This window comes from Haliotis asinina, chromosome 2 (genome assembly GCF_037392515.1).
Source record: "Haliotis asinina isolate JCU_RB_2024 chromosome 2, JCU_Hal_asi_v2, whole genome shotgun sequence".
Lineage (NCBI taxonomy): Eukaryota > Metazoa > Mollusca > Gastropoda > Lepetellida > Haliotidae > Haliotis > Haliotis asinina.
This window is the reverse complement of record NC_090281.1, coordinates 48916649-49150112: the sequence shown is the minus strand read 5'-3', so window position 1 is coordinate 49150112 and position 233464 is coordinate 48916649. Positions and strand designations below refer to the sequence as shown.

At 40.6% G+C, this 233464-nt stretch overlaps 5 protein-coding genes and 1 long non-coding RNA gene across 12 annotated transcripts; 4 read left to right on the top strand and 2 right to left on the bottom strand.

The window, feature by feature from the left end:
• Positions 1 to 5186: 5186 nt before the first annotated feature.
• On the top strand, positions 5187 to 112880 carry LOC137273852 (neuronal membrane glycoprotein M6-b-like). Of its 4 annotated transcripts, none has more exons than XM_067806729.1 (8): positions 5187 to 5390; positions 56523 to 56685; positions 58591 to 58665; positions 74355 to 74514; positions 89452 to 89590; positions 103229 to 103281; positions 104590 to 104655; positions 106962 to 112880. In XM_067806729.1, the coding sequence occupies exons 1-8, from the start codon at positions 5273 to 5275 to the stop codon at positions 107082 to 107084; spliced, it is 897 nt and encodes a 298-aa protein (XP_067662830.1). In that variant the 5' UTR covers positions 5187 to 5272; the 3' UTR covers positions 107085 to 112880. The 4 variants fall into 4 exon arrangements, with proteins under 4 accessions (XP_067662830.1, XP_067662831.1, XP_067662829.1 ...); XM_067806730.1 differs by lacking the exon at positions 5187 to 5390 and adding an exon at positions 15001 to 15158; XM_067806728.1 differs by lacking the exon at positions 5187 to 5390 and adding an exon at positions 38189 to 38643.
• A 1363-nt stretch (positions 112881 to 114243) lies between these two features.
• LOC137273851 (translation initiation factor eIF2B subunit epsilon-like) lies at positions 114244 to 135237 on the bottom strand. 4 transcript variants are annotated; one of them, XR_010956159.1, is made up of 17 exons: positions 134876 to 135059; positions 133693 to 133817; positions 132690 to 132875; positions 131420 to 131594; positions 130912 to 131067; positions 129971 to 130056; positions 127582 to 127707; positions 125779 to 125879; positions 125170 to 125315; positions 124042 to 124144; positions 121937 to 122149; positions 119394 to 119726; positions 119175 to 119265; positions 118720 to 118840; positions 117069 to 117149; positions 115417 to 115578; positions 114244 to 114463 (listed from the first exon to the last, which is right to left on the bottom strand). XR_010956159.1 is itself a non-coding variant. In XM_067806726.1 (17 exons), exons 2-17 carry the CDS (start codon positions 134996 to 134998, stop codon positions 114404 to 114406), a joined length of 2055 nt encoding a protein of 684 aa, XP_067662827.1. In that variant the 5' UTR covers positions 134999 to 135084; positions 135181 to 135237; the 3' UTR covers positions 114244 to 114403. The 4 variants fall into 4 exon arrangements, 3 of the variants coding, with proteins under 3 accessions (XP_067662827.1, XP_067662825.1, XP_067662826.1); XM_067806726.1 differs by lacking the exon at positions 119394 to 119726 and adding an exon at positions 135181 to 135237 and having other exon boundaries at positions 134876 to 135084; XM_067806724.1 differs by lacking the exon at positions 119394 to 119726 and adding an exon at positions 114566 to 114870 and having other exon boundaries at positions 114244 to 114497; positions 134876 to 135060.
• A 31-nt stretch (positions 135238 to 135268) lies between these two features.
• On the top strand, positions 135269 to 176654 carry LOC137273847 (UDP-glucose 6-dehydrogenase-like). The gene is made up of 12 exons (XM_067806721.1): positions 135269 to 135319; positions 166606 to 166777; positions 167729 to 167866; positions 168131 to 168295; positions 168559 to 168756; positions 169612 to 169759; positions 170943 to 171037; positions 171753 to 171883; positions 172227 to 172322; positions 173319 to 173359; positions 174118 to 174209; positions 175191 to 176654. Exons 2-12 carry the CDS (start codon positions 166619 to 166621, stop codon positions 175362 to 175364), a joined length of 1437 nt encoding a protein of 478 aa, XP_067662822.1. The 5' UTR covers positions 135269 to 135319; positions 166606 to 166618; the 3' UTR covers positions 175365 to 176654.
• Positions 176655 to 186241: 9587 nt separating this feature from the next.
• LOC137271863 (probable inactive protein kinase DDB_G0270444) lies at positions 186242 to 186961 on the bottom strand. The gene has a single exon (XM_067804254.1). The coding sequence runs from the start codon at positions 186959 to 186961 to the stop codon at positions 186242 to 186244; it is 720 nt and encodes a 239-aa protein (XP_067660355.1).
• A 3337-nt stretch (positions 186962 to 190298) lies between these two features.
• LOC137272611 (protein THEM6-like) lies at positions 190299 to 196344 on the top strand. The gene is made up of 3 exons (XM_067805004.1): positions 190299 to 190493; positions 192616 to 192827; positions 193394 to 196344. Exons 1-3 carry the CDS (start codon positions 190349 to 190351, stop codon positions 193628 to 193630), a joined length of 594 nt encoding a protein of 197 aa, XP_067661105.1. The 5' UTR covers positions 190299 to 190348; the 3' UTR covers positions 193631 to 196344.
• Positions 196345 to 209411: 13067 nt separating this feature from the next.
• On the top strand, positions 209412 to 214076 carry LOC137272610 (uncharacterized). The gene is made up of 3 exons (XR_010956106.1): positions 209412 to 209588; positions 210428 to 210539; positions 211228 to 214076. It is a non-coding gene; the product is annotated as an uncharacterized lncRNA (long non-coding RNA).
• Positions 214077 to 233464: the final 19388 nt, after the last annotated feature.

The following is a 233464-nucleotide window of genomic DNA, read 5'->3' as shown; positions in this document are numbered from 1 at the left end:
ACTCGCTCTCTTCCTCTTCCTGTCACAGAAGGATGTGTTGTGAACTAACGAGGACAGTTTCGCCAGAACTCGCGTCATTCTGTAACAGATACTCCTCATTCGGCTTTCCACAGTATAAAGATGCTCATGAGTAACACGGAGGCGTTGCTGTGAGAGAATTGTCGCTGACGTGGAAGGTATTGCTGTGAGGGTGTTATCGCCGACGTGGGAGATGTTGCTGAGAGTTGGTTATCGCTGACGTGCGAGGTATTTGCAGTGAGAGGGTTATTGCTGACATCTGAGGTAATGCTGTGAGTCGGTTTTCGCTGACGTTGGAGGTGTTGCTGTGAGTCGGTTATCGCTGACGTGAGCGATATTGCTGTGAGGGGGTTATCGCTGACGTGGGCGATATTGCTGTGAGGGGGTTATCGCTGACGTGTGAGGTATTGCTGTGAGGGGGTTATCGCTGACGTTGGAGGTGTTGCTGTGAGTCGGTTATCGCTGACGTGAGCGATATTGCTGTGAGGGGGTTATCGCTGACGTGTGAGGTATTGCTGTGAGGGGGTTATCGCTGACGTTGGAGGTGTTGCTGTGAGAGGGTTATCGCTGACGTTGGAGGTGTTGCTGTGAGGGGATTATCGCTGACGTGTGATGTATTGCTGTGAGGGGGTTATCGCTGACGTGTGGGGTATTGCTGTGAGGGAGTTATCGCTGACGTGGGAGGTGTTGATATGAGGGGGTTATCACTGACATGGGAGGTATTGTTGTGAGAGGGTTATCGCTGATGAGGGAGGTGTTGCTGTGGGTGGGTTATTGCTAATGTGGGAGATGTTACAGTGAAGGGGGTCATCGGTGACGGGGAAATTGTTGTGGTGAGGGGATTATCGCTGGTACTGACGCGGAAGCACTCAGGGTACCGGTTCACCGCATACACAATGACGTCGCAATGCCAATTGTGTTTTGGTGGCCTTAGGACTTCTCCCGAATATCTGTAACATAACACCTTGTGTCTGGTTCATTGGGTTCATTTAGGGACTGGGCCAGGTTATAACGGTTCATGAAATACTCAAGCAGCCCTGAGATAAGATAATTTTCGGTCACTTCTTTCAAAACAACCGATATTTTCTCTGAAAAGGGGACTTCATAAAGTTTGTTTTTGCTCACAACACTTTCTCCAGGCTCGTCAGCATGGTGAACTATTTGTTCTCGACCAACTGATTACTTGCGAAGAAATCCCAAATGTATGGTCGGCTGGGCATGCAGTTCAAGAAATGTACCATGCTGTGAGGCTAAAGAAAGTGTATGTATCGAGCTTGAAGATTGAAAGAACTGATATTAAATCTGATGTCTATCATTCCAGCAAAGGTATGTAAACATCAGTCTGGTTGTGCTATTTAATGCAAAAACATGTTTTATGAAGACTGGGATAAGAATAAAATTGAAAGCAAATTACCCCTATCACATTCGCAAACTTACATGTAAGCCTCAAAAATCCCAAATCTAATGATTTCTAAGATGAGATGTCAGGGTACCATCAGAGCTTGTGTACTATATAACATCTTTCATTTTATAAAGATTTTTAATTAAAATCGGTCTTAAACCATAGGGACTGTTGTGAATAATTCTTTAAGTGCTGACTCAGCACAAGTACGGGAATTGGTTTAATAATATCGTTAACCTAAGTATTTACAACATACATCAAACGTATCATCACATCAGTTGAGAGGTACTTGTCTGAATCATTCTGGTTGCTTCTATTTCACTCTGTCCAGTGTCATCTGTGGGTTATAGTGAAATAATGTTTTAATAAAAAAAATTGACATTAATTATGGACCGATAATTTATTTTTGGGTGGTGGAGGGAAGTAATATGTGGATGATGTAGGGGATTGAACGATGAGGGCTGTAGATAGGGGTGGGGCCGAAACCTAAATTTCACACCCTAGCCTATATTAAATGATGTTCTAAACGTAGGACAATACAAGACCTATATTAAATGATGTTCTAAACGTAGGACAATACAAGACCTTTATTAAATGATGTTCTAAACGTAGGACAATACAAGACCTATATTAAATGATGTTCTAAACGTAGGACAATACAAGACCTATATTAAATGATGTTCTAAACGTAGGACAATACAAGACCTATATTAAATGATGTTCTAAACGTAGGACAATACAAGACCTATATTAAATGATGTTCTAAACGTAGGACAATACAAGACCTATATTAAATGATGTTCTAAACGTAGGACAATACAAGACCTATATTAAATGATGTTCTGAACGTAGGACAATACAAGACCTATATTAAATGATGTTCTAAACGTAGGACAATACAAGAAATAAACGCATCAAATGCAGCCTGGCAAATGATTCAAAATGGCTACCACGTGAAAGAGAAACACTACCGACAAGTGAAATGTTACACCAAATGTAATTCGAGAACATTTAAAATAGCCCTTGGGACAACCAAGGTGCTCATCATCATCAAATACTATTATTGATTTTAAAGTCTCTATGTCTATCACCTAAAGACATATTTCCCTTCCTCTTATCAGAGTACAAATATTTATATTATATATAGATAGCAAGATAGCAGCTTAGGTCAGCCGAATGACGTCAGTCGGTTATGGTATGCCAAATGGTTATCCAAGTTTAACTTAGTTTGGACGTGTTCACCATGGCTGTCTATAGTTTTCAAATCGTACACATGCAGAGACTCGCTTCCAGACAAGGGAGGTAACTCTTGACTTAATCTGCAAGCCACCGTTGCCAGGGTAACTAGAAACCCTTCACGAGCCCTGTGTTGATACAGGAGAACTTGCTGTAGTGATAAAGTAATACTTGTCAAAAGCCAAGGGAATATATAAAAAATAATAATAAAAAAAACCCACTAAATTTTGTCTTCGAGGTTTACGTAATGTCTTTGAGGCTCGAGATCTGGAGTGAATTTAGACCCGTCAATCTGGTTTCCATTAATGATGTTGGGCTAGACATGATTAGTGCTTTGGTGAAATGGGGACATTGTCTCTGTCTAATAAGGGTAATCATTGATGTTGCAGTTATTATTGCTAGCTTAATCCTGGTAGTAAAACCCGAGGTAGCAGACGAGTGCAATGGCTTTACAAGCTTGGGGTAATTCAATGATTTTCATGACATAATGATGTCTTTCCGTAAGACGATATACATCATAATTCCAGGAAGTGCTATCTGGACTGATTTTATTGACGTGTTTGGCAAATGTGTATTGCCAAATGATTGGCAACTCCTCGAACTCACCGCATTACGAGCGTGTCGACGGGCAACTGCCTGCTCGACAGGTTTAGGAGTCAGGGTAGCAGATAATATAATGATAAATTTCCAAACAAGTTCAAAACGCAAGACGTAGGATTGTAAATTGCCTCACCTTCAGAACAAAAAACCCCGATACCACGGCGACTTTAAGCGACTTCAGCTGCCACAAACGGTTAAAAACCGAAGCCTCTCACGTTTACTTCTAAAGAACGGATTGGTGTTTAGTCGGGTGGTTGAAACAGTGGCTGGACAAACCTGGGTCAATTCCCAGTGTCAAATTAACTCCATTTTAGGCCTTGACTATTGCTTATTAAGGGGAAAGATCAAAAGTGACTCACTGGACTGAAATGTTGACGTGAAAACAAGTACCGTTTGATCACGTCTTTGGGTGAGACGCGACCCGAAATCGAACCGTGCCAACTTTCCACGTTCTGGTCTATTTATAGTGCAGGAGGCCCATATCTACTATATCTAGGCTGCATACGCATGTTGAAGGGGGAGTTGCTATTTGATTGTGACCGTGGAAGAAATGTCCCTATCCTACTGAACGGTAATACCGACACCTTATTCAGCAGCGTTTAGTGTTTGTATAAACCTTTCAATAGCGATGTTTATCTCTGAGAACCCTCTCTCTACATACACGCACTTTGACACAGAAATACTGAACAAAATCTCGATATCTTATAGTATGTTAGTGAGTATGGTTTTCATCGTTGAATTTCTGTCATTATTCCTGCGATAACACGGTGCGGTACACTAAAAATGGGTTTGTCACCTTGTAACCATGTACGGAATCGAACCCGGCCTCTGCCGCGACACTTTAACATCAGGGCCACCTTCTTAGTTATGACGGAGGAAGATGTTTCACAGATGTCTGCACATGGCACCCCCGCTGGTTACTTAAAGAAGTTGAGTTGCGTTTGGAGCAAACAAACCAGTATGAGAATGAACCCGCTTTGTGGTTCGACAGCCTGTAACTCCTCATACTCACTACCTTAAAATATTCATACAATCTGGTGAACTGGATTTACGATGGTGATGGCTCAAAATAAGAAAATAGCACATCTTATAAATAATATTACAAGAGCTAGGTGAGATGAGTAAACTGCTTCTTGTAAGGCGGTTCCTTAAGCATCAGATGTGTATAGTTTCGTAGGAGGAATCCAGTTATACACTCAAATGTAATGTAACAAAAAGTATAACCCGTGACTCGAACCTTGCCTACTAACCGTCGAGCTAACACTGTATCCACGGTGCTACCCGAGTTTCCCGTACACATGTTTAATGTTAATTCCCAAGACGAGCGGCCAGCTAACACCCAGTGACAGTGTCTCCGGTCTGTTGGTAGGAGGAAATCGAAGCACTGTCTCCCGCCATGTTGACAGGCTAAGACAGTCGGCCATCCACCCAAAGATCAGAATCAGTCGATTCCAACAACAAGCGACTACAGAAATAAATGAACTTCAGTTCAAAGAACTGCAATACGTTCGCATTTACACACAGTCCGTTCGTAATTCCTTTGTTCCAATGTATCCCCGCTTCTCTGTTTATATGTAATTGTATATTGATTACCAAGTTAACAAGGCGGTGTTGTGTCTCTCGTGTCGTACACGCTATCGATTTTCGGCACCGCAGATGCAACCATTAAACATTGAAAACCCGCCTTCCACGCAACAGTGTTCAAATACGTACAAACTTATAAAGTTCGAACCGATTATCGCACCCGGCTCTTCGAGCGTGTCCCTATGAGCCGCGATTGGTTCAATAATGTCAGATCATCCTCGACCCCTGGCAAACCAGCCTCCCGTCAACTAATCGCCACTTCACCGGGGACCGCCGAGTCTCTGAACTGTTTGGAACGGTCACGCTCCACGAAGCATTCCAGTCTCGTCTACCTGTGTGCATTTGCCGTTCACGGCCGGCCCCTTCCGGCTATACTGAGTGACGTATGAGGCAGGGAGCCTTGTAACCTGGATATCACTGCGAGTTATTATAATGGCCCAAGTTCAGCGACTGGCATCGGCAACTATGGATAATCAGGCCCCCGAAAATGGTGAACTCCTGTCCCTCAACGACTACGACCACGACGATGTCAAGATCTCCAAACGCACAGGTAGGTTCGAGAGTGTACCTTTGCAGTCAATATCGTCACAGCGGTATGTGAGGCCTGCAAGGTGTGTTTTTGTTGACGTTCTTATTTCCCTGTCACTGCTGCACAGCTGATCTCATGGATGAAAAAATACTTAGATACTTTTACAACGGGACTTTTATTCAATTGGACTGCAATGTTAGGATTACAAACAAGTTTTGTGTGTTCTAGACTCGACCTCGCGCAGCGTTTGCTATCCGAGTTGTTGATTTCGCGGGGTGTGCTAGTTGACATGTTATGTACAAACGGGACAAGGTGACAATTGCTGCGTCGTCAGTGAGGATATTTTCAGGTCGGGAAAATCATTGATTTTTCTTTCCGACAGCCTCGTTTCCGAGGACCGATAAATATAGCTCGATCGAAGATTTAGCTGGGGACGGAGGGGGTCGCTCGTAGTAAACGTTTAATAATACAGTAGCGTGGATGTGGGTCGCGGCTATTGGACACAGTCACAACTACAACACGGATCATGGTTATCTATGGTCTGATGAAATATACAACACCATACCTGTAATTAACAGGTAGTTGGCTGCAACTAACAATAACCGGAAGAAGAAGGGGTTATGAATGCGTTGCAGGTGTAGCCGTGTAGCTTGAAATTCACGGATTAATTGAACGGGTTGTTTGTACTGGATACACCTGGCTGCCTGAGTCACGCCTTTCGCGCATTCCGATACTCAAGTAATGTAAATGAAATGTACAAGTTGTGCTAATGCTATTCGTAGCCGTATTGCAGCTAGGCACACGGCAATGGGTGAAATATACATGGGTTTCACTAGTTTTAACACTATGGGTCGCTGTTGGTTGGGGATCAATAATATGCAGGAAATACAAAGGTAGTTTCTCCATTCTTCCAGGTACAGGCTGTCAAAGCCCCGTGGCAATATCTTCTTTTGATTAATCACAAAACTTAGCTGTATCCATGATTATGGATTATCGACAGACGTAATTTTGATGAACACTGTTTAATCGCTTTCTTTGCATAAGAACTTAAGTTTAGACAGAATTGTGGATTTACATTAATTAAAATACCCCGTTCCCAGTTACGAGCTGGCTATTTTATATATTTCCTAGTTTTGTCCATGGGACAACATTGAAAATTTTAATATTGTTCTCCCACACACCCCACACCCATAATAAAACAAAAACACCCCCTACTCCCCCTACAAAAAAAAAAAAAAAAAAAAAAAGACAATCCCAAAACAAACGAACATTCTGAGTACATCTCATAAAATATTCTGTAACGTCTAAACAACGCCTGGCTTTAATCTAAATTCATTCTGTAAAGGGACTAATATGACGAAGCAATGGTGTAAGCAAAACATGGAACAGAAGCGTGTACCCGATATATTATATTTTGGCGATAAACTTGAGCACTGAAATGTATATTTATGGTATCTCCTCTGACTCAAGTTATTCTTTAATAGTGTTCAGACCTCTTGTACACATATATTAGTATAAACATAATTGCATTACCACAATTACATATGACGTCATTTGTGACGTAATAATCAATATCATTTGAATATGTTAAAATGACAGACATGTTCGGTTACATAGATCTGTAAATAAAACATTTCGTGACAAAATGTTATTGATAATTTGACATTGATTGTTTTCTTCAGTGTCACCTGACAAAACGATGTTGCTGTAGTTGTTTGTTTAGAGGTAGTATCGATAGACAATCAGGGGAGATCCAACCAAAATAGACAAGCATTTTGTTGATAAAACATATACTTGTATAAGCTACATTTCCGATAGCTGACACAGATCCATGTGTTTTAGTTGCATATGTGTAAGTGCTTAAAAACTGTACTGAACAGAGTTCAACTAATCCGCACAGGGCTGTGAGTCTGTTCGGTATCTGCACGTAAAACTGTTCTGTACAGGGTCGAGAAAAGGGTTTGTATATCTGGTAGTAAAACTGTTCTGTGCAGTGTCGTAAAACTGTTCTGTTCAAGGTCGTGAAACTGTTCTGTTCAGGGTTGTGAAACTGTTCTGTCCAGGGTCGTGAAACTGTTCTGTCTAGGGTCGTGAAACTGTTCTGTTCAGGGTCTTGAAACTGTTCTGTACAGAGTCATGAAATTGTTTTTTACAGGGTTGTGAAACTGTTCTGTACAGGGTTGTGACACTCTTCTGTTCAGGGTCGTGAAACTGGTCCGTTGCAGGGCTGTGAAACTGTAATGTGCAGGGTTGTGAAATTGTTCTGTGCAGGCTTGTGCCAGCGTCGTGACATCATGATGTGATACGACTACTGTAAACAATACCAGTGACTATTTCTTCTCCTACCAATGACTTTTATTGACCTGTCTCCTGTAGTTAGAATCCCAAATGTCATACTCATATTGTTCCATGCCAAAAGACGTTCATATGGGCGAATTATTACTTCGTAAAATACAGTTGGAAGTCTCTTGTCAATGATTTATCCATTAAGCCACAGCTTGTAATGTATTCCCTTTGTCCCTTATAGGACATACTGTTTAAACGATATGAAATACGAACAGTTACCATTCATCTTCAGCGACCATTAAAACATCCAGGGATGGATAATAATATGCATTTTTGTCATGCTATCTGCAGGCTCTGCTTACTCTTTCGAAGCCTCTTTTTTAATGCATGCAACAGTCTTACGTTGAATGTTAAGCCTCGCGTCATTTAAAGTACCATATATGTAAAAGGGATCATTAAATGATTCATTTACAAACTTTATGCTTTGCCAGTTCCGCGGGATATGGGCTTAACACAGAATTTGTCTGTTGTATATATTCTCTATGTTAAATGAATTGAAATATATATCTAAATATTCACCGTGTCGTCACTAGGTGCCATTTGGCTATCATTGTATTACTCACGTGCAAACACTTTTAGGGGACAATACTGAATTCAGTTTTAAAAGTATATATAGAAATCAGTTTAGATCTACAATATATACTTTTCATAACCCGTATGTGTAATATCGAGAATAAATTGACAGTGCGCTCCCATCTCTTTGATGTTGGTACCAGGTGATGAATTACAAAACACGTCATCAAGAGCGAATACAATATGTGCAGGACAGTAGCGTATACTTGGCATTGCTGGTGATTGAACGTCCAGATCCTTATTTCTGGATAATTGCAGCATTTTATGTAGAATGTATTGCGTTTCTAGTAAATATCGTTCGGGAATCAGAATGCGAAATTTCCTGATATGCGGGGTCCGGATAAGCGGGGTTTCAGTGTCGTTATGTCATAGATAAAGAATGAAGTGTTTGGTGGGCTATTGTGTTTGGAGATACTTGTATTCCAAATGTTACAACCCAAGATATTTTTCTGAAACATAACATTTAAATCCTAAATGTGTTGTATTGTGTATGTATTGAGGGCCGGAGGGGTAGCCAAGAGGTTAAAGTGTTCGTTCGTCACGCCGGAAACCCGGGTTCGATTCCCCACATTGGTACAATGTGTGAAGCCCATTTCTGGTGTCCCGTGAGGTGATATTGACGGAATGTTGCTGAAAGCGGCGTAAAACTCATTCACTCATTCTACATGGGCAAGGCGTTATCCGTATATTAGCCCACGTCTCACACCACAAGGACAGCCGAGCTCCATTATCCTGTACCACTGTGCATACACCGCTTTTTCTTCGTGCCCTCTACAGATGTTGACACTGTACCCATTCTGTACACAAACTGTACCTAGCCTTAATGCGTACTCGCACGTTCTGATTTAATACCTTTTTGGAAGCGTCTTAGAAATCGATTTCCTTCGCAAATCCTTTCTCGTAAGTTCACTTGATTAAATACATGTGTTGAACCTCGCTGTGATTTACAGTAGACAGGGCAGATCAAGGTTGTGTAGCGTGCAGTGGGATAGCTTAGTACAGCGATCGCAGTGTGTGCTTTTGTAGATTTCATCTTCTCCCATCCGTCTTGTTTTCACCAGTCTAATCTTTAACCATGAGCATCCTATTATTAACCCAGTAGTTCAGAAATGCATCAATCGTTCAATGAGCCCATCCCCCGACTTGAAGTCCTTAAGGAACGGTTGGAGTAGACTAGTTGTTAAAGTGTTCGCTCTTTACGCTGACGGCCATGGTTCGATTTCCTACACTGGTACAATGTTTGAAACGAATTTCTGATGTCCCCAGTATTGACATTGCTAGATTATTCCAAGAACGGCGTAAAATTATGCTCTCTCATTCGGCCCTCGTTCTGGTTGTTAATCCAAGAATCATGTCATGGACAACATCATTTATGTCTCTTGCTATGTTTAAGCAGCACTTGGACTCGGCGTTTGATGGCTACCTTTAAGCATGCTGGGTGCGGTGGGGGTAGCTAAGAGATTAAAGCGTTCGCTTGTCACACTGTAGACTCAGGTGCGATTTTCTGCATGTGTACAATGTGTGAAGCGCATTTCTGGTGTCCCCTGCCGTGATATTGGTGGAATATTGCTAAAAGCGGCTTAAAACTGAACGCATTCACTCGCATTAAAAATGCCTTCGGTCGAATTTGGCGCATGTATTGAAAAAAACCCAATATAGGTAGGCACAGTGAAATCCTGTCAAGTTGAGCTAACCGATCGGACAATACCTCCACTTGAACCACGGGGAAGCTTTACAACCTTTCATGTTCTGATTCTGTATGTCTTGACACTGCGAGCTGTCCGTTTTGTTGTTGACACCCACCGGACAATACGCCACCCTGACTTCAGGGCAGCGTCTAACATAGACTCACGCTTAGTCTCTGAAGAGATATTATATTGATAAAGCAAATAATCCAATGAGCTCGCGGATTCAGCACCCGAGGAAATCTAGTGTTGCTTCATCTTTTGCAATAATACTTTATTTTGACAGAAACAGATCACTTAAATCACACACATTTGAAATTGCTGCTGTTTAGATTTGCTGCCCATGAGACCTTCTCTTTCTTGCAGGCGAGGTTAATAAATGCGGTTCAGTTACTGTGAGATAGACTACCCATGCATGTTACGATGTCATATGTCAAAAGCCAGGTCCGGTCATTACGAGCTGGCTGTCGGAAAATGCATCACCTGACTTGACCTGCGGGTCAGCGTGAGAGGCGGGGTCCCTGCATGTTATGCTGCCATAGGTCACAGCTAGATCCGAGCACTGGCCAGGGAATAGGGTGTTAGATTTACTCTGGTGAGATTAGTCAGTGTTTCTGACACTTGGAGGGGTAGTGGGGTAGCCTAGGGGAACTGTCATAATGCCGAAAGTCCGGGTTCGATTCCCCATATAATTACAATGTGTGAAGCCCATTTCTGGTACCCCCTGTTGTCATGTTGCTGGAATATAGCTAAAGTGTCGTAAAACCCATATCTCGTATTCACTGGGCCCTTGTGAAAGTGTTCATACACTGTACCCATTGTTGGAATCTAACGTGGGTCTTCGGCACTGGCACACGTAGAACCATAAACATCTCCAACCGGGGTGCAAGTCTCATTATTCTAAACACTCAAGCGACACAACTCTGCTCAGTGAATGTCGACAACTTAGACGAACCAGGCCCCTGGTTACTAAATAATGTAATTTTAATTGCACTGAACCATTCCTTGCACAACTGTTCGAAAAGCCGGAACTACCAAATATCATGAAATCTTGATAACCCGTGCTTCATTAAGATCACCATAGGGAAGAATCACAAACGGCGAGTCGAGCACCGAAGTCCGTGAACCACTGGCTAAGAGGGAAAGGTCAAGCGTTGAGAAGACGTGTGCTTTGACTGGTGGTAGCGGTGACGGCATGACGTTGGGAAATGTCGACCACAACAGCAAATACACCATACCACAGTTCGTTAATTATTTCGTTTCTGCTCGTCAGCCCCCCATGGGGTCTATGATCGAGGGATACCGCTGGACTTCCGCCATCGTCAGTAACCAGTGTTGTAGAAAAGGCGATGAACGACGTGTGTATAACGGAACATCCTGAATTGCCATGACCTTTACAATAACATGAACGGCTATTTGCCAGCTTCATCAACCGTCCCACCCTGAACTGGATGTGAAATACATGTATATATAATCTTTTACTGCCAGTGTGTAAAATATTTGAATTTTTTAGTTCGTTCACAAAACACCATGACATTAAAATGTTTTTGAAAACAAAATTAAGACTTCAGTCCATTTTCTATTACGACAACTAATTTCAAACATTTTGAAGTTGTTCATCACGGAGTGACTGGAAAAGATGGAATTAAAGGAAAATTAGTATGCATGTTTTACTATATTCTTCCAATCCTAGGATAAATAATCTATCGATGTTTCAAAGCCCTTTTGAACTTTTGGAATAATATTTTTGCCCGTGTGTTTAACAAATGGAAAGAAAAATTCAGTCAATTCGTAAGTTCATAGCAATATTGTGGTATTTCATGAATTACCTGGGTAAATCACAATTCAATGGTTGATCATACGTGGCATATGTAGGTGGGGTGGTGTCGGTACTCCCCATATTGTTGTGCTACATTTTGGCGACCCCTTCTCCTTCCCTGGATACGTTTTCTTTCTTGACACCCCTCCCCTAAACGACCAGTTCCTTACATGAACAGCGAGATGGGCGTATAGCTTGAATCACGAAGACTCGACGGGTATGGGGTACAGGTGTTAGGGTTCCTACGTTTTCATAACAGCGAGGAGATTTATGTGGTTTTCGTAATAGTGAGGTTTCGAATTTATGATTTGCCTAGTTACGAGGTCTTGAGGTCATCTTGTCTTGAGTGGCGTTTTATCTACTTTGAGGAAAAAAAGAACTGTGAAGCCTTTGTTGTTTGTAGTTGACTGTTTTCCTTTTGTTGATGTTGATTCAGCGTATGGGGAAAGGAGGACACAATAGCGTTAAAGATATCAAATTGTAATATGTGTAAACATCTACAAAGAACAACACTTCCAATATATTAATACAAATTCATAATAGCGCTATATTTAGTTCTAAAGGTAGACAAATATAAAGCAACACACTATTACTGTTCTGGTTAATAGTTCAGTGCACACTTTGTTCTCCGCTCCCTGAGAAGTATTCAACCCAGTCTGCCAATGAGGCATAAGAAGACGGTTCATTGTAATATTTGTATATCACTCTACCTGTACTTATTTAATGCTGGTATTAAAACCTCAGTCCAGAGAGGGGTGAGTGAGTGAGGTTAATTTTACACCGCAGTCATTGCCACTAGGCCTTCATTCAACACTCAGACTCGGCAGCGGGAAGTTTAGTCTTAAGTTACTCGTCCGTAGACTGGTATCAGTCTGAGTTCCAATATAAGGACCCCCTTGTGCAATGCGTGGACGCATCAGCTGCGAAGTGCTATTTAATGATAATCCTCTAATAACCGAAACTAGGCTATAATTATACCAGTCCCCCGGGATACAAAGCAGGGTCGTTGCTGTCGGTGTCTTCATCAGGCGGTGGTAGTTTCCGGGGGAATTATAGAACATGATGCGTTTCCATAGAAACATATTTTATTATTCGCAAAGGACAGAGCTGCTTTCCGGAGTGTTATAAATATTCCTGGCACCTATATAAAAAGATCCTAACTCATGGTTTTGGGAACCTTTGTAAATATTCTTGTTCTTTTACTTCACTATGTTTTTCTTTGAAATTAAGTTTGTTTATTTTTTCATCTTGCCGGTTCAAAGTATCCTGTCGAAAGCATGATTTATGAGCAGTCGTATATACGTAGTGTTTAGTGACCCCGTTTTTAAAAACACTCAGGATATGTTTCAAATGTTGTTATCCAGCTTGTGTTACAGTGGTGACTTCTGTCATGTCGTGCTTTCAGCCTTTCATGTCTTCAAACCAACTCAGGGGCGGTCGGGTGGCCATGTGGTAAAAGCGTTCTCTTGTCACGCAGAAAACCTGGGTTGGACTCTCCACATGGGCTCAATGTGAAGCCCATTTCTGGCGTGGTAGTGCTGGAATATTGCCATTAGCGGCATAAAACGTCACGCACTCAAACCAGTTCAAACTTCAGAATTTTCTTTCCGAACATGACCGAACGTGCAATCACGATTACAACCAAGCTATGTAAATTTCAGTAAGTTTGTTCATGATATCGAACACTGGTTTCGCTGACCAACATTTGAATTCTTAAATAACGTAGTGTTACAGATGTCCTATCTATTGCGTGGCGTTATTGTATGATCAACATCTGCGTTCACTTGCCACCGTCCGGTGTCTCTGTGTTCGACTCCTAGATTCCTCCTAATATTTTGTCTTTAGTGTTCCCGCTGCGGAAAGTCACTCACCTCCCTACACACAGTGTCGCTGCATTCATTGGGAACATGGTAAAAATTTACCAATCTGTAAAATATCCAAACTGTGACGTCAGGGTCACGTGACACCAGACTAAACCAGAACAATGTATCGGTAATGGGAGCTATTTCCAGTCCATTAACTCTAAAATTTGAAATACCAGATGAAACCCCGAAGTTTGAGATTCATAATTCATACTTTTCACATGCCATGCTGGTATTATGAACGTGCAGAACGCCTTCAGTTTCAGGAATTCAATGTTTTAATGTCTTTCCGCTTCAAAACAACATTTTAATGTCTTTTGTTTCGTATTTCAAAATGACATAACAAACATGATACTCTACTATACATGAAAAATTTATTTTAACGGTCTTTGTAGATGTGATCTCAGTTCAAGTTAATCGTTTATTTGATATAAGGAATTCTTTATTTTCTGTAATTCTATGTGAAAATAAGCAAACAAAGCTGTCGGGACTAAAACGATTTACCTTCCCCCAAAAGTAAATATGTGAAATTCTAAAATAAAACATAAACGTTCATTAAACTCGATTTTAAAATAATCGCCGAAATACTTAAAACGTTTGAGTGAGTGAGTTTAGTTTTATGTTGCTACTTGCACTATTCCGGCAATTTATTCCGAAAAGAAAAAGAACTTCACACATTGAACCCATGTGTGGAATCGAAACCGGATTTTGGCGTGACGTGTGAACGCTTTAATCACAAGTTTGCCCCTTATGTGCTTTGATGTGATACAAGACATGGGTGATTAACCGGTGATAAGTCGAGGTGTATTATCCATCCCAACAACCCGCCATGTATATGCCAGGGATCTGTATAATCGAGTTTGGACCAAACGATCCAGTGACTGACATGGTCATCGATGTTCCGCATCAGGGGCACGATGACATCGAACCCATAGTTACCCCTAGCAACAAGCATCAGTTGTTGAAGACCGATTGTAACCCGGATGTTCACAGGTTCATGTGTTTAAAGTTCAGTTTTCATCACATTCAAAGTGCAGCCTTCGCAGCAGACGTCCGCATTTACGTCGAACCAGTAAAATGTCACCGCGTTCCTCTCCCCGCCATTCATTGTGGCCCTTGACATTAATATTCCCTATTCATATGCAGCCTTTCTCTCATTGTCCCGGCAAGCACCTGTCAACTCTCTTGTTTTATTAACGCATCTTACCTGCAAGCATAACCCGACACTGTCTCCCTCCGCAGCTGTCATATGTGATATATGTCCTCGAGGAAGTGGAGGCAGCAAGGTGACCCTATATGACCCACATTATTCAATGTAGTAATTCGTTGTCTGGTCTAATTGCGAAGCGACATTGCCAAGTGACAAGATCGTTGGAGTTAGTCGGAGTTTTCTTCATATCCGGTCTGTTACGTCATTGATGTCCAACAACGTCCCCGGCTTACCAGATGCCGACCACGATTCTGCAGATTCATCAGTTTCGGCCTCAACAACAGCCTGAAGTCGGTCAGTGTTCGTCATATTCTTAGTGTAGTATAGACATACCTGCTTAAGCGTGGTCAATGTTGTGGTTTTTATATCGTAGGATTGAAAGTACTTTCTAACTGGACATCGAGATAAGTATTATGTTAGGCAGAAACATATTGTTGTTCTGAGTTTCACAATAGAGAGAACTATTACAACAGGGTCGAAATTCAAACCATCTGTTATACCGAAGTATTGTATGGTCGAACTTCGAGATTGGGATAGATAAGAGGTATGCATTTTGATTTCGTAAAGTCTGTGCTTCTCTTTACAGTTAACTGTTAGATTAAGCAGAAAGGTGTAAGTATTGTTCTGAATTACATAAGAGACAGAACACTTAAGCAGAATTTCAGACCATCTGTTGTACCGAAGGGTTAGGATTAGATTTGGTGTATATATTTTGAGAATTTCGAGAATTTTGTGCTCTTCCTATAAAGTGAAGTCGGGCATAATCCATTAAAACAGCTGTCGTGAATGAATATGTATGATATAATATGAAAGATTATTGCACGTCTATTGCGATTTTCAGAGGCCTCCGGGACAGAGAAAATGTACGTTTTTTATTCCTTTAAAGTTATAACGGTAAATGATTTGTCTGTTGTTTTGTCTCACAGCTCTCATTGTTTACCTCACTCTCTGATGATATACATGTACCCGTGAAGATCCGGGTTAGAACTGCGTAGATAAATATTCATGCTGCTGATACCTGGATTGCCTGGTCCAGACTTGATTATTTATAGACCGCCGTCATATTAGCTGGAATATTGCTGAGTGCGGCGTAAAACTAAACTCACTCACTCGCTCACTCACTCGCTCACTCACTGAACATAACATATGGTCCTCCTGTTTGTTGACGTGTGTCTACCACTTCTTACGCTCCGAGTCTTAGCTGTTGAAATGCATGAGTTTAATCACTCATGACAACATCGATGAATACCCACTTGTGGTCTTGCATATATCTTTTCATCGCAGTCACACCGAAGACAGGCTTTCGATTCCAAAAGGGGTTGACTGTGTGAAGCCAATTCTGATATCACTAGTTTCGACATTGCTGGAATATTGATAAAGGCAGTGTAGAGCATTACTCACTCACTCAAACACTGGAGATGGTTGAAGCATTCTTCACAAAGGCCTTGGTGTGATTCGCCATTTTGGTACAGTGCGTAAACCCATTTCCGGTGTTTCCTGTCGGGATGTGTAAAATCATGATCACCCATTCACCCGTTCTCCAACACATTTGGCAGAGACTGATACGGTCCAGTTTATGCTGTTAAGGGCAGTGTACTTCCTTTCTCTCATTCCCATTCTCTTCTCCCCCTCCATTAAAATCAGCATGTACCATCTTGCAAATTTGGCGCCTTCTCTCATCCTTTTCTCTCACCAAGAAAGTTGGAATTGTTCACAAAGTCAAAATCAATATGTCCACTCACTCACTCATCCTCTCAGCTCATCTTTTCTTTTCCCAGCTAACAGTCACCTTCTCCCTCGAACAAGCAGTGACGACTGTAAATCTCACGTTATTCCTTCACAAACAGGTCCCCAAAACCAGCCAAAGTGAAACTCGCAATAAAGGTTTCATAACGGGTTAATGGACGTTGATGGATAGGTCTTCGCGTTCTGTGCTTGTTTCCTGTACAAGCCGACCTTAATGGTGAAATAAACAGTATTATTCTGCCTGGTCCGCCTACTTGGCCGGCAGCGTTGCATGTTTGCGCAGCGGAGACAACCCCGACAGCATGTGCGTGTTAAACCTCCAACATTTGTCTATGAATTACATTTATCACATGTTCCCAGAACGACCGAAAATTTTAACGCTAAGTTAAATATTTCAGACACTTCCGGTTCTGTAGTTGCTCAAACCTATGTGCATGACTCTGTTGCGTGACCGGCTTTCATAGACATGATCCTCTTACACTGTTAAAGGGGCTGGTATACAATCGAACATACAATGAGGCCATTCGAGATCTGGAATAAACTTTTCAACAGCATGCCCTTTAAGATAAGTAATTTCCTAGTTTTCTGTCAATGTACGTTGATATTCAAGCCGGCAGTTTGACAAAGTCGATAAGGTCCGCTCCATGCCTTGTTTCACAATGAAATCGGTGGTTACATAACATGTGACCGAGCTCCGTCTGTTCCATTTCTCGTGTCCTTTGCATTGGTTTATATACGACAGATTCCGTGATGGCAAAACGTGATTTATGTTCAAGTTTCTTCTGCTTAGAAATGTGAAACAGGAATACCCACTGACATTAACAAAGTGACACTGTCAGAAAACAACAAAATAGATAATTTGATAAAATACAACAATCAAAGCTTGTAGTAACTAAGGTGATCGGATGGTCAGGTTTACCTACTTGGTTGATACGCATCATTGTATTCCGAAGATCGATGCTCATGGTGTCAATCACTGGATTGTATGGTCTAGACTCAATTATTTACAGTCATTATATAGTGAAATACGTCTGAGTGAGACCATTAAAAATCTAACAAAAAATTGCAAACTTCGCCTCTCATCCACACATTTTAACAAGAAGAAGACAACAATGAACCTGTGCTCTGTGTAATTGTAGTTCACCAGACTTCACTAGAGCCTGTCACCAAGGGCAATGAAACCGGTACACCCTGGCATTTCGCTCCATTGCTTACTTATTAGTACATGACGCTTTAACTCAGCTTACCAGTAAACGTGTATTCATATTATTTACGGTGCGGTTGGGTAGCCAAGTGGCTAAAGCGTTGGCTCGTCACACCTAAGGCCCGGGGTTGATTCACCACATGTACAATGTCTCCCGCCGTGATATAGCTGGAATACTGCTAAAAGCGGCGTAAAACCAGTCAGACTCAGTCAGTCAGTGTGTAAGGGTGGTGGGGTGGCCCAGTGGTTAAAGCGTTCGCTCGTCACGCCGAAGACCTAGGTTCGATTCTCCACATGGGTACAATATGGGGATCCCAGTTCTGGAGTCCTCTGATGTGATATTGCTGGAATATTGCTAAAAGTTGAACCAAACTCATGCACTCATAGTATTTACATGTGTTCCTTTATTTTTGCCGTTCAGTATATATAGTCTCGGAAATCTCGCGATGTCTCACCTACCCCGTGAACTTGTATTTCCACAAAGCAAATAAAACATGATACGTCCTCTGCAAGGTCGTAAACTTGGTTTCAACTGACAAACGACGTCAAATCAGGACGGTGCTCCTGCAAACTGTACGTTTGATCGAAGTCTTTCAAACACCAGTCCGTTTTATCTTCCAAGTCGCTTTGTTTGATGAATAAGCAGTTTATCGTTCCCCTTGTATAGATATAGTGTCTGAGTGTACAAATGGCACTGATTACAACGTTTTGATCTTGACTAGAAATCAACACCGCTTTGTAGATCATAGACATGTTGTTTGCTTGAGAGCGGGTCCAATGTAGGAGCGTCGATTATGAAATAGGCGATATATGTATCTCATCACGTGACCTGGCTAAGTAAAGATATTCGGGAGTAATACGAAGTGTGAAAATACCACTTTCTTTTATGTTTCCAGATGGAAACATATTCAACGGTAAAAATCAATATGTTATTAAGTATTTAATGTCGTAGTCTTTATATGAACAGTGGCACTAGGTTTACTTTCCGACAAAAAAAACAGCATGCGTTGTACATTTGATGGATCAGCGTAAAGTCTGTGAAGTCTAATATTCCCTGATATATTCTTTTCCCAGAGCTTAGTTTTCTTAAATGCATTCACCAAGCAGCCGTAGTGTAGGACCCAGTTACACAAAGCTAAAGTAGTTGTATGACTGTCGTACCTCGTGTACTGTAACATGGACTTACGACAGACGTGGTGCAGGACCCAGTTACATAAAGCTAAAGTAGTTGTATGACTGTCGTACCTCGTGTACTGTAACATGGACGTACGACAGACGTAGTGCAGGACCCAGTTACACAAAGCTAAAGTAGTTGTATGACTGTCGTACCTCGTGTACTGTAACATGGACTTACGACAGACGTGGTGCAGGACCCAGTTACATAAAGCTAAAGTAGTTGTATGACTGTCGTACCTCGTGTACTGTAACATGGACTTACGACAGACGTAGTGCAGGACTCAGTTACACAAAGCTAAAGTAGTTGTATGACTGTCGTACCTCGTGTACTGTAACATGGACTTACGACAGACGTAGTGTAGGACCCAGTTACACAAAGCTAATGTAGTTGTATGACTGTCGTACCTCGTGTACTGTAACATGGACTTACGACAGACGTAGTGCAGGACCCAGTTACACAAAGCTAAAGTAGTTGTATGGCTGTCGTACCTCGTGTACTGTAACATGGACTTACGACAGACGTAGTCCAGGACCCAGTTACACAAAGCTAAAGTAGTTGTATGACTGTCGTACCTCGTGTACTGTAACATGGACTTACGACAGACGTAGTGCAGGACCCAGTTACACAAAGCTAATGTAGTTGTATGACTGTCGTACCTCGTGTACTGTAACATGGACTTACGACAGACGTAGTGCAGGGCTCAGTTACACAAAGCTAAAGTAGTTGTATGACTGTCGTACCTCGTGTACTGTAACATGGACGTACGGCAGACGTAGTCCAGGACCCAGTTACACAAAGCTAAAGTAGTTGTATGACTGTCGTACCTCGTGTACTGTAACATGGACTTACGACAGACGTAGTGTAGGACCCAGTTACATAAAGCTAATGTAGTTGTCTGACTGTCGTACCTCGTGTACTGTACCATGGACTTACGACAGACGTAGTGCAGGACCCAGTTACACAAAGCTAAAGTAGTTGTATGGCTGTCGTACCTCGTTTACTGTAACATGGACTTACGACAGACGTAGTGCAGGACTCAGTTACACAAAACTAAAGTAGTTGTATGACTGTCGTACCTCGTGTACTGTAACATAGACGTACGACAGACGTAGTGCAGGACCCAGTTACACAAAGCTAAAGTAGTTGTATGACTGTCGTACCTCGTGTACTGTAACATGGACTTACGACAGACGTAGTGCAGGACCCAGTTACACAAAGCTAATGTAGTTGTATGACTGTCGTACCTCGTGTACTGTAACATGGACTTACGACAGACGTAGTGCAGGACTCAGTTACACAAAGCTAATGTAGTTGTATGACTGTCGTACCTCGTGTACTGTAACATTGACTTACGACAAACGTAGTGCAGGGCTCAGTTACACAAAGCTAAAGTAGTTGTATGACTGTCGTACCTCGTGTACTGTAACATGGACTTACGACAGACGTAGTGCAGGACCCAGTTACACAAAGCTAATGTAGTTGTATGACTGTTGTACCTCGTGTACTGTAACATGGACGTACGACAGACGTAGTGCAGGACCCAGTTACATAAAGCTAAAGTAGTTGTATGACTGTCGTACCTCGTGTACTGTAACATGGACGTACGGCAGACGTAGTCCAGGACCCAGTTACACAAAGCTAAAGTAGTTGTATGACTGTCGTACCTCGTGTACTGTAACATGGACGTACGACAGACGTAGTCCAGGACCCAGTTACACAAAGCTAATGTAGTTGTATGACTGTCGTACCTCGTGTACTGTAACATGGACTTACGACAGACGTAGTGTAGGACCCAGTTACACAAAGCTAATGTAGTTGTATGACTGTCGTACCTCGTGTACTGTAACATGGACTTACGACAGACGTAGTGCAGGACCCAGTTACACAAAGCTAAAGTAGTTGTATGACTGTCGTACCTCGTGTACTGTAACATGGACGTACGACAGACGTAGTGCAGGACTCAGTTACACAAAGCTAATGTAGTTGTCTGACTGTCGTACCTCGTGTACTGTAACATGGACTTACGACAGACGTAGTGCTAATACAGCTGTTTGAGGCCTTGGACGACATATGTTACAGCTCCTTTTGACATAATCTTTGGCTGATGAAATGATATTTTACACTGATTAAATAATAGCACGTAAATATTAAGACAACATTCAAACAATGTTAATATTTCCCGGATACGATTACTACTTAATAACCACGGCCTTGACTTTCGAACCTCTCTTAGCGCTAAGATAGTCGTAGCTTAATGTTAATGTGCGGCGCTTACGGCTATCTCACCTCTAAGAGAGCTTCGAAAATCGAGGTCCAGTTCGTTTCTTGTACCAAGAAAAAGAAAGAAAGAACGGGGCTGTTTTTATTTTTCATTTAGGTTACACAGGTGGCTATGCTTAAACTTTGTGATGCCTGTTGTTTTACGTCGCAGTAGTAAAAGGATGAACTTACATATCACGGCAGACTCGCCAAATCGAATGACCCGTTTACGGGATATAATATTTATATATTCTGACTTCCGGTTAAAGACCCTAGTCAAATTGACTTGGTTACTCTCTGCTAACAGCGCCAGGTTAAGTAGTTCAGCACATATTGCGCGCTCCAAGAATAAAACCTGTCACCTGTTCGCAACTGTTTAGAGTAGTTAGCTGCCCCGGTTGCAGACACTGTTAGCAAGTGAATTGAAACTGTAACCACTTCAACGTGAAATTATTAGCCCAGATATTCCTGGATGTGCTACAGTTTTGAATTAACGTTTTTGTGCGTTCTTCTTTGAACAGAGCCTGAAGCGCTATGTCGCCAAAACTCGATAAATATGATGAGCGTTGAAGACGCTCTGTTTATTACGAGCTTCCGCCCCACTATGGGTTATTTTGCTTCATTAGGCTAGACACAATCTATTATTAACCGGTTTCGTCGAAAAATCAGTAAATTAGGATAATCTGTTCCATGCACGAAATACAATATACTGGGTAATGTCTCCGCCCTTCATATAGCGGTTTACGTTATACAAATATTACTAACATCAACAATAATAATCATAATAATGCATTTTATTATTTTATTTGTTAGTTTAACACCGCACTGCGTAGTATGATGATATATGGCGGCTGTCGGTAAATAATTGAGTCTGACAATCCAGTGTTCAACATCATGAGCATCGATCTACGCAACTGGGATACGATGACATGTGTCAACCAGGTCAGCGAGTCCGACCACCCGATACGCGTCATTCGCAACATGGGTTGCTGATCATCAGTTCTAACCAGTTCTAACCCGGATCTTTTCGGTACAATTTAATTTATACTCTGTTACACATACCAATAATACTGTCTTAGCTGTGTGATGTATTGCACAGAGAATATAGATAAAGCGCAAACAGTATAATCCACTCTATGTGCCGGCAGTCAGTTTTAATTCTCGACTCCATGGGGAGGATACAACCCAAGCTGCCTTCTCAGGCGCTCAAGTTAACAGCCATATTATCACATACCCGATAAACAACCCGCGTCTTTGGTTCTCATCTGTAGTGCTGAAACCATTCTTCAATTGAGAGGATCTGGGGCACAAATGAATGGTTTCATTGTACATGGTAATTTGTATGTAAGTGCTTCCGTTATAAAATGACTTCGCCCCAAACATGTTACCACATCAGAAAGAAATATTAATCATGTCTCACGGAGAAAAAACAAAGGTAACTTCGGGATTATTTCTGCTTTCTTACCAAACATACGGAACGATACACTGAGGTAAGTGTGAATAATTAAGATCAAACTAAACAATGGTTATTGCCGTCTCGCCATGAGTTGCTGACCTTGCTGTGGTAGGATCCGGTTACAGTGGTTTCCTAGTTACCAGACTGGTTCAGACTGATTCTAGGTTTGTCACAGTGTCGTATAATCGACCTATACCCATCCTCGATATCTCCAAGGTATACGTTCCGATAAGTTTCCACTATACCTTGGGTGCATCTACGGGCATCTACGATGATTTTATTACCTCCCTTTGCTGGCTCCGCACTCTCACAGTAGCCAATCAGCTAAGCCGCCGTTACAACCAAGCTTGCCAGTGTCAACAAAGATAGCGGTCACAGCTGCGAAGGTTTGTTCGCACTGCGACACAGATTTTGGGGAAATCATACAGACAAATTGACAGGTCCGAAACTTTAAAAACATATATGCCAAGAACAACTTTTAACTCTTTCAGAGGACCTCTGCATGGCTTGTGTTACCAAGTTTAATCGGTTAGATAATTTAAAAAGCGACAGTGAGTTGTGATTGGTTCACTCAACTTCCCAGCGTAGACACCTGATTGGCTAAACAGACAACCAAGGAAGGTGATAATTCATTGAGCCGTACATGCGTCCAGAGTATAGTCGAGATTTAACGGAACGCATGCCCTGGAGATATCGAGGGGACCTCTGCCCTGTGTCACCTCAAGATCAGCTGTTTGAAGATACGTAACTGAAATACTTTGGCGTTTACATCTCTTTTTTTTCTGGATCGGTTTGGTAGCCTACTGGATAAATCGTTCTCCAGTGACGACTCCGGTTCGATTTCCCAAATAGATACAATGTGTAATGTCTATTTCAGATGTCCCTCGCCGCGATATTGGTGGTATATTGTCAAAAGCGTCGCAAAACCATACTCATTTGCAGTGTTTAACATAGTTAAACATAGAATGATCCGATTCTTAAACGTGACAATAATGCACCTGTAATGCAAGGTTATGGTAATGTGAAACATCGGAAACAATACTTTACTTTTTGATGTAACGGAATACTTCGCCAGTCTCTCAGTCCCAGGAGCAATTCATCATTTTCAGTTCAATATCTTATTTCGGTATAAAGGCCAACGACCCTTGTACAACATAATACAAAAAATATCATCATAATGACACATTGGAGTTCCTGAGTAATAGAGCTTCCTTAACATATCTTGCAATGTACAACATAATGTTATCATATTACATCCTAAAGGAGTTTAAAACTTGAACATTGTGGGTGGATTACAATAACATCTTGGTATATATTTTAATCTGAGATGGTCATACCATGGACATTTTAGAAGGAGGTGGTATTCATCGTCTATGCAACCTAGCGCACAAGATGTACATAATCTATTACCGCGGAGAATGTCTCACCGTCTACCAATAATGACCAATATAGGGAGCTCGCATATACGTAATAGACATAAAATCCTTCTGTATTTTCTTTCTGGGGTTTACAATAGCGATTTATATTCCTTATAATTACATAATTTATTTGAATCTCAGATTCAAGTGTACCCATTTTGTCATATCTGCAAAGGTAAGTCCCCAATGAAGCAAGTCTAGGTTTCCCCCGGTTCTGAATCTCTCTTCTATCTGGAGCTTCTTTTCAGTTTGAAAGGAATTTTTTGTCCTATAAAGATTTGAGGAATTCCTTGTATCTGTCAATACTGTATGTATACCCAGAGTAAAAACTTAAGCGCCAGTCTATTTCAAAACTAAGATGTGAAACTGTGGAAATGTTTGGCAAAAATAATTGGGAAGACCAATCCATATTTAGAGATGGGTCATCTAGTAACTGATTTAGGGATGTCATAATCATTTGCATTTACAATTAAATAAAATATTGTTACAGATATGATTACACTGCAAAATATCCATTCTTTTCCTGCTTATACAACATCATTACATTTAGGTTTCAACTCTCCAAAACGATAATCATGTGATTTCTGATTTTCACTTTTCAAAAGAAGGTAAATTGTTTGAGGAAAGCAAAATGGTTCTTTTCCAAAAGTGCATACGTCCTGTTTAAAGTAAAAGATAATTCATATAATGGTTTTATTTTTAAACTGAAAAATGGTAAACCAAATTATGGTAACTGTTTTTTCTGAAAGATTTCCTATCAGACAACCTATATTGGCAAAACATACTGGGTGTAATTTAACTTTTAAATATAGATATGCGTCAGTCTACATTACAACGAAATTCAACGTTACTCTCGTGGGCGTATATTACATGCTCTCATAGATGTTAAAAATAATATTTAATAAATTTAACTGAGAATTTCACACGTTTATGTGATGCAGACACGCAAAATGGAACCTATCCTCGCCAAGGCCGGCGTTGCGAGGCCCAGCGATCATGTTTGAGAGATCAACGGTAAATCTTCGGCAAGCAATAGCTCTGGAGGGCTTTAGGTATGCAAGGATGGGATTACTGTCTTCATGATTTGGCTAGCTGGCAATGAGAGGGAATGCAAATCTCGCACTTGTTCCCCGCCGCTGTTATAAATATCTAACGCTTTGCCTGAGCCACAGAGATAGTTCGTGACCACTCGGGATGTTTCGTGACGAGATTTGGCGAGATTACGACTCGTGTCACTTCGGGACATGCCAGATGACGCCTTGTCATCGAGTGTAATCGCGACCATGCATGTTTGTATATCTTTGGGTGCAGGGAAGTGATGAATGGTGACAAATATAGACTTACCCTTCAGTTATTTGTGACCAAATAAGAGAACTGTACTTTTAGAAGGCTGTATCATCATTATAAGACCGGAAATGAAATTCTGCTTACTGTTCGCCACGCGCACAACCAGGGTCGGTTCCTGGAATTTTTAAAGTGTGTGTGTGTGCGTGCGTGCGTGCGTGCGTGCGTGCGCGTGTGCGTGCGCGTGGATCCTCCAACGCGCACAACTCAAAACGAAGATAACCAAAATCATACAATCAGAATGTGTGAACTATTATTTTATTCCAAAACTTGAACGCTGTATCATTGGTAATTCACTTTGCTGGTTTTCTCGAAACCCGATAACTCTACCCTTTTCCCAGTACCCCAAGAGTTCCTCACTAAAAGGTTCGTCTGCATAAGGTAAATGCTGAAAATCTTTCCTAATTGATTCTTTAACGTTTTTCAACTACAAGAGATAGCGTTTCAGATCATTGTCGTATATTTAAACCCATGTGTCTGAATTGTTGTAGTATGTCATTTAAACTGACATATAATATGCCTTTATTCTGAAAACACTTAAAATGGAATGAAATAAAATGCAAATTAGCTTCCCATTAATGTCTCATTTGAATGTGTAGATGAACAATGGAGGTGTAAAGAAATATTGTACTTTGAATCAAAGAGTTTGTTCCATTTATCATTTATAACTTAGATCAATTGTTGATATTTCATAATCCCCAGAGATATGATTTGATGTCTTATTGTATCATTAGCTTTCAACAACACCAAATCAAGAATACCTAAATTATTATATCGTTTCATAAACATTTGAAAAATATTACGAGTTATTCAGTGACATATCAATGTATCATCTGCCTCCGTCAGATTATGCAAGGGACTTGTGTAACGAGATCGCACTGGAATACAAAGAATTTTGATTTATGTTTCCTATAAAGAATCATACCATAGCTTCGCATTGATTTTTGATTTCAGAGACTAAATCAAATGATCTTCTTTTGACAGTAATGCATTCATTCCATAGAGGATTACAATCAATATGCCTCCCCTGCATATGTGCAAGCCTGGTCTATATTGCTTGTAGGGTCAGCATTTCTCACACGACATAATGACTATGCTGCCTTGAAAGATTTATGACCTCATTTGGTTATCTATAGATTTCATTTTGAGGGCTATCGGTTCCAGGGATGAGGGGCGATTTCTAATTATACTACGATCAGCTAATTCATTTTTAACTCTTAAAGGGAAATAAACTGGCTTGATTTAACAAAGACTTGGTAATGATTTTTGGACGTAAGTGAGACGCATTGTCAGTTTCACTTTGAAATTATCATCAGCGTTAGATTGTTAACAGTGAATATCCAGCATTACTGGTAGGAAATAAAAAGAATCAATAATGCGATTTAGTATCTTTTTATAGCAACAATGATTTTAAAAACACGTGCTAGAGTGCGAACCTTAATTAACAATCCTTTATTAATCACCAGCATCGATTATTCTAGTGCTTTTCATGGGAACCAATCCTTTATTAACCTTAGAATGGATTGTTTAAACGTGTTTATAATGCACCAATCCTTTATTATCCGTACATATCCATTATTTTATTGACTTGCGTTCCTTGCAAGAAGCCTTTATTCACGGGGACTATAAATTGTTGAAACCTGCTTCAAAGGCACCATTCCTGCATTAACGGGGAATGTCTTTTGTTAGAGCGCGGGCCATATGCATGAATCCTATATTAAGAGAGAGTAGAGCATGTATCATATGCATGAATCCTTTATTAACCGGGATTAGAGCACGTGTTACATGCATCACGCCAAGCTAACAGTGAGCAGTACACGTGTCATATGCATATATCCTTTATTAGCACGGATTAGTGCACGTGTCATCTCAATAAGTCTTTATTAGGGATTAGGGCATGTGTCATATTTATCAATCCTTTATTAACCGGGGCAAGAGCATGTGCCATGTGCATCAATCATTTCATTCTTAAATGGATCCTTGGAGGGCGGTTTACATACTTGCACTACTTTATTCACAGCGACCTACAATCATTCTCTATCAAGCCAGCGTCTCATTTCCAATCAATGCATATCCGTTGTGACAGCGCTATTCGTATACAAGAATCCTTTTCAATAAATGCAATGAAAACAATGCATATGATTCTCGAGACTGGAATTAGATGCAAAATACCTTCTTAATATTTAGTATACAACAGCGTTTTGTCAATGTAAATATTCCTAGTGTACAGTATAGGAGCTAGGCTTTGTCTGTAAGGTTGGATTTGGTGCGGAGGTGTGGTGGTGAACATACCATTAAATCCAGCCGGACCCTTGCAGTTCCAGGGCCTAGATTTTCGAAGCTCTCTTAGCGCTAAGGTAGTCGTAAGTGCCATACACTAACTTACGACTGTCTTAACGCTAAGAGAGCTTCGAAAATCTAGGCCCTGGATCTGCATGGGTCCGGCTGGCCCTGGTTAGAATCTTCAGCAACCCATGCCTGTCGATAGAGGCGACAAATGGGATCGGGTGGTCAGTCATACCGATTTGGTTGACACGTCATCGTATCCCAGTAACGTAGATTGATGCTCATTATGTTGATCACTGGATTGTCTAGTCCAGACTCGATTATATAACGTTGCTATATAGCTTGAGTATTGCCGAATATGGCCTAACCAACAAAGAAAATGTTGTCCGTATGGCCTTGGCGCTTTAAGTTGCTGTTGTAGCCAGGTACTTTCACATGAGATGACCGACATGTTATGCACGTATGGAGGTGATGACTGTCAGTTGTCGGGGAGGCTGTCATCAGTGTCAGGTGACTCAGAGGACGCTGTGATTGTGTCCCATATAGGTATACGAGTCTCAATATCACTGACTCACACATTGTACACCCACTGACCCGTGACCTACACATAACATCATACCCACACTCTTAGTAATGGTCTCCCTGTTTCATAGGGCTAGCTCGCCGAGATACCGTCCCGTCAATATAACTACCCGTTCAGACACATTATACTGACTTTGAGTCGGCAAGTCGTTGTTTCGTCTCTTCATGTCGAGCAGGCAGTGAGTGAGTTTAGTTTTACGCCGCACTCAGCAATATTCCAGCTCTGTGGCGGCGGTGTGTAAATAATCGAGTCTGGACCAGACAATCCAGTCTGCGTAACTGGGAACCGATGACATATGTCAACCAGGTCAGCGAGCCTGGCCACCCGATCCCGTTAGTCGCCTCTTACGACAAGCAGATTCGCCTTTTATGGCAAGCTTGGGTTTGCTGAAGACCTATTCTATCCGGGTCAGCAGGAAGGGTAACAATAACTACCTTCTTTTGATACGGTCGGGGATCGAACCACCGATCTTCCGTTCTGTACCCGCTAGACTATAGATGCGGTCATTAATACACACAGATTATCACGGAAACGAGTGCTAAATAGTACCCATGTCCGTGTACATTTGACGATGTGTAGTTTAGACACCGATATATCAGAGGAGCGGTCGGGTAGGGCGGCGGTTGGATCGTTCGCTTGTTTGCCGACGGCTGTCGTTTTATTTGCCACCCGTGAAGGTCCCGGGGTAGAATAGGCCTTCAGCAACCCATGCTTGCCATAAAAGGGCGACTCAGCTTGTCGTAAGAGGCGACTAACGGGATCGAGTGGTCAGGCTCGCTGACTTGGTTGACATATGTCATCGGTTCCCAATTGCGCAGATCGATGCTCATGTTGTTGATCACTGGATTGTCTGGTCCAGACTCGATTATTTACACACCGCCGCCATATAGCTGGAATATTGCTGAGTGCGGCGTAAAACTAAACTCACTCACTCACGTTTTATTTGCCACATATGTATAGAAGTGCGTCACGCACTTAGATATACACAATCGTGCTAAATATGAGAACATACGCCATACGTGTAGAAGGATAAAGTTGTATATGTAAATGTCAGCGTCCCGGTCTATTCTTATTTCTATCTCACGTATCAACCTACATCACTCTCCCGTTTTTCCCGTCTATCCTCTCCTCTAATCCTCTCAACTCTTGCTCTAGCATGGACTGGGATCTATGGTGTTTATACTAAAAGCAACTAATCGGGGAAATATCTAAAACCAATTTCCTTGAGATTTGCCCCGAAAAGTCATGCATGCGCACATCGGCATACAAAACTGGGCGAGAGGGCGGAGAGTGTCCCGTATATACTCAAATATCTGTGTTTACCTAACGGTTAGCTAAGTCAAGGTTTAGAAATATGTCTTGTAAGCAATGCTAGTGTAATAAGTATCAGATACATTAATATCATATCTCTCATAAGAACCTTCGTGTGAAAACCACGTGTTTCACACAGGGTATCTTCAAAGTTATTTGGACAGAATTTGGCCCAGCTTGCGGATGCTCATGTCATCACCTACATGTTTGTGACTTTAATCCGGTAATATGGGTTCATCCACTATCAGCGGAGTTGTGTCATTATATCGGATTGTTAATACCTACTACAAACGGTATACTTATATCACATCTACAATCTGCCTTTACCTCGTTTCTATTACGTCCCTGATATAACGAGTGGGACGGTCATGCTCACTGACTTGGTTGAGATCCTTGTCGAGTAGATCGATGCTCATGATTTCAATCACTATATTGTCAAGTCCAGACTAGAATATTTACAAACCTATGCCACACAGCTGGAATGTCGTTGAGTATGAGTTCGGTGTTAACCAACAACATAAGAAAAAATGAACCATATTTTAGCCTCGTGTCCTGCGTTGATCTGTGAACTAATTTTAATATGTGTTGATCTTTAAGTGCCTTATGTTTGAAAGGAGTAATGCTATGTTTATTGCCTGTGATTTACTAGTTGTTAAAATGATGATGATGATGATGATGATGATGAAAGCTGAAACATTGCTGATGTCACTTTAAATTGTTTCTCACTCACTCACTCACTCACACATCTCAATAATCCAGCAGTGATGTGCTTTACAATATGGCTCCGATGAAAACATTACTCATTCACAGCTTTTATAAGCACAAAGTTCTTAAGAAGAAAATTGTAATAAGTGAATGTCAACAATCAATCACGAAGTCTCAATCCGATTTGTACACAAACAGAAATACCTACTAACCCGATGAGTTTTAGTTTAATTATCTATGGATTCAGCGATTGTTTGGTCCCGCGAGGCCGAGAGATAGTTCCTGTTCTGCTGTTTGAGTTGACGCCGTTTTTAAATTGACATCAATATTTGATGTCAAGCGAACTAACCAGATCGACGGAAATGGGATGTTTGACAGCCAATCAGACTCAAACAAGACTGTGTTGTTTGTGTGTTTTTGGTGTCAGTTGGTAGATTCGGTAATTTGGAAGATACAAGGGGCAATCTCCGATTTCAAATCCGAAATATTTTCTGTAATAACCGTTCAATGATACATGCACCTAAAGCGGCCGCCTTGATCTAGCCGTAGTGAATTCTCAGTTTCGCTCGGATCGAATTACTTTCTTTGTCAGATGTATTTTTCAGGAAGTTAACGTCTGTGAGGTAGGTTAGTGGTGGTTAAAGCCTTATGGCGGGTTTTGTGGTATAATTTCAGTTTGTGTATACAGTTCGTATTTGACGTTTCTGATGATTCTGGCAATACGAGCATGACATTTTCATCATGATGTAGACCAACCAGTTTAAATTGTTTAACGGTGGCAAAATTATTAAAGACTAAAACCCAAGTAGCGCCCCGCAGACGCACCAGGATCCGCTAATAAGTTTCGATTTCAGAGTCTCCAGCAAAGTATGGAACCATGCACCAACCGCATATTATGCCGACATGTAATATTTGTAAAAAATAGATAAAAATAATACCGCTGAGGACGTCACATGAATCACAAACGCATTTGTCTGGTCAGCAACCGACATCATAACGACCGAAGTGAGTGAAACCTTTCTATACCCGGCTGTTGTCAGTAGGTCTCAATACATCTAATATTTCACCCCTGAATATTTCATAGTTACAGAGACCAGCGTGGTGAAGTTCCATGAGGCTATCTGTGCTACTCACAATATTCCATCCATGTCTTGTACTGGTCGAGAATTACCGCCCTCAGGGACAGTCTGGGTCTATTCCACACCATCGGATCTGTTTGCCAGTAGCATAATTTGGTTGGTTGGTTTGTTGTTTAACGCCGCATTCAGCAATATTCCGCTGTATGGTGGTGGTGTGTAAATAATCGAGCCTGGGCGAGATAATCCAGTGATCAACAACATGAGCATCGATCTTTGCAATGGGGATACGATGACATGTGTCAACCAAATCAGCGAGCCTGACCACGCGATCCAGTTAGTCTCCTTTCACGACATGCATGGGTTCCTGAAGGCCAATTCTAACCCGGATCTTCACGGGTCCCCAGTATCACAAGAAGTGTTCAAATGTTGGCATCCCCTCTAGATTCACTTCAGCGTCAGCATCTGTTATCGTGAAAGACTCAAGTGTGTAGAGATATTTGAAGAACAACGGTGAACTATATGTTATCAGCTGCTTTATACTTTGGTAATATTGCCACTGCTTATCTTGTGCCTTGCGATTGTGAACATTGGTTTGAAAGCACAATGCAAGCACGTACTGCTTGACAAGTATTAGATGAGCCACGACCTGACAAATGACCCCTATTTGCATACATGAGAACGCCCTCCAGAACATTCCATTTGAAACAAGAGGGTAAAAGGTTGTGGTCTAAATGTTGAAAAGTTCAATTTCCTCGTGGAAATCGTGTCACGTTGGTGTTTTGCTTAACTAAATCGCTCTATGAGAAACGTGTTAAACAGTAGCGGTATTGATTTCAGCATGTATTGCACGTGCTTAAACGCCAGTCTACCGGTAGCTACCAAGTGTATTCGTCCAGTTTACTTTCCCCGCCTGCTTGTCACAAACGCGTTCACTGTCACCAACATTTGCGGCTTATACATACTGTGCGATTTTGAGGTTGTGCCAGCAGAGACACGCGTCGAAATATGCTAAAATAACGATGTAAGCGAACACTTCTTCGGTCACCAACCAATCCCCAAGATAAAGTCCTCCCTTACAACCCTCTGGAATTTGCGATACCACGTGGTATTTTACCTTCCTTTGGCGAAGTATATAGTGCTATATATTGCACATCAATGCTTATCCAGTCGAACACCATTGTGAAATACTTCGAGTTTTATGACGTTTCAAGCAGCCGTAAATATGATTAAATTTGGACAAACACCCCTCTCCCCCCACCCCCCACCCCCCATGGTACGAAGCCTTTACTTCCTTTACTTCAAGACAAGCCAAAGTTCCACACAACAAGAAAATGAATAAAATTGGATCCCACCGTATACCAGACCTTTACTTCGAGATAAGCAAAATTTCGACACACATTTTAGGTGATGGAGACTCTTTTATATATATTCATTGTAAATCTCGGCTTCAGACAACACTTTGAGCCCTAGTTGTATTCATGAAAGCACCCTGTACTTGGATCAATACGTGACTCTCTTAAACAGCAAGCTTGTTTGTCTCCCATGTGAAAGGATGTTCCCAGTCTGCTGCTACAGTATGCACGATAGCCGTCTCTTATCTTTAAGGCTCGAATGACGGGATTTCTCTGATCCCCCATAACAGTCGAATGACCCGATTGTAACTCACTCGTTTGTTTGGTTGGAAGTTAATCTACTCTTAGATGTCTGACAATAGACTTGGGAAGTCTCTGTATTGAAATAAAATGCTCTACACAACGAAACAAACATGGGTCCAAAACCTGAACGAAACAAACTTGGACAGTAGCCAATGCACTACTCAACGAAACAAACTTGGACAGTAGCCAATGTACTACTCAACGAAACAAACTTGGACAGTAGCCAATGTACTACTCAACGAAACGAACTCGGACAGTAGCCAATGTACTACTCAACGAAACCCTTGCACAGGAATGAAAGATATGCGTCAAATTTGAAACTGCTCTTTGAAGACTTAAGACTGTTCCCATCCTTGTCTCGTAAGACCACAAACTTTCAGCAAGCAAGGGCGTATGATGATGCATGGCTCTATTTCATACAAGTCCAATCCCACTGATAATCTATGTTAAGTGTCTCACTATAGACTACTGGACGGCCCGTGTGTTGATATTAATTACTGTACTCAACGAAACACAGAACGGGAGCAGGACATTTTTCATGTTAATCCGTGTCTGGAGTCAGTAAAGAATCGCCATGCAGAAGTGTACTCTATCAAAACATTGTGCACTATTTCTGTTTGATGGATGGTTGAGGGTCTCCTCGCTCTAATAAGTCCTCGTAATGTTAAAAGTGAAACTTATTATTGACTTCTAATGATGCTGTAATGGCTCCCTTTAAGTTATATTGGGCCATTACACCGTGTTAGCAAAGAGGGTGTTCGACGAAGCATGGGTGTAGTTTGTGAGAGTATTGTGACCCGTGCACAGGTTAAATCGATGGGAACACATTGCTACATGAAGTGTATTGAAAGATTTAGAGATATAGAACTCCTTACCAACAACGCTAAACGGTTATGCAGAGGGCAGGCGACTTGTCACTCAGAATTATCCTTGGCTGGTTACCATGATGTGAATTCGGATCTGCGGTTTATGTCTGTAATATCAGGGCGTTAAATGAGATCATTTATGATTGGCGTCCTCTTTACTGCAGAATTGAACAGCTACTAAGCAACCAGAACTGTTCCTGCTGTTGGGATTCAGGGTTCGAATAGATCCCCAGCAACCTGTGCTGGTCCAACTGGGGGTGGGGGGTGGGGTGGGGGATGGGGGGGGATTCGGGGTTAGAATAGCTCACCATCAACCTGTGTTGGTCCTACTGTGTGAATTCGGGGTTAGAATAGGTCCCTAGCAGCATGTGCTGATCCTACTGTAGGAATTCGGGGTTGAATAGGTCCCCATCAACCTGTGTTGGTCGTACTGTTGGGATTCAGGGTTACTATAGGTTACCAGTAACCTGTGTTGGTCCTACGTTTGGGATTCAGAGTTAGAATAGCTCTCCAGCAATCTGTGCTGGTCCTTCTGTGGGGATTCAGGGTTGGAATAGGTCCCCATCAACCTGTGTTGGTCCTACTGTTGGGATTCAGGGTTAGAATATGTCCCCATCAACATGTGCTGGTCCTACTGTTGGGATTCAGGGTTAGAATAGATCCCCATCAACCTGTGTTGGTCCTACTGTGGGGATTCAGGGTTGGAATAGGTCCCCATCAACCTGTGATGGTCCTACTGTGGGGATTCGGGGTTAGAATGGGTTACCAGTAACCTGTGATGGCCCTGCTGTGGGGATTCACGGTTAGAATAGATCCCCATCAACCTGTGTTGGTCCTACTGTGGGGATTCAGGGTTGGAATAGGTCCCCATCAACCTGTGATGGTCCTACTGTGGGGATTCGGGGTTAGAACAGGTTACCAGTAACCTGTGATGGTCCTTCTGTTGGGATTCAGGGTTACAATAGGTCACCAGAAACCTGTGATGGTCCTACTGTTGGGATTCAGGGTTACAATAGGTCACCAGAAACCTGTGATGGTCATGTGGAGATTCAGGGTTAGAATAGGTCCCCATCAACCTGTGCTGGTCCTACTGTGGGGATTCAGGGTTAGAATAGGTCCCTAGCAGCATGTGTTGGTCCTACTGAGGGGATTCAGGGTTAGAATGGGTTACCAGTAACCTGTGATGGCCCTGCTGTGGGGATTCACGGTTAGAATAGATCCCCATCAACCTGTGTTGGTCCTACTGTTGGGATTCAGGGTTACAATAGGTCACCAGAAACCTGTGATGGTCATGTGGAGATTCAGGGTTAGAATAGGTCCCCATCAACCTGTGATGGTCCTACTGTGGGGATTCAGGGTTAGAATAGGTCCCTAGCAATATGTGTTGGTCCTGCTGTGGGGATTCAGGGTTAGAGTAGGTCACCAGAAACCTGTGCTAGTCCTACTGTGGGGATTCAGAGTTAGAACAGGTTACCAGTAACCTGTGGTGTGCCTACTCTGGGGATTCAGGGTTAGAATAGGTCCCGATCAACCTGTGGTGTGCCTACTGTGGGGATTCACGGTTAGAATAGGTCCCTAACAGGATGTGTTGGTCCTGCTGTGGGGATTCAGGGTTAGAATAGGTTACCAGAAACCTGTGATGGTCCTACTGTGGGGATTCGGGGTTAGAATAGGTCACCAGCAACCTGTGCTGATCCTACTGTAGGAATTCGGGGTTGAATAGGTCCCAATCAACCTGTGTTGGTCGTACTGTTGGGATTCAGGGTTACTATAGGTTACCAGTAACCTGTGTTGGTCCTACGTTTGGGATTCAGAGTTAGAATAGCTCTCCAGCAATCTGTGCTGGTCCTTCTGTGGGGATTCAGGGTTGGAATAGGTCCCCATCAACCTGTGTTGGTCCTACTTTGGGGATTCAGAGTTGCATAGGTTCCCACCAACCTGTGTTGGTCCTGCTGTTGGGATTCAGGGTTAGAATATGTCCCCAGCAACCTGTGCTGGTTCTACTGTGGGGATTCAGGGTTAGAATAGGTCCCCATCAACCTGTGTTGGTCCTACTGTGGGTATTCGGGGTTAGGATAGGTCCCTAGCAACATGTGTTGGTCCTGCTGTGGGGACTCAGGGTTGGAATAGGTCACCAGTAACCTGTGTTGGTCCTACTGTGGGGATTCAGGGTTAGAATAGATCCCCAGCAACCTGTGTTGGTCCTACTGTGGGGATTCAGGGTTAGAATAGATCCCCAGCAACCTGTGTTGGTCCTACTGTGGGGATTCAGGGTTAGAATAGGTCACCAGTAACCTGTGATGGTCCTGCTGTGGGGATTCACGGTTAGAATAGGTTATCAGTAACCTGTGATGGTCCTACTGTGGGGATTTAGGGTTGGAATAGGTCCCCATCAACCTGTGATGGTCCTACTGTGGGGATTCGGGGTTAGAACAGGTTACCAGAAACCTGTGATGGTCATGTGGGGATTCAGGGTTAGAATAGGTCCCCATCAACCTGTGCTAGTCCTACTGTGGGGATTCAGAGTTAGAACAGGTTACCAGTAACCTGTGATGTGCCTACTTTGGGGATTCAGGGTTAGAATAGGTCCCCATCAACCTGTGCTGGTCCTACTGTGGGGATTCAGGGTTAGAATAGGTCCCTAGCAATATGTGTTGGTCCTACTGTGGGGATTCAGGGTTAGAATAGGTCACCAGAAACCTGTGCTAGTCCTACTCTGGGGATTCAGGGTTAGAATAGGTCCCCATCAACCTGTGCTGGTCCTACTGTGGGGATTCAGGGTTAGAATAGGTCACCAGTAACCTGTGATGGTCCTACTGTGGGGTTTCAGGGTTAGAATAGGTTACCAGAGACCTGTGATGGTCCTACTGTGGGGATTCAGGGTTAGAATAGGTCGCCACTAACCTGTGCTGTTCTTACTGTGGGGATTCAGGGTTAGAATAGGCCCTCACCAACCTGTGCTGCTTCTGCTGGGTGGAGTGATGGTTAGAATAGGTGTGTTGATTCGACAGTTGGTCGTTTTAAGTCACGAGCAGCGTGTGTTGGTTCTTCTGTGTGAATTTATCAAGCTGCTTGTATGTGATGATGTTGAGGACTGGTTGTCAGACTCGTCCGCTTGGATGATTGCTTATCAGTACGTCATTTACATCTCGCCGCCATATTGCTGAGTCCTGTGTCAAACAGCAAACACTCATTCTTTAAGAGTAACCATCGTTGTGCAGTATGCTGGGTCCTCACATACATGAGTCCAAAGTGCTTCCAGCAATCTCTTACCACTGTAGGGGCGGTGGGGTAGCCTAGTGGTTAAAGCGTTCGCTCGTCACGCCGAAGACCCGGGTTCGATTCCCCACATGGGTACAATGTGTGAGGCCCATTTTTCTGGTGTCCCCCGCCGTGATATTGCTGGAATATTGCTAAAAGCGGCGTAAAACCAAACTCACTCACTCACTCACTCTTACCACTGTAAAAAGAAGAGTTCTAAAATCCAGGTTTAATCTGCTTCATTGTTGTTCTTGTCCCAGTATGTTGACAAAAGATAATTGCCTGGCGAGCAGAACAGCTGAGACTGCTTGCCATTTCCTTCCTTATTTATGGTCAGCACGTGTATATCAACAACGCTGACCATAGTCCGGAGACAGTCGTGTCGTCAGGCACCGTTGTGATACCTCTTAACAACGTTTGTGGAAACTTTCACATGACAACCCAGGTGTAGTGAGTGGGTGCGTGTAGTTTCATGCCGTCTTTGACAATATTCCAGAAATATCACGACTGGAGGACACCAGAAATGGGCTTCACATGTAGGGAATCAAACCCGGGTGTTCGGCATGACGAGCGAACACCTAAGCCACTATGCTGCCCCACTGCCCCGCATCAAACTGTATCAAGTGCAGTATTTACATTCAAACAAGCGATTCAGAGACATATTCACATTTCCGACGTAATTACATGGCCCGTGAATTAATTTTCACATTGGGCAATTCTTTCTTCACTGAAATCCTTCCTCGGTAGAGCGACGACACAGCGAGCAATAAACTTCTTACACCCTCAGCCGAACTCCTGTGCATGGCTGTAAACCTATGAATAATGCTCTAAATTAACTGGGTTTGATTCAATATGATGAAGCTTGTAGCTGTTGAGGATAAGTTTCGATCAATGGTGAGCGGCTTCTGTCGCTGCAACAGCTGTCTTCCTTACCCGACTCTACCAAGCATACGGCTGTATTATGATAACGTCTCGCGCTAAGCAGAATCCCCCTCATTTTGTCTTGACCGTGCATCCTGGTCGGTGGAGTTTTTTCTTGGAAGCTACGTGTTTAGTTTTCTGACATTTGTCCCTCTGATTGTCCATTGTGGGATATAGCGATTCTATTCAGGTCTTGACTTATTGATCGTCACGTGACGCGGATGTTTACAACAGGGCACGTGGAGCGTCTCTGCTGTGTTTGGTTTACTTGTTGAGTTTGCCCCTGTCGGCCGCGCTGGCTCGCTGGCCCTATACTCCGTATTAAAGCTTGGCTGAGGATCAGTACCCCGGATTACCACCATGGATGACGAGGTGAACGATATGCACACGACGCAGGCTCCGATAGTCGTCGATGAGACGGAGACAGTCAGTTTTGAGCATAAGGTGGAACCAGCTACCAAACCTGATTCGACCGAAGACGACACACAACCAGACGCAGTAGCTGAAGGTGGGTTTAAATGAACTGGTGGAGCAGATGACACGTTGTCGTCTGCTACTTTGCACGCTGATCGTCTGCAGTAATGTTGTTTCTAGAAGATGCTCCTGTTACTTGTCAAATTGCAAAATTGCTTCAGCAGATGAAGCGACTCTGAGCAATTGGTTGGATAATTAGCCTTGTTCATCGCTTCAAGAATTATCATAAAATATTTACCGCTATGAGGTTCAAAATCATTTTGTCGCCTAGTCTATTCGTCCGGACAACACACAGATTGTTTGAGAGCCAGAATCACTGAAAGCTTTCACTCAGCGAATTATAATAATGATAACAGTAGCTCGTACAGAGGTTAACATAACAGCTGCAATTATCAGAGGTGAATCAGCCCGCGATCGGCGTTGCGTTGGCGAGGAAGGGGGAGGGGGGCCGTTTCATATTTTAGTAGCATCAGTTTCAGAGGAGCTGTTCTGAATCGGCAAGAGGTGCACCCTTGAGCAAAGAGTCAAGAGAACGTACGCCGTTGGGTCTCGGTACACCGCCCATGTTTCCTTATAACGCTACTTCTTCGACCCTCCTCACTATTACGCCACAGTCGCTTCCTCACCCTGAGTATAATGTTTCAGTGTTCAAGGCTTCTGTGAAGATATCCAATTACATATGCCTGCGTCGTTGCCGGGTGATACTCATACATCATATTCATTCATAGGATCTGCATCCCATTCCTGATAATCATCTTCCCTCCCCGAGGAGTCGGACCCCCCTGCCAAATCTGTCTGCGCTGTCTGCGATGACTAATGATAATAACTAATAGCTTTCTTCAGAGACATCTATTTTCATTGAAATCACATTCTGGACGTTTGCGATGGATTTTATGTTGCTGTTTTCCCACTCTTTATAGATGTTAATATTGTCTGATTTAAAGGGACTCTCCGAACTGGTCCCAGGCATCTGATATCATTACTTTATCAATGTATACAGGCAATCTTCTCAATGATGGCACCATTATGTATATTTTATGCATCAGTGGGACTAAAGAGTCGTCACCCCCAAAACACAACTGCTTTTCTCACCGAGGAATATTTTATTTTGACCTCAATGGGAATTTTCTTAGTGTCGCAGTTACGTCATTGTTCCTGAGTTTCATTGTCGTGAGGGTCCCTGGACCCGAGTAGGAAACCCCCCTTCTTGTTGAAGCACGATGGTTTTGAACAATAAGCAAAGAGAAACGCCGATATGCAGTCGGACACAAGTGGCCATTATTACGTTTTTCCTGTTTCATTAATTCGACCCACTTGCTGGCAATAGTGATTGTACTTACGATGAATTCTGGTCAAGGGTTTAGACATTCGTTTTGTTTGAGAGACTGGCCTTGCAACCAACTGGGTTCCGGACCCGTCTACGTATGTGGCGACTGCGGTTCAGATTACGTACGTTTAAGAGTTTTGAAGTTGTGGCGTTCTGTTTGACGGACTGTAAACTGGACCCCCGTCTACATACAATAGTGATTGTAGTCGTGATTACTTCTCATGAAGAATTTCGAAGTTGTAACTGTCTTACAGACTTAAAACTGCCCGCCGTCTACACACAAAAGCGTTTGCAGTTATGATAAGCGTTGTGACGTTCTGTTTGATAGATGGATTTTTGCCAAACATAAAACTTGGTTCCGTCTATATGACCTCGCATTTCGAAAGAGCCGATATTTCAATACACCTAATGTAGACTATTCTTTTGCAAACGTTCACGGCTTCATCTTCACTTTCCCCTATATTATCCAAATCGTGAAGTTTTCTATCTCCGAAGCAATGAATAAATTAGTTGAGTGTCTGTTTCGATTGTCCACTGTTTCTCTTCTTTTGCGTCGGGGAATTCAGCCATAGTATATCAAGATCGCCTGGAGAGCAGTGTATAGCGGCAGTCTCCGTTGTTGATGACTTTCATGTCGGAGTAGCAGGAGACGTCGGCAAACAGTAAATCGTCAGAATTAAACGGCTTTCTATACGCTAAAGTCACTCAGAGCCAGTGTCTACATCTTTTGTTCGAACAGCAGCGGCCCGCTTATCAAAATGGATGCATTTCTGCCGGTGTTCAAGACTGGCCAGGAAGATCGTCGCGGTTGCTGGTGTTCTTGATTAAGCTAACCGACTCCACTGTTGTGACGTAAAGGCCATTTTAGTTAATCGTGGCTGAGAAGGGGCACTGTTTGTATTTATATTTAGAATAGATTGTTTATTTTTGGTCCTAACAAACGAGACTGCCATTTCAAAGCCAATGCTAATCCATAGTAGTGGTGAGTGTATTCTAAAGATTCAAACTAGAATTAAGAAAAGACTTGGTGTGAACGGGTATCCGTAGACTAAGGCTTAGTCCCTGATTATATAATTTTGCTAGTAACAAATACACCCATTAAAACTGAAAAGGAGCCCCAATGAGATGGGAGATTCAGGCGTGGGGAAATGTAGACTCGCTTCATTTAGACTTAAGTATTGCAGGGAGGGCTAGGCAGTGCAGTAAATAATCTGGTACAGGGACTATGAAACAGACCAGGTACACCTATGATACGGCAGTTCCAGTAGTTCAGAGGTAGTTATAAAATACAAATGACGTTGACAAAGACGCCCCTAACTCATGTTAGGACAAAAACAGTATTCACAAAATCTCACTTTGAATTTGAAAAGAACCCGTATTACGTATCGTTTGATTTGCACAACAAAACTCGAGCAAAAGTAACCCAGCATGAGCGTCTTTGTGTTAAACCTGAAACTAAAACGATAAAACATCAGCCAAGTTAATTAAGTCGTGTTCGTTTCTTCTGACAAAACTCATCCCAAACAACGTCGTCTGCCAGATGTGGAACAAACTAGGAACGCTAGCGCCCAACACCTCTGTTATTAGAGTCGTTACTTTCTCCTCTCATAACTCACATTTAAAAAAAAAAACCACGTAGGTCAAACACAACACTTCATGTAACCCTTCACAGACGTTTACAACTGAAGAAGACCAAATAGGTACAGAAGAGAGTTAAATGGTACTTTGCCCCAGCTTGTGAAAGAAAGAAAATTCAAATATCACTCGCTCTTCAGCGACGCCTGTGCACGAAGTTTGACCCTAGGTCTTGGTAATCTTTGAGCGAGGGAGGGGGTGTGGTGTATGAGGGTCGTGAATGGGGAGGGGGAGGTGAGACGGGAAAGGGCGGACCCTCGACCTAGCAAGAGCTCTCCGAATGGCATTGCACTCCCCAAGACTTGAGCATAAGGATCGTGTCCGGGTAAGGCTCAAGCTTGGATATCGGGTTTCAATGAAACCTTGTTTCACGCCCTATGTTTTTCTCGTTTTGAAATATGTCTTATCGCTTTGAAACTGTCAAACGGTCTGTACAGCAAGGCGCGACCAAGTGCCTCCAGCTTCTCCAGACTTGAGTAACAGTGTCCGATAGGTTCCTTGAATAGTTACTGTTTCTTCAAGACAGGTGTGCGTCTGACAAGGGTGCTTTTGTATCGTAAAGATTGCTACTTTAACACATCAACCCATCGTCAGATTTCGTCCGTGAGCGATCTCGTAAGGCGCAAGTTAAATCATACCTTGGCAGGTGAATTCACGTTAAATCCTCTTCAACTGGGAAATGTCTAAATATTTAAAGAATCATGGGTAAATTAGGCTTGTCGGGGGATGCTAAAACAACAGCACGTGCGCGATGGGCATTATTCGAGATTTGTATCACGCGCAACAGCGATAAAAGCCATGTACACTAACACAAACACCCTGGACACGTGCTTGAAACAACATAGCCAGTAATCGTGGACATATTAACCAGAATGTGCCAGCACTCTGTAAACAAGTGGAACGAGGACGTACACATTCAACACACACGTCGCCATCTATGTCGGTGTAGCCCCGTTCTGATTTCGTGGTTCGGTACTGTTTAACGCAACATTTAACAATATCTCAGCTATTTGGCAGCATTTTGTAAGTTATACTGTCTGGACCAGATACTCCAGTGATCAATAGCATGAGCATCGACCAACGCAAATGGGAAACGATGGAACGGTTGCCAACCAAATTAGCGATCCTGACCAATAGAGTCCGTTAGTCGTCTCTTACGACAAGCACGATTGCTTACAGACTGCCGTCATATAGAATATTGCTGAGTGCGGCGTTTAACTACAAACAAACGATATTCTAATTTATCTGTTTACGACCGTAGATTCGCCAACTATACAAATGGTATGTGGACGAACGTGTCATATTACGTGTAATGTGTTGTTAAGCGCCAATGACTTGTGGTTACTGTATTAATATATGGCAATAGATAATCTAGCCAGGTTGTAGCCGTTCGCACCAGTTGGTATTTTATATGAACCTGTTGCATGCACTGATTGCATGATGATAATCACCAGACATTAAGTTGTTATTTCTAGCTACAAACTTGACTAATTAGGATACCAATCGGAACAACAAGAAATAGACATGCCTGGGATGCACATATTTGTTGTAATGGCAAAGCGCCGAGTACTTTGGTTAATGGACTCGTGAAGATCCGAGTTAGAGTTGGTCTTCAGCAACCTATGCTTGTCTCCCTGTGAAGATCCGGGTTAGAACTAGTCTTCAGCAACCATGGTTGTCACAAGAGGCGACTAATGGGTTCGGGTGATCAGATTCGCTGAATTGGATGACGCATGTCATGGTATCCCATTTGCGCGGATGGATGCTCATGCTGTTGATCACTTGATTGTCTGGCGTAGACTTGGTTTTATACAGCCCGCCGCCATATAGCTGAAATATTGCTGAGTGTTAAACAACATAGAAATGATTAGTTTTTGAGTGGGTTTAACAACGTTTAGAGTGAGTGAGTAATGGTTTACGTCGCTTCTGTTCTTCAGTATCACGGTTTGGCACTTCAGAAATGGTCTTCACACGTTGCAGACTTTAGGGTAAGTGAACCCGGTTCTTCAATGTGACAAGTCAGCGCCTTACCACTGGGCTACCCAATTACCCAGACACCGTTTGGAGATGTTTCCAATTGGATGTGGTAGCCAAATGGTTAAAGCGTTCGCTCGTCACGCCGAAGATCTAGGTTCGATTCCCCACATGGGTACAATGTGTGAAGCCGTTTTCCGGCGTCTCCCGCCTTGAAATTGCTGGACTTTTGCTAAAAGCGGCGTAAAACTAAAGTCACTCACTCATTCTCAGCAGGTGAAACACACTATGGTGTGAATAATTCTGCCCATTCCCTGGGACTGCAAAGTGAATCAGGAATTGCCCTCTTCTTCAGAATGGGGCAAGAGCGCTTGCTTAAACCCCGGGAAGGGGCAATTCGAAGAACTGGGAACGACAAATATATCAGTTTTAGAAACTGGCAAGGTCTCATATTCCCTGTCAAACTCAATTCGTTATTAATGGCCTAGTATATGGCAGCATTATGTTTTATGCAATGTAAATACCAGAACATTAATTATAGAACAGCAAACCCATCCACAAGCATGTCTATTTCATGGTGTTCGAATTCCAATACCGCTGCAAGCACGCTTCCCAGGCTGCGCTGTTCCCTGGTGTGGTTCGCTGCATACCACGGAGACTAATACATGCTTGTATTACATGTATGTAATGCGTTCCCTATGATCACCCATAAAGAATGGCAATGTATCTGGGATGTGTCACTCTGTCTGTTGATATGTATCTCATGCTCTGATTATGCTGGCTATTGACCAGGTATTGATTGACAACAGCTGTATGAATGCCAGTGGTGGCTGTGAAATATACAAGCTGCTCGCAATGCACAACTCTGTTTTGAAATGCGTCACATTCCATCGAAGTGACACGTACTCTCTCTCTCTCTCTCTCTCTCTCCACCCTGCCCCTCTTTCTCTCCCCCTCCCTCTCCGTCCAATTTCTTCCCCCTTATCTCCCTTACCCCCTCCCACCCCGTCCCTCTGTCCCCTTTTTCTCTCTTCTTTCTCCCCCCTTTCTCAATCCCCTTCCTCTCTATCCCCTTTTCTCACCTTTTCTCTTCCCCTTTCTCCCCCCCGCCCCCTTTTCTCACCTTCCTCTCTACCCTCTCTCTCTCCCCCTCGCTCTCTGTCCCCTTTTCTCCCCTCTCTCTCCCCTCCCTCTCTGTCCCCTTTTCTCACCTTTCTCTCTACCCCCTTTCTCTCTCCCCTCCCTCTCTGTCCCCTTTTCTCACCTTTTTCTCTACCCCCTTTCTCTCCCCCTCCCTCTCTGTCCCTTTTCTCCGCCTCTGTCTCTAACCCCCCCCTCAAATTCTCTGTTTTCAGATAATACTCATGGTTTGCTCCATGCAGACTGATAAAGTGTAGAATATGTTCAGTTATCAAGCAAGATCTATTTGAAGTTGTGTCCCCTTGTAATGCCAGAATTGCTTACCTCGAGTTCGAATCTTCATCGACTCTCTAAATGATTTTGTGGCCACCTGTCGTGGGTTTCACCACAGCTGTAAACAGAGATAAAATTTAGATAACACGCAGTCATAATGCAATGTAATGAAGAAATATGTATTTTAAGAAACACCTTTCGACTTTAGGCGAAAATGTGTGTGCACCGGCTTCGTCTCATGTGAAGTCTGAAATACTGCCGATAAGAGGTAAATCTTGAACTCACTCACTCACATGTTCAAAACTGCGTGAAACAACTCGGTCTTTGCAAATTTACATTTAAGTTTTTATTTAATATAACACGAAGTCTCAACAACTTCCTTAAAACAAATGCAGAGAGGTCCATAACACGAGAATTTAGGCATTGATCTTCGTCTGACTCATGCTATTTAAAGTATTATCGAAAATGGCTTTTCACAAGAAATAGCTTAGACTTGAGTTTTCAAACATCGATCGTAATTCAGATAATTTTGTTTAAAATGTGAGAAATTAGCTGAAAATGGACACACTTGAGATGTGAGATGTTCTTTTTATGTGACAGATCAGCTTTCAGTCTGCACAGATTAGTATTTGAGCGAAAACAACTGCACGCGACCGGTCCTGGCAAACGGTGCCTCTGTTTGTTCCTTTCTCCTCCAAATACGTGCAAACAAACACCACAAACACCGCAAACATATTGCCTGTGACAGTGTAGGGCGTTATATATGGCATGTCGTTAATCAATTTGGCGGATGTTTTATGTATGGAGACAATGTTTTGTTTGGTGACATTGTTAAGGTTAAGCTGGTGTCTGTGTTAAGATGGAAAAATATGGAAAACATGTTCTGGATTGATATTAAGATGCAGATATTTTACTGGGAGACGATGGAGTGTTCTTAAAAGGAATGTGATTTACATGTAGAAGACCGTGTTATGGATAGGAATATGATTTACACGGAGACGTCAGAGAAAGTGTTATAGATAATATATGTCTTACATGGAGAATAGTGTTATATGTAGGAATATGATTTACACGGAGACGTCAGAGAAAGTGTCATAGATAGTATATGTCTTACATGGAGAATAGTGTTATATGTAGGAATATGATTTACACGGAGACGTCAGAGAAAGTGTTATAGATAGTATATGTCTTACACGGAGAATAGTGTTATATGTAGGAATATGTTTTACACGGAGACGTCAGAGAAAGTGTTATAGATAATATATGTCTTACACGGAGAATAGTGTTATATGTAGGAATATGTTTTACACGGAGACGTCAGAGAAAGTGTTATAGATAATATATGTCTTACATGGAGAATAGTGTTATATGTAGGAATATGTTTTACACGGAGACGTCAGAGAAAGTGTTATAGATAATATATGTCTTACATGGAGAATAGTGTTATATGTAGGAATATGATTTACACGGAGACGTCAGAGAAAGTGTTATAGATAATATATGTCTTACAAGGAGAATAGTGTTATATGTAGGAATATGATTTACACGGAGACGTCAGAGAAAGTGTTATAGATAATATATGTCTTACAAGGAGAATAGTGTTATATGTAGGAATATGATTTACGTTGATACGGTAGAGACAGTGTTATAAATGGGAATATGATTAACCTGGAGAAGACACTGTTATATTTTGATATATGTTTTACGCTGCAAGACGGTGTTATCGATTGGAATATGCTTTACACAATTATGTTTTACACAGAGACGATAGAAACAGTGTCACAGATAGATAAAGTGCTCCAAAAACAAAACCAGAAAATACGCTGATTTGCGTGTCGAATTCTCTTTGAAATGTCTTCGAGGAGAATCGCAGCTATTTGGAGGAAATGCAGATGCCGATTGTTTTACTCGCGCTGTCGATGTTTGAGTAAACGGAAGTAGAGTACATCAATATGCTGAGAGCCCCCATTTATTATAATCCTCCAGTGTGTTTGTGCACCAACAGGCACGTCGACAGATGTGAAACGATTCAAGCGCTGAAACCAAGCAACTCATCTGACGACATCTTGCTACACTGGAGCAGCTCCAGGCTCACGGTGCTAGATTCGAGGAGAGTTCAAACGTTCCTTAATGAGGATTCCGTATAGAGTATCAGGAGATGTGTCTTTGTGAGCTCTTCTAGCAGAGTGTAGCAAGCTGACATCATGTATTCAGTATATGGCTTTGTTTGTCGAGGTTGATGGAGGAGATGTGCCACCGTTATAAAGTCCACCCTTCTTAATTAACATGATTTCGTATTGTAGAACTTTTCCAATACTGTTGTTTTTACGTAGACCCCTTTCCAATTCTGGTGGTTTCGTTAACTCGACCCTCCTCAATCTGGACGATATCGTCAAGTAGACCGTCCTGATGTAGGATAATATCATTAAGTTGACCCTTCTCAATCTGGACGATATCGTCAAAGTTCAAGAAGGTTAATATCTGGTGACCCACGCCGTCACTGCTCGAGGAGCATAAACCCTCACTCACTGTGCCTTTGTATCTGCTAAAATAAACTCACCACAAGAAGTAGCCAGTATGTCGATTTGAATACCTTTAGCAATAGGGGTCGGTTGGGTAGCCGAGTGGTTAAAGCCTTCACTCGTCACGTTGTAGAACCTGGTTCGATCCCCATCATGGGTGCAATGTGTGAAGCCCGTATCTGGTGTTCCCCGCCGTGATATTGCTGGTATATTGCTAAAAGCCTCGTACAACTAAACTCACCCTGCAGCAAAAATAAAATAAATAAAATAAAATAAATAAAAAATAAATTTAAAAAAGCCAATGTATTGCTCTTCTTAGATAAGAAATATTCAATGTGTCTATTTGAATACAATACTCTTGGCGCAAGAAATAGTTGTTGTATCTACATGAACAAACATTAGAAGTAATGTTGAAAATGAAATTTGTAGCAACAATAGCTGTGTGATGTTCGTGTTGACATTCTCCTTCAGTAAACGTTCTACATAGATATCGATGATCATAAACGGATATCCGTGATATCTTACGATTGATATTATTCTTGTCACACTTCATACTTTTTTATAAATAATACAGGGAGTTTCGTGATGCGCATGCATGCGTACGTGCGTGATCACGTGTGTGTGCAAGTGTCTGCTTGTCTTGGTCCGCACTAAAAGCTGTTTTTTTAGCGGCTGGCATATTCGTTTCAGTGCAGATGATGAGTAATTGATACCTTGATTCTGTTTGGCCTATCTCAGACATCACTTGAAGTGAAAAATGTTCTGACATCTCATTTGACCCCTGAAGGTCCGGGTAAGAATAGGCCTTCAGCAACCCATGTTTGTCACTAAAAGGCGACTATGCTTGTCGTAAGAGGCGACTAACGGGATCGGGTGGTCAGGCACGCGGACTTGGTTGACACATGTCATCGGTTTCCAATTGCGCAGATAGATGTTCATGCTGTTCATCACTGGATTGTCTGGTTCAGACCCGATTATTTACAAACCGTCGCCATATGGTTGGAATATTGCTCAATACGGTATAAAACTAAACTAGCATCCCTTTTAGCACTTATTCACATTTTCTATATAATATGGCTGCGCAATACTTTTGAAGGAGTTACACCAATGTATGAATAATCTCTGGTTGTCAGGCAGGACACACACAAGACGAGATTAACAACACCCCAGTTGAAGGTTATGTCAATGTACTTCGAAAAACCAAACTCGACTTAAGACATACGTGTCGTGTTCATCTTGCTGCTTATGTATCGAAATTCACACAGACTCATCCGATCCCAGTTTGGGTTCAGAGTGTGAGGTCGTGTCTCCCAATTCAAAAGCGTTTTCTCGGTCGGTACATACCGTTGTCAGCATCGACATGCGTCTGTTTCAGAATCATACAAATAAACAAAACGGACCGTGTTGCGCCTTTGGGCAAATAACTACATCTCCTCGGATTGTTGTGAACAGCGCTTTAAGTTTATTTCACAAATGCAAAAACTATTGAAATACGCGTTAAACTATTTTACGAAGGTCACCACGAGTCAATTACCTTTAGTCAGTGTAGGGCTTGTTTGTTTCGGGTTTCAGTCAAGGTGTGAGGTTTTTCCCCTTCGTCACAAGGATGCAATGGTAATTCTTTACTTATCGGAAACATGGACGTCAGAGGGAAATAATATATGTGCTCTACTTGACACCGTCATTGACGTCTGTTTTATCTTTTGCGTCTTATTAAAAAGAAAGTCATATTTGCATATCCTTCGTGTAATTCGCCTCAGAATTCGGTTTTATTGTTACATGATAAATTTACACAATCAGTAAACCTCAACATGTATGCTGAATTCAAGAAACACGTGTATGCATTTATAGACATTCCGCTAACTCTGAAGAAATCAACGTCAGCCCATTTTTGAAGGTGAAGGTCTTTTTGCACTTTGGTTAGAAGTTTTTCAAATTCATCAGTGTTTGTCAATGCTTTAAAAACTTAATTTAATGAACCGAAACACACACTCTGTGTACACCGTTCCAGAACACAGAAACAGTTTGTGCAGGTAAAGAAAAATATACAGGCGGTTAATCAGCATCGGAAACAAACAGTTTGATTGTTACCATGGCTGTTTACTACACAAATCGCTGTTTAAGCTCCGTACAAGGTGACCGACGTTGTTAGTTGCTGAGTCGGAGATTGTGTGACCTTTCTCAGGTCAAACGAAGGTCCACAAAGCCTTCAAGTGCGTGTCAACAGTTGTGCATCCCTTAAACGTGCATTGGTTCACGGATTTGAATAAGAGATTTTAATCAGCAATCTTGAATGGTCGTTTTGTATGTATATTCTAAGTAATAAAATGATAAATAATAGTAATGGACATTTATCCTTCGCCTTTATCCATCTATTATTAGTATGTGTTAATATATATTAATACGAGATTCATTGTCGGGAACAAAGCCGTCTCTTGTCACATTTTCTGTATCACAGTCCCCGAACCGCAGTATTTTCCGTTCTGTCAAGCCCTCCCTGCATTATTGAAGACCAAAATAAGCAAATCCAGATTTTCTTTCCTCAGTTCCTCAATATCCCATGCTACTGGGGCTCTGTTTCAATATAAATGTGCAAAATTATATGTTTTCTGAGCCCATGCGACAGTCTACTCGTCATTACTTCCGCAGACAGCAAGAGGTCATTCGGCGTGTTCCGGAAAGACACCAGTGTGCTGCAGATAACAGTGTCTCGCTGTAGGCCATCTTGTCGTAAATCTGGAACATATACCAACGTATTATTACACGAGTTGCGGAGTAGATGAATTATTCACGCCGACATTTTGTAATTAGTCAAACCTGGAGTTGTCAGCTTTATGACAAAGCCTTAGCAATAAATGAATGCTTTAGATCACAATAACTACAGCATCAGTCGTTGGAAAACATGATGAAGTTGGAAGGAAAGCAGCAGTACCATAAATTGGTTCCCCTCTCTCTGTGCGTTACTCCAGATATGACGAGACGGAGCCAAGTTGATACCGTGCATCGCTACTTCAGAATCGCGATAGGTACTAGCGGCAATGAATAATTCAGGAACACGGGATCTTTTCAGATAAAGAACATTTATGGAATAATTTCAAATATGGGCAGCTCTTGAAGTTGCAAGTCGCTTAATGTACTTGTGTTGTCTGTCCCCCGGGCACTTTGCATAAACAGACAGCATTGTCAGTGAAGTACTTGGTTTTACCACTCGCCTGAATGCTGCACGAGTACATCACAGCCAAGGGGATAAACTTTATTAGTGAGAGTGCAAACACCACCAACTCCATAGCCCTCCCAAGTATTACCCCAGGTTTTCTTTTACCAGGGTCTCATTTGCTTGACACCCCCATATCCCGAATACAACAGTGCAACTCAATATCTCATCACGTCTGAAGGTTGATGTATGTGTGACACTAATACTTTCATATATGAGATATTCTAATACAACATGTCAGTTATTGAAATATACCCCAGATGTGAAGATATGTATGGGGATTATTGAAGGGATCTTGTATATGCATATTTCTCAGTATAGGTGATGTGTATGACATACCTTTTAAAATATTCCCTTGTTTGACCTTAGCGACGTTGCCAAGCCCGAATGTTCACTTGGGCTTATAATGTTACCGTCGTATGTGTTACCATGACAACAAAACCCATCCATATCTTTCATGGCTGTACTTTTGATACTTATCATTATTTCATAGGAGATAAACGTACTCTGTATGAAAATTAGATGAATTCTAGATCATAATGATAGTATTTTAGATTCATTTGAAACAGAACACGTAGTACAACCGAACAGTGCAAGGTTAGTACGAAGCCCAGGGACCATTAAATTCAGTTCGCTTTAACCGTAATTCGTTGTACTTATTTCGGCTAAAACATATGGCATATGGTCGGAACAGAGACGATTCGTTATATCCGTCCGTTCGTTATAAGTGTAGTTTACTGTGTGTTCATACATACAAAGATTTATCACATCAAACTCAACATTGTTTCGCTATTTATTCTTCTGCACGTATCCACTGACAACGATGGTGAATATGGGTAAATGTAGAGTTGTATCGTTAAACGATAATTTGTCACGCAGCTGCGCCCTTAAGCGGAAGAAGCGTATTTTAAGTATGATGTAAACAGATGAAAGCAACTGTTTGATGAAAGAGCATCCTTGTGTCACAGACACTGAACCGCATCACCTGTCATGTGATAGTGCACATGATGCACAAACACAGATCTACATACGGCAGCGGGACTAGGTTTGTCATAAGGACAGTGTAGACAGGTCTGCGAGGCTCTGGTCGGCTACTTGTAAAGCGAAGAACGGAAATATCTGTGATCTCATGCAGATACAGGTGTTTGACAGGGCGGTCGTTTTGAGCATGTTTTCTTTTGACATGTTTTATTAAAGTGCGTGAAGAGTTTTTTTCAGTCGGCTGGTTTGAATGTTTGCGAGCACGAGATGAAGTAGAAGAGTAGAGTTGATATTGTGGTGATAACTATGGCAGGTGTGTATTTTTGTGTCATTTTCAAGCATGTAAAAGGGTGTTTGTGGACATACGTAGCTCAAAGGTGTAATCGTCATTGTGTGTTCGATTCCCAGAATTATGAATTCAAGTTGCCAATGCAGAAATAACTTGGTTCCTTCCCCCAACATATACATGACAGAACACGGTGTAAATATATGTTTGTGTGTGACGTTGGTTGCGTTATAGTACGTATAGTTAGTGAGTGAGTCAAGTTTTACACCGCCTTCAGCAATATTCCAACCATATGGCGACGGTCTGTAAATAATGGAGTCTGGACCAGACAGTCCTGTGATCAACAGCATGAGCATCAATCTGCGCAAATGGGAACCGATGACATGTGTCAACCAAGTCCGCGAGCCTGACCACCCGATCCCGTTATTCGCCTCTTACGACAAGCATAGTCGTCTGTTGTGGCAATACATTAGCACAGACCTCATGTTATGATTCATACGGCTACAGCTAATTGCACTGTAAATGTTGTCACTAGCGACCGGTGCTCATGATATCGACCACTGACTATATACAGGCAACAGTGATATTGTGGGAATTTTTCAGACTGCAGCGTAAAAGCATCGACGAAATAGGTGACAAGAAGGGCGTTTACGTAACGAATACTCATATGATTAAGTAGATGAATACTATCCCATGGAACAAGAAGAATGGAATAGTTTTACTACGGCTTGAATAGTTTTAAAGACCGGTATTTACACAGTTACCGCTCATATGGCTTGATGCCCATCGGACAGGGTCCTCAGCGTGATTTGTTATGGCCATGTAATTCCTTATGCATTAGCGGGAGTCTGTGCTTCGGACGATAGCGGGTAGTGAGTAGGTGTATCGAAAGATAGTCGATGGATAGGGAAATAACTTGTTGTTAAATGACACATTCAGCTATATTCCAAGGATGTGACTGTATATATTTGAGTCAGGGCAAGGCAATCCAGTGAGTGATATCATGAACACCGGGACACCATAGCATGGGCCAAGTCTGTGACCATCTAGTCCCAGTGGGTCCCTCTTATAACCGATAATCATTAGACCAGTTCTATCCCGGATCTTCCTGAGTCAGTGGGTATAGTGAATATCCAGTGTGTGTATCGAGGGGGTAACGATTCTGTCAGTGAGTGAGTTTAGTTTTAGGCCGCTTTAAGTATTTTTGGGGCAGTATCACAGCAGGGGACAGCACAAGGATTCTATGTACCAAGGAATATGTACTGCCCTTTCTGGGTGATGGTAGCCACGTGATTGAAACGTTTGTTCGTCACGCGAAGAATCGGAATTAGAATCGCCACGTGCGAACACTATCTGAAGCCCATTTCAGGTGTCCCCCGCCGCGATATGCTGGAATATTGCTAGAGGCGGCGTAAAACTATACTCACCCCCTCCTCTTTTAACACATATCCCTTGTGAGATTGGAATCCGTTAATTCCATCCTCCCAGCATAATTAGGATGAGAGTCAGGCGGAGGAGCATCTTCAGCTCCCTCGAGCATCCCAAACTGGAAACAGACGGAAAACCACTGTTGGTTTGTAACCTTTCCAGTTCTCCGCAACCACGTGCTAAATATTACCTCAGTTCTCCTGAATGTATGCACAGCATCTATCTATATGTGTTTAGTAAGCCTTTGTCGTCCTGACTGCCGCAGATGGTGCAGAGAACAGCGAAAAGAGAGGGCTCAGTTGTGTTGACGAGAGGTTCGTTCACTGGCTCATTGACATACACAACGCGTGGACTCTGAGCGCTAATGCGGATTAATAACCCATGGTAGTTATGTCCAAATTCCAATGAGGTCCGGAATCTGGTTGGCAAGGGTGTTGAGTGGTTTCCTTCATGAGGATGTGCTGTGTTGTTGTTTCTCTGAGTGACAAGAGCTAATACCCCTCGGACGCTAGGGTCGCTTGGACCGTCACCACTGACACATTCACGACATGGCTACGGAATACCAAGGTTTGTAACAGCACATGACATGAGTAAGATATGTTTAGCATCTGGAACACAGCCAGTGGTTCCGCCTTTGCGCATGTACTATCATACCGTGTTGTTAAATCATTGTGTAACATTTGGAGTGATTTGTAGTTTCATATTCCTGTTTTATATCGTATTTCTAATATTACTGTACGGTAACACTGATGCGATCTGTACATAGTTTAACTCATTATGTCGTAAGTGATACTAGGGTCTGAAGCAAGGTGTGTTTTTACCTCCTGGTGATTTCCACTCAAGCTTTCAGCTACGTGCTAAGTTTACCTCAAGGTGAAACTGTGGCTGTTTGATGTTCGCATACCTCTGTTTTTGCTCATATTCTCGCTATGAGTTTGGAGTTGCATTGCTCTATTAATTATGTTTCTGGAACTCCGTGGCAATGTTTATTCAGCAGTAATTACTCACGAAAGGGTGTGGTTTTGGAATATTTATATAGCATGCATTACAAGTATTCACGTAGTGTGGCTGGAAATATTTCAAATCAGCGAAAACTGATATTAATTATTACTGGAATGGATTGTTAGCTTTTCCTGAAATATTAATAGTGTATAATGGGGATAGCCGTTCCACGGGAGCGATGATCCAGAAATGAGAAATGTTTTTGTGGGTTCGGAATGTTGCATCAGGTCTGGTTATTTCATCTCGGCCGTGTTTGTTCTGTTGTCACGTTTGATAGCCTCCCTTTAGAATATCGAGCGTGTGTTCAAATATGGGCGGATGTTTTGCTAGTTTCATTTGGGTGGATCCTGAAAATGGAATATCAACCGGTGCCATATGTAAATATGTCGAAGACCTCCTCCTTGGTTCAGTCTTATTACGGAAGACGATATCGGGAACTGTACTTTCTCAAGCAGCCTTCACCATCCTTGTCAACAAGAAGGGTGATAGGTAGCCTGATGGGTAAAACGACGTCACGCTGAAAATTCCTCGGTTCGATTCCTCGCACGTGCGCAATGTGTGAAGACAATTTCTGGTGTCGCCAGCAGTGATATTGCTGGAATATTGCTAAAAGCGGCGTAAAAGTATACTCTCGCACTCACCTGATCGCAAGATTATCTGGTGTTTCAATTTCCTTGAACATTTCATCAGTATTATTAATGCTAATGTCAATATCGTGAGTATCCTTGAGGCTTCATCATAATCGTCAACATCGTCGTCGTTGTGACTTCATCATGATCGTTTATGTCGTCCTCGTTGTGACTTGATCATAATCGTCAACATCGTCGTCGTTGTAGTTGCCGTCGTACATCGGTTTCGTTATTCTGGCGAAACTCCGCCATCAGCGTCATGTGTCAATACCAGCGGTAATGGGCGTGGTCTTGTGGTTCAAGCGTTCGTCTCGAACGTTCAGGTTCGAATCCCCACATGTCTACATTGGTTCGCCGTGATATTGCTTGGATGTTGGAAATAATACACTCACAACCCCCCCCCCACACACACACACACACACCGCCCTCCTTCACTCAGGCTACTGGTGAACAATCACTGTATTGTCTAGTCCAGACGTAGTTACTAGTCCAGATTACTGTAACATAGCTTGAGTATATTGCATAGAGCGGCGTTAAACAACATGCAGCCGCTCACACATGTTTGGTGCAGGGACATATAGCCAGAATGAAAGTGAAACGTTACCGTTAACGAGAACTCAGCAGCAATTTATACAACTGGAGAAAAACATATCACCAACCATGTCATCATTCTAGCACAGTTGAGTTGATGAAAGGTGTGTGGCTGTTACAGTCTCTATTGTACGTATGTTTAATTGGTTTGATTAATCGAGATCCAAATGGCTTGCACTGAATGTGGACATTGCATAATGTTTTGTATTTGTTTGCAAGGGTTTGTTCCATACTACAGTACATTGCATGAGGGCTACGAGTGTCGTGCAGAGTTGCATCCCTTGCCTGTGTTCGTAGGTTCGAATCCCGGTTCGACCTAATCATGTTGTGTATGTTAGCAGTCATACCGAAATCAATCATCATTACTTCAGATCAAATATCTTCATTTTGAGAAAAGAGCATTAGCTGATTCCATAAACTCAAATGCCAAGGTGATAGGGATATGCAGTGGTCGTCATCAACCCTGCTTGTCTTCGTCAACATAACTGTCGGTATAGCACGGTCAGGGTCGGGGTTTGGCCAGAGCTTAGTCTCTGACTATATAATTTTGATTTTAACAAGTAAAATAAGTCAAATTGAAAAGGAATCCATAGGGAGATCAGAGATTCATAACCCGGGAAAATCTAAATTTTGTTCACTTTGAGCTTTAGCTCTGCAGGGATGGTCAGGCCGTCGGGAAAAATAATATGGTTCAGGGACTGCGAGACAGACTACGTTGTTTGATGCATGTCGCCCTGTCTCAGTTCGTATAGGCTTATTCTCATGCAGATTCAGTTCTTCACAGCTCGTTGTCGAATATTTGAAATAAATTTATGTCAGTGCTTGTTTTTTTCTGTCAAGAAACAAACAAACAGAGCATTGCTACTTTAATGGATGACCGGGGACATCATGTTTCATTCTGTGTATTTCAGTTCGAGGAGACACTTGCTGTGACAAATTCCTGAGATGTTTATCGCACGTGCCATGCGCATCTCTCATCGCCTGGATTATCCTGTTCATGGGGCTAGGCGGGGTGACCGGAAGCCTCCTCATTGGGACTTACAAGACAAGAGCTCTTTTGGAGAATCCTGACGTGTAAGTATACAGTAACCTTAGCAACACACATACATGCTGTCATTTTCAGTAACCATCCTTTAAGTATGTACCCTTCCTTCTGAATTTTCAGCAGCGGAAAATGAGGGCTAGTGACCCCGTCGAGCCTCATGACGCCATTATTATGATGACTTGGAAAGGTTGAGGAAACGGAAATTGTATGGTTAATTTGAATGTGAATGGGTGTAGATATCTATATGTTAAACCACCACCAGGAGGAGGATACAGAGTGTGTTCACATCCTACAACCACCGGGCATGTTAATGACAAATGTCACAACAAAAAATTTGTACAAAAGAGGAACACACGCAGACACGACATTATTGATGACAAAACAAGACTTGTGTTGAAGACAGGTTAGAATAAGTTCAATACAACCGGCCCTTGTTACGACAGTACTGGACTTATGTTAAAGACGGTGATATTGGGTTAGAGCAGGTCCCATGTACCTTACGCTTGCCAGAAGATGCTAAATTGTGGATCGCATGACCGGGATCGCTGGCGTGTTGTTGTTTATCTGTCGTGTTGAGGCAGTTTTCGTCCCTGGTTTTGTCTGGCCCAGATTCTGCAGTGGACAGGCTGGCGATTTATATATGGCTGGCTGGCCATATGGTGGAAGACGGGGGGTTGTAGTATAACCACAAATGATCACAGTCCAGCTCAGTCACAGAGACCTGTTTCGAGAACCACGAGCCACGCCGTTGAGACATACAATCAAATAGGACCTGGGGGAGACTTTGACAGTTAACAACTTAAATCTCCTCTGACTTGGACACCTGCACCTACCACGATTTTGATACATTGAGACACAACCTTAGACAACTTCGAGCTAAGAAATTCTCAATAACCGTTCTTCGACAGAGAAACATGCCATTGCTTCATGATATCACCATGGACTGGAAAGTTTTGGTGTATTTTTAAGAAACTGGACATTGTTAATTTGACGCACAACTAAAATGGCACCTTTAATGACAGACACAGGTCGTTTACACTGACCATCAGACAAATTTTAGTCGCACAATACATCAGACAGGTCACACAATACACAGAACAGAAAAGAAATATATCAGACATGTCACACAATACATCAGACAGGTCCCACAGGTCACGCAATACATCAGACAGGTCAGGTCACACAATACATCAGAAAGGTCAGTGACACAATACACCAGACATGTCACACAATACACCAGGCAGGTCACACAATACCTCAGACAGGTCACACAATACGCCAGACAGGTCACACAATACATCAGGTCAAACAATACATCAGACAGGTCAAACAATACATCAGAAAAGTCAGTGACACAATACACCAGACATGTCACACAATACACCAGACAGGTCACACAATACATCAGACAGGTCAGTCACACAATACATCAGGTCAAACAATACATCAGACAAGTCAAAAAATACATCAGAAAAGTCAGTGACACAATACACCAGACATGTCACACAATACACCAGACAGGTCACAATACATCAGACAGGTCAGTCACACAATACATCAGGTCAAACAATACATCAGACAAGTCAAACAATACATCAGAAAAGTCAGTGACACAATACACCAGACATGTCACACAATATACCAGACAGGTCACACAATACACCAGACAGGTCAGTCACACAATACATCAGACAGGTCAGTCACACAATACATCAGACAGGTCACACAATACATCAGACAGGTCAGTCACACAATACATCAGACAAGTCAAACAATACATCAGAAAAGTCAGTGACACAATACACCAGACATGTCACACAATATACCAGACAGGTCACAATACATCAGACAGGTCAGTCGCACATGTGCGTCAAAGCTTGGGCCAAGCATCACCAAGGGATGTCGCTGTTTGTCAGCCTGCCTTGTTGTTGCAGGCGAAGTTTCCATCAGTATGACGTCGACAACAGCAATGACAGCAGGAAAATAGATGAACCCACGGAGGGCCAGATGTGAGTGGGCACATACTTCTAAAACTACCGTTTGCCTCATGCTTCCTCGCCTGCATGTTTCATTCGCCATCGCTAACCCTTATGAAGCAACGCTCTTTACAAGCTTATAACATCCATCCACACGTTTAATGACCATTTACTGTTGAAGAGTAACATCTGACACTCTGTTGTAGTAATGATTGGCTGGGAAACATGTAAACACGTTTATGTGACACGTTTCATATTCAGTACAAAATCGATGGATGTGTCAAATATCAGCGTATATTTGATATTGCTGTGAATGTTGATGCGAGGAGAGTGGCCGAGGATAATGTAAGCAAACTTTAGTGTAAGCGTGTAAGACATGATGCGCTCCAATGCAGAGGCGAAATAGATGCTAAATTGCACGTGTGTGTGTGCGGTACTGCGCGTATATGAATGAATGCTTCAAGCAAACAAGAAAATCGTTTGGCAAGTTAGTGCTGAGAAGACCTGTGAAGATCCTGCTCGAGGTCAGATGGTCATTCTCGCTGACTTGGTTGAAGCATATCATCGTATCCAAACAGAGGAGATCGATGCTCATGATACCAATCACCGGATTTTCTGGTCAAGACTCGACTATTTGCAGACTTACGTCAGTAGGTATATTTCTCAGCGACAATCAAACACTCAAACAAGAGAACGCTGGGGACCGTACCCTTCTTGGAAGAGAGAGGTCACATGAAAGAAAACTCTTTGTGGTTGGAACGGCCATGAAGTTGAACCTGAGGAACCTGAAATGAAAATTTATGAAAGCAAACGTTCATGAAAGTGAATTTTGAAACTGGTAAAATTTTAATTAAAAAATAACTTAAAAAGGTGAAAAAGAATGGTGTGAAAATGAGAGCTTTGTCTTATAAAGATCGTGAGAAATTTTGGTCTGAAAAGAGAGATAGCTTGCCATAGAAGTCGTCCAGGATATCAGACCGATGTTTCTTCTTGTCGACAATATTTTATTGCTCTTGTGCTTACAAAGTATATAATGTAAACGGGAAGGAAAACAATTCGACATATACGCAGTTCATTTGGAATTGGAAGGGATTGGATGTTTCCGACATTTTTCGATATGGGTACCTGCGCGCGATAAATGTTAACATGAAAGTGAATTTGAAATCTCGTTATTGTTATTATCCACACTGTTGTGTAATAGCTCACCTCCTCTCAAGTGCAGTGTCCGTGTGTATTGGTCACGCAATCTATAGTGATTGTTTTTTTATCACGTACTCTCTGAGTAATAATATTTGGATCGAACAATATTTATCACTGTTTTCTCCTGAGTGCCAGACACGCCCAGGACAGATTTGTTTTACTTCCATATTATTCAGCATTTATCACACGCTCTTCTTGTCTGTTCTTAAGACATTAAGGTACCGACAACTGAGTTGTGTCCCTTGGGTGTGCCATACGCCCATGATCGTGGGTTCGATTCGTAGTTCGTGTTAATTATGTTGCTATGTTTGCCGGTTCCACACTTGATGAAGGATGTGGTCGTATCTTAGGTAGATCGATGGTCACGATGTCAATCACTGGATCGGCTGGTCGATACCACAAGCACACAGCTAAAATATCGCTGACAGCTGCATTGAAAAAGGCAGAAATATTACCGATGTTTTAGGTCACCTTTTGTCGTTGAAAATCGTTATAAATAAGGGATCGTGTTCTCTGTGAAAACTGCCGTCTAATAAAAACAATATCACGGACACACGTGCAATAACAGCATGTGATACCAGATATCTGACTCCAGGGCAAAATAAGCCGTCCGCTTCTCTCTCTCTCTCTCTCTCTCTCTCTCTCTCTCTCTCTCTCTGTGTGTGTGTGTGTGTTAGTTATCGAACGTAAGTAATGTGAAATATACACGCCTGTTTGTACGTGATGACATGGTTTTAAATGCACATCATGAACGTCAGGGCGGTGGAGTAGCACAGTGATTAAGACGTTCGCTTGTCTCGCCGAGGACCGGGTTATGTTCCCCACATGGGTACAACATGTGAAGCCTTTTTGCTGGAATATTGCTCAAAGCGGCGTGAAACTACACTCACTCATACATGACTACCGTTGTTGGCTGATTTCACTTGTAACACACGCTTTGCGCGTAAGCACGAATGAAGGTGAATAAACTTTAAATATTTTCAGTGTAGTGAATCTGATGATGTAATAATCAAATGCATAGCGCTATAGATAGGTATGTATCAATCTGAAGTGTTTACGCTGGTGACCACCATTAATTAGTCTAGGATATGTCAAAGAAGAATGCCAAAATTGATGATTGTAATTGACACTCATTGCGTGTACGTCACTGTTGCTGAGAACCTACTTTGGCTTTAAATGTCATACATAATGGCCATTGTGTTGTGTCTTTGATAGAGTACGAGCGTTGAGTGGCTAATTGTGACTAGCACAAGTATCGCTTGGCTTCAGCGTTGTGGCACAGTTATATCTCAACTGTATATAGTATGGCTAGAATAGATATTTCACCTATAAACATATCTCACGCTGTCTTCATCACGTCTTCGTAGAGAGTTGTCTCCCTTTGAGTGCCAGTATCAGATTATCTTATGACCGAGTTCACAGGAAGTTGTGATGTTATTGGAAGTCTCTACAAAGCTTTGCTGAACCGAACTTGCCTAATTACTCACTCACTGTTCATTCACTCCACCTATGTGCTACTTATATGTAAAGAAGTACAGCATGCTTAATTATATCATATAAATTCCACTAACACTAAGCACTCACACATATATTTACAGTGATAATGAAGCTGACTGTTGTGCTCAGTAATACTGATTTGTGTGTATATCGGTAAGTATCAGAAAGTCTATCCCAGCTGGAGTATCCGGTCAAGTGGTAATCTGGTACAGTGTGTTGACTTGGGATATTGACAAGTACAGAATGGTATTATCATCGTCACACAACTAAAGATATCCTGTGGCAATGAACCATAAATAGCGTATAAGCAGCCAATTCCATTTCTGAACTGCACCAGACCGGGGAAGATGTCACCTAATGACCCTTGTTTACAGTGCTGACTGGTGACGTTGGCAACGCTGTCATAGTAAGATCTTTGTCTTGAAGGTCGACTGACGTAGCGTTGTACTTGGTACACCTTGGTACATGGTGCCTTGCCGTTGTAATTACCAATATCGACTGTCTCCCAGCCCCTGAACATCATACCCCTGTCAGCTCTCTAAAGGCTAACATGAAACAACTCCAGATTTCAGGAATATCATGCCATGCTGGGTCTCCTTTACTATATAAAAGGAATCATTTGTTTCTGTTAAAATGATCTGTATTCAGAGACTAACCGTTAGTCTATTACGCCACAGCGTGTTGTATTAGATCGATACATATCCTGCTTAATTTGAAATACTGATCGAACACTGGAACCATGGCCTTCTGCTGACTAACGGTTTGGGGACCAAAGAAAATTACTGGAATTAAGTATCTGTACAAAAGGTGAAAGACGGGATGAGATCAAAACCAGCATGATGTATTCTTAGGTCTGCGTGATCACGAGTAAAAATGGTTGGAGTTATGTCAGAGTCAGATTTAATTGGTAGCGGTGTACCCCTTCCGAATGGTTTTGTTTCAATTAAAGAGGGAGCGAATTTTAATGAAGATCTATCTGATTATATTTGGTTTTCAAAGGTGACCCTGTGACCTTTATTAGGATTCATATCTTAAGCGTTGATCTGATTTTCATTGATCCAGTATGTAATATTCAACACTAGTTTGCCTTTCGCACCAAATGCAATATGTTTCTGCAGATAACTGAAAGAGTTTTGTTTGTTGCATTGATGATTTATGTGTTCAGTATGCCTAGTCGTATTGTGTATGCCTCCAGTAATGTTAGGTTAGAGTCAGTTTCTTCTTTCACTCACCCTATTTCCCCCGGGGTGACTTGAAATTATCCATACCATGGAGATTAAGATCTGAGTCATGTTCAGGTTTGCAATTTCGCTATCTTTAGGATATACTCATTTATTAACCTCAAAATAGAATTTAAATTGACCTGATACCTTGAATTCAATGTAACTTCCACGGTTTTTAACGTTTACATTCTCCATCAGACTGAAAATTAACATGTCCAGAAGAATTTAAATTGCTTAATTTCTGTTTCTTCCAAGTTTCGGTTTTCATTTTCCTTTTTATCGTCAAAATCAGTGATGGATCTTTTTGTTGCTATAGAAATTTCACTCATCTTGATTAGTTTTCTCCCACTAAACAGGAATACTGCTTTAAGTGGCTGTAATCTAGACACAGACCAAAATAGATACTTTCCCCCACCCTCATCACTGCCATTCAATTATTGAATGATATTCTAAAAGTAATGACGAACTTTAAAACGTTGCATACGTGATTTGCAAATCAAAGTCATGTTTTCTTTGATGACTGTACCCAAAATAACATCACTATATTTATTATAACATCGTCGGCGAGGCCTCCTGCAGGCCACGCCGGTGTTCACGTCACTCATGGCGCCTCTTTGTTGGCTGTTCCGGAAGATTTCATTATCAGGAACGATGTGCACATCGACACCTGTGGTCAGAGGGATTGCTTCTCAGTTGCCGAGATTGAACTCGCCACTGGTCAGTCGGTCTTCTTCAAAAATCATCTCGATAAGCTTAACAGTGCAGTATAACAGAAACTAATCTCACTGAACTGTCCTCTGCTTCCTGTTAAAGGTCGTAATGGGTTGTTAGCTGGCAATCAGTTCTTCCTCAGTGCGTTTGGATTTCTGAGTCTGGTGTCTTCTGTCCTGGTTAGCGCCAAATTGGATCAGTAGTAGATTGGAACTAATCCTGCCGAAAAATGGGATTCTTAAATTCAATTAGGTCTTATATATTTGTCTTGGTCCACGCTGGTTAGAAGCAGTACAAACATATGATTATTTTGCAAAGGCACAAAATGATTTTCGTTGAACCGAAAGGCTCATTCAGGTCAAGATCGGGGTAAATTTGCATCAGCTTTTCAGAAACTATAAATATTTACAGGGACTGCAAACCAGATCAAAGACACATTTTATCCGAATTCGAATCAAGGTTGGCCAAGGTTCTCCACAAAGGCCCTCTGAAAGGTAATTTGTCTGTGTGTCTATGCCACGCGGCTGTAATGGACGCCCGGTCCCCCGTGATGGGTTGGAAATGCTGTGTGATATACCAGTTATATACCACGAACGATCAAAGCTAAACGTTAATTATGTCGGCGATCGAAACCCCCAAATGTCCGTAATGATATCCACAAGTGGACAGTCATAGACGGAAGTGGACGGCGAAATGTCAAACTGATTCTCAAAGTGCTTACGTGATAGAAACCTATATCACAGCTTGCTCGCAATCTGGGACTCCAGCTGACAAGCACGTGGCTATTTGCCAACCCAAAGTGTGCTGAAGAAAATCATTACTGGTCATTAGGCCCGAGTCTTCTGGCTCCTACTGTCCCACCATCGCTGCCTGACCTTTATGACTACTGGTCAACATCGACCGGACTATAACCCGGTGAAACTAGATGCGATAGTGCCACTATCAGATATGCTTCTAAACGAGGCCGAGCACTTGAGGGACCCGGATATCGGTGTATATATCACATAATCACCGGATGTCAATCAGATCTCGCCCCAACAGCTTCTTCTTTGATCTAGGCGTTATTCGCAGTTAATGTTTATTTGTAATGTCAAGCAATTTCACGTTTTTTCGCATGCTTTTTTAGTGATCGGGTGTATTTTAATAGTGTCAAGTGTCTTTTTTCTTTTCGTTTTACGCAAATTCGCAGTACGTGGTATCCTTGTACAGTACAGTAGACTTGTAACCTCTGGTCTCCAGTAAGTCGAGAAGCTTTAGCAATTCCATTTCTTAGCGGTCTCAGGGTGCGAAATTAGTGTCCTGAACATTTTTATTGCTTAATTGATGACCTGCAGTCAGTATATGTTGATTAACCAGTTCCGTGTCAACAGTTGGCCCTAACTGTGCAGACAGTTTAGTTTTACCAGTGCTAGCTTGACCTTGACCTTAACTCATGCCGCCATGGACAATGTTCATTGCAGTCCCATACTTGGATATAGATCAAGGGTTACTTGTGGTAAGAAGCAACTAACGGGATCAGGTGATCAAGCTCGCTGAGTTGGTTGACACATGCCATCGTATCCCAGTTGCTTGCATCGATGCTCATGCTTTTGATCACTGGAATGTCTGGTCCTGACTCGATTACCGATTATCAGTGAGGTTATATATCCACAGTATAACTGGAATATTTCTGATGGCGGCATAAAATTAAACTCATTCAGACACAGATCCCTGGAATGCGTGAATATTTAGTTTAGTTTCCAACTGTTCACTCAGTAGTGATGTTTTACATGTTAAGCCGACTGTTTGGCACCGTGTATTAAGTCTGAAAGTCTGCCTAAGGGTGATCAGGGCTTTGAAAACCTTAAACCCTGTAACCAGTTCAATTTAAAGCCCAGTAGAATACAAGATCGTTAGAAAATTTGGATCATGTTAATACAGAAAAGCAGTGTAACAGATAGGCGCCCCTTGATTCATTGTTGAATGCATGGCATTCAAATCTCCTCAATGAAGGTAATTACGAATCGAAACAGGTCACCAGAGTGTCGACGCTTCGGTCAGTAGTCAATGACGTGACGTAACACTGTATTGATTCCATTGATACGGATATCCAACACATACAGAAAACTGGCAATTTGAGACCCAAACCACGACTTGGTTTCTGCTCCAATATCGATGAACTGCACTGAAGGTGATACAGTTTGTCGAACTGTGGTTCTCCCTCAGGCTGCTCAGTCAATATGATGCTACCTAAATACTGAAGAAAGTACCCCGTCATGCAGTTTACTTGAATAGACGACCTTTTTTCACAACCCCAGCATGTGCGCTTGAATATTTCTGTAGCCGACGAACGATTTTGGTTTAGTGAATCTTCAGAGAATCTGCACGTTTGTGCGGACTACATCACCTTGCACTCAGAAGCGCTAGACGTCTCACCATTGCTGAATGTTCGGGGGAATGGCGAAGTGGCCGATGAGGGAAATCGTCCATCAAATGCAAAGCTCATTGTTAATTAGTAGACGTTCTTACATCCCCTACAGAATCACGTGCAAGCTCGCCAGCATTCTTTCTTTCAGTTGCTCACGGAAGCGTGTCATGTCGGACATTTTGATTTTCTGAAAACAAGGCCAAACAAAAGCAATAAAAAAACGAAAAAAGATGCTCATAATGTTGATCACTGCAACTTGTCCTGAATTCTTGCGGCTTCCAATTTGCCTGTCAGTGGCCACGTATTGTGGCAGCGCTGTGGCTGAGTATATCTTGTCTTACCGGTATTACTTGTAGTTTCGAGGATGAGAAAAATGAGCTTGTAACTTTCGACATTCAGGGAAGCTGGTTGAATCTGTCTAATTCTCAGTACACCGTAACCTTATGACGCCTCGCCGAGTGTAAAAGTGCTTTGATCACAATGCTTTGATCACAACGACACGCCTTTAAATTTCTGTCGCGTGCTGGTTAGTATGACGTGGCACGTTCGGATTGGGTGAAATGTCACTGATAAGCTTTATTCATATTTGTTTACATTTCTTTGACGGAATACATATTTCGTTGGAAAGAGGAATCATGCTTTGGTGCTGATCACGAGGCTCATTCCATCAACATCAACAAATAGTCGCACCCACTAAAACTCGAGAGAATCCGTTTTGGCAGATAATCGATATCGATTATTCAACGACCCTGACATTTTAACTGAACTTCGACCTTTGTTAATTTCAGCTGTCACTCAACACTCAGTGATAGACACCAGACACAACTCGCTCCTTTATGTAAAGAACACGAGTCTGTTCTCGAAGCCTGAAACCAGTTCCAGATCTGGTTCAAATAGTGCATAGGAAAATAGACTTTAAAGTGACACTTAGTCCCAGCTCTCTGTATATCCAAATGGGGCCAAGAATAATGCTCAATTTCAGAGTTGAGGTAATCTAGACTTGCCAAATTATTCTAGATTTAAGATGGATTAGTTTCTGAACATGTTGTCAAAGATGCGGGGTACGACTAGCGAACTTTGTATGAAAGTCAATGACGGCGCCCAGTTTACAATAAATGAATTTTTTTACAGTACATCTCGACAACTGGAAACCAAAGTCCCTCCGTTTCAAAGGTCAACGATAGTCCATACTACCAACATCAACAGGCTGCTTTAAGCCGCAGACACTAATCTAAGATGCCAATCTTAGATCTCAGCAGTCAAAGGTATCCAAATACCGGAACTTTATATCCTTGACCCAGAAGGGGGTGGATACAGGTAATTAAGGGTTTGGTGTAAACCCTTCCGTACCCCCATGACCTTCCTCCATCCATCCGATATTTCGTCCTTTCATTCCCCATCCCTGACCAAGGAGTTACTACGCAGTGGTAATTCACGTGGCTGTTCGCCAGAAGATTGTACATTAATCAAGAATTATAATTACTGAATGAAATGAGACAGGCGCCACACAGCGTTTAGCTTGGCTGAAACCAGTTTATGACACGTTTGTTCAGACTGGGAGCTTTGGGAACTACGAGTCTGAGTCTCTTGATGCATCTCGTTTAGCTGACTTTGTATGATCGAATAACGCTTTGGGTGACCTTTAAGCTGAAGGCAATCTCGGGAAAAGTCGCCAAAAAACGCCATGACATTTCAAGGAATCGTTTCACGAAGACGTCTTAGCTCTGACGTAGATGAGTTGGTCAGTTTGGAGGGCAGTTCCATGATGTTAGTTCTGGGTTCAGAATCAGTGTCAAAGTATATGTGTAGTATCATTCCTTCGCCATGATAGTTTTGTAGAACTACTCTTGCATTTTCTGTAATTCCTATACGCCGTACGTATAGTTAGGCAAAAGACTTGCATAACCGGAAGTATGCTATGCAGGTCACGGTGTATCTGATGTTATTTGCGTTTACTGGTTCATATAAGATCATATTTCCTCTTGGCTTTTGGGATTCCTCAGGTCGTTTTCCCGTGAAGATCCGGTTAGAAGTGCTCTTCAGTAATTCATGCTTTTTGTAAGAGGTGACGAGCTGGATCGGGTAATCAGGCTTGCTGTCTTGGCTTCTGCGCGGGACTGGGTTATCTGGACAGGACTGGATTATCTGCAGAGCGCCATCGTTGTTAGAATATTGCTAAGTGCGTCTTTACACAACTAACAACAACAAACCAAGATAGGTTGCTCGGAATTGTAAATCATTCGAAATCGATATTCCTGTCTCGTCTAATACCATGGTTTCCGCTGTTGTTCATTGCGTAACTGATTCATGATAATTAATTTGTTCAATACGTATCAGCTGATGTTATCCAACACGCGCAACCATCCTATCAAACGCTTAGCACGTAGCGTTGCACCGCGTTGATCTATCGACAGTACTTCAGGTACGCATCGATCCGTTTTTGCAGAATATGTCAGATGAAATATATATGAGCTAACGGCTCTCCCCAAAGTGCCAAGTTGCCAGACTGTGCGAACCATTTCTATTATATTTCCATTCGCGGGATGAAAAATGCAGCTCTTCTAATTCACGGTATTGGAATGGATATAGTAGGTCATCGCATAGCTGCGGAAAATTGACATGCAGTAAATCAATGTATGTCTTTGCATCATTCGGCAGCGTACGTAGCAGTCAATACCAGTTCCAACAGGCACTGCACGCTCCGATTAACGTTATTGATCGTCAGTTCGTCAGCATACCGCCTCCATCATGCACGCTTCAGTGAATATCTAAATATTGTTTGACGCCGCAGATATATTCTAAAAAATATGAAATAATTGAATTTAGTCAGGAGCACATTTTAGACATGATGACCGGATCCGCCATTTTGACCAGCCTATCCAATGCATTCTAAAATTCCGGAAGCATGTGGGATTTGAACCAATCCCAACTGTGAATCCCCAGTGGGGATTTTACATAGTGCAGATGGTGTTAAGATGTAGATTTACGTGCGTGGCATTTCCAGCATTTCCTGTGAACGTCAAACCTGCTAATATAGTCTCCGTCAGTTCAGTAGTGACAGAGAGACTGACGTGTCAGACGGTTCTAGACAAAGAATTGATCTAATTGTTGTTAAATTGCTCAAACGAAACACTAGTCACTGACAGCCTGTCATTAAGGATAAGATCGCTGAAGTAGGTTGTCACGGATTTTCCCTTCTATATTTATCCAGCATTTGCTGCAAACTGGTTAAATAACTGGGTGATACATGCAGGAAGCATGGCCGTCAGCCGTTTTGGATGATTTCGGACGCAGAAGTCCTAAGCTCCTAAATATAACATTCACTTCTTGTCCATATTAATTTGGTGGTGAAGAGGTGCCTTTTGATTATTTGAAAAAATGAATATTTTTTTTTATATTTCATATCAGTTTTACCAGCGTAGTGCTCGTTTCTAAAGTCGTTAAATGTTTTTTGATTCATCTTGATGTACAGATCATTCGAGATACAGTTCTGAACCGGTGCTTTTAGATTTGAGGTTGTTGACAAATACTGAACGGCATTATGTTTCTAGATGGAATGAATTGCAATGCATCGGAAGCGTGGTTTAAGTAGCCGGACGCAGTTTCCGAATTGTACCAGTCCGGTTTGTGTGTTGGGTGTTGGACGTTTGGCGCTGGGTGTTAGGCGTTGTTGTTGGTGATATGTCATCTTCAGGTGGCTTTTGCCAATTTCTGGATGGATGAAACAGATAATCGATAATAAGTCAACTATTGTGGTGCATAGTCCTCATCTACTGCTTGTTGTGTTCACCTGATGATCCATCTGGATTAAGAAGCCTGTAATTTAGTCTGTTATGGGTATGCGGTGTAAATATGCCGGATGTTGGTTGAAATGGATCTTCAGTATCCCATGCTTGTCGTAAGAGGCGACTAACGGGATCGGGTGGTCAGGTTCTCTGACTTTATTGACACATGTTATCGTATCCCATTTGCGCAGATTGATGTTCATGCTGTTGGTCACTGGACCGTCTGGTCCAGACTCGATTATTTACAGACCACGATATATAGCTGGAATATTGACTCGTGCGGTGTAAAACTAACCTCATTCACTCAACATGCCAGTATAGGCTTTTTGTGGCTTTCTCATACCCTTCTGCACGCTGTGTTGCTCTGCCTGTCGCTTCGTACCTTGTACTGCTCTTTAGTGCTCAAATGCCACAACGAGCTGTGACGATTTGCAACATGTTAAACTGTCTATTCTAGATAAATACATTTTCTTCAATGATTGACGAGTCTACACGTCAGTGTAAACAAATGTCAAGAAATGCTTAACATTCAATCAAAACTATCGTAAAACGCGAAACGCTCTTTCGTCACAGCGCTTTGTGTTAACCTCTCCCATTGCGCTGGAGTGTCGTAATACAGTTCCGTCAGTCGTTACGTCGCATAACAAGTATCACGTAACATGGCGGACCACATCACTTTGGTATGCGTAACACATTATCACGTGTGTTATTGAATAACATTATTGGCGCCATTTATCTTACAATACCTGCAATAATATATTTAACGGAGGCGCCTGTCAACCGGCATTATGCAACGCTGAGTTTGTGTGGAATATATAATGATATATTTCGGTTTCCGATTTAGCCTATCATGAGGTTGATGTTGGATATCAAATAACAGGGTGGTCGTATCTGTTTGCTCAATAAGACCTATCTACACAGAATCGGAATATTTGACGTAGTCTTGTGGCTACGTATTATATCTGACGTGGATGTAGAATGATTACCTATGAAGTATGTATATACGTTCTTGTGTCTATCATAGGGCGCTCTGTTGGTGAATAAATCATTTATGTAACGCGAGGCCGGGGATTGCTGACATTAGGTATTCTAAGAGCTTCAGCTGCTTCATGGTTTAGTAATGGAAGATGTCAACTTCTGTTATCTATGATTCCTTTCATGTCGTATGAATTCATTCCGATATTGGTCTACGTGCTCATCCTGGAAGAAAAGGTGTCGCGGGTACACGCAGTGGATGTCTGTCATTGCTGGTCCTGGCGACTAATGAGATTTGCTGATCAAGGTGGTTGATTTGGTTGATGGGACATTCGTATCTGAATGCCTAAGTCGTTGGTCATGATATCAGTCACTGGATTGTCTGATTGTACAGGTTCCGTCAGTTGGCACAACTCGTAACTACTCGCCTCTTTCCGTGACCTCCGCCATCCGGCTTGCCGGAATGACACGAGTAGATAGGAATGAGTTCGTGTCTCATGTCTGGATGGCGATTTTTGCACATGGTTTCAGTCACGTGTTTTGTCTTGTGCCGATTATGTGCAGAGAGACTTTAACAACTACGCTCTAAGGAGCATTCACTCACTTTCAGTATTAATTCGATCATGGTTACAACTGCTACAACGTCACCTGCACCTTCCGAGACGGCAACACCAACTACATGCTGCGTTCAACGACATCTAAAGTTACTACTACTACTGTCCATAATCAAAGGTTCTTAAAAGCGTAAGTGTCAATGTCCAGCATCACCTACACCTTCCCGCCCCACAAAGGTCAAGTACAACTGAAACACTAACTCCGCGTTGTGGGACTCTGTCCTGTGAACACTTCCAGTTGTAATGGTACATCGGTATTTTCTATAACATAATGAAAAACAATGTGAGAGTTCAACAGTAGTTCGTGGTCTCAGGAACCGTCTGTGCATCGCTCCCTCCCGATGTTTCGGGTTATACTACTGGGTCTTGATTTTCGAAGCTCACTTAGCGCTAAGATAGTCGTAAGTTAATGTATGGCATTTACGACTATCATAGAGCTAAGAGAGCTTCGAAAATCTAGCCCTGATCCTCAGTACCGCATGCTTGTCGTAAGATACGGCTAACGTGATCGGGTGGTCAGGCTGGCTGACATGGTTGGTCCATATCATTGGTTCCTAATTGCGAAGATCGATGCTCATGTTGTTGATTATTGGATTATCTTTTCCTGTCTCGACTACTTACAGACCGCCACCATATGGCTGGAATGGTACTGAATGCGGCGTAAAGCTAAATTCACTCACTTCTACAGCGGGTCTGCAGTGCACCAGATAGTAAGGCCCGTCTCTTCATCTCGTCCAGACTGACCATCTTATCACAGTCAGCACCGCTCAGGCCTATTCTGTGGACATCCAGATTAATATTTGAAAAAAGGCATTGCCAGGATGTTCAAGTGACAGTGTAAACATGTGATGATTAATTAGTTTCTTAAATAAGAAATGAGGTTTTGGTTTAACGATGCTCTTTGGGAACATTTCAGAAATCTATACCTTGTTGTAAAGTGAATAAAAAAGCATCTGGGAACAAAAAGAAGCAAATATTTCTTTAGTTTTACTGTCAGTGTTGATATTCCGATATTTTTGGTAGTCATTTTAACTGTTTAATATTTGTTTAAAGCCAGCATGAACACGTTTCCAAGGCAATCGTTAATAAAGGACATTCTAAAATCACTGTGGAGAATTGGCTTTCAAGTAGAAAAGAATTCTCTCGCGAAAAAGAAAAAAGAAATCAAAACATGACTCTCGTTCTCTTTTAGCAAATTGCATATTGGTTTTGCTGAAACAATATTGTCTTTTTGGAGGAGCGTTACCCTGGCAACCATTATAAGGATGTTGGTGGCCTTGACCATCGGCACTCAGGACAAGTCGTGACACAATTGGAATGAGTTTGAATCTCGTAATTAGTCTGTGAAGTGGGCATTCATAACTATTTGTGTAATTTCTTGTTGGTCACGGAAAGATGCGAGTAGTGACGAATGTGTAAGTGGGAGGGTAAACTCACTTTGATGGCCGGGGTATTGAACACATGTGACGAGGGCTGGGTTGTTGGGTTGTAATCTTGTCCCGGCGTCAGTATAAAAGGATTATAGGTGACTAGTTTGTCTCGTCACGTTCGAGAAGCAGACGGTGTGAAATGCCGACACCAGGGGACACCAGAGATGGGCTTCACACATTGTTCCCAAACGGGGAATCGAACCCGGGTCTAAGGCGTGACGAACGAACCCTTTACTCACAAGGCTACCCCACCGTCCCAAGTGACGGGAATCGAAACATTTGTATGTCTGTACCAACAAAACCACGGTTCAGCACATGTGTAACACGTGGATTTTCTTTATTCAAAGAAATAGATTTGTTCATATAAAACACTTGTTCATTTCATTATGAGATCTTTATTCAGATCCTTCAACATGTTCTTTGATCTTTTAAGACAAATATCAATTGAACCAAATATTAAATGTATTTTGAAACCTTTATTAATAATTGTATATTATGTGATCAATAACTTTAAGCGATATGCATGTTGCAATAAAACTACACGGCCATCTTGATAAAAGGCGGCCATATTAGATTCGATGGTCACGCGTATCTTTAAGTTGGGGATCTATGCCTGCACATGCCTTTAAGGTAAAATTATTACTTTAAATGGTAATTTCCAAAAATAATAAACAGAGTGGGGTCCTTAGATATCAAATAGTAAATGTATTTCGAAACTGATAATAATTGTATTTGTACTTAGAAGGACTGAATTACTGTAATACTTGCTCAGCATTCAGTGAAGCAATGGAGGAAGGCTAGTTAGGGATCATGCTGTAAAACATATCTCAATTGACACTATATCTATCACAAACGGCTGGCCTGTGGAGCATCATTCAATACTTCATCTTTTTGATTAACTGCGTTGGATCCAACATTGTCGCCTTGAGGTTCTGTTTCATATCAGATCATTGACTTATTATCATGTCCATCTTCTGTTGCTACGTTTTTGCCTCCGGATGAGTCTGATTTGATGTTTCTCATTCCTTGAAGACACGTTAATGTTAGGCAAGACACAATGTACAAGATGGCTGATCTCTCACGCTCGTTTCAGGGATAGTCAATTTGAGGAGATATTTGACGTCGTTTATGGATGAAAAGAAAACGTTTTCTTTCAACAGATGGAGCAAGTGTAATGCTGTGAACTTTGAAATAAAATTCAGTTTGTTCAGTGGTCATGGCTGACAAGCAATGCATTGTGTTTATGTAAATTAATTTTTCTTTCTTACAATTCCTTTTAGGTAGTTTTATGTAGCTACTGTTACAAACACGATTGCCTGCTTAACATTTCGCCTGCAGTGCCTTTCCTTGACCCTTTTTGTGACACTGCTTTAACTTTAATTAACCAACTTGTTCTTTAAGTGACTTTATTAATTCCTTCATATAATACTTTTCTCATGTACGTTTAATGTCTTACCAGTACTAAATCAACCTTTATGTTTTGCATGCAATTTTACCACATCGTTTTTGTAACATACTTACTTCCGGGTACCCACGTGTACAACCAGTAACTCATTATTTCATTTTCTTACTCTGAAATCATTTACTAGTATATCTTCTGTCCAGTTTATCTTTTAACATCATTTTGTGTATGTGTACTCCCTATGTACTTCAACGGTATCAAAGTTGTATATTATCCAACTATTTACATAATACGTAGATATTTTTATGTATGTTTAATGATATGACATGACAAAACCTGAACAAAAACGGTGTATCTACCTCATTTAGTTTCATATTGTTTCAGCTAAAGGTACCACGGTAACAGTAGCTTTCACGCCTACTCCCGGGTACCCATGTATAGATGTTTCTATATTTTGACATTCACTGTCCTGTCACAGGCTATGGTTCGTGGAGCTGATGCTGATCGGCGTGGTAGTGTCTATGTTTGTTCTGGGGACGCTGTTTCTCCTGTGTGGACATCTCTCCACCGACCCCACAAGTCGGAGAGTCTTCAACTCCTCCGCCAAGAACAGATGCGCCCGGGGACTCAACATCTTTGTGAGTATTCATTCGTTCGTTCGTTCGTTCGTTCGTTCGTTCGTAAATTTAACTGTCCGTTCGTTCATTACATTAATCAATTCTTTTGTCGAATTCCTCTTTCGTTCGTTTATTCATGCATCGATTCATGTTTACAGGGGTGTGGAAATACAGTTTTCATTCACTTGTCCACGGACAAGTAAAGTGCCAAAATCCACTTGTCCGCAGCTAAACTCTACTTGTCCGAATTATGACAGTTAAAACTACAATTAAATCAACATTACCTTGACTATACTATGGCATACATTGTTGAAGGTCATCAAACACGTTTACTTTGCACAAGTTCTTTATTTTAATGAATTTGTTTGCAACACAGTCACTAAATCTCTGAATTCTTTGAAATTAGGAACTTCCATTCACCTAATGGAAGCAGCCAGCACAGATGTATCTTCTACCTTCTGTCTTGCAATGTCACAAAGTATTTAAGTCACACAATAGGCTGGATCAAAAAGTATTTAAGTCACACAATAAGCTACATCACTTGCTGTCTTCCAACTTCTGTCTATCAATGTAACTCAATGCTAAACTGAATATCACATATTTGTAATAAGGCACTACTTAGCTGAATCATTTCTTTATTTTCCAGCTTCTGTCTAGCAAAGTGTCTCTATGGTAACTTCACATCATCAGGCAATGTTTAACTGAATGACTTGCCATGATTTTCAGCTTCTGTCTAACAAGGTTTCACATAATAAGGCATTGTTTAGCTGAATCACTGGCCATGTCTTTTAGCTTCTGCCTGGCAATGTCTTCCCCACCCAGTGTGTTAACAATGGCATCTACAAAAGGCTGGATAGATTCCTGATCTGTCACATCAGAACAGCTTGCTGTACTGGCTTGGGTAGGAACTACAGTAGCAGCCCTCTGACGCTTTCTGTGAGTTATGTGTCTATGTCCAGATTGCAACCAAAATTCAACAGCTTGAAGTGGATCAAAGTCCTCAAGTTGTGTATCACTAACAATGATACGCATTTGGTTCTGAAGGTTTTGTTGGGTAAGGCGTGTTCTGAACGAATTCTTCACAAAATTCATATTGGAGAACAAGCGTTCACATGCAGCTGTCGAAGGTGAAACAGTTACCAACATGTTTAACAGGACCAGAATGTGTTTAACACTCTCTTCCTGTCTTTGCAGAATGGAAGTGTAGACTGCCAGGGGGTGTGATTTCCTTTGCATTGAGACTTGTACTTTCAAGGTTTGCCATTCGGAGGGAATGCTGGATCTTTCTTCGTCTGTCAAGATGTCACTGTATTCATCACAGAGAGTTCCAATTTCCTTGCACCCATAAGTGCTCAAGTCCTGAAGACTGAATGGCCAGGTCCTGAAGTCAAACACTTGAAAGTTGGAGACAGGGGGTCTTCCCAAATCTGAAAACCTGTTCAGAATGTATGTGGCAACTTTTTCAAGTAGATCATGAACATCTTTGTCCTCTCCAAAGACAGGGAGATGGCCAGTGAGTTTTAGCTTCCCATCAAACAGGGCAGATTCCTTGTCAAAAACACTGTAGAACTTGGACAAATTTTCTCCTGGTTCTTTTGACATAGCAAGTAGCTTCATGTACAGGGTATCAATGGCTTCTTTAACCTCAAAGAGAAGAAGATCTTTGGTCTGAAACAGTTCAGAGGTTTTTGTAATGACAGACAGAACATCAGTCATGAGGTGAATGTACTTGACAAATTTCACTTGCTTCAATTCATTGAGTATGGCCCGTGCCTGGCCTAATTCATCTGCCTTGTTGGATGTGGACAGCACTTGTTCCATATGAGAGACAGTGACATGTAGATCTGCACAAACTGCTTTCAGCGCTCGTAGTTTTGAAGAGACCCACCTGATAGCCTTGATCTCGGTGTACATGATCAAATTTTCTTGAAAAAAACATGCCAGTTTCTGAAGTTCTTGTCGCCTTTTTGGAGAATAAGAATAAAATTTGCAAATTCTCTTGATTGTGTCTTCAAATTTCTTTACATAATCCATGTGTTTTATGCCATCCAACACACCAAGTTCCAGTTTGTGTGCAACACAATGAGTTATAATAACTTTATTGTCCACTAAGTCACTCAGCTGTTTAGCAACACCGTTCTTGGCCCCCATATTAACTGCTGCTCCATCTAAATTCACACAGATTAATTTGGGAGAGTTATTCTGAGTATTTTCAAGATCAAAGCCACATTTCTGTACACCTGTTTTAATTGCCTGTACAACACCTTCAGCTCTGGCATTTTCCAGCTTCTCAATACTTGCCACTGCAGTAACTGGTTCATGACTGACTGGATGCACATAACGCAGTAATATACCCTCCTGGTCAATAACAGAAGAGTCTGTACTGGAATCACTCATAATTGAAACAAATCTCACACTCTGCATGTGGTTTTCAGTTTCTTTCATTAAAACAGCAGAAATAGCATTCTGAAAATCTACACAAGCATCCCTCCCGATGTGGTCATTTCCCAGCTCAAGTCCGTTTTTCTTCTGAATTTGGCATAAAAACGGATAATCGGTATATGGGCGTCCGTGTTTTACAACCGCAAATGCTGTGTTAAAAAGCTTTTTATATCGCTCAACTTCCTTTTCTTCGACTTTTGAAAAGGCTTTCGACAGCGCGCCGTCAGTCGTGTTTTTCTTCTGCTGGCCTTCAAATTTTGACAAGCACGAAATATGTCTGGCAGACATCTGATGGGCCGTTAACGTGTCCTTTCTGTCAACTGATTTTCCAACATACAGTCCAGAGGTAGTGTCTGCAAGTTGAGGGTACAGACGACAAATTTCGCAAAAATATACATTGTCATCGTCATCTGTTTTGAGCCACGTGAATTCGTGCAGCCAACCTGACTGAAATTTTCTAACTCTTTTTTTATCATAATCACGGTCGCGTTCTGATTTAGATTTTCTTTTACTAGAGCCAGCTTCCTCACTTGATCGACTCAGGGTTTGTTCTCTGTGACCAGGTGTTGATCGTATTACAAACTTGTCCATTTTTCATACAACATTCGCTTCCCTGACAGCGGAAGTTTGACAAATGTTCGCGAATGAGCTCATGAATATTAATCAGGGATATAACTTTCAGCCAATCGTAATGCTGCATCGTATCGAATTCTCAGAAATAGCCGAGGGATCACTTCCACGATTTTGTCAACGCGACTGTGCCTTATAGTAACAATTGATTTGACTGGTTCTCTACCAAGGAATTCCCAGGAAGTTATGAAATCCAGCCAACCAGAGAAGAGTTGACATTCACAATTTATTACAACACTAATATTCGTGACCGTCAGAACGAGTGCGGGAGGGGACTGATGAATGAATTTGATCTAGGACATTAATTTTTGGCACACTGTATTTTAATGGAACGAATGAATGAGATTCGGTATTTACTTGTCCGCGGACGACTAACTTGTAAAAACTGACTTGTCAGTGTCAATTTTTTCCCGAGTCGGACGAGTCGGACATAGTAATTCCACACCACTGCAAACCATTCATTCGATCGTGTTTTGTTCGTTCGTTAATTCATTCTATCTTTCGTTCTTTGATCGACCATCCATTTGTTCGTTAGTTGTAGTGATAGAGTGTGCACGCGCATCCTGGTAGTCTTGGGTAGACGGGCCGGTATTCTAGCGGTTAAAAGCGTTCGCCCATCACGCCAAAGACTCGGGTTCGATTCCCCACATAGGTACATGTGCAAAGCCCATTTCTGGTGTCTCCTCTGTGCTATTTCCTGGAGGTTTGCTCAAGACGGCGATACACTAAACTCACTCACTCTAGGGTAGACAGGGCTTGCGCTTATCTGGACGTCGTGACGTAACTGAAACTGACCCAAAGCAGCATCAAACTCGACTCCCTCACTAACTCAGTGCATTACCTCCTTCCGCCCTTGTCACGCTATTGTTTTTGAACTTTCAATAAGTGAAATGTCGCTGCAGCGAGCTTGTTTACAAGAGTGTGCGGTTCAAGTTTTATAAGTACGTTAACTGGTTCTGCTGTTGGTATGCGCGGACTTCGTGCGCTGTATTGATATCTTGTAGACAAGAGCGAAGTATTTTTCGCACATGGGCGGAATTCGTTAAACCGGTTTCAAATTGCCCCAAAGACTGTAAACCAGCCCTAAACCTTGTAAATATACACTTGTCCTTGAACAAATATCGATAAGTGGCCAATGTGAATCTGTTTGAAGGAGAGTAACAAAACGCTTTGCCCAGTTTATTGCAACTTTATGGCCACATGAACGTAAATATCGGAAACTGTTAAAATTGCTTGTCTCGAATGATCCTTTCAGCTGCAATTAGACTGGTATTTTAGGGGTTAACATTGCATAATTGTTTTTGTCGAAAAGCCAGCTTCGAAATTTTATTGCCACGTTGGCTTCTGACGTTGGAATCTATGTGGACATGATCCCATTTTCGCAATTCTTAGTGTTATAAATATTTATTTTGTTCAATAACAATTAGCCCGAATTCCGGCTCCTTGAATTTATAGACTATAAGGCCTTTATCCTTCCTGCACGTTCACGGTGCAAGCTGTAAAGTAATACATATTTGATGTTGGTTTTAAAATATTCCTTCCTGCTTGTGAAACTACGAGAAATATAATTGACCTTGAACTTTCCCAACTCGGCAAATGGTCAGGGTCAATGGATACTTACAGGAAAGGTCATATGAACAATAGTTTTCGTTGTCCTTCCACTTCGAGTTCAGTGCAGTCGACAAACCTTTATACTGTGTTGACATTTCTAAACGATGTCATATATGAAAATTTACGAGGGTGCATGTGTTGTTAACGAGGGTTTGGGGGTCAGGTTTGAGTCAAAAGTCTTTCTAAATCTGATTTTAAGCTCATTTATTTTGATAATGTGAATCAATAATGCTGTTAATGAGTGAGAATGGTTCTAGTCGCTTGTGGCAGTTTTCTAGCTGTGTCACGACAGCGCTTCACACATTATAGCGCAGATGGGGTTTGGGCGTGACGAGCGAACACTTCAATCACCACATAGCTAGCCCACTGACCAATTTAGTCAACGGTCACCTTTATTACATAAACAGACATGTCATGTTGCCATGCGTCATGCTTTCACAGTAATGAACTTTGGTTAAAATAGGTTTCCAGCTCCCGTGAAAACCTTTGACAGAAATAATCTTCAGTGACCCATGCTTGTCGTAAGAGGCGACTAACTGAGATCGGGTGGTTTGGTACACTGACTTGACACATGGCATCGTATCCCAGCTGTGTAGATCGATGCTCATCATAGCAGTCACGATGTTAAATGGTCCATGGTGGATCATTTGGTCAATGGTCATTTGGTCCATGGGTCATTTGGTCAATGGTCATTTGGTCCATGGGTCATTTGGTCAATGGTCATTTGGTCCATGGTGGATCATTTGGTCAATGGTCATTTGGTCCATGGGTCATTTGGTCAATAGTCATTTGGTCCATGGGTCATTTGGTCAATGGTCATTTGGTCCATGGGTCATTTGGTCCATGGGTCATTTGGTCCATGGGTCATTTGGTCAATGGTCATTTGGTCCATGGTCATTTGGTCCATGGGTCATTTGGTCAATGGTCATTTGGTCAATGGTCATTTGGTCAATAGTCATTTGGTCAATGGGCATTTGGTCAATGGGCATTTGGTCAATAGTCATTTGGTCAATAGTCATTTGGTCCATGGGTCATTTGGTCAATGGGCATTTGGTCAATAGTCATTTGGTCAATGGGCATTTGGTCAATGGGCATTTGGTCAATAGTCATTTGGTCAATAGTCATTTGGTCAATGGGCATTTGGTCAATAGTCATTTGGTCCATGGGTCATTTGGTCAATGGTCATTTGGTCCATGGTCATTTGCAAACCGTTGTCACACAGCTGGAGTAGTATACTGGAATAATCTGTTCATCTGACTCTAACGCTGTTCGTTTACTGATTGGGTTGTTTGGAAGGTTGTTGAATTCGAAAACGGGATGGCATGTTGTTCTGACACAATGTCTTTTAAGCCCTTCAACAAACGTAAATAATAAATATAACACAATTATCTTCGCTCTGTAATGGCAATCTGAAATTCCGTCCCTTCTGTACGAAATCAAAGGTCTTCACACCATCAATCTTATTTTCTGTGACAGTTCAACGGTATCTGATTACGTCATCCGGCCTTTCCGTGCTGATGTGTGAACATAATCCACACGTTCACTAGCGACATAATCCCCCAGCTTCCTTCTAGACTGAAAAACTGACACAACCTCTCACATAACACAAAGCTCCTGCTGTTTCGACACAAGTAAACTAATACTCCCACAGTAACCAGGAACAAAGCTTTTCCCCCTCAATCCTTCATAATCGTATTTCCGACAACCAAGAACGGACAATCACTCGTACGATCAACACCAAGTGCTACGTTCTCGCGTCCACGTCTGAAACAGTGCGATATTACCACACAGAACATATAGCTAGTCCCCAGATTCAAGATATTCATAGTCATGGCTATTGATCCAATGCTGTGATGGAATATTGTCCCCCCTTAGTGCCCGTCTTTATCAACCCTCATTCACAATCCCCCGCACACCAGTTATAGAGCCCGCCGGCTTTATGATGTAAGGGCGTTATGCTGCAAGGATAATGGATTCAGTGTACTGTCAGCACGGGGTCTGGTGTTTATATGGTCTGGGATGGAACCATGCTTGCCGAGCGTATGGCGAAATATCAATTCTTATTTAATTCCCGGCATCATGTTTGATCAAAGCTGTTACACATGTTTATATGTGATTATCCTATCGGGTGCATTAATTGAATCGTTACATATCATCGCTGGCGTATTTACGACTGTTTAAGTAGACCCCGGTCGGTGTATAGCCAGGGCAATCTTTGTTTTGCTTTCAGAATTATTACAGGCCTGTTGTTTGGAATGTATTTGCTAACAGGCACATGGAACTATAAAGCAGATTATAAAAATGGGAATCCAATCGCCAGACGGACGGTGGACTGGGTGGCCATGTGGATAGGCTGGCCTAGATTTTCGCCTAGTGACCGGGTTTGATTTCCGATATTGGTGAAATGTAGGACCACCTACTCTCAGTATTGTTGTTATGACATCACTAACATTATCCATTTTAATGTTTAATTATTTTCACATAGTGGTCCTTTAAATATGTTCAAAATATGCATGTCGATATTAACACGAGGGCATTTGGTGAATCAGAATGTTTAGATAGATAATGTGATAACTCCGCAGATATTTTCGACGTAGTTTTTGTCTGTTTAACGGTATGTCAAAGTATTACTGCACACTAATGGTGGTATATGTGGAAACTGATTGATCATTTTGAAGTGCACCATGGATCTAAATTGCAAATTCTGGCATGCTGGTCTACCTGGGGCTCCTTTCAATTTACAAGAGGTTTGTTTGTTACTATCAAAAGTATTTCTGTTCAGAGACTAAGCATTAGTCTACACTGTACCATTCGTTTTCTTGTTAAACATCACTGTACAAGCTAAGGTGTGTAAACAATACAAACGTGTAAACAATACAAATGTGTAAACAATACAAATGTATAAACAATACAAACATGTCTTCAATGACTAGGCGGGGTAGCCTAAAGGTGAATGCGTTCACTCGTCACGCTGAAGACGCAGGTTCGATTCCTCACATGGGTACAGTGCATGAAGCCCATTTTGGCTGTCCGCCGCCGTTATAATGCTGGCGTAAAACCATACTCACTCACTCAGGTAATGATTAGGTTGACTGCCTTGTTCTGCGGTAGGTTGACTCCGTTTTACAGAAGGTTCTGACATGTAGAGCTGGCCGAACTACAGAATATGTTTTGATTCAAGTGAAATTAGTTTAACGAATGAACACATTTCGGTTACATCACCGGGTTGGAGACGTCCGATGCGCCGCAATTCGCTGAACAGATTTGTCTCCCTTGTTCACACCGAGAGCCTCTCCTCGTGGGTTCGAATGCCGGTTCAACTCGATTATCGCTCTTGCCTTGGCAGAATTTGGTTTCACCAAGGCGGTTAAATTCAACAAGAGGTCCACTCTTAGCCCACATTAAACTGAAATGCTTTCATATGTAAGGAATACGTTCCCAACGGCGCTGAACCCAACTCACTCACTCATAATATCCCAAAAGTTTATTGGAAGACATGTTGAACGTAAATGCCGGAGCTGACATTGCTAAAAAATGAATAAATGTCTTGTGCTGCGTTAAGTACTGGTAAAAAATATCAACTAAAGGGACACTTGGAATGTCAGTCACACCACGGACACGACTTGGACGACGGCTGAATGCTTTAACCATTGCACTGCCACTGCAAAACAGCATGCACGAATCTACCGCCTAGCACATTAACAAAAGCTGTTTTCTAACCCTTGACGTTTCTCTGGATTTCTTGGAGGATAGAGGCGTTTTTGGAATAAAAACATGGGCATTTAGTCAACCTTATTAGAGAAGCTGACATTCGAATCGATATCACTTGTCGGAAGAACTCGATGTGGCACTGCTCGGGTTTCTCACAGAAAAGCCTGCTAAATAGTCACCGGTGGTTGCCGGATAAATTCGCCTCACAATGGAAGAGTTCTCCACTTAATCCTTATCCAATTGTGCCTCTTGAGAAATAAAATTCCCTTGTTTGAATTTTTTGGTGTGGGAGATGTTTGTTCGACAAGTAACGCAACATTTTGCCGACGTGGTCGCATGCTTATGGAGATACCTTATGCAAAAAGAAAACAATACCAGATGATGAAGACACACGGGCAGACTGAAGACATACAAACATAGATACATGTACGTACGGGAATGAATAAGTGAGTTAGTGATTTCAGTTGTACTCCACCATTAGCAATAGCACGACGCGAGACACCAGAAATGGGCTTCACACATTGTAATTGTGTGGGGAATCGAACCTGAGTCTTCGGCGTGACGAGCGAACGCTTTAACCACAAGGCTACCCCACCGCCTCTCTGCATGCATGCTGGGAACGGAATGGAATGGTTTCTGGATAGAAGAGTATTATTTTTTTGTTTTATGAGTTCAATGAGGGTCAAGTTATATTTTAAGTCTTGAGCTGTATGAAGGTAAATTCGTACGATACCGACCTATGAAGATCCAGTTTAGAATTGGTCTTCAGCAACCCATGTTTTCTCGTAAGAGGCGACCAATCGAATCGGGTGTTCAGGTTCGCTGACTTGGTTGACGCATGCCATGGGATCCCAATTGCGCAGATCGTTGCTCATGATGTTAATCACTGGAGTGTCTGGTCCATACTCGATTGTTTACAGAACGACGCCTTACAGATTGAATCTTGCTGAGTGCGGCGTAAAATATGTACAAACCTACATAAGAACCGGAGAACCGGAGAACCGGTCTCCTTAAACGCCCCTTTCTCCTGGAACTTGCAGCATATTCAACTGAAGACAATTGCTGGCATAATAATAGGCCTCAGTATGTGAATATCTCGGCCATTTCCTTCTGGTGGTTATGGCAACCAGCTCATGAAATTCATGAATATTGCATTCAGTCAGGTCTAATTTCTCCCATATCTAACACGCTTTCCCTACTCTGTTAGTTTCTGTATCACGTTTCACAAACAAAATGATCTAAAAAAACTACTACTTCCTTACTTTCTTTCCAGAGTAAATAGAATAGACCTTTCTTGCACTGGAGCATGTTTAAGTTGGGGGCAGGTTTCTTTGATGCCGCACTCCGTCAATTTCACGCAGAATGTACACTGCCAGTGTCTCTGGTCGTTCTCGTGGGATGTTCTAGCCATACGTGCACTTGAAGAAGGTCCTACGAATTTCTTTACCAGACTGTCGGTTCAATATTGAGAAAGAATGTCTTTTGTGAGTAATATCGAGTTCTCGATACTCAATACGTTCTTTAAGAGACACACCAAAGGTTGTTTTATGAATTTCCATAATTGATAATGCTTTTATGGGATTACGGTGTTGATGTTATTTCTTCAGAAAAAAAATGACACTGGTTGCGTTAGAAATTGGGAAAACCACGCACCTCAATCAGTCGCATCGATCTTTTATGTCAGGATACTACTCACCAAGCTAAAGCTGTCAATAAATATCGGGTTTGGACGATATGAGTTCAGGGGCGCGTCATTCCAAGACGGTATGGACCTACTCACTGCTGGGTTAATTGGGAACTTTTCATAAGAAATTAAACTAGACAAATATGCATGATATTCCAGACCGGTTATGCAGTGAAACGTATGCTGATCCTGACACGCGATTGGGTAATATGAATAAAACAGAATTTGACTTCCATCCAGCAGATAGAAAGCATGGTCTTGAATCGGCGCTTGTATTAGTAGGAATACACATCAATACACATCGGATTGCCAGGCAGGGTGTTTTTAAGTCTGTTTTTTTTTCAGTCGGGTTTCCGTGTGGTCTCACTGCGAATCACTGGGATATTGATGTCAAGATGAATATATTGCAGTAGACAACGTTTATAATGAACACGCTTGTAACGAACTGACTGATATAGCGAACACGATTGTAACGAACTTGCGGATATAACGAATCAGTGTTTGTGACCCCTGCAACTCACCCATGTGTGTATATGTGTATGTACATTTATGTCGAAATATAACTGAATACTGTTCAAGGTGACATTACCAACTGTAGACAACGGTTATACCCAAGTAGAATGGGTGGTCCCTGAGAGTTCGTTAAATCCGTAGTTTATGGTAAGTTACCGACTTTAACGTCACTTTGTAAAGAATTCTAATTTTATCACACATGACGTGTTTGGTTGTGGGAGCTAAACCACAGCACGGTGCTGACAACCCAGAAACATCATCATGAATCGGGATTCGAACCTCCCATCATAGATTTCTGTCACGTCCAAGGGGCGCAACTTTGTGACTAATTTCATTGTGTCCATATTTCACCAGATGGGATATTAAACATGTAAAACATGTCCAGGGAGTAAACCAGACATGCACCTCTCGTTTGTCCTTGAAGTGAGCACCTTTGTACGGTTTACAGTTGGTCCCCTGATGATAGATTAGGAATGGATACAATGTGTGAAGCCCATTTCTGGGTTTCCCCGTCGTGATATTGCTAAAAGTGACTTAAACTCACCCACTCACTCACACACTCACTACTGTTTGTACGACGAGTGATTGAGTGAGAACGTAGATTTTAAAGGTAATGTAGATACGCTATGTCGATTCAGTCCGAACGCCTAGTGATTCGTGCCACGAACAATGACCTATTCATTTCCCTAGTCGTCATTAGGGCATCACTCTGCACACACGTAGACAGTGTTGCCTATATATTTCCTCTAATGTCTATTACATCCAGACTTACATGATGTGGCTGTTTCCGATCTGTTCATTCTTACATGACATTGGCATTTCCTATCTTTCCATGCACACATTCTCCTGAGATCACTTCAACCCTCCCTTTTCATGTACCGTCCTCCACTACTGGTATTAATCTACCCACGCAGTAATGTAGGGACGTGCCCCATCAGAACGAACCCTGGAATTAATCTACCCACGTAGTAATATCGAGACGTGCCCCCTCAGAACAAACCCTGACCTCCTGTCTCAGACATTGGGTTAATTATGTTCTCTTCTCGTACTATGCACCTTCACTTTAACGGAGATCAATGACCTTCAGAGCCACCAACCCTTACTTTGTTTTGTCCCTAGCGTTCCACAACCAACTGACGTAAAACCCAACCCAACTCAACTCAACTCTACAAGTGTTGTTTTCACCAGTACTAGACACACTGTTGGGGCATCATGACCCTCGTTCTGCCCTTCATACAGCCCTGACCCTGGACACAGCACCACTTGTTCTTTGTCTGAGGTTGTCTTCCATTATACATCCCAGACACACCATCACCTGTTCCCTGTCTGAGGTTGTCTTCCATTATACATCCCAGACACACCGTCACCTGTTCCCTGTCTGAGATTGTCTTCCATTATACATCCCAGACACACCGTCACCTGTTCCCTGTCTGAGATTGTCTTCCATTATACATCCCAGACACACCGTCACCTGTTCCCTGTCTGAGATTGTCTTCCATTATACATCCCAGACACACCGTCACCTGTTCCCTGTCTGAGATTGTCTTCCATTATACATCCCAGACACACCGTCACCTGTTCCCTGTCTGAGATTGTCTTCCATTATACATCCCAGACACACCGTCACCTGTTCCCTGTCTGAGATTGTCTTCCATTATACATCCCAGACACACCGTCACCTGTTCCCTGTCTGAGATTGTCTTCCATTATACATCCCAGACACACCGTCACCTGTTCCCTGTCTGAGATTGTCTTCCATTATACATCCCAGACACACCGTCACCTGTTCCCTGTCTGAGATTGTCTTCCATTATACATCCCAGACACACCGTCACCTGTTCCCTGTCTGAGATTGTCTTCCATTATACATCCCAGACACACCGTCACCTGTTCCCTGTCTGAGATTGTCTTCCATTATACATCCCAGACACACCGTCACCTGTTCCCTGTCTGAGATTGTCTTCCATTATACATCCCAGACACACCGTCACCTGTTCCCTGTCTGAGATTGTCTTCCATTATACATCCCAGACACACCGTCACCTGTTTTTTTTGTCTTAGGTTGTCTTCCATTATACATCCCAGACACACCATCACCTGTTCCCTGTCTGAGATTGTCTTCCATTATACATCCCAGACACACCATCACCTGTTCCCTGTCTGAGGTTGTCTTCCATTATACATCCCACACACACCGTCACCTGTTCCCTGTCTGAGGTTGTCTTCCATTATACATCCCACACACACCGTCACCTGTTCCCTGTCTGAGGTTGTCTTCCATTATACATCCCAGACACACCGTCACCTGTTCCCTGTCTGAGATTGTCTTCCATTATACATCCCACACACACCGTCACCTGTTCCCTGTCTGAGGTTGTCTTCCATTATACATCCCAGACACACCGTCACCTGTTCCCTGTCTGAGATTGTCTTCCATTATACATCCCACACACACCGTCACCTGTTTTTTTTGTCTTAGGTTGTCTTCCATTATACATCCCAGACACACCATCACCTGTTCCCCGTCTGAGATTGTCTTCCATTATACATCCCAGACACACCATCACCTGTTCCCTGTCTGAGGTTGTCTTCCATTATACATCCCAGACACACCGTCACCTGTTCCCTGTCTGAGGTTGTCTTCCATTATACATCCCAGACACACCGTCACCTGTTCCCTGTCTGAGATTGTCTTCCATTATACATCCCAGACACACCGTCACCTGTTTTTTTTGTCTTAGGTTGTCTTCCATTATACATCCCACACACACCATCACCTGTTCCCTGTCTGAGATTGTCTTCCATTATACATCCCAGACACACCATCACCTGTTCCCTGTCTGAGGTTGTCTTCCATTATACATCCCAGACACACCATCACCTGTTCCCTGTCTGAGATTGTCTTCCATTATACATCCCACACACACCGTCACCTGTTTTTTTTGTCTTAGGTTGTCTTCCATTATACATCCCAGACACACCATCACCTGTTCCCTGTCCGAGGTTGTCTTCCATTATACATCCCAGACACACCATCACCTGTTCCCTGTCCGAGGTTGTCTTCCATTATACATCTCAGACACACCGTCACCTGTTTTGTGTCTTAGGTTGTCTTCCATTATACATCCCAGACACACCATCACCTGTTCCCTGTCTGAAGTTGTCTTCCATTATACATCTCAGACACACCGTCACCTGTTCCCTGTCTGAGGTTGTCCGCCGTTATACATCTCAGACACACCGTCACCTGTTCCTTGTCTGAGGCTGTCTGCCATTATACATCTCAGACACACCGTCACCTGTTCCCCGTCTGAGGTTGTCTTCCATTATACATCCCAGACACACCGTCACCTGTTCCCTGTCTGAGGTTGTCTTCCATTATACATCTCAGACACACCTTCACCTGTTTTTTGTCTGAGGTTGTCTTACATTATACATCCCAGCCACACTGTCACCTGTTCGCTGTCTGAGGTTGTCTTCCATTGTACATCCCACACACACCTTCACCTGCTCCCTGTCTGAGGTTGTCTTCCATTATACATCTCAGACACACCGTCACCTGTTCCCCGTCTGAGGTTGTCCGCCGTTATACATCTCAGACACACCGTCACCTGTTCCCCGTCTGAGGTTGTCTTCCATTGTACATCCCACACACACCTTCACCTGCTCCCTGTCTGAGGTTGTCTTCCATTATACATCTCAGACACACCGTCACCTGCTCCCCGTCTGAGGTTGTCTTCCATTATACATCCCAGACACACCGTCACCTGTTCGCTGTCTGAGGTTGTCTTCCATTGTACATCCCACACACACCTTCACCTGCTCCCTGTCTGAGGTTGTCTTCCATTATACATCTCAGACACACCGTCACCTGTTCCCTGTCTGAGGTTGTCCGCCGTTATACATCTCAGACACACCGTCACCTGTTCCTTGTCTGAGGCTGTCTGCCATTATACATCTCAGACACACCGTCACCTGTTCCCCGTCTGAGGTTGTCTTCCATTATACATCCCAGACACACTATCACCTGTTCCCTGTCTGAGGTTGTCCTCCATTATACATTGTAAGTTTATCCGTCATGATACATCCCAGATACACCATCACCTGTTCCCTGTCTGAGGTTATCCTCCATTGTACATTATGAGGTTATCCGTCATTATACATCCCAGACACACCATCACCTGTTCCCTATTTGAGGTTGTCCGCCATTATACATCCCAGACACACCATCACCTGTTCCCTGCCTGAGGCAGCCGTCCATTATACATCCCAGACACATCATCACATGTCCAGTGTCTAACGTTATCCGATATACAGCCCAGGCCATTTTCTCATCCCCTCCCTGACCGTCTGTTCTCTACCCCCAGCTTCTGATGTTCGTGTACTTCTTGACCCTGGTGTGGATTCTGGCCCTGGCTCTACTGACCGTTCCGCTGGTGCTGCTGGGCCTGATGTTCATCCTCACTGGACACATGGGCGTCAACTGCATAGATCTCAAGAACTACGGTAAGACACTCACGTATTATTTACGTACATTAAGAAAGACTAATTTCAACTGAAATTCTCCTAATACCCCAGATAGGCAACTTGGTAAAAATTTACCAATTTGAAAGGTAGGATGGTTTTTTAAATGATGAGGAATTTTAACGGTGCAATAATAAAGACTTTCTTCAACTGAGATTCAAATAATACCGCTGACAGGCAAATTGGCGAGAAAATATCTTCTTCCAAACAAGGATGTTGTATAAGTTTATGGTTTCCTAAAGTGCGAGGAATTAACATTGCAATAATAAAGAAAATTTTCAACTGAAATTAAACTAATACCCCTGACAAGCAAACTGGGGAAATATCATTTTAGTAGAATGGTTTATAAATTTGTATTTTTTTTTAAATTCTGGGAAATTTTAACAGTGCAATAATAAAACTAAGCATTAAGATCCCATCCTTTTCATTGACCCTATAAAATGTATCCGTTTCCTCAGCAAAGCCATAATAAGTTAAACTTTATTAAGATGAACTTCAGATTTCAATTCCAATTTGGGGAATTATACTTGCTATTTGATCCCGACATGGGATAGAATATCTTCCCCTTAACAGGTGCTGTTAATCCCCCTCTCCTAAACGCTTAGTGCAAATCATCGAACGTCTTTAACAGGTTCCCCTTTCATTGAACTTAATCATGAGTGTATGGTAAAACCATTCTACGACCAACGTCAGGTTTACGTAGGGTTCAAGCGTACTGATGGAGAATTTTACCCGAGAGAGTTCCGAGGTCATGTGTGTCAAGGCGAGTTATAGCTATCCAAGCTGACAGAGGATATTGTAACTTTAGTCAAGGAATCTACATCTCTTTGACCTTGGAATTAGCATCCGGGATCTTGCTTCGACATTTTCAGTTTGTTGAAACTTGTAAGCAGTGTCTTGAGTTCTAAGAACAGGGTGCCATTGTACAAAACAACCATAGCGCTAAGACTATCGCAAGTCTATATTAAAGTCACGTTATGGGATTACGGTCTCCTTAGCGTTAAGATTGCTTTGCTCAACGGCACCCGTGTAATCAACAGAGTAGTAGAGATTATAGTGACGTCATGTGCGTTTGACGTCATGGTAGTCGATGAGGTCACAATAATCTCGAGAGCATTTATTGCTGTCTTTACTGCCGTGATTTTTCAGGGGACATAGTGTGATCTCATACGGGCGATATTTTTGTGGAAGGAAGTTTTGGTTGATAACTAGGGATTCTCCTCGGACGATAGGAAATCACAAATCTGTGGTCAGTTTCTCTCAAGCATTGGGGAAAATATTCTGGACAGCGAATTGACATGTCTTGGATGACAGTATCACATGTGCCAGCAATTACACATCCAGAATAGATACGGGCACAGGGTCGTTGAGCCAAGTTTAGAACCTGACAATAACCCACAAGCAAATAAAATAATCGACTCATGAACATGCTGCGATTGGAAGATCGTTTTGTCGAGCTTACCAAAATGGAAACAAATGGACGTATTGGAAAGTTCAATGCCTATGTTTGTGTGTGGCGATATGTTTCACCAGCACGATGCCGAAGACCTAGACAGTTATTGACGCGTAATTCGTCATATTATTGATGTCGCTCAAGTTATATTGGCAACAGGACAAAATTAGACTTGGTAATTGTAGTATTGACAAACTGAGCTGCAGCCAGACTATGGGTGGAGTCGGCTTGTTTTCCACGTAACTGAAAATCCAGTTTTAGAATGTTACCATTCGGGGCTATATATTCTGGAACATATTTCAGTTTGTGGACGTGCTCAATGTAGAACGTGAACGTGTCTTGAGTTTCATTGTCAACACCTCACGAAGGGCGTTTTCCTCCTAACCAGCTGCCTGTTTTTAAAAGTGGTTGTATCAGGTGACCAAGATGGAGAGCCTCGATACAACGTCCCTTTCCTTTGGCATACATTTCTGCGACAGAGCAATCCAAAACTTGCTGAGTGCCAAATAAAGTTGATCCTATTTTCCCGCAAAGGCTGACTCTGCCTTATCAGTGTGCTCTATTCCACGACTAAAAGCTGTCTTTGTTTTCACCCATAAATTCTACTACTTGTTGATCGGTTAAGCTGCCAGACGACACCACGTAAGCTCGTGTAGCACTACATGCAGGATGGTACGTGCTCTGCATTCCCTGCACATGTGCAGCTTGGCATGTTAGCAGAAGACAACTGTGGAGTGCTTTCCGTATGCAGCACTTACATCACAAGGAGAGGAAGCCATATTCACGACTTGCTTCCAAGGCGGGAAAAAAGATCGATAAGGATTAATCATGTTTGCATATTGACCTGACACACATATATGTTGAGTCCCTGACTCGGTATCAATAACAGTTGGAGGCACTCAGTTTGGGATGGCTTCAAAACTGAAATTCCTTTTCTTGTGTTAAGTGGTAATCTGACGCAGTAGATCACAATGACGAACAGAAAGCGCCCGCGGTCTTAATATGTGACCTTTTAAGAGGTATGCCCCGAAACTGCCAGCAAAAATGAAAGAGTGGGAGCTTTGCACAGTACCAGACTAAACCATTACACTCAACTGAATAAAAAGGTTGATGATACCGCTTGTTTCGCATGGGAAAAGCCTTTTACAACAAATGCCAAACGTGAACTCTTGATGGGTAAATGGGAAGCTCATTTTCTGTTCGCACATAATTCATGAACAACATGGAACGATGTAGTGTGGACGGTGGATAAAGCGCACTTGCACATCCTTCTTTAGAACATGCACCAATTCTAAGACCTTAAAGATTAACACGTCCTAGAAAAGCACGGATCACTCAGCTCAGTTCTAAGACCTTAAAGATTAACACGTCCTGGAAAAGCATTGATCACTCAGCTACTGTACACAGTACATACAGTGTTGTCCTGTCCAGTAAACGCTGTTCAAACTGCTGAGAACTGTAACTGGTAGTAAGGTGACCCTGTGGTTTGACCGTTCACTTATGTCCGGGAAAACGTAGGTTCGATCCAGCATAGGTTCTGCATATTTTCGGCCACTCTTATTCCCCAAAGCTGGAAAATCCTGCCCGTTTATATCCTCTGCCTGTGCCAGGTTGGACGGCTGGCAGCACTGTGGCTCCTGGCTTATGCTTCAGTTAGATATTACCAACATGTACTGCCTGTTTTGCTGAAACATCATCGGTGTTAATCCACATTTTCTCCCTTGGAACTTGGTTAAGCGGAGTTCCCTTCAAGGATCAGATCGCAATGTCATGTCTTTGACCGACCGACTCGGAATAGACCCTGCTTTTATCCGATATTTCCATACTGAAAGGATCTTTGTTTACTTATAGATTCTGCGCGAAGCAAGCCGTATTTGTTATTCTTCATTTGCAGGTCACAGTTAATTACTGTCTTGTTTTGGCTATGAATATCGTACGTATCAGATTATGCCAGTTGTCCATGAGCATCAATAATCAACCACACATAGCTGGTATGGTGGAGGAGGAATCGAACCCGACATGGCGAGCGACTGAACGCTCTAACCACTAGGCTGCCCACTGCAGATTTATGGCAAGCCCCCGGTTGTTATCAGATGAGAAAGAACAGACGACATCGAGAGCATGCATACATGAAGATAGCTAGGAGCAGACGACATTGAGAAAATGCATTCGTGAAGATAATTCGACACAGACGACATTGATGACATGCCAACGTGAAGAAATTTCGGAGCAGATGACACAAGTTTTGCCTGCATTAATGGGACATCTGCAAAATTAATATGCACCATATTCAAAAGTTCAGCTCAGTTGGTATGTCTGAATGAACGCGAGACTTAAGGTCACCAGAGTCTGGGTGAAAATCAGACTTTGCATTAGGGAAAGGTATTGGCCGAACATACCACAATGCATGCATGACGAGCATTTTGTCCCGAGCCGACGTCACAACGTCAATCACCAAAGCGGGAAAACATGTCATTTCGAAGCATCCATCACATTTGAGGAATAGATAGCATGTGTATGTTATTTTCTGTGAATTACTGTCCGTCGAAGGAAAATATGTTTTTGCAGTGGAGGATATTATTGACGGCAGACGACATGGCCGTATGAGACACTGACATATTCCAGAAAGGGAACGGTGTCGCAGTTGACAATGACAGAGTTAATTATCACGTAACAAGGCGCTGACTCCTTTCCATGACGTTCAGAATTGCTGTAACAGCTAGCAGATGCGTAATGGCAGCGGATGCTGAAGGTGGTGGCGCCCCGATGCTGCGAAGTATTCCTCTGTGCATAATGGTCGGATTTACACAAATGTCCGCTTTTTGTGCACTTTACGTTGAAAAGAACCTGAAGCGGGGGCGTCTTGTTTCAGTATGATTGAAATACACGCAGGTCCTCTGCTCTTGGCTATCGTAGTCATATTGAACCTTTGTATCAAGTACAGTAAACCACGCTTATCAGGAACACGCACATAATGAAACTACGGATATTACGAACGGAATTTTGGTCCAACTTCCAGTGAATTTTTGTCGAAATACGTACAAGGAACTTCGGGTGTAAGGAACTGATACTAGTGATTCCTTTGGGTTATACGGGTATTTTATTGTCACTCTATTTTTGGTTGATTCATTGCTTTTATATGAAACGACTCTTTAGAAAAGGCTTATATGGGGGTCGTTGACTGAGAGTGAAATCATACCCCTTTGGCATAAGGATGATATCTGCAGTCTAGTTTGATACACCCTCTAAAAATCAATGTCGAGGTCAGCAATTACATGGCCGAGAACATGTACATGGTTAATGTCTACGCTTCCAGAGATTACAGCGTTTATTGTCAGCTCTGATTCTCAGGAGTACGTTCTTCAACCTCATCGTTACATAAACATTTTGTTGTAACTCTTTATATTCCCCCGTGGTAAATGAATCTGGTGTAAGCCAAAATAAACTTGCCATCAAGTGTTACCTATCCGTCTGTTGTATGATAGTGATTACCACTCTCTGCCGAAACCTCATCAATCTGATAATGAAACGCGGTGTTTTGAAACTAGAACTTCATTGATGGATTGCAGCCATCAAACTAAATGCCGATATGTACAAGTGATTCATTGGATGACCTTAAACTCCAGTCAGAGAATCTTGGCAAGTGCTCTCTGTTAGTCGTCTGGGCCCAGCGAGTTTCCGAACTACGCAGTGCAAGGCTGATTATGTCCATCCTTGGGTAATTAAGCTCCTTGAGAGACACCTAGAACCAACATGTCCTACAGATCTACTCGAGGAAAGACGATGTGTCTTCGTTCTTATAATCAAATTAGAAACTGGCTTGGGATCAGTTGGTGGAGGTGAAACATGTTTCTCTCCGAAGACAGCAATATTTCAGCTTTCACCGCATGGCCTGTTTAAGACTAGAACAAGGCAAACCAGGAGCTGACAGCATGAGCAATAAAACGTGCCTTCATGACCACCCATTCACCATGTTGACACTGAATATCCAATCACCCCGTTGACACTCTGTGACCACCTAATCACCATGTTCACACTCTGTGACCACCCAATCACCATGTTGACACTGTGTGACTATCCAATCCACATTTTACTAGCGGACATCTGTGCTTGAGCATTATCTGGCCTTTGTGACCTTCACATTTATATATGGAAGGCATAGCTGTTAAGGCAAAATATGTTTATTACATTTACAATAATGCTTCCAGGATGTAATAGCCACGTGAACAATTGAAACTATAAAGCCCAGTCCCAATATCGGACCTGTAGGACAGGGTGAATATGTTTTTTCGCCGCTATTGACAATATTCCAGCAATATCAAAACAGGGGACACCAGAAGTAGACTTCACACAACCAATGTGGGGAATCAAACCATAGTGTTCGGCGTGGCGAGCGAACTGTTTAACCACTGGGTTAGTCCAGTGTGGTGGTTAGATGAACGTTTACTGTTGGGAGTGTAGTGACAGACGTCACCACCTTACTGAAACCCACGAGTACTGTCGCGACCATAACCTGATTCTGCGGATACATTAGCAGGTTCAGCATAGCAAAGGGACACAACTCTACAATCTATCTAGGGCCAATAACATCATGTGCCACGGTTAAGGTTTAATATGTAATTAATATTTTTTAGGTTCGTGTTTCCTACGCAGTTTATAGGTAGCCCTGAACCAGTGTATTTTATTGGACGATTTCAGTCAATGGGAAGAGATGCATCTTTTATCATAGGATTCCAGCCAGTGGGAAGAGATGCGTCTTTTATCACAGGATTTCAGTCAATGGGAATACATGAGTCTTTTTATCAGAGACCATCGGAAACAAAGAGGACCCCCAGGAACACAAGAAAGCCTAAGATTAAAGAATATATGAAACTAAATCGATATCCTATTTTCGCAGTAAGGACTGAAATTCTGTATGTGCCATCGTCTGGATTTGGATTTCTATTCCTCAGGTATTGAAATTCAGCTTAGATGGTAATTGCCTGCATTGTATTTTCCTCTCGGCTCAGACGAATTTCTAAACAGTGATATGCATTGTCCCAGTGGTAGGATTAGCATCACTGTTAAACTACTTGTAATGGTTAGGCAGTGCAATACTTTGGTGCACACTGAATTACAAATGAAGGGAATTCCATCTCAGAGACTGGCCGACTCCCTGGAATACTCAAGTACTCGGGGCATGTATATTATCGCAATCGTGTTGCTGTATAGTGCCGGGTCTGTTTCTGATGTGGTAGAAATGCTAAGGCAACGCGATATGTTTACTTTAGCCACTTCAGATTGGTAGCAGGTAGCTTCTTGAAGAATTCTGGAATAAGTGCTGATAGAAGTGGTGTGAAAGCGTTTCCTTGACGACACAACCAACATATTTCGGGTGTTATGTGAAGAGAGTGTGAAGAAGGACATGTTTACTGAGGACGTCTGGTGTCATCGCTGTTTTTCATTGCTCCATACAATGTAATACTGACCTTTGTGTCCCGTGAAATTTGTTCCAACGGAAAATCGAGACTGATTATTCTCTCCCGTGGACGAGTCGAGTTTCATTTTAAATGGTAGACACTCGAATGTCCGGACATAGTAGGTTATGAAGATGTCGCCACCACATCCAGTATATTACGCTTACTCATGTTATGGTGGATCAGTACCTAAAGATCAGTTCCCACGTCTCACGGAAGACACCCCCACCCCCCAACACGCACGCACGCACGCACGCACGCACATCTGTTCGCCCTGGTCTTGATGGCGAGTTATGGTCTAACCACGCACGCACGCACATCTGTTCGCCCTGGTGTTGATGGAGAGTTATGGTCTAACCACGCACGCACGCACATCTGTTCGCCCTGGTCATGATGGCGAGTTATGGTCTAACCACGTACGCACGCACATCTGTTCGCCCTGGTCTTGATGGCGAGTTATGGTCTAACCACGCACGCACGCACATCTGTTCGCCCTGGTGTTGATGGCGAGTTATGAGCTACCGTAGCTATTTAATCTATTGAAATGTAATAGTCACAGTGGCTCTAAGTTTATATCCTTGATTGCAAGAGTTGGTAAGCTGGTTACACTGTGGTAATTGCCAGGATCAACTTGCCGTTGTGTAGTTGCAAAGATATTACCGCTTCAGTCAAACCTGGAAGTCCTGACTCGATTATTTACAGACGGCCGCCATTCGGCTTGATTATTGCGGAGTGTGGCGTTAAACAAGAAACAAACAAACATCTCACCTGGTCTTCCTTCAGCACCATCAGTGACATCAGCCACATCATCTTCAGGACCTTAGCATGACAACGACTACCTTACCGTACATGTAGTGTTGAAGATTTCGGTGATGTTGTGCCTGTGACTTGATAGCATTGTGGATTTCTGACTTCTGCCGCCAGCGATTCTTCACGGCTGATTACCAAACTGTTAGTGCGGAATGAGTTATGAAAACCCTCAATTCATTTTGGGTTCATTGACAAGGAATGGCATTTACATCGACAAATAGGCACTTGTTTGGAATGACTCTGGAATGTTATTTGAAAGTTTTATCGAACATCTGGTGTAGTCACTGTTTGTGATTTTTAGACACATGTTATATAGAATCGAAACTTAATCTTATTTGATCGTTTCTTTGGAATATGGACAGGCTCTGTCGCATTTATTTACAGACGTCTCAGGAACAGCAATTGGCTCTGCATGAATTACTGAGCTGACCAGAAATATTTGGTCATGGTTCGAATCCCTAATTCGCCCAAACGAATATCGTGGTTTGCTTATGGGTTTCATCAAAGTGGTGAACTTTGTAATCTCTTCATGCTTCCACTCATGTATAAAACGAAAAGTTTTCTTAAGCTTGTTTTGAGTATATATCACAGACTTACAATTCGAACGGCGTTGAACGAAAATCCACAATTTGAACAGTCACACACCAACCCTGTTGATGACTCATCTCCTGTCTTACACTTACACACGAGGGTGTGTTCTTGGACGTTCCATCGCCAGATGGAAACCAAATTGGAATATTTCTTGGTGTGTTTTTTTAACTTCTGTCGCAAAACATGTTCTGTAACCGTAAACCCTTCTCCGTGAGTCATTCGAAATAACGTTATTTTTGAAGTACGGACAAAAAATAAAACCGAAACCCTCTGTTTAAATTTAATTTAATCGGTAAAATATATGATTTAGTCAAGGCATCTCAAGGTGCGTTACTACATTTAGCTGTTGTTTTAGCCATTTTCCTTTTCACCTCATATCCGCTTAGTAGCGAAGACCTCGGTCCCTGTTTTCCTGAACGACAGCTGTATCAGGTGTTCAATAGAACGCCCTTAATCGAAATGCAGTTTCAGGGACCCCTTAAAGTGAAAAAATGACACCATCTTCCGCATTACAAATTAGTTTTGAATTCAGGGAATAAAAAGTGCACTTTGTGTGTGACCTTCGCCTTGTGATGTCCACTTACTCTCAAACCACAAACTGAAAAACATGACATTTACCGTTGACTGATGCTTTGGTCCCGAGAGTATATTTCAACAGAGGGAGACCGTGTAAATGCAGTGAGCTTAATCATTATATCAGTAATATGCATCATGAAGTCAAAGAATCTGCGAAATTCATTTTGTGTGCCTTACATCCGCCATCTTGCGATGTGCACACTCTCGAACCTTGTGATATAAATTAAAACGTGTTCACGTCTATGAGCTGATCCAAGTGCCTGTGTGGGGAATGGAGTTCTTGGGGACACTAGGAATACCTCTCCTGGAACACAATATAGGTCTTTCATGTCTCCATAACACGAAGAGAGATGGGTCTCTTTTGTCAGTCTTGGCCCTTGGTTACGTCCATAGCAATTCTTTCTACAAGATGTCCTAGCAACCATAGAAACATGGTGACAGTTTTTTAACATGATATGTAAGTTCAGTCGAAACTGAAATCGCACGTGGTCGAGCAGTGACAGGTAACTGGTTAGTTTGGGACTTTGGTGTAGTTTTATTCGCATGTTGAAATCAACCATTCTATTCTTTGCATTGGTCTGTTATCTAGCTAACCTTTAGCCAGTCGTCTAAAGTTACTTGAAAGAAGCATTGTTTCCCTGACGGCCTTTATTTGAGTAGGGACACTGATGTGACGTGTGCAAAGCCGTCTGCGTCTGCTCAGAGTTCAGACCTTGATTTCAGCTCACCGTGTCAAAAAATTGAATTGAACACTGGTACCAGATCATCATTTCTGGAATCCCATGAGGACGTGTCTGTTACCTAAGACACAACCGGTAGTGACGCCTAGTCGTCGGTGCCTTTCACTGTAACGGTAGTAGTCTCACATGGGACTAGATTCATCACTCTAATTGCGATATACTGACGGAAAAAATACTACTGGATAGACCAATCAGTCTTCAACATCCACAAGGGAAACCCTGTCGCGCTGAATTCAACCGGAAGTGATGTCACCTCTCGCGTGACTTTGGTTTTGTTCGGTTAGCAACACTTGCCACTGCTCGGTAAAATCGGTAACTGCCCAGCCTGTTGATAAAAATGTGATGTTACTCTCGAGAGTTTGTTTTCCCGGATTGTACACACTGTGCGCGGGGAGCAGGGATAGCCTATTGGTTCAAGCGTTCGCTCGTCACGCCAAATTCCGCTCATGCGTATAGTGTGTGAAGCCCATTTATCGTGTCCCCCGTCCTGATATTGCTAAAAAGTGGCGTGAAACACATACTCTCTCACACACTCACTCAATCAAACACTGTGCGTAAAACAAAGCGAGTGATGCCATGTCTGCCGAATCCCAACTTGGCTGGTATCTGTTTCAGACACCTTTATGTGTATGTTATATGTTGTTGCTGGGCTTCAACGCCACATTTAAGGTTATTTCGTTACAGAGATGCGCGTGGCCATGATAGATGCACGTGCATGTGCCGGCTGAAATAGTGCTTGCCAATTTAAGAACTCATCATGCCCCAGTTAAATACGGATAGTCCGCTAAATATTTCACAACATTATGAATCCAAGCTGAACAATCTGCGTTCTATCCATTTTATGTCGAACGCCCAAAGTAATAAGAACCATTTTAACGTTATTTGGTATGACAGGATGAGGATCGAACCAGCGACCTTCATCTCTCCGTCGGATGCTGTATCCTCCAGTCCACGTCAGCTTCTCATTAACCTATAAACAAGCTCGGGGAGCGCTACTAAAACAGAGACAAGACTTAGGACCAGGTCGTAGCATGAACTCATATGGGATTCCATTTAGAACAGAGGATATTATACCTCCGTGGAAATGGGAAAATCACATAAATTGCGTCGCAGTAGGTGGCATCGCTGCGAGATCGCTTTGATTAATAGTCTCGGTGATTTGAATCCTCAAACTTGTCTTCATACCAAGACCTCGATAGAAAACGCTGACAAGGAAACATGCCGCTTCTTCCCACGGTCGTTACTGTTCCTCCAAATCTATCTCTGAATAGGGTCGATAAAATGCTCCCACCGCCATTTACTCCAACCCATAGATGTTAATTGATTTTCTCCTCGTTTTATTGGAATCACACAGTTTTTATGTTTGGTAAGAATTGTAACCCAGTCTCTGGTGGAATAGTAACTGGAACGTTGGTTAATAACCATTGTCGTTATTCCAAAGTCTTGTGGCCTGGTCTTTGCAACGTGGTTATACCCTAGATTCTTAAAAGAAGACCCTGTTTCCAAACACTGAAATATTTCACAATTTCTACCCAGTGACATTTGTTTTGGCTGGGCATTTTTTTCATGGCCCTAGACATATCCAAACGTCATCTTGATTGTGTTTTCTTTAAATCCGTACTCTGTAGTGTAACAGCTATTTGACGGCGGCTTGTAAATAATCAGGTATACACCAAACAGTCCCGTGATTGACATCAGGAGCATTGATCTAAGTAGTTACGTTCAACCCGCCTCTTACGACAAGCATGACCTACTTAAGACCAGCCCGTGAAGATCCGGTTTGAACGGCCCATGCTTGTCATAGGAGGCGACTAACGCAGTCAGGTGCCAGGCTTACTGAGTTGTTGACGCATGCCGTTGTATCGCGCTTACGTAGATTGATGTTCATGATGTTGATCACTGGACTGTTAGGTCCAGACTGGATTACTTACAAATCTTCTCTATATAGCAGGAATACTGAACTCGCCCACTCCTTATGACCTGCGCGATCACCACAGGCATGGAATATGTCACCGGAAGCATTCCTTTAGCTTAAACGTATTTTATGCACAAAGTGAAAACGATCGGGAAAAAAGTTCTTACAGCTTATAAAACCCCTCTCCAAAGATCTTTAAAATAACTAGGTAAGTCTCAAGCAATTATTAGAAATGGAAACAGAAGAAGGTGGACAGTTCAGGGGAATATGATACACAAGGTGTATAGGCAGAGGTGTACTGGAATCGTTTAGATGTGCACATCCGCGTATACTGATGTGGAGTTATGAGTAGAATTTCATTTTAATGATTAGTCAGATCTACAATGCCGTTTATAACAACAGAACCAAAGATGTTTTAGCACATAGGAGTGGTTTCGGGACGTGGCCTTGATACTTAGAATGTCAGTAACGTTCTCGTCTTTCAGGGCGACACATTCCTAGCTACCTTCACAAGCTCGGAGCCCATTTTCTGGTGTCCCCGCCGTGATATTGCTGGAATATTGCTAAAAGCGGCGTAAAACTAAACTCACTCACACACCCCCAAGCTCTGTGAACAACGAGGTGACACTGATCTGTCTTCAGTCTTCCACAGCCGAATATAGCTCTAAGTCTCCGATGACCGAGTAAACCCCGATGGCAAAGGAATCCCCTCTTAACACCAGTTTAGAAAACATGCCACTCAAGACTTTGGGATGATTTTCAACGACATGATGCCTTAATGAACGTCAAGACTGCAATAACGATGTCTTGTGTGGAGGATGAAAAAAATGTATAGTCCGGTAATAGATTCAACAAAGAAATAATGACTTTAGAACCAACCGTGGCCAGATAATTGGAGTTTGGACGGACCCTGACGCGGCTTGTTACTGCAGTCTTTGCGTTAGCCCTCAGCTCAACATAATCCTCTTGCGAGGTCTGAAATAGAGCGAACGTCACCTTAACGGTAACAACGGAGTCGCACTTAAGGGCCTGTTCAAAACTGCGAGGTCGAACGATTACGTCCAAAGTCATCCGTCGAGGGCGCAAATGTTAAATTACCGTGATTGCGACCAGCAACGTTTTCCCGCCGCGGGCTAATGGCGTTTGTTTGTTATTGCCATGATTGCTCCCCGACCCGGCTGTGTGGTATGTGGGTCGGATCTGCGTACAGTCACGACTGGGACGAAAAGGACTGGGGCCCTATCGATCTGTCTCTCCATCTTTCCTCGGGTACCGATCACTGGAAGAGAGGCCATGATCGACAATGCCATCACATGCGCCGTTGCATCGTTCAGTCGGCTCTTCATCTCATTTAACATCGATCAATTATGGAAATAGGACATTTTACCCCCTCGTTTACCTCTGTTGTGTTGTAAATTCTGGCGTTTTGAACACGAAAAATGAATGCGAATGTATACGAAAGAAAGTCTGGAAAGAGACCATCGTATTTTCTTGATTGACAAGCTGAATAACCTAGTCTCATTGGCGAGTGAATTGTACTTCAGCCCCACGAAGATTGTATTGAGAGGGGTTGTATGACTTTAAAGGGGTCTAAAAATACAGCCAGAGTTGGAATCTAAATTGAGAATCCGTGACAAAGTCAATATGGAGCGGTAATTATATTTATTCCGCTTGTCCAGTTAACATTTGGTTAAAAAGAGAATATTTTTGTTACAGGCTCAAAACGATTTGTTGAGGTGTTTTTGGTCAACTAATACCTTGTGTAACACCATGAAGTTTGTTGTCAATGAGGGTAGTACTTTTGGTTTCAACCGTCATTTTCAATAATTACTTCGTCCAGAAAATATGTGCAGATGTTGATGTTGGTGTTCCTGGCAGAAGAACGAGCTGAAGACCTTGCTAATTCGGGACATATAATATGTTGTTTTGCTTTGCTTCGAGTGCAGAGGATGAGTTTATCAACTGCTTCGTTTTCCACTCACAGACAGAGACTGTTTAATGGAAACTGGAGCTGGTGTAATACAAACTATTAACATGACGTACATTTTGCTTACGATAATGTTTGAAATTTCTTTTCAGGATTCTCGGAGAGAAATATGTGTGGCGAAGAGCTCAACGTCTTTACTACCAAGGTTGGTCGACATTGGATTTCTTACACTCGTTATCGGACACTTAGAAAAGTTCATCAGCCCCAATCGTGGATAAAACGAAATATTTTCATAAATACTATAACATTCATTAGGATAATTCATTCCAGCTCACTGGCCCCAACTTGGAATAATCAATAAACATAAATACATACATTGTTTTTCATTATACATTTACTGCAAGGTACCTAACGTAATCTCGATTGGGGCATTTATTTGTAATTAACTGGCAACCAGCCATAGCGTTGGAAAGGAACATGTAATAGATAAGTGATCTTGAACACCATAGTGTTATAGCCCTGAACGGGTATATCAAATGACTGACATTTGCATTAGATAGCTCATTTAGACAAGGAGTTCCACGCCCCTTGAGAATGAGACGTGTGTGCGTGTGCGTGCTTGCGCGTGCTTGCGCGTGCGTGTTATCATTTGCATCTATGTATAAGCATACCTTCAGATATTTTTGGGCATTGTGCCAGTACTGGATTAATTGATGTTTGGTCTTTCAACACTTCTTAATACTACTTCTTCTTCTGTCTTAAATTTCATCTGTGCAACACTCTCTTCTGACATGTATATGTTTTGTGAACTCGATCAGGGCGTTGGACTACAGCTCATGATCCAGGAGCATGGATACTGATATTTGTTTACTTGAAGTGGACAAACCTGGTATAAAATACAGCATGGTATCCATGGGGACTCTAAAACATGCTCAGGTGGAAACCATGGCAGATAAATCGGTCAATAGGTCATGTGATCTGGAATTAGAGTTGTAGAAAAATAAACCAATTTAAGATTTCAATAATTACAGCAGTTGGTAACACATTTACACTATTCCAGCAATGAAAGTGAACATGAGCTCTTTCATATGAATACTGAATGGGGGCTTCTTGGAATTTATTCAGATGAAAGATTCTGTGAAGTGACAAAATCTTATTAAAACCACGAAATAAGATTGATTGTTGTTTCAACTCCAATCATGTTTGTCTAACATAAAAGCTGATATTGAACTTTATTAAAATCAAAGTCCTCCCTCTCAATTACTTCCTGGTTCAGGAGCTGAGATTAATAATGAATTTGTGAAAACATATCAATGAGATTCATATTTGTAATATGTCCATACAGTCATATCTTCAAGAGTCTGTATTTATGCAATGCCTTTTCTTTGAGCAACATGATTAAGTACAGTTCTATGTTTGGCATTTTCAATCTGGTCACCGATTCTCCAACTCCATTGATTTGTCAGCATGGGGTGAATTGTTGCAGAAACTGATTCTCCGTTTCCTATTTCAGGCCAAGGATGTGCTCGTCTGTTATTCTGCTTGCTACTTCTCTGCTCTGCTGGTGGTCGTCAGCTTGGTAGGTGTCACCATGGTTACAAGACAATAATGGAATTGCTAGGTTACCATTCCTTGCAGAACAATCATTTATTTAATGACAGATTGCATTGAATGTGGGTAAATATTTACAAGGGAGATTGATTGAGTGGATTTATCTTATTTGCAATTCAGAATGACATGAATACTCATTGCACTTCAGATCAAAAGAGCAAGAGTGTAACAAAATGCCCATTGTGGAGAATATTTTCAGAGTCTTGGCTTTGACCAGAGGCGGAAAAATGACTGATTAAATGTATATAATACACCTAATATATCTGGCTATCACTTGTATGATATCATTGCATAAGGGCCCAGTTTTCTCTATCACCTGCCCCAACTGAGGATGTTTAAGTAGCCTAACTTAATTTTGAAGAGTTACAAGGAAGGGTTTGTCAGTCTTATGGGGAGTATTACAAAGATTTTATTCTGTTTGGGCCAGCATCTTCTGGTCCATTGAAGAAAGATTCTTTTCTGTCATTACCAATTACTTTGACTTCAACCATTTCCAGACTTAATCTGTTTATATTACACCTTTCTGGAGCTAATTGTATATCCAAGTTGAATCTTGGATGTCATTTACAAAAGATGAAAGCGTTCAGTTGTGCATCTGTATGATTAAGTTTGGGTTTAAGGTAATTTTAGGTCTTTCAGGTTCTATCAAGATGTCTCAGTACAGGGATAGCCTGAAGTCATGCAGGTCCATGACTTTGGATTTTGATTGAATGCATATGACACTGAGATCCCCAAGATAAGAAGATGGTTAATTTCAGGTTTGAATCTATGACATTATCCTTAAACCAAATTCATACTGTTGATGAGTTTAGGATTTTTGAAGCATCTAGATTTCCATTTCTTTCTTTGTATAATTTTAGGTATGTCCAAGAGAAATATTTGTAAAATTTAAGTATGTAAGTGTACAAAGCATCCCCCTCTTACCCCTCGTTTGACTAGCCACTGACAGTAGTGTCCAATACCGGGGTAATTTAGTCGGATAATTACCTTATACAACTTCAAAGAGCACTTGGCTGATGTGTGATAATATGATTATTCTGCTAGACACCTGGCATGACCTGCTTTTATTGGAGTAGTGGAAGAATCAATAGCGACAGACATAGGCATGTAGACAGTATAGCAATCATACAGATGATTCATGTTAGTGGTAATTACTTTCAATAAATGGTCCATTTTAGAATTACTGTTGCAATGTGTCTCTTCATACAATTATAATTTATATCAGAGTTGCACCATACTAGAAAGACAATATGTTTTGTTAAGAAATATAAATAGCAGTGGGACTTACCTGAGTGCCTACATGTAGGATGTGTTGATAAGTATAGTATAAGTAACTCCATGTGTATTATGCATAATTCCACCTGTGGTTAAAGTAACTCAACATGTGGTTTGAGAACTCTACCTGTGGTATACGTAACTCAACATGTGGTTTGAGAACTCCACCTGTGGTATGAGTAACTCCACCTGTGGTATGAGTAGCTCCAGCTGGGATATAGGTAACTCTACCTGTGGTATGAGTAACTCCACCTGTGGTATGAGAACTCCACCTGTGGTATGAGTAATTCCACCTGTGGTATGAGTAACTCCACCTGTGGTATGAGTAACTCCACCTGTGGTATGAGTAACTCCACCTGTGGTATGAGTAGCTCCAGCTGGGATATAGGTAACTCCACCTGTGGTATGAGAACTCCACCTGTGGTATGAGTAATTCCACCTGTGGTATGAGTAACTCCACCTGTGGTATGAGAACTCCACCTGTGGTATGAGTAACTCCACCTGTGGTATGAGTAGCTCCAGCTGGGATATAGGTAACTCTACCTGTGGTATGAGTAACTCCACCTGTGGTATGAGAACTCCACCTGTGGTATGAGTAATTCCACCTGTGGTATGAGTAACTCCACCTGTGGTATGAGAACTCCACCTGTGGTATGAGTAACTCCACCTGTGGTATAAGGAACTCCACCTGTGGTATAAGTAACTCCACCTGTGGTATATGCAACTCCACCTGTGTTATTGGTAAAACTACCTGCAGTATTTTTCAGTCCACCATTATCATTAGTAACCTGCGGTATTGGTACTTCTACCTGTGGAATTAGTTATTGTTATTTATAGTTCAACTGTAAACTGATACACATAAACAGAGTGATAAGATATTTCAGTGGGGACAATATCATGAAAAGAAAATTCCCCGTAGAATTATGCAGGTCTGAGCTCATGAGTTCTTTGCCTGCAAGTGTTTGGATGAAATGCTGACCAGTTCTTTTGTTGTTTCAGATCCACTTCCTGATCTCGATCAGTGCTAACATCACTCACCTGAAGGACAACCGGTTCGTCACGCTTAACGCCTACGACACTGAGGAGCATTCCAAACACTCCGTCCTGGACACCAACATGTAGTCACACCCAACAGTGCTTGGATAGAGTGCAATATTTTTCAAAAGAAACTTTACACCGTGCCTGAGACCTGAGTGAAACATCAATAGCCGCAGGCTCGAGGGGGGCATAGCAATAACAAGCCAGTTGGGAGCAGCTCAGGGACCTACAGGAACACCACAGGAACATACTGGAGGAGGTCCTTGTGGATTACATGCCAGGTCTTTTTGGAAGATATTGGAGGTCCTTGTGGATTATTTTGGAGATCCTTTTGGAACAAATTGGAGGTCCTTGTGGATTACATTGGAGGTTCTTGTGGAACATGCTTAACAGCTAGACGTGCTTGTGGAATATCTGGGAGTGCCTAGGAAAGCTTGTGGAATACTTGGGTACATCTAATAATGCTTGTGGACCATCTGGCAGTATGTAGCAGAGCTTGTGGAGGATATTGCAACATCTTGTGCTTATAAAACATCTGGAGATCTGTGTGTAACACCTTGTAAATGTGTTGGCACTGATGAGTCTCAAGGCATTTATGGTCCTTCTTTTACATCTGTGGGACCTTGTTGTACACTTGAGAATCCTCTGTCAAATCTATGTGCTTGATACACATGCTTATGGGTGGAGGTGAAGGTCAACAGGATATTCTTTCAAGCAGAGACCAGCTTCAGGATCTTAGAAGGTCCATTTGTGCTGTCTGGACCATGGATGTTTAGTGAAGAAAATAAACTTTGTTCATCTTACAGAGAAATACCTTGAGTTTGACATGAGGACATCTGAAGTTTGTGTGGAACTACCGTGAGGGTTCTGTTCAAATTATCTTTTACAGAAAGCATTGCCTACCTGGATATCCCTCATTACATGGGAAAAGGAGTCCGGTGAGATCATTACATGGACATTAAGGATGAACACTGTGATTTTATAGCATTATCTTCACATTTCTGGAAAGGACAATACTTGCAGACACATAATGAGGAAAGTCTTTTGCTAAATGACACCAAAATCTATTTTGAATCACTATCCAAGATGATTGGTCCCCATTATCATCTGGGAGATTCTTTATCACTGCCTGCAGCACTGTATGTGGATTATGTGCCAAGAAACTGAAGTGGTCGTGCATGACCGCAACACCTCTTCATACAACCATCAATACACCTCCGACAGATTGCACTGAAATCAGACATCTTGACATTCATCTGCTCCCAAGTTGTCCCCCTTTTTGTGGGATCAAAGAGCTTGTCTCTATTAACCCACTCATGCTCATCCCAAAACAGGTCAAGGTCAAGGTCACGGTGACAGAAGTCAACCTGCACAAAAATCAGTTCCACTGATGACTCTTACATGTGACCATTTTAACTACACATTTCCATACAAGTGTTTTCTATGTCTGTAGGCTGACTTACATGATGTTAGTGCTTGGCGTGATTGGCCATTTCGTTCTAGTTTTTTTAATGGTCCTGTTGATACTTTTGCTCAACTTGCCAGCAGACGTCTCCAGAAATACTCAAACCTGATGTTGGACACATCTCCATATGAGGACTCTATTACTCAAGAATCATTGTGCATGGTGTTTACTGAAATGTGAAATGAGAATCGGAGATTGTTGGTACCAGGGCAGCAAATGGATGCCTTGATTTTTTATCAGATTGTTGACAGTAGAGGAAATGATATCACTAGTCATGCAGTTTCTGTTTCAATCTGCTGTCTCTGTGTTCATGTAGCTATTGTTCACATTATCCAAGTCTACATGTTATTGTATGCCAAATCTATACAGCATGTGCCTATATATCCAGCTTAATTTGCCCATAATGGAAATCCGGAAAACAAAAATTCAACCAAGGAAACATGTAAATAGGTGCTTTTTATACTAACCAAATATAAAAGTATAGAAATAGAAAGACATCATTGTTACAAATCAAACCGAAATTGTTAAGTCTTTTGCAGTAGCAATACTACAAGAATAAACCCAAAGGATGATGGGCCTATGCAAAAAATACTAATGTAAAAAGTTAAGTGTTGTTCATTTTCTAATATTTGTCTCATGTTAGTTATGAAGTTTTTATAATAAATATTCAATAAATCAAATAAATAAAATCAGGGTATTTGTCTGCAGGTTATCAAAGATCTTTATAAGGCGAGGGTATTCAATCGGTTTGTTAATAGATATATAAGTACAAAAATAAATAAATAAATAAATAAATAAATAAATAAATAAATAAATAAATAAATAAACTTTAAGTGGGTAGATTTGATTGAATATGCAATATCAAAACACTTCGGGGTACTAATGTTTGGTAGATATCAAATATTTTCTGATTCTTTTTAGCTGTGATAAATGATAATTCATCCCCAAACCCAAAAAATAAGCCAGATATATGGAACTTTAAGATGTTAAGATATCTCACACAGGACATATTCCATCTACAAAATTAGCTAAGTTATTAACATTTTAATGCTATTATATGTCAAGTGAACAGAAACAAATGTGATTATTAATAATGAAATATATTGTGCCTGTTGGCAGAGATATAGGATTTGCCGAAAGAAGCCATTTGATTTGAGAGAAGCTGTTCAGATTGCTTGTTGAAATGGCCCCCAACATTTCATTTTTGAAACTGGTTGAATTATTTTTTGATATTTGAACCGATTTTGATATTAAATTTGGATTGAAGAAGTATCCACTGCTGATTGGCTCTCCTCGCCTCCATATTGTTTCCTTATGCAAAATTGTTGCTTCATGCGCAGTTGGTTTCCGTGTAGCCAGATATAGCAAAACTAATATATGGTCAGATAGATAAGTATTTAAACCGTAACTTTTTATTACAAAATTCTATTTTTCTTTTGCATGTGTAAGTAATAAATATTACTGTAAAATTTCTACTAACAGTTTATTGTCTACATGTATACGGGCATAGAAAAAGCATCTTTTATACATGAAACATTTCGGTTAGAATGATTGTAAGGTAGATTAAATGAATCTTATATTTAATATTTTAACATTTTTAGATTGATGAATCTTATGTGAATACTTGTCATTGAATATTTATGAAACATCTGACCTAATAGCGTCATTTATTTATTAAAAGATTATTGTACATAACCTGATCAGTCATAACTCTCAAGAACCTGGTCCTCATTTGGACAATTTTGTACAATAACTATTACCCTAACATAGACTGAGAAAACTTATTTACAATATACTGAGTATTTCCTGATAGATTTCTGTAATGTATAAAAAAGATCAATCATTAATTATGTGTAAATAAGACAAACAGTATTAAACTTGAATATTTAGACAAATATCTAAATGGTAGACACAGATCAGAATTAAAGGCTTAGTCATAATAAAGATATTTCTACTTAAACTAGATTACATGTTTACATCTACTTGTTCATAGTATTTACATAGTCAAAGTAGTCATGGCAGAGTCAGAAAAAAGACCCAAGTGTATGTGGTGCGTGTTCTGCGATAACTACATGTTTACATAGATAATTTTTTTTGACAAAATTCATCCAATCATCTCTCCATCAACACATCACTGACTACACAAGAAAATATGAGAAAAACAGAATATCAACGAATATTGGTTACATCTTAGAAAAGTAGGTCGACGGAAATATACCACTAGGATTCATGTTTATTTCTTAGTAGAAATTTTACAGCATTTATTTTTATATTTTCAATCCTGTCATGGCACCCTGATATTGTTGGTGTTTTGTAATTTGTATGTTATTTGTACTGTTGAGTATTATGACACCATTTATCATTGTTACATCTATTGCTGTTGTACACTGACATGGAGGGCTGCTTTGGTTGGGCTACCTTGGAGGGAGACCATGCTCTCAGCAAGGCTATCCTGAATAATCAGGTCTCACACTGACCACTCTTGAAAAGACTGTTGAGCATCAAGAATGAAATCTTTTGGTAACATTTTTTTTCATTGAAATGACCATACAATGTTTTAATCTCATCCTGATCTTAATATTTTTGTGAAATGGTTTTAAAAACTATGCATGTTTACAGTTATCCACAGTGTGATTTTTAGTGTTTATAGTGTTTGTAAGTATGATCATGTTCATCGAACTAAAAAATATTTGTGTTTTTAGATATGATGCAAAACCAGAGACACAATGGTCAAGCATTGTTGAAAATAAGCATCAACAAGAAGGATATATCTTAAGATGAAACTTAATTACTGTTTTGATGCTGAATACTTTAGACATTGCCAGATTGTTAGCGATCATGGCTCAAGGTGTATCAGCTGGTGGTGAGGTATGGTCTCTTGTGACAGGTATGCAGTAAGACATATTTGTGTAGTGTCAGCGATGTCTTGGTCAGTCTTGTGGTCAGTGTACATCCTCGGGTCAAACTGAAGACATCAATGACGTCAGGGAAGAAGTGTTGCAGTGCATTTTCAAAATTGGTTTTGTGAATGTTCTGGTCTGACTAATTCAGTTCATCAACTGTTTATTTTTGGCACAGCTGCAAATGTCAAATTTTTCATTCATTTTCATGTTCATATCCACTGTGTTCAAAATGTGATGTCACAAACTGATACTGAATTGTTTGTGAATAACTGGCACTTCATACATAGCGTCATTCAACATTAAATTATCTGAAAAACAAGTACATTAATCACCACTCAAAAACTTAATTCATGAATTCAAATCCACCAGTTCTTGGTACTCTGAAATCTTGTTGTTGTAAGATGACAAATGAACAAAAAGTGACCTAGTAACTACATTTCATTTTAATTCAGCCAATCCACAATTTGTAATTTACCTGAATCCCTATCCACATAAATTTCTCTTTCCAACTTTCAATATAAACTGGCAGCCATGAATCAATTGCAGTCATGTCAAAAACAGCAATTCCTGTCTTTATCTGCAAGAAGCAACTCTTTCTGAACAACTATAGACATTAAACAACATCCAAGTCTGAATGTGCATTGTGACATTTCTCAAAGGTTCAGTACAGGTCGTGGAGAGAGATGTTTGACTGCTTGCATTGTTAGTGGTATCAGTACTGTTTAGAGCTCAACATTCTATTTTCCCTATTGCTGTTAATCCCTGTTATAGCACAGCCGTCAGTATTTCTTGTTGAGGTTGGTTATGTACAAACTTGTTAACTGATGTTTCCATTGTCTAGATGTAGTACTTAGTCCGCGACTGTAGATCTGTGCTCAATCATATATACATAAGCTCAAGAAAAAAAATCATTAAAAAATTCACTTTCAAAAAGATCTACTCAATGTTGTGAGAAAGGAAAAGGTGCTTTTCCTGCTCATGGTTGTGGAATGAGACATCACTACTAAAGTCTGACATTTTCAATATCCTACTAAAATAATCAAAATGAGTTTACTCCATATTGTCTGTGTTCACTGTTAATTTAACACATAGATGGTTTGAAATACACGTTATGATTTAGGCACCAGTACAATGACTGTCAAATACAAAGTGGCATAGGAACTGGTAGAATCACCTTAAAAATGAGAAATAACTTGGAAATTCATTATATTTTTATAACTTTGTTCTTTTTATGAACTTGTGTAAAAGTTGTAAAGAAGAATTGTCACTGTAAAGCCTAAAAATAGGTATTTGGCCAGGTAGAAAAATCGTTTTAGAGTGTTTTAGAAAGTTGATTAATTGTGAGTGTTTGGTTTCCTATGCCCGTGTATGCACAATGCCCACTGTGTTATAAGCACATCCATCATTTCTTGTGCTATTTCATAAGGGTCATATGTTTTCATTGTTCATGTGTTTTTTTTATCTAGAATTGTCTCAAGGTTTCATGTGTTTAAATAAAATCTTATGAATAAATGTGGTTCTGGTCTTACTCTTGTAATGAAAGATCTCAGAGACATATATTACAGATTCGAAGAGTTATATCTGTGAAATTGCATTTAAATAAGTAACTAATCAAGTGGAGTGAAACCATTGGTTGATGGCATGAACATGGTGTAAGTCAAGATGGCCGTGTAGGGAGGTCCTTGCTGCAAGTGTTAAAAAAAAGCACCAGCCCGGAGGCCCATCGCCAGTTGTTATTATATCAGACCAGCAGTTTCAAATATTTGCAGTCCTTTGTGAGCTTCAGTACTTTGTCTTTTTTTTGATTGGAATCTTTCTCATGGTTTTGCTATATTAATCATCTGTGATCCTTCATGTTACAACCAATAACTTACAGTTTCACTTCCTGGTATTGCAGCACTTTGCATGTAGGCATGTCAACACCAGTCTTTAACAAATATATACTTCCCTCTGTGCCATAGGCTTCGCCAATTGATTTTGTAGCAAAAGTGTGAAACTGCATATGGTGTAGACTGTTCTGCTTTTATTGGTTTGACTTCAACAAAATGGACCTGCAGATTTCTTTGAGGGCCTGTAGATATTAAAGCATGCAGGAAGCTGCAGGTCCTGATGGCCAACTGGCAAGTTAAAGTATTAAGGTACTCATTGGATATTTGGACCTCTTCTGTAGAGTGAGAGATTGGGTGATACATAGTTGGCACATGTCACCGTATTCTAACAGAGTAGAATGATGCTGAGGATGTTGATCTCTGGATTGTCTGGTCAAGACTCGATTATTTACACACCACCACCATATAGATGGGGTATTGCTAATGAGCAGCAGTCAAAACTTAAGAATAACACAACAATTTTCAGAGTTCATATAGTTTTATAGTTTTACTTACAGAAATATGAACCGATGAAATATTTAATGTCACTATATACCCCAATATGTCCTAATTTGACATTACACGACATGGTCCTTATGTGACCTTTGAACCACCATGTTCAAAAGTTCTTATTTGACTTCATACTGATTTGGCACAGTATGAGAGACAGGCTGCTCTAACAAAACAAACCACAACTAAATTCTATCTTGTTCAGTGGCCATGTACACTGATACAGGTGTTTGCACATGACGCACGTGTTTCACGAACGGCTAACTATGATGTTCAAGTGGTGCTTTCATGCGAATGTGTGGTTTCACTTGAACCTTCTGTTGTGTGGGGCAATGACCAACAAACCAACCAAACAATCTTAAGAGTGATGTTAGGTGTCATGTTGTTTAATGACATACTCGGCAATATTGTGATGTATGACTAACTGACATTGGCCAGACTTCATAGACAAGTCGGTGATCAATTATGAGCAATCATTAATAAAGACCCAGACACAGTTTTAAACATGACAGGATTTATTATCACAGGAGATGTTGAGAAGTGTTGTTTTATTTGAAAAGGAGCCTGTCATCTGCCTTTGACCACAGGCTGTGAGTGGTCCACAGGCCCAACAGTGACAAGTTAATTAAGGTCGACTGTATTGTTCTGCTGAGCTGTTCAGTCTTCTTCTGATGATTCTTCCTCTGCCTCCTGAAGCCATGTGATAAGTGGGGCAACCTGAAACATGTGGCCATGTGATAAGTGGGGAAACCTGACACATGTGGTGCCATGTGATGAGTTGGGCAACCTGAAATGTGACCATGTGATGAGTTGGGCAACCTGAAACATGTGGCCATGTGATAAGTGGGGAAACCTGAAACGTGACCATGTGATGAGTTGGGCAACCTGAAACATGTGGCCATGTGATAAGTGGGGAAACCTGACACATGTGGTGCCATGTGATGAGTTGGGCAACCTGAAATGTGACCATGTGATGAGTTGGGCAACCTGAAACATGTGGCCATGTGATAAGTGGGGAAACCTGAAACATGTGGCCATGTGATAAGTGGGGAAACCTGAAACATGTGGCCATGTGATGAGTAAGGCAACTTGAAACATGTTGGCCATGTGATGAGTGGGGCAACCTGAAACGTGGCCATGTGATAAGTGGGGAAACCTGAAACATGTGGCCATGTGATAAGTGGGGAAACCTGACACATGTGGTGCCATGTGATGAGTTGGGCAACCTGAAATGTGACCATGTGATGAGTGGGGCAATCTGAAACATGTGGCCATGAGATAAGTGGGGAAACCTGAAACATGTGGCCATGTGATAAGTGGGGAAACCTGACACATGTGACCATATGTTGAGTGGGGCAACCTGAAATATGTAAAAATGAGATGCCTGGGGCTACATTGAAAGCAAAATTAGCGGGGAACAATGTTTAATTTGGTGTGTCCAAAATAGCACTGGCTTTGAACTGCCACCAGAAAATGACATTGGGACAGTTGGGACACACCAAGAATAATCTGTGAGAATCAAGGCAGTTTAGCAAGCTGTTGCAGCAAGTATGCTAGAGACTTTTCTGCACCTGAAACAAACAAGGGCACATGAGGATCTTCACAGACCTTGATTGCCTGCTTTTTCTTATTTCCCTGAACATGAAGTTGAACATTTTCCACAGTCTCACCTTTTTCCTGATGTCCTTGTGAGCATCAAGATCTGCATCAGGTTCAGGGTCAGCCTGGTGCCACTTGATGAGGACCTGCTCATCCAAGATCTCCTGGTCATACAGGAAGTGCAGCAGCTTCACCACAGCACATGACACAGTGCTGTTAGACTCACACAGCTCCTGGCAACAAGGGAGGGACACATTCAGCTCAAGTTGATATCATAAAGGCAGTTACAACTTACAGAAAGAGAATCAAGCCTGGCAGTTTCCATTATCAGTCTTTATTGCCAAAACGGATAGAATTATCATTAACATGCCCACATGTTATCAGAAATGTGCAGGCCATTGTTACTTGATAATGCCCGCAAAATGCTTGAAGACAGGCGATTATCAAGCCCGTTGTTAGGTGACGTCATAAGTAGCTCAGCTGTTGATGTTCAATCACCCATGGCTCGTTTGAACTTGGGTTCATTATTCACAATATTTCTGACTCACATTCGTCACATGTACCTGTGCACATATGCACTTTCTTGCTGGTGTCAACAATAACAATTGTACCATAAACGACAACATACAGCAATGAAAAAATGAACTGGAACTCAAACAATGTTGAACACCGAAAACAATGGCGGCTGGTAGTATGGGCAAAGGTCATGGTTGAATGTCGTCACTCTCAGTAGTGTCCATATTCGTAAAAATTGTGTCAATAACCTCCACCCTTTGTTGCAAATGTTTCAAAACCGATGTCCTCGTTTATTTTGTTGAAAATTCTCTCCATTTTAGCTATAATAATGGTAACACTGTTTTTCAGGGCATTATCATTTGCAGATGCCCTCAGTCTTTTCAACTGCCCTCCTTTTAATGAAAGGCTTTGGGCTTCTGCAAATGATACTGCCCTGAAAAATAGTGTTACCCTTATATTAAAGGATCTAGCTATTTGACCGGTCACTTGCTATCCTAGAGTAATTCCATACAAGACAAGTTGGATGACCAGCAAACGTATCATCACATCATGTTCAATATGATCTGAATCCTGTCAGCGTCTCTGTGTTCCGAAGTCAACAACGTAAGTTATGGTCAATGCTCTTTTGTTTTTGCAGAAGCACCTAAGTAGAACTGCCTTCCTCTTGACATTTAATTTTGAGACTCTCTTCATATCTTGAAGTCTTGTTGAAAACATATCTTTTTCATCTAGTCTCTCACTGAACTTGTTGGTGCACTTTGAACATACACTGATGTATCATACACTGATGTATCATACACTGATGTATCATACACTGATGTATAGAGATATGTGTTACAGAACTGCAAGGTTTAGTTTTACACTGCTCAGAAATATATAGTATCAGAAACTGTTTTTCCATCAAGAGAAATATATTCTAGCAATGTGTAATTCTAATTGCAGATTTTGATCTATCAATATAAAATATTTATAACCAAAACAGATGTTATGTGACAGCACCTATGTTATATATGTTAAGCAGATGCGTGAGTTGACACGATATGATTCGTATGTTGTCACTTAAATGTTGCGTGACAGGTTGTGCATCAATTTTCGTTGTTGTGGGAGACGTATGTTAATAGCGGGGAATAATGCTGTCTCACAGCCTGGATACAACATTGACACTTGGCTTGTTATGTGATGCTGTGACAAGTTGATGAAGACTCACCTCAACAGCTTGTAAACAGTCAAACTGAGCTTCTGCACTTTTGATGTAGTTTTTGATAAGGCCACTGTGTTTTGACAAGTACTGAAATAAAAAATGTAAGATATTACTGCTAAAAGCAAAAATGCAAAATGAATATTTAAACATCACATTAGTTGGATTTCTGACCTGTATGAGATACCACAAGACATGGAGGGTTTTCACTGAGGACAAGCTTTGCAGTGAGGACAAAAAACAAAAACACAACAAATAAAACAAACAAGACAAAATTGTGTCCAGCAACACAGATGTCCCCACTGTTCCCTACACTGAGTGTGCTCTGGTATTTATTTTCTACTCAACAAAATTCAAGAAACAGCTATCGAACTATGAGATGCACACCTTTTGTGTCCCAAAGAAACATATGTTTAAGCCTAATCAATTCTTTTGAGCACTTTTTGTGGAGGAGTAATTCTGTTGAGCAGTTTTTGAGAAGTGGACAGACTTCATCCCATAATTCAATATTACCAGAGAGAAATTCCACAAAATTTATCTATGTTCAAATGTCTCTAAACATGCAAAAAAACTCATAAGATATGAGATGCACATCTTTAGAGTCCCAATGAAACACAAATAGAAGCTGAATCAATTCTGTTGAGCAGCTCTTGTGGAGAAGTGGATAGACACCATCCCCTATAACACTATATTAAGAGAGAAAATTTTAAAAAATATTATGTATGTTCAAACAGCATTAAAACTGGAAAAATAAATAAAATACAAAATCAAAAAATGAGATGCACACCTTTAGAGCCCCTATAAAGCACACATGTAACCTAAATGAATTATATAAAGTATGTATTCAGAGGAAGTAGATAACAGACACCCTCTCTTCACCCCTATTACACTATCATCTTAGAGAAATTCAGCAAAATGTACCTAAGTTCATATGTCTCTAAACTTACAAGAAAACCTAAAAAAAGTACAAAATCAAATATGAGATGCACACCTTTATGAGTCCCAAGAAACAGCCCATGTTTAATTTCACTGAATTCCACAGAGAGTTTTTTGTGGAGAAGTGGATAGAGTACAGTCCCTGTTTCATACAGACAGATGGACAGACAGACATGGAAGGCAAGCCATATATGGCTGAGGGCACAAATAGGAGCAGGTTGTAGCATTAGTCTGTCATAAAGACTTTGTGCATTTGTCTGTGGTAAAGACTTTGTGCATTAGTCTGTGGTTAAGACTTTGTGCATTAGTCTGTGGTAAAGACTTTGTGCATTAGTCTGTGGTAAAGACTTTGTGCATTAGTCTGTGGTAAAGACTTTGTAGTCTTGTAGACTGAGATGGACACTCTGTGGCATTTACTGTAACTTTATACTGTTATTATTGTTAGCTTATATCATATTGTATTAGCCCTGGACTTAGGACTTGATGAAAAGGGAAAAGCTGTAGAAGTTGATGACAGCCTTAGAAGTACAGACTGCTCATACTGAATCAGAGCAACCAGATCCTATTGCTGAATGTCTTTAGGTAAGACACACTTGGGGACAGAGAGGGCTTTCGTGGCATAATGAAACTGTATAGGGAGACTGACCATCTCCTCTCCAGACAAACATGATATTCACAAGACCACAGAGGTTTTTCAGAGTAATAAGTGTGTAGGGTCACTGACCGGTCGAAGTATCTTCATCACCTGAGTGACATCTGCAGCCTTGCTGTTCTGCAGTTGCAGGGACAGTAGCGCCTTCATCACCAACTGGTTCACATCACTGATGGCAATGTTGTAGGCATGTCTGTGGAAGAATACACTGACATTAGGCTATCCGCAAGGGAGATATAAAGTAACAGTAAGCAGGGGAAATCAGCTCAATGATGCTGTGGACAGTAGACCAGTTAGTCAGCTGTAATATTTGTGGAATGGTACTAAAGAAACATGGAAACATTCAGTGTGAACTGGGATATGAACCCATAATTACTTGCTCCTGGTGGTCCAAAGGGCTGCAACTCTGCACAGCTCATGGCAGGGCTTAAAACCACCATCCACTTACCACCTAAGACAAGCATAGGATAATGGTGACTGCTTCTAAGAACAGGGTGGACCTATACATGTAGACTGAGATTGCTTACTTCAATGAATTTATCTCCAGGATAATGTTATCTGTGATGATGTTATCTTCCTTGGCTCGTATCAGAGTGTCGATCACTTCGGAGTAGAAATCTGAAACATTCAGGGAGAACATACAACTTGGATGGATGATCACACAAACAAACTCAAACAATCTCTTGTTTGTTTGTTCGATGCACATTAACTAAGAACCTAAAATACAAAAGGAAGTCAGATCTTACCCTGTAACTTCTGTCACGGCAACAGTCATCTCTCAAAACATTTGTAACCATGGCAACCACATTCTGACCATCTTCTGAGCCAATCTTCAAGCAACACACTTCAAGACATCCTCAAGTTCATTCACTTCAAAACACTGTGCACACAAACTGGACTGATGACATCATCACACTAAAGATAACCGAAAACATTCCAAGAATTGTTCTGGAGAATCACTGTTTCCATGGTGACCGAAATGAAGCTGAGAATGACCCCGAGGAACATGAGGAGAAGGAGGAGACGAAGGAGGAAGATCAGCCAGAGGAAGCAAACCGTGGCGGCACCATGCATCAAGGCTTGAAAAAGAACACCAGAAAACGTGACGGACTAGTGACTCTTGCACTAACCTGCAGCAATGGACATGAGTTAAGGATGCCAAACGGATACACCAAGGTCTTGACCACAAATGTCCCTTCAGTATGTGCAAAGACACCGTTTAACTACAAGTCACTAAAAGGCATTTGCAATTCTCAATTCTTTTTGTGTTCATGTCTCTTTATTAAGTGATAAAGTGGATAGGATTTGCAAATTACAACGATGGGCATCGTCATTGATTTCATATTATTGTTACCAGTTTTAATTTAGCGCTAATACTTAAACAAGCAGCCTGTGAAATTACTATTGTTGTTCATAAACATTCAGTAAGTTTTGCGTTTAAGAAGGTAGAAAAGAAAACATGTTCAATACAGTGAAAATAGACTGGAACCAGTTCCTGATTAACAAATCAGTATGCAGATCTATCATTTACTCATTCACACTAATCATAGCAGACACGGCCTTTAGGAAAACCTTAAACAACTGAAGTGGAATATATACCATCTATTACTTTCTAAAACATCCTGGTAACAATGAAACGTTTTGTTTTCTTATAAAAACGGTGGGCAAAGCTGCAAGAAAGGAATAACTGACTTTCCAGTGATGATGACAGGGAACCATGCCATATGCCATATGTCTCATTCTCAATAAGGATGGTGTGCTAGCCTAGTGGTAAAAGTGTTCTCTCATCATGCCAAAGACGTGGGTACAATGTGTGAAGCCCATTTCTGGTGTGCCCCGCCATGATATTGCTGGAATATTGCTTAAAGTGGTGTAAACCTCACTCACTCACAATCAAAGCTTATGCAACAGGGTGTGGACTCTTCCCTTGGGTGACATCCTTAGTATGTCAGCTTGATGACAGGGTGAAACCTCTTTGTTTATGTGGACAAGATGTCCTACTTTGAATCAGAGGGTCCTACAGTTGTTTCAAACGGCAACCTTCCATTCCAGACTCCATTTGAAAAATATCCAAATGAGTGCTGGTCTGAATAATTGAAATAAGCAAAGATGGGTCACAATGACTACAGGACCAAGCAATCAGTCATGCTTTCTCATAATCAAACACAAGTAATTCTGGAACACTTGTTTGCATTAACAATATTTTTCACAAGGTTGGTATTGTCTGTTACATATAACAAGCACTACTAGCTTCTACAATCCAAGTCTTGACTGAATTTATCTTAAAGACTCCAGGAGATTCATGTTCCCATTATACTAGTCATTCTTAAAAGTCAAGACATTTGCAAAAAAAACCGCTACCTGCTTTTTCTTCATTTTTTTTGTACGTTAACAATTATAACCAGGAAAATTTGATAAATGAGACTAACCAATACTACTAACCAATTATTTTGGATAACTGATCAACTGTGTTGGACCAATCATCAGTTGTGAGATTTTAATCAATTCCTGACACTAACTAAAACACAACCAAAATCTGTATACATAATAATTGTGGAATGTCTGTTAGATTGATAAGTCTTCACTGCAATACTTCCCACTGAAAGTATTTTCTGTATCATATGTGTATTTCAGTGAAGTGAGTGAGAGATGTGATGAGGACCTGTGTGAATGCCTGCCTGTTGGCTCGTGACAAGTAGATTTTGTGTCAGGCTAGTATGGGTCCATATCACCATCAGTAATAAGTCATCACAATATGTGGAATTTGTTTTCAAAAGAGGTGGTGAAGAGTTTAGTTTTGCCTCTTGGGTCTCATGGCAATGTTTCGGTTTCAAGTTCTCACTTTGATTGAATCATTCAACCCATTACTGTACTTCAGAAAACCCTGTGTCACATGAAGAAACAGTCAAATCTTGCTTTACACACATGACATACTCATCATAAGCACACATAGCAAACACACATATTCCATACACCGCAATACACACAAATTACACTTTTTTCACACACACAGCCATGCACACACATCACACTTTATTCACCTACGAACATGTACACACATCACACACAAACAATAACACACCACTCAATTCACACACAAACAACACACATCACTAATTCACACACACAAGCATGCACACATATCACACACAGACATGTACACACATACCACACAGCAATGCACACACATAATGCAAACATATTATACACCCGACATGAATGTGTCCTCTTGACCAGCAAGCCCAGCTGTCTTGTACTGCAGATAACCTGACTAAGCAATTCAACTCACTTCCAGCGTCGTCCGGTATAGGGCTGCCTGACGGAGATATGTCATCCTGGTCTGTGGCGTCACTGCCGATGCTACTGATGTCATCGGCCTCCTCCTCAGACTGGATACTGAGTCCCCACATGTCCTGGACCAGGTCCTCATCCTCGTCATCTGATTCACAGCTTGCTCGGTAAACAAATGCTTTGCTCTGACTTCCGAACTCTGGTGTCACATCTAGGTAAAAGTGATAATTACAATTATATTGTTTGTTAATTGTTCCGGGCCACCAGTATTCCAGCTATAATATGTAAATATTCAAATCTGGATCAGGCACCCATAGATTGATGTCATGAGCCACAAAGACATGCACTTTACCAAAGTAGACCATCTTCTCCACAGTTGCCTCTTACAACCAGACTGATGCTCATGATGTTGATCACTGGACTGTCTGGTCCAAACTTGATTACTTACATATAGCTGGAATATTGTTGAGCGTGGCTTTAAACAAGAAAACAAATTTTAGTACCAGCAAAGGTTCTATTTTAGCCCAGAATGTCCATGTGGAAGATATCCATATTGAGAATATGGTCTGTAGAAATAAGGTTTGTTCTCTATATCTAAACATCTAAAATAACATCAAACTGTTTTTGCCAGTATATGTCATGTCTACCTATATGACCTTATGTCCTATTGTGTGCTAGTTGCATTATGTATTTTGTGTTTTGTATCAAATGATTTGAATGAGAAGAAATAAAAGTTAATATCAAAAGTTACCATGATAACCTCTGGACATATCATACTCCATGGGGCGTGTCAACTTTCTTTGTTGTATCTGACATTCTGTCAGGTCTGCACAGGTGTTAAATGCCACTTCTTGGGGTGAGGGGTAAGCATCGTCAATTACACCTGGTATTTGTATATCTCACTCTGCAGTATGATACAGCACTTGACTTAAACACACCTGAAGCTGTCCATATCATTTTATAGTCCGTTTGGCTCAAAAGCAGACCAAAGAATTGCAGTCTAGCTTGAAAACTAATAAACATAACATACTCAATGAAACGCTCATCATCAGAACATAATACCAATTTTGTGAGGTTTTTGCAGGATATTTTCCTTAAAATATAAAAGTTCATCATTAAAATATTGACACAGTTCACTATTTGTTACGAGGGAGCAGTGCAGAGAAAGGGACAGCCAGGCGTGCGAGGAAGCATGGAGATGGCACAGCACAAGTTAATGAATAAATAACTTTCTTGGCACTTGTGCACATGCTTCTGGAACACCTGGCTGTGTCGTTCTCTGCACTCCTCCCTCAGAGTAAACAGTGAACTGTGTCAATATGTTAACGACAGTTTGCTAAACAACTTTCTTTTCATTGAGACAAAAATTCTGCAAAAACCTCACAGAGTTGGTATGATGTTTTAATTATGATCAGTGTTTTATTAAGTATGTTATGTTTGTTAGTTTTTGAGATACACTGCAATTCATCGGTCTGCGTTTGAACCGAGCAATCAGTGTAGTGGAGAAGGGGAGATAATCAAGAGAGGTATGTATGTATTGTCTTTCTCTATACAAGGGACTGGCAGTGGGGCAGCTAAATGGTTAAAGTGTTCGCTTGTCATGTTAAAGGTTAGAATATTGCATAATATTGCTGAAATATTGCTATATAACATTGCAAAAGTATACTTACCCCATACTCTATATACTAGCTAATATGGTCACAGAATTGTTGAGACCCATGAAGGTCCGCGGTAGAAGCAACTATCTTGTCAACTGGATTGGGTGGTCAGACTTGTTGACTTGGTTGACATGTCATCGGTTCCCACTTGAGCAGATTGATGCTCATGCTTTTGATCACTGGATTGTCTGGTCCAAACTCAATTATTTACAGACCACCACCATATAGCTGGAATATTGCTGAGAGCGGCATAAAACTAAAATCACTCACTCACTCACAGAATGGTTGATGTGATTGTTCAATGTTAAACACGTGACAATTTAATGAACAGGAACACTATCCTTTGGCCTTTTATATCTATATTTATTTATATAATACTTTTCAATGTTAGTATGCAAAAAAAGAATTTGAAAAACAATTCTAGAAGGAACAGTTGTGTTATTACCAGGTTCTGGAGGAGTGTCCTCTTCATCAGCAAATTCATCTACCTGTGGCTTACTGATAAGCTGACAACCAGCTGGTAGAGTCAGAGAAGGTCCAACTTTCACCTGCAGGGCAAACAGACTCAAGTCAGGCAACTAACCAGCCAAGAGACTGTGTCTCAGTACAAAAAATAATACACACGGAGAGTTTGATAACATTACAAAATCAGTCTACTGGAATGATTTTTAACTTATCTTACCATAGATCTTATGCATATTACCTCAAGCTTCACTTAAAAGAGATATCACAGTCGTTTTATCCTGAGCTCTTATCACACCATGACAATCTCATGGAAAAGTGATGGTCTACCAGAGGAATGCTATGTCCAACCCCGAGTGGATGGTGATGTCACTGCCAAGCTCCTCCCATGGTATGAACCACCCAACTGGATGGCAGCAGCTCTTCTCCTCAGACCATAGGACAACACCTAACTGGATGGTGATGGTCCTACCTTTCAGACTCTAGAACCACCCTGACTGGACAGTGATTGCCCTTCCCCTTAGACCCTAGAACCACCCTGACTGGACAGTGATTGCCCTTCCCCTTAGACCCTAGAACCACCCTGACTGGACAGTGATTGCCCTTCCCCTTAGACCCTAGGGCAATCCCTGACTGGAAGGTGATTGTCCTGCTCTTCAGACCCTACGACCACCAATGACTAGACAGTGATTGTTCTACCTTTCAGAAACTAGGAGCACCCCTGACTAGACAGTGATTGTTGTACCTTTCAGACTCTAGAAGCACTGCTGACTGGACAGTGATTGTCCTACCCTTCAAACTCTAGGAGCACCCCTGACTAGACAGTGACTGTCCTACCCTTCAAACTCTAGGAGCACCCCTGACTGGACAGTGATTGTCCTACCCTTCAAACTCTAGGAACACCCCTGACTGGACAGTGATTGTCCTACCCTTCGAACTCTAGGAGCACCCCTGACTGGACAGTGCCCTGACTGGATGGTATTTATTCTACCCCTCAGTTCCTAGGACAACACGTAATTGGACAGTAACTGGACAAAGATCATCACTGTATTCCACTCATCTCCCATGTCCACCACACTGTCCTTCAGGACTATCCCTGGATTCCACTCACCTCCCATGCTAGGACCGCCCCTGGAGGAATGATGACTTGTTTGTACACCTTGACGTCGCTACACAGGAGGGCCGTCTCAATGACACAGTCATCCTCCACCACCACGCCATCCCATAGGTAACTACCTACTATCTTCACGTTCTCACCTGCACAGACAGTCAACAATACGTTGGTCTTCAAATCAGTGATTTACACCCATACAAAGTGAGTGAATACCATGGAAAATGAAAATTCAAGATCAGTCGTACTGCACCTACATGTTAAAACACACAGTTACCAGTATATCACCTTTAATTCCAGTATTTGTCACTTCAGGAATTTTATCAAACTATACTCAGTTTGTATGCCTCTCATGTCTTATTCATCAATTGGTTTGGTGGTTTAATTAAATAAAGCCATGCATGCTTACTCAAACATATCATAACTTTTAAGCTTTGGGAAGACAATTTCCAGTCTTAGGATGCAGTGATCAAACTAGGGTAAAGTACAAACATGAACTGATCACTGCACTGTGATTGTTTTAGTTCAAGAGTTATCATATACTGTATACAATAATTACACTGTTACATTTATTGGTGCAGGGGAATCCTGAATGATAGGATCACCAACCTATCTGACAGTTCTTCCCTATGACCGAGTTGCTGATGTGTGTGTTATTCCCAACTGATGTTCCACTTCCTATCACAACATTCTCAGCCAGGACACAACCTCTGCAATGACAGCATCATTATTCCACAACACCAGTGACACAACTGACCATACTTGCTTTGTGCAACATATTACCATACTGTATTGAAGAAAACCATAACAGTCAACATGTAAATCAACTTAAAACTTCTAAACTTCTAAAATGAAGTGTCTTCCATTAATATGGCAATGGACCCCGCCGCTAAAGAACAACATAACATTTATAACATATTTAATACTTTTTATTTTTTGGTCACATAGATGCCTGAAATGACTGGTGTCTGCATAATCTCCCAATGTAGACAGTCAATATATTGAAGACATTGGGTGCAATGTTTTATGAGATGTTGCGTTAACGTAAGTTTGAACAAAGGTCAAAGTGTTATGTTGACTTTAAAGATAAGGAAGGCCAAGGTCACCGAAATGAACTGTTTTCTGTGTAATATCCCAATGCAGTCTGTCACCAAATTTGAAGATACTGGGTAGACCTTGAAGAAAAGGTCAAGGTCACCCAAATCAACTATTGTTGGCACAATCCCTTCTTGTCAGCGGTCACACATTGGGTACAACAGTTCATGTGATCACAGGCAAACTGTAGCGCAAATGTGGTTGTGCAGCGTAGAGAAAATGACCAGTCTTCATATATGCGAGCAAAGTACGTGTACGGATGGATATACGTACAGATGCTGCAGAATACATAAAGTAAACCATCTGGGCCCCATGTGTAATGGCAGTGTATGACTGTCATAAGCCTAATTACAGTATGGGGTAGGAGTTAAAAAATCATATCGCCAGACACCCGGAACAAGTCACAGTTCCTTTCGGGCAATCAAATAACGGTATCGGCTTATGGTTTCAAACTGCAAATAAACTTGGAGTTTTCAGTATATTCTGATCAAAATGTTGCTTTTAAATTTCACAACTATGATAATTTAATTCTTCACTATTTATCACTTCTCAGTATATAGTCAACTAAACATTAACCTTTGATTTATTCATTCGAATTCATGATATTGATAACATCATGAAGATTATGTCACAAAAATCAGAGCAAGAGGAAAATCAGTCTGGACCAGTTACTTTCTGAAAGTCACTTGCTCTATGGCAAGTGTCTTTTTTTGAAAAAAATTGAAGCCCTGTGGGGGTAAACTCATCTTAATTCTGGGGCCCAGAAGCCACAGAAGACAGGGGAGGCAACTCTGTAACAGAGGTACTGTATCAAACTGAAAGATCTGAGGTCAACAGCTGTGGTAACCACATTTCCTTGCTTCTCCAAATAAATATTGTTTTTGGTTAATGGATCTATCTGTGTTAGAATTGGTCTTCAGCAGCCCATGTTTGTTGTAAGAGGCGACTAATAGGATAGGTCGGTTATGTTTGCTGACACATGACACATTTGTATAGATTGATGCTCATGCTGTTGATCACTTGCTTGTCTAATTAATTAATTATTGACAGACAGATGCCAGGCAGCAAGAATCAACACTTCAGTGTAGTTGGGGCAGAAACCTCTCGTGAAAACTGAGTAAGTTATTGGGTGTTATTTGCAAATAATGCACCTGAATGTCAAGATCCTCTACTTTAAATGTCAAATGAAATTTGTAAAATTTATGCTTTTTAAGGTAATGCACTTCCAAATATACAACACACAACAAAAGTTCACATACTTATTTAGTCAAATACTTGTGTTTGAATCAAACAACAGTTGTTCCTTAAAGGTCTTACCTGGCTAATGTGATGTCTTTACTGAGATACACGTTGTGTCTCCCATACGACATAACGTCACGTTCCAAGGATGTCATGTAGCCATCCGGCACCAGGGGATATGTCCAGCGACTCATCACATCATGGCTGAAATATGTGACAAGTGTTCCACGTTGAATAACACTACCACTGAGAGAGGCATTTAGAGTAAGTCAGTTGGCTTTTATGCTTCTTTCAGCAATATCGCGGTTGGGGTCACCAGAAATGGGTTTCACACAATGTGTAACTGACGGGAATCAAACCAGTGTTTTCACCGTAATGAGCAAAGGCTTTAACCACTAGGCTACCCCACCAGCCCTGACATGCATTTAGAAGTAACTATTTCAAGGAGTATGCTAACAACTCTCCCATATCTAATATACTCGACATTTATGCTTCTCTTCATTGCAATTTAAAAAATTCAATCTAACTGATGAACGAAACGTACACATAACACTTTCATACAGCAAACACATAAACCACAAAGCATGACGCGTCCAAAATTGTAAACAATAATGTCTTTATTATCAGGTGATGAAATGCTGGACTTGGAAGTGACACCATTCCAAAAGTCATGTTTTTATAATAAAAGTCACTATCTATGCTACCCCTTATCAACATGAAACTATCACCATGATTGTAGATGAATGAGAGAATGCTAAAAAAGGGACCATATCTACAGCTAACAGACTCAGCTCCAGGTCAACCCACACTGAAGCAACTGACAGTCTAATCTTACTAGTGGGTTGACATGTAAGTGTTGAATTATCTCCCTTAGTATGCACCCCTTTCCCTCCACAAAGAAAATGTTTGAAAATCAAAACTAAAGTTACCAGGTTATATGAATTTGATGGTGAAAATAATCACTGAGAACCTGTTGTAAGTTAATGTGGTTTTGGCGGAAGTTCTAAGCTAGTTTCCATTAGGGCTGCGTCCTAATACAATATGGCACGAATATCATATGTTTCATGTTTTTAGTGTAAAAGATTCATCACATTCAGTTTATTCAAATCAATATTTGTAACTTTTTTTTCTAGTGACCAAAACTAGTTAGCTGAAGTAAATGAAATCGAAAACAACAAAATGGAGAAAATATTCATACATTTTATGCTAACACTAATGCATCATAATTTAAAAAAATACAATATATGGTATCGATAAGTTTAAAGTTTGAGACACTGAATTGTGAACAGTTTTTCAGGGCAGTGCCCTCCTAGGAACTTGTGACTGGCAGGAGAGACACTGGCCAACCTCAACCGCGCTACAGTGATGTCTGTAAGAGGGATATGAAGCCCTTGAGAGACTATCCACAGGTGTGACATGTGTGACAGCGATTGTTTCTTGCACATGGTAGTGTTTAACCACAGGCTGTGATGTTCCATCAGCGCAGACAAATGGGATCAAATATTCATCTCTGATCACTGGTCATCATCGGCAGAGGCCAACAGACATACTCATGTGTAGGATACTAGCATTGGGAATTAGTTGAAAGAAATCTCACATTTGATGACGGCTTCATTACAAAATGAAAAGTCACTGAAACAAGTCGGTTAGCGTCATTTTTCAGATTTTCCAATCCAAGTTGTGATTGCAGAGATGTATAACATGATGTGTAGCAAGGCGTGAAGTCATCCCAAAGATGACATCCTTACCTTGTCAGCTTGCTGACGGGGTTAACCTCTTTGGCCATGTGGACAAGGTGTCCGACCTCGGATCGAAGGTCTGTCGTTCGAATCCCAGCACGGGACTCGGAAATTTTGTGGCCGCTACATTGGCGCCCAACGTGGGGCTGAGCACGTTCATATCAAATTTGAACCAAATAAGCCTCAGTACCCAACTATGCGGCCCGGGACGTGCTTTCTGTTAACGGGGGAGTATGTAGCAGGGTGTGGAGTCATCCCAAAGATGACATCCTTACCTTGTCAGCTTGTGGACAAGGTGTCCGACCTCGGATAGGAAGGTCCGTCGTTCGAATCCCAGCACGGGACTCGGAAATTTTGTGGCCGCTACAGATGCAACATGCTACTTTAAAGAGATGACTAATATAACATGAACATACATTACCTGGCGTCTCAAGAAATATACCCTCATGATGTTTCAGTTAGTAAAGTCAGTTTTTGAAGATTTAAACCAGTTTTCAGGCCTTGACAACTATGAAAATAAGCTCCATCATCATGTGTTTCAAATGCCATAACAGTAGTTTCAAAATGGTATGTGTTAGAGTATGAGAAAAATGGCTTGTGTTAGAGTATTAGAAAATATGATCTATTGCTTGGTTGTTTGGTTGCTGCTTCCAATTTTCGATTATTTCAATTAATCAGAACACCACTACGGGATACTGAAAGTGGAATTTACTGACTGAACATCTCACCTGACTGCATCGTACATCTGCAGGTTGGATATTCTAGCAGCGTACTCATCCCTCACAACAGCTAGGTGAATTGTGTTTCCAAGAATCTGTAACCATAGTAACAGCGCTTGAATAAACTTCATATGTACATATCTAATGAACACATCCATTCATTCATGGTATACATCTGTACCATATGAACCACCAGTGTCTCAACTTCAACATCCTTTCAGTAAAAGCTCTGTTTATCTAAATTTTATTTGAGTGAGTGAATATAGTTTTATGCCACTTTAAGCAATATTCAGGCAATAACAATGAATGATGTTGTGGGTTTACTATTCACTAATTCAGTCTATTGTGAACAGCTGTTTCAATGTTAATGAATGAAAAAAAGAAAGCACCATCTGTGAAGTTTTTATAGGTGACAAATGTACTGATACAAATTCATTTCATGGTCATAGTTGTGTATAAATGAAGTCAGTACTAACATCACTGTTGCAAACATTTCCTTTATGGGTTTTTTTGATGGATATAAAGTCTTAGTTTGACTATGTTGATTAAACAGCAACATGTTGATTAAACAGCAACATGGCAAGGTTCAAAGAGAATGTTTACATTCTCACAATGCATGTAAGTTGTAGAATGAATGAATTCACATGTTTGTTATGAATGAAAAAGTAGTTCCGTCACAATGTAACCAAACTGAGAGGTCATCAGTTATCCAATCCAATCATTAGAATCTCAGGTCATGACGTTATGAGACAGGTCAACACGATACGACACTTGTGTGACATAGGAATTAGTATGTAACTACCCACACATCCACCACAGGGGGGAAATAATAAGAGTAATGACACATTTAACCAAATCAATTTAGAACCACATCAGGAAAACTCTAGACAACGAAAGACCAAAGGGTATATGCTTTGGGAAATTCTCAATCGACTATGCTGACCACTTACCTCTTCGCTTATGAGAATTCCACGGACAAAGTCATCACGAGATTGGTAGTCGAAGTTGTCTGTGTAGAGTTGTGGTACGAGGGGTGTACAGATGCATACCTGTGAATCTAACATGTCGTACCTTACATCCACATCTGTGTGCTCCACAAACACACTCTGTAAAGAACAGAAACAATCAATACAGCAAACAGGTGAGTTGAATTGTGGAACAGTGAGTGAGTGAGTTTCTATTTATGCAGTTTTTGGCAGTATTTAAGCAAAAGTGGGGATGCCAGAAATAGGTTTCACACATTGTACCAATTTTGGGAATCAAGCCTGTGTCTTTGGTGTGATGAGCGAATGCCTTAACCACTAGGCTACCTCAATGCCCCATGTTCAACAGGTTTAAGTTCCATGAATACTTTTACATACAATCTGACTTCATCAAACAAACAAGTGAGTATGACATCCTTATCAATTTATTGATTGTAGTAACAATAAAATAAGCTTACACATCTGTGCAACTTACCACTGGTATATGAAACTTGTTTTGCTGGTATGCCTTTTGGTAATGCAGAACCCTGTTTGTGTCGCTCTCCACTGCAACAAGGATTTCGTCCTCACTGCAGCGTGTACGGTGTCCTGGTGGTGCCTTCTTGCAAACCAGCGTCATCACACTTGACTTGTCTTTCTCTCGTCGTTTCCTGGAACAAAGGCACACATCCTCAATACTTGAGACTGCAAGAATATGAATACATCGCCTTCATGAACCCAATACTCAGATCCTAGCTTCCTGAACTGATCACTGTAATTTGTGGAACTGAAGTTGTGACAAGGAAATAAATTATCCATAATGGACATATCTGATACTGTAATTAGTCACAGAAAGTAGCTGTACACAAGTTTTCCTCTGTAATATATCAGTTTTTCAGTCCAACATGTTAAGTAACACCAGGTATGACATATTACAACAATTCTAACATGTTTAAAGTCACGGTGTTTGAAATAGCCACTGTCCAACTAGCCTGGGGCTAGAAAAAATCCAGTAGGGCAAAGTAAATCACTTGGTCACTTGGACTAGTGAATTTAGTTAGTAAATGTAACACTCCCTCTGACCTATTAAGTTATAATATACTTTTAAGTAATGCAAGATTATGACTTGATGAAAATGTTCATCATATTAGCAGCTTAATGATGAAACCTGTATCTACGTTCAAATTTAAGGTTAGTGAAATATTTTGAGGGCTAGTAACTTTCAGTCAAAGCTAGCCTGACTGGCTAGCAACATTTTGAAACTATTTTGCACACTGAAGCAATGTTCTGAAGATCCTTTTCTACAGAATTCTTTTTTCAAGTCCTGAAAATTTGTTTTATCTACAGTCATATACAGAATTCTGATACAATCATAAGTGTACCGTCAACCAATCAACAATCTCAGCTTTAAGGCTTTCCAAGGTCTTGGTATTTTAATAGTACAAACAACATAGTACATACAATGACTTATGGTGCGCTAAAACTGTAATGCACCATCATAACCAAAGACACTTACCACTTTGCTGACTTCAGTCAACAAACATGAGGTTGGATCTTATCACAGCAAATAAGGGATTCACAACATAGGATCCTGGCTTGGTTAAGGGAGGCAACTCTACATATCAATCTGTGGTTTCTTTAATTACTTAAGAAACAGCTGAAGATTATAGAATGGAGAAACTGGAACCAGTTCCGAAGCACTTTATGGATTGTGAAATCCTTTACAAAAACAAAATCTGCACATTGTCAAGCTAAATTGAAATTACTTGTGCTCTTCTAGTATTTTTTTCAAGTTGATGTTGGCGACGATGTCTCCTGACACAAGGATGAAATCACTTCTGACGAGGGACTTGCTATCAATCTCTCGCAGAGCATCTCCAACTGACATGCATCCATCAGACAGTATTGGGCTGACCTGCATCGGCGAGGAACTATCATTCCATTTGGAATTCCTGAAATAAAACATACAATGAGTATGATCTTGTGATTCAATGAGATGATGATGTTGCTGAGGTAATGTGAAATTGGGTTTAACGTTGCTTTAAGACTGTTAATTTTGTCTGTGTCCTGACAGCCTGTACCATCAACATGATTAAGGCTAATGCCACAATCATTATGCTAGCCCAGTTTCAGTCTTTGACTTCTTATAGTGAGATGAGGACTTGTGATCACACCACCAACTCTCCACCCACTGCCCCACATCAGACTAATCCTAACCTGGGACAGTGGACTACTTGTGTAACAACACAGTGATTCAGTACTTAATTACTACTATATCACATTATGAGGTTCATAGTACAATACATTATATGATTAATTCACACAACTCATGCTTTTGGATTACATACAATTCATTAAAAGTTATAGTGTTGGAAATACAAGTAGATAACATCAGAAAAAGCTTCAGGAACCAGTACCTAGGTATTTCCTAGCTGTAAATGCAATAGTCTTCATAGTGTCCCTAAACATACTTATTTTTCCCTGACAATATCCCATTTTTGTCATCTTAAAAAAAACCCCTTAAAATCAAAAACAAAGATCATGGTTGTGATACACCTGCAAAAAGGGAGAGATTATTAACTTATGAAACAAGTACAGAAATATGGATCTCCTATTTCTTTGTGGCTACTAGTGATAACATGGGATGAGTAATGATGCTGATAAGCCTCTACATCTATTTAACAATGCTTTGTATAATGATGATTTGGGATTAAACCACCAATGGAGATGGTCTATAACAATAGAAGGGACAGTTATGAGATGACCTACTTGATGTGTGTCCTGATTTGGTCAGCGAGATGGCAGCAGAAAACAAACACCTCCTGGACCCCTGCTGCATACAGGAACTCCAGTGTGTAGTCCAGCAGTGGAACATTCACAAGTGGCAGGAGAGTCTGGTGAAGAGAATAAGAGTATACACATGGAATGATCTTATATTGAACTTAATGAATATTTAGTTATCTTATGCTAATTGTTACATTTGGGATTACACTTTTTGGCTGAGCACAGATTCTAGTAATTTAGGATGGTTGGGTCCCATCTGAGATTCAGACGCACATCTGCAGAGAAAGGAACCTAATTACTGGCACAAAAAGCCAGTAATGTAACCTATACAGCCACTATGGCTTCCAAGGAAATGGATGTCAGACAAGTGGCAGTCTCAATCACTTATACTTTGTATCCCTCTGAAACGTGTGAAACAGCATATTTCCCAAGGGGAAAATTTTTGTGCAAACTTGTGTAAAGAACAGATCCTAGAAATATATTTCCTAGTACTCATAGAGTGTGGGTTTGAATCTTGCATCGGACTCAACCCAAAAATGTCTAGAATCTGAAATGAATTTGAAATTTGAAATGAAAAAGTTACATCAGACCACTTTCTGAAAAGTTTTGCTTATTAACATTATATTTGTTTGAATGTTTAATGTCAAACCAAAGATAACACACATGGTCTCATAATAAACAGTAGGCTGATTATATTACCTGAGTAGTTTTTCCGAATTTCAAGGTGCCAGTGTGAGCTCAATCGTTCCTAGCTGAGAGAAACTCTCAGCTAAATTCATCCCTTACCAAAATGAAATCAGAACAAAAGTGTGCCTGAGAAAGTGCAGTACACCCCACACGATTTCTTAATACATTGGTTCTCAAGCGATAAATAGGGAAAGATTGAATCTGTACAACTTTGGCTATTTCTGTCCATATGCTGACATACATGTATATAAATTCATTACCTCATTCAGTGAAACAAGTCTTAACAAAAACAATACAAAACAACTTTAGATATTTGTCTGAAAATATGATTATGATGGACGTGAATGTGATTCGATGTCATGCTACAGAGTAAGTTATTGAACGACACCCGATCAAATTTAATAAATTGAAAATGGCAAGTGTGACAAAACATGTCGGTCAGTTCATTATATTGTGCACGGAGAAACCTCCTTTCACTTACTCGTGGACGTCTCTGTGTGACCGGACCAAATCGAACATTGAAACTGTCAGCGATTACAACAGCTTGTAAAACATCTTCTTGTTTCAAGTCCTCACGTTGACTTGTTTTCCCTTTAGGAGCCATTTTGTTTCATCAGGAAGACCAGTCTATGACGGAGGGTTTGGGATTTGGAGGCGTTTACACGAGTTATTTCTTGAACATTTTATTGTCTATAAAATAAGCAGAAAGGGAAATTCGTGGTGGAACACTACGAATTTGTCAAATACAAAATTAGTATGCTCATACGCACTGGACATATCACGAACCTTTTCGTTATGTAAAAGAGGTATTTACCCTATTTGTCAAATAGACTTAACCCCAAGAGAGATAACTCTAATCGAGTTCCGGTTCTTCGACACATTTTGGTTTGCCTAAAACGTAAAGACTTAAAGTCTGCTGGAAGAAGTAAGTATATTTGGATATTATGCTTACGTTCATAACTGTGTTAAATGATTTTGTGAATGTGAAAAAGAAACGACTAATAAGGAAGGAACATTTTACATAATAGGGCCTACAAGACGCGAAGTTCAACTTCAAGGCCCAAACAAAATAAACTTGCCACACCCAATTTTGTCACACAAAAGTATCGAAAACGGCATACAGTTCGCTGCTTGACTGACGCCGGTTAGCTAAGTCCTGCTGGTCACGCGTCGCTGATCTCTTATTCATTCACTGTCAGTCTTCTTGATGAATTTCAGTCTAGTGACGCCGGAACTTTAACGGGTCTACTTATAACCTCCTTTATCCATTAACTGCTTCGGTTATGATTCCACCATGGTGGCCTTTCTTCAGTGGTATGGCATTGGATTATGACCTTGCACGTTGTGCATCAAATCAAACAATGCAATTCGATCCACTTTTGACTAAACAGGCACAAATGGGAATATGCTTCAGTTCACCACTACTATGAAGACAGTTTCCTGTGTGAGGTCTCTTTAAATGCTGTCACTGTCTTCACAGACTTTATTATCTCTGCTGTACAGAGACCACAAATACATGGAGGATATTTTCATTAACAGCCATTTCCTAAATAGCACATGCTTGCAGTTGCATTGTGGATAGATTAGAGTTATTTCCCTTATGGTATTATCAGGGCTCACAGTAGTGCAACCATATGTCGAAGAGTCCATATTTGTACTTTTAAACTGAAGTAATGAGTTTCACTGAATGGAACTTGACTTCATGTACAGAGTTTATAGTTTTTTCACCTTTGGTAATTGGCTCACATTTTCTTAAGGTAGATACAAATAGGTAGAGGTATTTTGTGTTTTTATTAACAAATCCCCCTCACTTTTACACAGACCTTCTTATCCTTATTGTGTATTTCTAAATATATAAATATAAATCCTTCTCAACAGACTCAGTTTTTTTAGTAATTGTCATATTGCCAACCATTTGGCAGCCTTTTCTAAATACTCAACATGGAAGTCATGTGATTATTCGAGTAAAACCTGAACAGTGGCTATGGCCATAATAGTACAGTAGAATACTTTTATAACGAACATGGATATAACAAACTGTCGGCTATAACGAACTGTTTTGAAAGTCCTGAATAAACCACTGTATGTTATCATATAAAAAAGACATGAATAACAAATTCTCTATAACGAAGTTACGGGCTATAGCGAACTGATTTGCAATCCCCGCGAGTCCCAGATAACACTAATTAACGGTGTGAATAATGAACTGAGCGAACTCAATCACTGTCACTGCCAGTTAGCGATGCTCATTTTGAAATACTCGGCAGTCCCAGTTAACACTAATTAATAGCGCGACGGAATATCCAGAGTTGATTCGGAATGCAATGACGACGACACAAACAGTGATGAAACAGACCAGGCCCCACCTTCATTTGCAGGCTTTACGACCTCTGGCAATGTGATTGGCTTACACATTTGTGTACAAAACACACTCCAGTTTTTTCACCCACGTGAAGTTGTAGTTTGCATTATTAACCAATCAGATTGCCAGAGGCCGTAAAGCCCGTCGCTGACGACCTAGATTTGCATACTTCCGGCGAAATTGTGTGTAATTGTCCTGTTTTCGATCACATCGCAGTGATTTTGTGATGCAACCTTGCAGGTTATATAGTAAGGGGGTTGGATAGTAAACCAAGACTTAGTGTATCGATTTTCGGACCCGCGGTGGGCGCATTTCATTTATTACACTCTTCTTATTTCATTCAGTTCTTTGTACCCATGTGGGGAATCGAACCTGGGTGTAAAGTGTGACAAGCGAATGTTTTATCCACTTGGCTACCCCACCGCCCTAAAATATATTGCCACACTGACACGATGTGAAGGTGATGTTGAAAGGAAGGACATCTCCCCTTCATTAAGTGACCACAGTGTGAACTGCATTCAAACATTGTTATTTTGGTATTGCTGGGGGTGTCATGAGAAATCTCCGACCCTCCAATAACCCCTAGATTCAAATTAAGATTTGTTCAAATGAAAATGCCAAACCCACTCTTTTGATTTATTTCATGCACACCTATGAGGAATCAGTTACGATTGGTCTTCAGTAACCCATGCTTCTTATAAGAGACAACTTGATGCCAAGCCATAATTTCTCTGTGATATACACATTGTGATGATGTTATGGCTTCAGTCAAAAGTGTGCATGGTACTAAAAGAGTTATAGTGTTTGTAGTAACAGAGTTGTATTTCATTTAACTTCGTTTGGTTTTCTTTCCAACTGCGACTTCTGTCATGCGTTCCATGTTTACTGGGTGAATCTGAGGAACAGTCTTGACATAGTGGACCAGGCAGGATATGTCAAGAAATATGAAAGTGACAAGGTATTCTCTGTCCGTGGAAATGTACAAAACTGACCAGTTTTCAAGTATCTCCCATCCAAAGTGCTCCCACAACCATCCATCCAAATATACTGTCAATCTCAACCTAAAGTATCATGCTCCTCCCTTCACTGTTCAGATGTCAGCCGGGAGGTTCAAGAAGCACAAGGATCTGGGTTACAGTTGGTCTTCAGCAGCTTTTGTTTGTTGTAGGAGGCGACTAACGGGATCCAGTCAGAAATGGTGTCAGGGGTCATGTTTGTTGTGAGAGGTGATGATGGTGATGATGTTTTTTTTTATGGAGAAGCATCTACAAAAGCAAAATTAATGCCTCACATCACCCCACTAGACATATATGATGAACCATCCTTTATTTTCCGAGTTCTGTGTTATATTCTAAGTTAGCATATATTCATGTGACAGCTGGGCCCAGTTCCAAAAGAGATATGTAATCAGCTCTGCTTATCATGTACTGTCCTCAATATCAGGAACAAATGATTCCTGAAATGGATATATTAGAACGACATATTTATCGTAAGTATTGTCTATATGGTCATAAAGTTCCCTACAGTGTTGCGTCTCTACGGCTCTCTACAGTGTTGTGTGTATAAGGCTTCTAATAGTGTTATGTCTATAAGGTTCCTACAGTGTTGGAACTGTGAAGATCAGGAGTAGAATAATCCTTCACCAACCTATTTTTGCCACAAAAGGTGACTATGCTTGTCGTAAGAGGCGACTAATGGGCTCGGGTGGTCAGGCTTGCTGATTTGTTTAACACATGTCATCGGTACTCAGATGTGCAAATGGATGCTCATGCTGTTGATGACTGGATTATCTGGTCAAGACTCGATTATCTAGAGACCGCCGCCATATAGCTGGAATATTGCTGAGTGTGGCTTATAACTAAACTCACTCAATCCACAGTGTTGTGTGTATAAGGCTCCCTACACTGTCATGTTATAAGGCTCCTCACAGTTTTTGTTCATTAGGTTTCTACAGTGTTTTCTCTGTAAGGCTTTAAATGTTGTTTTGTGTATACACTATATAGTTCCAATGCTTGTTCATATTTTTGTCCAAATATGGTGTCACCTCCCCGTTTGTTTGACACAGTGGTTCTTGATCTCATTTTGTCTAATTGCTCACTGAAGATGACTTCAATGCATGCCTCACTGATGTCAGCTCACGGTAGTCATGTATGATGCAATAAAAATCCAATTTGCTATTACAGAGTAGTTTAACTGAAGCAGAACTCCAGGACAATGCAATTCTCCCTTTTGAATTACATGTGAGGCTATGTAATGGTCAGCAAAAAATGATGTTATTGTGAAATGTCTGCCAAAGTCATAATGACTTTTAAACAGCTTTTGATACTATCTCCTAAGTCATTTTTGACTCAGGTATTGGACAAGTTTGGATTTGGTCCAAATATTATAAAATGGGCAAAAATCTGAACCTCAAATTCAACAGCATCACACATATGAAATGGACATCTGTCATCTTTTTTCAGACTTGGATGTGGATGTAGACCGGGAAATCCAATTTCATCGTACTTATTCATTCTTGCAGTTGAAATCTTAGGTACTGTGATAAGGACAAATCCGGACATAAAGGTATTAATGGTTAATAATATTGAATATTGGACAATATGCTGACGATACTCAGTTATTTCAAGATGGATTTGAAAAAAAGCCTTAATGCGGCAACTGAAACACTGAACAGATTTCACCAAATCTCAGGACTGAAAATGAACATAGATAAAACCATAGGTTCAATGTTTGAAAGTAATACAACTTAGCCAATGACCTAAATCTTGACTGGCACAAGGAGGACTTTGAAATTTTAGAAATTACCTTAAATGCTTCATTAAATGACCTAAAGGTGATTAACGCAAGGAAACACTTAAAACATATCAACAGGCTACTTTCCAATTGGCGCAGCAGATATCTTACTCTTTTCTCAAAAACCACTGTTCTTTGGCAATCTGAACTCTTGTACACATTTTCTCGGCACTGCCCCACCTACCTGAAACATTTATCAAAGAACTCAGTAAAATTATTTATAGGTTTTTATGGTGAAATAAACATGACAAAATAATGAGCAACTATAAACAGATATTATCAAGATGGAGGTCTTAGAATGATTGATATAGAATGGTCCACTAATGCTTTGAAATTATCTTCATTGAAAAACTATGCAAACAAAAATAATAAATTGATAAACATCTTTCTTGGCTCCAGTGCTGTTGATGGTTTATTTGACTATGATAATCCTTATTGGAGAGACGTTTTATCTGCCTGGAGGAAATTCTGTAGGAAAATTAATATTGGGGAAAATGATGTAGGCCAAATCTTGAATCAACTTCAACCTTAAATGAACCATTTTACAAGAACGTATGTGTACATGCAACTTAAAATGGAATGTACATTTGTACAAAATAGTGAATCTATGATGGTCATAGCACTTCAACTGTTGTAACTCTATGTTAAAGTATAGGACCTATGGTGGTTATAGCACTTCAACTGTTGCAACTCTATGTTAAAGTATAGGAGCTATGGTGGTCATAGCGCTTCAACTGTTGCAACTCTGTGTTAAAGTATAGGAGCTATGATGGTCATGGCACTTCAACTGTTGCAACTTTGTGTTAAAGTATAGGAGCTATGATGGTCATGGCACTTCAACTGTTGCAACTCTGTGTTAAAGTATAGGAGCTATGATGGTCATAGCGCTTCAACTGTTGCAACTCTGTGTTAAAGTATAGGAGCTATGATGGTCATGGCACTTCAACTGTTGCAACTCTGTGTTAAAGTATAGGAGCTATGATGGTCATGGCACTTCAACTGTTGCAACTTTGTGTTAAAGTGCTATCATACTCATAACTACGACTGTCGTAGCTCTATGTTTAAGTATAGGAGCTATGATAGTCTTATCACTATAACTATTGTAACTCTGAAAGTATAGGAGCTATGGTAGTCATAAAACTAAAACTGTTGTACTCTGTGTTACAGTACAGGAGCTGTGATAGTCATGGCAATACGACAGTCGTAAATCTATGATAAAGTATAGGACCTATGTATAGAAGCTATGATAGTCATGGCACTATATCTGTCGTAATTCTATGATAAAGTATAGGACCTATGTATGGGAGCTATCATAGTCATGGCACTACAACGGGTGTAACTCTCTGTTAAGATATAGGATCTATGATAGTCATGGCACTATGACTGCTTTGAGAAATGTGGTGCAGGTCAGTGGATCAGCATACAGATAAAGGGATAAGCAAGGGATGAATTATTATTGACATTATTGTCATTTTAGATCTGACATTTACACCTGAGACAAACTGCCGATAAAATCTGCCAGTATATTGAACACATCGCTGTGAACACATCGTCAGTTCCCAACACTAGTGTTTAGATCTCTCTAGTAAGACATCATTTGACTTTGAGTGTTTTCTAGTGATTCCTATCAACCAAGCAACAAGTGGGCTAAAGCTATCTAAATATTAAACAGGAATTTCCCTGCCTCCTCCAATAACCAACAAAGACATTCACTTTTATGGCATCAGCATTTCTATAATGTTCATTAATTATTGATTATTGATTAAATCAACATTTTTATATTTATCAATATACTGGGTGAGATTTTCAGTGTATCATAATGTTTCATTTAGTAGTTCAAAGCGATAGCACAACTTTGAAGTGACAAATTGAGCGTTAAAGTGACAAAGCATGAGACAAGAGCGTTGCTGCAATAAGTTTCCTGACAACAGGTGCTTACTTTATTAGTACACAAGCTTCAACCTTCTGGCACCATCTGTTGCATGTGTGATTTAGGAGATACACCTATCTGACATTGATTTTTCCAAAGTGAATTTTTAATCAAAGGTGTATAAACCTTCCTGTAACAAGGTTTGTAATGTCTGTCACATTGTATGTGGTTAGAGTATGTCCTGGCAATGTGGAGTTCAGTGCTATATACATAGATGAATTATAGTTATTATTATTATTTTCAACCATAATATGTGGGATTTCGACTTATCCAACAATGTTAGAAATTTATGTGTATTTCTTGGTAAATATCATTTTCTGATATTAAGATAATAACATTATAACCATGGTAACAGGATATTCTTCTTTTACATGATATTTTGTTTCTTATATTATCCTTTATTATGGGCTTAGCCCTGTTCTCCCTCAAATTCAGTAGTGAATGCTGTGTATTTTGCTCTATGTCATTTAAGTAATTCTCAATGTGTATGCTTCTTTGAACCCGTAACTGACTTAAAGGCACAATTTCACACATTTCTGACAATTTTCTGGCCTGTTTCGAATCATTTTTAATACTATATGAATATGACTGAAAACAGAAAGCTTATTCTTTTTCAGAAGAAGTCCTCCTTGGGGTACATATATAGCATTAAAATGTCCATTTAAAAATGCCTACGACAGTTGTAACAATATTGAATAAATATTTTACAAAACAAAAACTCGTTTTTGTCTTGTGAGACCACCCCTACAGGGCCCCCACCCGGGCCCCTTAACAGCCAAGAGCAGGTAACTCTCGCCGTGTACCTCATACCTCACTTTTCATGCTGTCGTCTTTGAGGACAGTCGTCCATCAGCAAGCTCTCATACTTAGAGAACCTACGAATTGAAGAGAAATGAGTGAGAAAGCTACGAAAACCGTATGTATGGTTCCTTTTTAACGCACGGGCGGTATTAGGAATGCATATTTCACTCTTTTTCATTCATGAAATGTTGTAACTTTCCGTGGCTACCGTGGTCTTCAGTCATGTGGCTGACAAGATGGCGGGCGGCACGTACCTGGTGGTTATTTCTTCTGCCTATTCTTTTAGGTGGTTTTAAATACAAACCGGATATTTGTATGGTTTTTTACCTTTCTTTTCCATGGTAAAGAAATCCTTATATGCTATTGTATGTTTTCATAAATAGCTTTCTTATTATTTAACGGTTAAATATCGCCAGTGCGTATTATTGTTTCTGTTAAATACTCATGTGTTTGTTGGATTAACGGGCCTTGCTATTAATCATAGCACGGTTCGGTTTTTTCCAGTTCAAGGTGTGTGCTACTTGTAACGCAAAACTCCCCCCGAGGGATAAGCATATTCTGTGCCTGCGTTGCTTGGCGGAGGAAGCTCACGACGAGCAAGGATGCGCCGTATGTCAGGACTTTTCCCCCAGGGCTCAAAAATCCCGTCATGCAGACTTGATCTTTTATAGATCTTTGATCCAGGCGGGGGGGGATATTTGGGCTCAGGAGCCGCCTTCAAAAAAAGCTAAAAAAGATATTAAGAAGGCGTCTTCGGCGTCAGTCTCGGGGGGGGATACGGCAAAACCAGCGAAGGGTACTTCGGTTCCACCTCCAGCGGTGGCTTCTACCTCCGCAGCACCTCCCACTGAACCCTCGCAACCGTTAACTTTTGATTTACTTTCGTCTTTGTTACAGCAGCAAAAGGCGTCGGTGCATACCCTGATTTCGGATGCGATGTCCGGTCTCCGTCAGGAGATCGGCGTTCGTCCGGAGTCGGGTGTGTATCCGGCTTCGGCTTCCATGGGACTCCCCAGCCACGCCTCTGGCGCCGGTGTGGGGACTTCCATTAGGGGTGCGCAGGAACCGACTTTAGAGTCGGTTGCCAGCCACTCCGAGGTTGCCAGTGTTGGTCATGGGACCATGCCTATGTTGGGAGCGTTGCCGGCGATCCGCCACCCAGACTCAGTCTCGGGCGTCGGGTCTATGGCGTCGGGCCGCTCGGCTCTGCTCGGGCCTCTCTCTCTTTCGGATGTTCCCTCGACCGATCCCCCGGAGCTATCCTTAGATGACAGATCTGAGGTGTCACTCATGGGGGATCGCGCCGAGGAGATAATGGAGGAGGGGGAGGACCGGGGTGGGCCGAGTGAGTTTTCGTTTTCGCTCGGCGCCTCGCTGAGGCAGGTACGGGAGCGTATTGCTTCTGTCCTGCCGCAGGTCGTGGTTGCTTCGGCGACACCTGACCCCGAGGAATTCCGACTGCCGGGTGAGGCTTTTGCCCCAGCCAAGGTGGTGGATTCTCGGTTGCGCATCCTCCCTTCTATTTTGTCAGAAGTGATTAACCCTCTTTTAACGGGAGCGCGGTCACGCTTCGATTTGCCGGAGCTAGACCGACGTTACCTGATGGGTGATCTTGACTTGTATAACCCTCCAGTGGTCGACGACTGTATCTATGCATCGGTCGCCCTGGGGGGTTCCTCTGGCAGCTCCTTAGCTTCGGCTAAGCAAGGACGCCGCCTGCCTCCGTTCACCTCTAACGTTACTGCCCTCAAATCGGCTTATAGGTCGTTTGAGGAGCAGTACCGAAATGCAGCTCAATGCCTTAAGGTCACAATACACGCCGCATATACTTCGGTATTGCAGCGTCGGCTTGTTGACGGCGGCGGTGTTGAGGAGGAGTGTGTTTCCCCTACGCTCGCTCAACAGCTTACGGAGGTGCAGTCACATCTGGCGCGGGACTCGATCAGGTCCTCGGCGTGTCAGATGATGTCTGCAGTTATGGGCCTCCGTAGACTGTGGCTGTCCGTGGCACGGTATTCGCCGGCCACTCAACAAGCGCTACTTTCACTGCCATTCCGGATGGGATCTACTCTCTTCCCGGGAGCGGCATCAGTAGTCCGGGAGGCCGCGGAGGCTGTGTCTACATTCAAGGAGTCTAAACCCTTGTTAGAACAGCCTCACACTTCTCGTGCGCGTCCCCCGGTGCTTTCCTCCGCTTATCCTTCGGCTCCGGCCAAGGACTCTGCTAAGTGGGCACAGCCCTTGCAGGCGCGGAAGGGTAAGGGTAAGGGTAGGGGCAAGGGCAAGGCTGCGGCGCCCCAGCATCCTTTTCCGAGGAAAGGGAAGTCGGCCCCGGCTTCCCAGTAAGTCATCCTCCGGAGCCCTTGCAAGTGATCCCGAATCAAGCAGTCGGAGCACTGCCGACGTCGGGCATTCATTGCCTTCTGCCAAACCTTCCTGTGGGTGGCCGCCTTTCCCACTTCCTGTCGGATTGGGAAAAGGTAACCTCCAACCCCTGGGTCCTATCCACACTCAGGGACGGCCACTTACCACTATGGAAGAGAGACCCGCCTCCCTTTTCCGGAATTCGGCGCACTCCTGTGCCGGTAGTTCCGGAGAAAGCCGAGGTTCAGTCTTTACTGGACAAGGCGGCCATCGAGGTGGTTCCAGGGGGCCAGGAACAAGAGGGATTTTACTCCACTTATTTCCTGGTCACCAAAAAGGACGGAGGGTTCAGACCGATTCTCAATCTCAAACGGCTGAACACTATGCTGCAGGTACCGTCATTCAAGATGGAGACACTACGGTCAGTGATCTCATCTGTAGAAAGAGGCGACTGGCTTACGTCCATCGACCTCAAGGATGCGTACCTGCATGTTCCGATGCATCCCGAGTTCAGGAAGTACCTGCGGTTCTCCTTCGACGGGGTATGCTATCAGTTTCGGGTGCTTCCCTTCGGCATCGCTACGGCTCCGAGGGTATTCACCAAGCTTATGTTAATCCCAGCGCAAGTGGCCAGGTCACAGGGCAGGTGTTGTCACCCGTACCTGGACGATTGGCTTATACGAGCACTTGCCGCTCACTTGAGTCGAGACGCAACATTCGCCATAATGTGTATTCTCACCAGGTTGGGCTGGATTATCAATCTCAAGAAGTCAGACCTAGTTCCTACACAGGATCTGATCTTCTTAGGCGCACGGTTCGACACAGCGAGAGGCATAGTCTCCCTGTCGCCGGATCGGATCTCCAAAGTTCAGAGAGTTGTTATGCAATTCCTCGAGTCCCCCTCGGCTTCGGCTCGGGTTTGGCTCCAGTTGCTAGGCAACATGGCAGCGACGGTGGACGTTGTTTGGAGGGCGCGGTTGAGGATGCGACCCATTCAGTACGCCTTGGCGCGAATGTGGTCCCACGGCAGGAGTTACGAGATGATTCTCCTCACTCCGGAGTGGCTCCTTCCTCATTTACGGTGGTGGACAGTGGTAGGGAATCTATCCAGGGGGTTACCCCTGGACGCTCCCTCACCAACCCTTTCAATTCAGACGGACGCTTCCCTCACAGGGTGGGGTGGCGTGCTGGGCGCCCATTCAGTTTCGGGCCTATGGTTACGGCACGAAACGCGCCTGCACATCAATGTGCTCGAATTGAGAGCTGTCCGGCTAGTGTTCCAACACTTTCGGGAGACGGTTCGAGGCTGTGTGGTACGTCTAGAGATGGACAACCAGACGGCAATGACCTATATCCTGAAACAGGGCGGTACGGTTTCTCCGTCCCTCCTAGAGGAGGCGTGGCACTTTCTACAGTGGTGCGACCGGTTCAATGTTCGGGTGTGTCCCGTGTATCTCCCCGGGGTGGACAATGTTCGAGCAGACGCGCTCTCTCGACGTGTCCTAGCTCCTCACGAGTGGATGTTGCATCGGGAGATATTCGGGATTATCTCCCGGTTGTTCGGATCGTTCCAGGTGGATCTGTTTGCCTCTGGGGGGACGAACCAGATTCCGGTGTTTTGTTCTCGGATACCGGATCCGAGAGCCATCGCTCAGGACGCTTTCCAGCTCGATTGGACGGACAGGGTATTGTGGGCGTTCCCACCTCTGCCGCTGATTCCCAGGGTCCTCTCGCAGCTTGCCACCCAACCAGCTCGACTGTTAGTGCTTCTTGCTCCTCTTTGGTCGTCTCAAAGCTGGTTTCCGGTAATGATGAGGTTTCTGGCATTGCCTCCTGTCCTTTTACCCTTTCGACCGGACTTACTATCCCAGAACGGAGCGCCGCACCCGAATCCCAGGATTCAGTGGGTGGCCTGGCCACTGTCAGGAATCGCCTCCAAGCGAGCGGAATTTCTGCACCAGTTGCAGACACAATTCTGGCTTCGCGGAGGGATTCGACAAACGTTCAATATGAGGATAGATGGGCCTGTTATGCGCGCTGGTGTGTCAACAGGGGGATTCTTGATCCCTTTTCTTCAACTCTAGTTGAAGTACTGGAATTTTTGCAGTCCCGGTTAGAGTCAGGCCTAGCCGCCTCTACTATCCGGGGCTATTCCACGGCCATTTCGGCATTCCATATTCCTGTTGACGGTGCTCTCTTGGGGCAGCACCCTCTTGTTCAGCGTTTTTTAGCGGGTGTGGATAGGATCCGTCCGACTGTCCGGCGGATTAGTCCCCCGTGGGACTTGTCAGTCGTTCTTGACTGGTTGTCCGGTCCTCTTTTTCACGAGCTATCGTCTCTTTCTCTCCAGCTGTTAACGTGGAGGGCTGCCTTTCTTGTGGCGGTAACGTCTGGCAGGCGGGTAGGTGACATTCATGCAATGTCAGCGGATCCTGCTTTGACCGTCTTTCACAAAGACAGGGTCAGTATTAGACTGCCGGATTCTTACCGTCCTAAGATCGCAGGCGCTTTTCATGTTACAGCGCCTATCGAGCTCCCTAAGCTCATGCAGCCTCCCTCGCCCGGTACCTCTCTTCGACGTGCTCACGTCTTAGATGTCCGTAAGACCCTTAGGGCTTATATCAAACGAACTGCTGATATCCGAAAAGATAACCAGTTGTTTTGTTGTTATGGCGGGGGAAGAGCTGGTCTGCCGGCGAACAAGCAAACCATATCTAGGTGGCTTGTCTCTGCCATTTGTATGGCATATACTCATAAAGGGTTACCTATCCCTAATGGGTTAAAGGCTCATTCTGTTAGGGCAGTGGCTACGTCACAGGCTTATGCCGCGGCTCTGCCCATTGAGGAGATCTGCTCTGCGGCTATTTGGAGCCGACCGAGCACGTTTATCCGTCACTACCAACTGGACAAACATTCACGGGAACGTGCTCGGTTTGGCCATACAGTTCTCACCAGTGGGCAGAGTCGTGATTCCCCTAGCTGAATGAGCGTCTGAGATCTCGACTTTGTTTATCATGAAATGTTCCTGGTGGTGGGTTTTCACGAAACATTTCTTGTTATATTGGTGACGGATATCCCCTGGTGGTGGTGTTTTTATATATATATATATATATATATATATATAAAAACAACAAAAACACAAAGAGAAACTACCTCTAGACGGTTTTTTCACTATTAGCGTCGACATACGCTCATATTTACCCTTGCACTGTTATTCCCGGCACTACTTCGCTGGTTTGGGGGAATATTTACAGTGAATGGCATGAGGTGTGGTCATATGTCCATCACCTTTGCTGGGTTATTGTCGATTGGCTCTTTCGGCCCTATGTTGCCACGCCCCCGCCTGATTGACATCAGCGGCTTGGTGATTGGGTAAGTGTATTCTATCTCTCGCAGCTTCGGCAGTGTATGAGAGTGTGTGTAGGGTACACATCAGCAGACAGAATGCCGCTCCCGACTCACGTTCGTTGGGAGTCTGTCTTATGCTATATATGTACCCCAAGGAGGACTTCTTCTGAAAAAGAATTATACAAACCTGTAGAGGTTATGAATTCTTTGAAGAATGTCCTCCTTGGGGTACGGCCACCCGCCTCCCCACATTCTGTCTGACAATCTCAGCATGAAAAGTGAGGTATGAGGTACACGGCGAGAGTTACCTGCTCTTGGCTGTTAAGGGGCCCGGGTGGGGGCCCTGTAGGGGTGGTCTCACAAGACAAAAACGAGTTTTTGTTTTGTAAAATATTTATTCAATATTGTTACAACTGTCGTAGGCATTTTTAAATGGACATTTTAATGCTATATATGTACCCCAAGGAGGACATTCTTCAAAGAATTCATAACCTCTACAGGTTTGTATAAATTTCAGTTTGCTCCTTGGAACCAGTCACCTCTCACTTGTAAATATCAATGTCTGATTGTGAATATCAGTTTATGTAATGTATTTAAGACTGTCCAACACCGTGTCTTCATCTTCTTCTACTACTACTACTGGTGCTGCTGCAAATCTTGACACCTAAGTATACTCCAAAATCACTTACAACTGCATTTCAATTTACACAGGGGTTAAAAATCCCAGCGCCAGACACCTAGTACAAGTCATTTTTCATTTCAAGCAAACAAATAATGGTGTCTTACTTGTCCATGGGCTACCAGATAATTTCTGCTGAGAGTTTGAAACTTCAAATACACTTGAATTTCATTTCATATCTGCTCAAAATGTAGTTAATAAATTCACAATGGTAATAAAGTAGAGTTATCTTTCTTTGGTATATATCACTTCTCAGTAAATAGTTCTAGTAAACATTACAGCAAATACCATGTTGATTTATTCTTTCATATTTATATTATCGTGATTATGTCATAAAAATCAGGGCAAATGGCAAATTTGTGGGGACAAGTGATATTCTAAAAGTCACTTGCCATGTGGAAAGTGGCTTTTAAACAAATTTGAACCCCTGATTTACAGGTAGAAGGTCTTGATCAAAGTACTGAGCATTACTTGAGATTCATTGCCTCTAAGGACTGTAAATCTTTTCCTTGATAACTGGAATATGAATGTAACAACCAACATGAAATGTTCTTCTAAAAGCTCTTCACAATGCATATTTGTACTGATTTGCCCTGAGAGGAATTCAAAACTATCCATGTACAAAAACAGAATTAGCAGATTACCATACTCGGGGAATATTTCATATATTTCAAATGTGCTTTCTCTTTTGCAAGCCCCAAAAATTCCTCCACCTCCTAACCAAAGAATAAAATGGTAACTCATGGATTTGAATAATTTGTACTGTGTGTAGATTGATTTGTAAGGACTATGCCTGAATGAACTTACGAGTGAAAAAACTTGCTTTTGTTGCCTGTCCTGATAAGGTCTATGAAGTGGCTAATAACTTTGATCAGAGAACCTGTAGATGAAAGAACATACCTGTAGATGAGAGAATTTGCAGATGAGAACACAAAATTGGGACACATGAACATACCATTGGAGTGACTGGAGTATTATTATCTGCAATCAATGATGATACAACTGAATTATAGAGAGGATAGTAAACGATGTTCCATGTAATACCTTTTTATTAAACGAATTAATGATTTGATTTCAAATGGGTGAAAGCAAAAGTTGTGTTAAGTATTCTTTGTACATAAATTGATAGAGTCTGCCTAACTGTGTGATGACTGTCCGCAAATGACGCAAGGTCTAATACTATTGTGATAGAGGTATTAGCACAGTGACGTCATAACTGTAAACCATTATGATGTCAAATGTCTAGTGGTAATTAAAAATATTACACTGCTGTATCTTACATGAACAAGTAATAAAAAATATTCCTTTACAAAAGAAACATATTTGGAATCGCACTTTCTATGTGAACTTTTTAAAGTACTAATTCTAGTACTTCTTGCACTCTGCACCCTCAGAATCCAAACTGAAATCGTGAAAATATTCTTTGTCAAAATTCGCACATCAGCTGACTTCTAAGGTTTGAGAAATGGGTGATTGAAGTGACCACATTGGCCATCCATCTTTCCTTCTGATTCTTTCTTTCTGCTTCTGGAGCAGATCACATAAATATTTAAATATTTCTTGCTGAAACATGCTATACAAATCAGTCGTGTGGTGAACTGGTGCCTTTTGATGATTTGGGATTTTTGTCATTATTTCTGTTTGTGCATTCATAACAAGTTAGTCGAAGTCCAAACACACATTTTCTGAACTGATGACTTTCGAAAACTGGAGTTCCTGAGAGTAATGAACAACACTATTCTTTTCATCAATGAATTGATGGTATCCAAGGTGACCAGTATTTGTTCATACATGACAGCAGCTGACCAGTCAGCAGATAACTTGATTTTTAAATGAAACAATAATAGCACATGATGTAAAATGTACAGACAAAATGTTATGAAAGGATATAAGAAAAACGAATTAATGCACTCAAACTGATAATGTACTGAACTTGATAATATTTTAGTTATATAGTGCTGCTTTGAAATAAGGGTATGAATCAGTTATAACAAGTTGATGAGCTGGAGATATGTTACATATTTGTATCATTTCATCAAGTTCATTGCTTATTGATAATGCAAATATTAAAGTTCATGACCTGGCCCTTATGTCACAATCAATTTACGTGGAGAGATTTGTGTCCACTGCTTACATAACTCTATGACGACTACATATTGTCTCTTGCAAAGGATTTGTCAACACCTGCTCCAGTGGCTGATGTTCATCCCCAAATCAGCAAATGTCATGAACAATTTAATTTGTCAATGTATTAAGTACTCATTACTGTAGCGCTAACCTGTATTTCATGAGCAGAAAAGTTTTATTATTAGTTTTATGTCATTGCACTGAATGTTATCTTGACATACAATGTTAAGGTATTTCTCACATCAAGAAAATAAGACCTTTAAAGAAGTTTTAAATTTGCACAAACTATCAGCTTTTTCCTCAAATATCATGCAAGAAGAGCTTTGCTTTGAATCCTAGATGAATACAGTCAAATACATTTTGATGCACATTGCTTTGTCTGAGTATATTCAAAGTTTCGTCAAACACATTTGTGACTAATGTGTGACTAGCACTTCCAGCAATGCTAAAGCCGATTATGAAGCAAGTCTAGATTTCTTCGGGTCTGAATTTTCCATGTTCTTGTCAGTTTTGATATTGTTATGAAAATTCTGTATATTCAGAGACTAAGCATTTGTCCCTCAACAGAAACAAAAAGGAGAAATACATTTCACAAGAAGTAAAGACTATATTTACTGCTATTTATCATGGCATTCTTACTGTATATATTATTTCAGTTTCAATATACTGAAGCTTCTTGCTTCAGTTGTCGGACTCATCGAAGCATGATCATAATCATACTCATTATTAACCCACAAACCTTTAACAGTCAGTCCTGTGTTTCCTACCTTGCTTTCATTGATTTTCAACAGATATATGGTTGAACCAACAATGATAAAAGATGTATCTGCTACGACAGTTCCTGTTGAACCATCTAGACAACCTTAATGTGTATCTGAGTAGTGGCTTTAGTAGTAAGTCCATGTTTCCGTCAACAATTGTGGTGCTCCACCCAGTAGTGTGTAAAGCTGTTGAACAGCCTCATCAGGGTGGGAGGCTACAACATCAGGGTGTGCTATGTCATCTGAACTCTGATCCTTCATGACAACTCACAACTAGGCTGTGTGTTTTGTTTGTAAGCTTATAGGAGGAGGAATTTCAACTGGGATTTTTCAAACACGTTGTTAGCAGATGGTGCGTGGTCCCAGTGAAGAGGAAGGTTAGGTGTGTGTGTGTGTGTGAGAGAGAGTTCCACAGTAAGCTGAAACAGCTCAGCCTTACTGTACCAGGACAGTGAGGTGTGTGGCAGCAGACGGCTCTTGTTGAGGAGGCTGCTAGTCAAGACGTCTGCTCCACTCATTCATACAACATGCACTGGTGAGTGATTTTATTAGGTCAGGTTACGATGTCATGTGTTGCTTTGATAATTTTCTTTCAAATTATACAACAAAAGGATCAATTCTCTCAGTTAATTGGGCATTTTCTTGGTTGTCAAATGTGGTCACTGGAATATAGTAAACAGATGAAAACTGTTGTTAAAAATAATGAAATCTTAAATAAAGTTAAATGAAAGTGTCATTAGTATACTAAATCCTTGATATCAGTTCTCTTGATGTTATATTGTATGTGACGTGGCTGTCACTTCAGTGGTTACTAGAAGGACTGGTTTGTGAAGAAATTAGATGTGTAATACAAAATGTAAAAGTACCTAGAGCTAATATTATTAACAGATGTTCAACACTGCGCGAAGGCTAGGCTTATGTGTTGGTCTGTATTGTGAGAAAATCATTGTAAGTTATGTATATTGTCCAGTGTTAAATGATGAAACTTATATAGCTGATGATGCATCTATGGTGTCTTTAGACACTGTAAGATGTTTTAACAAAGTAAGTGTTCTAATTTATCCAGTTACGAAATAGCTTTCAAATAGGCATATGACTCTGATAGACTGGGTGACACAATGCACTTCTGTCAGTGTCTCTTCAGATCTTACAACATAGTTATGTACTTGTTGGAGATGATAAAAGCTCCGGTTACTGTTGTGAAAACAGTTTGTGAAGCACTGAATGATCCTTTCAGTTTATAGTGCATGGGAATAAAGAGTAAACTTGGTCGACATTTGAGACATGTGGGGTAAGCACCATACTTCCACTTGCCGGTGCCACTGTGGCCGAGTCAGAGTCCTGGATTCCTCGCAGATGACACGTCTGCTCTAGAGTTTAGCTGTCTGGGAATTTTATTACTGTGTGACAACTTTCACAAATAATTTCATTTTATGAGTGAAGTTTTTGTCAAGCTATTTGATGCTACTTTTTATTGCCAGCCATATTGGAAGTTTTATGCTTTGGGGACAGTGTAGAATACACGTTGTACAGTGTTAGTTTGTGGGAGCTCTGCAAATTCAGTGGAAGCTGTTCTGTGGACATTTGTATTGGGAATAATTAATTGTACTTCATGTTGAGCAGTGGTTAGTTTATGATCATATGTTTTCGACAAGGTCTTATATGTAGATCTCGCTGGTGTAATGAATAGACTATCAGAATGGTCAGACTGTCTATAGTCCGTTTGTAGTGAAAAATGTACCGATGAATTTCTCCTTAAGCAAAAACGTACATCAAATGAAGTGAGATTAAGATTGCGAATCCTCCTAATTTTACCTTGCCAACTGAAAATTTCAATTTCAGAATTTTATTCAACTTAGAATAAAAGTGGTCAAATTTTCAAATCGCTATTGTTGGTTTGTATTACAAGGTCAAGTATGCATGTTACAAGGTATGTGCAGTAGTTTTGAACAAAATGTTCAACACCTTTTCATATCCAAAATTCTGTGTACTGAGGGGCGTGATAGCCTAGTGGTTAAAGTGTTAGCTTGTCATGCTGAAGACCTGGGATTGATTCTTCACATAGGTACAATATGTTAAGCCCATTTGTGGTGTCCTGGGCTATGTCTTTTTCAGGAATATTGCTTAAAGTAATATAAAACCAGACACACTCAACCCCTCACTCTTGTATAAAACATTAGGCATTATATCTCTTTCCCTTTTGGCTCTCATTCAACGTGAAGAGAAACATAAATGTAGTTTGAAAACTGCACGACGTTCATCTACTTCTGTAGATGTACACTCTGACGAAGCGTCTTTCGTGATTTCCAGAAAACTGATAACTTTCCATTCCTTTCAACTTTTAGTAGTAGGATATTTATGGAAAAGGATGTGCTAAACGTGTCCCTCCTTTTTGGTGGTTCTCAGTAAGAAAATATTTGTAAATAAAGAAATCTCAGGCAGGTATATTCCCCACATCCCAATATTCATACCAGGCCTCCACAATGCTTTCACCTACATCAAGCAGTCATGGTGATATTATACATTACAATCTTAGTGCGATGACTGTCTTCAGTTTATACTAGATTCTGGGAGCAAGAGTTACCTAACAGGGGCTCGTGCTAGTCATCAGATGCAATAGTCAGATTGATAATCAGAGCTCAGTATTTGATCAATAATTGATTGTAATTGTTAACCACACCCCAAAACTAATGGGACATCTTAACATTGTACAAATGAAACTGGGACCGATTAATACTATGGTCAAGATAACTGAAGATACCTCCTGTCGAGACTGGGCATTGGGGTGGCTTAGTGGTTAAAGCATTTGCTCTTCTTGCCGAAGATCCGGGTGCGATTCCTCATGTGGATACAATGTGTGAAGCCCATTTCTTGTGTCTCCTGTCATGATATTGCTGGAATATTTCTAAAAGTGTAATAAAACTAAACTCACTCCTTTTGAAACATGCAGATGAGTAACTTGTTTATGTTGCACCACATTTTTGCGAGTCACAAAGCTGCATCAGTTGTTTCATCTCTTGATGTAGCAACCATGACAATAAGAAACATACTTTCTAAACTTTAATTTTTGTTTAATTTTTTATGAATATCAGTTTGTCTCACGAGCCAATTGATAGTCACAGAGGCAAATGATATTGACTGATTTATTGATTATTCAATAAATTGCTTCAGCTTTTCTTACAGTTAAGATCATTTTGAACAATGTTGCCCAGGGTGTCCTCCCATTAGTCATATGTCTCACTAGTCATGCGGGTTAAATCAACATATGGTAAGTTTGACAGCACCAACAACTACCTTTGTAATACCTTTGTAAAAGTAAAGTGGCATGATCCAAGAAATGAAAATATAGCTTTACATCAGTGAACTTTAATAATCTGACTTCACACCAGTTACATTGCAGTGTGAGCAGTCCACACTGCTAATACTCAACACAGCAACATCAGCTGGGTCTGAATCCCAACATCCCTTTTCTCAAGTGATGAAGATGAAAGCAGTGTATTCCGTCATCCTGCAATTCACAGAGTACACACTCTTACCTTGTGTCTTGAGCAAGTCAGCAGGGTGCAGTGTTGCATACATCACTGAACATGGTTTATGCCAGCCATGATGTTCAGTATGTCGAAACTGCAACAAAGGCGTTGAGTTCAGTTTGCAGGGTCTGTAAGTTCGTTCTGTGGCATTGACGTCTTCATGTCCACCAGTCTGTTTCACTGTTTACTTATTTATGGATCTCGGTTATGCAAGGCTTCACAAGATTGTGAGGTTTGTTCCATATTTCTGTGAGTGGCATTTTAGAACTTGAGATGTAAAATATTGAAGGAACTTTGTGGTTAACAACTTGTTTCGAACTTATGAAATAAAGATAATTGTTATCCATCAAGTTTGTCCAGTATGTTGTTGTTCCATGTTGTCTGTCGCCAGGGTAAGTAACAGGTGTCAAGAAAGCACCTTTATAATCGTGCATCATGCATGTCCTGGGTTCAAGGATGCTGCTGCAAAACGGATGAAACTGTCACAAGCCAACTTGAAGAGTTTTGTGAATGTTAACGTTTTTCTTAGTGCTAGCTGAATTTCAAAATATGGGGAATATTTCTTCAACACCTGGTGACACCATGGAGTGGTGATGAGGGTTGAGAATGGCGTTAGATGTTCACAATGAAGTTATACATTTTTGACTGGGTAGTATTTGGCCTTTAGAATTAAATGTGAACTTGGATGAAGGCTGTCTTGAATCAGTCTTTGTGACAAAGAGATGATTTATGCCCTTTGGATTTGAATATCTTGACCATGCACAGAATGTTGTATATAGTATAGATGGTGTGAATATTATTTTGTTTGTTGTAACATTCATCAAATAGAACGTTTTCTCTTGAAGTGTTGCATATTGCCCCATATTTTTTAATTCTTAGGTTTATGAAGAGATTTGCAAATCAAATTCCATTTGGCACAGCATTTATATATTTGGCACAAAGCATTTACTTGATAGATTGAAGTGTCCATACCAGTCACTTTGAGGATTTGCCCCATATTTTTCAGTTTTTAGCTTTATGAAAAGAATATTTAATTTGAAATTCCATTTTTGCACAGCATTTGTATGTTTTGCTCATACCATTTATTCTAATACTTAATCTCTGTATGTATGTAAATTTGATTAAAATAAATAACCCTTTTTAAACTGACATGGAGTCCCAGTGACATGGAGGTTCAGAACCCAAGGAAATCTAGACATGCTTCATTTAGGGCTTTAGTGTTTCAGAAAGGGCTGGGAAGAAATACAAAATGATGAACTGCAGATTGATACGACAGTGGGACACTCCAGAAAAAACCTGCCATAAGACTTGACTATTCCATGCAAACTCACACACTCCCAACCCAGCTACAGCTGAAAATAGTCAGGAGAAACAAGATCATTTTCTAATATGAGTTAATATTTGTGTATGCTATTGAATTCAAATCTAAATGTTATGACGATTTTCTGTCAGTAGTGACAGACACATTTACCATGATCAATACAAGTTGCATCTGTAAGTTTGTTGCTTGATTAAATAGGCAATGAAGAGGTCCAACTGAGCTAAAACAGTGTGAAAATTATAAATTTGACTTGTTTAGGTAATAAATACACACACAGACAAAAATGCCAAAGCCTTGACATACATTGATCAGAATGATAATAGATAATGTCAGGGATCATTGTTTTACGTTGTCATTATTTCATCAATGATAAGTTTATTTTGTCTTTTCTTTATATTGTCGTCACGATATGGCTGCAGTATTGCCAGTGTGATGTTAAATATTAACTCACTCACTCTTTATATTGATATTGAGGCATTGACAGATTGGTATTATTATTGATAATGTGGTGTTGATAATAAAAAAATTATATTGTGGTATTGATAATGATACTGTGGTTTTGATATTGTTATGAGTGAGTGAGTGAGTGAGTGAGTGAGTGAGTGAGTGAGTGAGTGAGTGAGTGAGTGAGTGAGTGAGTTTAGTTTTACGCCGCTTTTAGCAATATTCCAGCAATATCACGGCGGGGGACACCAGAAAATGGGCTTCACACATTGTACCCATGTGGGGAATCGAACCCGGGTCTCCGATATTGTTATTGTGGTGTTGATATTGATATTGTATTGATAATGATACTGTGGTTTTGATATTGATATTGTGGTGTTGATATTGATATTGTATTGATAATGATACTGTGATTTTGATATTGATATTGTGGTGTTAATAATGATATTGTGGTGTTGATATTTATATTGTATTGATAATGATACTGTGGTTTTGATATTGATATTGTGGTGTTGATAATGATATTGTATTGATAATGATATTGTGGTTTTGATATTGATATTGTGGTGTTGATATTGATATTGATCTTGATAATGATACTGTGGTTTTGATATTGATATTGTGGTGTTGATATTGATATTGTATTGATAATGATACTGTGGTTTTGATATTGATATTGTGGTGCTGATATTGATATTGTATTGATAATGATACTGTGGTTTTGATATTGATATTGTGGTGTTGATAATGATATTGTATTGATAATGATATTGTGGTTTTGATATTGATATTGTGGTGTTGATATTGATATTGTATTGATAATGATACTGTGGTTTTGATATTGATATTGTGGTGTTGATAATGATATTGTGGTGTTGATATTGATGTTGTATTGATAATGATATTGTGGTTTTGATACTGACTTTGTGGTATTCATGTTATTTTGGTGTTGATATTGATATAGTAGTTTTGCTATTTAAGAACAAATACATTCTGTCTGATTTCAGTTCAACTGACTTGTGAAAAACATGAATGTCAAACTAACTGAATCGAAAATCATGCCCACCATGATCAACTTCGGTCATTTCGAGTCATGTTGTGTTTTCTAACATGACAATTGTCATTCACCCACAAACATTTATCATGGCACTGGACTGTCCAGGTAGGGGCAGGTCAGGAATGAATGTAAATCTGAAACACTGACAAGCTTAACTCCAGACTAAGTATTTGATCTCTGGTTGCATGTACCAAAAGACGTTAAAATATGTTACTTGTTACTCCCTGCCTGGAGCTCGGCATAAACATGGATAAATGGATTAAACAAGGACTGGAGTCAGCATAACATGTTTGAGCATGGGGTATTCATGCTTGACTGTGGCATGGTATCGCAGTGAGCTAGCACTATAAAATCAGCTAAAGTCTGGGCTTGTGCAAGCAGCCACATATACACATGCATACATGTCATCATATTAACAAAATATTTTTAGCATGACATCTAAAACCCCTGTTCCCCACTCTTCACAAACTAAAAAGGCCTTGGGAAATTGCCAACAATACGCCTGACTTGATTTAAAGTTAAAAATATGCAAACATATTCTAGTAATTAAACTTGTATGGCTGACAAGTGCCAGCAGTTTAAAGTATTTTCTAAATGACCCAGATAATTGAAGAATGGAAAGCTATGGAGTAACCGTTTGGAAAGGCTGGACTGAACAATGCTGCACTGCATAACCTGGCGAAGTATCAATGTCTGTGGCTTTACAGTGAAAGACTCAAAGTTCACAAGCCATCAATTGGTTGATACCACTAATGAAATCTGGCTCGTCAGTTCAGACACATATTTTTTAATTCATAGCTCATAGCCTGTTATCAAGGATGGACACCATTGGTTAAATGTATCTGGTCATTTCAGCTACAAGTGGCTGAAACAAAACAACTAGCCCGTCTCGATTTTCACCAGTCAAGATCTAACAGGCTAGTTTTTGTGTCCAAGTCTGCGTAAAACTCAGTTGTTAATGATGAACTGCTCGTTTCATACGTGTCAATATTCTGTCGCCGATAAACATTCCTACTTTGTGACAAAACTCCCTTTCCTTTGTTCAATTTTGACACACAGTAGTTTGAAGGTGTGAAATATTTCTTGCCTTTTCAGTGATATTGTACGGATGTCCTTACCGAGTGACTGGCTGTCGGACACAGCAGCTTTATTTTATGGACACAAATGCAATATAACAACTATTCAAAGTGCTGCATGTTGCTGTATATCTTTTATTCTTTTTGTTGAATTTATTTTTAGAACTCTAGTACAACATTAACTTTCCTGTGAGATTGTTACAGAGATTCTCCCTGTTCTACATAGCCTCGTAGAGGTCTGAGTACATCAGAATCTAGGTGTTTCTTCTTTTATTCTCACACTCTAGTTTCTTGGCCACTTTAACTTGTTTGTCCCGGCTTACATTGTGTGAAAGAAGGAAAAACGTTTTTATTTGTACAAAGACCTCTGGTCTGTGTACAATACATAGAGCACAATACAAAAGCTTATGTGAAAAGCCAAGCATATAGTTGACGTTGTTTGTTCTCGACAGTGAATCAAGGGAGGTCATGCTATTTTTGTTGTGGTTGTTCTGAGTCAGGAATGAACATGAAATTCTTGACACAAATTTTAACAAATTCATACGACATGAATCAAAGAAGAATGGCAAGTCACACTCGAGCAGTAATCATGTGGTTTTAAAATGTAGACTTACAAACATATCCCACATACTAGGAATTGGCTGTTTAATGAAGTCTGAAAATATATTGTGAATCACTGATAACTATACAGTGGAAGCTGTCATAACCAGCATCTGTCCAATCCGGCAAGCTGTCAACACCAGCATAAAATCGCCGTCCTGTCTGTGGCTTGAACATTTATCATCATCTCTACAGCATGTTGTCTAAACTGGATTATTTCTTCAGTCCCAATGAGTGCCGGTGTAGACAGATTCCACTGTAGTTTGAAGTTTTAGTAGTTTCAGTCATATAGAGACAAAGTTTTGGTTATTTGTGTTTGGTAGGTTGTCTCATGAGACATTTTGGGTGCAGTTTGGTCCTGCATGTCACTTGTGTGTGCCAGATTGGTGTTCATAGCAGTTAATGAGTACCTGGTTGAGTGGTAGTGTGTCTGTTAATCCTCACTGGCTGGTTTGGTTGTATGGTCCTCAGGGAGGTGTTAACAACTCAAGTGAATACTGACTGGGGTTGTAATATTGTGTTATTTTCCTACGCACTGATTTGGAGGGGTTATAAATGCAGCAGTTGTTATTGTCGTTGTTATTGTTGTTATTGTCATCCTATGTAGGGACACATCCACTGATCACACCTCTTTTAATATTCATCTGGGGAGGTGAGATAGCTTAGTGGTTAAAGTGTCCACTTGTCACACCAAAGACCCGGACTCGATTCCCCACATGGGCACAATGTGTGAAGCCCGTTTCTGATGTCCCTGCTGTGATATTGCTGGAATATTGCTGGAATATTGCTAATGACGGTGTAAAACTCTTCATTCGCTTCCTCCCTCAGTCACTCACCTTTGATACATCCCTGCATACAATGTGTACATCTAGCAATAGCTGCTGTCACATCATCTTGTAATACTAATTAATCATTGTGAGAAGTTCACCCATCTTATCATACAGAAAAGTCATCTGAATTCACTAGCGCTGGCTAGTGATGTAGATCAGCGAGATATTCATTAACTAAATAGCAGTAGATTATCAAATACATATCAGAGATGTAACTTTGAACAATAAAGCTGAAAATACATGTATCTGAAAGAAATTACTTTTTCACATCACTGTTGAATGGTGACATGTTTTTGCATTGATTATTTCAAAAAAACAGTCCTGAACTGAATTTAGAAGCAGACGATAAATTAAGTCCTAAATTCGAAAAACTTTTTTCAGTCATGAAAGTTAATGTATGAAATTATCAATAGCACAATTTTTTATCGATAATCATTGATCATTTTCCTATGGACAATTTTCATTAATAATAACAACACATAATACTGTCATTCAACAGTTAACAGAGGTGGATAAATGCATTCTGTCACAAAATTTAGAGTACCATTTAATTTTATTACAGTCCACAAGCCTTTTTTCAGCCAGGAACAGCTCCGGCTTTAGAAGGTTTTAGACAGAGCTCCGGTTTTAGAAGTTTTTGGGCAGAAACAGCCTCTGTTTTAGAAGTTTTGGGCCAGAAACAGCTCTGGTTGTACAATTTTTTTTACACAGAAACAGCCCCGGGTTTAGAAGTTTTTGGACAGAAACAGCCCTGGTTATAGAAGTTTAGGCTAACTGGAGCTTCTGAAAAATACCCAAAAAGACCCCTCTCGATTTATCTTGTGATATATATAATAACTGTTTTTGAAATAACTTTTTTCATGACTCAGTGTTGTTCCATTTACTACTGAGTAAGTATGAGTGCATATTTACATGTTCAGTGTGTTCTATAAACTGTTAGCATGTATAACATAGCAAGGAATTTCTGATCATTAGTATGCTGTGATGCTGGCTGTATTTGTCATATGTGGCATAGATAGCTAAAAACTTAGAGTGAGTGAGTGAGTTTAGTTTTACGCCGCACTCAGCAATATTACAGCTATATGGCGGCAGTCTGTAAATAATCGAGTCTGGACCAGACAATCCAGTGATCAACAACATGAGCATCGATCTGCGCAATTGGGAACCGATGACATGCGTCAACCAAGTCAGCGAGCCTGACCACCCGATCCCGTTAGTTGCCTCATACGACAAGCATAGTCGCCTTTTATGGCAAGCATGGGTTGCTGAAGGGCTATTCTACCCTGGGACCTTCACGGGTCCTAAAAACTTAGAAGTAATGGATCTTAGTACAGATAAAATGATCGACAGTCAGAAATATCGTGATGGGAAGATTCATTAACAGACATCTTCCCTGGAATATTTAGATGAAATCTGCTGATACTTTTCACAAACAACTCACAGAGGAACCCAGAATTCCCATAGTAGGACCAGCACAGATTTCTGGGGACCTATTCTAACCCTGAATCCCCACAGTAGAACCAGCACAGATTTCTGGGGACCTATTCTAACCCTGAATCCCCACAGTAGGACCAGCACAGATTTCTGGTAACCTATTCTAACCCTGAATCCCCACAGTAGGACCAGCACAGGTTTCTGGTAACCTATTCTAACCCTGAATCACCACAGTAGGACCAGCACAGATTTCTGAGGACCTATTCTAACTCTGAATCACCACAGTAGAACCAGCACAGATGTCTGGGGACCTATTCTAACTCTGAATCACCACAGTAGGACCAGCACAGATTTCTGGGGACCTATTCTAACCCTGAATCCCCACAGTAGAACCAGCACAGGTTGCTGGGGACATATTCTAACTCTGAATCACCACAGTAGGACCAGCACAGATTTCTGGGGACCTATTCTAACTCTGAATCACCACAGTAGAACCAGCACAGATTTCTGGGGACCTATTCTAACTCTGAATCACCACAGTAGGACCAGCACAGATTTCTGGGGACCTATTCTAACTCTGAATCACCACAGTAGGACCAGCACAGATTTCTGGGGACCTATTCTAACCCTGAATCCCCACAGTAGGACAAGCATGGCTACATCCAGTGGTTACAGCAATAAATATGATGGGTGTCTCGTAGAATACTTCGTATATACTGAACCAATTGTGTCACATCCTAATATTTTTAGGAAAGCATTATCCCTTATCACAAAGTATAGTTGGGGGTCAGTGACTTTGACCTCTGATGGCCAACCCGTTGCGTTAAGTTACTGGCAAAGTGTATCTGTTTTGGATACGCTTGTGTGAGATCAGATGATATCTCTTCGGAGATATTGTTTTGACAGTAGATTTTGTACAATGGCCTGACAATGCTATGATGTCATGAAGTTGGATGATGTCACAATGCTATGACATTGCTGCACTGCAAATGTAATGGCAGTACTGTGTTCAGAGATGTACATTTTTCATTGAAACTAATGAAGAATGATTTTGGATGATAAATAGAATCTCATCCGTGTGTCTACTGATATCAAATATATCAACACTTGCTGATATAGGTAAAAATCACGGTTGTCAGCTAACCATGGATACTTTTTGCTTTATCAACTCGTTGTGATATATTTGATATCAATAGACACTTGGGTGAAATTCTATATACGTCTTAAACTGATGAATATGTTGATCAAATGTAAAACTATGGTGGAAAGTTGTGTTTCATACAGTTGTTTCCCTTTCTTTCATTTTCCTAATTTTAAGTATTTACAAAGCTTGCATGTACTCCTATGGTTGTACTCCTATGGTCATATATTTCCTTTCATAATTGAACATTTTATGCAAACTCCAGATTTTGGTAATTCCAGCTTGCAATTCTGAAGATCTTAGGGCCACATATCTGAGTTAAAACAGTAACAGTCACATTAGGAGCACACTCTCTCTGTTTAATAAGATGTAGTTTTAAAACCTAATTTCTTGGCCACAAACAGGTTGACCATGTTTTTTAGGAAGCTTGGCCATGAGTGTGTGTGGCACCAAAACATATTTCATGAATAGTCATGATTTTGAATCCCATTATTCTTGGAATGATATGTTGATTGGTGCTTAGGATTGTCTCTCAGTGGGACATCAGATGCTTTTACATAGATTTATTATATATACCAGTTTATTTCATGGAACTGTGGAACACAGTAACTATCTCAAAATATTTTATGTCAGTCGGCCAGGTGTTTTAATTACCATATGTTATCATCCTAACATTTGCTACGTTTTGCGTTGAAATTCATTATCACCTGCCGCAACTTGGAATGGGAGACTGTGTATTAGCAGCGTCTGTATGTCCAGTTTTTTGTTCATACAATGTCTCATGAACTATTGTAACGGATGTCTTCAAATCTGGTGACAACCTACATCTGGGGGTTGCGCAGACACCAGTTAATTTTGTTGACCTTGACCTTATTTCAAGGTCACAGTGAGTCTTTGACCACTTTTCAAACTCATTAACACAATATTTCATGAACTGTTGTACCCAGTGTCTTCAAATTTGGTGACAGCCAACAGTAGGGGATTGCGCAGACACCAGTTGATTTTGTTGACCTTGACCTTATTTGAAGGTCACAGCGACTCTTGTTTAACAAAATATCTCCTAAACTCTTGTACCCAAATGCCTTCAAATTTGGTGACAGCCTTCATTAGGAAATTAGGTAGACTCCAGTCGAGTTGGATATTCTTGATCTTATTTTCAATGTGACCATGACACATTGTCCACATTTTGAAATTACGTTTGTGCACGATCTCATAAAACATTGCAATTAATGCCCTCAATTTTATTGACATCCTTCACTGGGTGATTGTCAGCAGTCATTTCACACATTTTGTGTGTGACCAAAAAGAAAAAAGTAATGAATATGTTCTAAATATTTTATTTGCTTTAGCGGTGGGAGACATTGCTTATTGTTGGCAAACAATTCTTGTTTATGAACCTTTATTAGACAAAAGTCTCAAATAGTTCATAATCTATAGTGGTCATGATTCAGTCGTACATTGTAATATTTCTCTGTAATTGGTTAAGGGATGGTGGGGTAGAATAATGGTTAAAGTGTTCGCTTGTCACAATGAAGACCAGTGTTCAATCTGCTGTCCCTGTCATTATATTGCTGGAATATTGCTAGAGTGATCATCATCTCTAATTGGTTATGAACCTGAATAGAAAATATCTCCTCATGAATTACAATTTTTACAGCTTTGTAACCAGTAGTGTCATTCCAGATTTGATTTAATAATAATAAAGATCTGTATAAGTATATATTGTAATATTGTTCAAACTTGTATATGCAGTGTTTGTATATATATTTTGTTGCATTATTATTTATGTAATCTGATAAAGTAAATCTGTACTTGAGAACAGGGAGTAGAGATAGGTACGGATTACTGTTATTAATTTGTTGTTCAGAACTGGATGATATGGGGCAATGATTTCATAATCTGACTGTAACATACATATACATTACATTGATCACACAGGGCAGTTAAGTGTCACCAGGTGTGAGGTGTACAGGTGCAAGTCATTTTGATGCAAAAGACCATCACCGCATAACGTGCAGCTAAATATCTCACATTCTATGGAAATCTCAAAGTGATTGTTTTATTACATGACTAATGTGAAGTCTGTTTGAGCTAGACTCTCCTTATCAGGACCAAGAATATTCTATGTATAACTCTCTTTGTCATGTAAAATTATAGTGTAAACCATCTCTAGTTATGTAGGTGAGGCATTGATAAGTTTAGATACCAAGATATACACATGAATAATCTTGAATAATAATGATTTTCCATCTTTTGTAAGATTCTCTCATGTGCATTACTTTTTTAGTCTTGTAAAATGAATGTGTAAATATAAGGATATCTATATATCTGTCATTAAACAACACTGTTTACTAATGTTGGAATACAAGATGTGCAGATATTATTCTGTAAAACTCTTGGTGACATATATCTACATGTGTGGCTAAAAACCTTGCCTAGCAAGGTTCTTTTTAGCTATTGTGTGAAAATTTAAATGCACCAGGTTTTCAATTGAAGGATATTTGAGTGATCGCTACATTAACCACAATTGCTAACATCTGAAAGGACGATTGATGAATTTCACTTTCAGTGAAAAAGCAAGTCAAATAAAGTGAAATTAAGATTTTGAATCCTCATAATTTTACCCTGCCAATTCAGCATTTATATCTCAGAATTGTATTCAATTTAAGATAAAGTTTCTATCCTATCTTCTTTTGAGACATTAAATACAATGCTTTTCAATGGGTATCATACTCTTTTACATATCTCAGCATAATCTTTATGAAAGACAGACACATAAGATTTTAATCAGTAGATGAGACATATTCAACACCCATGAAAAAGCATAAAATATCTTTGAGATAACCCTTTGTGCCTGTAGGCTGTGCATGCATATCATGGCAGGTGAGTCGACCGTCCATTGTCGTACCTGGCTGAGCGGCGCAATTGCATCTGCAGTCTGATCTATTGTTTTCAGCAGCTAGTCAAAGTTTTGCCCAACATCTTATGCATCCCACAGAGTTCCCAGTTAGGCCAAAGTGAGTTATTTAGCCGTATCATATTTGCAGTTGTGCAAATTTGAGGGATACAGAATAAAAGCCTGAAAGGAGTTTTTTTCCTATTTCCAACAGTACTTTAGCGCTATCATTTTAACATTATATACTAGTTTGAAATCTGACTTTGATACTCTTGTTATATGACTGTCCCTTGATGATGGGTATTATATTATAATACATTTATTCCTTTTCAATATGAAATAGGTACCTCATGAACTATTGTACTGAATGTCTTTAAGTTTGGTGACAGCCTACATTAGGGAATTACACAGACACCAGTCGATTTTGTTGACCTTGCTCTTATTTTCAATATGATCAAAACACTTTGTCCACATTTTGAACTTATGTGAAAGCAATATTCCATAAGTCATTGCAACCAATGTCCTCAATTTTGTTGACAGCCTACATTGGGTGATTATCCAGACAGCAGTCATTTCATGAATCTTGTGTTTGAGCAAAACGTAAAGAGAAATGAATATGTTATGAATATTTCTTCTTTAGCAGTGAGGGACATTGCTATGTTAGGGGCGAACGCTTGTTGTAGGAACCAGATTTTGTGAGTTTTTTGTTGTTTTCAGTCTGTGGGATAACATGCCCTTGAAGAAGATCTGTTGTATTGGTGCTGGGTATGTGGGGGGTCCATCATGTGCAGTCATCGCATACAAGTGTCCAAACCTGGAGGTTGAGGTCGTTGACCTTAGCCAGGAAAGAATTGACCAGTGGAACTCCAATGACCTGCCCATATTTGAGGTGAGTCAACAAGTTTCAGTCTGTTGTAGGTCCAAAGTGTGATATCCAATGAGGATTTCAATCCTTATGTTTGGGTAATGGTAAGTGTCTTAATCTACCTAAATAGTTGTGGTGTGGTGGCTAGAGATTGTGGATACCCGGCCATACCAGATTGCAAAGACGACATTTCATGTTCACATTTTGATTGGACCTGTAAGGGTCCTGGGGTAGAATAGACCTTCAGCAACCCATGCTTGCCACAAAAGGCGACTATGCTTGTCGTGAGAGGCGACTAACGGGATCGTGTGGTCAGGCTCGCTGACTTGGTTGACACACGTCATCGGTTCCCACTTGTGCAGATCGATGCTTATGTTGTTGATCATTGGATTGTCTGGTCCAGACTCGATTATTTACAGACCGCAGCCATGTAGCTGTAATATTGCTGAGTGCGGTGTAAAGCTAAACTCACTTACTCACTCACATTTTGATTGAGAGTCACACTCTGGCGATTGCAAGTGGGAAGTGACTGGTCCTGAGCAGCGAAAAGGAAGCCGTCAGTTTCACATTTTAGACCAGCCGACTTCATCCAGGCTGTTCTGTTCCACACACTGCGTGTACACACAATGCAATGGCTTCTCAGACAGCTTCTCCACAAAGGACCAACTCTGAACAGACTTGGTGAACGACTTCACCTGGTTTACTCCCATCGCTGTACCGTCCAGCAGTACATCACCATCAACAAAATCAACTTCAAATTTCAGATTGTGTCCAACAACATTATTATTATTATTATGTTTTACAGACTGAGATAGAAATGCAGCAGAGAGGGTTCGGGTGATCCTGGCACAGTCAGGCTGGTAAAGCTCATTATCAGCTCAGGGCCCTCACCCCGATATATTATTGTCATATTTTGAGAGATTGAAAGAAGGGTTTTGTCAAAAGGGGAAATGTGAGGTTATTTCTGTATTTCAGCCGAGGTTGTATGAGGTTATCCAGGAATGTAGAGGCAGAAACCTCAAGTTCTCCACCAACATTGACCAAGCTATCCAGGAGGCGGAGCTCATCTTTATTTGTGTAAACACACCCACCAAGAACTACGGCATTGGCAAGGTGAGCATTGAAATCAGGGTACAGTGGGATACCCTGAGCAGGAAGTTGGGGTTGGTGAAGACCAAATCTTCAGTAGTCTCCTCATATCAGAACACAACATCGATTCTGTGAACACATCTAGGGTCTCTCATGATGCCCTTCTCCATCCGTCTGTTGAATTAAAGTCTAACTCCCAATAGTAACTCTCCAGCAAGTGCTTCAATCACCAGACTTAGCCAACGATTCTAGTTGCCTTGTCCACCTGACACCCACAGTGTGTTGCAGGGTCGGGCTGCAGACCTGAAGTACATAGAGTCTGCTGCCAGAAGGATAGCTGCTGTTGCCAAAAGTTCCAAAATTGTGGTGGAGAAGAGCACTGTCCCCGTCAAGGCAGCTGAGAGCATCACACACATCCTCAAGGCAAATGTGAAGAAAGATGTTAAGTACCAGGTGAGTATGTGGATAGGTATCATCTTTTCATATGTATCTCACCTGGCCCATTCTCAGCAACAGAGTCAAGGGAGGCCTCAACTGTTTGCATTTTGAACTTTGTGTGGATGGTTGGTGCTGTAAGAAAATTCAGAATTTTCCTAAGGTAGCAAATTTGAATTTCAAGCCAGGTTGCCATCTGTTGGTCTGACGATCTTGTGGACAGCCAAGTTTGCTCAAGACATCGTGATTAGAAATCCAAATCCAATATCTGTCTGTTTCAGGTATTGTCTAATCCAGAGTTCCTGGCAGAGGGTACGGCTATCAAGGATCTCCTCAATCCAGACCGGGTGCTGATTGGTGGAGAGGAGACCCCTGATGGGAGAGAGGCCATTAATGCTCTGTGCTGGATTTACGAGCACTGGGTACCTCGGGAACAGATCATCACTATGAACACCTGGTCCTCGGAACTGTCAAAACTGGTTAGTCTGTCTTTACAATATGGTGGGTCTTTAAATAGCATTTAGAAGTAAATAAACATCAAAGGTGAGAATTAATGGACGTCCACTGCTTTATTATGAGGAACATAACAGTCTGGAGGATATTCTTATCCTTCAGGAATATGCTTCCCAAAATTCTGTTCCTCTTGATAGAAATGTATACATCAATAAATTCTATCCTTTCATGTGTACATCAGAAACATTTCCATATAGAGACTCAGAGTCAGTGTTAGTTAACACAGCACTCACCCAGGTATCATTCCTACTCAGTGGATGACACAAAGAGTGAGTGAGTGAATTTAGTTTGACAGTGCTTTTGCCACTAACAATGTTAAGGCTGGGACACCAGAAATGGGTTTCACACATTATACCCATGTGGGGAATCAAACTTGGGTCTTTGGCATGACTAGCAAACATTTCAACCACTTGGCTACCCCACTGCCTGTATGACATAAAGAAGCCATCATACATTGGGACTGGTTGCCTTTCACTGATGTTATAACACACCAAAGAGAACTGGTCCTCATTTCAGGAGACTGAAAATTGAAATATTTCGGCCATATATCAGAGTAAGGATACATTCTTCAATGTAGCACAGTGTTCTTAGTCACACATACTCAGACAAAAATCTCAGTAAGCGTGATAACACTTCAGTTTAAAACTGGTGATTAGAGAGATTCTGAAGCACATTCTTCACTTGAATCGTATGTTCAAACATTTAGGTTAAACATTGCTTAACAGGTGAGATAAAGGGTTTGGCCTCTTGGGTCATGGGATAATGGGAAGGCAGATATATTTAAATTATTTTCCTAATGACTTCAAAATTGTAATTTGAAGGCAGCCAATGCATTCCTGGCACAGAGGATCTCCAGCATCAACGCCATGTCTGCTGTGTGTGAGGCAACAGGGGCTGATGTGTCTGAAGTGGCCAATGCCATTGGAACTGACAGCCGAATTGGGCCTAAGTTCCTGCAAGCAAGTATAGGTAAGTCAGTCAGTAGATTCAGGCTAATGTCACAAAGGTTTTATAGGTCACTTAACAGCATTGGGACCTGAGAAGAAGCGAGGTAGAATTGGCCTTGAGCAACCCATGCTTGCCATAAAAGGCAACTATGCTTGTAAGAGGAGACTAACGGGATCGGGTGGTCAGGCTCGATGACTTGGTTGAACATGTCATTGGTGTCCACTTGTGCAGGTCAATGCACATGCTGTTGATCACTGGATTGTCTGGTCCAGACTTGATTATTTGCAGACATCTGCCATATAGCTGTAATATTGCTGAGTGCGGCGTAAAACTAAACTCCTTCACTCACTATTAGCATTGACCCAAGTTTCCGCTGGTTGTGAAGGTAGGTCACACAACACCATTGGCCCAAGTTTCAGCAGGTTGTGAAGTTAAGTCTTATAGCAGCATTGGCCCAAGTATGGTATGATGCAAGTGTAGAGATGGGAGATGGGGTGGTTGTGGATGGTAAGTTGGGTGGTACACTGTTGGGAGGGGGTTAGGCAGGGGTTGGAGCAGGGGCCATGGTACGATGTAAGTGTAGAGATGGGAGGTGGGGTGGTTGTGGATGGTAAGTTGGGTGGTACACTGTTGGGAGGGGGTTAGGCAGGGTTGAAGCAAGGGCCATGGTTTGATGGAAGTGTAGAGATGGGAGGTGGGGTGGTTGTGGATGGTAAGTTGGGTGGTACACTGTTGGGAGGTGGCCAGACAGGGGTTGAAGCAGGGGCCATGGTTTGATGTAAGTGTAGAGATGGGAGGTGGGGTGGTTGTGGATGGTAAGTTGGGTGGTACACTGTTGGGAGGTGGCCAGACAGGGGTTGAAGCAGGGGCCATGTTTTGATGTAAGTGTAGAGATGGGAGGTGGGGTGGTTGTGGATGGTAAGTTGGGTGGTACACTGTTGGGAGGGGGTTAGGCAGGGGTTGGAGCAGGGGCCATGGTTTGATGTAAGTGTAGAGATGGGAGGTGGGGTGGTTGTGGATGGTAAGTTGGGTGGTACACTGTTGGGAGGTGTGGATAGTGGGGTAGTTGTGGATGGTAAGAACGGGAGGTAGTAGTGGTGGTATGTTGTTGTTGTTGATGGTGTGTATGTGTTGCATGTACGCATGTACGGAATATTGCTAAAAGTGTCGTAAAACCATACTCACTCACTTGTTCATGTTCCAGGTTTTGGAGGAAGCTGCTTCCAGAAAGACGTCCTGAATCTTGTGTACCTCTGTGAGTGCCTCAACCTGCCTGAGGTGGCTGCCTACTGGCAACAGGTGGGTGGAAGACTTGTGCTCCATGTCAGGAGAGGGTGGTGGTGGTTTGATAAGGAAAGTATGTCATGAAGTCCATAGATTAAGAGGAAATGCCTCTGAGGGAAAAAAATTGTAATTCAGCTATAGGAATGGGCTCATTAATTATTTTCAGTGCGCGATGTGGGTAATCTATTACAGCAACAGTAAGTTTGATTTGTTTTGATTCTGTCAGTTGCCATTTTAACATTCCCATAGATTCCGGTCCTCAAACTTGATGTGTTATGGCAACAACTCAGAGAAAAGCATGTGTGTAGTTAACGAACGAAAGGTTTATTTCGTGGTGTACAATTTTTCGCTGCAAAATATTTTGCACGAAAAGTGCGAAAATAAAACCTACGCAATATATGATACGTTTACAGTACCTCTAATTAGGGAAACTGCACGTTGACGGCTGCCACTGCTAGCATGGTGTGTGTCGGGCACATGGCACATGGCACATGGCACATAGGACATGGCTGTATCACCTGAGTGCACAGGCTGCAGGAGCAGCATGTGCCAGAGCCCAGGATGTTCCTGCTGGCAGACAGCTCAACTGTATGGCAAGCTGTTAAAGCAAAATTGTGAATTTGTGAAATGTGCCAGGGGTGCTATATGAACAAATCAACCTGGGACACTTTGATATAGTTCACAGACCTAAGATTGCTTTGAGGATTTGACATGTTTTATTGGTTTGCAGGTTATTGACATCAATGACTTCCAGAGACGAAGATTTGCAAACAGGGTCATAGAATGTCTGTTCAACACAATCACAGGCAAGAATATTGCCATCCTTGGCTTTGCCTTCAAGAAGGACACGGGAGATACAAGGTGATGTCTTGTATTCAGATTTTCACATATATTTTCACCTGAATGTTGAATAGCAATCTGGGTTTTTAGACTCGCAAATGTATACTTCTCAAAAGGTGTTAGTGAAGGCCCTGTCATGGGATATCAGGATAGATGAACTGTAGTAATATAAACAATATACATACATAGCTGATCATTGTGACTGATATTGCTTTATTTATTACTGATGACTACCCAAGCTGTTTCTCTCTCACTGTGAACAACCAGCAACAGGTCCTGGTCAACCTGCCACTGCATTCACTGCTAGAGTTGTCTCCCCTGAGTTATCTCCCCTTGTCATCAGCTTGTCTCATTTGTTTCCTAGGGAGTCAGCAGCAATCTATCTGTGCAAGTATTTAATGGAAGAGGGAGCCAGATTACGGATATATGACCCTCAGGTGAAACACTCACAGATTATCAGGTGAGACTTATTGAAGGAACCTTGCTGCACTGACCATTACAATGAGATGGAAGGAAGGAACTTCTTGATAGACATTGGAATAGTTGTGTGACTACACAACTCCTTTTCTGACAATGTATGTGAGATTTCTGGTAACACCACTATCATGCAAGTTTTGGTAAGGGGCGATTCATAATGTAAGGATAGTGGAAGTGATAATAATTTTTATGGAGAAGCATGTACAATGTGAATCAAACACACCAAAAACATTATATACAAAGTAGGCAACCCCCTGCATATAATGTGCAAAGTTGATTAGCCCTCCTGTACATTTGTACAAAATTCATAACCCCACTACCTCCCCAGAACAGAATGGGTTAGCCCACTAGAGAATTCCACTAGAAATCATCACCCCCCCTAGCCATAAATTAGGAACGGTCCCTAACAGAGTTAGAATCTTCTTAGAACCCTTCATATATTGTAATGAGAAAATTGTTTATCCATACCCCCTTGTTCATCACACCATCACTCAGAGAAGTAAGATACTAACTCTGGCTGAATTATAAGATAAGTCAACATGAATCACACTTACCTCCCTTGGTGAAGATGCAGGGTAGAATAGGCGATTTGGTCAGGCATGAGAGTTTGATCTGATTGGACACCTGTTTATTGCATCATATAATTCTTAGACATATGATCATCTAACCTTTTTTCATTTATCTCTAACTCTTGTAGATAGTACAGCAATACAAAGCTGAAGACTTAATATATTTATTCAAGCTAAACCTGTGGATTCACAACAAGGTTCATGAAAAAGCAATCTACTGTTAGAGGTAGTATTCTGAGAATTTTCATTGTTCCAATTTTCATAATGAGGCTGTGGGGTAGCCTTATGGTTAAGACACCTGCTTGTCATGCTGACAACTCAATTGACAAACCACCACCGTAATAGCTGGAAAATTGAGTGTGGTGTTAAGCAACAAACAACTAAAGTCATATTGCTTCTCTTTCTCATAGTGAATTAACAGAACCTGCCCTGTCCCAAGACCCAGATACAGGTAGGACTGAAGGCGTTTTTTGTAAAGATAACCATATCATGAACAACTGTCAAACATTGTCAATAAGCCAGATTCAGATTCTCCTGAGCAATTATTACAATAAACTGTAATAAAAGTTAATGACATGAATTTAACTTCAGGATGTAAAACCCTGTGACATGAACAATTCATTCAAACTTGCATACCTGCATGTTGAGTGCTGCCACCCCCTGCATGATGTGTGTTGGGCACATGGCACATGGCACATGCAGCGTTTGTATCACCTGTGCACACAGACTGCAAGAGCATCAGCTCATATACTAGTATATGGCAAGCTGTTAAGCGCAAAAATTGTGATTTTTTTATGAAATGTGCCAGGGGTGCAGTGCCACATGAACAAATCAACCTGGGACACTTTGATATAGTGATGATTTTCATAGAGCTAAGATTGCTTTAAAGATTTTACATGTTATATTGGCATGCAGGTTATATTTTATAATGGGGCAGTGGGGAAGCCTTATGGTTAAAGCATCAAGCTGACAACACAAGCCACATTCAGATTCTCAGGCTCACTGACTTGGTTGACACATGTCATCGGTTCCCAGTCGCACTGATCAATGCCCATGATGTTGATCATGGGACTGTCTGGTCCAGACTCGATTATGTAACTGGAGTTTATCTAAACTCACTCAATCACTCATACTCAAGATATGGGTAAAATAGTACCATGTAGCTTTAAATTGTAACTCACTCACTAAGGTTATATTTCCGTGTTCCAGTCTCGGAGTTGGTGTCGATCCACCAAGACCCCTACACAGCATGTGATAACTGCCATGCCCTGGTCATATGTACGGAGTGGGATGAATTCAAGGTCAGGCTTGTTGCACCATTGCTGTTTCTTACCAGTCTGACATAAGGTACCTCAGTGCCAGTGTTTGTAAGGGCTGACTAGATCCTCAGTGCGATGGTTTGTAAGTATATTTGAAAGCACACCTCCGAGGTTTTGGTAGACAATGTAAAACCAGAGGGGGAGGGATTTCCTGACCCCAATGGGTTTACATAGTCTACCAGAACGGAGGAGAAGGGTTATCTCTAAGATATATACTGTCAATGAATGATCATTACCATGTAGATGATCATTTAATGAAACTACTTAACAGTAACTGAAGTGCATGTGAAATCAATTTAATGACAGTAACTATAAATAGATAATTCAACCCTACTTCCTTCGTTGGCCTGGTGGCCGTGTGGTAGAGTGTCCGCCTACAAAACAGAGAATTGCAGTCTTAATCTTGCTAGGGAAAACATTTGCACCTTGAGCTTAATCTTGAACGATGGTTTTCAATTGATTTCAAACACTCATGTATCATTTGAATGTCGATGTTCCTGTAGAGTTAGGAAAAGATGACTGCAGAAAGTAAAACCTGGTCTTTTGAGGTCTTTCTAGTGAAAAGTAAGACCTGTCCATACAAAACAAACACCTCAAATGCAGTTATTCTTGGAAAACAAGAGATGACCTAATATATAGTGAGAAGCACACTTTAGGTTTATATGAGCTGACTAAGCATAGGTATACTGTGGTTTGTAACTGCATAGGTCCTCAGTACCAATGTTTTTAATAGCTTACTAAGCAAGGTACCATGGTTAGTAAAAGCTGACTAAGCATAATGCCGCAGTACCACGGTTTGTAATAGCTGACTTATTTGGGGCGAAATGGACACCATAGCTACAATCAAAGCATTAAGACCTACAAGTCAAAACCAACTTTGCTCCTGCTAACTGCTGACTGTCATGTAGCTGTCTTGTGACTGTCATGCTAGGAATTCACTGACTGTAGAAATGCTTTTTCCAGCACCTGGACTACCAGCAGATCTACAAGAAGATGTTGAAGCCAGCCTTTCTGTTTGATGGGAGGATGATCGTCAATCACCAAGCCCTCATAGACATTGGTTTCCATGTGGAGACGATAGGCAAAAGACTGACTCGCAAAAACGTCAACCGACAAGTGGCTCCAGCTGCTCAGTAGGCGGGACCAACAGAGTGTTCTTGGGATAGCTCCAGAATAGTCTCAGGGTAGTACCAGGGGAGTTCTGGGATAGTCCCAGGATCCTCTTGGGGTTGTCTTGGGATAGTCCTGGGGAAAGCCCAGGCTAGTCTTGGGGAAGCCGAGGGGTAGTCTCGGGGAACTCTTGGGGAATTCCCTGGGTAGTCTTGGAAGGTCTCTATGTAATCTTGGGAGAGGCTTGGGGTAGTCTTTGGAAGTCTCAGGGTAGTCCCAGTTGGAAACAGTCCCACTTGGAAACAGTCCCACTTGTTTCTGTCAAAGTTTGTCCAGATCATTTTTCGTCCTAATATTCTTCATCACTTACTGCCTTAAAACGGCACTTTGCATAGATTTGCAGTAGGATGAATTCAAATCATATCATTCAGGATCTGCATTTTACCAGACATTCTGTTTGCATTTCTGACTTTGCGACCATTATTGCTGAGTCTATGTTTACCATGATTTTGCTGACGACTGCATTATTGTGAAAGATATATATATTCTATCTCAGCCATTTAATACTTTCAGATACTAACCATGCTAATATGGTAGTGCACTTCCTACATGTTTTACAAGAGGAAAAGATTCAGCTGGAGAACTTGACAAACATGTTGGAAGAGAGTGTAAAATAGTGAAATCAATAACTGACATGTCTCACTACTTAGTCACATACTGTGATCAGACTTCCAGTTTGTAGAGGGGAGGTGGTGTAGTCTAGTGGTTATAGCGTCACACCAAAAACTTGGCTTCTATTGCCCACATAGTTACAATGTGTGAAATCCATTTCTAGTGTCCTCAACATGATATTTTGCTGGAATATTGCAACATAGAACCTCACTCACTCACCCATCTGTAAAGCTTTAAAACATGATATATACGGGGGCCAGTGAGAAAATGTTTTCAGGGTTTTGCCAACATAATTTTGTTATGTATGGCCATGGAAACTATGGGCTGTGTAAGTCACAGTCAGATGGATTAGATCCCATGAGTTCCTTCAGTTCAGCCTTTCAGCCTACTTGACATATTCAGAACATCACTAATCATCATTGTTGTAGGTGTATGTGTTTCTTTTGTTATTGACTCTAGTGAAGGTAATCTGAGTTAAAGGTTTCTAAGTTTGATTTAATACCTGTAAATGTTCAGGTTTGAATCTGCAGTTTTGATATTTTCTGTTTCTCATGAAAATTTATGGAAAGGAATCTCAGTTTAACACTATGGTCTGTTTGCAGTCAAAACACATTAAGGAATTTCGCTTTATCTTTACACAAAAAAGGAAATCAAATAAAGTGAAACTGAGATTGTGAATCCTCCTAATTTTAGCTTGCCAATTGAACATTTAAATTTCACAATTTTAATCAACTCAGGATAAAAGTTGTTTATCAAACAATCATAGATTCATATTACTATTACTGGTTTGTATTACTAGGGGATAAGCGCAGTAGTTGGAACAGTGAAACAAATGCATCTGTGGTACATGATGAATGGTAACCAACCCTACCAACCCTTGGTGTTTTATTTAATGTACATTCCCCCTTGTAATACAAACCAATATTAGTGACAAACAGACTATAGGTACTGACGATTATTGTCTACTTACATACCTCAGACTTTGGGGATGTTGATTAAGCAGATGGTGTCACAATTTGGAGATTTGTTGGATGGTAACTGTGTTTCACACCTTGTCTCCTCAGAGATTCAACGACTTCTGTCCTGCCCTACAACGAAGTACATGTAGTTTCTCCTCAGACAATGACTAAGTGTGGGATGAAGATGTGGTAAATGGCACCCAGTGCGCAACTGTTGTCAGGAATGGCAGTTTTCCGCAAATCTGAGGATTTAAATGTAAACCAATCGGTCTTGAGATTCGTCCAAATCCAGGGAGAAAATATTTAGGATGTGAGGTCCTGCTTGTCAACACCAAGTACCCACATCAGTGTCTCTTGGGCAATCAAAATTCAGGATTTCATTGTAACTTCTTAGATACATTGTTTCCCCCCCAGACCTGCAGCTGATTTTCAGCTGAAATCACTTTCATCTGTTGTCATCCCTGTGTTATATTGTCTTTCAGTAATCTAGGTCAGTAGATCATCACTGCAAAGCTTCAATTAGATCAAAAGAAGAACAGTGCCTTTGAATGGTGTGAATCAAATTTGCTGTGACTGCCAACATACCTTGACACAGTGCAAATTTTGCTCTGCAGAACAATGCCGGGGTTGCCTTTGTACAAAACCATCTAGTGCCAAGGTGATCGTAACTCCCATGTCTAGACTACTGGGATTTGATCAGTGAGTGTTTGTGTGAGGTGTATCAGTAGATGCTTACAAGGAGATTTCGGACGTAAAATAACTTATGCCAAACTTAGAGCAATGTGTTGCTGTGGAAATCTGTGGGTTTTTTTTGTAGACATCTGAAATTAAGGCAGAAGCGGTTACAAGATATTGTCTTAAACCAAGCTGCCTTTCAAAACAAACACACCACAGTTTTACCCAGACATGGTAACATCAGCCTCAACAGATATTCACCTCAAAATTAAGAATTTGGTATTTTGTTGTATTAATGTAACGACCAATGATATCACATGTAATGAATGCTTGTTGATCTTTCTAGTGACATGCCTAACAATCCTGTTGTCTTTCATTATTTTATGCATTTTAGGTGATGATATTGATACAGTGATATGATGGACATATACAAAACAAAGGGATCATGAATATTTTGTAGGATATTTTGACATATTTGTGTTCTCAGTCCTGTCTACAATAGCTTAGCCACCAACATTTCCAGGATATGTAACTTTTTTGAACAGTATATAAAGAACATGATGATGGCAGGTATTTCGTAAATTGTGACACAAGGGTGATCGATATTTCATAACTTGTAATACAATGGTGACATATTTCATAAATTGTAACACCATTTTTGGATGTATTTTCACGTGCAATGATGTAGTTACTTATATTTCATAAATTTTGTCATTGATCTAACTGTTTTGATTTTTAGTTTGTATCTCAGTCTACTTACCTTCTCCAAAGATATTTTAGTATACTAGTAATTTTACCACTGTTTTAGAGAATCTGAACATGTAGTTCTGTCTGTGAACTGTACCATTAGGTATGTGCTAATTTACTTAAAATATATGTGTAAGGGTTTTGCTGAGAAATTTTAACTTACCGTCTTATTTGAGGAACATCTACCAAATAGTTACCTTATGCAAATGTGCTGTTTTATGCTCTAGGTTACTGTAACATGGCCAGTATTCAGTGTACTTGATGATTGTTTCTCACACACGTCATCCCATCCATACCCACTGCCATCATATCTCATTTTCGCAGATCGGTGCTCATGCAGTTGATCACTGAATTCTTTGGTCCAGGCTCGATTATTTGCAGACTGTCGCCATATAGCTGGAATACTGCTGTGTGCGGTGTAAAACAGCAAACCGAATGAAACACCACTGCCACCTCAATCCCCATCCCATCCCATCCCACTATAGTTGATTCTGTGTTAGTGTTCATTAAATTGACATTTGTGGCCCACATGTATAAGGCATCACAATTCTGTGTGAGGAGTTGCCTCCCATAACTCTATTAGATATGTGCTGACTGTAGGTGCATATCTCAATTTGCCTTGTTTTATGACCCATCATAAATCATCAGTTGCTTCCGTTTACTTTGCAAGGGTCTGCTGATTATTGGTCTGTATCATGATAGATGATCATAAGTAATTCAGCACAACAATGTTTGTAGAAAGTGGTAAGTGTCTACAGCTATATCAGGCTGTTCCTTCAACAATGTGGCATTCAAACAGGCCCATTGATGGCAGATGAATGAGAGAGAAAAATACTTTAAGATGTTTCTGATATTTAATCTCATGCATTTATCCTTCCCGTCCACTGCTACACCACTGTAAGCCTCTTCTGACCAGATGAATCTTAAGGAGATTCTAACAACCTGCACATATATATGACTCCTATTTCTTTTTCCTTGTTAAATTAACTCGCCAGCTAAATATCATTGAAACAGATTCGGTAATTCACCGAGAGACCAGTATTTGAAGGTCCATTGGACTCATGCTTTTAATTTTCAGGGGTCCTAGACAACAAAATGGGGATCCAAGCACCAAAGTGTTAATACTGTTATTGTATTGTGTATCATGATCATCACAATAATTGTTAAAAGTAATTAAACTGGAAATAATACCATAACCCAGCTAGTAGCAAACTCAGTGATAAGTATTCGTTACTTCACAGGAATTTTTACAAGTATTTGCTCTTTTTCTGCATCCCTGTGTATGTGCTTATAAATTTTGTTGCGTCCATTGTCAGTATTTATGGGTATAGGACACAGGAATTTGCGTCCTGTAAATCCCTGGAATTTTCAGCACCAAAAGTTGTTTCTATTTTGATTTAACATACCTAAGCTAGTTTGTTACCTGGGTGTCTGTGTCATCACTGACACCTTCGGTAGTTCTGGTGGGCAAGCCAGCCTGTGATCTCCAGTTGAAATCCACCAGGTTTCAATGTTTGTCAGTGTCTATGTTCAGTCATTTCGCTAAAGTGATAAACATCATGGACCTGCATCACGTCAGTCTGAAAAACAATGTATTGGTATCCTGATAATATGTAGAATTCTCTTGTCTTCCTCTTCCTGTCATCTTCCTGTTGCAACATAGTTGCATCAACATCCTTGCTCTGCGTCTTATGTTGTCAAAACTCATGTTACTGGTTACTACTTCTTTTAGACAATGTTATACTGAAAAATAGTTCAAGAACATCTGGTTGTTTCATTTAAGTTCAGTCTGAAATATCATGGATGTTCCTTACCATCTTTTGAGCAGTATGTATTTCAGTTTTCCCCTCTATTGTGTATTGTGGTGAGACACAAGTGATCAAATGGTCTGCATTAAGGTTAGCCATAGAATTGAGCCGAGTTGCTTCCCTTGAATAGCTCTTCTTTCTTCAGTTTGTTTAACAGAGCTTGGCCACTTATGTTGGCATCGCTGTGTTTTCATATCACTCTATACATCTGTTCATGTAACATGATGACCATGTTTTCTGACCATCCATGACACTGATTCCACACTGGTAGGGAACATGGTTACAATGAGAGAGGAGGCATCATGATTTTTGCGATGGAAAATTTGTGATTTGTCACAGAGTCTTTGTAATTTTAGTATCAGCAAGGGAAGGGTACAGTAATAATTGGCTTGTATACCTAGAAAATCAATATTGCAAGAGAGTTTATCTAAAATTTACTAATATAAGGTCCAAATAATTAGGATCAGATTGGACGAATCTTACCCCATCATCTATATTTTGGGGTTGGGAATTAACTGTGACATTGAATTTTTCATTACATCAGTTTCGTAATCACAAAGTTTCTGTGACATTTGACCAATTCATGGAAACTGATATGTACAGTTCTACTTTCAGATAAAACAGCACATGCTTTTATTATGAAAGAGGATAAGTCCTCAATGGAACACTTGGTATTATTTTTACACTTTTTAATGGGATCATTTGTCACAATAAAATGATTATTTATCAAAGACTCTGACATATTGCAAAGTTTCAGTCACAATAATCACAAAGACTCCACTCTCACTATAACCAAGTTCCCTACCACTGGAGTCAGGAGTGCAAGACAATCACTCTTTATATGAATGCAAACTTTGTGACAGGCATTTTTCAAATGGCTGTGCTTTTTCTGTTGAAACTTAACAGGTTGTACTGCCATAGACAAATAAATGGCCTCCTCCTTATGATGAAGAAGTTGCATGAGAATGTAGATGTGCTTGATTTATTGATCATTCAGTGGCAGTATTTGTCAGTACAGACATAAGGAGATGCTCTAGGGGTGTACTCATACACCCTTATGTTCCTTGTCTTGTACATTACTGAGGGTGTCTTTGAATGTTCCTGGTCCTGTACACCCTGATACCTAGGGTCCAAGGTGTACTCAAGTATTCATTGCCATGTACACCTTTTACCTTAGGGTCTAAGTGTACTCAAACCTTCATTGTCATGAACACCTCAATACTGAGGTACCAGATATACCTAGGCATTCATTGTCATGTGCGTCTCATTTCTTAGGGGCCAAGTTGTACTTAAACATCAGTGTCATGTGCATCTCGTTCTTTAGGGCGCATGGAGTACTCAAACATTTATTGTCTTAAACACCTCAGTACTGAAGATCCAGGGGTGTACTAAAACACTGATTGTCTAGTACACCTCAATATTGAGGGTCCAGTGGTGTATTTGACCATCCCTGTCATGGCTATGACTCACTCGATTGTTTAATGAGTACTGGGATGATGTTATTTATAATTTTACCTTTGTGTCACCAGATTTCTCGATACATCAAGCTAAATGCTACATGAAAATATTGCGGCCGCTCACAACTGAGTAGGAGAAATCTAGAAGTTCCAAACAACCACGTGTTGACAAACTGAGACTCTACAGATAGTTACCAGTTTGTCCACATCAGTAATAACATTGGGAATTTGTTGGTTATATTTGCCAATATGACTTGGATGCATTATGGGGGTTGACCATTATGTATTATTGCAGGTCACGGTGGCACATATATACCCTACAGATGTCGTATGCATGCGTGTGTGCATGATAGCGTGCATGTGTGAGTGCGTGCATGTGTGTTTTTGTGTTTGTGTGTGTATATATGAGGGTATTTGTCTTTCTTGGGCATCATGTTTACTAGCTTCTATGGTGATGGCCGAGGTGTCTGCTTGTTATTTGAGCAATGGCGAATGATTAAGAAAGTATTATTATCTCACGGTCTGAATCAAAGTGAGCACCTTTGACAAGAGCAGAAAGCTTGTGGTTCAAACGTAGCTGCGTCCTATTCAAAGGTGTATTTGTTGTTACCTTGCCTCATGTTTGATTGGATGGTGGTGTAGCCAAGTGTTTAAGGTGTCCGCTTGTCATGCAGAAGACACGGGTTTGATTCCCCACATGGCCATTTTGTATGAAGACGTTTCTAGTGTCCCCTGCCTGAATATTGCTAAAAGTGGCGTAAAACTAAACTCACTCAGTTTGTGCATTCAGAGATTGCAACAAGGACAGTTTGGCTTAGAGTCAAAGTACTGTGTCAGCTGGGGTTATTCATGTTTAATCTGCATCATGCGCATGTGCTGGAGTTGTTGTCAGAATCTTATCGTCAGTGAAAATTTGATCATCTTGTCTTTCATATGAATGTTTTAGCATCAATTTGTAAGAAGATAAGAGCATGTGTTAGTATTAATATTAGTATTTTAGCTGAGTGGGTGATTCGTGTCTTTCTCACAAGTGATGTACATACAGTGTCATGCATGGGTCTTGACAATCACACTTGTCAGCTGCACAACTGAAAGCAAATGTTAATCAGTATTGTTGACAGAGAAATAGACATTCTAACTCATTAATGGAAAGTTATAAAATACCTGATATAGTGCAGACATTCTAATTAATCAGCGAGTGTTGTTAGTTCATGTTAGACCACAGGTGGTGTAACACACAATAAAGCATCTAGGTGACATTGCATGATTTCCTTACAATTCAATGTATGAATCATTTCAAATGACAAGTGTTATGACATTTGGTTTGAATTATTTCATCCATGGTGATCCAAATATTAAAACACTTTGTTATTACTCTGAAGTAAAATTTCTTTGAAATCCTTATCAGTTGATAGTGTTAGCAATGTTTAGATTTAGACAGTACCTTTCCACTACCCTGTGACCTTGACCTTGTCTAACACATTGGCGTGTGTAATGCAAGAAACTAGCATCAAAATATATATTGTCACTACTTTGATCTTACCTTCATTTGAAAGGTTGTCTTCTATATTATGCTAAAACCTCTGCAGTGACAATATATAGTTTGATGCTAGTTTTTCAACATTACAAACTCCATTGTGTTAGACAAGGATTAAATTAGTAACTGCATCATGACGTATCATTTACAATACCTGACCTGTAAGGTGTATCTCATAACTGCTGATGGCGCCTGTGAATGCCCAGTGTTGTGGTGCCAACACTTTTTACAGCATTATATTTATATGTAAATTATATTTCCCTGAAGACGAGGATACTGAGGCTTCTAACTATCAGTTGTTGAGACAGTTGTCAAAGGCTTCATTGAAATGCTTATTACATTGAATCAAAAATTTATATATATTTGTTTGTTCTCTGTTAACTTCCGTTATACTGCTCAAACAAATCCTTTAAATTAAAGAAAATTATCATATATCCTGTGTGCCAAGAGGGTAAATCGTACATGTAGATAATTAATAGTGATGAGTCTTTGCAAAGGTTATTTTTTCGCAACCAGTGAATATAAATAGATCAAAATATTTTTATATATCATGCAGTCATTTGTAAATTTTCAGTGTAGTGCTAATTATACTAGTCCACTTGTAATGAGATATTTTTTTGTTATCTCTCTGTGGTCTTCAAAAATAATTCTGTTATGTTGGGTGTATATTTGAAAATATCTCACAAATAATTATATATATCCCTTCAAAAAGTGGAGTAGTATATATATCATTGGGTCAGGCAAAGAATTGGGGTTCTTTTAGTTTGTGTTTGTGCAAAGTTGTTGGTGGTACGATATCCGAGTGTCTTGTTACATGAAGTAGTTGGTACTGTACATGTATAATGACTGATCGTGAATGACAGTGTTCATGGTTAAGTTTTTTTATTCATAGTATTCATTTGCAGACTGTTTCATGTGGAGAAAATGATGACTGAAACTTGTTTGATTCCTGTATGATTCTTGTTGAATTATTTTGTTGTCGTGTCCAGGGTCATGTGTATGGTTCAGAAATGCTCCATATTAGTTCCTGAAGTCAGTCTCCATTTGACCATTATTTCTTCTTGATTATTTGCATTTGGCAATACATTTTTACTGTGTAAGTGTGTTATGAGTGCTGAATTGTTAGGAATTGATGACATGACAGTGTTTAAAATTGCAGATAGAATCTGAGTTGTCTTATGTTGATTAGTATTTACGTGTCAGGGTCTTACTGTGTTCAAAGGACATCTCACAACATGGCTGACTGTTCTTGCTAAAAGTTAAATGGCCAAAAATATCAGAATGTGGATTTTAGGGGAGCATGTAAATTGTAGACTAAAATCTGAAAAGAAATTACATTAAAAGAGATCCTAAGTGCTGTTTTCAAAACCATGGGTAATATATGCGATGGTACCAATATTTACTCAGTTAAGGACGATTACACAATGCCATGTAGATAGTGGTCAATTGCAACTTATGTCATATTTGGGATTTCACATTCTTAGTTAAGTACAAATTCTAGTACTTTTTTTTTTGGAGTCCCATCCAGGATTCGAACCCACACCCTCAGAGTCAGGTTGGAGAGTCAGAGTCAACACACAAAGTCACTTGCGTAGCCCACTCAGCCACCGCGACTTCTGCTGAGCAAGTTAGGCAGCTGACTTTGTGTGCAGGTGATTAGGTACCTGACTCTGAGGGTGTGTGTTCAAATCTGGATAGAACTCAACCCCAAAAGCACTAGAATTTGTAATTTACTAAGAAGTGAAATCCCAACTATGACATATTTTGCACAAAACAGTTAAGGATGACAAAGTCTGTCAAAGCATGGCATGACAGATTAACTAAAGTAGTACAAAAGAATTGAGTGGTTCTTTACCTTTTTTAAGCAGTATTGTAGATCAAAACATCCCTCTTCCTTTTTCTTTGTAACATATTAGAAGATCGCCACAAATGTATTTATTAGTATGTGTTCAGATTAGTATCATTTTGAGATATATTTTACAGTGAACTTGTTCATGTGTTATGAAGATTTTTACATATGTTTATTGACTTTATTATGTATTGCAAATGCTGGGCAGTTTTTAGGGTTTATTATGAGGTCTTTGTTGACAGTGGGAGATATGTTATTCATGTTTAGGATATTAAATAATTTGTAATACTTTGGTGACTTGTTATTTTTTACACACATGGGCAGTGTTTGCAGCATTGAAGGTTTTGATATTAATGAGTGTTCAGCTAAATTGAAGGTTCATTGGTTAAACATTTCATTGTTGACCAAATGTATACTGAGTCAAAATAAATTATCATAATATTAATCTCTAAGTATCGACTCAAGAAAAAAATCAAAACAACACATTTTAGGTCAATCCAAACATTGTGCTCATCACATTAGTGCTAAAATGTGTTTTCAATGTGCCACTGGTCACATGCATTTGATCACACGCGTTCCCTTCAACTGCACAAAGTTAAATATCTCTTTAAAGAACAATTCAGAACAGCTAGTTCTTACGCCAAACCTCTCAAATGTGCAGCGTGAATGAGCTGTTGGCATGCTGGAAACCTGAACCTCAGTAAGTGACGTGGCAGTGACAATGGGGTGCAGCCGTCTGACTGTTAATGATATTCAGATTCAACTGCAGCAAACTGGCACCACTGCTAATGTCCCTAGGTCAGGTCAACCACATGTGACGTCACAGGTGGAATTGTGTTATGTCACCTGCATAACTTTTTTTCGATAGCTACAGGAATCAGAATGAGTTGTTAAGGGCTGATGACACTGCAAATGGACTCGGAGAGAATAGTATCAAGTTGTCTTCAGTGTTGAGTCAATGTTAACTCTCAGATTCGCTGATGGTAGGATGAGAGTAACACCTTCCTTAACAGCCCCCTTTACATCTATCTCAACATCCTTCTTAACAACCTCCATAAGATTGCACTTAACATCATCCTCAACACCCTCCATTACACAATTTTCAACAACCTCCTTCACATTCTCCATAAACATCCTTCTTTTTAACCTCCCTAACATCCTTCTTAACAACCTCCATTGCACCCTGATCGAAGCCCTCCTTTACAACTTAACATCAATCATCACATCCTTCATTACACCCTCCCGATCATCCAGATTTGCATCCATCTCAACACCCTCCTTTACATCCTGCTCAACATTTTCCTTCACATCCATCTCAACACCCTCCTTTACACCCTTTCTTATACCATCCTCCTTTACATCCATCTCAACACCCTCCTTTACATCCTGCTCAACATTTTCCTTCACATCCATCTCAACACCCTCCTTTACACCCTTTCTTATACCATCCTCCTTTACATCCATCTCAACACCCTCCTTTACATCCTGCTCAACATTTTCCTTTACATCCATCTCAACACCCTCCTTTACATCCTTTCTTATACCATCCTCCTTTACATCCATCTCAACACCCTCCTTTACATCCTTTTTTACACCATCCTCCTTTACATCCATCTCAACACCCTCCTTTACATCCTTTTTTACAACACCCTCCTTTACATCCTTTTTTACACCATCCTCCTTTACATCCATCTCAACACCCTCCTTTACATTCTCAACATCTTCCTTTACATCCATCTCAACACCCTCCTTTACATCCTTCTTTACACCATCCTCCTTTGCACCCTTCTTTACACCATCTTCCTTTACATTCTCTACACCATCCTTCTTTACATCTTTTACATCATATTCTTTTGCATCATTATTCACACCATCCTTCTTTGCATCCCTCTTTACACCATCCTCCTTTGCATCCTTCATTACACCATCCTCTACATCCTTCTCACCACCCTTCTTCACATTCTTTTATCTCTCCCTTCTTATCCTTGTTTGCATCCGTTCTTCAAGCATCTTTAAACACACTGTCCTTGATATCTTTCTCAACGTATTCCTTAACATGCTACCAGCATCCGGGGCGGTTAGGTAGCTAGCCTAGTGGCACCACAAAGACCCGGGTTCTATTCCCCACAACGGGTGAAGCCGATGTTTGGTGTCAGCGGTGTGATATTGCTAGAATTTTTCTAAAGGCGGAGTAAAACCATCTCTCACTCCTACCAACATCCTCAGTACGTGAGATGGCGCATGAGAATATTTATTGATTATGTTGTTCCAAGGTTCTACCCTCAACTGACCATTCTGCGATATGGCGGAGGTGACACGAAGAGGACGTGGATATGGATATTGCCTGTTGCAACAATATCTCAAACGCCTGAGACATGCATCCTTGTGAACTGAAACGCACGCACGTCAAACCGACCCCTCGTCATGTTACAGCTAATGGGGTCAACGACGGCGGGAAGTCACTCCAACCCCGTGTCACGCTAAATGTTGAATTGTACCAGGGAGCCTGTATAGAGGTTGTAGAGTGTCCCTGATTATACAAAGTTGGTTTTGAGCTCCCGGATTGTTTAATTTTGAGTATTAAAGTCAAATTCCATTAATTTAAAATGCCTTTCTTTTTCTCCAACTGACAATAATTCTTTTCTTTTAATTATTATTCCAATTTCCTCAACTCCAAAAGTTCAGATATCTCATCATTTGACAAATCCGAAGCAGGTGGATTTTAATTACGTCACTGACAAGAAGCTAACTGTATCCTTCATTTTGTAGTGTAGATGTATCCAAAGACCAGATTTACCTGAGGGTGTTATAGGTTTGTATTTGTGCTCCGTGTTGCATTAGATTGCCCGTTGATGTTCGCGAAGATTTATGATGTGAATATTGTGTGTCAGAGGATGAGTTATATCTTGTATTCAACTGTGAGGTAGAGGATGTGTGTAACATAGGCCTGTGACCCTTAAGAACAGCAGTGTCAACAGAAGGAAGTCACCCACTGCAATCAATGTGAATAAGTCAATGTGAAAAACAAGGGTGCTGAAACACAACACCATTTTGATTCAAACTCCGATATAAAACAGTTCAGTGCATATGGAAGACCGACTTCCCATGCAGCTTGTGACAATTGGGCTCTTGCAGTTGTGAATCAGTTCCTATGGACTGGGAGCTAAATGTATCGGCAATCTGAAATATACTCTTCTAAAAAAGTAGGGTATAATGAACTTTCAATTTGGTGAGTGGGTGAGTGAGTTGAGTTTTACGCCACACTTAGCAATATTCCAGCTATATGGCGGAGCATGACCACCCGATCCCGTTAGTCGCCTCTTACGACAAGCATAGTCGCCATTTATGGCAAGCATGGGTTGCTGAAGGCCTATTCTACCGCGGGACCTTCACGGGTCTCAGTTTGGATAGGAAGTGTAAACGTTAACAAACGTTTCAAGTACAGACATCTTATGAACGCACCACCATTTCCCTCTCTTACCACCCCTAAACACAACGCATGAGATGCACGCGCACAAAGCAGTAGCCCCACACACGGGCTTGGGGTCCCATTCTTGATTTTGACGTTTTTTCAAGAAGGTCGAGAAATCACTTAGAACATAAATTTTGGCACTCATCTTGCATCACACATTTGTTAGTGTTTGTGCCTAGTAGTTTGTTTTAAAATGAAAATCGTACATGCAAATTAGATGCCATACACCAATCATCTTTCAAAAGCGACTACATTCCAAATAACTATGGTTGTAAGGAAGTGCAAATGGTGATGCACTCTCAAAACATTCAATAATATCATATCAACATTGATTGACTCCGATAAATCTCTTAAATATTTTTAATCGTAAATTAAAATAATGAGGATCCCCTACTTTTTTTTAAAGAGTATTTGTATCAGGAGCAAGTTCTAGTGTAAAGTTCATAAGGTGTTGCAAGGTACAGCGTGTAACTTTTAGAATTACAGTGATATTGTCATTTCTGAATTATTACACTGATATTAATGTAATTTCTCATGTTTATGCTTATATATGAGAACTGCATTTCACATTATAACCTCTGTAACAGGTAGATTCCAGTGTATATCTGGCGTAACAGATCATGTCGTTTGTTCTGCAGTTAACTAAACTGTGGTATTCTTAAAGTTCACTTAAGAATGTTTTCACTTGACAGTATGTGATTATGAACGCTGTTTTGTTGTGCTTCAACAGACTGCATATTCTAATTTGAAAAATATTTAACTGGCTTATCGTGATAGGATGATATTAAATCTGAAGGTATAAATAAAAATTCTCACCTCCGTAACAGAAGATTCAGAAGGTACACTTGGAGGTGGCATATCTCGAAAACCCAAAATGTCTTGTGGGTGAAAATTTTGTTTTGAAACAGTTGGATGTTTCTTTTCAAGAAATAAATGTCATTTTACTAATGTTAGATATTAAACTTTTGGTGTGTGTGTAACCACAATTGGGACAATTATACTGGCATGACTGTGAAGTCACCTTGCTTTGTATGGCTGCCATGTTGCCAAGTGGAAATTTGACTCAGTTCACTTTTCAAATGTGTAAACACATAACACAAAACAATCCATCATGATGTTCATATTTTCAGAGTGGCATACATGTATTTAGAAATATTGTCCAAGTGTCCTCCTCCCTTAAAGGTATCTGAAATCATATCACAAAATGACGACTTTGCCAAACTAGGACCCGTGAAGGTTCCGGGGTAGAATAGACCTTCAGCAACCCATGCTTGCCATAAAAGGGGACTATGCTTGTCGTAAGAGGCGACTAACGGGATCGGGTGGTCAGGCTCGCTGACTTGGTTGACACATATCATCGGCCCCCAATATTGCGCAGATCGATGCTCATGTTGTTGGTCACTGGGTTGTCGGGTCCTAAAAAGGGAAGGAGAGAGAGAGAGAGAGAGAGTAAAACGGAAAAAATGTTTTACAACGATATCGACTTAAACGACTGGGGAATATATTTGGCACCTGTACGAAGATACGTTTGCATGGAATTCAAATTTAGAAGCCCTGAAACCTCATGCCATGCATAACGAGAATTAGACTTTCCGATGTGTTAACCGACTTTCGTTTAACTCGAGAATGTATTTTGTTTTGTGAGCTCCGGTATCAAACCCAATTTTAGTTAAGAGTATTTTTAATACAGCTTAAGAATAACGCTCAAAACGTCTCTAGGACATCTTTTGACTTTGGTCAATGGAGATGAGAACGAATGAAAACGATGGTTTGTGGTGGTTTTCAAAGGGAGGTCACTCTCATTACCGGTCAATGAGTCGGCTGCTTCTGTTGGAATGGAGGTTTTTGTTACCTTGCTGTTGATCCTATGGGTCTTGTTTGACGTCAACTATTTCATCTATGCCGTCCTCACTTTTCTTTATGGTTACATAAAAGGTTTGATATCGCCAATAGATTTGATGGGCGAAAGCGTCACATACGGTAAGTTACTCGATCGGGTTTTTCATACAATGACTATTACATGGTCTCTGACAGCAAACTGAGCAACAACCTTTGGACTATAATTGACACCGGCCTTTGTTCACTTTCACATGTGAAGATACACGTATAGCGGCTAAAAAAGGTCAAGGTGCTTATATTAATTCTGCAACAGGTGTTCAAAGAGGGTCCTAGTCAAAATGGCCACATGTCAAAATGGCCACAAATCTTCCAAGTCAAAATGGCCACAAAAAAAGTCAAAATGGCCACAAAAAAAGTCAAAATGGCCCCAAACCCCTAGTCAAAATGGCCACACCAAAAAGTCAAAATGGTCATACATTATTTTATTATTTTTTATACTTGTTTGCGAACTAAGACATAAGAAGTTATATCAGGCAAAGCTTGATGTTTATTACAAATGTATTATTAAATCATTTTCAGCAAATAACAAATATGTATATGTATGTTCTTCAAGTACAAACACCATTTTACGTTTTATTTTTACATGTCATTCATGAGACCAGTGAATTAACAAATATATATGTGCATGTACTTATTGTTTATTTATACTTACCTTCCACATGATTGTATAAAAACAATTACAACAAAGACAGGGAAGAACAATTAAGGCTTAATTAGTTAACGAGGCATGTTAATTATGGATGTAATCAGATGCTAAACAGTAATTGACAAACCGCTTGGAGGATAAGTGGTCATTACCTTCATCTTAACTTGTGACTCTTGAATTTTACCAGGCTCTATGGGATGGGAATGTGATGAAGAGCCTTTAGTTAATGTGCCTAAGTCATGAATTACAGTTGCAAGGCACTTCATCACATGCAGTGGATTGCACCCCCTCTAATGTTAAATGGATGGGCAGATGTAAAATAGATGGGGGTCCTCACTGAATTTGATGAGTCAAAACACTCGAAAACCCTCTCTTGAGCCAACACTGCTTTACAGCCATGATAGAGGTAAGTGATATCATGTTCATATCTGTCCAGCATTATATGGTAATGTATCATGACACTGAGCTGAGTCAACTGAGTCAAGTAAGTAAGTTGCTTACATATTGTATTGTTATCATAACACTACCAAATGATCAAAGTGTCTTGAAATAACACCTCTAAGGAGGAAACACTGTTTTGTTGTGTGATGTAGCTTCTATTGTCGTTTTCTCACTTTGATATCAAATAATACATATGTCAAGAGCATTAAAAACTAATAAAACAATGTATGGCCATTTTGACTTTTCTGTGTGGCCAGTTTGACTTTTTTTGTGTGACAAGGGGTTGTGGCCATTTTACATTTTTGTGTGGCCATTTTGACTAGGGTCATTGTGGACATTTTGTCATGTGGCCATTTTGACCTGTTCCCTTCAAAGATGGCCTGGATTTTGCCTGTTTTAGACACAAGAACTCAAATATTGCCTAAGGGCTTGCATTTGCATGAGATGTTTAATTTTTCCAAATGTTCTTGTGATCATTAAATCAGAGAAATTTGAAAACATTTTGTTCAGATTGGATATTTGTACTGTAAACTTCAACGTAATGATATGCATTTGAACAGGTCTAGATAAAAGTCTGTTAACATGGTTAATTATGATACAATGGTGACTCTGTTTGACGTATAGACATGATAGAGGATACCAAATAATCAATAGCCACCAAATATGGCTAATATCTGTCATAAATTCCAGATACCTGATTTAGGACATTCATACTTCTTTTATATTTTTGTAAACTTCTACACCAATTTGCACGACTATCTACAAATGTAATTGATCAGTCCACTAATTTGGAGATCCTGTACCTATTTGTTTTCATGTTTGTAATAAATTGATATAAAATCAATATGTTACAAAATGTGTTTTTTGTATGAATCATTCAACATTTGTGTAAAATTGACCAAATAAAAGGTACACATCTCCATACTTACAGATTGTCCAGTTACGCAAAGTAGAATGTCAAACCTAACTTAACAATATGTGGTAGTATTGAGATGTGGATGTTTGGTGATGTGGTAGTTTTGGGATAGAACGTACCATTTTAACATTTGTTTTGGTGAGAGTTGCACTTTATTCTTCACATAAAGAGGGTGTTAAAATTTGCTTTTGTGCTTGCAGGCATCTGTATGACAAATGACATGGATCTTCAATGGCATATGAACAATGGCAGATATCTAAGGAACTGTGATTTTGCCAGATTCATCCACATAATGGAGAGCAAAATATTCCCAACAGCCAGAAGGCTCGGGGCCAACATGTATCTTGCTGGGAGCAATATCCGCTATAGGAGGTCCCTACAGTTGTTTGATGTCTACCGCATCCACACAAGGGTAAAAACTGTAAAGTTACATAACGTACAGTTATATGAGTGACCATATGTACAGAAGTTATATTAGTGACCAGTTAACAGTCTTATTGACAAGATTGAAAGTTTATAGAGCTTCACACATTGTACCCATGCAGGGAATTAAACAAGGCCTTTGTCGTGATGAGCAAATAGTTAAACCACTGGTACTATAGTCTGCAGTGAAAAGGTAAATCAAATAAAGTGAAATTAAGATTGTGAATTCTCATAATTTTACCTTACCTATTGAACATGTAAATCTCAGAGATTTATTCAACTTAGGATAAAGGTTGTTTAACAAAAGATCATGGTTTCAAATCACTATTGATAGTATTATTGGTTTGTTTTACAAATCTTAATTTCGCTTTATTTATTTACTTTTTTGTTTAAAGTGAAATTCATCAGTACATATTCACTGCAAACAGCCTATACTCTATCCCACCCACCTTTTTACCCATACTGACACTGTGTCACAGTTAACGTACTGTAATCAGTCAGTGCATTCTCACATTGTTCTTTCTTTGAGTATTTCTTCCTGTATTTGTTATTCAGATTTTGTGCTGGGACGACAAGGCAGTCTACCTGGAACAGAGCTACCTGAGACACAGGGACAACTTTGTATGTGCGGTGTGTGTGCTGAAGATGGTGGTGGCCGGGTCTGGCAGCACCCCACAGAAGCTCATCGACGTCATGCAGCCAGGGTTGAAGTCTCCCGAGCCATTGCCGGAAGTCAGCAAGTGGATTGAGAGTATAGCATTGTCCAGTGAAAGATTACGTAAATCTTCATGATCTTGGAAAAGCTAGACATTTAAGCATGTGAGATTGTAGCATTGTATCAACAACACTTAGTTTAAGTTGTGAAATTAATGAAAATAATCCAAGTAGCGCTTGGTCATATTAATACAGAAGATGCATCGTAAACTGATGTCATAAAGTTTATTGATACAGCGTTTTGAGAAAGGGATGCACATTTTTACCCATTTTCACAAGACTTTCAATGGTCATGTGATAAAATTTCAGGACAAAAAGACCTGTTATTCATTCAAACTGCTTTCAGTTAAATGTACTAAGGTTGGGCTACTCATACAAAATATCCCACCACATTTAGTGAATTTGCATTGATTTCATGATTTACAATATTTACAGGTTTGATGTGAGAGATCTAAACTAAGTGCTATATATCATTAATATTGATTATTCAAAATTAGGAGTTTTTAAATGTTCAGAGGAATTTCATCTTTATATTATCTTTATATCCTTATATTATGTAGACCTATTTTCAGTGAAATGCAAGACCCTTGATGATGCCATTGTGTTACCCCTAGCTACAACAATATAAACATGAACAATGGAGTTACAACAATATAAACATGAACAATGTGAAAATTTGGGGAATATCTGCGGATATTTGCTGCTGACTCCAGACTGAATATTGTCCTCTGAATTTGTCAGGATATATTCCTGGCACTGTGGACAAAGTCAGTGAAGTAATGAAGTTTTTCTCTTCATTGCCAATATGTGAAGTCCTCATTGTCAGGCTGAAGATGCAACCTCCATGTTTTAAAATTATTCATATTCCTGTCAATGAGTCTTTTTTCAAAAACAATATATTTTGAAATTCCTAGTCCCCTCTTGAGTAACCTTCTGAGAGTCAAAGATAACTTTAAAAAACTATTGATCATTTAGTGGTGTTTGTTTCAGCAAAGTTGAATATGACAAGGACTAGTGTTAATGTTGCCTCTTTGTTTTAAGCTACTGTATATTCATTTGATTGCCAGTGTGTGTTGTTTTATATTTGTATTGTTAATGGACATGTCCATCTTGTTTGGTGATCAAGTACTCAGTTGTTGCCAGGTTTTGCAGCTAATCAGAAAGTGAATGTTGTCATGATGACTCAAAACATATCATGTATTAATGTCAAGTAATTATTATGAATTTCATGTAAACTGATTGGTTGTCAGGGGTCCAGTCCATTGAGATAAAAATATTCCCATGCTTCAACATAGCCTTGGTCAGTCATAGTTCCATGGCTGCTTGGTTGAATTGGGTAGAGCTTTGTGTATTTGTTTTAAGAGTCAACTTGCGACATTTTGTGGCCGAGGTTGTCTGGTTGCTGTATGTCCTCCCAACTTTGACATCCACTTTCAAATGTAGATTGATGCTCATGATGTCAGTCACTGGGTTGTATGATCTAGGTTCGAAAATTTGCAGACCTCTGCCATATCAACTGAAAATTACTTATGACATTAAACAGGAAACACAATGTGAGATTCCTATTAGTGATGTGATTGGTACCTTACAATGGTAACCATGGTAACAGGTCTATCTCTTGTTGGTGCCATTAGATTATTTCAGTTCATTTGTTTCATTTATTTTCACAGTTGACTCCAAATCATAGAGGTTGCCATACATATCAATACCACATCAATCTTTCAACAATTGGTACTGGTAACAGTTCAGGAAATTCACCTGAATCATCCATGACATTGTTTAGTCGTTTCTGTCTTGCCACATTCACCGATATCTTGTTCATTTCCATTATGATATTATTTGCAAGCTTAAACTCAGGAAAGTTTGTCTTAGCATCTGTCTGTTATCACTGACCAGTCACAAAGTCCTTCTTGTAAATGACGCATGTGAAGACATTGTACCATTAACGTCATGCTCATAATCAAGGTAGTAAAGGCAGTTGACTCAGGCTACGTTTCATCATCATATGGAGGTATAATACTCTCGGTGGTGATCAAGGTTGAAGGAGCTTAGCAGAGGCTTTGTAGTTTAAGGAGGTCCTTATATTAGATTCTTGTCAGACAGCATAGAACAACAAACGGTAAGGCTTATTGCACACAAAAAGGTTTGGTCCAACAGTTGTTGAAATAGAAACAGGAAGATTCTTTCAGAATCTATCCACTTTCCATAAAGAATTTGGTTCATTTTATATGAGAAAATGAAACACAAAATATGAAATATGTATATTTAATAAAATGTACTTTTCATTGTACTTCTCATAACATGTGTATTCATTGTTAATAATAGAATCATGTATGTGAAATATAAACTGTAAATGTTGTTTTGTCTGATAGGTGTGATCATTCATATTCTAAAGACATTATTCCCATTGCCAGCAAGATCACATTCCATACATGAATATCACTGCCTCAGTCAACATTCTCAGTCTGAATGGCACAGAAACATGAACAAGAAAGATGGATATTTTAAAGTATGCTTTGTTGCCAGTTTTGTCATGATACTTACTGAGGTCTGGATTAGATGCCTCATCTTTTCATTTGGGACCTAGTGGTTTTAGTTTGAATTGTCTAATACATGTACAATTAGACTATGTCAGTATCAAGCAAATGCAGGTGTAACTCCTTAAGGAACTTAGTGGATGAATGCTCTGGTGATCTTTTTTGCTGCCATATATTTTTTACCATTGCCAATTCTATGTGTTAAGTTATTACTGGTGTTTGTGTGTTCAATTAAAATGTTTTACAACTCTCAAATGTTTGTTAAAAATTGTTATTTTTTCTTGTGAGTGTCAATCTAATAATAATAAGTGTATTTGAAGGGATATATGCTCAAAGCACTACAATTTGACTATGATTACCTTGGATAATCCAAGCTTGAGGTGCTGGTCACATGACTTATCCCGCCAGGTACCCAGTTTCTGCTGGGTGACCAGAGGCAAGTTTGAACAAACTGACCTGCCTAGTGTGAGACCATATCTCTCAAAGGTGCTTTGTTGTGGGGCAGGACTGACATCCAAGAAACTTTCAGGACTCAAGCTGTCAGCAGGGCTGTAGTTAACTTTTTATGATTGGGGTACTATTCACATTCAAGACAGCGATTCAGACAAGGAGCTAGGGAGGTATGGGGGCAAATGTTTTCATGGGTTTTTTTTTGCTAAAAATTGTAGCATCTGTATATAATGTTCAGAACTAACCTTTATAGATATATGTAGATACATCTTTATATATGCAAAACAACTGTTTTGTTCAGTTTATGTATGTTTTTAGTCGTATTATTAAATTCAGTTGACAGTCTAGAAATAGCGCATGAAATTTGCATCATATACATAATATCTTCAGGTTTGTTCCATATACTGACCGCTGAGAATCAAAAGTCATGGGTTCGAACCCCAGACATAAGATGTTAACATGAAACTTGTTACATGGATGTGGTATGTCACTTAGGATACAGAGTGATTTCATTGTGTTTTTTTCACAATCCAGGATTATGTCTTGGTATGGACAATTCCTGGTATTTATTGTGCCAGCTTACTGAGATACTAAGCTGCAGTTTAACGAGGATGTGTGCCTTTGTGTAAGATTCATAACCTTTGACTTGAAATCTCCACTTCACTGGGTATGAACTAGGGACTTTGGGCTTTATGCCTGTGCAAGGAGGTTTCATTAAAGTGGCTGTGAATACACAATGACATTTAGGTGTTCAAATATCACCTGTTCTATTAGGGATTATACTTTCTCTGTAAAGTTTAGATTCTAACTGAAAGTGGAATCCCAAATATACTTGACAAAATAAGTTAGGGATATTGGTCTTTTTATGACCAATATTTTATCAGAATGTCAATGAATAAATACACCATTATTCATAATTTCAAAATTTACAAATACCCAGCATATAATGTGTTACATTTGAACACTTTCTACATGGCATTGTGTATTGGGAGGTTTTGGTCTTGGGAGATGTGCCAATTTACACTAATCTGAGAGATACACAAAGTCCACTGTCTACCAGTTGTCTTACTTCAATTATTGTGGAGGCTTCAGTGGCTGAATGGGTTAGATGGCTGCTTTTCTGTGCAGTTGATCAGTGTAGGTTCAATTTCTGAAAGAGACTTGACCCCCCAAAAAGAACTAGAATCTAGACTTTACTTAGAAAGTGTAACCTCAAATATAACAGGTTACAGTGACAGTGGTCTAACTCAGGCATCACTCTCACCTCTTTTTAACTCAGGTATAGTTGGCAGGGTGGGCGAAATGGCTAAAGTGCCAGGCTAGTGATCCATCAAGGTTGAGGTGTGGGATCGAGGCCATCTGTTACGGGTGTAAAACCCAGGAGTCAGTTTTGTGTGCAGACTCAGTCCTTTTTGTCACAAACCCTAGTGTACAGTACGAAACCCAGTGCTCTTAAAAGAATCTCCGTTGGTAATTGACTTGATGGTGGCCTTATGAATAAATGCAAACACCTAGTTGCAGGTACACCATGGACAACGTATTGTAACTAACCGTCCCAGTTCACCCAGCTGTGAATGGGTACCTCATTTGGATGAGAGAGCAACAATAAACTTGATGCGCCTTGTGGCAGCAAGAATTGTACACTCCCAAGGGAGCTGAGATTGATAATAGGATGTATGTTGAGATTGACATCCAGTGATTGAGGGAAACAAACATCAGCGCTCTTGAGTAAGCACTAGCTGCATGGATATGTGCACTATATAAAGTTCCTTGGGGAGTTACCGCTACATTTGTTTTAAACCGACATAGTCTAATAATAATGGCTTATCCCACCTCTCCTCCGACATAAAGCAATCATACTGCGACATAAATGAAATACTTCCAGTCAATTTCAACCAAACAATTCTTTCAGTAACTGGAACTTTGTTCCAGGAAGTCGCTGCATACCGTTGAGAATGGCCTTAGAATGTGTGTTTCTTTTTCTGACGCATATTTTCATCAAATTTAATGTGTGCTAGAAAACTGAGCCAGAACGGCGGTCTCGCGTAGCAGTTACTTGATCTGTGAGCCGATATAGCTGATCCATACACAGACAGCCATGTTCAAACCCTTTATCGGGAGCATCACAGAGATGTGTTATTTCGGTGTCTCGGCACTTGATTTGACTCAAACTAAATTATCATGAGAAGTTCTAATTCCGTTCGGAGGGTGTAATATTTAATGAAATATAATATTTGTTTGAAAAATCAACATTGCTAAGTGCAGTAGGGACTTTTCAGTACATTTGATCTGACACCGATTAAAATTACCACCAAGCGAACAACATTTTGGTGTCATCTTGTAAACGAAGAAGATACAGCGTAATATCCGAACAGCATAATGAAATATGGGATATTTTAGCTTGTGTATTTTCAGCTTCGTTATTTAGGATCTCCTGTGTATTTAGAGTGGCAAACATGAACACATGCCAGCAAGCGTTACTGTATACGAGTATGTTGACTTGTGGGGATAGATAAGAGTATCTTATTGCGTACATCAGAAATATTTGATTCCTGTTCGAAAGCAGAAAATTAGAGAGGGTGTGAGTGAGCGTGTAGGGTTTAACGCCGCGTTTGAAAATAATCCAGAAGTATCTCGGCGGGGGACACCAAATTTTGGCCTCACACGTGAGGAACGGACGCTTTAATCACTAGGTTATCCCCAGAAACGTTGGATGACAAATGAAAACAAACAGAAGTCCAAGGTTCAGGGTAATGGAAAAATACTCATAAACGTACACTATCTACCAGCTGCGACACGCACCAATACCATTCAATGAAAAACACATGATTGATTACAATGGCTTCCCTATAATTGCCTTCTATAATTGATACGAAAAAATGGCAAACGTTCGGCGAGTAACAACTTTTCTCTTTCTGACATGATTTTAATTTTAAATTTTTATTGCATAACATTGTACATATTTTGAATGTATTCCGTTTCCGAAAAACTCTGAACCTGTTGTCTGTGCCATCTCGTCAAATATGCCGGCGTGGCCGACTTTCGTAAGTGGGAGAACCACACGTAAAATCCCCACGGTCGGAACATACCAGTGCCGATCTAAAATCGATTTCGCCGAACGCTAAGTTTTCCGTCAATCCAACTGAAGAATGGCAACTAGAAGCGAGTGAGTGCTGTATCTGTTACCAGTGGTAGTACGTTACTGTGTCGAGGCACTGCAGTCAGATGGGGAAACAGCGGCATATATACTCACGGCGGAAAATAAGGCAACATAAATGGTGGAGTGAGTTTAATTTTACTCCATCTACTGTATATGGAGATGTCTGTAAATGATCGAGTCTGGGCCAGACAATCCAGCGATCAACAGCATGAACATCGATCTGCAAAAATGGAACATGAAGGCATATGTCAACCAAGTCAGGGAGTTTGACCACCCGACCCTGCTATAGTCTTCCGACAAACATGGGTTACTGAAGATCAGGTCTAACTTGGATCTGAGATTTTCACGTATAAAAGCCTGATTAGGTTTAATTGTAATTAAGGAAATTTGCGAGAGTACCATTTTTATGACCACATTTTGATCAACTTGAATTTGATGTCATTGCGTTTGTTTACACATGTCCGTCCGACCAGGTCATTATTACCACTGACATATTATAGGACCAAAGGTTCACCAAAAAGTGCCCCGATCTGGGGCATTTGAAAGCCTTGTGGTTAAAGCGTATTCTCTTTGCACTATAGAGACCTGGGTTCGATTCCTAAGGTACTGAGTACTCCACCTAAAATTCACACTCGCTCACGCACTTGGGGCGTCACCACACGATTTATTTAGTTTTTTTCTTGTCTTTTTGTGTTTGTGTGTGAGAGAGAGAGATGAAGGAACGAAAGGGGGAGTCAGCACTATTCTTTATTAGAGACCACATTTAATACCTAATACCCAACGATTATATTGATCAGTATTTTCTTGCCTATGTAAGATTGAGTATGTGTGAGAAACTTTAACCGACTCGTTATGAGAAACGATTTGTTTTTATTCTTTAGAAAAGTTAAAAACTTGTTATTGGGATTTCGATTTATTTTGAAACTTTCATTGACAAAAGTGCACCACCTCGGCGCCTAATGCAGCGTTCAACACGAACTGATTTCAATTAATGGATGTTAAAACCTGCCACCATCGGGCCTGTTACTTGCCTCCTGTATTGTAAATCTGGCGCGGAGTGTTTAAATCAAATCATATTCAGTTTTCTATGGTGTGATCAAGATCAGTTTTAAGTTTTACCGTTTAGTTCTAATCGTCCCGATTCTATTTCAATTAATGTATGTTAAAACCTGCCACCTAACCCGTGGTGCAATGTTCCATTTCAGTTTGGACAATATGAAATGCTTTTCTCAAGGCATCCTCAAACGCCACTCACCAAGTACTATGACGTCACATTACAAGAGACAAACCAGCATAGGTGGAAAGAGCAAGGCCCGGGTACAGAAGGTGAAGTGGAATTACACATGAAGCCAAGTATGCCGCATTGTGATTTTGTTGGAATGACAAGCTGCGTGAAACAGCATTCACTTACCCGTGAAAATACGGGTTAGAATATTGATCTTCAATCACTCAATCAGTTTATTGCATGAAGGCTAGTGGCCCATATACAAAATATATATGTATGATATGTACAACATATACACATATGACACACGTTACAGTGAATCTCTTCTCAATATGAGCGCGTGGTGAATAAATAGAGCTGTCTCTTGTTGTAATAAGGATGCTTTACTTGAAAGTATTGAATAAAGTTTTTTATAGCATTCTTGTATGATCGTAACCATGGCGGTAAATACATCTGCCTCAAATCATTATATACAGGACCAATAAAAAGTGAAATTCATTCTCAACAGTGTTACAGAATGGACAGAGCCTTTGTGATTTTATAATAGATGAACGTCTTCCTTGATTGATATATATCTCATTTAGACCAAGTCTCAGGCGTATGAAAGCATTACGAAGGTTTGTATTACGTAGGTTGTATAGATACGACTAAGGTACAAGTAGAGATTTAAACTCACGATAACAGTCATATCTTGAACTTTCATACAGTGATGAATGCCAGTCCTGTTTGAAGATGGCGACAGCCCTGGTACGAAAAAGTTTAATAAATGCATTAACATCGCCCAGGGTTCGTGATAACCAGACAAATCCAAGCGGTATCTAAACAAATGTCTACGAATGCGGATAGTCTTCAGTTACCCAAGCTTGTCGTAAGAGGCGACTAACGGGATCGGGTGGTCAGGCTCGCTGACTTGCTCGACTCATGTCATCGCATCTCAGATGTGTAGATTTTGCTAATGCTGTTGATCACTGGATTATCTAGTCCAGTCTCGATTATTAACAGACTATATAGCTCCACTATTGCTGAAACTCACTCACTCACTTTACTCACTTACTCAAACTCATCTGTGAAGCTGCAAATGTATGGAGACATTTTCTTCAACAATTTGCAATTTTAGACAGATTGGTGGTTTGACCTTGTGTATTTGAAACTATTTTGAAAAGCGTATGCCATGTCCGTCACGTCTTGCAAATACTCTCTAGACCCACTGGGCCATGTGATCCCTGCCTCACTCAGAATCCCTCGGGTAATTCCGCAACCCTCATCATTCCCCGGGCATTAAAAGAGAGATGACATTTCATTAATCCATGTACGAAAGATCAGATTACCCTCAACTGATTTTATGGTTTACCGAAATTAGACGTACAATTCAAATTTGGAAATGGTTGAAATGTGACAGTTCTAACAATAACATGGTTTCAAATGCTTGTAAATTTGTATTGTCACGTGATGAGTGAAACAGTGCCGACGGAGATTTTCATCAGGTCTGACTGAGATGACATTTCATACCGAGGCGAGCCGAGTGTAAAATTCGTCATGATCGGGTCTTATGAGATATATAACATTCAAGACATGAAACCCGTGAAATCTCACACGTGCGTAAAACTTTGACACAGCCAATCGTACTTACACCTCAGGTTTTTGACAGGAAATTAAAAGATAGTTTGTTTCTATTAAGCCATGTCCTGCCATTTGAGCTAAACATTTATTGCAAAAGCGGTCTATAAATAATTCAGTGTGTGCCTTGCAGACATATGTATATACATCGTGATTAAAGATTGTACTGACTAACTGACAGAGCCTGACCTCCCAATCAACATTTTAGACATATTACAACCAGTATGCCAAACAGAAACATGTAAACCACTAAGGTGACGTGTGAAATGACGTCACAGCAATTCATTATGTGTATTAACCAATGGTGTTATAAATGGTGACACTCTCTATCTATCCTGGTATGGCAACGATTGTGTCATTATCATTCTGGGGCAGTGGGTTAGTCGAGTGGTTAAAGCGCTTCCTCGTCACGCCGCAGACCCGGGTTCGATTCCCCTTAAATGTCCACCTTTCTGGTGCCCCCGGGCAAATAATATATCTGGAATTTGCCAAAAAGCCATATTCAGTCACCCTTGGACTTTGTACAGTCGGAGATTTCCATGTGAGAGTATAATATTAATGATTTCATCACCTTTATCTCACGACAAAGGTATCACACGTTAATGCTATTGTCTCTACACTGCACGAGAAACAAATGTGTATATATTTCAATGCTACCAAGAGAAGGTATAGTAGGAGGCGAGGCATATATACTGTGAATATACATCTGACACAGATCTCAAGCAAGAAAGGCACATAAATAGAACAAACAAACATCTACATATGGAAAGTATCTGTGCTAAAGCGCTCCAGTACTGTCCAGGTTTCACACTAGTACACAAACAGATATTGTTGGTATTGCACTGTTATTGTTGTGTGGTAACTGTTATGCTACATAACATATTGGGGCGATGGGGTAGTTTAATGGTAGAAGCGTTCGCTCGTCACGACGAAGAACCGTGTTCGATTCCCTACATGAGTACAATGTGTGAAGACCATTTCTGGAGTTCCCCGCCATGGTATTGCAATAACCGGTGTAAAACTAAACTCACTCATTCACATAACATATTTGTCCAAGTTACATGCATGCAAGTTTGATTTGCCTCGTTTCTAAAATGGCAATTAGTAGATGGTTGGTTATACCTATGAAAGAGTGACAAGCGGACAATTAGGACTTAGAACCTGATCTGTTTCCTATGTGTTGTCTAGGGCACTGTTTATACCTATTTGGCAATACCCAGTACCAGCCAGTTTTCAGTACTATTCTGATTTCAACGCCTCGGCCAAGGCATAAGCAGTGACGTTATTCTTCAGTACTCTGCCGCATGTCTTAGAGCCTGTTACATAGTGCCTCGAACTCTTGTACTGTAAATCTGACACCGTGTGTTTAAATAAAATTATATTCAGTTTTCTATGGTGTGGTCAGTTAATGGTTTTGCCGTTTAATTCTGATCGACCCGATTCCACTTCACTTCGTAAATACACACGTTAAGAACGGCAGAAAAACCGAATCCGCACAAAAGACGTGCGCAAGGCTGGGAATGGGAAGCGCTTCTGAGCGATGCCATGGAGCTTACAGTGGCCAGGAGCTCCAGGATCTCTTTACCGTGTAATCCCTCAGGGGCTTCTTGTTCAAACAGTCTTAATTTTGCTTTTGAGATGACACCAAAGGCTAATGGTTTCTTCGTATCCACGATTTTATTTGGAAATTCCCACAAGCTGTTATTAAATTAACCTTAGTATGATATGCCATTTTTTATGATTTATTAATCATGAAATATAGTATAAATTCACCTTTTTTCATGTTTAACAATTATGTGTTTGCTTGAAGCTATTACCTACTTTATGGCCAACCAAAAGAACTTAATGAGCTTCGTAATGCTGTACATTACATTGTACATTAATTCACTAAGAGTAGGTGATTTTTAATGCGATGATGTCGTGTGTAACTAAACATTTCCTTTCTACGATATATTGTCGAATCAAAAACATCAGTCACCTGTCTTCCATTGCCACAGGCTTCTACACCTGTCAGTAGCGCTGTCATGATGTTCCTACTCTTTCTCACAGAAATTATCCTGGGTTGGTTTCTTTAAGGGAATAAAGTCTGCGAGGCTGTCAGCCCAAGTACATAGTGAACGTTAGGAATCCAGCACCGCCATCATTTGCCCCTCATGGTAGACTGGCTCGTAGTTTTGTTTTGAGTGTCGAATTGTCTTAGGCACCGCACTTTGCTCTGAAGAGTTGCACCACTTGGACAGGACAGAAACCGATCATCGTGGGTTCGAATCCGGTTACTCCCAATTATATTTCTAGAGTTATCAACACCATGATCGTGGATTTGATCATCACCCATCAAGTGATGAAAGTCTAAAAATACATCACTTTGGGCTTTCTTCCAACATCAACTGACACACTTTCATATAACAGTTGGGGCGGTGGGCTATCCAGTGGTTAAAGCGTTCGCTCGTCACGACGGGTTCTATTTAATATTTAATTTTGGTTGTGCTGTTTTAAACAGAGATAATGCTAATACCCTCTGGTGACATTTGTTTTGTTTTGTTTTTCATTTTTGCATATTAATATAGTGTGAATATAAAAATCATTGTTTTTTATTTATAAAACAATATGTTTTTAAATGCCTGTATTTTTAGAAGTTGATTCATATGTAAAATCTGACACACTGCCTTGAAAATTAATTTTCCTGCTTTATTACATACCAATACTGAAATGTATATGAAACACATACAGAATAATAATGGTAAACAATTTCTTTTAAGAGACCTTTTTATGACGTACTACTTTCTACAGATAGTGCCACAAGGGGGTATGATACCAAATTTATACCAATACCAAATTTATACTTATACCAATTTCATGACATTAACATATTTTGTATGCTACCTCCTTAGGTAATATCATTAATCGTAAGTAAAACTTACGTACAGATATGTGATTTATACTGTCAGTACCTAGTTATTTATATTATTTCATTCGTGACTGAGTCCACAAATAAAACTAATCAACTTCTACGATGACGTCACTTGGATTGGTGCGCCCCGGGAGTTCAACGGGTATGGACAAGTTTGGTCACGCCAAGTGTAACGTGTAATACAGATCACGTGTGACGCTGGTCAGCGAAGTTACACTGGACTACACGTGGTCACCATGGGTTCAACGGGGTCACAGCATCCAGGTAAGAAGTGATCTTTATCATCCAATGCTGGTCTTAGGAATGACTAACGGGATGGACGTAGTTAATGCAGAAATGATCTTCATCATCCAATGCTGGTCTTAGGAATGTCTAACGGGATGGACGTAGTTGATACAGAAGTGATCTTCATCATCCAATGCTTGTCTTAGAAATGACTAACGGGATGGACGTAGTTGATGCAGAAGTGATCTTCATCATCCAATGCTGGTCTTAGAAATGACTAACGGAATGGACGTAGTTGATGCAGAAGTGATCTTCATGAAATGACTAACGGAATGGACGTAGTTGATACAGAAGTGATCTTCATCATTCAATGCTTGTCTTAGAAATGACTAACGGAATGGACGTAGTTGATGCAGAAGTGATCTTCATGAAATGACTAACGGAATGGACGTAGTTGATACAGAAGTGATCTTCATCATCCAATGCTGGTCTTAGAAATGACTAACGGAATGGACGTAGTTGATACAGAAGTCATCTTCATCATCCAATGCTTGTCTTAGAAATGACTAACGGGATGGACGTAGTTGATGCAGAAGTGATCTTCATCATCCAATGCTGGTCTTAGGAATGTCTAACGGGATGGACGTAGTTGATACAGAAGTGATCTTCATCATCCAATGCTTGTCTTAGAAATGACTAACGGAATGGACGTAGTTGATGCAGAAGTGATCTTCATCATCCAATGCTGGTCTTAGGAATGACTAACGGAATGGACGTAGTTGATGCAGAAGTCATCTTCATCATCCAATGCTTGTCTTAGAAATGACTAACGGAATGGACGTAGTTGATGCAGAAGTGATCTTCATCATCCAATGCTGGTCTTAGGAATGACTAACGGGATGGACGTAGTTGATACAGAAGTGATCTTCATCATCCAATGCTTGTCTTAGAAATGACTAACGGGATGGACGTAGTTGATGCAGAAGTGATCTTCATCATCCAATGCTTGTCTTAGAAATGACTAACGGGATGGACTTGATGGACTTGTATCCCAGTTGCGTAGAACGATGCTCATGAATGTTAATCACTTGAGTGTCTGGTTCAGATTTGATTACTAGTGTTGCAAACAAACAAACAAACAAACCATTGAGGTCGAAGCAATCCAAGGCGATCATTGCCTCAGTAATTCATGGTCTTAACATAAGATGGACAATTGGCTGTTGAGGAGTTCCCCTTTAATGATCTGTATATGTCTGGGAGTACCTTTAACGGAGTGGTATTTAGCGACGATTGGTTAAGCTAAGCGATTGCTATGTATTGTACGGTAGCCTCCTCGTTGTAAAGGTGAACGCCAGAGAATAATAATCAGTCTCGCTAATCCATCGAAACTGAATGCAATGGGAGTAGAGGGCAAAATATGAATATTGCATGAACGGATGACTGAAATGACACCAGCCGTTGACTGGAAGGGTGTGTTTGGTTGGTTGGTTGCTTGCTTTCTCTGCTTGCTTTACGTCGCACTCAGCAGTATTCCAGTAATCAAACCGAAACATGACTCTCATTAACTCATCAATTCAGACAAAGACATACTTTCTTTCAGCCGATCCGATATTCTCGTGTGAAAGTGAAAAGAGATACTAGAAACAACTATGGTGACACTAAATTCAAATTCCTTCTTTCAAAAGAAATGATGTTTATAATTTAAGTATATTTTCTAAAAGAAAATCGTATATCTATATTCCATGGCGAGTTTCAGGCAGCATGTTAACTGAGTCAGCCCCTGTTTGAAGAGGTCGTACAATGATTCACAATTCACCTGGCTCAATGGTTACACCTGTGTTCACACCACTGTCCTAGAATAGAACGTGTCTGATTCTTCCCCTCCGCCTCGTGATATGTACATGCTGTTTCATCAACCGTCATACCCAACATCAACGTCAACCCTCGCCCTTGCAGCATATGCTCGTCGTCAATAAAGATAAATATTTTCATACAAGTGAGTGAGTAAGTTTAGTTTTACGCCGCACTCAGCAGTATTCCAGCTAAATGGCGGCTTTTATCATACAAGTAAACGTCATAATTACTAAAGAAATGCGATGAAATTTTCCAAAATAGTGATAGTGAGTCAGCGAGTGAATTTAGTTTTGCGCCGCTTTTAGCTATATTCCGGCGCAGTGGTCTGCTTCACGTGGGAGGGGAACCCTAAGTAATGCAGGTTTTAGACGTTTACCTATGAATATAACGTAAACGAATCTGGATTTACTCAAATTGCATTAATGTCCACCACGTCTAATCCCACCGTCTTTGTCCGCTTCTGCAGTAGCAACTGTACCTATCGTCGCGACGCGAAGAAACCAGTCAGCTTTAAGTAACTGCTTTTATTCAATTATCCTATTGTATGTAGTCTCAGTGATTACTCGACAACGGTAAGCCGCACCACCGAGAAGCATTCATTTTCCCTTTTTACCGACCAACGCCTCGAGCCAAGGGACATGATTATGTATAGCTGTTTTTTTACCAGCATCTCACTCTGAGGTATTGCCCAGTGGGTTCAAGCATTTGGAACAATGGAACAATTTGAGTGATGTATGTAATGTAATGTAAATTTACAAATCACGTTTCGGTGCGCCGTTGTTATATATAGAATCTTATTCCATTCACTTATGTTTTTTTTCGGTTTTTGTTTTAACAATAAGATGACTGTTGTACAGTTGAATGTTTGGGCGGACAGTCTTGAATGAATACTGCACTGTGTTTACTGGGCTCCTGTCTACTAAAGACCGTTTATAACTTATGGAAGAAGGTGATGTTGATTTTGTTAATGGAAAGCCATGTGTAACGCAGTGGAAATTAAACTAAAATATAAATTTCGACTTACCTTTCAAACCAAATCTTTTAACTAACTAAACATGAACTCCCCTTTAAACAACTAAACGTGAAATCCCCTTGTAATCAACTAAAAGTGAAATTCCCTTGTAATGTAATGAAATGAAATGTAAAATATATGCAATGAAAATTAAACTAAATATGCAAACCTGTCTATTTAGTTAATCCTACTCTATCTATCTATCTATCTATCTCTCTAAATCTTATTCCTGTTTCTATTTTACTGTTTTGTGTCACAAACTACTGGAGAGCTACTCGTCTATTCTGTCTCCAGCGCTCAACACTCAAAATCTGCCACATGTTCAAGATGCCCAGATGAACGGTGCACAAAATCCCGTGCAGCACGAAAAAGTCAATGACATGCTCCGAAACGGCTGCGTTTATGCCATCAAACCACAACGCCCGTGAACACAATCACAAACCCTTCAGAACACCATGTACAAAGTGACACCCCCACCGTCCTAACATTTACCTCCCCCAACCCCAACCCCCGACATACACACTCCCCTAAGAGAAAATGGGTGACCCTCCAAAAAATTCATCAGCTGTACCACCCCACTCCCAAAACCCCACCTCCAAAACCCCACCCCAGCCAAAACGTATGTACGGTCCCTTAAACTATCAAGTTAAAAGCGCAAAACTTGCTGTGCTAACCATCACAGGTGACGACTTATCATTTGTGGAAATGGGTTTAACAGGCGATAAAACATCAACAACAGCCATGACACAAGACACCATTTCTACACCTTTGGGAAATCGTAATCACGAGGGATAAGAAAATAAAATTCACACGATGAATCCCAGTATCGTGTCCCATTGCACCCAACGGCATGGTAAAACCAAATGCCAAGGTCGAACAACTCCACCTCGGGGCAAGTGGTGTTCTTTCAAGCGTCGACGAGGACCTGTCAGCTTCGCATGGGATTGTTGAGAGAAGCATGCGGTGCACGTGGACCCAGGGTCAGCTGACAGATTGCAGGAAGCATCAGTTTCAAAGGCTCTCACCATAACGCCGGCTGTTGAAGGTCACTTCAAAATATATATTACTGATAAGTTGTTTTGTCTACAATATTATTGAAATCCATACTTCTTTAACTTCTATCTTCTGTCAGATCATTCCGATGGCGGGTAAGAATTCCTCCCGTTCCCCCATACCAAATATTATTTATGAATTGATATATACTTGAATTTTTCACAAAACCTAACACAACACTTACTAGAGGGCTCACAAAAACAACTAAAAGCCCCCAAATTAAGTACAATATGTAGGGTTGAACCGCTTTGTGTAAACCTGTGTTTATCTGAGGAAGAAAGTATATAGCGGAACGGTAGGAACTCTTTCCCAGTGGCGTTATGCCACTTTCTGGTCAGATCTGGGTCACCGGAAGTAATCACACACGTCAAAATGTTCTTTCTCGTGCATGCATGCGTACGTGCGTTTACGTGGGCGTCTAAATGTGTGAGCGTCATCTTTATTAGTTTGGAGCTACGCCGATTTTATAATGATGGTCTTCTGGGATACGATGCCACATTTTCAAGACGCGAACCCAACTCATAATACTGGCCTGTTCGCATATGAAAGTAATATTGACTTTTTACGCGTGTCGAGGCTTTGATGATTTTTTCATGTAAAATGCACGACTATTCCTTAGTTGGAATATGCAAAGTGCTAACATTTTCCTCAATATTTCATCAACGTGTAATATAATGAGGTTATGTTTGTTGTTTATATGTTGAGTGATCTTATAAGATTATCCCAAAGTCTAAATACATGTCCCATTTTCTGATGTCCCCCGCTATGATGTTGCTGGAATATTGCTAAAAAGCTGCGTAAAACTCACTCATTCACCCTAAATGCATGTAGTTTCCATCTTAACCGGTCCGTGAATTTCGGGGATAGAACTGGCCCTCAAGAACCCATGCTTGTCGTAGGATACGACTGACAGGATTCGTTGAGTTGATACAAGCGTGTCAAGGTAAGTATACATTAGATGCAGATGTCCATCACTTCATTGTCTGGTCCACACTCGATTAGACTACCATCATATATGTGAAATGCTGCTCACTTTGGCACTCAAAACAACAAATCAAACAAACCATACACAGTGTGTCGTCAAGAGTGAAGAGGGCTTTTTATTTGAATAAAATGCCGGAGAAAGATTTCACAAAACTGTGAATCCTTACCCTTAAAATGTGAATGCACAAGCCTTTCGTTACTGAAATGATTACAGTTGTGTAACCCTTTTGCTTCAAGAAAATTAAATTAAAGAGTTATCTTTTCTGTATCTCTAATGATATACATATCTCAAACGATTTTATGACCCGCTCGTCCAATTCTTTCATACACTGGAAAAAATAGTTTGGGATATATGTAAATGTTGAAATTATGAATAATGATCTATCTAGATATTCATTGACAATCTGATTAAATATCAATCATAAAAATACCAGTATCCCTAAATTATTTAGTCTAGTACATTAGAGATTCGTGACAGTAACTTGAGTAATCGGTTCCTCACCCCGAAGGTATGGGTTCTATTCACGTATGACTCTCAGCCCCCTCAAACGTACTAGATTCTGTGCTTTGTTTAGAAATTAATTGTAATTTCATATATGCTACATTTGACTATTTTCTAAAGGACGTTGTGAATTCGTATCTTTCAGACGTGGGAGCCTGCAACCAACACATTTGTCAGAGGGTACAAATAACACGTGGTTTCGACTACCAGTTGTCGGACTTCCATTTTCTGTGGAAGCCGCGGTGTCTGAGTGGGTTTGATTGCTGACTTAGTAGGCTGGAGATTAGGTGTCTCAGTCTGAGTTCAAATCCGGTATGGGACCAAGCTCTCAATGTCTACTTGACTGAGGAGGCTTTTATCCATAATATAATGCATTGATGTAACCGTCTTTGGAATATACAACATACAAGACGTTTGATACGATAGTCCCCCATGTTACACAGTATCTACCACTTCGTCCCACCGACAATCAGTCATCTCAGGCGGCATCATCAACTACCCCAGGCACTACGGCATGTGGGACAACGTTCACATCCTATCAAACAATCTCCATCACGTCAATAAGCGAAAGCTAAGACAAGCATTTTAAATCCGCCTTCAATCAACAGAGATCAAGGGGACTCATCCCATCTGCCTACAATGATTTGATAAAACAACAGAACACTCCAGCTAACATCTCTAATTAATCCTATCAGCTCAGTATATTTTGTACCCTGTCTTGTACAGCTGGCTTCTTCCTATAGTCGCGGGATCAATCAGTCATTAGCCTATGTTGTTGCTAATCCCTTTTACGCACGCCTTTAATTCGTTTTTGTGAATCCGTATTTCATGTTTTAGTATGTACTGTGCGTGTTCACATTCGCTTGACAACTGTATAAGGACCTATACCCATGCATACTAGCCTAAAGAAGTTGTCATTCATTAGGTATCTAGCCTTGAGTAATATGTATATGTCGAGTATTTTGCAACTTCTTTTGAGTAGAAAATTAAACAAAACGATCTGGAGGTCCTCCTTTCGAGTATGTCAAAACGTCGACACCTCAAGAGCACATAGACAGTTTATGACAATCAAATATTAATTACAAATCAATTAACTTTGGTTATACAGTGTCTGTTTCGTTTAAGAAATGCGAGTTATTTATAGTTTTGGGGACTTGGGTGTTGAATATTTCATTCAAAAAGGGAGCACATGATATGGCACACAATGTCTTTTTAAATCATGTTTTTATACTCATATTTTCATTTCAACTTTGGGTATTCTTAGCGTTCTGGTTGTCCTTTCGACGATATTTCTTTCCGACATATAAGAAACCACTTCATTGGTTTAAAACCCCAACACATATCTCTAATCTCGTTCTGGCACCTAGTTCCTGGTTTTACGCCACGTTGTAACGCGCGCACTACCTAACATCGCCCTACTTCACCCTCCACGCGGCCCCTCCCGCGTTTTCCCCCTACCCCAACTACCCTCCCCCCATACACTTTTCACATGGTAGTCACGAAATTGTGGAATGGCCTTCATACCGCTCCCGCTTCTGTTCAAAGTGTGATGTTATTTCTTGTCGTAAATCAGATGAAACTAGTCATGAAGCGAGTTCTCCTAGCTAATTAAGATAGAGCCGCAGGCAAGGTGATTTTGTCTTGAACGAATTGGGCAATTTTAGATTAGAACATAAATAATTCAGGGTTTCATCTGCGGACGGGCATCTGACGGTGGTGTTCTCTCACTTCTTGCACGGTGACGTGTGGAGGTATCGCTGGAGTCGACCCTGCAGTAGAGCCCATCAACCCTCTTTTCCCCTCGTTGGCTTCACACTGGTTTTGCGGGGAGTCTCGCGGAATTATGTCCAAAGCCGTGAGAGACCGCCGGTGAAAAAGTTTGACGGATTATTCATATAAAAGTTTTAAAATTGAGATACTTGTTTAATTGACCGTCAATGCTTGATAACCTTACCTTTATACAAGTGTGTGTTTGGGTTTTAAGTTATCAGGGGCTCTTTTGTTTGTGAGATCGTTTGTCATGTAATATTTATCTGTAATATTTATCGAAGAAATATGTTGTGACCCGATTTTTCAGAATAGTATTTGCATTATATAAATAGATTTTTACTTCTGTTGTTTTGTGTCATGTATCACACTGACAGCTCTGCCGTGAGATTCTTATTTTCATAGGATCTGAGTGTCGTGGATTCGAACCCCATACACCCTCCCATATAGTTAGTTGGCTCGTAGGGTGTTTGCATCACCATACAGACAACGTTTCCCTTCAGGATCCGCTGCAAGTTGCGACGCCATGGCAGCTGAATCTTGTTGAAACAATCGTTAACTACAGACAGAGACAACAGACTATAGGAGACAAAGGGGTACCTAGAATGGTTAAAGTGTCTGATTGTCACGTCGAAGACCCGGGTTCGATTCACCACATGGGTGCAACTGAATGTGTGAACCCTATTTCTGGCGTCCCTCGTCGTGATATTGCAGGAATATTGGTAAAAGCGGCGTAAAACTAAACTCACTCACGTCATTGTGTCAGTTTCTACTGCAAGTGAGTACACATTCAACACTTTTGTAGCTTTGCTGGTTTTTCCGGGGCTGAAGTTCAACTACCACATTCGATTTACTTTACAGCTTTACATTTATGACACAGGTCGTTCATGTTATATGGCTAAAAAAACTAATGCATCGTAACTGGTAACTCTCATATTCACCTTCCCGACAATGGATGAGTTGTGGATGAATTTCATGTTCTTTTCATTTGAGAACATCACCAGTTTCTTAGAAACAGATACCCCCGTATTATCTCAACAGTGTACAAAGATGAACAACAACTGAAAAACCTGTTGACATTGATATTTCTTAATAATTTTAAATTATTTTTTTAAATATATGTATGCATATTTATGTTCCTACGTGACTGCATGTAAAATAATATAACAACGCAAGTGTACTATAGGTCATGTGGCCTGAAATATATAATAAACTTGTGTCTGTCTGTCTGTCTGTCTGTCTGTCTGTCTGTTTCATTGATTGTGATATCTAACGGACTATCTGTGATGGACTAAATGGGCAATTCTTATATGAATGTTTCCCGAAATTATACTGTTTACACTGGCAAATATATGGAGGTGAAGCGTATTTCTACCTTGAAGTGTTCTTTCATTGTATCTCGTATCATAACAAAAAGTTAATTAACTTTTTATTGATTCGGCAGAAAAAAAGAATCCCACAGTTCCAAACACGTCCCTAAAGACATGTCAAATATTAATGATCTTGACCATCCGAAACCAAATTAATTTCGTTAATTTAAACAAAACCCGCTGTCTCTGGGCATTATTATTTCATGAGGCAAGTACATCGAAAATATATATTCCCCGTAAAAATATTTTTCACATTCAGTTACTTTTAAGGTTTTAAAGGCGAAGCTTGAGGCGTGTGTTTAAAATATTATAGAGTGACAAAGAATACGTAAAAAGTAACGGAAATGCCTTTGCATGTGCCGATTAAACCATTGTGTCAAGCATGGATACGATGTGTAAAGCCCCTAATGGCTGAAATGGAACAGTTGTTTGGGTAACGTTTACGTTGACGTGACGTCTGTCTACCACATCCAGCGGATCACTTTAGGCTAGATCCGGTGACCTTGACGGCTACGGCAGTACGTTATAACCTAGCCTCACCGGAAACCAGTTCCAGCTAGTGGGGACAGGTGATGGTCATTGTTACGATGGAATATTACGCCTAGTGATTGCAAAGCTAGGACAACGTAAGGACCGGTCAAATGGATACAAAAATACCACTTGGTCCTGTGTAAGCGAAAACGGGCATAGATATGAAAATAGTCTAGTATTATCAAGATAACTCTGAATTTCCAAACATGGGACTTAGAATATCCTACATCCTGTGGAGAAAAAGCAATACGGTCATTTCCTTTGAAGATATGTTTCAGTGCTGAAAGTTGTTCATCCTTTAACTCAAAGTATATTTAAATTGCGCTTTGTATAGTTTAGCGAAGTTTCAAAGTTCAACGGTTCCGCCATCTTTTTGTTTTGAAATGCGTTTTGCTAGGCTGGATTTGATAGGTTTGCCATGATTCTTGGCAATGATAGCGTACGAATGTGGTACGAGTCTTCATGTAGGTCACGGAAAGAGACGAGAAGTTACGAATGCGGATGCCCTGCGTAGAAGATGAAGGACCCGGATGTAGCGATGTCCGGTCACTGTTGGGTTGCACGATCTGCCTGAATCGCCGCCGTCGGTGCCGTACAGACGTCGATGTTGCCAACGATGTGAAAACTGAAATGTCTTGCCACTGTTGCCTGTCATTCACCCCTTATAGTCTAAAAATAGCGTTATTATTGGTGTAACGCAGTCCAACATTCAACTGAATTCAATAAATAAATGATCGGTGAAAACAACGTGTCATACCTGCGCGTAAAAACTGCCTTAACCTTCACCGAGAAACCGGATCATGCCAATATGGAAAGTCGTCAATATTTATGATAATCAATACCGTTGATATCAAAGACGATAAATTAGCTTTTTAAAATTATGTCAGCAGAAAAACTTGGACATTATTTTACGGAACAGTGTAAAATAGTATTTTTAGAAATAATGTTTTTGCTGAGGAAGTGTACATGTAGTCCCATTTATACCGAACAGTGAAAGAAACGCAAGAACGTTTTTAAATAGAATGCATACAGATGAAGGCTTACATTTATACGATTTCATTTTTTCAAAATTGCGTTTCTTTTAGCTTTCAGCATATTACCTGTTACATTTTCGTTCTAAATGGCATTGTGTATACATGTACGTATCTTTATACTTATTTCGTTAAGAAATGCGAAATACGACGTAGGGTTAATAACGATGGTATAATGTGCAATATTAAGCAGGTGTTAAAGCCACATGGTCAAAGTGAGTAAATACTGTTTTATATCGCAATACCGCCCAATAAATAATCAGATTTGAGACAGAGATGCTAATTGCATGTATCATCAGCACAGCTGGGGCACGGTGACATCAACAAGTGAATCATCACAATTGGCCACAGAGGTACTATGTGTGGAGCCCTTTCCTGGTGTTGTCCATCGTCATTTTGTTTGATAATTGCTGAAAGCGGCGTAAAATCTTTCTCACTCGCTATAAATCATACAGGTCCGTAGACGTTTAAACCGTTAATGACGTTAGGCATTTACATCTACGCTCCTGGATTTGAACAATAACATTTCCATCGCGGATATCGATGCTTATTTTGTCGTGAGTGAACTGTCTGGTGGTTGAGACCTCTACCATGTAGCTGCAACATTGCTGGGTTCAACGTTATACATCAAAGACACAGGTAAACCACGCTGAGAATCGAACTCGTATGTTATGCATGGTAGTGTGACACTTTCACCACTATTCTATCCCACGTACAATGAATTGAAAAAAACCCCACCCCACCCCCAACCTCCTACATTATTTAAAACATAAATAACAATTATAAATGCAAAAATAAAAAAAACATACAACCCCCCCCCCCAAAAAAAAAGAAAAAAAAGAAAAAAAAAAACCCAAGCAAAAACAACCAAAACAAACTAAAACAAACCCAAACAATAACAAGACCCGTGTTAGATTCCCCACGTTCCAATGTGCGCAGCACATTTGTATTATTGCTTGAATATTGCTCAAAGCAGAGTAAAGTCAAAGTCACTCACTCACCCAGACCAACCACGACAACCTCGCTATCACTTATGCCGGACGCAGGTACTACATTGCTACATTTCGTTTTCTTTGGTGGCCAGGAACAGGTGGTCTCAAATCTGAAGTCCAACTTAGCAAAAAGAATCAATTTAAAATCACTTAAGCCCTCTGTGAAAGTATTAAGATTGATAACGGCAATTATCTCTGCAACAATTACGTATGTGTGATTAACCGTAAACGCCTAAAAATCAGTTCAAATGTCTCTTACATTCAGCCTCAGGGTTTGTGATGTTTAAGATCCAAGAGACTTAACCCTTTAAAAACAATACGTCTGATTCCCCAGCGGCCTGTAAACACGGAAATACAAGTTGACCTCTGACCCGTAAATATCCGGGTTAGTAAGGTTTTTCTTTTGCAGCAATCCATGCTTATCGCTAGAGACAATGTGGCTGATACATGTCAACATATCTCAAATGTGTAAATATGATTATTACGACGTCATCACTGGGTTGTTTGGCCCATACTCGATCGATTATTTGCAGACCGCCTTTATACAGTTGGAATGTGTCAAACAAACACAAAACCCAGGATGGTTGCTTGTCTTCACCAACTTATAAGAATCTTCTCCTTTTTGGAGCCAGCGTTTGGTGTTTCACCGCTTGGAACTGTTTTGGAAATTGGTACAACGCAACCCACTGAAAATGGACATTCTTGGTCCACTGGCATCTTTAGATTCCCGAAGTCTTAAGGTCTTGGCTTTAGTTTTTATTTCCTTCTTTACGCCGCAATGAGCAATGTGCTTAAACCGGACAATCCAATGATCAACATCATGGACACCCATCTACGCGAGCCTGACCAACCGATCCCGTGATAGTGGCTTCTTACAACAATCGTGGATTGCTCAAAATCAATTCTAAACCGGATCTTCATGGGTATCTCAGCTCCAGCTTTGAATAAACTATATCATTCAGATTCTATTTACATAGTATTTGTATACCTGAACAGTTCTAACATAAGTCAGATTAACAAGTTCTTTGTCGATGCTATAATATACATTTGCTACGCCCTGAAACCGTTCCTTCCATACACATATTTGCAGTACCACCCTCGAGACCATCACAGCCACTTGACTAGGTAAGTAGTCTGTGTATCGCCGTCACGGCCACTCCCCACTGTGGCGCTGAACGATGATCATCAGACAGACAATACCACAGGGATCAATACAATCCTCAGTGTAATCGATGAAAACAGAAAAGGAGTTTTAACCTTTTCAAGGGAATCGCTTGGGTTACCATGGCTGAACTGTCTCTTTTATGAGTAGGGGAGATAAGTCCGCAACACGGTAAATGTTTGTATTGTGTGTTTGACTGTTAAGTACCCGTGGATGTGCTTGTTAAAAGTATTGGCGGGTATGTGAAAGGTAGTTGTTACTAATGAAAGTATATGAAAAGTTCACATGATGACAATATGTCTATTTTAAAATTGTGAAATTCGTCTCAGGCGTGTTTAACAAACAAACAAACAAAACACCCTCCGCCTTGACCCCCTCCCCCCAAAAAACCCCAACAAAACAAACAAAAAAGAAAAAACAAAAATACCCCCCCCCTCCAAAACCCAAAACAAAAACAACAACAACAACAACCAAACACAACAAACAAAACAAAACAAACAAAAAAAACCCCCAAAAACCAACACAAAACAAAACAAACAATAACAACAACTAAGACAAAAAAAAAATCCAAAACAAAAAAAAAAACCAAGTAGCAAAATTCAACAACCAGATAAATCGAAACATGCAACGAACAAACAACAATCCCAATACACATACTAAAAAAAACACGACCAAACAACAACCCCTTGTAGTATAATACATCCCATTATACGAATGAGGGCGAGTGAGTCAGTGAGTTCTGTAGACATGGATACATCAACAGGCATCAGAGGCGAAATATGTTCGAGTTCTTGAAGCTTGTGCGCGACCTGGTAGCTAATTCTGGGATAGAAAGGATTTGAATGTGACAGTTTTACTCACCCTGAGTCATGTTTGATTTTAAGTAATCCAGGTGTTTCATTGTCAAAAATACCTTCATACCAAGTCCGTTTCAGCAGATAATCAGACTGACTCAGTATAGTCTTAGTCGTTTCATAAGTAAGGTGCTGGCGTTATGAATGTAGTATTCATAATATGTTTGAGGTAGCGGAGAGGATTTTTCACAGCCAGAATATCCATTGCATGTCACTACGTTGCCTTGTTTTCATTGAGGCATGCCAGTAGTGCTAGTATGTAGATATACGGGGAGCAAGGTTTGGCAATTTTCAGTGATTTCCAAAAATATTTAAGGTAGTCCGAAATCTGCCAAGGAATATTGTTTAGTGCTATAAGGCATGTTAAAACATTTTAAATAAGCTGTGGGTGAGTGAGTTTTAACGCAGTTTTTTAACCATACCCCCGCCCCCTACTCCTGGATGAACTTACATTGACAGGCGTAGCTAAGGTTGGGAATACCACTCAAACCAAAGATGACAATAACTTCCTAATCAAGCCTGCTTGGTGATCTATAGGCCAGGTGTGTAAAACATCTCCTCCATTAATGAGTCATTTGATGAGTAATCGTCATCTTTATCAATACATCTATGAACATTTTTAAATATTAATAGACATGAAAATATGTTCCCTATTACCTTAACGTATGCACATGGTCCTTCTTGACAAGAAGGAGTATTTGCAAATAGGTGCAGAACTGCTGGCGTTAAGTAATGATCACTCACTAACAAAGGGGAAGCTGTTTTGTGGGCGTCAATTCAACCTGTCTGTGTCACAAGTTGATAAAGAAATCACATGGCGAGCAAAAAAGCAGAATCCTGACAAGTGGATATGAATGGACTAAACAAATAGAAATCTAAACTAGAACAGTCACTGAAATACTACAAACATAAGGTGTCCTACGCATTCATATAACATGCCTGATAATTTTGTAACCATCTCTTTGATTCAAAGTATGGCCACCGCCAAACACTTGAGTATACGTCATCAAACACTGTGGTTGCTTATATATTCATTGTGCCTGTTGTTGTTTGGAGTATGTTTATTACGTATCTCATCTGTATTTATTTTGAAAGGTTTAAACAGCAATAAATAGTATTATTTGTACAGCTGACTGACTGATGCATTTAAATTCTATCTCTACTGCACCATTACTTGTTTCTCTGAAGTTATGACAACTGTGCAATGCAATCATAAATTTCATATTTACCTTGATATATGTTACAGTCATATGGTGAAAATCATTTCATTTCATGAGATGATTAAAAATTTCAGTCACTAATGACTAAGAGGGTTAGTTATTGCGTGTCATTTTGTGTAACAACAATCAATATACTTCAGTCATTTCATGAAATTTCACTTAATAATAACTTAATCTACAACAGTGGATCACAATTTCAGCAACACTTATTCTCACTAACAGTTACGTTTATTGTGGCAGCGACTTTTGATTGGCTTTGAAGCATCTACACCTGTTTGTTTGACACTTGCTGTGTCCAGAGCAGCAATACCTCACAAACCCCTTTCCACCTCATATAAATGAAATGGTATTATGATATGACTGAAATATAATGATTGTTGTTACACAAAAACGATGCGGAATGGCTGACCCTCTTAGTCATTTCACAAGATGACTGGACATTTCAGTCATTTGACAAAATGACCGATTTCACAATCTGAATGTAACATATATACTACTCAAAAGACCTTAAGGGCTGTCCAGTTAGTTCGCATGACTACATGCCGTGGCAGGTAAGAAACATACCGGTGTTCTAGACAGTGTCTGGGAAGTATATTAAAATCACTTCACTCTTCAATTATCCTCCGAGACAAATTCCATTTTGCTATAAAACGGACAATGGTAATAAACAATTATGAATGGAGAGCTATAAACCGGCAATGACACCGGGTGTTTCCGAAAAGGCCTGGCCTGTTGGTAGCTCTAGTAACTTACTTAATTTGACTGAAAGGTAAGTGTTTGCTGGCTTAACATAACACGTATTATTTTTCATTCTAATACACTTAACACATTTATGTGAAATAATGGTTGGTGATTCTGAACGTCACAAACAAGCACAAGACAACGATTTCCAGTCATTTCCAGATTTTGTGAGTGAGTGAGGTTTGCACAATACTTAAGGTATATCACGGCATGGCAGGTCAGTGTCAGAGGACGCTACAATTAAACATAATCTGTATTTCAAGTTTGTTAAGTACGAATGAATAATGGCACGTATACAAATAAAACTACCCAGTCTCCTCATCAATTGGAATATCGTGACACAGGCATTTATTACATCTGCAAGATGAAGGACAACATCAGATAGGTTCCAGACACAGGATTATCAGTCTGCTTCCGTCTAATCTTAAGAATATCTCACATCCAAAGACACAAGTATTGTCTGATTGCGTGATCACATCCCGCTGAACCACAAACCTGGCACTAGATAGGCAAGCGCAGACAGCGACTGGCAAAATGAATCGTTAACAACACCATATTTTCATTTAGGCTGATTTTTTTCATGTAAAACAAGAAAATGCCAATTATTATCGTTACTTTAAATGCTTTGTAAGGAGAAAGTAATCCGATTAGCTAGTAACACAAAATGTACAAAGAGCCGAGCTTTGAAACATACGTAACACATGCAGCGCACACGAGACATGAAACCTGTAAATACAAATACAGTAACTGTGTTTAAAACGAACACGAATCTAACGAATGGTGGATATAACGAACACGGATATAACGAATGGCGAATATAACAAACCAGTTTACGTCCGAACCTCTGGCTGTCTATTACAGACGAAATGCATGCGACGAACTGTGGTTATATTATCACCGAAATAATATGTATAGGTAAATAACAAACAACAATTCAAAATTATTAGTCACCATTACAACCTATTCAATCTGCAGTCTCTTAGGAAGGTTGTGTGTGCCCCAGGAGCCGAAATCGCTGCTGTATAAAAACTTCCTATGAGGTCGTTTAGATTAAATATTTTATTTTAAACGGAAATGAAAATATTGCTATGCCGACATTTTGTAATACATGTCTAAATCATCTGTATGCGAGATACTCTATTCTGACACTGTTATGTATTACCGAAAAACCCACTATATTGTCAGTGTTAATCTAGTTATTTGTAGCTTAACGTGAAGTTTCAACTCATTAACATTATGCATTATGTAGATGGAGTTAAGTCTTCCAGTTACAAGGGAAATAATTCTTCAGCGTTTTTGTATTTCGATCCGTTACATACATTCATATTCAATACTTTGAGAGAGCATTGAGCGCGATCATATTTATTGTTTCCTCATGGAAAATGGTAATCATTCTTTACGGAAGGTGGATGTGATTTTCAGATTCGATGTAAAAGTGACCAAGATAAAAATATATTACCTAGTTTGCTTCGTAGCGTATGGATTGATTATTATTATTTGTTAATAATTAATTATTATTTGGTTGTGGCGCTGCTACTGACTGAGTGCTATTTCAGCTTTGTCTGAACAAGATACGAATTTCTGAACAAGATATGAATTTCTGTGAGAGAGAGAGAGAGAGAAAGAGAAAGAGAGAGAGAGAGAGAGAGAGAGAGAGAGAGAGAGAATTTGGTTTTTTCGCCACTTTTAGCAGTATTCCAGCAATATCACGATGGGAAACCATTCTTCGGCGTAACCACTAGGCTACACAGCTTCTTTGAAACACAATTCTGAATGTTGTGTCAATGTTTTGGCGGATATATTCATAGGTTCTCGAACGGCATTCACCTGAAGAAGTACCACGACTTGACATCGTGATGTACAGAGGAAAAAGAAACTGTTTTCTCCATAAAAGGTGGCATGTATTCGCCAACACATAGTGACTTGAAGTGAATCACGGGTTTGAATTCATTGCTAACATTTTGTTTGAACTATTGATACTCTTTGTTCTGGGGCTGAGAATGTGAATGCTCGCGAGGATTGGTTGCTTTCAATTATTATATCATTTTAAAACTGTTTAATCCCGCACGAGACAAACGTTGAACGGAACATTAAAGACGACTCATTTCTATTACGATCCTGAACAAACTACAAGTTTCAGTTCTTTATTGCTCACTGTTAAACATCACTGATTTTTAACTTCCACACTTTGAGACAAAATACTTAATAAAAACTAATTTTCAAAATGCCATTTGTTTTAGAATACAAATAGTTATTTTTTTAATTTCACACAACTAAGAAAAACAACCCCCAAATATCGAGACTTCGTTTCTCTTGCTAATGCATACGCTTTCTCAATTTCTAAAATCAAAGTTTAGAAAAAGGAAACAGACACATTTCCGCAGAGAAAGCGACACATTTCAAATTGGATGTTTGCTTTAGGAAAAAGCTAAGTCCATAAAATGAAACCGTTAATCACTAATTAGTTAATTGCTCTCGGAGTCTAGCACCTATGACCCGTTGAGTTGCCTCATACGTCGGATCAGATTATGGCGCTAGCAGTCAGTGCATTTAATGTAAACAAAATGTGTGGATAGCATGGTTTGTCTGTTGTAAACCGCGGAAGTGTCTGTATCGTGAATAAGTAATGAGGGAATCTCTGTTAGCCATGCCAAGCTTTGTGAAGCGGCCATCGTCTCTTCAATCAACGTGTCGGCCTTGTAAGAAACTTGGACGTCAATATGGCGTGAAGCAAGTGCAGTATAATCCTGATTCGTCATTCCGCCATTGCGCTGGTGATATTTCGCCTTTATGATCGACAACTGAAGAATAATGTCATTCTTTCAGTGTACGTAGCTCATAAAGTGGTCGTTATTACCCGGCAGCTGTTGGAACACTGCTATCTTTAACTGAAGGGTTGAAGTCCCTTGGGTGTCATTGGACCTCTCCGCCATTCATAAACCTGTGTACTTGACGCATCTCGGTCGATTAGCAACTGTCGCATGCATTAAATATTCATACCAAGGGAAGCAACTGGTGTATATCGATAAACGTCGAGGGGACTGTTGATGGATTAACATATTCTAACATCCTCACACGCGACCACAGAGAAGGTTTTTTAATCAGCACCATCAGTCACGTGAGTAGATCGATATTTGCAATACAGAGCCACGTCCCGCCCCCTGCGGTTCATCTGTCGAAGTGTTCAAGTGATGGTTTTGAAAGGATAGGCGAGCGCGTGGCAACAGGTTCCACCGTTCAAGCATCTGTCATTTCCTAACGGTCTGCGGGTAGACAGTGGGTTGGGTACGACAGGAACTTCTGAAGGATTAGGCATGGTGGTGAAATGTAATACCGCATTATTTGCAGATCAGTCCAGGTTCATCATTTTAATAGACATTTTGAATTTGAATGCATTTTTTAAAATCATTTTCATTTTTAGGTTCGTAAGACCATGTGGTCTGAAATACTTCTAATGGAGACTGCTGATTTGGTTTACAAAGGAATATTTTAATTGTAATATTATTCTTTGTAACATTGAACTGATTACATTTGCATCGACGCTCTTAGGACTGATTTATGTGTTTTTCCATTCGGCGGTGATGCGGTCCTTCCTGAGCCATGACATCCTGTCATTGTTGCCATGGTCATGTTTCACTCCAGAACGAAACTTCCGGGCACAAGAATCGGATGTAACAATGCATATTTTAATAACCACCCAATAATTAAAACAAATATTGAAGACTTCCGCGGACAAGTGGTTGTTCCTGAAACAAATTCCCAAAGAACAAGATCATTGTCACGATAAATAAGTTGCTATTTCCTCCATCACGGGTTGACAGATGTGTTTCGTTTTGTTTTTGTGAGGAATTTGAGTAATAAAGTACTCAGCACTGGTGTTTGTTACGGGATCTTTGGGGGTGGTGGTTGTGTGTGTTGGGAGTTGGGGGTGAGTCATTGTGGAATGGGTACTGTGTGGTGGTAAAAAGTAATTTTGTTAATACTCAAGATAAATCATGTTTTTCTTTCCGAGGGGGATAGGAAAAATGTTTATTAATATATAGATAATTTTTACCTGAGACAATTCTTTTGTCGCTGACTAAATTATTCCTTTCATTTGTTCAAGGTCTCACGAGGTGTCATCGTATATGGGACAGTATTGTCAGTGTTAGAGAGGTTTTGGGGGTTACATTTCGGATTGTTTTATGTAGGGGAGGCGCTAGAGGCGAGGGTAATGCAGTAGAATGTACAATCATGTAGTTTACATATAGGCAGACACGCTGTTTCATTTGTGGGGACAAGGAAAGCTTTAGTCTATAAATGTGCATACTTGATGAAAACAAATAACAAAATATAAACTGAAAAGAAACCTCAGTGAGACAGGAGATCCTGCACCTGAGACAATTTTAGATTTTATTTATTTAGAGCTTTTTAAGTAAAAGCAAGGGATGATTCGAAGGTCTGTAATACAGAGACATCGAGACAGACTGGGAAAGGCTTACAATATGGCCTCCAAGATGTCGTATAGATAATTTTGGTTGTTAGACTGTCAACTCTTCATAGAAGAGACACAGCACCACGTGACGCATATTTAAGAAATATTTGTCACTCATCGCGGAAAGCTAAAGTGATGACACCGGATGTTGGCGACCGGAAGTACGTGTCTATTCATTTTGGGCATATATCGTAGCAAACTAATCACTCCCTCCATTCACTCTTGAAGTCAGTGGTCCCTTTCAAGACAGTTCATGAATAAAGTTTAGGAACCATTCTGTAACTTCATGCGAAATACATGTATGTTCATTTAAAAGATTACGTGTTAGCAAAAAATGTCAGCCTGTTTTCCAAACGTGTTGAATTTTGATTCGAACAACCTATGTACTAAGGATTAAAGAAATTGGAACTGTCTCTACACCGAGAAACATTGGCGTGCTTGATTTGGAATGTAGATACTCCTTTGTTTAACTAAACGAGAGCGTCTAAATATTTAATGATTTCAATTTGGGATGTTCAACGGGGACAGCGACTTCCATTAAGGTTGGGTGATGGGTAGTCTAATGGTTAAAGAGTTCCGAGGACCCGGATTCGATTTGCCATATGGGTACTATGTTGGTGTTCTCACCTTGATGTTGTTGGCATCTTGCTTGAACGACGTAAAACCATACTCACTCACTCATTCACTCACTCCAGTGTGGTGGATGTTGAGACCGGAAGGTTATGCTGCCAGTCTGTTTTGAACAAGCGTTTCGTGACAAGAAGCATGGACTAATACCAGTTGTACATACAACCAGTCAGATTTTTCATGAGACCGCTTTATTATTTTATTAATCTCTAGATCAGTTGTTCGTGTCAGAAAGCAATTTGTTGATTAAAATTAACGTCGGTCAATTTTAGATTTTAGCAATTGTTTAAATAATATCTGACCGAACTATATATAAACGTTATTATTATATTTGAATATGTGAGCGAAATTAATTAGATTTACTAACATAAATGGATAAAGGCATATTGATGTAGTATATGTGCGCATGATAATTATCTATCTATGTATCTATGTGTGTATCTATGTATGTATCTATGTATGTATTGTATCTCTCTCTCTCTCTCTCTCTCTCTCTCTCTCTCTCTCTCTATATATATATATATATATATATATATCTATATCTACATATGAGAAGCTGTTCCTACAAGGTATTTATTCTATGGCGGATTGAGGGGTTTCTTTTTATAATAAGAAAATCGGAGTCTGATGTGTCAGTTAGGCACAAAGTATGGCCTTGTTGTTAGAATGTCACCGTGACCTGACTGTGTTGACCGGTGCTCGTAAGTTCAATCACTGGTTTGACTGGCATAGTCTTACATTTATTAAAGATGTATGACTGTTGAATGCGGCGTGAAACATTTTCCCTTCAGTACGTTTCAGGAACATTAAAGCAACTTCGGAAAGCTGTATTGGAAACATCCGCCTACCAAAAATCAACAACCTATCGATTATCTCCCCTGGAGACAGGGTCTCATGGCGTCCTGCCTGTGTCCCATACTAGGCGACGTTGACACTTCAATCAGTCAACATGTCCGGAGTCGCAGTGTTTCCGATCATCATTAACAGTTTACCCATTATTTCCTCAATTTCCCTGCTCATTTCACTAATTAGACAATATTTTCTAATTTCATTTGATAGAGTCAATAAACAGGGACGATGACACGCCTGATTCGAACGCGGCTCAATGATAGCGCAGCTCGCAGAGTGCACCTGGCAAGTCTCCCGGCTGGCGAGGTCACGTGACCTGATCGGGGCACTCCGCGAGAGTTTGTCATGTCCGGTCGTCACTGGGATCCTGCTGTGGTAAATGGCTGGTTTGTGATGATAGCTAGAAGTTACACCCGCAGTCTCGTTGAGAGAATGGCAATATTTGCTCTGCGGGGAAAGGTCTAGCGGCCATTATGTCATTCAGTTGGCAAACAGACTTGAATTGAGACATCGTACACGTGGAGTCTCCCACGCTGGAGGTTGACAGGGAACTGTTTCGCGACCGCCTTAGCTTGTAATCTTTTTTCCTGGCTGCTGAAAATGGGTGATTATCTAGCTTTTGTGGGCTTATGAAAAATCACGTTGCAGAATTTGTGTTAAGAATCTGATGATATTAATTATCTAATTACAGTGGTGCTAGGTTAATACTAATGCATCGATTGCCGATCTGGATACCATTAACACCACACAACTGAATAAAGGATTGTTTCTATTGATAGAAACGCCTTTGGCATCAATAAAAAGACAACCTTTCTTATACCCCTTGTTTTACTATAAGGTATTTCCATGGACAATGTGTTTCATTCATTACAAGTTTACAGTGATTTTGCATTTAAATTAAAGACAATACATCATGGGTATTATCTTCTTTACTGCAAACACAACATTTCTGATTTCCCCACTTCTCCGTCAAGTGAACTTTCTTTGCTTGAATACCAACTTCCTTCTATATGCCTCTCAAGAACCACAGTTTATATGTTTAAAAGGAAAAAAGATGTTTGTAACTGATTTGCGTTGTAACAGGATGTAACGAAACACGCATGTTGTCAAAGGCCCACAATTCTTTGTACAGAATTGCGCCCCATAACCTTGCCTGGATCCGGTGATCACCAAAAACCAGACCCGCTTGGCTCTAATCAGGGAGACCCTCTAAAGAGACTCTCTGCTATAATCTTTTATTTACTGAACGTGAACGATATGGGCATTGACATCACGAATCTCGACTTTTAGTTTGTTCGAATATCAGGTATGGACATAATTATAAAGCATGGGTTTGTCAAGTCCTGTTCAGTTATGACAGGTTTCACCAAGATGATTAGAAACGTGAAAGACCGGCCCCTCAAACAATAAGAATTTAGACCATCATATAGCTGAAACACTAGTACTGTTCAAGATGACGTAAACCAAATTACCAGGCCACTCAGCAAATCTACAGTCTTACAAAGCTCTTCAAAACGGCTCTGGACAGAGTGAGTGAGGGTGTATGGCTTTATGCCACTTTTAGCAACATTCCAGTAATATCACGTCGGGGGACACCAGAAATGGGCATCACGCATTTTAACAATGTGGGGAATCGAACCCGGATCTTCGACGTGACGAGCGAACGCTTTAACCTCTTGGCCACACCACCGCCTCGGCTCCAGGTTGAAAACAGTCGCCGGAATACTGTAAGTCTAACGTCCAAACCACAAGTTCCATGACTGTATCAAATACATTTCTATTTCTTGGTCGCTACAATTTTAGCCAACTAGGGCGTGGATTTTTTTCGTAGAGTTAATTAATTTTAAAAGGTACGAAACTCTTTCCACACCCAGACGACTTTACGCTTCCGACTATGACACACAGCACTATCAGATAGTAATGAAAGAAAATGAGCAGTGGTATTCGTTTTCGTCTTAAATACACTCAAAGGCTAGTCAACTATTTTCGTGAAAATTGAACATCATGGTGCAACTCATGACAGAGAATTATGTTGGAAATGTCCTCAACTTGTTGACAGTAAAACGTTTTTTGGAAGAGTTACTATGGTCTTGTGTACTTGGTTGGACAACTTCAGAGAAAGTGTCATATGACGCATGGTAAGCTTGATGAATAGAGCGTGTTCGATTGTATATCAAAATTTGAGAGATGTAAGCACCAAGGGCCGGACCTTTTGGAATACTGCTCGACATAAAGGGATAGTTGACTTTTGAAAAGTCATGCTCCTTGAGATACAGCATTTATGGATAGTTTTATGTCATACTGAATCTTGTACTCAGGTCTCTTGAATGTTATCACACATCATTGTGGAGAGTTGTATGTGGTCAAACAATTGGATTGTGGTCTGCTGTGTCGTATGCACAGAAAGACATGTCATCCATGCACAACTGGTTCCTGTCGAAAATGTCGAAATTCTTTTTCTTAAAAAAAACACGAAACAAAACACACAAAAAAACCCAAGAAAAACCCCAACAAAACAACAAAAAACATCCCCCCCAAAAAAAACCCAAAACAAAACAAAAACAATACAAAACATACAAAAAAGGAAACAACACAAAAACAAAAAGCTCCCAGATTATATTTGATTTAAATTTTGACAATTTCTTCAAATCCTCGGAGGATAGATCTCATTAACAAATGCCTCATTAATCATGATATTGAGGTTTTCCTTGACCTTTACACGCTGTACTGGAATTGGATGTTTGTTTCTGAATCAAGTCACATTTACTGATAACGGTAAATGCAAGTGTACATGGCAATCATGCTCGCCCCAGTATGAGATACGGTGCACATATCAGAATTCAAATCCACAAGTCTGTTTACGAAAACGTCCTAAAAAGAAGAAACGCCCATCCCTCATATTTTGCGAGAGACATTGGAGGTTTTAGAGAAACATGACGTTCATCGACCGGTCTTGATAAGACATATGTAAAGAACACAGACCCGTTACGACTGAGGACTACTGGATTCAGGCGAAATGAAATATACCCTAACATGTTCGTTATATACTTCGTGGATATGACCCCGCTTAACCTATAGCTATCTGAGTATTTTGCCCTGATATGTTGTGTAGACACCCCTATATCCCGTAACCACAATTGAAGAATGTATTTGTAAAAAGTGTATTTCTGAAAAATACCTGAAATTTATTTTCTGTAATTATAAGCATGAGAGCATGTAGTGGTGGGTTAAAATCTTTCTTTCAAAACTGCTTTAACTTCACACCCCGAAAATATCTTTCCGTTTTATACCGTGTCGGTATGGTTTTATACGAAACCAGATTTATGGCGGTATGTTGTCAGATAATGACACGCAGCAAAGCTCCATCTAGCGGTCGACAGTCCTGTAACTTGTTTATGATGATGGCGTGTAAAAGAAAGCTGTCAACGTTTGTAAGTTCAACACGTCATGAAAACAGAATCAGATAAAAAGCCGCACAGAGGATCTCCTTCATGTTAGACCAACACCTCCTTGGACTGCTTTTTGCCACTGCGAAATAATTTGATTCGGTATAACAAAAAATAGTTCCGACTTTTGATGGCTTGGTTATTATAAAGTATCTTTGGTCACAGATTGTAAAAAGTATACATTTTTAAATAAACGATGAATGACAACGTTTATCATTTTTTTCAGAATTTTGGGTTTTGAGAGGTTTTCTCCCGCGAACCATTTGACATATTTAATGTGAATGCATTGAGCCTCGGCGAATCAATGACGGTCTTCGACAGGGTCTCTTCGTTGTATTTCGATCGCGTATGTCAAAACTTAATTTGGGTGTGTGTTTAAACTGGAATCTTATCTTCTCGCTGGTGTGACTCTGGCTCTGCTGTTGCCAGGCAACGATTTGCTGCTAATTGTTTTGTACAGCGTACATCTGCGGTACAGTTAGGTGGCACTACACGGTCGGGTGCCCCTGTCTAGACGTGTTTATGTCGTGTGATGTTGAGTCTTTGTCTATACAATTAGGATAACCAGATTCAACAAGATCATAAAACTTCATTTAGCAGACGAGTAAAGTGTTCTGGGGACTAAACTGTGGAATTGCACTTCGTTTTGGCCTTTACCCTTTGCTGGAAACAGTTTCACTTTCAGAGGGCACATAGTTCGCTGTTGTCCAAGACGCTGGAATGCGCTGTGCAAAGGTGGGTTCTTTAGGTGCGGTAGAAGCCCATGGTAGTGTCTTCAGACGTTCGCTCCTCACACCGAGGACCCGGGCTCGACTACATGGGTACCATATGTGTGAAGCCCATGTCTAAAGTCCCTTGCAGAGATATTGCTGGAATGTTATTTAAAGCGCCGTCAGTAAAACTGTCCACAACTATCCTGAATACTTTTACGTGGGTTGCAATAAAATGGTAAACACATAGGGCTTGCGTCGTTCGACATTTTACCCATTTTACCCATTTTACACCAGGAAATAGCTTCACACATTGTACATCAGGCCCCCCTAAGTAATTGAAGGAATTACAGCAAATCTGAAGGAATTGCATCTCAAATGTAAACAAACGCAGCACACTCGCGAAACAATTGCAGCCATATCGGCAATTTAGCGGTAATAACAGAAACACATCGGTCATATCGGAAGCAATGTCGGTAACACTTGAAACACGCCCGGCCGTCTTCGGAGATTTTTCGGCTCACTTCCGTGATTTGTCGGTTGCGAACGGAAACTCACGCAGAATAGTGTCACAAGTCATGCCCCTAGAGGTTCAGATGTAAACAACCTCCAGGGGCATGACTTGTGACACTCTTCTGCAGTGACAGTCTTTTCCTAAAAAAAATAAGGTACAGCTCCAACAACACCTCATACCTAAACGCATTCAACGCGGGTGGTCAAAGATGGATAAGTATAATAATATAATATTAGGAACTAAAAACAAAACTCTAAGAGACGGTGCTTCTTCGAACGACGCCATGTTTTGCTGCGTGAGTTTCCGTTCGCGACCGACAAATCACGGAAATGAGCCGAAAAACATGACATGTAAGCTTAATGTGGGAGGGAAGCCCGGAGTAATGTAGGCATTAGACGTTTCAAACTGACAGCAACGAGCACGGTTATGGCGTTGATACTCCAATGATAATTGGGCTGAATCCGGGATGCGAGCCGACAAAGCGATGCCTAAAGGGTGTTACCCATCACAGTAAACTATACCGACTACATGTCGTCCGTGTTCCTCTCCTTGAAGGGACAGTCGTTACCTGATCACATCAGTGTGAAGTCCAACCCACGCATACGTATTTCAACAGGAAAAAGAGCTGTCTCAGCAAACTAGGCTTCCTGAAAATGGTCTCATTGCATGCACTGTATCTCGTCAATAGACAACAGATGAAAATGTCACCAAAACGACGCACTGAACAAACGTCAACGTTGCGTCCTCATCGACATTCAAATACTTTAAGAATAAACAGTGAATAATATTTGACACTGATATGGTGATGAATGAATAAAATATAACGTCATCATGAGAAGAAAAAACACCGTTCACCTTCAGTCCGGCCATTTGAGAGAAGCAGCAATACAAATTACCATTGTCACTACATATGACATACGAACCTGTCCGCTAACGGAACATCCGCCCAAATCGCTTTACAGTTGACAATTTTCGCTTGTTGTTTAATACCACACTCAGAAATATTCCAATTCTATTACATAATACAGTCTGGACCAATGGATACCATGAGCACCAAATGAGACGAGTGGTGTGCCTGAACCAAGTCTGAACCTCATTGCTTGACAGGTCGCTTCGTCTGACACACTTGCTGATCGCCCCTAACCTTGATCTGGCCAAAACAATGGCTGGGCAATGCCCATTCATGGGTTTTCAATACGGCTGTTATGACAATCGAACACGACCTTCTTGAACAGATTGAAGTGTCATTATTGGTGAGAAATAGACACGTGAAGCAGCAACTTAGCTGGTCCGGTGGTTTCGGAGATGTTCTAAATGGATTGTGGTCAAACCAGGAAGTAATATATACGGTGTTTCTGTGATTATTTAAATTCTGAAAAGACATTTTTAGTATATCAGAGCCGGAACAGTTCTGCTGAGTATAATACCGCATATTGTTGCAAAAGCCTCCATAAATGTAGTCGAGGCTCAAAAAACAACAATAATCTAACAGCAATGTGTTCTCTGAACAGAAACGTCTAGAGGTCAGATGTGAAAATGTCCAAACTGGGTGATAGCCATTTGAAGAGTGTTCAAAGGTTGGGATCCAACTGTGCTGAAAGCTTCGTGGCCATAAGCTCAGGGTTTGTAGTAATGAGTGAGTTTAGTTTTACGCCGCTCTCGGCAGTATTCCAGCTGAATGGCGGCTTGCAGCTGTGAGGAACATTTCGTTGGTTTGAGTTATGTGATCGAAAAGTTCTCTATGGATGATACTTGTGAATATGATGTTGGTCCAGCTATCTTCTAGGCCTAATGACCAGACCAGACAGGGTCAGATCGTCACGCTAAGTCTCTATGTTTGAAGAGAGCGTCGTAACACAACATCAACAACAACACTGACAACAAACAGTAAATTCGTAATAAACAACAATAATATCACGAACGAAAGCAAGGGGTAATTTGATCGGTTATCCCCAAGATGTCTCGAAGAAATTCCCAGATTGGGTTTCTTTGCACATCGGCAAGTAACTTACGTCGGTTTTCCATTGAATACATTCGCAGATCAAAGTGCACCGAGCATTGACAATAACTGCACGACCCGACCCCACAAGGAAC

Excerpts from the sequence above, each read along its gene's own strand:
- LOC137273852 (XM_067806728.1), top strand. The coding sequence starts at position 38,496 with ATGGATGACGAGGTGAACGATATGCACACGACGCAGGCTCCGATAGTC. Across the intron at positions 58,666-74,354 it reads GAACCCACGGAGGGCCAGAT|GCTATGGTTCGTGGAGCTGA; the intron begins GTGAGTGGGCAC and ends GTCCTGTCACAG. Across the intron at positions 74,515-89,451 it reads CCCGGGGACTCAACATCTTT|CTTCTGATGTTCGTGTACTT; the intron begins GTGAGTATTCAT and ends CTCTACCCCCAG.
- LOC137273851 (XM_067806724.1), bottom strand. The coding sequence starts at position 134,998 with ATGGCTCCTAAAGGGAAAACAAGTCAACGTGAGGACTTGAAACAAGAA. Across the intron at positions 124,145-125,169 it reads GGGCGGTCCTAGCATGGGAG|GTGAAAGTTGGACCTTCTCT; the intron begins GTGAGTGGAATC and ends TTTGCCCTGCAG. Across the intron at positions 115,579-117,068 it reads ACTGTTTACAAGCTGTTGAG|GAGCTGTGTGAGTCTAACAG; the intron begins GTGAGTCTTCAT and ends CCTTGTTGCCAG.
- LOC137273847 (XM_067806721.1), top strand. The coding sequence starts at position 166,619 with ATGCCCTTGAAGAAGATCTGTTGTATTGGTGCTGGGTATGTGGGGGGT. Across the intron at positions 167,867-168,130 it reads AGAACTACGGCATTGGCAAG|GGTCGGGCTGCAGACCTGAA; the intron begins GTGAGCATTGAA and ends AGTGTGTTGCAG. Across the intron at positions 171,038-171,752 it reads TGGCTGCCTACTGGCAACAG|GTTATTGACATCAATGACTT; the intron begins GTGGGTGGAAGA and ends ATTGGTTTGCAG.
- LOC137271863 (XM_067804254.1), bottom strand. The coding sequence starts at position 186,961 with ATGAAGGATGCAAAGGAGGATGGTGTAAAGAGGGATGCAAAGAAGGAT.
- LOC137272611 (XM_067805004.1), top strand. The coding sequence starts at position 190,349 with ATGGAGGTTTTTGTTACCTTGCTGTTGATCCTATGGGTCTTGTTTGAC. Across the intron at positions 190,494-192,615 it reads GGGCGAAAGCGTCACATACG|GCATCTGTATGACAAATGAC; the intron begins GTAAGTTACTCG and ends TTGTGCTTGCAG. Across the intron at positions 192,828-193,393 it reads TCTACCGCATCCACACAAGG|ATTTTGTGCTGGGACGACAA; the intron begins GTAAAAACTGTA and ends TTTGTTATTCAG.